We start from the raw sequence: 246,495 nt of genomic DNA, 5'->3' as shown, positions 1-246,495 counted from the left end.
CAATTTTTTGCAAACTACGGGGTGACGCACGTGAGGACGGGGCTATATTCTCCCCAAGCGAATGCATCCGAACGCGTCAATAGAGAAATTGTTTCAAAAATTAGGATTTTCCTGAAAGATAAACCTGACCATACCGATTGGGATAGGCATATACCCGAGATTTTATCAGTTTTGAGAAGTGATTTTCATACGGCGATTCAGTGTTCTCCATACTTTGCATTATATGGCCAAAATATGGTCCAGCATGCCTCAACGTACAACATTTTAGGGAAACTCGGCAGCCTTCGAGAAGACCAGGTTACGGTAGTAAGCCGAGCTGACAAGTTGACTAATATTCGTGAGCAGATCCGTAGAAATTTAGATCAGGCCAAGGATAGGGGAGTAACCACCTATAACAAGCGCTCTAGACAAGTCAACTATAAGGAAGGTCAGGAAGTTTTTCGGAGAAACTTTGCCTTAAGTAATTTCAAACAGGGCATTAACGCCAAATTCCTACCCAAATACCTGAAGTGTCGCGTGCTTCGAAAAATAGGCAATGCACTGTATGATCTTGAAGACCTAAACGGGAAACTGATAGGTCGCTTTCACGCTTCGGACATTCGCCCGCAATGAACCAGAAAACGTTTCCTTGCCAATTTACAATTTGTTTTTTTTTATACCCACCAATTGGACCTTTTTTCTGGGCGTTTTGGCGGTCGGGGACATCTCGCCCAGTATTCTCCCCGAGCACTGACCTCATAGGATGTTCACACGCGTACTCACCGAGGACCGTGAACACCCTGGCAGTCCACGCTTAGGTCGGACTAGCCTTTCGGAGTTTGGACGAGTTCTCCATATCAAAATGTCTATACTTTTTTTGTCAGGCCTTTTGTGGGGGCGATAACCACTAAAACCTTTCGGAGTTTTGACGAGTTCTCCATAACAAATGTCTAATTGCCGCAAAGCCCATATAACTAGGAAACAGAATTAATTCCCAAATTTGACTTAACTTTTTTTTGATGGACCTATGTTGCCCGGCTAGCTTCGTAGTAGGACTTTGAGACTCTTATCTCAGGGGTGAGTCGTGCCCCACGTTGATTGGCATTGGAGGCCCCTGGCAGTGGCTTCCCACAGCGGATCCGGTTTCCTGTTCGCTCCATCGTCGGGCCTTCTAAGCGAAGCAGGTTTGTTACGGTCTGCTGCTACGGTATATGGCTGCGATCCACTTGGGAGCGTGTTCACGGGAACACACCTAGCGATGTGGCAAAGGTTGCGATGAAAAATATCAAAAAGGAAGGAAGAGACAGACCGGCCATCACTAAGAAACATTTTTTTTTTCGACCAGAAGTTTCCGCCCGAGACAGGGGAAAAAAATAAGAGGAGAAACGTTTTCTTTCTGGCATGTGCTTGTGTGAGAGTTTATTTCTCGATTTGATCTAATATTTATAACAGAATTTGCGAAAATAAAACAAAATTACTCAATTCGCGGGAACAACGCTAAATAAAATCGAACGAGTTTGCAATTTAGCGTTTCGATGTTCTTGGAAAATTGCAATCCAATGAATCGAATTTAATATACATACATATGTGTATGTATGTATTCCTTTTGGGGTTTGCCTCATCATAGAAATCACACAGCCACTTCGTTTTCTGACGTCGTCGCGTCAAGTTCGGTTTTCCCCACAACTCAACCGCGTGTTATTAAGGGGCTTTACTCACGCGGTTTGAGAATAAAATGGCGGATAGTGCGGGAGTCGAAATGACAATATTAATTAAAAATACTTACGAATTGTGCGTTGTATCATAAAAATATGCAAATTGTGCAAAAAATAACAATTATTTGCTATCGGTCAAAAATCCTAAAAAACTTTAAAATAAAACATGCAATTTATGCAAAAACATACATATAATTGCTATCGTGCAAAATCAAATTTAACACTAAAGTGTTAATAAATATATCAAACATACAAACAAATTAAAAGAAATTAAAACACAAGTAAAACTTTCGTTTTACACATATACATACATTACTTCATGATACTATCATCAAGTGCAACAAACGGAACATGTAACGGGAATTGATAAATTGAATTACGTATAACTGTCGTAACGGGAAAATTCCCCTCCATTAAACCATATTCCAAAAAAAAAAAAAAAAAAAAATAGTTGAAAAACTTAAAATTTATTGTACTTGGAGTAAACCATTAAATCCAATTGAATATAACATGGCGTGGTGCCAAGAAAAAACCAACCCTAATTGAAAATACGAACAATTATAATAATACCAAATTGCAAGCTGCTACACATGGTTCTGGCCACCTTGGTACTACCATTGTGTATTAGTGGAGCAAAAATTACATATACAACAATCTGAAAAAAGAACAATCCGACATACAACCTGGCGTTATGGACTAGCGTCCGTGCCATTCAACCAAACCCCAAAAAAAAAAAAAAAAAATCACACAGCAAAAGAAACCGAAAGCCAAGACGGAAAATGTTCAAACGTTTCATTATCGGCAACATAAATGGTGGAAACGAAACTGAGATTACGAGTTGTTTTTGTGGAGGGTTCTAAACATATTTTCAACACCACTACCGCACCAGAGAAGAATAAAATACTTAAAATGTTCAAGCTGGAAGAGTATTCGAGTGAATACCATGAGGCATTCATCAATAAGTAGGTCATCAGTCTCCGGACCACTCTTAGTCAATAGCAACCACGCAAGTGTGTGTTCTCGTAGTAACATAAGGACAAGTAAGAAACGGCAGCAGTACGCGGCAGCGTAACCCAACGAACGCCAAAATCAGCACCAAGTCATCAAGATCGTAAAGGTCAACACGAAGTCTATCGCCACCAGGTTCATTTGATCACCTCGGACCAGAGCGCAACAACCACGAACAGTACCAACACCAACCTGCAACGACCGTGCACCATGGTGAGTTCGTTCCGTGACACGGACAAGTTAAGAATAGTATACTTTTATTATTAGTTCCATTTCTATAGTTTACGTATTACGGCCGTAAGCCTCAAAAAGGGAAATGAACATTTTGTTTTGCTCTCGAAATTGATTTAAAATTTTCAACCATAATTTGAAGAAATTTAAAATTATTTGAACCATTGCTTAAACTTGAATGTGCGAACCTAGTCCCTAAAGTTCAACTTTTGAAAACGATTCCGAAATCGCAAATGGCATAACTTTGAGTGTAAGACCTTTCGCGCGCATTGAACGTTCTATTATTTTTTTTGGAACGTACATTCAATCAAAGTTTTTGCATTAGCAGCGGTTGAAGTAATATTCTTGTAATGGAGTGGTATGTTTTCTAAGGAACTAATACCGTTGGCTAGTTCTCTTTCGTTTTATAGATGTAACGCTTTAATTATATACGTATTTGTTTACAATTACTTATCTCGAATTTATTTCTATTACATTTGGGACAAGCGTTTCGTCACCTTGTCTCTATAACTTAATGCGTACGACCTATTTTGAAGAAAACAGATTTAGATGAAACTGTACACTCCTTCGAAAAGGAAACATTTTTTTTTGTACTGAATGTCCGTAACATTAGTAAAGATATTTTCAATATGCCCACCTAAAAGGAGAAAATTTTGAAGACATTTTTGTAAGTTACATAAATATCGTATGTAGATCATGTAAAACGGAACAATAAAGCAACAGAAACCCAAAGAAAAAATAAGGGGAATTAGAACACGAAGTTATATTCTATAACCACCAGATACCAATACGTTAATTAATTTTACTTTCCCAGGTTTCCTGACGACTGTCGTATGCGAGCTCGTTTGCGGATCTTTTGTAGGAACCTGTAGGTACATGTTTTTTTTATTTCTTTTTGTTGTTTATTTGTTGCAAGTAAACAATGTTGGTTTTAAAACAACATTTAGAGAAACTACTACCTTATACGAGGGCTATTCATTTGCACACATAAATGCAATCTTAATATAGTTTTCATTACGTATAGTTTTTCCATTACATAGTTGGTATTACATAATTATATAGTATATCCGTACTACGAGTGTATGGAATTAAATGAAATAATTAAACGTACGAAAACCTATCTAGATATATAAGCTAATACTAGTACATACGCAGATATATATGTAATACTATTGGACATCTTCAAAATGCGGTATACGTTTAGAAACGGTTGAATCCATAGTCTATGAACTATTTCGAAATGAATTTTGAATAAACTTTTGTAATTAAAATGGGAATGTTGACTACCCTATTCATTTAGAAAGCACTTAGGGCATACAGGTAAGGGGCCACCGAAAGATTAGGTGCGTCGGTGGCCATGGATTTTGAGGGTGGGTCTAGCACCGGGCGTCGCAACAACACCCGCGGCGCCCCTATGTATATTCGGCCCTTTTATTTATATTTTTATTTTTCAGCTTGTGTTTTTTCCTTTTAATTTTTGAGATTTAGTAACCGGTCGTTTCCGGTTTGGTTAGTTTTTTTTTTGATCGTTAGTTTCCTTTTTTTTTTGACAGTTTTTTTTTGAATTTGAATTTTTTTTTTAAATGTTCGAAAGTCAACGGTTTGTCCGTGGCATCCGGTTCGACCGGATGTCGTTCTAATTTTGAATTATAAGCGTTTTGAGTCGGTCTCTGCGCTTTTTGACAGCTAGTTTTGATAGGCATGATAGGAACTTTTTTCTGTCTATGGCGCAGGAACAGTAAGGTTGGCAAGGACCCGCCCCAGCCGACAATGACTAGCCACTGTGCACCAACACATCATGCCGACCGCCTTCCTTACTGCTTCCGTTATAGATGCGTATCCATAACAACTGCCTATGCCGTCTATTATGAAATCGATGATTTCTGTTTCGCATATGTTTGCCCGTTTTCCTATTGCTTGTATCAACAGAACGTAGCAATGTAATGACTCGCTCTTTTTGTCCCACTTGCGTCTTGCCAACATTTTATAAACTTCGTTCCTCTGTATCTGGACATCAAATTCCATTGTAAGGGCCTTTTTTAATTCGGCATAGCTTAATGCTTTGGTGGTGGTAAGGAAAATTTTGGCTGTTCCCACCAGGCAGCGACGAAGAGCCAGCAATTTAAAACGTTCATCTACTCTTGGCGACTCCATTACTTTTTCGAAGTCTTGAAGAAAATGTCTCACCGTCACTGATATGTTATCACCACTGAACTTGGAAACAGCATGCTCTATATCGGCAAAATCCAGTCTACGTTGCTGTTGTACCCCAGTACTAGCTCTTAGCTCGTCGATTTCCTTCATTAATTTTAACACTTCCATACGTTTTCGTAGCGCCACCAGTTCGTCAACCACACTTATGGTCGTGACTCTTGCGTCAATTGGGGCAGAGTTTGATGGGGCAGCAGCAAAAACATCGTGAACGGCAGGTGTTGAATTGAATTCAACCAAAACATCGGTAGTAGAGGCAGTTGGAACGACAGTGGTGGCAGTATGAACGGCAGTGACAGCAGTGGCGGCAGAGCAGACGGTAGCGGCAGCAGAATAGACGGCAGTGGCGGCAGTATGAACGGCGGTAACGGCAGTGGCGGCAGAGGAATCAATAGAAACGGCAGCGTTTATTTCAATCATTTCATCCGGAATGTTCTCCGATATATTTGTTTTCGGAGTGGTATTCATCGTATTTGCGGAGCTATTCATGCCTATTCTTGAATCCATCGTAGAAAATCTACGAATACAACCCTCCGCTACGAATACGAAGAATTTGCTATCACTGAACTCATGTGAAACTGAAAAAAGTGCTGCCAACATAAAATGTGAAATTTTGGTTATTCGAAGTCAACTGAGCGATTGTAAATAAAAAATATCAAATTAAATTTTAGTTTAAAATTGCATTATATCATTAAAAAAAAGTTAAGTGCTTAAAATTGATTCCATATCATTTGCAGTTTTGTTAGACGAAAAATAGCAAGAAAGACGTGATTTAAAAATTAGGAGGAATCTTGAGATTAGGAGAGGCTATGTAAGTGAAAGAAGTGTTTTAAAGAACTTATAAAGGTTTTAAAAAATTTAATTGTATAAAAACTTTCCGCGTAAACAAGGCTGCGCTTACCTACGTGCTCGGTGTAATAAATGAAGGAAATACAGCGTTCGGTGGGTCATCTTCAATGAATCCTATACTACGTTTAGAATCGGTATTACGTTTTTTTTTGCTGAAGGTAGCTATCAGCACGGAGTTGGAAAATATTTTGTCAGTCCACGTCTTCTAAAGTTTTGCAAGATGCATTACTAATTTTCCAAACGCGGCTATATCCACAATTGATACACTTAGATATGACCAACGAAGAGAAACGTAGCGTAAAAAGGGAGTTTTACGAAAAATGTTGGTTTCAGGGTGTAATCATGTTTTATAGTTTTTGTAATAATTGTCATTATTATAATACCCTTAAAAATTAAAATAAATATTTTAGTAATTTAATTCTTTTAAGCCTTCTTCCAAATATGTGAAGCGATGTTGCCGATTTCTTCCGCCTCCTGTGGCTGTCTGTCCCTTTTATTTTCCAAGGGTTTGCATTTTACATAAAACTTCCAGTCCAAATATAACTAAAACAAAAGCAAACAATGAAATCACATACAATACTTGCATACGTATTACAAAAGCACTACTTTTTTTCCAGGTAGATGCATCTTTTGTTGGTGGCGCAAGACTATTTAGCTCCTTTGCAATGTTTTCCCAAAATTTGTTTACCTACTCCTTTGGGCTCTTTGTAAAGCCTTGTGGCATTTCAGGTTGCTGCTGCAGTCGGTCAAATAAGGGGGAACATTGTTGGCAATTTTTGACCTATTATAACAATAGATTGTAATTTAATTAGTGTACATATCACTTTTATTAATATACTTACAATTTATTTGTTTAATATGCCTTTTTATTCTAAATTTTTAATGATTTTACTTTTTCCCGCAAGCTGATACGCGTCGTAGAAAATTTGTACGAAACTCTACGATGTTACGTACCTTCGGTTAACTGTTTGTGGTCTTCGGATGAACGCCATGTGGCGTTCCCTGCTCGGATATGGCTATCTTGGAGGACGCCGCCTCCAGATTGTGGCCAGTTTATGGAACTTAATTTCGTGGCGGTCTTCTACGCCATACACCCATGTATAGAAGCTCGTAAATTAAATTAAAAATCAAAACGCTTCGACTTTTTAGTTAATAATCAGTTTTTTTATTTTAAGCAAAACTGTGCAAAGATAAAATTTATTCTTTTTAATTATATTGCCCGGACTTCTATTTTGTACGCTTGCCAAATTTATAATGATGGCGGTGAAACATGAAAAATGCCGATGTCACTCTTGCATGTCGTTTTTCATGTTTCACCCCACATATATCTTATTCTCTCTTACATACTATATTACAATGGATCATGCCATAATGTGTTGTGTTGTATTCATTTTATGTGTAACATTCACAATTAAATATTATTGTGAGCAACAATGTTGAGATGTTGCCAGATGATTATTAAAAAGTTAAATTGGGGGATTTTATCCTTACATCACCCTTTTTGGGGAAAAGAAGAATTGACAAAGTGATCAATTTTGTCACATTCTTCTTTGGCCATAACTTATAAAAATTGTTGCGAACAAACGAATATATATTTATATTAGGGTGTACCTCCCCTTCTTAATTCGTTGGTTCGTAACCATTTTTATTAATAATTGGAAAAAAAATTTATACATTGAATATTTAAATTTTAGTTAGATTTTTATGGTTCATTGTAAATTAAATAAAAGGTATAAATAATAATAATGTTTTAATTTACGGCAAAATATGTTGAATGTTTCTTTTCTAAATAGTTACATTGTAATGTATATTGGATTTGTTAAAGTTTTACAGATACAATTTAAGGTTTTACATTTTGTATTACATATCAAATATGTATTTTTTTTTGTTACGGTCCCTTATATAAAAAGTTTATTTGAATATATAAAATTTGTGCTCTTTTTTTTGTTGTTTTTTTTTTTTTTTTTTTTTGTGTTTAACAATTTTTTTGCCTTCGTGGCTGCTTAAATGCTAGTAAGAAAATTTTGGATTTGTTTTTTTTCAAATTTAAAGTAAAAATATTGAATTAATGTTAGTTTACTTTACTTAGGCGATTTTTATGTACCACTTTTTCTTTGTTTTTGACTTCATCGAAAATAGTTACGTTGGGTTCGTTAATTTTGGTTATGATGAACGGACCTTGATAAATATTTTCGTGTTTATGATGTGGTTCTTTTTGTAAAAGCACTCTATCTCCGATTTTTACAATTAAAGGTCGTGCCGTTTTATCGTACAAATTTTTACTTTGTAATTTATTTTTATTAATTAGATTTTGTGCCATTTTGTGCGTTTTCTGCATCCTAAACTTAACTTCTTTGGCATAGTTTTCGACGTTATAGATCGGGTCAATTTTTTCTTTTGTTAATTCATTAGGCAAAGTTGCCTTTTTTCCAAAAACTAACTCGTAAGGCGAAAATTGATTGTCGAAAACTGTGCTACTCGTAGTGTTGTGTAGGAAGGTAAAATATTTTAAATAAACATCCCAATCAGAAAAAGTATCCTTTAAATATGCACGTAAGTATTCATTGAACACTCTATGATTACGTTCAATCGTGCCAACAGTTTCATGATGGTATGCAGTTGAAAAATTATGGTTAATGTTTAAAAGCTTTGTTAATTCTTCAAATAATTCGTTTTTAAATTCAGTACCTAAATCTGATTTTATGGCATTCATTGTGCCGTAAGTTAAAATGAATCCTTCAAAAATAGCTGAAGCGATTGTTTTTGCCGATTTGTCCGGTACAGCGACTGTTACCAGATATTTAGTCATGTCGCAAATCATGGTAAGTGCGAACTTGTTACCATATTTGGACTCAGGTAGGGGTCCTATTGTGTCAATTACTAGTATATCAAATGGTTTACAAGGAGTTGGTGTTAAAACAAGTTCTTCTTTTGTTTTAGGTTTAACCTTGTTTAAGAGACAATCCTTACAATTTTTGATATATTTCGATATATCGCGAGTCATGTTCTTCCAATAAAATTTTGTTCGCAATTTTGCGTAAAGCCTTTTCATTCCGCAATGTCCACCGGAAATGGGATCATTATGGTAAATTTTCATAAGTTTTAATTTTGTATCTTCATCTGTTACTGTCTCCACTGGATCTGTTAGTATAATTTCTAATGATTTTAAAATTTTATTTCCAATATTTTTGAAATTCGTAATAGTATAATGTTCGAACATAATATCGTTTTTAGGCCATTCAATCTGCTTAATTTTGTGTTTGCCGGCTTCTGATTCAAGCCTCGAAAATAATTTCTCTAAAGTCATTATTTCGTTAACAAGCTCAAAACTAAGTAACTCGAGTTTCTTATGTTTAATATGCGCAAAAATTCTTAAATTTGTTGTTTTATTATTTTTATCGTACGTATTTGCAGATCTTATTCGTGGGACTTTTTTCGAAAAATTAAATGAAAATTTGTCGTAGACATGTAAAGTAAGTTGTTTTTCGTCGTTTTTGTCTGTTTTCCTATGTAAATTTTTGTCGTTTGCCTTTTTTGTCATGGCTCTTGTCTGTACTGCCAAAATTTGTTTATTAGCTTCTTTAATCTCATCAATTGTTATACGCGATAGTGCATCAGCACAAACGTTTGATTTACCTTTTATATATACAATAGTAAAGTTATATTCAGATAGTTCCAGTCTTATTCTTGAAAGTTTTGAAGATGGGTCTTTCATGTTGAATAAGTATACTAGAGGTCTATGATCTGATTTTACAATGAAATGGGTACCATACACATATGGTCGAAATTGCTTGATTGCAAAGTAAATAGCTAAAAGCTCTAATTCTATAATAGGTTTTTTCTGTTCTGCTTTATTAAATGCTTTAGAAGCGAAACAAATTGGTAAATCACTACCTTGCTGTTCTTGACTTAAAATAGCGCCACATCCAGTTGTGGAAGCATCAACTGTAATAATGAATTGTTTAGTAAAATCTGGATATTGAAGTAATTTTGGTGAAAGTAACGCTGCTTTCAAAGATAAAAATGCTCTTTCGCACTCTACATCCCATACAAATTCAACTCTTTTTCTGCTTAATCGATTTAAAGGCGCTGCCAGAGACGCAAAATTAGGTATAAACCGTCTGTAATAGTTTGCAAACGCGACGAATCGTCGTACCGCGTCTTTGTCAGTCGGTTTTGTATATTTTTTAATTGCGTTTATCTTAAAGTCGTCTGGCAACAAACCTTTGGCTGAGCATTTATGACCTAAAAATGTAACTTCTGGTCGTAAAAAGTTGCATTTATTTGGGTTAAGTTTGAGATTGAAAGATCTACAAGTATTGAAAACTTTTGAAAGATTTTTAATGTGGTGTGCTTCGCTACACCCTATGACGATAATATCGTCGACGTATAAGAATGCGACATTGGGTGGTATACCCGAAAAAGCTATGGTCATCATTCGCGAAAATGAGTTTGGTGCTATATTTAAGCCGAATGGAAGCACTTTCCATCTAAATGCGCCACGATCAGTGCTGAATGACGTAATGTCACGAGAGTCAGGATGCAAGGGGATTTGATGAAATCCTGAAAAAAGATCTAATGTGGAAAAATATTTTGCTCTACCGAGATTGTCTAAAATATCGTCAACTCTAGCTAGTGGGAATTTATCAGCAATGAGTTTTTTGTTTACTGCGCGAAAATCTACGCACATACGATATGCTTTTTGACCATTAGTATCTTTCTTTGGGACTACAATCAAAGGACTATTGTAATTCGAATAACTAGGTTCAATCAAATCGTTGTCTAATAATTTATTTACTTGGCGATTTATTTCTTCGCGTTGAGAATATGGCAATCTATAATTTTTAACATATACCGGATCGTTGTCTTTCAATCTTAGTTTTTGCTCGTAAAAGTTATTTAAAGTCATTTTGTCCGTGTCAAGAGCGAAAATGTCGGCATAATCTATGCAAAGGTCAATTAATTTACTATGAGCATGTTGAGGTATTTGATTTTTTAAAATCGAAGTTAGTTTTTTCGTACGTTTGTCTTCTGTTTCTGTCTTGTTAATTGTATAAACATTGTAGTTTGAAAGTTTTTCTGTCTGAATACTTTTTCTTTTGACACACTTTATATCATCCGTGGTATTTATAACTTTAATAATTGGGTTACTGCAATTAACAATGCACCTAGCTGTGAAAACACCTTTTTCGATTTCCTGCGAGTCCACGAAAAGTGGCTCGGGTGAATTTCCTAAATCAAAAAGTCTGAATATTTCGCATCTTGGTGGAATGATACAACTGTCGCTTTCTGTTCCGTGTAGGATTGGTATCGCGACTTTTTCATTACCTACCCAAAAGGAAATACTATTTCTTTCATAATTAATAATGCATTTGTTAATTTTCAGAAAATCTTTACCCAGTATGCCATCGGATGGAATATTAAAGTCTTCATTTACTACGTGTAAAGTATGTTTAATAGAAAAGTTTGAAAAATTTAAATTTGCGGTAATTTTACCTAAAGTAGAAACTGAATTAGAAGTGACACCGGTAATGTTAATAATGTCGTTCGTATTTAAGGGAATATTTCTGTCTAGACATGATATTTTTATTAAGGAAATGTCGGCTTGAGTGTCTACTAGGAAAGAACAATATTTTTGTGACTCGTTTAGGTGTAATTCTATAAAATCAGAGTAATTTAAATTTAAACAATAGATGGCTATTGGTGAGGGAAGTTCGCTTACTCGCTTAATTCGTCCTCCCTCAGTGTTCGCTCCTGAGGGGCACTGGCGTTTAAAGCGCGAACGTTTGCGTTTCGACCTCTACCATTGGCTGATCTCGAATTGCTGTTTCTATTGTTACTATTGTTTGGATTAGGGTTGGTATTTGGACGCGCATTATTATTTTGATATCTATTTCCGTGATAATTCCTGTATCTTTGATTATTATTACCGTTATAATTACTGTTGTGTGAAAATGAACTGTTATTATTTCTGTAACCAGTATAGCCGCGGTTTGGGTAAAAACCTCGATAACTACCACGTGAATTTCTAAATGTACTGTTACCACGTGATCGAAAAGCTAAAACCTGACGCTCAGTTACTTCGTTGTTTTGTTCTACAATTAATTTTGCTACTACGTCTTTCGGATCAGTAAATGCCGTTGAGGCTAAAATGGTTTTTACTAAATTGGATTTTGCATTTAGACGACACACGTTAACAGTTTGTTCGACTGCCATTTCATGAGCTTTCGTTTGAGTGATCCCTTCAATAATAAGAGACCGCTCAAGTGAGTCAGCTAAATCTTCTACTTTTTTGGCAAAGTCTGTATAGTTGTTATCGCTAACGTGCAACGCTGCAATTCTCCCTGCTACAACTTTCGAGTTGTCTGGTTTGATCCTATTACGTAGAGCTGTTTTAATTTCGTTGACTGAAGCTACTTGTGTTGGTATTGCTTCACGAGCTTTACCCTCTAATTTTGATTTCAAGAACGCTATAAAAGTATTGGTTAAATCTGCAGTAGCGAATTGTTCGAGTAATTCAATTTTGTCTATAAAAGAATCAAGTGCTAGTGGATCACCACTGTAGTTTTCTCTAATAGAATTAGCACATGTGTTAATAAAAATTCTTTTTTCCTCTGGAGTTGCCATGATTTGATCGTTAAGATCTGGAGCTGAATTAGCAGAAGATGAGGCCACGTTTGTACTAATTGGATCGTTAAGATCTGGGTTTTCGTTGGAAGAAGGATTAACTAAGTTTGCACTATTTGGGTCGTTAGGATTTTGTTTTAAAGTAGAAGAAGTTAAAATTTCACTATTTGAATCGTTAAGATTTGGAGCTAAATTAGAAGTTGAATTTTTAATGGAAGAATTTTCGAAGCCTGGAAAATCTGTTGATAAAGAAAATCTATTTTCCTGGTTTGTGACTTTTTCGTTCGAAGATGAAGCTAAACTTTCGTAGCTTGAGCCTGATTTGTCTGAATCGGATTCTGAATCTGAAGTTTTTTTCACTTGTCTACCACTTCTAAGGTTGTACATATGAAATTACTAAAGCACTTGCTTGAATGTTGAATTTATATTCGAAGTTAAATTGTTGAGGAAAAAGAGCGAAGAAGAAAAAAAGTAAAGAAATATTTAACAATTTAGTAGAGGAACTTAATTGAAACTGCAGTGAATTTTTATGAAAGATCTATGAAAGTAATTGATTTTAAAATGGCTCAAAATTATGTATATGAATAGGTAAAAATCTTAAAATGTACTCACGGACGCACCGCTTTATTCAAAAAAATCTCAATTTGGTTTTTCTCGGAACCACCGCGTGTAATAAAAAAATTTGGTTTTTAACGGGACCACCGCATGCACCGAAAAATTGATTGGTTTTTCCGAAAACCACTTATGTATTGTCAAAAAAAATCCAAAATTTATATTGAATGAGAAGTTAATTTAGTTGGAATACGGAGATATTTAATATGAAATTTTAATTTTTAATATACATACATATATAATTTTAAAGAAAAGTACCCGTAGGCAAAAGAATGTTTAATACATATACATATGTATACTTATTTTTGTTACTGCTGCTGCTGCGCTGGCAGACCTGAATCGCTGCTGGTGTTGTCTTCGCTGTTGTTGTTTTATGCTTGAAGTTGGTGGTGGAGAATTTTGAGTGCCGTTAATTTCGCCGTTATGCGTGGCGTGGTGCGAGTGCCGTTATGAAAATTTATGAAATTTTATAAAATTTTCGTTAGATTTTATTTATTAAATTGTATTTTAGTTTTGTTGAATTTGATTATTAGAATTGTCTTTGTGGTTTATTGGACTCAATGTAGGGAATTTGTATTGTCGTTTGTAAATTTAATATGTAAAATTGAATCGTAGAATTGTTTGAATTTGTATTAGAAGAGTATATTTTAGGTTTGTTAAATTTTAAAATTATATCGTAGTTTTGTAGATTTTAGATAGAAAATTATGTATTGTACTTTTATTGTTGAATTGTAATGTAGGAAATTAAATCGTACTTTAGTAGAATTTTATTTTAGAAAATTGTGTATTGAGGTTTTATTGAATTTTAGTTTGGAAATTGCACGGTAGTTTATTAAAAATGTATTTGGAAAATTATGTGTTGAAAATTAGTTGAATTTCATTTAGAAAAATATGTCGTAGATTAGTGAAATTTTATTTTAGAAAATTTTAGGTTGAATTTTAATTAGAAAATTGTGTTGTAGTTTATTGAAAATTTATTTAGAAGAAATTTGGTTAAATTTGTTTAGAAAATTAAGCCGTAGGTTAGAATTTTAATTAGCAATTTAAGTATTGGAATTTATTAGAAATTGAATTTTTAATTTTGCACGTTTATCGCACCACACACACACTTTTGCCTTCTGTCCACTTGAAAAAAAATTCTCACTCACCACTTCCTAGACGTCCGGCTCGTTCCGATGTTAAAATAAAAAAAAAAGCAAAGACCGGGCTCCAGCCTCACGGTCGCCATGTTACGTACCTTCGGTTAACTGTTTGTGGTCTTCGGATGAACGCCATGTGGCGTTCCCTGCTCGGATATGGCTATCTTGGAGGACGCCGCCTCCAGATTGTGGCCAGTTTATGGAACTTAATTTCGTGGCGGTCTTCTACGCCATACACCCATGTATAGAAGCTCGTAAATTAAATTAAAAATCAAAACGCTTCGACTTTTTAGTTAATAATCAGTTTTTTTATTTTAAGCAAAACTGTGCAAAGATAAAATTTATTCTTTTTAATTATATTGCCCGGACTTCTATTTTGTACGCTTGCCAAATTTATAATGATGGCGGTGAAACATGAAAAATGCCGATGTCACTCTTGCATGTCGTTTTTCATGTTTCACCCCACATATATCTTATTCTCTCTTACATACTATATTACAATGGATCATGCCATAATGTGTTGTGTTGTATTCATTTTATGTGTAACATTCACAATTAAATATTATTGTGAGCAACAATGTTGAGATGTTGCCAGATGATTATTAAAAAGTTAAATTGGGGGATTTTATCCTTACAACGATTTGACAGTTCGAGTGTGTTCAGTGAAGGCTTTCTACGAATTTCGAACTTACGATGGATTCAGTAAACGTACTTTCGTAGAATTTACAAAAATCGAGTATACAATGGATTCAAGAATAGGGCTGATTATCTCCCACGCTAACTATATTTTGCAGTAATATGCGTAATTGTATAATGTTGGCAGTAGGAGGGAAATCCACATTATTATCAGTTAAAACTTTGATAATGCCTTCTCGAGCATCCATTTTACAAAATAGTTGTTTAAAAAAAACGCCTATCCTGGCTTAGATAATACTTACGAGACCCATTTAGCGGCAATGGTTAAACAACTAGCTACATCACAGGGTGTACCGAAAAGCGGAGACACAACCCTCTGTTGTATTTCTGTGTATAACATATAGCTGAATCAGTTGTGATAAATAGTAGACGCGCATAGAATACATAGAATTAGTGCAGAGGGTGAAACATAGACACATATTTCAGTTACATCTGAGTATAATTCGTATGGAAATTTAGTAGGACAAATTTTATGCGCAGCAATTTCAGAGGTGTATTGAAAGTTTGTCGCTTAGCAGCCCATATAAAGTTTAAGCGTAAACGTATATAGATGTGCAAAAAAAAAACACAGCTATTATAAGAGATACCAATTTTTCTCAAGTGTTGTTAAAACGAGGTAAATGAATCACTTAATCGACAAATGCAACCAATAATTGATACGTTAAAAATCTTTATTTAAAGAATCGGCAAAAGTTAGTGAATTGCGCTACAGATATGTTTTTGAAGCTATCAAAATATTTTCTATTGTGAACAATGTAAGTTTTTTAACTCTTCATTAAAAAAAAAAAAATAATTTCAGAAATAATTTCAAAAGCATCAATTTTCAACTTACGAATATGCATTCGATAGCTAATTCGGGATTCAAAGGGTTGAGAAGCGCAATACAAAGCTTCAAAGCTTTCGAATCTCAATTGTCAACCTCACCTACGCGAGGGAAATCCTGTTACAAATATGAATGTATCATACACATGTTCAGCAGGAGAGGCTCTGGCGATCCCAAGTCCCTCATGCACTAGGGGGTTGTTGTTGTTGTATTAACATTAACGATAGATAATCCCCGAAGATTCTGGAGAGTGTTATCGATGTTGATGGTCCTTCGCCGGATATAGATCCGGTACGTTCCGGTAACAAAGCACCATTAAGGTACTAGCCCGACCATCTTGGGAACGATTAATATGGCCATCCCGTCCGCCACCCCCAGTGAATATAAATGTAATAAAGCTAATTTAAATATCAAAAAAAAATATTAACTCTTAAAATAAAAAAATTAAATATATTTATGAAGCTTTTTAAAATTTAAGATTATGGAAATTTCATTTGCATACCTTTTGTATTATTTGGAATAATGAGGTAACCTTTTTTTTACTTATTTTTCGTTTAAGTAAGACTATTCTATTATTTTGAACCAAGAAGAAGCTCGAACTCAAATACATACCACTAATTTCTATTCAGAACATTTCGCACTAATGACTTTTTTGCAATTATATTATAAGATTTTGGCTAATCGGAATCAGCGTCCGAAAATACATAGACTGATCCAAAGTATAGATTATTTTTTTTTTTTTTTTGTTTTTGTGTGCCAGTGTTATGAATCAAGGCCAACTTTTTAGTTCAAGCTTTCAATACTTTATTTATTTTTTTGAAAACTTATTAGTAGGCATCTTCTTTCATGTTTATTTTTTCATAAATTTTGTATAATAATTATAAAATATTTTTGTTTAACAAAATAAACCTACTTTTGTTATTCACTGTTGTTGTTTTGTAGAAATTTTAAAAATAATATGCGTATTAACAAAGGGGGACAAATAAGCGAGCCAAATGTTAAAAATATTTAAATTTTAGCTTGGGTTCCATAAACTCTGTTTAGCAACATTTGAACCCATCTGACAAAGGTAAAAGATGGCAAATGATACATTATATTGCCGAATTTACATAGAACGTTTTGTCAAGAACTTCGACTTTGACCGATAAGCACTCCCATTACATTAAAAATGTCTCAAAATTTTTCTTCACTTTGCGTTCCATAAAATTGTGTGTAACAAGAACGCACCTAATCTATGTGAATTCAGCTGTCAAGGAAGGATGGGCAAGAGTTCAAACTCGAAGCACTTAGCGTTCTATGTAAATCCTGCTAATTCTCTTTTATAGGTATCTCTTTTTACTGAGCTTTACGCTACACATAAATCTTGTGTATCAAGACTATGTATGGAACCCATCTGTCAAAGGCAGGCCATGTACTTAGATACTATTAAAAACCGCTTTAAATGCAGCCTTAGAGCCTCTTTTAAATTAAGGTAACGATATAATTAAAAAAAAAGAAAAGAAATTAATAAATGTCTTATCTATTAAGTAAAGTTAGCAATTATACGTTCTTGATTATGTTTTGCCTCGTAAGATGGTCCACAGTAATTAATTAAATAAAAATTATCTGATATGGGTGAAACAAAGTAATTGTTTGTTGATGTTACTAGATTAACACCGTCCAACTCGAATGTTTGCTCGCCCAAACTTATGTTATGCAACGTAGCACACGCATTCACAACCCTACCGGCAAAACCAGGATCATTAAGAAGTGCCCATTGTTGTGCTAAACAACGCCATGTGCCTTTTAGAATGATAAAAAGTCTCTCAATTGGATTGAGAGCTTTGCACAGTGCCTCGTTATATCGAAATTTTGGTGACCCCACTGGTTGGTAAGGTAAGGGCGTCATGAGCCAAGGCTCCAAAGGATATTCAGAATTGCCTGCAGATGCTTTATTTCTTAAAATTGTACTTTAACCTTAATTTTGAAATAAAATAACTTACCGATCAATAACAAATGTTTGGCTTTTTCATAGGAACGCTCCATTATGCGCCTGGCTGCAGATGATTCCCAAATGTATGGAACTTCCTGGGAACCTGGAAACCTTGCATTTACGTTTAATATTTTTAAATTGGGATCACATATCTACATATAACAAATAGTGCATTTACATGAATAAACTTAATTGTATTAGTTAAAAATAAAAGTGTAAATACCATTTGCACTTTGATCGAGTGGTAGCCATTCTCGTTCACATAACTCCATTGATGGGCTTTTGGCGCCAATATTGGCACATCAGTACATCCAATTGCCCCAATTGTATCTTCAACAAAAGGGTATGGTGCTGACGCAAATTTATTTTTAGCGTTTTGACGTTCAATCTGTGTCATTGGAAACCTTACTTTGGTAAAAAACAAGGAACTGTTGAAGGCATCCGTTACACGATGTACACAACTGTTTATTGAAGATTGGCTCATAATAACGCCATTGGGTTTTTGGTAACAACCGGTGGCGTAAAAACGTAAAGTAGCTAGAACCTAGTAATTAAAGAACTTAATTACATATATACGTATTACGTAAGTATGTTTGTACTTTTTTAATTTGCGGTGAATAACTGAAAAATTAGATCTTCCTTTTTAAGACGACTACCACGGCAAACCTTTTTATTATTATAATTTGACAGCATGTAGTACATGGAACGCCCGATGTTCGGCGGGCACATCGTCAAGGCAAAAGACGCGGGAAGACAGGGGACAATACGCGCAAGTCGGAGCTCGCTGTACCAGACTTGCATCGAGGGTTTTCAATTTAGATGATGTGGCCGACATGGAAACGGACTCTTTCTATGAGAAACTAGAAAAGACAAAGCATAAAAGAGAAAATTCACCAGAGTGGACAAGAATGGGGTCTTTGGTCCTACAGGCGGATATTTTACCCTTTTATTAGGGTTACTTTTACTTAACTCTCGGCTTTATTCTCTCTGAGTAATACTCAAGATAAGCGACATGCAGCGTCACTTTGACGATTTCATGTTTGAGTTTCAAAACAAACAACAAACAGATGAAAATTTCAAGCAACCCGTACATAGGATATAAGGCGAAGCTCCATAACAAGTGGTTACAGCTTGCTTAATGCATATTTTAAATCAATTAATAAATACTTAATCAAATAAAAAAATCTTTGGTAATAGTCTAGTTGAGGGGTCGACTGCTAATACGCGTGAAAAAATATCGAGAGGTGTCAAAAGACGCGTATTAATCTCGAGAGCAATAATCCGAAGGCGGAAAAGAAAAATTTCAACTCGTTCAAAAGATATTAACGAAAAACCGAAAAAAGACCCGCGGGTACCTCCGAAACCGGGGGTGAGATCCATAGTATTTTTGCGCAGAACACCTATTACCAAATCTTTTTTTCAAATTTAGTAACAGATATTCTTAATTTTAACTAAACTCGTAGTGGCGCTGTACATGTTTAAATGTCTAAGAATTGTGTACTTACCTGGTCTTCACTTGATAATGCAGTCACATTGTCACTTTTTATCTTATTATCCAGCAGTTCAACCACATAGTCGGCCATGTCGGGACTAATCCGGTAAAGTTTACGGAACTCAGAAGGCGTCATGTCGAAGGGATCATCTCGAAATGAGCGATGATTTAGCAAATCTTGATACGCCAAATATTCAAACGCCATATTGCCACACAACTGATTTGGATGAAGTGTAGCACCACTGTTTATTTATTGTGATTAGGCTTGTGCGAAATTTAAATTTTTTCATAAATATTTCAATACCGCGCGTTCGAGCAGCTGCGTAATTTTGAAAACGGACCTTGTTAGGGACACGAATTCCGAAATGATACTTCACGGTATCGATACTTTTGGCATTCCATGTCGATGCTTTAAACTCGATACTTTTGTGGCGACTATTATTAGCGTCGAGTGTTCGACCGCAGTATGGTATACAGCCCAATTCTAAACAAAAATTTCGTGCGATTTTATCGCTTCTCCCAATCCTCGTATTCTAAATAAAAATTCCTTGTGAGTTTTTTCACTTCTCACTTTCCTCCTATTCTGAACAATGTTCGAAAAAGCGGAAACCGGTTATGGGAGAAAAGTAGGTAGTATCATCTTTTTGAAGATAAAGATGTTCCATGCGCGAACTTCAGTGGAAAGCAGCGGAGCTTCACAAAATTCTAGTCGGTCACTTCCACCACATCACAAATTTCAACACGATTTTTAACATAATTTAAGCACACAAAAACAGCGATTGTGGTTTTAGAATGTAGAAATGTGAATTCTGAACACATTAGCTGAATAAAAAGTTACAAATAATGGTTAAATAACAAATACAGACAGTGGTAGTTTAACAAATTCTGTTGTGGTAAGTGGTGAATGTGACCTACTAGAATTTTGTGAAGCTTGCTTCACACGATTTTTCGTCCCTGCAATGTCTCTATCTGAATATTGTCTCTGGTTTGATTCACAATGCTCTTGGCAGAGCGTTCTTTCTAAATCCAACCTTAAAGCTGCAGACATTGGTGCTTTATCGGTAACCGTATCGGTAACCTTATAACGGCTGATTCGACCAACCTTATGGGAATCAATGCAATCAATTATTGGTGCCGCTAAGTTCGTAACCGTATCGTAGCCAACCAATTGGGTTTTGGTTACCGTCGTAACGATAAACAGCTGATTACGTTAGGGATACGGATACAACGATACGACATACGGCACCAATGACTCCGGCTTAAACAGCTGATTACGTTAGGGATACGACTACAGCGATACGACATACCGCACCAATTACTCCCGCTTATAACAACAAGAATTTTACACAGCCAAAAAGTTAATCCTCGCGTTCCAAAGATCAGTGATCCAGATACCGAAAAAAATTTAACATACAAATGCAACAACAAATTGATGCATATGGGTCCCATTGTTGTAAAGTCATATCGTCCCGAAACATGGAGGAATTGAGAGAGAAGATCCCTATCTCTCAACTCCCGAGGGATGATATCCTCAGGCAGATAGTCTATGAGAAAAGGTATAAAGTGGAACTGGTAGACATGGATACGTGGGAGGAAAGCAGAATTGAGAACATTCATCAGCTAAATAGAATAGTATGGTATACCGACGGCTCGAAGACGCCATGCAAAAGCTGGGTATATCATCGAACAGCACATGTCGGTTTTGTGATCGATCAGCGGAGACGGCGGACCATATCCTCCTGAAGTGTGATGCAATCTCAAGACGTAGGGCTAAGTTTATGGGCTCACCATGGCCAGAGCATTCTCACATCAAATCCCTCAAGCCAGGTGAACTGCTAGGGCTCATCAGAGATGTCGGCTTGGATGAGGCGCTGTGAAGCAGCTGAGGGAACAATAGACCAATGGTCGCAGTGCGATCCTCAATTAATTATCTATCTATCTATTGTTGTTGCATTTGCATGTTAATTTTCTATCCGTAACAAGATCGCGTTTCATTGCAACGCAACAATTGATATCCCAATTCAGGGTTTGCATTTGATGAGCGCATTTTACTTGTTAATTTAGTATCGATTTTTTGAGTATTGAGTCTTCTTTATTCCATACTATCGGGTACCCGATATTTGTAGAGCGATACTTGATACGAGTACCGTATCGATACTTTACATTCGATAACGTGTCCCTAGACCTTGCTCCATCAAATTTATTGATCAATCAACAGTCTGATCTTGTCTTTGAAAATGGTTTCAGGTGATATTTTCTATGGCGACGATGATATCTATCATACACAATGCTGCATATATTAACGATATATTGCGTATTTTTATAATATCCGGTTCAGCGCATCACTAAGAAAAACATTTTCACCATGCTAATAGTTCGCGTTGCCAAAAGTGTTTTTTTCTTATCATTTTGCGAAATTTTCCTCTTTGTACTCATCGTTGGCAACGCTGCTAGCAATTTGTATTTTTTTTATATTTTGCGAACATAAATTTACCGAACGTCAAAGACATAGTGTACCTATACCAAGTGTGTTCACTAAGCGATAAACGTCAAAACTACAAACAGCCTCGCTCACCTGATGGAAATCTCAGGTCTAGAGTCGCATTTTTGGTCTCAACGACAACATTTTTGTCTACCAATCGTCTCGACTTTTTCAATTTTTCAATCATTCGGAGCAATCGGTAATGGTATCCATTTTGAATTCGCTGTCATTCCGAATCCAGCGAGTGCCTGTCAGAATGCTTGACAGATAAGTCAACACACTTGTACTTGTACACTATGGTCAAAGAAAGCTGCTGAAATTTTCTGTTGGTCGCAAAGCAGTGTTATTTTTTCACCTTAGAAGTAATTAAAAGCAAAATTGTGTTGGTAATAATAGCCCAGAACAGGGGTCGACTGCCTTAGATAAGAAAGTTGCATGAAAGCTGTATTGTGCATTGAGTGAAAAATAATCTTAAAAATAAAAAGGGCGATTCTACATAGAGAATTGTCGTAATTTGTGCTTATTGGAAAGTGAATACCAAATATACATATGTAGATCAAAGTCTCGAAAAAGTGTGAAAACGAAAATAATTTCATATAAGTACATATCTTTTTTTTTAAATGTGGGCGAAAGTTTAATTGGTGGGTGAATTTGTATGCACAACTGTTTTATGTGCTTCAAGATTTACAAATAACTGCAACCTGCGAGTCGATTTATTGTTCCAGTTTTAAGAGTGTTGGTATTCGGTGAGTTTTGCAGCAAGTTGGTATTCTATGTATATGCAGGTGTATATTGAAATGTTCATAGTTTCAATGCAAAAAAAGAGAGGGTTATTTGTTATATAATGTACTTTGGTCCTAAATAAACCTTAAGTCATCTACCATATCTGCCAAAGCTGACTTTGGCTATCGCTTTGCAAACATTTTGCAAGTGGCTGCCCGCACAGTATAAACCCTTCTCCGAAGATTCTATACTGCACTCAACTTAATTATTTGCTAGCAGCAATTACTGACAAATTCTCAGACACGAAATCAACTTTATTTGTATGAAATGTTTAAGTAGGATGCTCATCTATCAAGAACCCTTTACAATTTGTCATGCTCACCCCACCCCCGATTTAGGCACAAGTTTATCAATGCTCGCAATTTAGCTACAATGATAGCACTCTGATACAACTCACTTCTTCTGAAAATTTTGAGAAGTTATATCCATTTTGATGGTCCATTATGGTTATGATGATCCAGTTATTGATCTGTTACTAGCTCCACCATTTCGGCAACGATATGATATTACACCTTGAACGTTCTATGTCGTCCAACACTCTCCACGCGAGAGGAGTCCGAAAAGAGTTATTACCATTTTTGCAGTGGTAGTCGATATATCTCCAATTACATACTTCAAATGTGCCTAAATAAAAGTTCAATATGACTTCTAATACGCTCACAAAGAGCTGATATTTTGCCTCTAATATGATTTTTTTAGGACTCTTGATTTATTATAGGTGCCACATCATCCTCACATACTACTCTATTTTGATGCTAATGTGATACTTACATTATCATTGAGAATTTTTGGATACATAAAAAGACAATAAATATTAAGGAGGAAAATCCAAATTTACGCGCATATATATTCCTCTGCACCGTCTATTCATCGGTCCTTTGGTTTGGCTTTGAAGGCTCTATATAGTTTATTAAATCGTTCCCGAGATGGGTGGGCTAGTACCCTTGTGATGCTTTTAACCGGAATGTGCCGAATCTATATCCAGCAAAGGACCATCAACATCAATTACGCTCACCAATAACTTTGAAGACTGACTTAATAGCTACAACAGCATCGGGGCTTATGCTTAGAGTCTCACATAATTTTGTGGTGTACATTGTCAGCTGACCTCTTTGGAAACAGGGAATCCATTTACTGACCCTGACACCGGCTGAAACGTCAAGCGCATATAATATAATTATAGGTCGCAGTGCATCGGGGCCTAATAATAAAAATAATAATAACATCAGAATGATCCATCATGGTCGTACGACTACCTGCCCTACACGACGGCATTGCAGTTTATTTTTAAATTTGGAGAAGGACCGTCCGCCACACCAACGCGCCTTACTGTGGCCTAGAAAGTTTAATGTGGCCATATTAATAGTTCCCAAGATGGTCGGGCTAGTACCTGTTGTTGTTGTTGTTGTTGTAAATTAAATTAGGTTACTCCCCGAAGGCTTTGGGGAGTGTTATCGATGTGATGGTCCTTTGTCGGATACAGATCCGATACGCTCCGGTAACACAGCACCATCAAGGTGCTGGCCCGACCATCTCGGGAACGATTTATATGGCCACATTAAGCCTTCAGGCCATCTCTCCCTCCCCACCCCCAAGTTCCATGAGGAGCTTGGGGTCGCCAGAGCCTCGTCTGTTAGTGAAACGGGATTCGCCGCTCGAAGGTGAGGTTGACAATTGGGTTGGAGAAGCTATATATTGCGCTACACAACCCCTTGAATACCTCAATGGCGTTTGTTACCGGAACGTACCTGATCTACATCCAGCATAGGACCATCAAAGTCGATAACACTCCCAAAAATCTTCGTACCACCGTATATCGGATATCGATGGTGGTTCCTGTGCTTAGATCCGCTCCTGTCAGATTCGTATCCCAGCTCTTACGAGGCCTCTTTAAAAGCACCGAAAGTGGTGCTGTTACTGGGCAAATCCGTTGTTTTCTTAATTGTATTATGTGATCGCTCTCAACAATAATTTTGTATATATACAGATTTCGAAGGTGCTCATTCCATTGGTTGCCTTCTGCGAATTAGGTTGTTTATAAGATCTCATCTCTTCTTCAAATATGTCCATGAAAACTAAAATCGTCAATATCTATGAGTACATTCAATAAGTACGAGTTAAAGATACTGACATCAAAGGTCATAAATTTCCAATGTTCAAACGTAATTAAATGTAAATTTCAATCCCTAATATTATAAAGCCAATGGCCCAGATTGTTGTTGTAGCCCAATACAACTAAAACTGTTGCGATTTTTCAATTTTTATGTCGTTGACGCATGAATATAACATTCTCAGGGCACTTGAACTTGAAAAATTGTTCATCTTATATTGAAAATGATTGTGCTAAGTGCGGTAGCGGCACTAATAAAGCAACAACTACACGTCTTTAACAAATGATTTCGTATAATATAGAAGCACAACAATAACTCTTCCGAGTAGGCAACCAGATGTACATAAATACAGTATATTGGTACATAGGTCATAAGTTAATCGATTGTAAAATACTGCCGATGGTAAAATCAAAAAGCGTGGCTATTATTTTTAGATACAAGTGTCTGATGTTATATTAATTTTCGTACATACTTATTCACATATTTTAATATATGTATATACATACACACGTGTAGAGTCAGGGTGTTACATTTCAATCGTCCCCATTGCATGATACCCCGAACTGATGGTAGCCTAATCTGGATAGTGAGATTGACAGGCATTGCTCCAATGGGTTATGGGTCTGGGTTATGTTATTGTCTTAACGACCGTCAAAACTTGGCTAGCATGTTTCGGTACTAACCCGACCTTTGCAAAATATTTTTTTATGAGTTAGTGCTGTCCCACCTGTTTATTTGTGGCACCCACCGTTACCAAAACCATTCGATTGATAGTCAAAGGTAAAGTTGTCAAATACATTAATTATTTGCAAAACTTTCAGTCAATAAAGCCGTTGAAAAACTACCGAGGGCGATCCCGCTTAGAAAAGCTTCTAATGGAAAAAACTTGTTTTTCTAAAATTTGGATTTGGCTTTGCCTTGGGTATGAACACAGGCTCTTCGATGTGGTAGGCGGAGCACGCTACCTCCACACCACGGCGGCTCGATAATCCATATTTGCTAATCAGTGTTTTTTACAAAACGATTGCCCCGCTGTTTTGATAAGTTTTAAATTTACTGCTCGATGTAAAGTCGCAGAATTTATTTAGACCGTAATGGAGTCTGTTCATACGAATATAAACTGTTTAAGCTGAAATTTAACCACACTAAACTTTATTTTTTCAGAATTTCAATTCCATTTCCACCCACAAATCGATCTTCGAAGTCCAAGTTGGAACAAGGACGCCTTCCACTGTCACATATTTTTTGTAGTGGGGAACAGTATCTAGCTAGTGCGCTGCTGCCATCGTGGTCTCAGATATGCAGACGTCTCGGAGTGCTTGCCAAACACTGCCGAGGCGCGACCCCGCTTAGAAAAATTTCTTCTAATTGAAAAACCTAATTTCTATAGATGTTGCTTTGCCCTGGTGTGAGCCCAGGACCCAGGGCATTCGGTATGGTAGGCGGAGCACGCTACCATCACGCCACGGTGGCCAGGTATACCTATCGCGGGTATATTCTTACCCCCCAACCCGCCGGGGTAGATTCCTCAAAATCTTCGGGGAGTTTATTTGTCTGAGTAATATGCACTATATATACATATCTGCATGTCATATTTTCTGTTGCCTTCTATGTATACATATGTGTGTATGGCTGTTTTCTATTTCATCAAACGCTGGATTCTATTCAATCGTTACACCATACCAACGGACTGAGGATCCAATGCAGTTGCCGAATTTTTCGAATGCGCAATCTCTTACACATTTCTTCGAACTCGGGTTATTCAAAACTACTTCGTTGGTCAGAATGTAACTCCATTGACACATCATACCCTCGGCTTCCTGTTTTGAAATTGGATATGCCTCTGGTCATTTGCTGAAATAATCCATAACCACCAGGACGTATTTATTTCCGCGGTTGCTAGTAGGAAATGGACCAGCGACGTCCACGTCGATCCTTTCATCACTATTGCAGATTCGAAATAAATATAGCAAAGTTAGCAACAACAGCTGTGTTGAAGAATGCATTATAAAATACGATGCTTTGCGTAAGAGCGTTTTAGCCTTCTAAAGTTGTTATCACTAACCGGGCGTCTGTTGTCATTGTTCTTGTCAGGTGCAAGCATATTTTTGTGTTAAGCTCTTATTGAAAAATTAAATGACACAGCAATAGTAAATGTGTTCAGTAACAAAACACACGTAAGTGTACGTTCTACGCGCTTATTTATTAAGGGCCATTTAAACTTCCTTAACCCTAACGCCATAGTCGTAAATATACCCATATCCATAACCATCTCCAATGTGATCGACTAACCCAAAAATCGTGAAAATTTCATAAAAATTAAGAAAACGCAAAATGTTACAAACATATTCCACAAAAAATAAGTCTCTTAGTCATAACGTATCCAAAACAACGAATAAAATATACAAAAAGTTATTAAATCCACCAACTCAAATATTTTTAAGTTATGGATATGGCGAGAAACCAAAAATCAATTGGTCTAGGGCCAATTAATGGTGACTTAAGGGCGAATTAATGGTGACTTAAGGGTCAAAACTTCAGCGACTGGCATGTGTGTGCATCACGGGAGCTATGCGTACATGCCCCACAACAGCGCTGGAGGCTATCCTCGATCTGACCCCGCTGCATATATCGATAGAGCAATCAGCCAAGCGAGCCCTCCTTAATATCGTTAAGGAGGGCTCGGGCAAAGGTAAAGTCATATCCCCGGAACATAGAGGAATTGAGAGAGAAGATCCCAATTTCTCAACTCCCGAGGGATGATATCCTCAGGCACATAGTATATGAGAAAAGATATAAAGTAGAACTGGGAGACAAGGGTACGTGGGAAGAAAGCAGAATTGAGAGCATTCAGCAGCTAAACAGTATAGTATGGTATACCGATGGCTCGAAGACCCCAGAGGGGATTGGATCTGGAGTCTTTGGACCCAGAGCCAAAATATCAATACCCCTGGGAGCATACCCGAGCATTTTTCAAGCAGAGGTATTTGCCATAAGCCAGTGCGCGGACCTGAACCTTCAGCGAAAATACTCCAATGAGAAAATTGCCATACTCAGTGACAGCCAGGCCGCCCTCAAGGCCATCTCAGCATTTGAAATAAAATCAGCGCTAGTCCTTGAGTGTGTGGAAAAGCTGAACCAACTAGGAGCACACAATGAATTACTGTTGGCCTGGGTTCCAGGCCACAGGGGAGTCGAGGGAAACGAGCAGGCGGACAGCCTGGCCAGAGAGGCAGCAACGGTACGACCTATTGGTCCTGAGCCGTTCCTGCCAGTGGGCCCGCAGGAAATTAGGGGGCATCTATTGGCAGAAGAAAAGGAAAAGAGGGAAGAACACTGGCGTAATATGCCAGGCCTAAGACAATCTAAGCTACTGTTAGGGGGTTATTGCACAACTCGATACAGGGCATTTATAGGCCTCTCGAAAAATAACCTAAGAACTCTAACAGCAATTCTTACAGGACACTGCAGACTGAACAGCCACATGCAAAAGCTGGGTATAATACAAACAACACATGCCGATTTTGTGACAGATCAGCGGAGACGGCGGACCATGTCCTCCTGGAGTGCGATGCAATCTCAAGACGTAGAGCTAAGTTTATGGGCTCACCATGGCCAGAGCATACTCACATCAAATCCCTCAAGCCAGGTGAACTGCTAGGGTTCATCAGAGATGTCGGCTTGGATGAGGTGTTGTGAAGCAGATGAGGGCACAATAGACCAATGGTCGCAGTGCGATCCTCAAATAACTATCTATCTATCTAAGGGCGAATTAATGGTGGCTTATAACCATAAAGCCATATCCAGATGAAACAGCTGATCGAACCTACCTTATGGAAATCAATGTAGTCGATTAATAGTGCCATACCATAACGCTAACGCCATAACCATACCATAGCCAACCAATTGCTTTTTGGTTTCTCGCCATATCCATAACCTAAAAATATTTGAGTTGGTGAATTTAATAACTTTTTGTAGATTTTATTCATTGTTTTGGATACGTTATGACTAAGAGACTTATTTTTTGTGGAATATGTTTGTAATAGTTTGCGTTTTCTTCATTTTTATGAAATTTTCACGATTTTTAGGTTAAGGCACCATTAATCGATCACATTGGAGATAGTTATGGATATGGTTACGACTATGGCGTTAGGGTTAAGGAAGTTTAATTAGCCCTTATGGTATTGTTATGGCTTTAGCGTTATGGTATGGCACCATTAATCGATTACATTGATTTCCATAAAGTTGGTTCGATCAGCTGTTTTATCTGGTTATGGTTAAGTCACCATTACAGGCGTAAAAGTGTAACAGGGTAAAAGTGTAACGCTTTTGCGTTTCGAGCAGGCAACAATTTTCACAAAAGAACGAAATACCCCGTAAAGGCGTTCTCTGTTTTTTAGAATAGAACAACAACCCTTGCGCGGCGTACAAAAAGCGAAACACTATAGCCAGAAAAGAAAACGCTATAAATTACTTGACTAGAATAGGTCGCATATTTGTTAGTAAATTTACTTACACCATTTACATATGTACATATTTTCGCATATTCAGTTAAAAATATGCACATTTAACGAGACCCATATGTGTATTAATATACATTTGCGAGTCAGAAAAAAAGCAGCAAAAATTATTTGTTAATTTGATCACTAATTTTCCCCTTATTTTCGTTCATTTAAAAAAAGTTTGTAAATTGTATAACAAAATTTACCATGCAAGCCAATTTTAAGAACGATATCGAAAAAATTTAAAAAATCGGGAAATACTTAAAAATATTTATGAAAATTAAATTAAAAATGTTTATTTAGAGTTTTAGACTACGCAGGTTTATAGTCGAATTCATTTTGTTTTAACAATCTTTTATGAAAGAAAATTTGAATCACCCTGCCGGAAAAAAAAATTCATAAATCAATTCGAATTTTTAAAAATTTCAAGTTTGTACTTTGTTAGACTACTAGCTGACCTTGGCAAACTTCGTTTTGCCCAAAATTATTGTTAGAAATTTGTGATTGCTAATATCTTAGGTTATAGATTTATATAAAAGAATAAAGTAAGGCTGCGTAACTCTGTGCGGTGTTGAGTTATTGAGTTGGTACCGAGCCTGGCCCCAAATTCCAATTTTCGCTTAGCTAAAATTCCATCGCCAAAAATCTCTAAAACAAAATCAAGTGTGCAGAAAAGCATGCAATATTTAGTACCATGTGGTCGATAGCAAATACCACCTAAGTAATAGAAGTTAGGCTGTTATCGCTTATGGTACTAAAAGCTGCATACTTTTCTGCGCACTCGATTTTCTTTTAGAGACTTTTGGCGATGGAATTTTAGCTTAGCGAAAGTTGGAATTTGGGGGTTGGTGTCACTGAAGTTAACACACTGTTTCGTTATACCGTGGCGCAATGACGCCACTAACAGCAGTACCACTACAGACTCATCTTCGACATAACATCAATTCTCAACACTTCAACTCAATGCCGCCAGTAACGCCAATAACTCTCCTGTAATACGCGAGCATGGGATTCACCACATGGAAAGAAATTTTTCTCATATAAAATAGCATGGTTAATCCCATACCCGCGAAGTAATGGCATGAAATATTGCTTAATAGCATGTTTTGAACCTTCTTTTTACTTCTAGTCACCCAGCGGTATAAAAATACTCTTTACGAATGCTCTATCAACAGCTTTCATTTGATATCCATATTGTTATACCCGGGTCCACGTTTTGGTGTCAAGACCGTAGCCACCCAGCGATATGAAATGTAGCCTATAGCCTATTCGGGTACCTAGATAATATACCTACAAAATTTTATAAAAGTCGGTCCAGTAGTTTTCAGGTTTTAAGCATCTGAACATACACTCACCACGCTTCGTTTATATATATATAGATTTCATAAAATTCTAAATATGTAAATAAAATAAAATTTTGAAAATATTTTTAAAATTTCGAATGAATTTAAACGTTTTCGAAACCGGTTCAAAAAGTACTTTTCGTTACAGAATTTATTAACGGTTTCTTTATTATTAAATTTAACAATAACTTTTTTGCTGCAATTTTAGTGCACGCAATTGTACGTGTTGTTTAATTTATGTATATTGTATGTATATGCGAGATGATCGTTAATTTTTATACTCAGTTGAGCAGAGCTCACAGAGTATATTAAGTTTGATTGGATAACGGTTGGTTGTACATATATAAAGGAATCGAGATAGATATAGACTTCCATATATCAAAATAATCAGGATCGAAAAAAAATTTGATTGAGCCATGTCCGTCCGTCCGTCCGTCCGTTAACACGATAACTTGAGTAAATTTTGAGGTATCTTGATGAAATTTAGTATGTAGGTTCCTGAGCACTCATCTCAGATCGCTATTTCAAATGAACGATATCGGACTATAACCACGCCCACTTTTTCGATATAGAAAATTTCGAAAAACCGAAAAAATGCGATAATTCATTGCCAAAGGCGGTTAAAGCGATGAAACTTGGTAGATGCGTTGAAGTTATGACGCAGAATAGAAAACTAGTAAGATTTTGGACAATGGGCGTGGCACCGCCCACTTTTACAAGAAGGTAATTTAAAAGTTTTGCAAGCTGTAATTTGGCAGTCGTTGAAGATATCATGATGAAATTTGGCAGGAACGTTACTACTATTACTATATATGTGCTAAATAAAAATTAGCAAAAGTGGATGAAGAACACGCCCACTTTTTAAAAAAATTTTTTTTTAAATTCAAATTTTAACAAAAAAGTTAATATCTTTACTGTATGTAAGTAAATTAAGTCAAAATTCAACTCCAGTAATGATATGATGCAACAAAATCCATAAATAAAAGAAAATTTCAAAATGGGCGTGGCTCCGCCCATTTTCATTTAGTTTGTCTAGAATACTTTTAATGCCATAAGTCGAACAAAAATTTACCAATCCTTCTCAAATTTGGTAGGAGCATAGATTCTGTGACGGTAACTGCTCTCTGTGAAAATGGGCGAAATCGGTGGAAGCCACGCCCAGTTTTTATACACAGTCCACCGTCTGTCCTTCCGCTCGGCCGTTAACACAATAACTTGAGCAAAAACCGATATATCTTTACTAAACTTAGCCCACGTACTTATCTGAACTCACTTTATCTTGGTATAAAAAATGGCCGAAATCCGACCATAACCACGCCCACTTTATCGATATCGAAAATTACGAAAAATGAAAAAAATGCCATAATTCTATACCAACTACGAAAAAAGGGATGAAACATGGTAACTGGATTGGTTTATTGACGCAAAATATAACTTTGGAAAAAACTTTGTAAAATGGGTGTGACACCTACCATATTAAGTAGAAGAAAATGAAAAAGTTCTACAAAGCGAAATCAACAGCCCTTGGAATCTTGGCAGGAATACTGTTAGTGGTATTGCATATATAAATAAATTAGCAGTACCCGACAGATGATTTTCTGGATCACCTGGTCCACATTTTGGTCGATATCGCGAGAACGCCTTCACATATACATCTAAGGGCCACTCGCTTTTAAAACCCTCATTAATACTTTTAATTTGATATCCATATCGTACAAACACATTCTAGAATCACCCTGGCCCACCCTAATGGCGATATCTCGAAAAGGCGTCCACCTATAGACCTAATGCCCACTCCCTCTTAAAATGCTCAGTAACACCTTTCGTTTGATACCCATATCGTACAAACATTCTAGAGTCACCCCTGGCCCACCCTAATGGCGATATCTCGAAAAGGCGACCACCTATATACCTAATGTCCACTCCCTCTTAAAATGCTCAGTAACACCTTTCGTTTGATACCCATATCGTACAAACATTCTAGAGTCACCCCTGGCCCACCCTAATGGCGATATCTCGAAAAGGCGTCCACCTATAGACCTAATGCCCACTCCCTCTTAAAATGCTCAGTAACACCTTTCGTTTGATACCCATATCGTACAAACATTCTAGAGTCACCCCTGGCCCACCCTAATGGCGATATCTCGAAAAGGCGTCCACATATAGACCTAATGCCCACTCCCTCTTAAAATGCTCAGTAACACCTTTCGTTTGATACCCATATCGTACAAACATTGTAGAGTCACCCTTGGTCCACCTTTATGGCGATATCTCGAAAAGGCGTCCACCTATAGAACTAAGGATTACTCCCTTTTAAAATACTCATTACCACCTTTCATTTGATACCCATATCGTACAAACACATTCTAGAGTCACCCTGGCCCACCCTAATGGCGATATCTCGAAAAGGCGTCCACCTATAGACCTAATGCCCACTCCCTCTTAAAATGCTCAGTAACACCTTTCGTTTGATACCCATATCGTACAAACATTCTAGAGTCACCCCTGGCCCACCCTAATGGCGATATCTCGAAAAGGCGTCCACCTATAGACCTAATGCCCACTCCCTCTTAAAATGCTCAGTAACACCTTTCGTTTGATATCCATATCGTACAAACATTCTAGAGTCACCCTTGGTCCACGTTTATGGCGATATCTCGAAAAGGCGTCCACCTATAGAACTAAGGATTACTCCCTTTTAAAATACTCATTACCACCTTTCATTTGATACCCATATCGTACAAAAACATTCTAGAGTCACCCCTTTCTCACCCTAATGGCGATATCTCGAAAAGGCGTCCACCTATAGACCTAATGCCCACTCCCTCTTAAAATGCTCAGTAACACCTTTCGTTTGATACCCGTATCGTACAAACATTCTAGAGTCACCCCTGGCTCACCCTAATGGCGATATCTCGAAAAGGCGTCCACCTATAGACCTAATGCCCACTCCATCTTAAAATGATCAGTAACACCTTTCGTTTGATACCCATATCGTACAAACACATTCTAGAGTCACCCCTGGCCCACCCTAATGACGATACCTCGAAAAGGCGTCCACCTATAGACCTCATGCCCACTTCCTCTTAAAATGCTCAGTAGCACCTTTCGTTTGATACCCATATCGTACAAACATTCTAGAGTCACCATTGGTCCACCTTTATGGCGATATCTCGAAAAGGCGTCCACCTATAGAACTAAGGATTACTCCCTTTTAAAATACTCATTACCATCTTTCATTTGATACCCATATCATACAAACACATTCTAGAGTCACCCCTGGCCCACCCTAATGGCGACATTTCGAAAAGGCGTGCACCTATAGACCTAATGCCCACTCCCTCTTAAAATGCTCAGTAACACCTTTCATTTGATTCCCATATCGTACAACTAGAGACACCCCTGGTCCACCTTTATGGCGATATCTCGAAACGGCGTCCACCTATGGAACTAAGGATCACTGCTTTTCAAAATATTCATTAACAGCTTTCATATGATACCCATATCGTACAAACATATTCTAGAGTCACCCCTGGTCCCCCTTTATGGCGATTTCTCGAAAAGGCGTTCACCTATAGAACTAAAGCCCATTCCCTTTTAAAGTACTCATTATCACCTTTCATTTGATACCCATATCGTACAAACACATTCTAGAGTCAGCCCTGGTCCACCTTTATGGCGATATCCCTAAATGGCGTCCATCCATAGAACTATGGCCTACTCTCTCTTAAAATACTCTTTAATACCTTCCATTTGATACACATGTCATACAACCACATTCCAGGGTTACCCTAGGTTCATTTTCCTACATGGTGATTTTCCTTATCTTGTCTCCATAGCTCTCAACTGAGTATGTAATGTTCGGTTACACCCGAACTTAGCCTTCCTTACTTGTCTGCTTTACAGTTGTTGTTATAGTATTTTTTCTACTTCACAGTCATTGTACGTGCTTCTGAAACGTGTTAGAAGATTGCGCAAATAACAAATATGTAAGTGAAATTAAAATTGAAATTAATTTCACTTGCAATTTACAAATGCAAATAGTAAAGCGCTTATTTTTTTTTACTTCCATATACACACACATGTACATCATTTATAGTTCTTGCATTAGTAGCTTATGCTTTTTTCATAATACTTCTATCTACTTTTATATGGGCCACTCCATATCAAACCGGCAAAAACTGATAATTAGGTTAGGTTTAACAGGACGGTTAATAAAGACCTTACACAGACTCAATGTTTCCATATTGTTGCCATAACTTGTTCGACGACCAAAAGGAAAAATCTCAATTAGGTACCAGGACTTATGTATGTTATAGAATAACTCCGTCATGTTGGTAAATAATAGGTGTTTTCGAGCACCTTGCAACTCTGTCGTCTCGAGTACCTGGAGTCTTGTCCTCGGGAGCGCAGAACATGCGTTCCCTAGATGGTCGGGCTTGGTACTGGAACGTACCGGATCTGCATTCGGCAAAGGACCATCAACTCGATAACGCTCCCCTAGGCCTTCAGCGAACAACAACAACAACAGCGCAGGACATGACACAACTTTCTAAACCGTTTCTTCCTGCTACTCGCACTTGCTACATCTGCTGTTATTGACGAAGCCTTACTCTTGAGCCATTCCTGCTCCTTGGATAATATGCAATTATATTATAATTTTGTAATTTTGATTTCTCCTAAACGATTTGGAACGTCTACTGTCGAATCATCAGGTGCTGCGCTCTCCTTTGCCAACTCATCGGCCTTTTCGTTATTTTCTATCCCTTAATGATCAGGAACCCAGTATAGATGTATGGTACTGCCTGATTGAAGTCTAGCCTATGCTCTCTTACAAACACAGTTTCAGTTTTGAAGAGCCCTGATGTAGATTAATCATTTAAGGAGGCAAATGAAGAGCTAGAAGTAGAATTAAAAGGTAAAGTAGTAGGTGATGGAGCAAGAGTTTAAGTACTTTAATGTGAGTCTTGGAATAACCCATCTAACTCTTCTTGCGCTTTGATCGATTACGTTGAGTTGATGAGTGTATATATGCTATGTGCTATGTTGAAATGGATTATGATAGCGTAAATTCAGTAAAAGCTTATAGAATTGTAATTAAATGAAATTTTGATTTTTTGCTGTTTATACTTTGTCTACATATTAACAGATTCCAGCAAATCTTTTTGTTATTGGCAGAGTTAATTATAAAACGTCCAACAAATCAGTAGTCATACCCGCGTGAAAACTGCGATTCGTGTGTCTGATATTAATAAATCAAAAACTTGCGCTCAGTAGGTAGGTAGGTAGGTGAAATGGCTGCGACCCTGGTCGCCCAAGTAGCTATTTAAAGCCGTTTTGATGCCATGTAACTCGTCTAAAAACCTACGGAATGTTACGGTCAATGTATTACAATCAGCCACAGTTGTTGATAAAATTAAGAATATTCGGGATTGCTATCACAGATAACCCTCTGAGGTCTTCTAGAAACAGTGTTCCAAGGAACCTTAGCCGGGCTCTAGCTAGAGCCGGGCATTTACACATAAAGTGTTCTACTGTCTCCCTGGCATTTGGATCTTTGCAGCTTCTGCAGTACTCGCTATACGGAATGCCCATCTTTTCCGCATGCGTACCTACTGCCCAATGACCGGTGCAGACTGCTATCAGTTCGCTCAGTAGCTTATTATTAAAAATAATATTGTAACGAATTTTTTGGAAATTCCGCTTATTCCAAACCTTCTGCTAACGTTCGAATCCAATATTCAATAATGCAAAATGGTCTTTATTAGACTACACAAGACACAAAAACACTTATACTTCACAACCAATAGCGTGCTTAAATCACAACTGATTACTGATTTATCAGCTTACGCTGCTTTTATACTCTCCGCCGCTTCATTCGCATAATTCTACAAAAGTCTAAACGTTTGCTTCGTTTTCGTAACGTTCCTGCTTGGTAATTCAGCTACATATATGCGTGTGCATGTGTGAGAACCAACTTCGGCTGATGATTACATGTGTTTGTGAGTATCTCTTCGTTGCCTTGTATGTATGTGTGTAAATGATGATTGACTTGTTTACGTACATACGGGTGGCTGCTTAGTATCAGCTTAGTGATACTAATATTCGTCACAATAAATTATTCTGAAAAATGGCTACGAGGAGCCAGCGGGATTAGCATTGAAGGGCTTCGACCAGCTTCATTTTAGCAAAGTCTTGCATGTCTTTAATAGAAGCTTCGATGATAGTTTGCCCGTAAAATATGCTCCTATTGGATTTAGACCTGGTGTCATCGCCCATAATAGATATAACGATGAAGTTTAAATATAAAAGTCAAAATGTTTGCTAATATTATTACGATCATAGCCCGGGTAAAGAAAAAATTTCAAATAAAATTTGTTTCAAATGTAATATCGCGTACGCAACGGTGTGAAAACCAGCGTTTTAAGAGTATTTTATTCGTATTTACAAAATTGTCCGAACCCTCACCCATTTGCATACCTATCTTTATGTTGCTTTATTCTTTCTGTGCTGCACTTTATTCGGAAAGCTATGTATGAGTTCCGCCGTGGTGTGGTGGTATTGTGCACCGCCTACCACACTGAAGGTCCCTGGGCAAAGCAACATCAAACATTTAACACGTTTTTTTCAATTAGAAGAAATTTTCCCTAAACGGGTTGCCCCTCGGCAGTGATTTGGCAAGCACTCCGAGTGTATTTCTGCTACAATACTTCTATTATTTATATTTCCGCGGAAATATTTTCAACTATTCGTGATGCTACTAAATCAGTGTAGGGGCTAGGGATGTGATTACTAGTGATACTACGGAAAGCGGTCTAACTAAAGGCCGAGCCACAATTAAGCTTTTCATATAGATGCGTTCAACGCAACTTATGCATGCAAATAACATCGCCACAATCACGCAAGATGTTGCGTTTGTAAATATAAAGCAACTTCAGACTTACCAAATGAAGTTTATTTCGCCTTGCCCATACACATACACAATTTCGCGAAGTACATTCTCACTATACAAGAAAAATACATGCTCACATAATTTGCGTCCTTTTCATTTGATAAATTGCAGTTTTTACTGGAGAAAACTTTTAGAAAAGTACCAAGCGGGAAAAATAATTTCACTTGTAAAATTTAAAAGCACCCTTAGCCAAAGCAAATGTCGAATTCTTCTTCTTATGCTTTGCTTGCAACAAAAATTGGGAGTTGGCTGCATTTTTCATGTCAGATGGTGCCAGTATCGCTCAATATGCCGCTTTCCATAAAAATACGTGAAATCTACTCATCATGCATAAGATTGCGTTAAACGAATGTATCTGTGTCGTTTTATCATAACATCTTACGTCTTAAAATCATGTTTGGAGATATTAACGAATGTGTTTAAAATTTATTCTGTTAGAGTTTTAAAAAAATATTTTTAACCCAGGAAGACTATTTTTAAGACAAAATCAACTATATTTAAAAAAAAAATATCCTTTGGAAATGTTGTTTTTTTCATTGTTTTGCAGTTAAGGTGTTTTGTAAAACGAAACCAAAAGAATAAGGACGCCTTAATTAGACTTAAGATTTTGTTACAAAAGAGAGAGTAGCGTTTGAAAATGTACAAGTGGAAATAAGATCTTTGTTAAAATTAAAACGAGTAAGTAAATAGAGATAGGATGTTTGTTATTTTTATATAATTTTTTAACAAAAGCTATTATGATAAAAAAATATAGTTTCAGTTCTTGTTTTTTTTTTATTTAAAGCAATAAAAATTCATAGTTGTATAATTAAAAAAGTAATATTCAAGTCTTTCCATAAGTTTGTAAATAATTATTCGGCCTTAACCTCATATTCGGTTAGATCCGGATGGCAATCTAACATATCTTCTGATGTGAAGTTCATGTAAAAGTCTCTATAAACTTCATCCACTAGCGGCAGCATATCTATGAGATCTTTTTCCTTTTTTGTGTGAATTTTTATTGGTGAGACATAGCAATTTTTTAAATCTTTTATTTTAACACAACTGATTCCTCGCTTTGTTATATTTATGCATTTGAAAGGATCTTCTCCACTTAAAGATGTTTTAAAATATATTTTACCATATTACTTAGTAAATCTGAACCACTTAATGTCCTGCCAACTGAATTTATCACCGCTTTCATCTACTTTTCGCCATGTAAAGAAATTTTTCGATGTGTGTGCAAAATCTAATATATTTGATTGATCCATTCCATTAGCCAAACATTTTTCCTTTACTACGACTCTTCTTATAAATTGAAACCAATCCCGGGTATGATGGATTTTTATTGAAGATTTGTTTTTCTTTTCCTCTATCGCAGCATGGTCACTATCGCACTCCATGTGGGTGTGCCCAGGGATCATGAATTTATGATCTATAATGCTTACATTGTTGTCTAATTGCTGGAAAATCGCAAACATAGTTGTAATGAAAGAGTTTTTGTTTTGACCTGGGCAGCAATCACTATAGAAAACATGACCTACATTGGCATTTAATTGCAATAAATGAGTAAATACGCATGAAGCTATTTCATTTCCACCTCTTTTGGCTATTGCCTCATGCCTAGAGATGGGATTCTACCCGGTATTTATCATTTTTAAGGCTAAATACCGGGAAAATACCCGGAATATTCTTTTTTTCTACCTTTTTTTGGGTATTTTCAAAAGCATTTGAATCGAGGTTCGTTGGAATTATATGGCAGAAATTCAATGTATACGTCATTTGAAAATACATATTTGTTTTGATTTTCTAAAAGTGAATGTTGATAAAATTTAACAAATCTACATATATTTGCGCTAACAAAACAATTAAAATTGTAGAAACGGTAGGGGTATCGTTAATAAGCCAATACCAGTGAAATTCGTTAAGTCTACATTTCTTTTAGGCTAAATCATGGGAAGAACCAAGAGCCCTAAAATATGGAAACATTTTGAGTCACATACAAATGCCAAATCAGTTTCTTGCAAATATTGCAGTAAAGTGTACAAATGGGCGAATGTTAACAAAATGGCTAATCATTTATCCAAATGTTTTAAATTTCCAAAAATTATTGTTCTGGCCTTGAGCTCGATTCGAACCTTGAATGATTTATCAATAGGCCGATAAAAACAAAAACAATTTCCAAGCTTGGTTAAAACAGATATTGTGGGAATAAATCCCTGTGATTCAGGAACAATTTCGAATTCTCCATTAATGCTAGCGATATTTCCAGCTCATCCAGTTCTCTCCAATTATGGAACTTAGTGCAAGTAATGACGAATGAGTGTAAAGAGATATTACATGAAAAATTATCCAAGGCTATAATTGTATCTGGTACACCATTTTCCATTGTGGAACATCCACTCTGGGTAGAGTTTTTTAAGGAATTACCACCTTCATAGAAATTGCGGAACAGAAAGGCAGTTTCTTGTAAGTATTTAAACAAAATACACAATGAAATGTCAAGCGCGACCACGGAATTGAGCAAAATAGCAGTTCGTATATTGACTGCTCCATGCACTTCAGCCATAGATTAGATTGATACGAATCTTTTGCTTATGCTCTCATATTTTCGCTCTCACGAGGGATTTATCTTCTAGTTGTTGCTGGCAACAATCACAGATAAATCCCTCGCGCCAGCTGAAGCGGGTGCCAGAACAAAAAATGTGCCAACCAAAACGGAAAACGTGTCAAAAATTTTGGTAAACTTTAGTTTGACCTACAGCTGTAGAATAGCGTTCAAAAATTATGAGAAAAAGGACAAAAATACTTGTTTTAGTGAAAGTATTATTAGTTCGAAGGCGGAGGGTAAATATTATTTCCCATTGAAAAGTTATCACTAAAAATAAGTTTTGTAAATATGAACTCCCGATGCAACCAGTCCATTTTGATCACAGAACCTGGAACGCCAGACATGCAGGATAAGCCCTAGCCATTAAATAATGTTAACTATTATATCATAGGTCCGATTTACTGAAATTTCAAAAGAATATATGGTTTTCACTGCGAGTTAAATGCGTTACAATATTTGACTAATTAATTTTATCGAAATGTAAATTTTACTTAGATTTGTTTATATTTAACTCTAAATAGTCGTATTATTGTAAAATAACTTTAAGGAAATAAATATTTTACGACTATCATTTTATTAAATGATTGAAACTATAATCGCCGAAATGTATGTCAAAAATACCCATTTTCAGATCTATTCATTTTTGTTTGTAGTGGCATCATTGATAAATGTTATAAAAAATGTGCATTTTGACATCGCTCTCTCGAAACAAAGAGTTGCAAATCCATTCATCTATGCTTCAGCTGCAACTGAACGCTCATTCAGTTGTCAAAGTTTTATTCACTCTAACGGCCCGATTCTTAGCGTTACCGGTAAAATAGTACCAAGAACATTATGTAACCGAAAATCGTTACCAGTTGTTTTATTCGCGATTCTGGCCAAAGTGGTAACGCTTGTTGGTTTTCTTCGCTTTACCCATGGCGGAACGATACAAGGTGACAGCATGGGACAGCTGAATATAAACTTTTTTTATTTAATTTGATACATCAACTTCCGGCGCAGTACGATTTTGACATTTGTCCATCGAATTTACAAAAACGAAGTTCATGGAATTTTTATTTATGTTTGTAGGCATGTCACCATGCTGCCACCGTGTATGGTTCCGCCATGGCTTTACCGAAAATGTGTCACTCGTAGATACGATGTTAACGAATAAACGGGACGATGTGTATATACATATGTGCATACATGCATACGTTTTTACATAGCTATATTGTAATATATACTGTGAAAGTACATGGAAACAAATATGTATAGCAAGAGGCAACGCTTTTTTACTATTATGTTTACTTATTTGCGCTCACAATTCTTTATTTTTCAGTATTGCCTTTTTCTAAGCAACAGCTTTTGTGCGGTTACATCGATTTTACCACCTATTTTAGTGGGTAAACAATTATCCGGCTACTTTCGTGGTCAGAATACCAAAAGGGTACACAAGTTACCACATGAAGAAAGTTGCCGTGGTGAAGAAAGTTGTTACCACATTAGAATCAGGCTGTAAAAGAAGAAACAGATTAACAACAGATAATGCGGCAAAAGCTTGTTTCATAACTATCACACAATTGGAACCTTTTCTACGGAGGTGTACGACAAAATTATACTTCTTGCGAAGTTGATGCAGACGAGGACGAAATCACAAACTCATTAGATGAAGTACCATCTACTTCCACCGGTTTCTCATAGTCCACACCCCATACTTCTTTTCGGGATTATGAAACTTTCATCGAGAGTGACTAAATACTATTTTGATTTGAGGATGTAATATCATATTTCAAAAATAAATACATACATAGGTATAATATAAACTTTGATGTGTTTAAATTTGAGTATTTGGGCTGCTTTATAAATATTTGTATTCCAGTTTTAGAAATTGGTTGTAAGACGAATTGATTTTCTGTATTTGTTTGCTATTTTTCCTAAAACATAATTTATACCCTCATTTTGGGTAAATATTTGGGTATTTACCCATTTTTACCATATATACCCAATTTACTGGGTATTTACCATTTCGGTATTTACCCATTTCCCATCTCTACTCATGACACATGTAGCATATTGGTTGATTTGTTGCACAGTCATGTGCAGTCAGATTAAAGGTCCATAATGGCCTTTTGTAGAAAGACAGTGAAGTTCTCAGCAGAGGTATAGGAAGGCACTGCTGAAGATCAAAACAAAACAGTTTGAGTTTAATATCATTTAGAGATTTTTCCTTATCATTTTTTTAGCATCATAAGCTTGTTGTGCTAGATTGAGATGTTCCATTTGCTCTAATTTTAGAGATTCAAGTTCTTCAGATTTGGCAACTTGTATTTTACATTGAAGCAAATCACATTTGTGGCAAGTATCAACCTTTGGTTTTTTTTAAATTTTAGATTTAGTTTTCCAAACAATTAAGCAAATTTTGAAAAGGATACGGAATTGTTGTATTTATCTCTATATAGGCAAATCACTCGGTAGGTAGCGCGAGTATAGTGCGACTCATATGACGGAAAGCTTTTTATGAAATCTACAATTTCGCGTTCTTTTGCCACAGAAAGTTTTCTAGAGCCCGTATGTTTCCACGGAAATCTGCAGTTACACTGCCTCTTTCAAGTTTTGCTTTTGCAATCGGTTTTATAAATTGTTCTGTCTCACATAGCGTAAATCTGAAGCATTTTTGACAAACCGAAATTCTGTTACCCTCAACCTCTCATAAATAATAGTATGAATGTGCTCTGTTTCGAGGGTTTTCATCGTGTTTAACTCTTTTTTACAGTGGTCGTTTCTTCAGTTTTCAATTAAGCCACTAACATATGCCTTACGTAAGTTAAGGAGTCTTGCTGCCAATACTGCTTATGTATGAATTGTTTTCGTGACTAGTGCGAGGTTTTATTTGTTACCACTTCGTTTACAACACTTTCCGAATTTTTCTAAATTTTAGTTTTTGTTATACGCAGCTAATAAATTTGTTTAGAAGTAAAATACTTACAACTTCGCCTTTCTGAATCCGAGCTGGGCGCCGTGCAATCACTTATATTAAAATTTGGATCAACAACCGAATCCTCAGTAGAAAAATCAACATTACTCACATTGCTAATGTCTAAAAGACTTAATGCATTTTCACTTTCCATTTTTATAGAGAAATAGTCTTAACAACTCGACAGTATTTCATTAACTGAACAACTTATGTAGAAAAAGGGAAGAAATTAGCACACACAAAAACAAACTTATGTTGATTTAAAATACTGTTATCGGCAAACGAAATTTTAGCAGAGCATTTTAAGTCGACTTAAGATGTTCTGCAAAACGACATATTTTAACCTTTTGATAATTTTTATTTTATTATAAGAACTTATGTCAATTTAAGTTAAGGAAATCTGAAAAGTTATTTCATACATAAACGCTTAAGTATTCATAAGATGTTTGATAATATTTAACTTGATAAAAATTGTCCAGTATATAGAGTTTCTGTTGACATAAGTTTTTGTGCACAAAATATTTAATAGCCAATAAGACATTTAAAAAAAATTAAGTTAACGTAAGACATTTTTCCGTATGAATTATATTCAAAAAATAAAGCCGTTAAAAATTTTAACCGTTATAACTTTTTCGAAAAACGGGGAATTCTGAAGCGGATTGAAACCAAATGTGGATTGTAAGGAAACGAACCCGAATCTGACCTTAACTCGATTTGGACTTAACTCGACTTAAGATGCTATATTGCCACAGATATGTATATAAAAAAAATGGGGGGGGGGGGGGGGGGGGAGATCCTTCGTTATTCCCGAAAAATTGAAACTGGCAAGTATAATCCCGCTACTAAAGCCTTTTAAACCAGCTAACGAAGGCGAGTCTTATCGACCGATATAACTAATTTCGCCAGTAGCTAAGACATTGGAAACCGTTCTGCTCCCTCATTTCACGGAAAATCTTCGCCTAGCTACGCATCAACATGGCTTCCGTAAAATGCACAGCACCACCACCGCGCTCAATGCCATTAACAATCAGATTAATTATGGATTAAATGAGCAAAAACCCCATCATAGGACGGTACTCATCGCACTTGACTTGTCAAAAGCTTGTGACACAGTCAACCACGGCACTCTACTCCAAGACATAGCAGGCTCACACCTTCCCGGTTGTCTAAAAAGATGGACCGCTAATTATTTGAGTGATCGGCAGGCGTCGGTTGAATTTCGGAACGACATTTCTAAACCTAGAAAAATTAAAAAGGGGGTTCCACAGGGTGGTGTCCTATCCCCGCTTCTGTTTAATTTTTACATATCAAAACTCCCTTCCCCACCAGAAGGGGTCACAATCATGTCCTATGCTGACGACTGCACGATTATGGCTACAGGACCTGGCCCTTCAGTCGATGAATTAGTTTCTAAAATAAATAGCTATCTCCCCGATCTTTGCGGTTTCTTCACCTCGCCCAACTTAACATTATCACCGACAAAAACCACGGCCACCCTGTTTACGACGTGGAAGGACAATATGTCGCAAATATTGGACGTACGCGTCGATGGTGTCACACTACCGACTGTCAGTCACCCAAAGATCTTAGGGCTAACGTTCGATAATAGTTTAACCTTCAAGGCTCATGCCACCGAGATTGTTTCTAAAGTACAATGTAGGTAGGTTGAACTGGCCGGTCCATGAGGACCTCACATAGACTGATTGAGTCCGTAGTGTTACCAGAAGTTTGTTTTAACGACCAAACTGAAAAACCCTATCAAAAACCAGGACCTATGTTATAAAATACCTCCGTACTCTTGGCAAATATTAGAAGCTTCCTAGGACTTAAGCCACTTGCTGCTTCTAAATCTAACAGCTGTATCACTCCTAATAGCTGAAGTCTTAGCCTGGCAAGTGCAGGGCACGAGCACAGAACGTGCTCGATCGTTTCCTCCTCCAACCCGCACTTCCTACATCTGCTATCACGGACCAAGCCTAATTTAAAGGCATGCGACGCCAGAAGGCAGTGTCCAGTCAGAATACCCGTCATGAGTCTACAGTCCTCTCTTTTTAATGATAGAAGCAACTGTGTTAGTCTAAGGTTGTAAGACCTACACATAATCTTCGACACTTTACAGCCCCGTGCTTGAACCCACGCCTTTCCCGCTTGGTCGATCATGTGCACCTCTCGCCTTCGCTTAATCTCGCCCAATCTAATTGGGACATCTACGGAGCAAGCTTCAAGGGATGCGCCCTTTTTAGCTAGTTCGTCCGCTTTTTCATTCCCATCTATTCCCATATGCCCTGGGACCCAATATAGATGTATGCTTCTCCCTGTCCCGATTCTCTGCTTACACTCTAACACGCATTTATATGCTGTGCTATGCGAGATTATTGCCGTAATTGCTGCTTGACTGTCAATATACAAGTTAACACGGTTGCAGCTTAAGCTATTTTCTTCCAGGGTTTCTACTGCTTTGGTTACGGCTAATATTTCCGCTTGGAAAACGCTACAGTAATCCGGCAGCCTGTAGGATCTGCTTATTTCCGGATCAGCGCAGTATACCGCAGACCCTACTACTTCCACTACTTTGGAACCATCGGTGTTCACATGTATCGCCTCGTCCGCCATTTGCGCACCTTTGCGCCAACCGTCCACCTCTATTGTGGCCTTAAGATCTCCCTCGAAGCGCAGATAGGGAATCATGCAGTCTGTTCGTCTTGTGATTGATGACGCTATACTACTATGGCCATATGGTCGGCGCTCAAGCTGCCCCGAAGCACCGAGCCTGGTTGCGGTCGTTAACGCTTTGTTCTTTGCTACCAGGTCTACAGGTGGGATGTGCAGAGTGGCATACAGTGCAGCCGTCGGGGTTGTTTTCAGGGCTCCCGTAATGCTAAGCATTGATAGCCTGCATACCCCCTCTAATTTTTTAAGGTATGTTGTTTTTTGTGTGGCTTTCCACCAAACAAGAACTCCATAGTATAGAATAGGGCTTACAATCGCTGTAAAAACCCAATGAGAAGAGAGGGTGATAGGCCCCACGTACACCCCAGCATTCTTTTACATGCATAGAGTGCCGTTGAGGCCTTCTTGACCCTCTCCTCCACGTTGAGCTTCCATGGCAGCTTACTGTCTAGGATGATTTCTAGATATTTTGTGCAAGGTTTCTCCTGTAAGGTCACCCCTCCTAACTTAGGCCTGGTCCAATTTGGGACCTTTTACCTCTTTGTAAACAAGACCATATCCGTCTTCTCCGCATTAACTCTCAACCCGACATTAGATGCCCAGGTATGAATATCCCGAAGCGCCCGATCCATCAAAGAACTAATCGTTGGAAGGCACTTTCCACTTATGACAATTGCAACGTTTCACGGGTCCCTCATCGAATTGCCTGAGCAGTTGGTTGATGACCAGCGTCCATAGTAGAGGTGATAGCACCCTTCCCTGCGGCGTGCCCCTGTCCACTGATTTCGTGGCCTCGTACAATCCCTATTGTGATGTAATCTTTCTGCAATTTAACATGCAGCCGATCCATCTGATTAAGGCAGGATGTACTTTAATGTAATTAAGACCATCCATAATCGCCTATTTTTCAACATTATTGAAAGCCCCGGCAATGTCCAAGAAGACTCCTAGAGCATACTCCTTATATTCCAGGGATTTCTCTATGCTAATTACGAACCTATGCAATGCGGTGTCTACCGACTTGCCTTTGGAGTACTCATGCTGTGTTGTGGAGATCAGCTTTTCATCCACGTTGGACTTTATGTACACATCTATCAGCCTCTCAAAGGTTTTGAGCAGAAATGATGTTAAGCTAATGGGTCTATATTCTTTGGGATACACGTGACCGATCTTCCCCGCCTTTGGTAGAAAAGCTACACCTGCAGTTTTCCAAGAGTGCGGTGCATGATTCAGTCTTATGCACCCATCGAATATTATTTTAAGCCATTCCACGACCGCCCTACTTGAGACTTGTAGCATGGCCGGGAATATACCATCTGGGCCCGGCGATTTAAACTTAGAAAACGTCTTCACTGCCCACTCGATCTTGGTATCGGTCACCAAGCCCGGCACTACTAGCTCCGTGATCGAAGTGTGAGTGATGTCTGCTGGCTCCTCTAAACCGTCTCCCGATGGGAAATGTGTATCGAGAAGCACCTCAAGGGATTCCTCACTATTACGTGACAATTCCCCGTTCTCTTTCTTTATTAGTCCCTGGACTATGTTTCCTTTTGCTAGGACTTTTTTCAACCGTGCTGTTTCGCTGGAGCACTCTATGTCCGTACAGAAACTTTTCCATGAGTTTCTCTTCGCCCTGGTAATTTCACGCTTGTAGATCCTAGGTAGATCCCTGTACTCGTCCCGACACGCTTCGCTTTCCGCGGTCTTTGTGAGCTTAAACATTTCTTTTACCTGTCTTCTTAGAAGACTCAGCTCATTGCTCCACCATGGCGGCTTTGCTTTTCATCTGAATCTTCTTAGCGGGCAAGCTTTGTTATACGCAGTCATAAGCGTCCTTGTTAGGAATTCATTCGACTCCTCCAGTTCCTCTACATTAGCAACCTCTTTGGGTTGTCCCAGTTTTTTTTCTACATGTTTCTGGAATTTAGTCCAGTTCGTTGACCTAGGGTTTCTAAAGGTTCCTCCCTTCTCTACCCTCTTTAGGGGGATGCTGAAGCTGATATACGCATGGTCGGAGAAGGATGGTCTATCAAGAACCATCCAATCATTCCTTGATCTATCATGCTCGGAGCTCAATGTAATATCCAGAACATTGCTGCATGTTGGACCAATGTACGTAGGAACATTTCCCCTGTTGGCTATCTGCAAATTGGTTTGCAGGATGTAACAAAACAGATATTCGCCTCACGTTCGTATCTGCTCCTCCTCACGCATTGTGGTGCGCATTTGCATCTGCGCCTATGATCAACCGCCCTTTGCGCCCTTTGCGCCCTTCCTCCTGTACTAGCCTTTTGCACTCCATCGGTGGAACCTCCGCAGCATGGGCCATGTAGCAGGACGCCAGGATAAATGCCTGCTTATTCTTTTGCTCAACGACCACCGCTACGAGATCCTCAGTGGTGTAATTAGGCAGCATATATGAATGCAGCTGTTTCCTTACCATTACTACAGCTCGCACCCGTCCTTCCTTTTGCGCGTAGTAAACGCCAAACCCGCGCGCGCTAAGTCCAGAAACCTTTCCTCCCGATGAGAGCGATGAACCTCAAGGGTTAGGAGGAGTTCGCTCGACGCCACTTTACTGTGTTGGAGGTTTATCTGTAGGACTCGCAGCACCATTGGGCTGTTTGACCCCTCCAGCACCTTCGCCTTGACGTCGTCGTCCTCCCCTTGCCCTTTTGGTTTAGAGTATTCGAGGCCCTCTTCAGCCTCTCGTGACTGTTGTGCCGGTTGTTCCTCTGTGCGAGTCACAGCACCATTTAGCGGTTGGTCCTCTTCTAGCACGTTCGTCGTGACGTCGGGGACCTCCACCTGCCTTTTTTCCCTTAGGCTTTTGCGGTCCTTTTCGACTTCGCGCACCTCTAGCATGTTAGGGTTTTTATCCTCGGGACTTCTTTTCCTGAGTCGCATGTAGATTTTGCCAGTGCCAAAGGACATTTTGCCAAGCTGCGTGTACAAAATATCCTCCGCTTGCTTGTTTATTTGGAAGATGTAGAACTGAACATCCTCGGTAGGCCGAGATACAGTAAGTACCTTCCAATCCTGTGTCGGTATGTTCGGATTCTTATTCTGCAGAAGTCGCAATGTATCCTCCGACTTCATCACGCATGGTATCCATACCTTAACTTTTGGTACCGTGGGGATTTGCGCTTTATCCACCACCTCAAACCGCGCGTTCGTGCCTTGCCTTTGGAGGTTTGGAACCACTTCCTCCAGCCACCGCAAGCTCGCGATGTTGTCGCACGCTATCATCCTCACACCATTATACCATCCCCCCGAATCAAAGGTTGGAAGGGGCTTACTTGCTAATAAGCTCCCTTTCCACAGATCTCCACCTTTCAGTAGTCATTTGTCCGAAAGGACTGCTACGATCAACCAGCGCCACAGTCAGTGACTGCTTTGCCACATCACTCATCTTCTCGGGAAAAGCAGGAGTCTTAGTGTTATCTCCCTTTGGCACCTCCGAGAAAGCCGGAGTCTTAGCGTTAACTCCCTTTAGCGCCTCCGAGAAAGCCGGAGTCTTAGCGTTATCTCCCTTTGGCTTATCTCCTACTTCCGTAATTGGAACTTCCCTCTGACTTGCACCTTTCGAGGTAGTTGCTACCTCGCTATTGGAGCTTTGGGCCTACTTGTCTTGTCTATGCGACTGCCCTGCCTCGCGGCTCTAGGACTGGGTCCTTTCTGCCTCTTGAAAGCAGGCTTGTCGCCTTTCGCCGAACGTTGCTTCTTCCTCCTCGTGCCGGTTGCAGAACCGAGGGTTTCTCGCAGCAAACCTTTTGAACTGCCCTCGACCTACTTCTACCGCTTCATGGGCCCATTCGAAGCGCTTGTTCTCCACTTCTGTTAGGTCGACCACTGCTCCCAAGCGTTGTACAATTCTTAGTGCTGCACGGTACTGCGAGATAGCTCTTTTACTTCCTCTGCTCCGTACCCTTCTCCATTCTTCTACTCCGTTTTCATTTGTGTGCTTCTCCAACACGGAGTTCATTGAATCAGCACTACTCTCGCTCCCCGAGTCCGACACATCGCTTAATTCGTATTTGTCGTCCTTGGATTGTGACTCAGTCCTCCACTTTTAATACAACAACAACAACAACATGTATATGAAAAACTGCTTATGTGACGGGACTTCAACACTTTATTTAATTCCGCCCAATTAATTTGTGGTTTTGACCTTTACTTTATTCCTTAAAAACAAATATTAAATTTCACACGTTTTTCATTTACTAATTTCTGTTGCCAATAGCAAACAGCACGTTCTGAGCCGCTGCTAAATAAAAACAAGTAAGGAAGTCTAAGCTCGGGTGAAACCGAACATTACATACCCAGCTGTACATTTGAAATGCTGTTGTTGTTTGTTTTGTGTGCTTAATAGTGTTACAAGGTTGCACAATAATACATATGCATATGGTTCTATTCTGAACTAATTTTCGTTTAAAAAAAGCAAAAAGGATACAGAGGCTAACACTAATGATCTTGAGCGGGTAATAATGCAGTTTTCCTTCAGATATGGGGATTTCCCTACTGGGTGTTTTTAAATAAAGGTATAACAGAACAATAAACATAAACACACAAGTGTCATTGTACTAAAAAGTGTTATTACAAAAAAAGGGCAGGGTTATTAACGAAATTTTCCAACTTTTACTAGAAATAGCTTATTACCTGCATCTACGCACTTTTACAAAATCTTTTATATAAAAGAAGGCGATTTAACCGATTTAGTCCATTTTTACTGAAAATGTTCCCTGTTAAAAGGCATACATGTGCACCAAATGTTTCGTCGAGTTATGGCTCCAGAAACTTTGGGAAATGCATTGTAAGAAAGGGGCAGTGCCACGCCCATTTTTCAAGATTTGAATTTTTTCCCCTTTCTTGTTATAATGGCACAAAATACTATTGGTACAAAACTATTTTTGCTAAGATTTAACATATTGTAACGAATTTACTTGCAATTTCCCTTATTTGCAATCTTCTACTAAGTTCGAATCACTAAACTGTTGAATAAATAACTCCAATATTGAATAATGGAAAAATGGCCTTTATTAAAGTACTTCACAATAACACTTATACTTTGCAACTAGCCTGCTTAATAACCAAACTGACTGATAGCTTAAATGAAACTCTACTATTGCCCGACAGATTGCGTGCTTAATCAAAAACTGATTATAGCGCCTCTACCGCTGGTGCTTTTATACTCTGTGATTTCCTCGTGGCATCTTCTAGGCGCTTCCAGAATTTACTTAGTCACCGCCATATAATTATAACTACAGATGCACGTATATAGCTTCTCATATGCTTGTATTTGTGAGCGACACTTCCACAATTACTATTGCATACTTTTTGGAGCATCTCAGATATCTGCATGTGTTTATGCATCTCTTCTCTGCTGCGTGTACGTACATATGTGTAGACATAATGATTTATTCGTTTATGTAGATACTGTGTAGTGACTGCCTGCTTTATTGTTGTTGTGACTTCATTTACTTAGCATCAGACTAGGGATGTGAGTATCACTTAGTGTCACTCATATTCGTCACAATATTATTTTTGCCTAGGACCCTTTTTAAAGTCATTTATATAAAAGTGGCGTGGCCCTTAACCGATTTCGTTAACTTTTCTTCAAAGCATTCCTTATAGTAAAGGCAACCTCTCTGCCGAATTTTGTTACGATTTTTGATTTATGATTAATAATATTTGTAAAATTGATTTTGTCACAAGTGGGCGGTACCACGCCCATTTAAAAAATTTTTTTTAATTTTTATGAAGATTCTCAATATCAGTCCACACGTCAAATTTCAACATTCTAGGTGTATTATTTACTAAATAGTTAATTAAGTTTTTTGTGTTAACTAATATGTTATATATGTAAAAAGTGGGCGCGGTTATCATCCGATTTCGCTCGTTTTCAATACCAATCTATTCTGGGTCCAGATAAGCTCGTGTACCAAATTTGGTGAAGATATCTCAATATTTACTCAAGTTATCGTGTTAACGGACAGACGGACGGACGGACGGACGGACATGGCTCAATCAAATTTTTTTTCGATACTGATGATTTTGATATATGGAAGTCTGTATCTATCTCGATTCCTTTATACCTGTACAACAAACCGTTATCAAATCAAAGTTAATATATATAAAAAAACACATATGAGGAATATTTGTTTTGTGCTTTTATCATAAACTTCTCAAACAAAATTTCCTCAAATTTTTAAATCTTATTTAATTCCATTTCACTACACAATCATACTGGCACTTAAATTTAGATTAAAGTCTGCACTTTTATATTGGCTGTTGCATAAATATGTACAGCGTGCTTACCACCCCCACCCGCTTTTTTTCTCCTAAAAAAAAATTGAAACATGCTCGTGCTATGCAATAACTAGGCAATTTATAACACATGCATAGGAACTTTCATGGCTTTACTTTCTAGTCATTAGAATCAGTTGAGTGTTGTTGACAGCAGTCGAAGCAATGCAAAAATATGATTACTTTTGTTTTTGGTATAGTAAAAGTTTTATTTTTTTTTTTTTCATATCTAACTACTTGTATGAATATCTACAAAAATACCATCCATAGTAGCATTTAAAATAGATTGCAATATTTTTGCTGTCTTTTACTGAAATAGAAATTGAACTGAATGTATTCACTTGGAAAATTGTATGCAAATTCCTATCATTTTTCATTTGATGCTGAGTTGAATGAGGAAGGTTTTAGATTGTTCCATATATAGCAGCCCATGAGCTATGACGCGTTTTATGCATTGGTTTTTATTAAATTTGGCAAAAATATGCTGTTGTTGTTGTTTTTGTAGCGATAAGGACACTCCCCGAAGGCTTGGAGGAGTGTTATCGATGTTGATGGTCCTTTGGCGTGTGCAGATCCGGTACGTTCCAGTAACAAGCACCATAAAGATATTAGCCCGACCATCTCTTCAGGGATTTAGTATGATCACATGAAACCTTCAGGGCCGTCCCGCCCTCACACCCCCTAGATCCATGAGGGGGGGTCGCCAGATCTTCGGCGGTTAAATAAACAGATTCCACAGATGGATGAGGTTGAAAATCGGGTTAGAGAAATTTTATATTGCGCGGGCAACCCCTTGAAAGGGTTGCGCTACACAACCTAGTCGCCTCTTACGGCAGGCATACCTGTCGTGGGTATATTCTAAGCACCCAAACCCGTAGGGGATATTTGTAGGTGATTTTTGATTTGTGAATTTTTCATAAATTTGGGCAAGTTGGAGTTCATAATCATCTCCGCTGCCTCAGAATTTTTTTCAAAAATACTTTAACTCTGTTGCTAATGTTTTAAATATAGGTTGAAGGAAAGCGTTCTTGAAACAAATTCTGGAATAGGACGTACAAAAAATATTTATTATCGAAATTTTCGCCAATATATCCTTAATAGGTTTCTACAAATATTTCCAATTGAGGCCTAAACTAATACTGAAATAAGACAAACTTCTTTGCTAACTGCATTGTGTATTTTAAAATGTGCTAAAATTTTTCGCTGCTATTTTTGTGATCACAACTTTATATATACAAAAATTTATTTACATATGTTTACAAGAGTAGCACATTTAGCGTTATGTAAATATAAATATACCAGCAGATCCGGCAGACGTTGTTCTGCCTTAACTTTGGTATATCTGCATGAGTTATAAGAAGCTTTTACCTCTTACTCTCACTCCGCCTTTTTCTTGTCCTTCTATTTACTCCGCCTTCTGTTTTTATTTTTTTATGCGTCTCTTTCTCCCTCGCCGCATTTTCCGTCACTTCTTTTCCGCTATATCTTCGTCTGAGCCCCTTTCCTCTTCTCTCTAGTTCTTATTCTTCTTCATTCCTTATTTCCAGTCACAGTTCCAGTTACATTCCCAGTCCCTCTCCTGGTCCCAGTCGGTCCCTGGTTCATTTTCCGGCAAAAAGTGTCGTAAATACTAATCTAGGCAAAGGGCTAAATACTAAAAACTACAAATTTGAATAAAAGTGGGGAGTGGTTTCTCCATAAGCTGCATACAAACATACATCCTTCTTTATATTGTAACGAATTTAGTGCAATTCCTCTTATTTCACACCTTCTACTAACGTTCGTATCACTAAATTGTTGAATAAATAACTCCAATATTCAATAATGCAAAATGACCTTTATTAGACTACTTTGAAAGTACTTCACAATACCACTGATACCTCACAACCAATAGCTCCAATAGCTTGCTTAAATCAAACTGATGACGGACTACTCAGCTTCTGCTGCTTTTAAACTCTCTGTCCAAATATCTAGACGGTTCTTCTTCTAGAATCCTCTACCTGCTCACCAGCCATACGCGGGTGTATTTGTAGTGTGTAACCATATGCGTGTGTATATGTGAGCGAAGTAGTAGCTGATGATGACATGCGTGTACACGATGATTAATTTGTTTACGTACATATAAGTGTGGCAGATTGCTTTATTGTTTTTGTTGCTTTATTTACTTAGTATCAGATTAGTGATGTGAGTATATTCGTCACAATATGTATACAGATAGATGAAATCTCCTTAGTGCAAAAACATTAGCATATACATACATACAAACATACTAAATATAGAACTTTTGTTTAAGAATTTTAATGAAATGAAAAAATGAATTTAACTTAGTAATAGAAAAGAAATTAAAAAAAATTATTAGAAATTAGCGTTTTTACAACCCCCTTTTAAAACCAAGGCATCACTGTGATGCATTTGCATGTCGTAAACATAGTTGTGTGGGTTTTTTATTCAACCGTTTTAAAAAATGAAGGTATCACTGTGACACAATTGCAGATCGTAAAATTGCTTGTGTTGTTTTTTTTAAGCCACCACAAGACACAGCAGGTAGAATTGAAATTGCCCCTACCCAAAAGTTCGACCCAAAGCGGGGGACATCAGAATTCGTTTTAGAGGTATGGTTCCTTCGGCAAAGTTTCTTATTTTGATCCCTAGAATACGATTTTCATAGAGCAATGAGCAATTTTTAAATCGACCCGCCTTAATATACATATAATGTAAAGCTGATATGAAATGAAAATACATACATAAATTCATACATACCTATAAATGTACTCCCGAATATAAATGACACTAGCGAAGCTATTTATGTACGTATGTTATGCATAACGTCCCACTCAACGCAAGTTTGCTCGCACAGTTCACAGCGAACAAACACACGCACTGCATTTTTTGGTAAAAATTTTACTTTTGTTTAAACAATTATAAGAAAGGAATCAAGTATTTTTTTGATGCAGATCGAAGGTATATATATCAAAGTTTTACTGCAAAGAAGAAATATTTAAACCGATCCATCCGCTTTGAATTTAGGTATAGCTGTGTAAACAAGAATTTTATGATTTTGTACTACGTTTTGGAAATTTGCCACGCCCTTTAATATATACCTTACAATTATATTGAAAATGTCTATTTCACATAGCTAAGCTTTCAAATGCAAAAAGCCGTGTTTAAATCGAAGAATTCTGTGTGAAGTGATGGGCGTACAATGACATTTGTGTTTAAAATATGTAGATAAATATGTACATATATATGTACGTATGTAAATAGGTTTTCTGATGACAATAGATATTCTTTACATTCTTTCTCTTATCGCCGGCATTGCGGAAAAGTCAATTAGTGCTTATCTATTTACTATATAAACACCAGGCATGCTTAACGAACGAAACGATATCATTTCGTTACGATAATCAACGTTAATAAACGAAACGAAGTCATTTCGTTTCGTTTATTAACGTTAAGAACGACAAATTAACGTTAATTTGACGATCTTAACGTTAATAAACGAAACGAAGTGACTTCGTTTCGTTTATTAGCGTTGATTATCGTAACGAAATGATATCGTTTCGTTCGTTAAGCATGCCTGATAAACACTTACAAATATACGTAATACATTGTTTTGCAATAGCATCATATAAAAGCTGCTTTCCTCACAATGAGTATATATTACAGGGCCACAAAATTACAGATATTTTCAAAATTCAATTTCAAAAAATCAGGTAGGCACTATCTTATTTTGATGTGTAAACATCTTTGCTGACGGTATGGAGGAATCCTGAGTGTAAGCGTCAGCACAAGCGCAGTCATTTTAAGTTGTATGCTAGGGGTTATATGTAGGATGTAAATGAAGACGTAGTGTGTAGTTTTGGTATGATGTCTGGAGTAATAAAGAATAATAGTGTAAGTATAGTCACTACACTTGCCATAGTATGTGGTAGAGTAGATATGAACAAAATCTCACAGGAACTCAAGGCAAACATATCACCTATATATGAATTAAGGTCTCTGAGCATATACAAAATTTTTTTGCATGCAAGTGCTCCAACAGATGTATACACTGCTGTTTTGTTGGAAATAAAGAGCCAGAGCAGACATGGGCAAATTCGCAATTTTTATTATTGATGCAAAAAGTGTAGACAAAAACAAAGCACGTGGTTGTGTATTTAGGTTTAAGTTAAAATTAGTTTCTTTTCAGATTTTTATTGGTTGTAACATCTTTGTAGATTATTTGGTTAGATTCATATGCAGTAATAGAGTGCAAACAAAGAAAAAATAACAATTAAATTAAATTTGAAAAGTCAATTGTTTTTGTTTTTATCGGCCTATTGATAAATGATTCAAGGTTCAATTCGAGCTCAAGGCCAGAACAATAATTTTTGTCTAATGATAATTATGGCTATTTTTTAATTTTTCTAAATTTGAAAAATTGTATTTTGTTTTTGGAATAGTAAGTAGAAAATGACAATAAACAAATCCAGCATTATCAGTGATTTGCAACAGATGGCGCAACACTGAATAAATATAGTTGGTAAAAAGGAATAGAAGTAGCAATTTGCCAGTCAAAAAAACCACCGCTGTATAGCTAAATGGTTAGCGCAGCGTGCCTAAAGCGTACTGATGATGAAGGTTTAGCACCCTTCGAAACGGATCTATCTGCGCAGCTATGGCAGGTTGTCTGAAAAATTTTCTACTTAAAAAATAAAAAAATGTAAAGCGCGATAACCTCCGAAGAGATCTAAGGCCGAGCTTCTCTTCCAATTTGCGTCGTGCTCCTCTTGATTTTTCCCTACAAATTGGCCGGACGGCACCTACATGTTTTATGCCGACTCCGAACGGCACCTGCAAGGCAGATGAGTTTTCACTGAGAGCTTTTCATGGCAGAAATACAATCGGAGCGCTTGCCAGTCACTGCCGAGGGGCGACCCCGCTTAGAAAAATTTTCTTCTAATTGAAAAATCTTATTTCTAAAATTTTGATGTTGCTTTGCCCGGGAGTTGAACCCAGGGCATACGGTGTGATAGGCGGAGCACGCTACCATTACACCACGGTGGCCGCCAAATTTTCTACTTACTATTCCAAAAACAAAATAAAATTTTTCAAATTTAGAAAAATTAAAAAATATCAATAATTATCATTAGAAAAAAATTATGGTTCTGGCCTTGAGCTCGAATCGAAACTTGAATCATTTGAAAAGTTAAATAAAATAAAATGAAATAAAACAATATAAAATAAGATAAATAAAAGTTTAATAAAAAAAAAAATAAAAAAAAAAATTTAAAAAAAAAATATATAAATTAGAATACAGTAAAATAAAAAAAATTTTATAAAATAAAATAAAGTAAAGTAAAAATAAATAAATTCTAACTCGCGATCTAATAAATAAATAAATCGAAATGAAGTAAAGTATAATAAATTGAATTAAAATGAAATTTGTTAAGTTACACAACAACAAAGGCATCGCATAATTGAACGTGTTTGTAACAGTTCAGTTATCGCAGGAGTGCGGGATCGATTCCCACTCCCGGGAGAAAAGACTTTGAAGAGATTTACAAGGTATATTCGAAATTGTTTAAATTTTTCCCAAGCTATTATATAAATTAAATTATTTAGTTTGAATAAAATAAAATTTAATTTAATTTAGTTACACAGAGTTTTACTGGATTAATTATCCGTTTAATATCGAAATTTTGTGTTTATCATCGAAAAATTATCCATATGTTATCGATTTCTTATTGGAGTGTTATCAAAAAGTTATCTATTTGCTATGAAAAAGTTATCAACTACTTACGGTTACTTGTTTTAGGAAACTTTGTTATCGTAGTCTGACTTATTTGTTCTTGGAGTGTTATAGAAAATTCGTTATTAAAAATGTGTCGGTTTTCTATCGGAAAAATATCAATTTCTTATCGGAGTGTTATCGGCATGTTATCGATTTGTTAACGCTATCTTATATATAAAACTCTCGTGTCACATTATTTGTATTTGTATTTGTGGTTAAACTCCTTCGAAACAGCTCGACCGACTCATGAGATCTTGTAAACATATTGAGTGGATCTGAGAATCGGATTTAATCTATTTTTCATACCATGAAATGATAAGAGTTAATTAATTGTTAATTGTTTTTTTTTTTTGTTAGACAACATTTCTTGTTTTAATTTTTTTTATGAAGGCGTTTCACAGATTTTTTTCATTGTTATCATTATTTAACAGAGTTGCCACCTAAATTTTATTATTGATATTTATAGGAAACCTGCAGAACTTCTGAAGCAAAGTTAAATTACGTTGAGCTAGGTTCGGTCACTCGGGTATTTATTTTTTCAACTCAACGTGGAATGTAGGAGAAAGCGCTGGTTTATGGGTTTGATATGTGTTAAATTTCGGGAATGAAGATTAAAGACTTCAATAGATGAATTTTCCAATGAATGACAAGAGTAAGAAATTACCTTTATTGTTATATTTTAAAATTTGAACAGCTCGAGATTTTTTCAAAATGCATTGATGGAGGTCTGAATAAAAGACAGTTCCACTAGATGAACATCAATTAATTGTTTACGAAATTTTGAGCGGCCTAATCTAAATACATGCTTATCTACGCCTCCTTCAGCTGCCCCTTTTTTCAAATTAGTGACAATTGTTTCACTGCTGATACCTGTTACGCCTTCCAAGTAAAATTGTACTTATTTTTGCATAAATAAATATGGATAATAAAAATGTTTCCAACATTTGAATTTGTTACTTTACTTATACATATATGTATGTAGTATTTATTTTTATTTTAACAAGTTTTTATGCTCACCAAAAAATTTATTTCAATTTACGTATGCCACTGTCGAATGACGTAGAAAGCTTAAAAATAGTCCATTGAAATCATTGCATATATTTAGACGAACATGCGTGAATTTAGTACTTTGATTGATGCTGTTTAGGTCAATGTTTTTGTTGTATATTTTCTGACGCAATTTAATGTTTGTATTGGTTTTTATCTCCAAAAAACAATTTCCTGAATTGGGAACGATATTTTTGTCTGAGATGTTTGGTTTTCATTTATCATGTTTTTTATATTCAGCGTGCTTTGCACACAGAGTATATTAACTTTGATTGGATAACGGTTGGTTGTACAGGTATAAAAGAATCGAGATAGATATAGACTTCCATATATCAAACTCATCAGTATCGAATAAAAATTTGATTGAGCCATGTCCGTCCGTCCGTCCGTCTGTCCGTCTGTCCGTTAACACGATAACTTGAGTCAATTTTGCGGTATCTTGATGAAATTTGGTACGTAAGTTCCTGGGCACTCAACTCAGATCGCTATTTAAAATGAACGATATCGGACAATAATAACCACGTTCACTTTTTCGATATCGAAAATTTGGAAAAACCGAAAAATTACCAAAGACGGATAAAGCGATGAAACTTGGTAGATGGGTTGACCTTATGACGCAGAATAGAAAATTAGTAAAATTTTGGACTATGGGCGTGGCACCGCCCACTTTTAAAAGATGGTAATTTAAAAGTTTTGCAAGCTGTAATTTGGCAGTCGTTGAAGATATCATGATGAAATTTGGCAGGAACGTTACTCCTATTACTATATATGTGTTAAAAAAAAATTAGCAAAATAGGATGAAGAACACACGCCCACTTAAAAAAAATTTTTTAAAGTCAAATTTTAATAAAAAAATTTTATATTTTTACAGTATATAAGTAAATTATGTCAACATTCAACTCCAGTAATGATATGGTGCAACAAAATATAAAAATAAAAGAAAGTTGCAAAATGGGCGTGGCTCCGCCCTTTTTCATTTAATTTGTCTAGAATACTTTTAATGCCATAAGTTGTACAAAAATACCAATCCTTGTGAAATTTGTTAGGGACTTAGATTCTATGACGATAACTGTTTTCTGTGAAAATGGGCGAAATCGGTTGAAGCCATGCCACAGTCGACCGTCTGTCCTTCCGCTCGGCCGTTAACACTATAACTTGAGCAAAAATCGATATATCTTTACTAAACTTAGTTCACGTACTTATCTGAACTCACTTTATCTTGGTATAAAAAATGGCCGAACTCCGACTATGACAACACCCACTTTTTCGATATCGAAAATTACGAAAAATGAAAAAAATGCCATAATTCTATACCAAATACTAAGAAAAGGGATGAAACATGGTAATTGAATTGCCTTATTGACGCAAAATATAACTTTATAGAAAACTTTGTAAAATGGGTGTGACACCTTCCATATTAAGTAGAAGAAAATTAAAAAGTTCTGCAGGGCGAAACCAAAAGTCCTTGGGATATTGGCAGGAATACTCCTCGTGGTATTACATACATAAATAAATTAGCGGTACCCAACAGATGATGTTCTGGGTCACCCTGGTCGACATTTTGGTCGATATCTTGAAAACGCCTTCACATATACAATTAAGGGTCACTCCCTTTTAAAATCCTCACCAATACATTTAATTTGATACCCATATCGTACAAACACATTCTAGAGTCACCCCTGGTCCACCTTTATGGCGATATCCCGAAATGGCGTCCACCTATAGAACTATGGCCCACTCCCTTTTAAAATACTCTTAAATACCTTCCATTTGATACCCATGTCATAGAAACACATTCCAGGGTTACCCTAGGTTCATTTTCCTACATGGTGATTTTCCCTTATTTTGTCTCCAAAGCTCTCAGCTGAGTATATAATGTTCGGTTACACCCGAAATTAGCCTTCTTTACTTATTTTTTATTTATCAAACGTTTTTTTTTTTTTCAAGTCTATTTAATATTATTTATTTATTTATTTTTTTATTTTAGATTTATTATTACAATTTTTTTCGCTATATTTAACTTGTTTGTACCGCCTTCCTTTTTTACTTTACGTGGCTTTTTTTAATATGTTCAAAGTTTATTTTTTCTCTCTTCTCGTAATGAAAATTTTGCGCTAATGCTTCTGACATGCAACAATAAAAAGGCGTTACAATTGCAAACTGTTTTGCAATTTATGTAATCAAGTAGCAAATAAGAGGATTTCATGCATTGAAACAGCAGCAGCAATAAAGTTTCTTCTTGTTTGCCAAGTGCACCTCCTGTACAAGAGGATGTAAATGTCTTTTTCATAGCTTTTTTTTCATGTCACAAACTTATGTTTACCAATAGACAGCTGGAGAGCATTTACAAAAACTAGAGTTCGCCCAGTGTATGAAATTCAACCACTGCAGTGGTCTCTAATAACACCACGTAGAACAACAACACACCATAATCTTTGCTTTTCTTTCCATTGGTTTCCATTCCTATTCTTTCCTTCCTTTCCTTTTCTTTCCTTTCCCTTAGTTTTCATTCCATTTCCTTCACATCCTTTCCCTCCCTTTTCTTTCCTTTCCTTTCCTTTCCCTTAGTTTTCATTCCTTTTCTTTCACTTCCTTTCCGTTTACTTTCCTTTTCTTTCTTTTTATTTCCTTTACTTTCCTCTCTTTCCCCTTCATTTTTTCTCTTACTTCGCTTTCTAACGTTACTATTTTTACTTTATTAATTTTATATTTTTATTTTTATTTAATCTATTTAACTTTTTATTTTATTTTATTTTTTTTATTTTTAAAAAAATTATTATTGGCCTTTAAATCTTTAAAATTTATTAAACTATTTTATGAGCTCGAGGCCTTATCCAAATAAAAAACGCAGTATAAATATTTTATATTTGTATTTTTATTTTATATTCGATATTTCGACTTCAGTCTAAAGTCATCATCAGGACTGTGAAACAAAACAAAACAAAAACAAATTGTATAACATTTTCAAAAATCAACCATAAAACAAATACCACTTACACAATTGAGTATGTTATACAGACTAACCATACCGCGCATTGTTGTTGCCTTAAAACTAAGTCCCGATACACATGTGCGCAGTGGTCAGTGTCCGCTTTAAAATTCATCCTTGTACTATTAGGGATATGAAGCATTTCCAAAGTAAATCTTTTATTATAATTTCTCTCCTCCTGTAAAAAAGCTACATTATCGAAGTCTTGATAATGCTCCGTATCTTTACAATGGGCTGACAAGGCCATCTTATTTTATGAATAATTGTTTCTTAACTTAATATTAGATCTGTGAGCGGAAGTCCTTGTCTTGAGTTTTAATTTTATTGTCCCCACATATAAGTTAGCACCAACTAAGTCAACATTCGAGCTGACGCTAACGTAAAGAGCTTAGTCAGCAATACGCAAGTTGATGGCTCAAAATACTTAATAATAATTTTGAAGCAAACAGGAAAAGGCCCAGACGCCTGATCAGCAAAAACACAAATATTGTGAACGACATCCGGAATTGAATTGGGAACAACATCCGGCATGCGCCGAACGAAATAATGCTGGCACAGGTAGAATTAAGTTATATTTAGAACTAATTTACCATTTTTAAGTCAGTCAGTTGTAAGCAGTTAGTTGTAAACGTTTAGTTTTAATTAGTGAGTAACAAAGTAAGGTCTTACGACCAATAATTAAAATTAGTGAATAAATAATAATAAAGGTCTTGAGACCCAAAAAAAAAAATTATTTTTTTAGTATCCTTAACAAAGGATACAATAATTGGCGCCCGAGCTAAAAGGCTTGGCCTGGTAAAGTTATAGTGTTGTAAAATCGGTATAAAGCTTAATAAAGTGCCGCGAAGGAAACTGTTATCAAAAAATTCCAAAAGTGCCACCAGTATAGCATTAACTTTCAAAAAAAGTGCCACAATACAAAAAGTGCCACAATAGAAAGAAAACCGGTAGGAAAAAAACTTTCAATAAGTACCACAAATAATAAAGTGCTACGAAAGAAAAACTATTCCAATTTGTATTACTAAACGATACCTATAAGAAGAGGCGTGAAAGGGGTAGCGAAAACTTACAAACTTCCCGGACGCCCCAACGATACCAGCCAAGGAGCCACCCCCAGCAACAAGGTATAAGCCAGTGTACCACGAGTACCGCCAGGAAAAGGGTAAAATACACACTTATCGAGATGGAGCTGAAATTAATGTAAGAAAATATTTATATATTTAAGAAAAATATTTAAAACAAAAAAATTCAAATCTACTAAATTTTGAAATTTCATCTTAAAAACGCATATTTGAAAAATTTAGAAAGTAATGAGCGAAAGATTTTTTTTTTAAGGAAAAAGAAAAATATTGAAAAATAAGTAACTTTCAAAAAGATTTATAGGAATTAAAAATCATAAAAAAATAAGAGAAGTAAATTACTACTTAAAAATTACAATTACGAAATTCGAATACTTATTGTGGAAGTCACTCAAAAATTTAAATAATTTAGAATTTAATAACTTGTGAAAGTGCGGAAATAAAAAAAAAAAAAAAAAGAAAAAATTTAGGAAAATCCTTTTCAAGACAATCGTAATTTTTTTGTGATTTAAGAAGTCCAGAAAATCAAATCCCTTACCGAAAGAAAAAAATCAAAAATTCCTTACAATGTCAAACCCAAACAATTTGATTAGACCCTCAATGCTTGGAGCTAACCCTCCTGCTGCACCACCAGCACCGCCAAGCGCTAATAACCAAATTTCACCAGACTTGGCCAATATGATAAAAAGCATGATATCCCTAGCCATAGAGGCAAGCGTGCCTAATATAGTACAGAGTGTCCTTAACAACACAACAAATCCCATCATAACTGATCAAACTATAGACGCCCAATTCCAAAATAATATGAGTGAAATGGATAAGATTCCAGATGTTGTACGTTCATTAAGAGAATTCTCAGGAAATGCCTCAGAGTTTAGCTCCTGGAAAAAGAGTGTTGAAAGAATTTTGAGAATTTATGAACCCTCAAAGGGCACACCTAGATATTTCGGCATTTTGAATGTTATTAGGAATAAGATAATTGGAAAGGCAGACATAGCTTTAGAATCGTACAACACCCCTTTAGATTGGACAGCAATTTCCCGCTGTCTAACTACCCACTACGCCGACAAACGAGACATATGCACTTTAGAGTACCAAATGACATGTCTCATACAAGGACGAATGTCCATTAATGAGTTCTACCAGAAGGTATACGGACACCTATCACTACTTTTAAATAAAATAGGCTGTATGGAGATAGGTGAAGAAGCAGTTCACCTGTTAACTGAGAATTACCGAGCTAAGGCCCTCGACACCTTCGTCAGAGGACTTTCGGGCGATCTCCCCAGGTTACTTGGCATAAAGGAACCAAAGAGTTTGCCAGAAGCCTTACACCTTTGCCTGAAGCTCGAAAACCAAAACTTCAGGGCATACCACGCGAACAACCAGATGTCTAACTCCCGTCAACAAAGCTTTAATTCTCCGAATCCACGACAGCAGCACTTCACGGTAAAATACCCCCAGCCGCAATCTTACCAACAACTCCAACCACAATCAAGGTTTTATCCCGAACTAGCACACCTACCTCAACCCATATCAAATCCCATTCCACAAAACTATCATCAACAAAATTTGAATCCTCCCAACTATCAGCTATACGCCAACCAAAACCCAAACCAGGTAAATAGATACCAACCACAAAACCCTTTTAACCAACAACACCACGCTCCTCCAAGACCACCTAAACCACCTCAACCCATGGACGTAGACGAAAGCGTCAGGACAAGAGCGGTAAATTATATGAACCGCCCTAAAGCTCAAGAAATGGGCAAACGGCCACCTAATACATCAATGATAAACCATCCCCCTATCAAAGTTCAAAGGAACTTTCACATAAACACCGACGGAGCGACGGATAGCCAACACTACCATAACCAACACTACCATGACCAATACTACCAAGACCAATACTACGAAGATCTAAACGACCACAATCAGAACACAACCTTTAACAACGAAAAGGAAGAACCGCAGGATCTGAGTGATGTACATTTTTTAGATTGAACAGCTCTTCGTTACCCTACTTTAGATGCAGGACGAAGAGCGGCGAAATTTTAAACATTTTAGTGGACACTGGATCTAACAAAAATTATATCCAGTCCAGCTTAGTAACAAAATCAATAGAAAACGACAACCCCTTTTTTGCAAATTCTGTCGGGGGAAAAATCAAAATTACCCATCACACTTATCTCAACCTCTTCAACTTAGAAAACTACAAGCTTAAATTCTTCTTACTACCCACTCTCAAAACCTTTCATGCAATACTAGGCAATGACAGCCTAAAGGAACTCTCAGCGGTCATACATACAAAAGAAAATTTTATGGTTATAGCAAACATAAAAAAAATCTTTTTAAGACAATACAGTGTACAAAATGTTAACACAATACAAATTCGGGACCAACACATGACCACGGAAGAAAAAAACGAAATTAGACAATTAGCACAGAAACACCGTAATTTATTTTCAGAGCCAAACGAAAAATTAACTTATACAACAAAAGTAGTTGCCGAAATTCGCACAAATTCTGACACACCAATATACTCAAAATCATACCCATATCCCATGAGCCTTAAGCAGGAAGTTGAAACTCAGGTAAACAAACTGCTAGAGGACGGAATAATACGCAAATCAAGATCCCCATACAACTCACCCGTCTGGGTCGTGCCTAAAAAGGACGATGCCTCAGTGGAAAAAAAATTTCGAATGGTCATTGATTACAGGAAACTTAATCAAGTAACAATCGCAGATAGGTACCCAATACCCGCGATAAACGAGGTACTTTCCCAATTAGGAAAGAATCGAATTTTCTCAGTGATTGACTTAAAAAGCGGTTTCCATCAAATTCCTCTTAAGGAATCTGACGTGGAAAAAACAGCCTTTTCAGTGAACAACGGAAAATACGAGTTCACGAGACTTCCTTTTGGCTTAAAGAACGCCCCTGCCATCTTTCAACGGACACTGGACGACATACTTAGGGAACACATAGGTAGAATTTGCTATGTATACATAGACGATATAATTATATTTAGCGAGGACGAAAAAACGCACGCTGAACATATCGACACAATTTTCGAAACTCTGAACAAGGCAAACATGAAAGTCCAGATTGACAAATGCGACTTTTTCAAAAAGAAAGTGGAATTCCTGGGATTTGTCGTCTCTTCCGACGGAATCTCTACAAACCCAGCCAAAGTACAATCAATAACAGATTTCCCCTACCCCAAAACAATTAAAGACTTACGCTCATTCTTGGGTTTATCCGGATATTATAGAAGATTCATCCAAGATTATGCGAAATTAGCAAAACCACTGACATCCCTACTTCGAGGAGAGGAAGGAAGAATGTCTAAAAGCAGTTCAAGGAAAATTCTAATAAATTTGAATGAAAAAGCAAAAGAAGCATTCAATAAAATTAAAGCCACCCTCACATCCAAAGATGTTATCCTACAATACCCCGATTACAGTAAAGGTTTCGACTTAACTACAGATGCCTCACAATATGCCATAGGCGCAGTTTTGGAACAGAATGGCAAACCGATCACATTTATTTCAAGAACATTAAACAAAGCTGAAGAAAATTATGCAGTAAATGAAAAGGAAATGCTTGCAATAATTTGGGCTTTAAATTCCTTCAGAAATTACCTATACGGCACAGCAAAAGTTATTATACACACTGACCATCAGCCACTCACCTATGCCTTAAGCAATAAGAACACTAACTCTAAATTGAAACGATGGAAAGCAATACTAGAGGAATATAACTACGAAATACAATATAAACCAGGAAAGGCCAATGTAGTTGCAGATACATTATCAAGGCCATTTGAAGTAAATTCCTTATCAGTCGCGACGCACTCAGACGACAGTTCATCGCACAACCTAATCCCAGCAGTAGAAGGACCCATAAATGCCTTCAAAAACCAAATTTGGATCTCGCTAGGAGATGAAGACAGCTATCAGTTTAAAATACCATTCCCGCCCTATCATAGACACTTAATTTGTAAACCCCAATTTTCAACCGACGATTTAACAGCACTACTAAAACGTTACCTAAATCCTTCAGTGATAAACGACTTATTTACCTCTGAAGAAATAATTGGAAAAATTCAGGAAATCTATCCCCTTCATTTTTCCAATTACAAAATTCGCTATACCCAAACAAAAGTACAAGATTTAGTAAACGAGGATGTTCAAAATGAGGAAATATTAAAAGAACACACACGAGCACATAGAAACAGGGATGAAAACAAAAAACAACTAATACAAAAATATTACTTCCCAAAAATGACAGCAAGAATAGAAAATATAATTAAACAGTGCAAAGTTTGTAAAGAAAATAAATATGACCGTCACCCTAATAAACCACATCTACTTAAAACCCCAATTCCACAGTACCCTGGTGAAATAGTTCACATAGATATCTATAATACGGAGAAACGCCTGGTACTAACAGCAGTAGATAAATTTTCTAAATATGCCCAGGTAAGAATAATACAGTCAAAGGCAATAGAAGATATCAGAGAACCTTTGCGACAAATACTCTTCGCATTTGGTGTACCTAAGACAATAGTTATCGACAATGAAAAGTCCCTAAACTCACTATCCATACAATTCATGGTAGAAGATCAACTTGGAATTAAAATCTTTAAAACACCCCCATACGCAAGCACAGTTAATGGTCAAGTGGAAAGGTTTCATTCCACCTTATCGGAAATTATGCGCTGCCTCCAAACAGAACGCACCCATCGTTCATTTCAAGAACTATTAGATAGATGCACATATGAATATAATTACTCCATACACTCTGCAACAGGAAAACGACCTATAGAAACATTTTTCGGTAGACGAGTATCGATAGACCCAGAACAATACGAGAATTCACGGCGAGAAAACATAGAAACCCTTCGGAAAAGACAAGAAAAGGATTTAGAAATCCATAATAAAACACGGAGACCCATTAAGACATACACTCCTGGTGACATAATTTATGTTAGGATTAATAAAAGAATAGGATCAAAACTCACTGCTAGATATAGGAAGGAAATTGTGAAAGAAGATAAATCTAGTGTAGTAATTACTGAAAAAGGAAGAATAGTACATAAGAGTAACATTAAGACTTAATATGATTTTAGTAAAATAAGAAACTCCCCCTTCAAAATTCTCTCTTACAGACTTCTCGTGCACCTAGTGTACGCGGACTTTAAAATAATAGATTACTCCAACTCTCAACTTGCAACATTTAATACGGGACAAACCAAAATTCAAACAGGAACGTACAAAATTATACATAAAATAGATCTGGACGTATGCCAAAAGACACTAAATGAACTTAGCCATACCATTAGGACACAAATCAATGAAGGAAACCCCCTCTTGCCCATTCTCAATAATGAATTAAGATCAATACAAGATTATTTGAATAGACTTAAACCAAGGAAATTTAAAAGAGCAATTAATGAACTAGGAACCATCTGGAAGTGGATCGCAGGAAATTCCGACCACGACGACCAAGTCATCTTAGAAAATGAAATAAATAATATAGTTGAAAATAATAACCAGCAAGTGGTAATTAATAAAGTATTTTTGATAAAATAAATGAAATTACAGCAATTTCTAATAAAATCGCGAAATCCATACAAACGGATGAACACACTCAACATAATTTTGCTATTGAAATGAAATATAAGTTAAAAATTATCAAAGAAGAAATAATTAATATAGACTATGCGATACATTGGGCTAAGGCCGGCATAGTCAACTCCTATATATTTTCAAATGAAGAAATTATGTTAATTAAATCAATATATGAAAAAAACAATTTTACCCTAAGTAGTATAGAAGAATCACTAGAAATCGCAAGCGTAAAAATTGCAACAAACGATAAAATGTTATTTTACATAATAGGATTACCAATAACAAATGAAGACATTTGTGAGTCAATTTTGATAAAACCTATAAAGATAGGAAAATTTATTAATAAAGTCCCTTACGAGGACATTGTAACATGTAATAATAACCTAGTATATGGAATTGAATCTAAATGTAAAGAAAATAATAATGTAAGAATATGTAACCGTAAGGATATAGTAGACATTAGCAACACTACCTGTGTCCCACCTCTACTGAGAAGCAAGCCAGCTGAATGCGTTTTTGTTAATAACCAGCACATCCCAACCGTAGAAAGCATCACTCCTGGCATCCTACTACTAAATCAATACAACGGCACTATAGATATCGACAACCAAAAAGTAAACCTGACAGGGTCATACGCAATACAGTACCATAATTCCACAGTTCGTATCAATAAACAGATATATTCTTTTAACGAACTACTAACCAGCAAACCACTACCTGCAATTCTCCAGTCAAATGTCCCATCAAAGCAAGAAGAAGAAATCCTAAGTTTGGAAATGATGAAGGAACTCCATATAAATAACACAAATCGTATAAATTCATTGCGCACAAAACACAAAGCAGCCATAATCACAAATTTTTCTCTAATAATCATGATAATAATCTGCCTAGGAGGACTCATATTCGCACCAGTAATAAGAAGACATTTTACAAAGGAACCAGAAGAGCTATCAAGCTACAAAGTAAGCATCCAGGTAAACGATAACAAGGAACCTGTAGCATCCGAAATACCTACCTTAACAAACGAGGACGTTCGTTTTTGGGGTGGAGGAGTTAGCACCAACTAAGTCAACATTCGAGCTGACGCTAACGTAAAGAGCTTAGTCAGCAATACGCAAGTTGATGGCTCAAAATACTTAATAATAATTTTGAAGCAAACAGGAAAAGGCCCAGACGCCTGATCAGCAAAAACACAAATATTGTGAACGACATCCGGAATTGAATTGGGAACAACATCCGGCATGCGCCGAACGAAATAATGCTGGCACAGGTAGAATTAAGTTATATTTAGAACTAATTTACCATTTTTAAGTCAGTCAGTTGTAAGCAGTTAGTTGTAAACGTTTAGTTTTAATTAGTGAGTAACAAAGTAAGGTCTTACGACCAATAATTAAAATTAGTGAATAAATAATAATAAAGGTCTTGAGACCCAAAAAAAAAAATTATTTTTTTAGTATCCTTAACAAAGGATACAATAATTTATACCTTGTCGCATACGTGGGACCCGTCAGCATTACACGGAATTCTATAAACAACGTCGGATTCCTCATGCTTTGGTATTTTATCTTTTGTACTGCTGTAGACCTTTCTAAGAGTGTGATTATATGTCGATGCTATTTGGTATTTTTCCCGATTGTAAAGATTTGAGTATTTCTCTCCCACAACAATAGAAAAATGAGATGATATACATATGTATATATGTATGCTTGTATGTCGTACTTTTAGCCACTCCATGCACTTTTGTTTTTGCAAAAATTTTGTTTACATTTACGGTGCTTTGAAATATTGGTTATATTTTTGTATGATTATTTGTCTCCAACATTCTTAATTTTCGCACATATGGTTAGTCTGTATAAAATACCCAATTGTGTAAGTGGTATTTGTTTTATGGTTGAGTTTTGAAAATGTTATAATTTTTGTTTTTGTTTTATTTTATTTATTTTATTTTATCAAATTTATTTTTGTTTATTTTATTTTTTCATTTAATTTTGCCAAATTTTTTGAAATAAAATTTTCCACTCCAATAACGTTACAACCAACAGAAACCGAAATATATAAACCTGAATACTTTGTTGTTTATCAGTAATGAAAATTAGGCATTTGATCGTGTTTGGTGCCTCTGGCTCTGTATTTCCAACAAATGAGAACATGCTCTTGCCTGTGCTCAGACACTTTAAGTCACTGAGAAAACACTAATTTTTTATGCATACAAGGAAGGTATTGCTTCTGAGCTTACACACACAGCGTTACACGTATAGCGTCTTTGTTGGCTTATGTATAGGTAAAAATTTTAAAATGATATTTTAACGCTATATTTAAATGGTTTGATTTTTTTTTATTGTCCTGCACTTCTCGTTGAGAAATCCTATCGATACATATGTATTTGTTTTTACGTTAGATTTATAGTTTGTTGGTAAAAGAGGCGCGAAAATTTCAACTTGCCTATTTATATAGTAGATTAGTATAGTATAGTTAGGTATGCTTTTAGGCGTTCTGGAACACTTATTGGAATGAGAAGAGCAAGTAGTAATGACTTGACTTGATTTTTTTATTATAATAAAGACGTAATTTGATCCTTTATCATGATTATCCTTAACCTATTGCATTAATTGTTTTACTATTCTTGGCATTGTGTCATGCTAGTGATGCCAAGGGTATCATTTCGTTTGGCTTGGATCATTAAATTTTCATTGCCTTGTTTTTACGATTGCCAAATCTATTTATTCACTTTTTTTGTCAGTTCTTAGGTATCTTTCACAGCTTCATTAGAAAAATATATAAAAAAAAAATAAGCTACTGGCATTAATCAATTTTATAATCAATGTCAGTAGTATGTGGAGTTGATTCAATTTTTTTACGGGCGTTTACTGTCTTCTTTTAAGTTTTTTAGAAGGACAGTTGTTGCTGCCTGGTCATGGTTTCACCAGCGAAAAAATATCCAAAAAAATTTTAGGATAAATTTCAGTTGCAGGAGCAACTTGATTCAAAAATTGATTTCCGGCAGTTGACTCATTCGTTTTTAATTTCCTAATACATTTTTATACTCAGTTGAGCAGAGCTCACAGAGTATATTAACATTGATTGGATAACGGTTGGTTGTACAGGTATAAAGGAATCGAGATAGATATAGACTTCCATATATCAAAATCATCAGTATCGAAAAAAAATTCGATTGAGCCATGTCCGTCCGTCCGTCCGTCTGTCCGTTAACACGATAACTTGAGTAAATTTGAGGTATCTGATGAAATTTGGTATGCAGGTTCCTGGGCACTCATCTCAGATCGCTATTTAAAATGAACGATATCGGACAATAACCACGCCCACTTTTTTGATATCGAAAATTTCGAAAAATCGAAAAAGTGCGATAATCATTACCAAATACGGATTATTCGATGAAACTTGGTAGGTGAGTTGAACTTATGACGTAGAATAGAAAACTAGTAAAATTTTGGACAATGGGCGTGGCACCGCCCACTTTTAAAAGAAGGTAATTTAGAAGTTTTGCAAGCTGTAATTTGGCAGTCGTTGAAGATATCATGATGAAATTTTGCAGGAACGTTACTCTTATTACTATATGTCTGCTTAATAAAAATTAGCAAAATCGGAGAACGACCACGCCCACTTTTTAAAAAAAATTTTTTTTTAATTCAAATTTTAAAAGAAAAGTTAATATCTTAATGATATGTTGCAACAAAATGCAAAAATAAAAGAAAATTTCAATTTCTATTGAATTTGTCTAGGATACTTTTAATGCCATAAGTCGAACAAAAATTTACCAATCCTTGTGAAATTTGGTAGAGGCTTAGATTCTAGGACGATAACTGTTTTCTGTGAAAAAGGGCGAAATCGGTTGAAGCCACGCCCAGTTTTTATACACAGTCGACCGTCTGTCCTTCCGCTCGGTCGCTAACACGATAACTTGAGCAAAACTCGATATATCTTTACTAAACTCAGTTCACGTACTTACCTGAACTCACTTTGTATTGGTGTAAAAAATGGCCGAAATCCGACTATGACCACGCCCACTTTTTCGATATCGAAAATTACGAAAAATGAAAAAAATGCCATAATTATATACCAAATACGAAAAAGGGATGAAACATGGTAATTGTATTGGTCTATTGAAGCAAAATATAACTTTAGAAAAAAACTTGGTAAAATGGGTGTGACACCTACCATATTAAGTGGAAGAAATTGAAAAAGTTTTGCAGGGCGAAATCAAAAGCCCTTGGAATCTTGGAAGGAATACTGTTCGTGGTATTACATATATAAATAAATTAGCGGTACCCGACAGATGATGTTCTGGATCACCCTGGTCCACATTTTGGTCGATATCTTGAAAACGCCTTCACATATACAACTAAGGGCCACTCCCTTTTAAAACCCTCATTAATACCTTTAATTTGATACCCATATCGTACAAACACATTCTATAGTCACCCCTGGTCCACGTTTATGGCGATATCTCGAAAGTGCGTCCACATATAGAACTAAGGCCCACGCCCTTTTAAAATACTCATTAACACCTTTCATTTGATACCCATATCGTACAAAAAAATTCTAGAGTCACCCCTGGCACACCTTTATGGCGATATCTCGAAAAGGCATCCACCTATAGAACTAAGGCCCACGCCCTTTTAAAATACTCATTAACACCTTTCATTTGATACCCATATCGTACAAAAAAATTCTAGAGTCACCCCTGGCACACCTTTATGGCGATATCTCGAAAAGGCATCTACCTATAGAACTAGGGCCCACTCCCTTTTAAAATACTCATTAACACCTTTAATTTGATATCCATATCGTACAAACAAATTCTAGAGTCACCCCTGGTCCATATTTATGGCGATATCTCGAAAAGGCGTCCATCTATAGAGCTTAGGCCCACGCCCTTTTAAAATACTCATTAATACCTTTCATTTGAAACCCATATCGTACAAACAAATTCTAGAGTCAGGCCTGGTCCACCTTTATGGCGATATCCCTAAATGGCGTCCATCTATAAAACTATGGCCCACGCCCTCTTAAAATACTCATTAATACCTTTCATTTGATACTCATATCGTACAAACAAATTCTAGAGTCACCCCTGGTCCATCTTTATGGCGATATCTCGAAAAGACGTCCATCTATAGAACTTTGGCCCACGCCCTTTTAAAGTACTCATTAATACCTTTCATTTGATACCCATATCGTACAAAATAAATTCTAGAGTCACCGCTGGTCCACCTATATGGCGATATCTCGAAAAGGCGTCCACCTATAGAACTAAGGCCCACTCCCTTTTAAAATACTCATTAACACCTTTCATTTGATACCCATATCGTACAAACAAATTCTAGAGTCATGTCTGGTCCACCTTTATGGCGATATCCCTAAATGGCGTCCATCTATAAAACTATGGCCCACTTCCTCTTAAAATACTCTTTAATACCTTCCATTTGATACACATGTCATACAAACACATTCCAGGGTTACCCTAGGTTCTTTTTACAACATGCTGATTTTCCCATCTCTCAACTGAGTATGTAATGTTCGGTTACACCCGAACTTAGCCTTCCTTACTTGTTTTAACTACAATTATGGTTTTCTTGTCATAGCTTCACCAGCGAAAAAATTTCAAAAAGTTACATGCTCATTTCAGTTGCATGATAAATTGCTTCAAAAATCGATTTCCGATAGTATGTAATTCAACTTACCTTATTTTATAAAAAGCAATTACCTTAATGCCATTTCTTAATTTGAGATTATGGAAAATTTCCGATTGAACTTATGACTATTTCCGGAAAAAGGTAATAACAATATACATTTAGGATCAGGGCAAAAGCAAACAATTTCCAAAGTATTTGTTGGACGTTTCGTTAAATATGTTCTTCTTATTACAGAGGAATCCTCACGGTACAGGTTCTTATCCGATTAAATCCGAAGATTATTGTGCATATGTCCACTTTAGAAAAAAAGGAATTGATTTTATGGCCATTTAGGAAAAGCAGCAATATGACAATAACGTTGACATTGTTAAAATTTTAAATTTGACGTTCGAACCATTCCATTCGCAATTGACTTTGTGGCGTTTGAAGTAGTCACAAGGTCAATGGCCATAACTTCAATTGTTATGTGGTGTTACAGCTGTCATCGTGATACGGTCTAATGTACATACATTCTGTTGAATTTACTTTATATTTTCACTTTTATTTTCAATATTATTTTACTTATGTGTGAGCCATGTGCTTCATACTTAGTCGTTTTAGAATTGCATGGCACTTCATACAAATGTATAATTCTATGTAGATTACAATCGTTGCACAAACAGGAGCTCAACAAAAAAAAAAAAAAAACACCAAGCTACTGGCAATAATCAATTTTAAAATCAATGTCAGTAGCATGAGAGTTGATTCAATAATGTATTCGCGAGCGTTTACAGACTAGTTTTAAAGCAAAAAAATGTTCAAAAAAAGTTTTTGGATCAATTGCATGAGAAGTTGATTCAAAACTTGATTTCCGGCAGTTTACTCATTTCTTTCAATTTCCTAATACATTTTTTTAAAATATCAATTACTGTTGTCTTGTCATAGCTTCAGCAGCGAGAAAAATTTCAAAAAGTTACATGCTGATGGGTTAATCAATTTTAAATTCATTTCAGTTGCATGATAAATTGATTCAAGAATCGATTTCCGATATGTAATTCAACTTTCCTTTTTATTTTATAAAAAGATCAATTACCTTTATGCCATTTCTTAATTTGAATGTAGAAAATTTCGTTTGACCTTATGACTATTTCGAGGAAAAGGTATCAGTGCAAAAGCAAAAAACTTCCAAAGTATTTGTTAGACGTTTCGTTAAATGTGTTCTTCTTATTACAGAGGAATCCTCACCGGTCTAGGTTCTTACCCAATTAAATCCGAAGATAATTGTCGATATGTCCACTTGAGAAAAAGAATTGACTTTATGACCTTTTGGAAAGGCAGTTATAACCATCATGTTAGAATTTGAGATTTGACGTTCTTGCCATTTCATACGTAATTGGCTTCGCGTTTGAAGTGGTCATGATGTCAATTGACGTTATGTCCGTTGACTTTATGTCACCCCTCCAAAATAAATGTGGTGTTACAGCTGTTATCGTGACACGGTCTAGTGTACATACATTCTGTTGAATTTACTTTATGTTTTCACTTTTCTTATCAGTATTATTTTACTCATTTGTGGCCCATGTGCTTGATACTTATCCGTTTTAGAATTGCATGGCAACTCATGGTAACGTGGTATAAATAAATACATACTCTTTGCTGCCAAGATTTATTCCTGTTCTATTTGCAATTGTTGCACACACAGGAGTTGAGTATGTCTATTGTATATTGTCTCTTTAATTTCTGTTTCTTTTTTACCTTTTATTCGTTGCAACCTTCTACTTTATTTTCTGATTATTTTTCTTCTATTTGCGGTATATGGAAAGTATTTGTTGTTCATTACAAATACAGCTGATTTAAGTAGAAATTTTCATTTCGCCGCCAAATGCATCAGCAAATTTGTATTTATTAGGTAAATATGTTTTTCTATTCATGCATGTTGTTATAAATATTTCTGTACAAATATTCATTGTAGGACTGGGTAATGGTGCAAATTTGTGTGCGCTGATATCATGCAGCTAACGCCAATATTAATAATAATAATAGCCGTGTTTTTTTTTTACACGCGTATACGTTTACGTTTGCGCTTAAAAAATACGTTTATCCTCGCTTAGGTAATGCGTAGGAGACCCATCCAGCGGTAGTGGTTAAATAACTAGCTACAGCACAGGGTGTATCGAAAAGTGGAGACACAACACTCTGATGGCCATGGTGTATAACATATAGCTGAATCAGTTGCGATGAATTGTGGACACGCACCATTTTAAGAGGTGATACATAGAATTAGTGTAGAGGTGAAATATAGACACATACTTCAGTTACATCTGAGTATAATGCGTATTGAAATTTAGTAGCACTAATTTTCTGCGCAGTTAATTTCAGATGTGTATTTAAAGTTTGATGCTTAGCAGTCCATATAAAGTTTAAGCGTAAACATCTATAGATGTAAAAAAAAAACACAGCTAATAACTGGCATCAAGGTAAGGGTTTAACACCAGGGATTGCAAACAGCTTTTATTTTTCAAAAATCAACAAAGAAAATCAAACTGAAGGGGTTTAAGGCTAGCTTTTAGAAATCCTATAATTTAAGAAGCCGGAAATAGCCAACAGCGACCCGTAACCTCGGCGCAAGAGCTTGAGAAGGAAGCGGAACATAATATGTCGGCCAGTGTGACTAATCGACATATGTGTCGGTCAATGTGACGGGTTGACAAATGTAAACGAAGTCATGCTGAGTTCAAGTGATTATTTGGGCCAGTAAAATTTCACTACTTGTGTGGTCTATAAGTGTGTGTATATTTTGTATCGTTAAATGCATTCAAAGTGAGGTGCATTGCAAGTAATACTACACTCCACTCAGACATTAAAACCGCTTTCCATGAGAGTAACCCACAAGAAAGGATACGTATGCAACGTGACGTCCTTTGGTGAAACAAAAGGCTTGAAAAGCTGAAATGCTAAACTAGGAAGCTGTTTAATGGAGCCGTAGATTTTGCTCTTGGCACATTATGAAATAATTAATGTTCTTCCAACAGCGGTACGACTCCAAAAAGCCCTCTCTAGATATCACAGAAATGTAATTGGAACTCTGTAAAATACAGATGGGAGCTACACTAAGCACCCGAAAGAGACATGTTAGCTCTTACTTAAAACTCACTTTCCGGACTTTACTTATATCACCACTGTCAAGCGAGTGCAATGGGCTTTGTCTACCTTCAGCTAATTAAAGTCACAGCGAACGGATGGGGTATATCCCTGTCTGTTAAAATAAATAAATGTTAGGCGCGATTTACCTCCGAAAGGATTTTAGTTGAGCATGTGATCCATTTTGTGCCGTGTTGCTTTTAATTTTTCCTACAAATTGGCCGGAAGAGACCTACATATTTTAGTCCAACTCCAAACGGCAACTGCAAGGCAGGAGAATTTTCACTCAGAAGCTTTTCATGGCAGAAATACACTCGATATGTTTGACAAATCACTGCCGAGAGACTTGAACCCAGAACCTTCGGTGTGGTAGGCAGAGCACGCTACCATGGCGGCCACAGTTACAACAGGGGATAAAACATAAAGCCCAGCCCTAACCAACCTTTATAAGTCATCTCTACTGATCGGCGACATTCCAAGCGGGTGGACAGATGTTAAGGTAGATTTCATACCAAAGCCAGGAGCACCTGCCCTCGTCGTGTCGACCAACTAGAGGATATGGACAAATTTTGGATCAGCACATCAGGGATATCCACCTAAAAAGCTCCCTCTATATAGGACGCAATTTGCTTATCAGTCAGGTAACTCCTCGGAAAAATATGAAAAGGCTTCGGCATCTTAAAACGTAGCCCTCTGCGATTTTATTGATAGCTCAGGGGTTTCGATAATACGACACATCAACCTACCAAACAAGCTATCATTGGCAAGCATGTAAATAAGCCCAATGATCATTCGCTTTATGCTATCCTTGCTAAAGTGAAGGAAAAGCAGTCTTGAGGTGAGAGGGACAACTGAGTCAATTCTGGGCACTGTGCCTCGGATTTGATTCTTTTTGGAATTTACAAATAGCTGTGCTATTCTCTTCAGCCCAAGGCAGCATAACATCTCCTAGTATTTCTACATAAATCGGGGCGGTTAAGGTTCTGCGGGTTCAGTAAATCGTCCCCACACAATTCCAAGAAAAACATCAACACATTTTTTGTTTCCTCCACCTTGCTTTACAACGGTTGATGTGTACTTTTTAAATTCATCGCACTATATAAAAAACTTCCACTGATTTCTGTATAGTTTTCATGGGAGCACGCGAACTCTACCCGTCTTCTTCTTTGCGTTGAAGTAGTTAAAGGGCGCTTACGTTCGTTGAGAGTTTCCACTTTTGCTAAGCTCAATGATTACTGCTCACTGGCTTGGAGCACAATGGTTTGATTTCCCTAAGGCTCTATTTAGCTTTCTAACCAATAATGAAACTACTCACAAACTACAAAATGGGATAAACATTCCCGTCATCTGAGAAAAAAGAAGGAAACGTTAAGAGGGACGAAAAAAGTATACGTTGGCTCTATTTAGCTGACCATATCTGTACATTGTGAGACCTGTGTAAGCGTTTCAAAAATGCTTTTTGGGTGGCGTTGTCGCATTGCGCTACAGTGACACCACAAGCTATTAGCACAAATTCTCAACGTCGCGCAGTGTTACACAGCAATAAATAAATATATGTATTGTCATTTGTACATGTGCACGTTTATTTGAGTAACGTTATTTATTTGCATTTTGTTGGTGGCATTTCCGTGAATTTTTCAACCACTCGTCAAGTTTGCTATATTTATTTCTTCGCCTGCACTCGATTTTAAAATACCTAGGAATATCAATAAGGTGGAGTTGTAGTTGATTCATTTTTTTTTTTGTCTTCTTTCATGATGATGACTTTAATCTCTTTTTTTTCAAAATGGCACTGTGTAAAAAAAAATAAAAACAAAAAAATATGTCAGCATTAACGTCACGCCTCTCCAGCTCTCTCGCATCTATATTTTTGGATTTTCAATATTTTTATAAATACATTTCAATGAATAATATTGATCATATAGTCCACATATACATATGTACATATGTATGTATGTCCCTACACTGATAGAAAAAGCCGGGTAAAATCAACTAAATCGCGGGTCAATTCAACTTATATTTCTGTCAATTTGTATTCGCCGAAAAAAGCTGTTGCATCAACTTCGCACAAATTGTTGATTCTGAATTGGCTGTATCAACAGTCAAATCAACAAAAAAAAAGTTCATCAAATGTAAGCGATACCTCTGTTGTAACCTGTACCTCTATAAATGCGTTCGAAAAAGAGTTCTTTTCTATCGATTTTATGTTGTTTTTTGCAAGGCTTGAACCCAGAACCTTCGGTTTGGTAGGCGTAGCATGCTACCATCACACCACGGCGGCCGCTAAGCTCTGCTCTGTGAACTAACAATTATTAATGTCACCTTATGAATACCATAGAAAACTGTTAAAATAACAGATTTCGCGTAAGTTTCTCTTTAAAATAAGCTGATACTTACATATCAATAATATTGACAGTTGTTCGCTGTTGAAATGATCAATGAAATCAGTCCTTTTAACAGAAACATTTGAATCTGTCACTTTTACAGAATATAGTTAACAGGAGGCCAATAGTTTTTCTTCTGCTGAAACAACTAAACAGATTTGCTATCATGACAAAAACTTTGTTGTATTAAAATAATAAAATTTGTAATTAAATGCGTTCGAAAAAGAGTTCTTTTCTATCGATTTTATGTTGTTTTTTGCAAGGCTTGAACCCAGAACCTTCGGTTTGGTAGGCGTAGCATGCTACCATCACACCACGGCGGCCGCTAAGCTCTGCTCTGTGAACTAACAATTATTAATGTCACCTTATGAATACCATAGAAAACTGTTAAAATAACAGATTTCGCGTAAGTTTCTCTTTAAAATAAGCTGATACTTACATATCAATAATATTGACAGTTGTTCGCTGTTGAAATGATCAATGAAATCAGTCCTTTTAACAGAAACATTTGAATCTGTTACTTTTACAGAATATAGTTAACAGGAGGCCAATAGTTTTTCTTCTGCTGAAACAACTAAACAAATTTGCTATCATGACAAAAACTTTGTTGTATTAACCATGCTGTCATAAATTTTACTGAATTCTAATTCAAGAACAACAAGCCTGGTTTTTTGAATTAACAAGCTTAATTTCTTTTGCATATGCAATTAACATAGCACGCAGATAATATTAAAATGTGCTATCTAGTTCCTCATCATCATCATTTAGTGCCGCTTAACCGCCTAGGTGATTTTGGCCATTCTGCAATCCACCCTATAGTCTGTTTTTTCCACGTTCTCTTATAAGAAGTCTTTATCCGTGTTGGTCGAATCAACTCTTGGTTTACAGGCGCAAATAAATGCTATATTGAAAAACCTTGAAGTTTCTCTGCCACCATAAAACAAACAGCATGAATCCACATTGCGCTTCGCTTCTCATGGCCATGCGGCAGACGGCGCAAGGCATTTTTGTCCGTCTGCATTGCCCTCATCAACGTGCATCCTGTATGGCGATGATATCAGACTTTGCCTTCACGGAGACATCAACTAGCCGTCCTCGCAAGAATATGGACATTCCAGTTCCTATCACCAGGGAATTTAAGCTTTAAACAAGGATTGTTTAACGATTCTAAAAGCCTTGTTGGTAAGGGGTTGAACGCCGATTCATATTATTCTGTAATATATTTTGTCCCATCATATGATTTTTCAGTGATATGATATTTCGTCACATCATATGATCATCATATCATCACTTGCGTTAGGCGATTTTTTGCTTAATTTCCAGACCGTTAAATTCTCTAGCTTTTTCAACGACATTCTGCTCACTTACTTACTTACAATTAAACAAAGTTTGCAATCAATAAAAACATTTAAGGAAACACATCACATCACGTCAGCGATAGTTTAGGTATATTTTGGAGCTATAAAAGTTACGAATTCACGTCGTTAGCGCTAATATCACATCAAAGTTTGTATCACATCATGCGCATTAACTCGATGCCATGAAAATTTAAAGTTTTTCGTTAAATTTTCTATACAAGATCTAGATTTCGGCTTGAGCCGCCAAGAGACATGAGATCAATAATCACATCACACGGTTTTTTTAATTCTATAATTTCACTTTATTAATTATACTCACTGCCTCGGTGATAATATTTCAAAATGATAGTCATGTTACCCCTTAAAATCATGCGAACCTTGCATAAGTATTTACTTGCCGTACAAATGACACACCATATCCCTCAGCTAGACATATTCAAGTCTGCACACACATAGCAAATATTTACCTTGATTGTGAGTAGTTTGTAGGTGTTGCGAATGGTTTTTATACTTAGTAATTTAATTTATAAGCTGTTGCAACCGAGCACCTGTAATGACAGGTAAAAAGTTGAGTAAACTATTTTCAGATTTTATTCGCAGACTCAGATTCTCTTGATACAATTTTAAATGATTTCCTCTACTGATGTGCTCATACTATTAATTTTTTTACTTCTGTTGAGTGAAAAATTTAATTTCCTGTTGCATTCGCTTCACATGTCACTCTGATTTTCTTTAATGTGGGAAGTACCTAAGGCGCCGTGTGATAAAGAAAATAGATCGTGTACACATTCGGAGGAATAACGTGATCTTTGACAGTGACTTCTTAGTCGCAGTTAAGTTTATCATTTTATAAACTGAAAAAGAAGCAAAAATTTAACCCTGCACATTAACGAACAAAAATTAAAGTGCAAATGGCCGTCGACTAACAAGGTAGTGACGAAATGAAAATCTAGAACGCAGCAGAACTCATAATAGAATTTAAAGCCTTAAATGAAATCGACACAATATAAAGAGAACGCTGGGTTGCCGGGTAGTATGGTCGCCTACCAAAACGAAGGTGCTAGGTTCAAGTCACGGAAAACTGTTTTTCTAAAAGAATTCGATCCTCAGTAGGGGTTTGTAAAACACTGCGAGGGTATTTATGTCATGAGTCCATTGTATCAAAGGGGTGTACACTCCTCTCTTGCGTACCCTAGTCAAAGATGACCTTGCTCAATTACTGAAATCCAATGGATTTGACACACAAGGATTTGCACATGACTTAGTAATCAGGATCACAGGAATGCACGAGACAACAATATCCAATCACATGCAAGAAGCCCTGCGCATCATGGAAAGGAAGTGTGATACCAGATAATTGTCTATCAATCCTAACAAAACTCTTCTAGTGCTATTTACCCGGAGGAGAAAACTATCCATGCCAGATTCATCCCTTGTGGGCACCAAAATCCGATTTTCAATGGAAGCGAAATACCTAGGGGTTACACTACACAGACTCTCGCGGAATGCTCATCTATTTAGATTCTACCTTGAACAAAGCAACAAGAGCCTTCTTCGCCACCCCCAGCGTGTTAGGGGGTTAAAATATACCCGCGGTAGGTATGCCTGTCGTATGAGGCGACTGAAATACCAAAAGGATTCTCAAGGGGTTGCCAGCGCAATATATAGCTTCTCCAACAACCCAATTGTCAACCTCACCTATCCGTGGCGAATCCTGTTTCATTAACAACCGAGGCTCTGGCGACCCCGAACTCCTCATGGATCTAGGGGGTGGGAGAGCGGGATGGCCTAGAAGTTCGCATGCGGTCATAACAAATCGTTCCCGAGATGGTCGGGCTTGGTACTGGGACGTACCGGATCAGCATCCGGCGAAGGACATCGATAACACTCGCCAAGGCCTTCGGGAAGTGTCCTTATCGCTACAACAACAACAGCCTTCTTCGCCTGGACTCGAGTCCCTGGCAAAACATGGGGGTCTCCAATTTGGTAGACTGAACATTTAATAGTATAGTGAAGCTTTTAGTAAACTATGCGTCCTTAGTTTGCTGCTTAGAACAGCAATAACAAAACTAAGCATACTTCATCAACACGTTTGTGGGAATACATTCCTTTCCTATTCAGAGAGAGGCAACAATTGCTGCACTAAGACTTTAAAATATACCTGAGCTTAAGAACGGATACCTGACAAGGCATATGAAATTAATAAGAAAATTCATAGGAAACCCCTTATTACAACAACGCGATGCAATGGCCCCTACGCTCAAAAGCTCACGGCATTTTGAAGTGTACATTGTGAACAGAACTCTTTGTGAAACAGGGAATCCATATTCTGACCCTGACTCAGAGCTCTGGTTCACGGATGAACTATTATTTAATGACGAACAAACCGGAGCTGACATCTATGGGACGAATTTAAGTAAGCTATAATATTCTTTAATAATAGGATGTTTCCCTACTATTTCTCAGGCAGAAATCCATGCAATAAAACTTTGCGGTAGAGAATGTTTACAACGAGGCTTATCTTCGAGGAGTATCCTCATTATGTTACACAACCAGGCAACCTTATGTCTCTTGCAGTCTTACACAATTGCTTTTTAACTAGTGGATGAGTGCATTGGAGTCCTAAATGATCTAGTAGCCAAAAATAAGGTTTTGTTAGTACGGTTTCCCGGGCATCAGAGACGTGTAGGTAATGAACAGGGCTACTACCTAGCCAAGCCAGTGGCTATATCAGCATTCTATGGTCCAGAGCCCTTCTGTGGACTCAGAAAGTAGAGAGGACCTATGAGGTCTCACTGGGTACTATTAGTGACATTGTCGTCTAGATCACCTAAATAAGTGCAATCTATCCGATACACAAATCTTAGACTTAATTCACTAAGTCACTAATCAATTTTTCGAGATCGCGTTTTTTACATATTTTTGTATGATATATGTATTAAAATACTGTAAAAATATAGTAATCGTTATAGGGTTTTTACTGTAAAATTAAAAATTTGTTGGTTACGGCCTTTGTGAGTTAAACTAACGATATGTGAGATACATAACAAGGTATGCGTGTGTACATAACCAATGGACTCTGTATCTATGTATGTACTGATAAAACGCCTCCAAGGAAAATGCCATTGAGCGTACATATTTCAGACAATATCAAAACCACGAGGGGAGACACACCCACATGTAAGGCAGTTTATGTACATACAGTACGTAAATACTCCTTTGACATAAAATAAAGGTATATCCCTGCAAAAAATCTTGGGATTAATCCCTAAAGAAAGTGGTCTCCGATTAATCTCTTTTATCTACATTGGGGCATAATTGATCCCCTCTAGTCCCATCTGGGTACAGTTGGGATTAGACAGTTTTAAATCCATGTATCCCATTTTAAGAAACATAAAAAAAAAACAAGTAAGGAAGTTCGGTTCTAAGTTCTGGTGAAACCGAACATTACATACCCAGCTGTACACTTCAAATGCTGTTGTTGTTTGTTTTGTGTGCTTAATATTGTTACAAGGCTGCGCAATAATACGTATACATATGGTACTATTCTGAACTAATTTTTCTTCGAGTTATGGCAATCCGCAATGATCTATTCGAATCTCGTGAAAACAACTGATTAAGAAAATAAATATAGGGAAATTTCGTTTAGCTTGCGTACGGATCAATATATTTAGAAAATTCGTAAAAATTTGAGAAATTATTTGATTGTAAAGAAGTCTCCCCATAAACTAGTGGTTTAAAACTTAGACCCTAGTTCAAAAAATGTGTCCAAAAATTGGGAATTCTGCCATGGACTTTCAAGAAACTTCCCTGCAAGTGAGTCACTGGAAACTAAGACCATAGTTCAAAGCAGGATGACGATGTGATAAATAAAAAACTATATTCCGGTAGGATTCAATACATTCATAAAAATTGAGGAAATTTGAAGAGTCTTGTCCTCGATTACAAGTTACTTGTCGGTGAGCCACAAATATGTACATTGTACAGATTACGTTATCATTGTAGTACTAGGTAGTGTAGGGATCGAAATATGTAGAAATATCAGGGCACTTAAACCTGCTTCCAATAGACATGCACGCACATATTATGTGCGTCGGCACCAAGCGCACAAACTGAAGTCCTCGCGATTTTGGCATGACACGGCAAGTCACACGAGGTCCGGAACATAACTGGCAAAGCATCTAGTAAAGGCGATAGCTGCACCATCTACTAGCTCAAAGGTATTAGGAGCATGCTAGCAACTTAAGCTGCATTAACCGACACCCTGGAAATATCTATTATGTGGGTTCCGAGACATAGGGGAATCGAAGGAAATGCGATGGCTGATAAATTGGCACGTAGGGTCTCAGCGGAAGGAGGTGAATTAATAACCAACGTCGAAGTAGAAGAAAATTCGAAATTAAAAAAAAAATTTTTTACAAAGCTCAGCTAAAGTGGAAGTGCACGGGCTGGGCAATTTCAAGAGCTACATGACCAGACTACAGTGAATGTAAGGCAAAGAGTCTGCTACGTAGATCTAGCGCCGACACCCACAAACTAATAGCGGTTTGCACCGTTGATTTGGCTTTTGGCACGCAGGCGGAAAAGATGGATACTCCGTATAATGACAACTTTAGAAGTTGCAAAGACATAACCACAAGAGAGACTGTTGAGTATTTTGATGTAAATGCCCATCTCTATCTAGAACACGTTCACGATGCTTCGGAAGCCGCTTTTGGGAAAATCTGTGAAAATTATCGGAAATACGGATTTCAAATATTATGATTTTATAAACAACTGGGGCTGGTAGTAGGACATATCCGATGTAGCACTCAGTAAGTTCAAACGAGTGTTATGGCGTCAAAACGGCTTTTCATTAGCTACTTTGCCGGCCTGGGTCGCAGACAATGCCGTTCAGCATTTAAGCTTCAAAGCCGAGTTGAATCAGTGGCAGAGTTTTATTGCTAACTAATGGGGCTTTTTAACGTGCTAAAAGCACACGAGTCAAGAACTAGAAATTTTTTCTATAAGGTGCAAAAATAGATAAGGTTAAAGGACTATTTTTTCACAATAAAATATTAAATGCCACAAAATAAAAACATTTCCAAAACAACAGAAGCCTAGACTGTCATATGAATTATAAATACGATTAAGTGTTTATTTACATTAGTAGCTACTTAAGTTGTGTTTTCTATTTATGATAAATGACAAAGAAAACAAAAATGAAATAAATTCTAACTTAATAAACTTAGGCACTTATTTTAGGAGGGTAGCTACTAAGGGAGGTATAGAAACATATAAAATGTTGTTGAAGCAAATCTTCCGCTTAGAGTACAAACCTTCTAATCGACATAGAAATAATTTTACAGGGCAGGCAAAAACCAATTTCAATTTTTTCATTGAAAACGTAGGAAGCATGGCGGAATGATACAAGGTGGCAGCATGGTGACATACCTGTAAACATAAATAAAAATTCCATGTACTTTGTTTTTGTAAATTCGATGGACAAATGTCAAAATCGTCTACGCCGGAAGTTGATGTATCAAATCAAATAAAAAAGTTTATAACCAGCTGTCCCATGCTGCAACCTTGTACCGTTCCGCCATTATAGGAAGTAAACTCGTCATTAAGTTTATTTACTTGACTTTACTAGCCGATATTATAAACGAGGGTTCGTCGGTGATTGTATAAATCGAAATTTTTTCGTACTTCCACCTTTAAAAAGTTCATAAAATTTTTGTCACATACTTAAAAATAAACAAGTAAGGACGGGACTTCATACCTTTCATGAATGGGGCTCAACAATAATCTTATCTCATTCGTAGTATCCAAATAATCGGCTGTATAAGATGTGAAATATATAGTGAACAGATGTACATATCTAAGCGATCTGTAATATAAATATAAAATAAAAAATAGGTAGGTACTTTGTGTGAGGATGCATAGCTTCATGTTTTTTGTGGTCTGCATGAAAACAAAAATTCAGAAACGCAGCTTTTCAGAAAACATTAGTCAGAACCCTTTTTTCAGAAAGACAAAATTCAGAGGTAAAAATTCAGAAGTCAAATTAAAAAAAAAAAAAAAAGAAGTCAAATTGCAGAAGTCAAAATTCAGAAGTGAAAATTCAGAAGTCAAATTTCAGAAGGAAAAATTCGTTTTTTATTTTATTTATGAAATTAAATATGTTAGCGTGTGTCCCAAACGCACTTCGAATGACGTTGTGCCATCGTTCGATAGAATTATTTGTACGGACTTCACCCAATTTGGAGATATTATACATATTCCATAATTCGATTGGATATAACGCCTTCTTTCGACGTTGCTGTGTTCCAGGCTGAAAAAAATTTCAGAAGTCAAAATTCAGAAAGTAATCAGACAGCAAAAAATATTAAATTTTGCGCAAAATTTAATGTTTTTTTGCTGTCCGATTACTTTCTGAATTTTGACCTCTGAAATTTGACTTCTGAATATTGATTTCTGAATTTTTGTTTCTGAATTTTGAGTTCTGAAGTTTGGTTTTCTGAAAAATGTGTTTCCAAATTTTTCTTTTCTGAATTTATAGGGGGAACCGAAATAGCTATGACCATGAATCACTTATCTCAATAATATATGACGCAAGTATTTAATGAAATTTGAAGCTTCTAGCCGTTAAAAAGGGGGCAGTTTATATGGGGTATATAATATATATACCACCGATTTCTGCGATTTCATCAGACAACAATTAATGCTATATACGTAAATATTTGGTGAAATTTGAAGCTTCTACCTGGTAAAATGGGGCAGAAATTACGAAAAGTTTCTTATCTGAACAATCGGTTGTAGGGGACATACATATGCTATATATACGACCGATCTCTTCGAATTTTTCAGACAACAATATTTGCTATATACGAAAGCACATGGTGAAATTTGAAAATTATAGATGTTAAAATGGGCCAGAAATCACGAAAAGCTTCTTATCTGAACAATCGGTTGTATGGGATACATACCATATATACGACCGATCTCTTTGATTTTTTTATACAACAATATATGGTATATACGTAAGCATTTGGTGACATTTTAAGCTTCTAGCTGTTAAAATGGGGCAGTATTTACGAAAATCTTTTTATCTGAACAATCGGTTGTGGGGGATATATGCTATATGAATATACGACCGATCTCATCAATTTTTTCAGACAACAATATGTGCAATATACGAAAGCATATGGTGAAGCTTGAAGCTTCAATCTGATAAATTGACGAAGATATGACAAAAATCCTCTTTTCTGAAAAATACAAACAGACAGACGGACATGGCTAAATCAACTCAGCTCTTCGTCCTTATCATGTCGGTATACTTATTCGTGGGTCTATCTATTTTCATTTAAGGACTTACAATTTTGAGACTCGTGACAAAGTAAATATACCATTTCATTTTCATGAAAAGTATAAAAAGGACGTCAAAGCAATTTCTTTGAAGACAAATATTTATCTAGTTTGTTTACTTTATTACCACAAATGTAACAATCATTAGCCCAATTAAGGTAAATTGCATGTCCTCAAAGTTCGATGCCATAGTAACAACAACACAGTAGCTGTAGTAACTACAGAAACCACTAGCGTAATTGTAGCAGTAAGAAGTGGTTTCATGGGTTGCCGTTATTCTGTCATAAATTTATTCAGTCACAGCTGCAACCGTTACACAACACACGCCCATACAACGTTAACTAAAAAGGCATAATTGGGGGCAGAAATCGTGGGGTGCGTTTGTTGGTTAGCCTGGGCACAAGCCATTCCCATCTTTGTCATTAATTGCATTCAGATTCACACAAGCGCTACATTTCAAATACATATATAATGGGTTTGATTAACCTGAAGTTGCTTGTGTAATGGGGTCTTTAGTAGTGCGAATTTAAGGCTGGATCCCAATAAATCTTATCGAAATTTTAATTTAAAAAAATCAGAGACAGAATTGACTTGGAAACGTAATACGCGATGGCAAACCAAAAATATTGAGAAGTTTCCTCAGAGTTGGGTAAGGAACAAGACTTTTAGATGATTTCAAAACTGTCAAAATTCCTTTTTCGTTAGAGTCGTCAGAAGACGCAGAGAAGAATCGGTTTAGTGCCGGTTCGACAGTTATACGTTTTTGTTTCATTTTGCCGTCTAACGCTTCTTCCTCCCCATTCTGGTTGCTGTACCGAAGGTTTCTCGCTAAAAACTCTTTAACTACATTCGGCCTACTTTTACCGCCTCTCGGGCCCATGCCAAGTGCTCAATATCCAGGTCTGTCGACTACTGCGCCTAAACGCTAGACAATTTTCAATTCTTCACGGTACTATAAAAGGGCCCTCCTAAACACTCTGAGCCGTACCATTTTTCATTCTTCTTCTCTGATTGGATTCATTCATTAATTTTATCAACGAGTCCGACGCAACCTTTTCGGGATTTTGTCTGCTCTCGCTTATAACTCAATTGTCTCTCTCTCTCTCCTTGTTATCGACACAACCGATACCTTGTGGTTTGAAGATTGCGTTGAAATACAGCAAATAATCCAATAGCCACAGTTCTGGTTCACCGAATTCCCTCCGCCCTCATAAAAGGCAAGCAGCTCGGCGTAGATGGAACGCTCTATAGCTCTCATACGCTCTCTCAGTTGGGCGCTATGGAGTTCAGCTAAGCCATCATATCAACGACAAGGTGTCTACACTAGTAAAAGCCTTGGGTAAGCTAGTAGAAACAACAGATGGAAAAATCAGGTTTCGATGAATTGAGGGCTATTTTACATACTGTGGCAAATTTTAGCATCACTAAACTGTTAGTAAATAAATCACAACAACAAAAAACATTAAATCAAGCTACACTTGTGTACATGAACACATCAATTATCATTTATACACATACATAGAAGGCGACGAAGAGATATCGCACACACACACATGTAGTCAGCCGAAGTAGTTACTCACCCATAGACACGCATATGGCTATAAACTACAAATATACATGTACATTTATAGCTGGTAACCAAGTATGCGATACAACTGTTCGCGAAATTACTAGACCTTGGGAGAAATGGGTGAACGAGGAGACAGAGAGTGTAAAAGCAGCGCAAGCTGAGTAATAACTATTCAGTTTAATTTAAACAGTGTGCAGTATAATTGTACTACTCCCAAAGTAGTCTAATAAAGGCCATTTTGCAATACAGAATATTGGAGTTATTTATTCGACAGTTCAACGATTCGAACGTTAGCAGACGGTTTCAAATAAACGGAGTTTCCCAAAATTCGTTACAATACATTTTATATGGTGTCTCTAAATGTAGACTACCGGCTGAGAGATGACGTTTTTTTCAAGTAAGGCCTAAATTCCAAATTTTGCTACAAGCGTAGACTAGTGGGCACATACGGGTCAAGTATTGAATTATCACAAAATAATATTTTTATTTTGAAAAGTATTTGATATATAAAAATTGGGAGTGATTGCATACTTACTTATTAAGCCCATTTTTAGCAGGAGTCTTAGTCGCGGTCAGAAGAAGAATTTCATCGCAAAACATTTCTTTGAATAAAAGCTATAGCGAAAAAGCATGTAAGAATGATTTCTCGGCCGGATAGGCTGAGTGTATTTTTGCCATGAAAAACTTCTTAGTGAAAACTCATCTGCCTTGCTGATGCCGTTCGGAGTTGGCATAAAAAAAGTAGGTCTCGTCCCGCCATTTTTTAGGAAAAATTAGAAAGGAGCACGGCGAAAATTGGAAGAGAAGCTCGGTCCCAAATCTCTTCGGAGGTTATTGCGCCTTACATTTATTTATTTATGCTACCATAAACAATTATTACATATTTTATCTCAACATTCAACCTTTTTACCAGGCATGCTGAACCAACGAACCGATACCATTTCGTTACGATAATTAACGTTAATAAACGAAACAAAGTCATTTCGTTTCGTTTATTAACGTTAAGAACGTCAAATTAACGAAATGATTTTGTTTCGTTTTCTGCCGTATCAAAACGAAATCAAATCGTTTATGTTGACTATTAATTTCAAACTATGCTGGCAAAGCTGATTGATGGCGGAGTCATTAAAGGTGAAAGCATTAGCCAAGCTGATTGCAACTTTTCTCATGCATTTTGACAGTACGAACATTTCTCAGAGTATATTTGACATTACCACCAACGAATTACACAAACAAATTACATGCAGTTTGTGTGTATGTCCGTGCGCTGTTACCACCTTACGGTTTCACCATGGCTATAGCATTGCCAGCACAATTCAAACATAAAGTATCACGTTTTTGTTAACGTTTTTAACGTTAACGAAAGCTTTTCGTTTCGGTTAAAAACTAGATACAATTTATCTTGATAATTTTTTAATCGATAATATTTCGAAGTGTTTCAACGGAAACGGTGGAAATTTTTTGATAAACGATTAGCTTAACGTTAAGGTGCATCCCTGCTTTTTACAAAGATATGCAGAGCAATATTTCATCTTTATTGTATGTACATATGTCCAAGATTACATATAACAGTTAACCAGAAAAAGCAATTCGGTTTGTCACTGATAACAACCGATGTCCAAAAACAAAAACGGGCTTTCTCCGTAAGATATGGTTATTTTTGAACTTTTTCGGGTTTTTTCAGTGATTAATTTTTATCTTCAAATGTTTTCCCACAATCACTGCGATCGTGTAGAGTGATTTATTGCTTAAGGTTTTTTAGAAACTGTTATTTTGCTACTGAAATAAGAAATCGAGAATGGTAAATCTCTCTTCTGCTCTGTTAGAGTTAGCATAATGTTAACTTAACATAATATTATTATAAGGGTCTGCAAATAATTGTTATTCCACGAAGTTGGTTGGTCATACAAGAACTATTTCTAAAACCTATTTTAGATAATTTCTGAACTGTTCGGTTAAAATTTTGGAATCATTTCGATTCGACTTTGTAGTAATGTTGCGATCATTCCGGGACTATTTTGAATTCATTTGGTTCCGGATTTTTAGGTGCTTTTTCGAGATGGGGAAGGCGTTTGGGAACATTTCAGGGCTATTTTGGGATTATGTCCGCAGTTTTTTGAGATGGTTTTGGGATTAACTACGCAACTATTTTGGAATAATTTCCGGAATATTTTGTAATAATATAGCACGGTTGGGGAAAATTCGTTAATGGATACGAATAGTTTTGTGGCTGTTATTTTTATCGGATTGTTATAAGCATATTATCGACATGATATCGACTTGTCATCGATGACAACTTTAAACTAAAAATTATCGATGACTGAACTACGTGTTATCGGTTTATTATCGAAAAGTTATAAGATATTATCTTGTTTGGTTGATTTTCCGACAGGGTGGATAAATGATGTATATTGGAACGATTTTCCGTCATCCCTTGTCAAATTTGGTTTTGAGACAATCGACACTGACGATGGCACAACGCCGAAACCGGTTCGTCTCAAAACCAAATTTGACAAGGGATGACGGAAAATCGTTCCAATATACATCAGTTATAAGATATATTATCGAAAAGCTGTCGATGTTTTTTCGATAAATAATGGATATATTTTCGATAGGAAATTAATACTGTTTCGATAAAAACGATATTTTTTCAATAAAAAATCGATAGAAGTTGATTACTTTTCGATAACAACCCGATATATTTTCGATAAGTCATCGATAGCATTTCCTATTAATAACAAGTTTATAGCTCTTCTATAGCAAATCGCTCACTCGTTTATACCTCGCCCAGAACACGCCGAAAACAAACCGATAACAGACCGATCAAAAACCAATGTCTCATCCGAAGCATGAAGCGTCGATAAAAATCCGATAGTTCGTCGGTGATTATCCTTTCCTTTCTTTTATACCCAGCTGTACTTGTATGGGTATTATAACTTTGATTGGATAACGGATGTACAAGTATAAAGGAATCGAAATAGATATAGACTTCCATATATCAAAATTATCAGTATCGAAAAAAAAATTTGATTGAGCCATGTCCGGCCGTCTCTCCCATCCGTTAACACGATAACTTGAGTAAATATTGAGATATCTTCCCCAAATTTAGTACACGAGCTTATCTGGACCCAGAATACATTGGTATTGAAAATTAGCGAAATAGGACTTTTTATATATATATCATTTTGGAAAAGAAAAAAAAAACGTGATTATTTAGTAAATAATACACCTAGAATGACGTGTGGACTGATATTGAGACTCTTGATAAAAATTAAAAAAAAAAATTTTAAATGGGCGTGGCACCGCCCACTTGTGATAAAATCAATTTTACAACTATTATTAATCATAAATCAAAAATCGTTTAACCTATCGTAACAAAATTCGGCAGAGAGGTTGCCTTTGCTATAAGGAATGCTTTGAAGAAAAATTAATGAAATCGGTTAAGGACCACGCCCACTTTTATATACAAGATTTTAAAATGGTCTCGTGGACGAATAAAATAAGTTATATCTTTGCAAAAAAGAGCTTTATTTCAGTGGTATTTCATTTCACAAGTGGATTTATAACAATAAATAGGAAAAACTTCAAATTTTAAAAAATGGGCCTGGCACCGCCACTTTATGACTAAGCAATTTTCTATGTTTCGGGAGCCGTAACTCGAAGAATAATTAGTTCAGAATAGAACCATATTAATCACACAAAACAAACACACAAAATAGCAAGTGTACAGCTGGGTATGTAATGTTCGGTTTCACTCGAACTTAGACTCCCTTATTTGTTTGCTCTTCTTTTAATTTTTTCCTTCTTTTCCTTTTCTATTATTTACGATTAAAAAGTGTATGCGTATTTGTACAAGCACATAAATAACTCACGAGTATGTTATTCGTTTACAGCAACTCTGTAATCTAACGTTTATGTACGTTTTAACAGAACGTGATTTGTATGTTTTTTTGGTAATCTGTTCTTCTCGTTCACAGACCCCTTTTATTTTGCTTGCAAAACGGTCTTTCTAGGTGAGAAACCGAAAGTAGCAGTACTGATATTTAACAGTTATTAAATAACTCTTTAAATTGTAACTAACGGTTTCGGGAGCTGTTATTTGCGATCTCTGATGTTTTTGTCCTCACCCATCAACATGTTTGGTTGTATGTGGATAAAAAGATTGTGGACAGCATGGCGTATGAGCAATATTTTTGGGTAGCGCATACGCCACGTACGTACATTGTTTGTTGTTATAACCTTACAGGAAACAAAAATATATGTAGTCAGAAAGTACGCATCTGTTTTTATTTGCTTAATGTGCACTTGCTTTGCATACAGACATATATTTGTACATACATATGTGTACTTAGTATATACTTTTAGGAATGTAGTGATAGTGATGATAGAGCTGATATTAGAGCGGGTCAAATTGTATGGATGGATTTTTTTTCATAAGGAGTATGGCAAAAACGATTCTAAGAAAAATTGCTGAATACACCATAACTCTAAGTCCGATTTCAAGTCCCCGCCTTTTGCAAAATACTTTAAAGGTATTTTACGTACATTTCAGAATCTGTGTTAGTATCTGTAGTGTTTTTGAATTTTAGTAGATATATCAGCTTTAAATTATGAGAAATTAGCCTAAAATGAACTTTTAAGTACTATATTATCATTTTTAACAAATTTCTTATGGAAAATTTTTTTCTTTACAGCTAAAATAGGTTCAGAACATTTCCAATAACTTTCATTCAGACAGTTTTTCTTTTTTCGAATTCGTTTTAGTAGAAAAAATTTTCAAAAAAAAAAAACCTATATTTTCAAGTAATAAGCAAAAAACACAATTTTTATAATTTTAATGTAATTTATTTAAAAAATTATTTTTTTACATAGAATTGATAATTTTAACGCATTTTTCAAAATACAAGTAATGTTATTATTTTTTAAAATCTTTTTTGCTCTCCATTAGTAGATTACGTTTTTGCTATACTCGTGATGGAACAAAAATTTAACCCGCGCTAATACATATGTACACATAACAGTACTTGGCTATTAATTGTCATGGTTAAACAAAATTTTTCGTTTCTATTATGTGCTTATTCATTTCATCTCGTGCTCTCAGTTCAACGAAATTATTGCAGCGCATCACACCGGCTAATCGAGTTAGTGCAACACCAATGCAGAAGCTTTCGGAACAAAAACAACTGAGCAGATACGAACGAGAGAGGCGAATCTCTGTTTTGTTACATCCTGCAAACCAATTTGCAGATAGCCAGCAGGGGAAATGTCCCTACATACATTGGTCCAACATCCAGCAATGTTCTGGATATTGCATTGCGCTCCGAGCGTGATATATCAAGGTATGATTGGATGGTTCTTGATAGACCATCCTTCTCCGACCATGCGTATATCAGCTTCAACATCCCCCTAAAGAGGGTAGAGAAGGGAGGAACCTTTAGAAACCCTAGGTCAACGAACTGGACTAAATTCCAGAAACATGTAGAAACAAAACTGGGACAACCCAAAGAGGTTGCTAATGTAGAGGAACTGGAGGAGTCGAATGAATTCCTAACAAGGACGCTTATGACTGCGTATAACAAAGCTTGCCCTCTAAGAAGATTCAGAGGAAAAGAAAAGCCGCCATGGTGGAGCAATGAGCTGAGTCTTCTAAGAAGACAGGTAAAAGAAATGTTTAAGCTCACAAAGACCGCGGAAAGCGAAGCGTGTCGGGACGAGTACAGGGATCTACCTAGGATCTACAAGCGTGAAATTACCAGGGCGAAGAGAAACTCATGGAAAAGTTTCTGTACGGACATAGAGTGCTCCAGCGAAACAGCACGGTTGAAAAAAGTCCTAGCAAAGGGAAACATAGTCCAGGGACTAATAAAGAAAGAGAACGGGGAATGGTCACGTAATAGTGAGGAATCCCTTTAGGTGCTTCTCGATACACATTTCCCATCGGGAGACGGTTTAGAGGAGCCAGCAGACATCACTCACACTTCGATCACGGAGCTAGTAGTGCCGGGCTTGGTGACCGATACCAAGATCGAGTGGGCAGTGAAGACGTTTTCGTTTAAATCGCCGGGCCCAGATGGTATATTCCCGGCCATGCTACAAGTCTCAAGTAGGGCGGTCGTGGAATGGCTTAAAATAATATTCGATGGGTGCATACGACTGAATCATGTACCGCACTCTTGGAGAACTGCTCGTGTAGCTTTTCTACCAATGGCGGGGAAGATCGGTCACATGTATTCCAAAGACTATAGACCCATTAGCTTAACATCATTTCTGCTCAAAACCTTTGAGAGGCTGATAGATGTGTACATAAAGTCCAACACAGCATGCGTACACCAAAGGCAAGTCGGTAGACACCGCATTGCATAGGGTGGTAATAAGCATAGAGAAATCCCTGGAATATAAAGAGTATGCTCTAGGAGTCTTCTTGGACATTGCCGAGGCTTTCAATAATGTTGCAAAATGGGCGATTATGGATGGTCTTAATTACATTAAAGTACATCCTGCCTTAATCAGATGGATCGACTGCATGTTAAATTGCAGAAAGATTACATCACAATGGGGATTGTACGAGGCCACGAAATCAGAGGACAGGGGCACGCCGCAGGGAGGGGTGCTATCACCTCTACTGTGGACGCTGGTCATAAACCAACTGCTCAGGCAATTCGATGAGGGACCCGTAAAACTTACGGCTTACGCAGATGACGTTGCAATTGTCATAAGTGGAAAGTGCCTTCCAACGATTAGTTCTTTGATGGATCGGGCGCTTCGCGATATTCATACCTGGACATCTAATGTCGGGTTGAAAGTCAATGCGGAGAAGACGGATATGGTCTTGTTTACAAAGAGGTACAAGGTCCCAAATTGGACCAGGCCTAAGTTAGGAGGGGTGACCTTACAGGAGAAACCTTGCACAAAATATTTAGGAATCATCCTAGACAGTAAGCTGTCATGGAAGCTCAACGTGGAGGAGAGGGTCAAGAAGGCCTCAACGGCACTCTACGCATGTAAAAGAATGCTGGGGTGTACGTGGGGCTTATCGCCCTCTCTTTCTCATTGGGTTTTTACAGCGATTGTAAGCCCTATTCTATACTATGGAGTTCTTGTTTGGTGGAAAGCCACACAAAAAACAACATACATCAAAAAATTAGAGGGGGTATGCAGACTATCGATGCTTAGCATTACGGGAGCCCTGAAAACAACCCCGACGGCTGCACTGTATGCCATTTTGCACATCCCACCTGTAGACCTGGTAGCAAAGAACAAAGCGTTAGCGACCGCAACCAGGCTCGGTGCTTCGGGGCAGCTTGAGCGCCGATCATATGGCCATAGTAGTATAGCGTCATCAATCACAAGACGAACAGACTACATGATTCCCTATCTGCGCTTCGAGGGAGATCTTAAGGCCACAATAGAGGTGGACGGTTGGCGCAAGGGTGCGCAAATGGCGGACGAGGCGATACATGTGTACACCAATGGTTCCAAAGTAGTGGAAGGAGTAGGGTCTGCGGTATACTGCGCTGATCCGGAAATAAGCAGATCCTACAGGCTGCGGGTTACTGTAGCGTTTTCCAAGCGGGACAGGGAGAAGCATACATCTATATTGGGTCCCAGGTCATATGGAAATAGATGGGAATGAAAAAGCGGACGAACTAGCTAAAAAGGGCGCATCCCTTGAAGCTTGCTCCGTAGATGTCCCAATTAGATTGGGCGAGATTAAGCGAAGGCGAGAGGTGCACATGATCGACCAAGCGGGAAAGGCGTGGGTTCAAGCGCGGGGCTGTAAAATGTCGAAGATTATGTGTAGGTCTTACAACCTTAGACTAACACAGTTGCTCCTATCATTAAAAAGAGAGGACTGTAGACTCATGACGGGTATTCTGACTGGACACTGCTTTCTGGCGTCACATGCCTTTAAACTAGGCTTGGTCAGTGATAGCAGATGTAGGAAGTGCGGGTTGGAGGAGGAAACGATCGAGCACGTTCTGTGCTCGTGCCCTGCACTTGCCAGGCTAAGACTCCAGCTATTAGGAGTGATACAGCTGTCAGATCTAGAAGCAGCAAGTGGCTTAAGTCCTAGGAAGCTTCTAGTACTTGCCAAGAGGACGGAGTTATTTTATAACATAGGTCCTGGTTTTTGATAGGGTTTTTCAGTTTGGTCGTTAAAACAAACTTCTGGTAACACTGCGGACTCAATCAGTCTATGTGAGGTCCTCATGGACCGGCCAGTTCAACCTACCTACCTACCAGGCTGCTTACTCACTTTACACTATCTCTGCCTTGCCAGAGCGATGCATTCGCAGAGTATGTGAACCGGCGTTTCGTCCCCTAGCTCACAAAAGCGACAGATTTTTATATCGGATAGATTTGTCTTACTAGAGAGATATCGTAGAGACAGTGTCCCGTATTGTACCCACTGAGAGAGCGTAATGCCTTTCTGCCTAGATTAATTAGTTTGGCTGGTGCTCTCGTTGCTGGGTGTATAAACAATTTGGCCTGCCTTTGCGCTGGGCATTCAATCCATATTTGTCTGAAGCGCTTTGTTTCGCAGTTATTTATGGTTCCTTAGTGTGTGCCTTTGTGAGTCCACAGAAGGACTCTGGACCATAGAATGCTGCTATAGCCCCTGCTTGGCTAGGTAGTCTGCCTATTCTTTAGCGACATGTCCCTGATGCCCGGGAAACCATCCTAACAAAACCTTGTTATTTGGCTCCCAGATCAATTGGGACTCCAATGCATTCATCCGCTAACTTATAAATAGTTACAAAGCTTCTAGGCTGTCCTACATAATAAGGATGCTCCTCTAGGATAAGCTTCTTTGTAGACATTCTCTACCGCAAATTGCAAATCGCATAGATTTCTGTCTGAAAAATAGTGTGGTGGCATCCCATTAGTATCGATTTCTTGAAGTTTGGTCATAGATGCCAGCTCCCATTTTTCCGTCATAAAATTTCGATTCATCCGTGAATTAGGCCTCTGAGTCAGGGCCTGTATATGGATTCCCTGTTTTTCAAAGAGATCTGTCCTCAATGGACACTTCAAATTCCGTGAGACTCTTGACGTGGGGGGCATTGTATTACCTTGTTGCAATACGGGCTGAAACAATATTCTATAAGAGGGTGCAACTACTGGCATAAGCTGACGACATTGATATAGTCGGCCTGAACACACGCCGTAACTTTTGCTTACTCCAAACTGGAATAAAAAGTGGAAAAGATGCGTTTGATGGTGAATGAGGTCAAAACGAATTACTTGCGGCCATCATGAGTAAGCGCACTTGCGCATTGACAACCACACCACCGTTGGCAGCCTAAATTTGAAATAATAAAACACTTGTTTTATTGGGAACCAGCATAAACACAAACAACAGTCTCAGCTTTGAACTCCAGCGAATAAATGCTACTTTGGACTAGGTAAGCAATTGAAACGGAAAGTCATTTTTAATGATCAGATGTACGAGCTTTACGCAGACATCAACATAGTCCATTAAAACACAGCGGCTACGCTGTCTAGGTTATGTTGTGCTTATGACAGATGATGCTCTGGTTAAAAAAGTAGTCTTGAAAGGTTCTGTTCTATGGAAGCAGAGGAAGAGGGCGGCCCTCACTACGCTGAAAGGAGCAATTACGATATATGTTTTACGTGAGTAGCTGTCTGTTGTAGACCTAACCCCACGGTGTCAAACACGGATCTAATTGCATGATCAGTGGCCCAACTATCGGCTCCAAGTTACCTTCCTCACACCTCATCGCAGCCGAATCATTGGCACCAAATTAGCTTGTAATTGGACGTTTCAATTACAACTTCTTACGTTGGTCTGATATGGAATCTATCTTCATAAGCTCCAACCATTTTAAGGATAATGACATCCGGTTGTAAGGCATCTCCACCTTGAATTCCACTACTGTTCCATACAAAGCACAAATATTTCGCTGTAACATATTCTAATGCTAGGGCTCATCAGATACATGATACTATTCCAGTATTTTTTCAAGAGTACGGAGATCTATATAAGTCATTGTGTATAATGGGGCTTTCAGTTTGGTCGTCAAACAAATTCTGGTAACATCATGGACACATTCAGTCTATGTGAGGTCTTTTATTGACTGCCCAGTTCAGCCTAACTTACATCTCTATCTCTAAAGGATAAATGTATCCATCGTGTGCAATATTTGTGTTCAACCAGTTGGATACTCACTCATGTATAAATTGTACCCTTAATCACCACTAATTTCGCTTTTCTTGTTTGCTTTTGAGACATACCTCTTGTGCTTAACTAACGACATCAACACTACTCACCTCACCACACAATATCACGTGAATTCAACGAAAATTTAATAAAAAAAAAACAATAATATCATACATATACTGTTATTATTACCAGATGTTGGTGTTATTTACATGATTTGAAGCAATTTCATGCGCCTATAGCCTTAAGAACAAAGTAATAATTTTGCACGTAGTGTCTGCATCTGAATCAATATTTGTATGTTGCTTAGTTCAATTTGTTGCACTTCAACGTTGCAAGTGCATGACGCAAATCCATAATACTACATAATCGAATATTTTGTTATTTTAAACCCTTTTTGTTTTGCTAACAAGACATTTGTTCATGGTTCTTACTAACGTGTAGTTTACTTAGGTATCTAAACCGCCCACATTCTCAAGGTCAAAACGTAGCATATTGGCTATTCTCATTATCATTAAATTTTCAGTTTTCGTTTTTGCGCTTTTGTTTTGATCGCTATTCACATACATTTCAATGTACATGTGTATAGGTGGATGTGAGTATTGGTAAGCAAGTTTTTATAGGTCAGTTATTCCTGGCTCGTAACCCAGTGCGGCCACGAAGCAAAAAGCAATTTTCGATGTGTAAACATCTTTGTTCACGTTAGCGTAAGGTGTAAGTGTAAGCATAGCAGTAGTCTTTGTAAGTGGTATGCTATAGGGGGACATAAGTCTGTAGAATGTAAATGCAGGCGTAGTGTGTAATATTGAGACCGTAAGTGTTGTCACTGCACTGTAGCGAAAGGTAAGAATATGGTACGTAATAGAGTGGACATGACTGAAATCACACAGCAAATCAACGTAAAGACGTTACAAAGAATATAAGTATCTGCGCATATACACAATTTTTGGGCATGCAAGTTCTCGAACAGATGTATACACTGTTGTTTAATTGGAAATAAAGAGCCAGAGTAAACATGAGCAAATGCAAAAGGTGTTTACAAAAACAAAGCTCGTGGTTAGGTATTCAGGTTTAAGTTAAATTTTATTTATTTTTAGGTGCAACATCTTTGCACATTATTTGGTTAGATTTATATAATTTAAAAGAGTGCCAATAAAGAAGAAAAGACTTAAAAAAAATTAAATTTTAACAAGTAAGGAAGGCTAAGTTCGGGTGTAACCGAACATAACATACTCAGTTGAGAGCTATGGAGACAAAATAAGGAAAATCAATCTGGGGTAACCCTGGAATGTGGTTGTATAACATGTGTATCAAATGAAAGGTATTAAAGAGTATTTTAAGAGAGAATAGGCCATAGTTCTATGGATGAACGCCATTTAGGGATATCGCCATAAAGGTAGACCAGGGCTGACTCTAGAATTTGTTTGTACGATATGGGTATCAAATGAAAGGTGTTACTGAGCATTTTAAGAGGCAGTGGGCCTTGGGTCTATCGGTGGACGCCTTTTCGAGATGTCCCCATTAAGGTGGACCAGGGGTGATTCTATAATGTGTTTGTACGATATGGGTATCAAATGAAAGCTGTTAATGAGTATTTTGAAAAGGAGTGATCCTTAGTTCCATAGGTGGACGCCGTTTCGAGATATCGCCATAAAGGTGGACCAGGGGTGTCTCTAGAATGTGTTTGTACGATATGGGAATCAAATGAAAGGTGTTACTGAGCATTTTAAGAGGGAGTGGGCATTAGGTCTATAGGTGGACGCCTTTTCGAGATATCGCCATTAGGGTGGGCCAGGGGTGACTCTAGAATGTTTGTACGGTATGGGTATCAAACGAAAGGTGTTACTGAGCATTTTAAGAGGGAGTGGGCATTAGGTCTATAGGTGGGCGCCTTTTCGAGATATCGCCATTAGGGTGGGCCAGGGGTGACTCTAGAATGTGTTTGTACGATATGTGCATCAAACGAAAGGTGTTACTGAGCATTTTAAGAGGGAGTGGGCATTAGGTCTATAGGTGGACGCCCTTTCGAGATATCGCCATTAGGGTGGGCCAGGGGTGACTCTAGAATGTTTGTACGATATGGGTATCAAACGAAAGGTGCTACTGAGCATTTTAAGAGGGAGTGGGCATTAGGTCTATAGGTGGACGCCTTTTCGAGATATCGCCATTAGGGTGGGCCAGGGGTGACTCTAGAATGTGTTTGTACGATATGGGTATCAAATGAAAGGTGGTAAGGAGTATTTTAAAAGGGAGTAATCCTTAGTTCTATAGGTGGACGCCTTTTCGAGATATCGCCATAAAGGTGGACCAAGGGTGACTCTAGAATGTTTGTACGATATGGGTATCAAACGAAAGGTGTTACTGAGCATTTTAAGAGGGAGTGGGCATTAGGTCTATAGGTGGACGCCTTTTCGAGATATCGCCATTAGGGTGGGCCAGGGTGACTCTAGAATGTGTTTGTACGATATGGGTATCAAATGAAAGGTGGTAATGAGTATTTTAAAAGGGAGTAATCCTTAGTTCTATAGGTGGACGCCTTTTCGAGATATCGCCATAAAGCTGGACCAAGGGTGACTCTAGAATGTTTGTACGGTATGGGTATCAAACGAAAGGTGTTACTGAGCATTTTAAGAGGGAGTGGGCATTAGGTCTATAGGTGGACGCCTTTTCGAGATATCGCCATTAGGGTGGGCCAGGGTGACTCTAGAATGTGTTTGTAAGATATGGGTATCAAATGAAAGGTGGTAATGAGTATTTTAAAAGGGAGTAATCCTTAGTTCTATAGGTGGACGCCTTTTCGAGATATCGCCATTAGGGTGGGCCAGGTGTGACTCTAGAATGTTTGTACGATATGGGTATCAAACGAAAGGTGTTACTGAGCATTTTAAGAGGGAGTGGGCATTAGGTCTATAGGTGGACGCCTTTTCGAGATATCGCCATTAGGGTGGGACAGGGGTGACTCTAGAATGTTTGTATGATATGGGTATCAAACGAAAGGTGTTACTGAGCATTTTAAGAGGGAGTGTACATTAGGTCTATAGGTGGACGCCTTTTCGAGATATCGCCATTAGGGTGGGCCAGGGGTGACTCTAGAATGTTTGTACGATATGGGTATCAAACGAAAGGTGTTATTGAGCATTTTAAGAGGGAGTGGGCATTAGGTCTATAGGTGGACGCCTTTTCGAGATATCGCCATTAGGGTGGGACAGGGGTGACTCTAGAATGTTTGTATGATATGGGTATCAAACGAAAGGTGTTACTGAGCATTTTAAGAGGGAGTGTACATTAGGTCTATAGGTGGACGCCTTTTCGAGATATCGCCATTAGGGTGGGCCAGGGGTGACTCTAGAATGTTTGTACGATATGGGTATCAAACGAAAGGTGTTACTGAGCATTTTAAGAGGGAGTGGACATTAGGTCTATAGGTGGACGCCTTTTCGAGATATCGCCATTAGGGTGGGCCAGGGTGACTCTAGAATGTGTTTGTACGATATGGGTATCAAATGAAAGGTGGTAATGAGTATTTTAAAAGGGAGTAATCCTTAGTTCTATAGGTGGACGCCTTTTCGAAATATCGCCATTAGGGTGGGCCAGGTGTGACTCTAGAATGTTTGTACGATATGGGTATCAAACGAAAGCTGTTACTGAGCATTTTAAGAGGGAGTGGGCATTAGGTCTATAGGTGGACGCCTTTTCGAGATATTGCCATTAGGGTGGGCCAGGGGTAACTCTAGAATGTTTGTACGATATGGGTATCAAACGAAAGGTGTTACTGAGCATTTTAAGAGGGAGTGGACACTAGGTCTATAGGTGGACGCCTTTTCGAGATATCGCCATTAGGGTGGGCCAGGGGTTACTCTAGAATGTTTGTACGATATGGGTATCAAACGAAAGGTGTTACTGAGCATTTTAAGAGAGAGGGGGCATTAGTTCTATAGGTGGACGCCTTTTCGAGATATCGCCATTAGGGTGGGACAGGGGTGACTCTGGTATGTTTTTGTACGATATGGATATCAAATTAAAGGTATTAATGAGGGTTTTAAAAGCGAGTGGCCCTTATATGTATATGTGAAGGCGTTCTCGTGATATCCACCAAAAAGTGGACCAGGTGATCCAGAAAATCATCTGTCGGGTACTGCTAATTTATTTATATATGCAATACCACTAACAGTATTCCTGCCAAGATTCCAAGGGCTGTTGATTTCGCCTTGTAGAACTTTTTCATTTTCTTCTACTTAATATGGTAGGTGTCACACCCATTTTACAAAGATTTTTCCAAAGTTATATTTTGCGTCAACAAACCAATCCAGTTACCATGTTTCATCCCTTTTTTCGTATTTGGTATAGAATTATGGCATTTTTTTCATTTTTCGTAATTTTCGATATCGATAAAGTGGGCGTGGTTATGGTCAGATTTCGCCCATTTTTTATACCAAGAAAAAGTGAGCTCAGGTAAGTACGTGGGCTAAGTTTAGTAAAGATATATCGGATTTTGCTCAAGTTATTGTGTTAATGGCCGAGCGGAAGGACAGACGGTGGACTGTGTATAAAAACTGGGCGTGGCTTCCACCGATTTCGCCCATTTTCACAGAGAACAGTTACCGTCATAGAATCTATGCTCCTACCAAATTTGAGAAGGATTGGTAAATTTTTGTTCGACTTATGGCAATAAAAGTATTCTAGACAAACTAAATGAAAATGGGCGGAGCCACGCCCATTTTGAAATTTTCTTTTATTTTTGTATTTTGTTGCATCATATCATTACTGGAGTTGAATTTTGACTTAATTTACTTATATACAGTAAAGATATTAAATTTTTTGTTAAAATTTGAATTTAAAAAAATTTTTTTTTAAAAAGTGGGCGTGTTCTTAATCCAATTTTGCTAATTTTTATTTAGCACATATAGAGTAATAGTAGTAACGTTCCTGCCAAATTTCATCATGATATCTTCAACGACTGCCAAATTACAGCTTGCAAAACTTTTAAATTACCTTCTTGTAAAAGTGGGCGGGGCCACGCCCATTGTCCAAAATCTTACTAATTTTCTATTCTGCGTCATAAGATCAACCCATCTACCAAGTTTCGTCGCTTTATCTGTCTTTTGAAATGAGTTATCGCACTTTTTCGGTTTTTCGAAATTTTCGATATCGAAAAAGTGGGCGTGGTTATAGTCCGATATCGTTCATTTTAAATAGCGATCTGAGATGAGTGCTCAGGAACCTACATACCAAATTTCATCAAGATACCTCAAAATTTACTCAAGTTATCGTGTTAACGGACGGACGGACGGACGGACGGACGGACGGACGGACGGACATGGCTCAATCAAATTTTTTTTCGATCCTGATTATTTTGATATATGGAAGTCTATATCTATCTCGATTCCTTTATATATGTACAACCAACCGTTATCCAATCAAACTTAATATACTCTGTGAGCTCTGCTCAACTGAGTATAAAAATCAAATAAAATAATATAAATTGAAATAAAATTCAAAAAATATAAATTGAAATACAAAAAAAAATCAAAAAAATTATACAACAATGAAATAAAATAAAGTAAAGTAAAGTAAGACAAAATGAAATGAATTAAAGTTAAATTAAATAAATAAAATTAAATTAAATCGATGAGTTAACCAGTTATTATCGAAAACTGTTGGATTTATCATCGAAAAATTATCGATATGTTATCAATTGACATCGATTTATTACCGGACTTTTACCTATTTCTTCTCGAAGTGTTATCGAAAAGTTATCGATTTCTTATCAGATACTTATCGATTACTTACCGAAAAGTTATCAATATATTATAAAAAGAATATAAATTTTTTTCGAAATCTTATAGATTTGTTGTGGGGGTGATAGCAATTTGTTTTCAGGGTGTTATCGAAAAGTTACCGATTTCTTATCGGAGTGTTACCAGTTTGTTATCGATTTGTTCACGACGACTCATCGGCTTGTTATGATACAGATGACAAGTGTGTAAAACTTCTATGACAAAGCCGATAAGAAACCACTAAGAAGCCGATGACTCGACAATAACAAGCCGATTACACAACGTAAGTCGACGATAATTATTCCTTATTGATAATAAGCCGATTATAAAATCATATAAGTTGCTACCAATAAGAAGCCGACGAAGCTCGTCTCAAAAAGTCTCTTTCTTTCTGGTTGTCAATTTAGTCTCCAGAAGCACACCTGTATATTTACAAATCGAATTTTAAGAGTACTTGCTACTCACAATTTTTTTTAAATGTGTGCAAATTTTGTCCCGAAAATCTTTTCACAAAAGTCTATTGTTTTTTTTTTTGTTTGCAATTACTCTACTTATCTTAAGATCAGACGATAATCGCGCCAACTTTTTTGATAACGAAAATTTCGAAAAATGGAAAGAAATCGATATTTGGTACTACTAATAAAAAAAAATTGAAAAATGGGCGCGGCACAGCCCATATTTAATACAAGAAAATTTAAAAAGTTTGCAAGCCAAAAATTAAAAGCCGTTAATGTTATGTTGCGGTTTGGCAGAATTATGCCATTATATTGCGACGAATATTAGCAACACTAAGGGATACTATCATCTCTAAGTCAATACTAAGCAGTGATTTGTATTTACATCAATAAATCAATCATTATGTCTATACATATATCCATACAAGCAGCGGAGAGCAACGCACAAACGCATGCATATATCTGAGATACTCCCAAAAGTAGGCAATGATTTGTGTAAGTATCACACACATATACACGCGCATATGAGAAGCTATAAACGTAGTTATAGCTGGTAATTTGATAGCTGGTAACTAACTAGTAAATTCTAGAAATAGAAGCGCCTAGAAATATGCCAACGAGGGAACGAAACAGTATAAAAGCAGCAACAGTTGAGGACCGACAATCAGTTTGATTTAAGCAAGCTATCAGTTGCGAAGTATAAGTGAAGTACTTTAATAAATGCCATTTTGCATTATTGGATAGTAGAGTTATTTATTCAACAGTTTAGTGATTCGAACGTTAGTAGAAGGTTGCAAATAAGCGGAATTGCTCTAAATTCGTTACAATATATACCGGAGCAAAATCGTTTGATGACCATGCCCACTTAAAAACAAATTAAAGGTCTAACCTGAGCAAAATTTGCAATATAATTACTTGACTAGACTAGATTATCAGTAATGATATCTAATCGCAAAAGACGAACATTTTCAAATAAATTGGTATCTACTTATTGTCATGAAGTCATGAAAAGATAATCTTTAAAGTAAACGAGGGAACAACAAAGTAGATCAAGTCTCCTACACTCGTTTTTCATTACATCTCTCCCTTCCTTCAATTTCTGTCAACTTCATGTGCAAGATATAAGTGGAAAATAATTGGAGAATGAATGTAGATATCAATTTGAAAACTATAAATTTCTCAAAGTTAGAGTAAAATATCCTTAGTTAGATTTTCGACTGGCATGAACATAAATTCTTCACGTCATACACGTCACCCTTTTTGTTAACTACGAATACCGCAATATTGTTTTTGTTAACACAACATTTAAAATAACTTTCCTGGTTTCCAGGTTTTTATTTTATTTTCATTTTGCTTGTCGACATTTCTCACTGACCTTTTTCTTTTGACACAGAATAAAGAAAAGCTAACAACAACAAAAGATGCATAACACACACGAGTGTTGACAACATAATAAATGCATATGTAGTAGTTGTTTTTTTTTTTGTTTATTCTCAACAAACACAAAATAGTTTTGTATGTAACTGAAAAGTGGAAGCTAAACGAAAATAATGAATGGTCGAATATGGCAGGAAAAGAGCTTTGTTCCAGTCTTTGTTTTTTGGTTACATAGAATATATTTGAATATAGAATTATCTCTCTTAAATAATTCGATGTTGCTAAAATATATGTTTTCTTATTTTATGTGGTTTTGTTTTTGTGTTAAATGGAATAGCATTGCTTTGGTCTTGTATAAATCAAGTTGCGTTTGACAAGTAAAAAGCAAATGCTTTAAATGTTACAGCTAGTTCACGAAGGAAAGTTATTATGGTAGTTTTATCTTAAATTCAAGATTTTATTGTTTCTCAAGTTCATGTAAGAGGTTTATTAATTTATATATTCAAATAATAAAATAGACAAAATAATAAAGGCGTGAATCGTGAAGTTCGATCCGTAAACATACATTCGTACTTCTAGGAAACTACTGCTTTTAAGTTAACTAGAGCTTGCCCAGGGGTTGAAGTTAAACCACAACAGGTATAACATTACCAGAAAGAAATAGTTTCGGGCTTATTGATAAGAGCTTCGCCGGCTTATTATTAGTAACAACCGATACCGATAAGCTATTGTTATACCTTTCATGAAAATGAAATGGTATATTAACTTTGGCACGAATCTCAAAATTGTAAGTCCTTAAAGGAAAATAGATAGACCCACCATTAAGTATACCGAAATAATCAGGATGAAGAGCTGAGTTGATTTTGTCATGTCGGTCTGTGTGATATCTTGATAAAATTGGGTGAGCGGGTGTATTTAGGTGTCCGATTAGACATTTGTTGGAACCGACCGGATCGGACAACTGTAGCATATATCCTCCATATAACCGGTTTTTCAGAAAAAGAGGATTTTTGTCATATTTTGCTCAATTTATCAGATTGAAGTTTCAAACTTCACCATATGCTTTCGTATATTGTACATATTGTTGTCTGAAAAAATGGTTGAGATCGGTCCTATATATAGCATATATCCCCCATAACCGATTGTTCAGATAAGAAGCTTTTCGTAATTTCTGCCCCATTTTAACAGCTAGAAGCTTACAATTTCACCAAATGCTTTGGTATATAGCAAGTATTGTTGTCTGAAAATTTCGAAGAGATCGGTGGTACATATAGTATATATCTCATACAACCGATTGTTCAGATAAGAAAATTTCCGCAATTTCTGCCTTATTTTAACAGCTATAAGTTTCAAATTTCACCAATTGCTTACGTTATTGTTGTGTGAAAAAATCATAGATATCGGTGATATATATAGTATATATATGGTGGTATATATAGCGTATATATATTTTTTTGCAATTTCCACCCCATTTTACCAGCTAGAAGCTTCAAACTTCACCAAATATTTACGTATATAGCATATATTGTTGTCTGAAGAAATCATAGAGATCGGTGGTATATATATTATATACCCCATATAAACAGTCATTTTTGCCCCTTTTTGACGGCTAGAAGCTTCAAATTTCATCAAATACTTACGTTTACGTCATATATTGTTGAAATACGTGATTAGTAGTCATAGTTTTTACATGCAGACCACAAAAAACGTTAAACTTTGCATCCTCACACAAAGTACCTACCTATTTTTTTATTTTTTATTTATATTAAAGATCGCTTAGATATGTACATCTGTTCACTATATATTTCTTATCTTATACAGCCGATTATTTGGAGATTACGAATCGGATAAGACTATTGTTCAGCCCCATTCATGAAAGGTATGAAGTCTTCGGCACAGCCGGAGACAGTCCAGTCCTTACTTGTTTTATTATAAGTTTATTATTCAGAGCGAATTTTCGATTTGTTAGGAGCTTGGCATCCTCTTTTTATTAGTTTCCTATCGGTTTGTTAACGAAAGGCTGCATATTAGTCACCGAATATATATTGACGTTTTATGGACATCTGTTTCATAACAAACCGATGAATCGTCGTGGCCAAATCGATAAGATGTTGAAAACAAAGAAATCGACAACTTATCGATAGCTAATCGATACATTTAACTTTACTTTTCGATAACATGCCCGATAATGCGAAATGGTCTTTATTAGACTACTTTCAAAATAACACTTCTATTGCTCGACAGATAGCGTGCTTAAATCAAACTGACTTGTCGTGGCTCAACTGTTGCCGCTTTTATACTCTTCGATTTCCTCGTAGCATACTTTTAGGCGTTTCCAGAATTCATTTAGTTACAGCTATAAAATTATAACTACAGATGCACGTGTATAGCTTCTCGTATGCGCGTGTATATGTGAGTGGCATTTCCACAGATAATTGCCTACATTTGGGAGCATCTCAGATAAGATATATGCATGTGTTTGTGCGTCTCTTCTCCGCTGCGTGTACGTACATATGTGTAGACATAATGATTGATTCGTTTATGTAGATACAAGTGACTGCCTGCTTTATTGTTGTTGTGGCTTCATTTACTTAGCACAGACTAGTGATGTGAGTATCACTTAGTGTCACTAATATTCGTCACACTGCCCTCCACCGATGCTAGCCTCTCCAAATGAACCACCCTTCTATTTCGTGGTTTCCCAATTGTTTGTATGCGGTAGATGACATCACTAATCCTCTTAACAACTCTGAACGGGCCTTCCAAACTGCACCAACATTTGGATGGAACACCTTTCCGCCGGTGAGGGTTGTATAGCAGTACCAAATCTCCCTCCCGGAAACCTTCCGAATTATTTTTCTTGTCGTACCTGTGTTTCATCTTACTACTTATTACCCTGGGCCGTTCCCTCACACTCTGTTGTTTGGCCAATGAACTACTTCGTAGAGCTTTCGCTTGACGGATTGGCTTTGCATAATCAGTATCGTTCCGAGGCTTCACAACAGTAGTGTGCCCTGGTTTGAAACCACCCTTGCATTCTTTCTGCGAAATTCTTTCCTTCGTTTTAGTGCGTCCATTTGGGTTTGTCAATGCCAGTGTTTCTCTCGCAGGTATCTTTGATTTTGATTTATTTGACCCATTCGTTCCATCAACCTTTACCTTTGACTTTCGTGGTCTTTGTCAACTCTTCTCCACCAGTACTCGATTACTGCTGAACCCTTTTTCCAAACTGAAGTTAAGTGGCACGTCCTGGTTCTCATAGCGCATAATCTTTCTCCGCATATCGATCCTGATGTCATGGTCAACTAAGAAGTCCACTCCCAATATGACTTCATCAACGATCTCCGCCACAACGAATTTGTGTAGAACCATGACATTCCCAATTAAGACTTCACATACCACTTCTCCCTGGACTTGGTTATACTCGCCAGTAATCGTACGTAATCTTGCTCCAGGTAATGGCTTTACTCTCCTGTTGACCAAATCAGATCGGATTAAAGAATGAGATGCGCCCGTATCTACAGACAGTACACGCTCCTTGCCATCCACATTTCCTTTGAGGGTAAGACTGCTCGATTTCCTTCCAGTTTGCGAGATAGGTATCACACGACATTCAATAGCTGGGGCAAGTTCTCGAGGGGGCATTCAATTGAGGGAGCCAGCTGTCGCCCCTTGCGGCTGACTCGCTTTAGTTTAACGATTGAGTGGACTTGGAGATTTGCTCATCTCCTCCAGCTTTGCGTTTACGACCAGCCAAGTTGAAACTACCATGGCCGGTGTGCAATGATGTGCAATGTGACTTGGGTTACCGCACTTGAAACACTTCATAACTCCGGCATTTTTCTGTTGTAATCCCTTCAGTGCTTCCAAAATTGTGTCTACCCAATCTGGCCTTTCCACTTACACGCGATGAGCTTTGTATGCGGGCTTACTCAAAAGTGACGCTGTTTCCTGAGTCAATGCATGGGATATCGTTTCAGCAAATGTTGGCTTTGGGTTCGCATATGTAGCTCGTTTCGTTTCGACATCCCGTATTCCATTTATAAAGCTCTGAATTTTAACACTCTCGGTGTATTACACGGGTGCGGCTGCATTTGCGAGATGAGCCAATCTTTCAACATCCGACGCAAACTCCTGCACTCCTCCGACATTCCAGATATACGTGCCTCTTGCGCTTCCAGTTGAGATGACATATATGTCTTCTGTTCTTCCAATTGAGAGACATTTGCGACGCCATTTCTGAAATGCGTGCCTCCTGTGACTCCATCTTAGATGCCATTGTCGATGTTTGTGCAGATATTGTGCTCGTCACTTTCTGCGGTGTTTCGTTTTTATAATCAGTTGAGCAGAGCTCACAGAGTATATTAACTTTGATTGGATAACGGTTGGTTGTACAGGTATAAAGGAATCGAGATAGATATAGACTTCCATATATCAAAATCATCAGGATGGAAAAAAAATTTGATTGAGCCATGTCCGTCCGTCCGTCCGTCCGTTAACACAACTTGAGTAAATTTTGAGGTATCTTGATGAAATTTGGTACGTAGGTTCCTGAGCACTCATCTCAGATCGCTATTTAAAATGAACAATATCGGACTATAACCACGCCCACTTTTTCGATATCGAAAATTTAGAAAAACCGAAAAAGTGCGATAATTCATTACCAAAGACGGATAAAGCGATGAAACTTGGTAGGTGAATTGAACTTATGACGCAGAATAGAAAATTAGTAAAATTTTGGACAATGGGCTTGGCACCGTCCACTTTTAAAAGAAGGTAATTTAAAAGTTTTGCAAGCTGTAATTTGGCAGTCGTTGAAGATATCATGATGAAATTTGGCAGGAACGTTACTCCTATTACTATATGTATGCTTAATAAAAATTAGCAAAATCGGAGAACGACCACGCCCACTTTAAAAAAAAATTTTTTTTTTTTTTAAAGTCAAATTTTAACAAAAAATTTAATATCTTTACAGTATATAAGTAAATTTTGTCAACATTCAACTCCAATAATGATATGGTACAACAAAATACAAAAACAAAAGAAAATTTCAAAATGGGCGTGGCTCCGCCCTTTTTCACATGATTTGTCTAGGATACATTTAATGCCATAAGTCGAACAAAAATTTACCAATCCTTGTGAAATTTGGTAGGCGCTTAGATTCTAGGACGATAACTGTTTTCTGTGAAAAAGGGCGAAATCGGTTGAAGCCACGCCCAGTTTTTATACACAGTCGATCGTCTGTCCTTCCGCTCGGCCGTTAACACGATAACTTGAGCAAAAATCGATATATCTTTACTAAACTCAGTTCACATAATTATCTAAACTCACTTTGTATTGGTATAAAAAATGGCAGAAATCCGACTATGACCACGCCCATTTTTTCGATTTCGAAAATTACGAAAAATGAAAAAAATGTCATAATTCTATACCAAATAAGAAAAAAGGGATGAAACATGGTAATTGGATTGGTTTATTGACGCAAAATATAACTTTAGAAAAAAACTTTTAAAAAAGGGTGTGACACCTATCATATTAAGTAGAAGAAAATGAAAAAGTTCTGCAGGGCGAAATCAAAAGCCCTTGGAATCTTGGGGGGAATACTGTTCGTGGTATTACATATATAAATAAATTAGCGGTACCTGACAGATGATGTTCTGGGTCACCCTGGTCCACATTTTGGTCGAAATCTCGAAAACGCCTTCACATATACAACTACCACCACTCCCTTTTAAAACCCTCATTAACACCTTTCGTTTGATACCCATAATGTACAAACGCATTCTAGAGTCAACCCTGGTCCACCTTTATGGCGATATCCCGAAAAGGCGTCCACCCATAGAACTAAGGCCCACCCCCTTTTAAAATACGCATTAACACCTTTCATTTGATACCCATATCGTACAAACAAATTCTAGAGTCACCCCTGCTCCACCTTTATGGCGATATCTCGAAAAGCCGTCCGCCTATAGAACTAAGGCCCACTCCCTTTTAAAATACTCATTAACACCTTTCATTTGATACCCATATCGTACAAACAACACATTCCAGGGTTACCCTACGTTCATTTTCCTATATGGTGATTTTCCCTTATTTTGTCTCCATAGCTCTCAATTGAGTATGTAATGTTCGGTTACACCCGAACTAAGCCTTCCTTACTTGCTGGATATCCAGTTAAAGCAACAAATTGATGTACCATATATGTTTATTTAACATTAATAACAATAAATTCGTGGGACATTTAAATCAATTAACAGTGAATACAAAAAATGCTCGTATTGATAAATATGTAATACGATGTTAAACTATTTTCTTCTTGTTCTGGTGTATGAAAACAAGTGCCGATATCATTTCCCGACTCAAACAATTTCGTGTTGGACGAACCACATTTTCAGCACTTGAAAATACCCTCTCAGAAGCTGCTGGAGTAGCAGGTACCGCAAGATATCTTTTGGCGATTTTCGACAGATTGGGATATATTTTTTCATGGTCTTGCCACCAATTGCTGGCACTGAGATTGTGGTTTATTTGTTCTTCGAATAAGTAGCGCTGAAACTCGTCTTCCTCCCTTGTGTCACTGTCATTATCATTTAGCAGTATATCCATGGCCGTGAGGTCACTATTTTCTGGAGCTTCTTCTTGGGCACTCATATCAGCAGTATCCATTTTATTGCCATTTTTTCCACATTACTTTATTTTAAATTTAAATTTCAAATGCTTATTAATAATTTTGTGAATGATGGGTTTCACTTTAGAAAATGTAATTTCGCTGTCCTGCTAAGCACATTTGTCGCAATTTCGAAAGGGATGAGTTAATCTATTAGAACATCAACTGCAGTCACCGTCCGAAATTGCGATATTTTGAGCGGCCTTGTTGTTGAAAATTGAACGATCAGCAATAACTGCAACAATAGAAGATCTAAGCTCTTTAACTCTTTCCAACATAAAAAAAACTGAATTACATCTAGTTGACAACTTTGGATTAGTTTTTAACTGTCTTTTCAGTTTGTATTAAATGACTATCTTATTAAGCTGGCTCGAGGTCTGTGTTTTAAAATAAAACACCGTTGATGATTTTTTCTTTTTTCTCAACCAATATATTTCGACTGCTCTGCGGCAATCGTCATCAGGGTTACAAAAGTTTCTTAGCACGTCTGCCCTGTGCGACGTGGAGTAAATGTTTCTCGAGAGCATATGTACGTTTACTCGAATGATTGAAACTCATCACCAGTTTTGAAACCTTTTGCATGACTCCACAACATTCCGGTAGTTTCATTTCTAACTTAACGCTCAATTGAAGTATATGTGCACTGCATGGATGACTGGTTATGTCGGGGTCAAACCCCGAACAGCATTTGCGTCCATACTTCTCTTGAAGATGGAAAACCCGATAGTGGCTCCATAGGCTTGATGTCGATCCTTTGTTTTGTAGCGTTTTTTTTACAATATAAACAAATAGCACTGTTCTTATTTTCACTTCGTTGTAAAATTGTAGCTTTTTAATTTTTTACGTTAATTTAATAATCTACAAACATATTTTGTGGATAATTTTTCGATGTTTGCTTCGTTCAATTCTAATATGCAGATATTCAACTTTTATATTCCAGTCTCCGAAAATACGGATATCCGAATTTTCCGTTTACGTATCCGGATAGCCGAACATCGGATATCCGGATTTTCCATTTATAAATCCGGATATCCGAATAACCGGATATTTTCTTAGCTATCCAGTTATTTGAATATCCGGTTTATCCGTATAGTTGAAAAATCCGGATGCAGTTCACAGCCCTAAATATGGTGAGCACATCAGGCCACTATAGCATATATCTTCCATACAACCGATTTCGCGGATAAGAGGGTTTTTATAATTGCTTACCCATTTTAACAGCTGGAAGCTGGAAATTTTAGCAGAACATATATTATAAAATGATTCATCATTGTAACATTTGACCCCTCATTCAGTAAACATTCACTTGGTAGCATACTTCGCATGTGCAGTGAGAAATCTAGTTTCAATTACCCAATTTGCTGAGACTAAAAGATAGTTTTTATCTTTAATTAATTTATGCAATATCCTTTTCATAACTAAAACCTATTCGAGTTCTTAATCTATGTTGAAACCATAGAAAAAATATAATTATGCTCGTAAACTTGTAAGTTATTGTAATTCCCAAAGTTTGAAGTGCTAAACTTTCAATGAAGTTGCTTTCTTTGCAAACTTTACCTATGTAGATGATTAAATAAGACCTTTACTAAAACAAAACTGTATACTTCAAAAAGTTCAATGATTTGCCAGTTAATATTTTCTTGATACTAGACGACACCAAATACATACTGTCACGGATATTAGCATCACTAAGCTATACCATCACTAAGGCGATGCTAAGGCCATGCCGAAAGAGATGTCACACACAGATGCATTTACTTATACGCCTATGTATGCGCGAGAGACTGTAAACTACAAACATTCACATCAATAATTCAGTCATTATGTATCTACATAAACGAATAAATAATTGCGTCTACACATATGTACGTATACGAGCAGCGGAGCGGCAATCCACAAACACATGCATATATCTTATCTGAGTTGTCACAAGAGAGAGCAATAATTTGTGCACGTAGTTGTGGCTGGCGATTTTGTAGCCGAAAATAACTAGTAAGTTCTGGAAATCGAAGAGCCTAGAAGTATGCAGCGTAAACTATAAAAGCGGGGCAGGCGAGTAAGAAGGAGTTCAGTTTGATTTGAGATTCGGATTAAGCGCTATATAGCGAGCTATAGCAGTATTATTTTGAATAGTAGAGTTTCATTTGAGCTGTCAATCAGTTTGGTTATTAAGTAAGCTATTCGTTGCAAAGTACAAGTGTTATTGTGAAGTACTTGAATAAAGGCCATTTTGCATTATTACATATTGGAGTTATTTATTCAACAGTTTAGCGATACGAACTTAGCAGAGGGTTGCAAATAAGAGGATTTGCAGCAAATTCGTTACAATTGGTGTCAGAAGAGGAATTGTTGAATAAATTCCAGAGGACAACAAGGACATGGCAAAGTTCAGTGAATTAAAGATCCAGCAACTAAAGAAGGAGTTAGAGAACCGTGCATTGAATACAAGCGGCGTTAAACACGAACATCTGGCACGGCTAAGAGAGGCAATGGAAGCAGAAGGAATTGATGTGGAAGAGTATGTCTTTCATCTTGATGGCGAGGAGACAACAAAAATTGAAGAGAAAAACGAAAAATCGCAGACGGTTACCAGCACAGACTTGAACATGATATTGGCTGCAATATCTGCACAAACATCGACAGTAGCATCAATGTCGTCACAAATGTCATCACAACTGGAAGAGCAGAAGACATATATGGCATCACAACTGGAAGAACAGAAGACATATATGGCATCCAAGATGGAAACTCAACTGGAAGAACAGAAAACGTATATGTCATCTCAACTGGAAGAACAGAAAACGTATATGTCATCTCAACTGGAATCGCAGGAGAACCGTATAACATCGAAGATTGAAGCACAAGAGGCACGAATATCCGAAATGTCGGCACAAATATCAGCGCAGATCTCTGCTCAACTGGAAGAGCAAGAAGGGCGTATTTCCTCGAAGTTTGAAGAAAAAATCGAGGCCGAGGTGGATGCTTTGAGAGGACGTATCGAGCAGTTGCAACTAAATCGCCCAGCAGTTTCAACGAGTAATCCAAAAGTAAAAACACCATCCTTTGACGGTTCTGTTCCTTTTCAGGTCTTTAAGCTACAGTTTGAGAAGACCGCAGCAGTGAACCAATGGAATGCTGAAGATAAAGTTGCCGCACTCTTCGTAGCATTGAAAGAACCAGCTGCCGAAATCTTACAGACTATTCCAGAGTACGAACGGAACAGTTATGACGCATTGATGGCTGCTGTAGAACGGCGATACGGAAGCGAACACAGGAAACAGATATTTCAAATAGAATTGCAAAACCGCTACCAAAAAGCTAACGAGACTTTGCAGGAGTTTGCTTCTGACATTGAAAGATTGGCTCATCTTGCAAATTCGGATGCACCCGTGGAATACACGGAAAGAGTGAAGATTCAGAGCTTTATAAATGGCATACGGGACGTCGAAACGAAGCGAGCCACATACGCGAACCCAAAGCAAACATTTTCTGAAACGGTATCCCATGCATTGACCCAGGAAACGGCGTCATTATTGAGTAAACCAGCATACAAAGCTCATCGTATGGAAGTAGAAAGGCCAGAGTGTGTAGATACAATTTTGGAAGCTCTGAAGGGATCACAACAGAAAAATGCCGGAGTTATGAAATGTTTCAAGTGCGGTAACTCAGGTCACATTGCACGTCATTGCGATCTTGGTCCTAATAGTTCCAACAATGTGGGTGGCCGTAAACGCAAAGCTGGCGGAAATGAGCAAGAGCGTGTCGGATGTAAAGAACGAAAACTTGCCCCTGCTATTGAATGTCCTGTGATATCTGTGTCGCAGATTGGAAGGAAATCAAGCAGTCTTACCATCAGAGGGAATGTGGAAGGTAAAGAGCGTGTACTGACTGTAGATACGGGGGCATCTCATTCCTTGATTCGATCTGATTTGGTCTACAGGAGAGTAAAGTCATTACCTGGAGCAAGGTTGCGTACGGCCACAGGCGAGTATAATCAAGTCCAAGGCGAAGTGGTATGTGAGGTATTAATTGGAAAAGTCATGGTTCTACACAAATTCGTTGTGGCGGAGATCGTTGATGAAGTCATATTGGGAGTGGACTTCTTGGTTGACCATGATGTCAGGATCGATATGCGGAGAAAAATTATGCGCTATAAGAACCAGGACATACCACTTAACTTTAGTTTGGAAAAAGGGTTCAGCAGTAATCGGGTACTGGTGGAAAAGACTCGACAAAGACCACGAAAGTCAAAGGCAAAGGTAGATAGATCGAATGGGCCAAATAAATCAAAATCAAAAGTACCTGCGAGAGAAACACTGGCATTGACAAAACCTAAAAGATGCAGGAAAACGAAGCAACGAATTTCCGAGAAAGAATGCGAGGGTAGTTTCAAGCCGGAGCGCACTACTGTTGTGAAATGTGGGAACGATACCGTTTATGCAAAGCAAATCCGTCCAGCGCAAGCTCTACGAAGTGGTTCATTGACCAAACAACAGAGTGTGAAGGAATGGCCCAGGGTAATGAGTAGTAAGATGAAACACTGGCATGACAAGAACTTTAATTCGGAAGCTTTCTTGGCGGGAGATTTGGTACTGTTAAACAACCCTCACCGGCGGAAAGGTGTTCCAGCCAAAATTCGGTGCAGTTGGGAAGGCCCGTACAAAGTTGTGAAGAAGATCAGTGATACCATCTACCGCATACAAACCACTGGGAAACCACGGATTAGAAGAGTGGTACATTTGGAGATGCTAGCGGCAGTTAGATCGGGAGATTTGTCTGATCGGGACGATCAGACTTAGGTGGAGGGCAGTGTCACGGATATTAGCATCACTAAGCTATACCATCACTAAGGCGATGCTAAGGCCATGCCGAAAGAGATGTCACACACAGATGCATTTACTTATACGCCTATGTATGCGCGAGAGACTGTAAACTACAAACATTCACATCTATAATTCAGTCATTATGTATCTACATAAACGAATAAATAATTGCGTCTACACATATGTACGTATACGAGCAGCGGAGCGGCAATGCACAAACACATGCATATATCTTATCTGAGTTGTCACAAGAGAGAGCAATAATTTGTGCACGTAGTTGTGGCTGGCGATTTTGTAGCCGAAAATAACTAGTAAGTTCTGGAAATCGAAGAGCCTAGAAGTATGCAGCGTAAACTATAAAAGCGGGGCAGGCGAGTAAGAAGGAGTTCAGTTTGATTTGAGATTTGGATTAAGCGCTATCTAGCGAGCTATAGCAGTATTATTTTGAATAGTAGAGTTTCATTTGAGCTGTCAATCAGTTTGGTTATTAAGTAAGCTATTCGTTGCAAAGTACAAGTGTTATTGTGAAGTACTTGAATAAAGGCCATTTTGCATTATTACATATTGGAGTTATTTATTCAACAGTTTAGCGATACGAACTTAGCAGAGGGTTGCAAATAAGAGGATTTGCAGCAAATTCGTTACAATACTTAAGAATTTTGTCGTAAAGTATGGCAAAGAAAAGCAATCTGCTTTCACTTTAAAAAATGGTGAACAGGCAAACTTTAATCAATTACGATCAACAAAATAATTTATAACGTTTTTGTAACAATAGCAAATGTACGCAGATACGGTATATATACATTAGTGTGGGTCGATTTGTATGGACGAAAGTTAACCGATATCGCGCCATCGATTTTTCGATAGGATTTGGGCTCAAGAAAAAAGTTCTACTACACATATCCAAAAAAAAATAATTTTCGAGCCTGCGAAAAAAAGTCAAAAAAATGAAATTTCGCAGGCTCGAAAATTATTTTTTTGGGTATGCGTAGTGGAAATTTTTTTTCCTGAGCCCACATCCTATCGAAAAATCGATGGCGCGATATCGGTTAATACATCGACCCAGTCTAATATACATACATATATTTCATTTGGGATTTTTTCTCGACTAATACTGGATAATTTGGGGTACCTTCCGGCATCATTTCTAGATGGTTTTGGGTATCCGTCCGGGATCCCGTCGGGGTCATTTCGGGACTTTTTCGCGACTAATACGGGATCATTTAGGGTACCTTCCGGCATCATTTCTAGATGGTTTTGGGTATCCATCCCTTATCCCGTCGGGGTCATTTCGGGACTTTTTCGCGACTAATACGGAATCATTTGGGGACCCTTTCGGCATCATTTCTGGAGGGTTTTAGGGATCCGTCCGGGATCCCATCAGGGTCATTTCGGGACTTTTTCGGGATCATTTGGGGTACCTTCCGGCGTCATTTCTAGTTGGTTTTGGGTATCCGTCCGGGATCCCGTCGGGGTCATTTCGGGCCTTTTTCGGGACTAATACGGGATCATTTGGGGACCCTTTTGGCATCATTCCTGGGGTTTTAGGGATCCGTCCGGGATCCCATCAGGGTCATTTCGGGACTTTTTCGGGATCATTTGGGGTACCTTCCGGCATCATTTCTAGATGGTTTTGGGTATCCGTCCGGGATCCCGACGGGGTCATTTTGGGATTTTTTCTCGACTAATACGGAATAATTTGGGGTAACTTCCGGCATCATTTCTAGATGGTTTTGGGTATCCGTCCGGGATCCTGTCGGGGTCATTTAGGGACTTTTTCGCGATTAATACGGGATCATTTGGGCACCCTTTCGGCATCATTTCTGGAGCGTTTTAGGGATCCCATCAGGGTCATTTCGGGACTTTCTCGGGATCATTTGGGGTACCTTCCGGCATCATTTCTAGATGGTTTTGGGTATCCGTCCGGGATTCCGACGGGGCCATTTTGGGACCTTTTCTCGACTAATAGGGGATCATTTGGGGTACCTTCCGGCATCATTTCTAGATGGTTTTGGGTATCCGTCCGGGATCCCGTCGGGGTCATTTAGGGACTTTTTCGCGACTAATACGGGATCATTTGGGGACCCTTTCGGCATCATTTCTGTGTGGTTCTCTGGATAAGTCTAGAATCGTGTCGCTGTCATTTCGGGTTTTTTTTGGGACTATTCCGGGAACTTTTGGGAGACCCTTCCGGGGCATTTCTGGATGGTTTTCGGGATCCGTCCGCGATATCTTCGGGGTCAATTCGTGTCTTTTTCGGGATAAATTCGGGATCATTTGTTGGATCCTATCAGGTTATCAGCTCATATAGATCTTTTTTTTTTACTCAATTACAAAATAAAGTGCATTAGACAGAAAAAAATGTTTAAACAGATAACTTGACAAGCAGGCTAACGTGAATAGCCCATACATTTCATTTTCTCCTTGCGGACGGGGCCGCGGGTAAATGCTAGTATATTTATAAAGAAAAAAGGAACTCACGCGGAAAGAGGAGCGCAGGCTGTTCCACTTGGCAGATACCTCAAATCGCGACATCTTTAAAATATCCGCCACATCTTGTCATTGAGTCTCCCTCAAATTCCGGTCCCTGTATTGAGACGAAAGAAAATTCAAGGTCCCCTCCTTGACCTCTACTTCCTGCAATAGCCTCTCCGTTTGCTCGGCTGTCCATTTTTCAGTCAGTTTTCTCACCCGCTTCCTTTTTTCAGTGGTACTACCGACTGGGTGAACGAAAATTGCAGAAATTGAAGCTGACTTATCCATTACGTCCTCCAACTACTCCAACCCCAAACGGGAACCCTACTCAAAAATGTCCCTTTCTTTTGATACCCATGTCGGCATATCTCATGCAACTTTTTTAATTTCGAATAGGTGGCAACCCTAAATGGCAACCCTACTCAAAAATAACCCTATTGTAATGCGGAGTGAAATACCTTTCGTTTGATACCCATATCGGCATATCTCATGCATTTTTTTATTTCGAATAGGTGGCAACCCTACTCAAAAATGTTCCTATAGTAATGCGGAGTGAAATATCTTTCGTTTGATACCCATATCGGCATATCTCATGCAATTTTTTTTCAATTTCGAATAGGTGGCAACCCTAAATGGCAACCCTACTTAAAAATTACCCTATTGTAATGCGGAGTGAAATACCTTTCGTTTGATACCCATATCGGCATATCTCATGCATTTTTTTTAATTTCGAATAGGTGGCAACCCTAAATGGCAACCCTACTCATAAATGTTCCTATAGTAATGCGGAGTGAAATACCTTTTGTTTGATACCCATATCGGCATATCTCATGCAATTTTTTTCAATTTCGAATAGGTGGCAACCCTAAATGGCAACCCTACTCAAAAATTACCCTATTGTAATGCGCAGTGAAATACCTTTCGTTTGATAGCCATATCGGCATATCTCATGCAATTTTTTTCAATTTCGAATAGGTGGCAACCCTAAATGGCAACCCTACTCAAAAATTACCCTATTGTAATGCGGAGTGAAATACCTTTCGTTTGATACCCATATCGGCATATCTCATGCATTTTTTTTAATTTCGAATAGGTGGCAACCCTAAATGGCAACCCTACTAATAAATGTTCCTATAGTAATGCGGAGTGAAATACGTTTCGTTTGATACCCATATCGGCATATCTCATGCATTTTTTAATTTCGAATAGGTGGCAACCCTTAATGGCAACCCTACTCATAAATGTTCCTATAGTAATGCGGAGTGAAATACCTTTCGTTTGATACCCATAACGGCATATCTCATGCAATTTCTTTAAATTTCGAATAGGTGGCAACCCTAAATGGCAACCCTACTCAAAGATGTCCCTATTGTAATGCGGAGTGAAATACCTTTTGTTTGATGCCCATATCGGCATATCTCATGCATTTTTTTTTTAATTTCGAATAGGTGGCAACCCTACTCAAAAATGTTCACATAGTAATGCGGAGTGAAATACCTTTCGTTTGATACCCATATCGGCATATCTCATGCAATTTCTTTAAATGTCGAATAGGTGGCAACCCTAAATGGCAACCCCACTCAAAAATGTTCCTATTGTAATGCGGAGTGAAATACCTTTCGTTTGATACCCATATCGGCATATCTCATGCAATTTCTTTAAATTTCGAATAGGTGGCGACCCCAAATGGCAACCCTACTCAAAAATGTCCCTATTGTAATGCGGAGTGAAATACCTTTCGTTTGATACCCATATCGGCATATCTCATGCAATTTTTTTAAATTTCGAATAGGTGGCAACCCTAAATGGCAACCCTACTCAAAAATGTCCCTATTGTAATGCGGAGTGAAATACCTTTCGTTTGATACCCATATCGGTATATGTCATGCAATTTTTTTTTTTTAATTTCGAATAGGTGGCAACCTTGTGAGACATTCTGAGTGGCAACACCTAAGTAGAAAGTCTTAGAAGGTGATACATTATCTCTGTGCCAAATTTCATTTAAATCGGTTGAGCCGTTCCCGAGATCGTTCGGCTATACAAACAAACAAGAATTGCTCGTTTAATGACAGATTTGCCAGCATGTCGGCAAATCTGTTTTGTGCGTCAAACGTTTCCAACTGCGCTGGCAAACTGAAATTTGGTCGTTTTCACTTGGATGCCATTTTGTCTGACAGTGAGCTGTCAAACCTGACTGCAAACGCAACTGACACTATTTGGCAGCCCGTTTTCATTATTTTGGCAACATTTGACGACATATATGCCATAATGAAAACGAGGCTTAAGTAATCTGCATCACAGTGATGCATTAGGAGACAATATCCCACCGTATGCAACAAGCCCTGCGCATCATAGAAAGAATTGTCTCTCAATCCTTACACAATTGTCCAAGTGTCTTTTACTCGGGGAAGAAAGCTATCCGTACCAGAACCTTCCCTGTATGACACGAAATGAAAGCAAAATACCTAGGGGTGACTACATCTACATATATGCTACCTTGAAAAAATTAACAAGAGCTATCTTCGCCTGCATTCGCCTCTATGGCATAACATGAGGACTATCTCGCAACATGGTAAAAATAAATAAATAAATAAGGTGAGATAGTCTATGGCGAAATTTTAGGCCGAGCTTCTCTTCGACTGCGTCGCGCTCCATTTAATATTTCCTACAAATTGACGGTACGGAAAATAAATTTTGTATGCTGACTCCCAACGTCATCTGCAAGGCAGATGAGTTTTCACTGAGAAGCTTTTTATGGCAGAAATACAAATCACTGCCGAGGGGCGATCCCACTTAGAAAGCTTTATTCTGTTTGAAAAAAACTTGTTTCTAAACATTTGATGCTGCTTTGCCCGAGGCGTGAACCAAGGATCTTCGGTGTGGTAGGCTGAGCACGCTACCACCACACCACGGCTGCCGCCAACTATGCTTCCTTAGTTTGGTGGCCGTTCCCACCCCAACACTTACTCCTACTCCCATTCGCGTTCTTACTACCATTTTCGCTATCACTACAACTCTTTTTCTCACTCCTATTCCCGCTCTCACTCCCACTCCCTCTCCCACTGCACCCCCACTTATTATATATGGTACTCTATAATAAATTTTAGATAAATTTTTAAAATAATTGCAGAGATAAGAAGAATGTAAACTTTACCCAATAGGGGGCGTAGCACCGCCTACTTTCCCAAAAAAAATTATCAAAATCGGTCAAGTCGTTTTTCGTTTTAGCGAGACTATAACCCACAGCAGCTCATTTTCATATACGTACATATACAGAAGAGATTAAATATTGACCCACCCTAAGGGAATGATAACCACGATCCAATTTTCTCGTAATTTCAATTATATAATTATAATTAATTTCAATAGATGTAAAAAAAAAGAAATTTATTTAAGGAATATATTTGTGACTAATTTAATAATCGTCTATCTTATGAAAAAGTGCTATTAAACAAATGTCTATAAAACAGTAATTACCTAGTAAAGTTTAATTATGCCATTTTTATTGTACTCCGTCTTCATATTTGACATCAATTCCATGCTTTTTCCATAAAGTTGTTCATACGCCATGGTATCTCTCTCATTTGTTGTTTGCTTTGGTGTACAGCCGCCTTTTTTTGTTGTCAATTGCCAGATGCAACGTCTCATTTACTTTGCATTTACAAGTCTTAATTAATTTTACTTTAACACGAAGCAAAAACAACAACAAAAGTATGGCTGAAATTGGGTGTTAAGTTGTTAGACATTTAACTGACAGTCAGTTTACTACTTTCGCTTATACGAAAAATAAATCTTACGCCAGGATGCAAAAATAATTTTTTTTTTATTTGAACCAAATTCGTTACAAAAGTTTAGGTTAGGTAAGGTAAAACTAGCCGGTCCATAAGAATATCACATAGGCTGAATGTGTTCATAGTGTTTAGAGAAGTTTGGTCGACTTCCGCCAGAAAGGCATTGCGATGATCTCTTCTACACACAGAAAGAAAGTGGTAGAAAAAGACGAGTTTCTACCACTTTCACCCTTTCATTAACTTTATCATCATACTTCTCTCTTTTCATCTACCTCGCCATACAAAAAAAAAGTTATTACACAAATCGCAACATAAACTCTTTTTTTTTTTTTTTAGAATAGATCGACTTCCCATAGCGAAACGTATCCCAAATACATTGCAGTTAAAAAGGGATATATACTAAATGTCAGTGAATAGTTACGAATCGATTAGAACAAATGTGATGTTTTAAATAATTTTATTATACCCTTTCTCTTTATCGAAAATAGGGAATAAAAATTCTGTTTTCTCTTAAAAAAAATATCCAAAATAATTTTCAATTCTGAATTTTTATTTGATATTATGATACAAGAGGAATCCAATAACCTCCTATCAAAGACGCTCATGACTACGTACAACATAGCTTATCCCCTTAGAAGATTTAGCGGAATAACAAAGCCGCCATGGTGGAGCAAGGAGCGTATTATTTCTAGAAGACATGTAAAATAAATGTTTGAGCTGGCAAAGAACGCAGAAACCGAACCTTGTAGGGAGGAGTATAGAGATCTTTGGAGCATCTACAAACGCAAAGTCCATAGGGCGCACAAAGCCGCATGAAAAAATATCCGTGCTGACATCGAGTGCTCCTGCGTAAAAGCGACGTTACAGAAGATCCTAGTCTGGGGAAATAGAATCCAGCGACTAGGGTATATATGTATCTTTGCTTACCAGCTTGTTAGATAGCTTGATTTGTCGTGTTATCGATTGCCCCTGAAATATCAACAAAAACGTAGTGGGTTATATTTTTAGATTCCAAAGCCTTTCAATCTTTTCCGTGAGGCTATGATTAGCCGTTTCCATGGATTTTCCTCACTGATAGGCAAGTTCAATTCATTATCCAAAAATGTAACCATACCCTTTAAGACAAACGAACTAAGGCTAATTGGTCACGATATGGCGAGGGCAGTTGATCCACCTGTTTGGAATGTAGCCGAGCAGTAGAGATGTCTTATTTAAATTGGAGGGGACGTGGGCTATTGGGTGAGTTCCCTGCTATAGTACACAGGTAAAAACCCCATCCGCTCCTGCTTACTTGAATGGGCTGAAAGTAGACAAAGCCCATTGCACTCGCTTGACAGTGAAGAGCTTTGTCAGCAAGCCTCCCCATGAATATTGATAGCCTGCTATAAGTATAAATGCAATTTCGAAAAAAAAGAAACGCTGATGACTGAGCTTCACTTAATGATTATGAATGAACATTATGCCTATTGGCGTAAAATAAAAAATAAATGTATCTAGACAAATATTTAACATCATTAATAAAATATTTTTTATTTTTGTATTTTTAGTTATTTTTTCACCTTTAATCTACGTCTGAGCAGCACATCCATCGAACTCGGGTACCCTAAACACACATAAATATATCAAGAGCTAAAAATGTCAGCGTCGCGTGCAAATACACCACCGTCCGAAACAAATGATCCAACGTCACATAACAACAACAATGTCAATAGCAATAATAGTGACACAAATCACAACAACAATTCGAAGTTGAAATCATCACAAAGTAATGACGCAAGCAGTAGTGAAAAATTTTCACCAGATCAGGATATATTTATAAATGCAGCCGATGGTTTACCCAGCAAACATCCAACTCTACCCGATGGTGAAGTAGATAGCGAAAATGAGCAAGATGCTGTAGATCCAGATTCTTTTGATGATTTACCAACATCCATAATTGTAACAAATATACACTCTGAGGTATTTACAAATCCTGATCTAAAACAAGAAATGGAAGAACTTTTCCGCACATTCTGCGATTCAGCGACCTTTCAATGGTTACGAAGTTTCCGACGTTTACGCGTTAACTATGATAATGCCATAGCAGCAGCAAATGCGCGCATTAAATTGCATCAATACGAATTTAATAAGAAAACCGTTATAACATGTTATTTTGCACAGCCGGTAACACCAGTTTCTAATAAAAATTTACAACCACCAGCGCCAGTGAAACAGTTCCTAATTTCACCACCCGCTTCACCGCCAGCCGGCTGGGAGCCACGAGAGGAAAATGAACCATTAGTTAATCATGATCTTCTAGCAGCATTAGCCAGTTTGACACCGGGCGAATCGCACGAATTACATCCACAAAGCGAAGATCAGCCGGGAATTATTGTACATACGGCCATGTTACCGGAAGGTGCTGTAACAGCACCAATCGCCACAATCTCCGCACCAAAGCCAATCATTGTACAGACCAAGTGTCCAGAGCGAGCGTAAAATGTGAGAGAAAATATTGGAAGGTTATTTAGGGGTTTTGCTGAATGATTTTTTTAATGCTGCGCTATGAAGGGAGAGACGAAATAATTTTAAGTATAAAAGTAGGTGCTGAGCACCCAATAAATAAAAACAAAGTGTAAAAGAAACTAACTACATGTATATATTGTTAATCTAAAGAAAAATATTAGTAAAAAATATATGTGACCCGGTCTATGAATAGGTGGCTTATGACTAAAAAAAAAACAGCTGTTAACAGCTGTTTCTCGCAATTTCCTTTTTTGAGTCATAAGCCAACTTTTCATAGACCGGGTCACATATATATATAGATCTATGTATACTATTACGTCGGCTTAAATTTAATAACCCACATCAGCAGTTGTGGTTTTTTCAGTAGTTGGTTAAGCTTAGCTTAAACTAAGTTTGCTTAAACTCTAGTCAAATTTAAACTCCAGCTAAACTACTGAGCAGTTTTTCAGTCGCAGTTTAAGGCCGCCTTTGGGGTATGCTGTTTTGTGCGGTAACATTGGTTTTTTTTATTGTCTAGATAATTTGTAGATACGGCAACAGCTGGATTTTTTTTACCCAACAAACATGGAAAAAAAATTTTTGCAGCGAAATATATATCTAGTTCCGGAAGTGACATCCAACATCGTTATTTAATTATTCTTAAACCAGATCGTTCTCTATTTGATATCCAACTTCATTCTCCAATCACTTTCAAACCTTTGAGAAATTTTGTAAAATTAAAAGTTTTTGAGTTGATCTCCAACCTCATTAATATTTTCCAATTATTATGGTAATTTTGAGTTTTTGAGAAATGTACCGTTCTCAAATGAATATTCAACACATTTCTCCAGTTGATATCCTAGATTGCATATCGGGTTGAGGTGGAGTTGAAAAAAATCTTCAAAGGTGGTACCACCAAAACCAACAGCTCTTCATTGAAATAAACACCTGGTTGATAGCAGTAATGAAGCGTAATTCATCAAAAATAAATTATATAGACGGCCGCCGTGGTGTGATGGCAGCGTGCTGTACCTACTACACCGAAGATTCTGGGTTCACGCCCCAGGCAAAGCAACATCAAAATTTTATAGACAAGGTTTTTCAATTAGAGGACCATTTTTCTAAGCGGAGTCGCTCCTCGACAGTGTTTGGTAAGCACTTCGAGTGTACTTCTGCCTAGAGCTGCAAAAGTATCTATATAAATATCGATACATCGAGTACTAGGTTCATGGTGCGATTATCGATGTTTTTTTCTAAATATCGAGTACTGTATTCCCATTTCTTATTCCTTTTTCTAGAGGCAGAATTACCAGCGTCTAAAACTTTGGCAAGAAAAATAAAACATGAATAAATAAAATTACATACATTATGTCAGATTTGTGTTTATTTTAGATGAATAACTAACAAGTTGGTGGCTCTGAATATTGAAAAATTCTTACAAAAGTTCAATGTGAAAAGTACGTTATTTTTTTCATATTATATACACATATATACATGTGTTCGTATATGTATCCATTTTGACAAAATCAGTAATACTTTTGCAATATGCCACTATTGCAAAAAATGTTATAAAACTAGTGGTAATACGTCCAATTTGTTTCACCATCTAGAACGATCGCATACAACTGCAAATTTAGATTCACATAGCTCGCCAAATAAGATTGATTTTTATATGAAAAAAACATATGAAGATCCATCATCACGTAAAAAGGCTTTTGACAGCGCCCTACTAGGGTTTACCGCAGACGTTCGACCTTTCCCAATAGTGGATGACAAAGGGTGTTGTAACTTTGCAGAATATGTTTTATGATAGTTTCGAAGTTATGAAGACAATATTAAATATATATATACATGTACATATTGTATTTACATAAATGTCTGATATATACCTGATATTGCTTTTAAATTGAGTAAGCGCTTTTCACTATAAAAAAATTCGATTTATGTATATGGCGATATATCGATACCCTTTCCTTAAACATCAAAAATATCGAGTAAGCCGAACATCGATACTTTTGCAGCACTACTTGTGCCATGAAAAGCTCTCAGTTAAAACTCATCTGCCTTAGAGATGCCGTTCGGAGTCGGAATAAAACAAGTAGGTTCCGTCCCGTAAATTTGTAAGAAAAATTAAAAGGAGCACGACGCAAATTGGAAGAGAAGCTCGGCCTAAAATCTCTTCGGAGGTATTGCATATACTTATATCATTTTATTTTCGTGAAAATACTGTAGTATGGATTCTTACATTTGAGTCCATTCAGAGAACCACAAGTTGATACTTAAATTTTTTCAACTTAAGTCATAGCATTTTTTGCTTTATAAAAAATTCCCTCTTTTGCTGAGTACGCTTATTCTCGAACTGAGCCACTGTTTCGAAACAACTCTTGAGATTTGAGAAATATGCCTAGTTATCAACGTGAGCTGTAATGGTACTCAAGCCCAAATGCTTGTTGGGTTGAGTACGCTATTTCGTACGAACGCAAATAACTGATATCTTAACTAGAGTTTAATCCCGCAGGTTGGCCGCTTAAGCTCAGCTTAAACTTCATTTAAAGTAGACTGAAAAACTGCAGAATAAGGTTAAGCGTAGTTTAACTGACAAACTGAGTTGAACTTGTACTGAAAACCCGAGCCTTAGATGGTACAATGATCTCTGACTCACCTTGCATATGTGTGTATGTATATTACATTAATGCCAGTTTTAAAACGTTGCTCAAATGGTAATAATTCTCGTTTTGAAAATGTCTCTAGTAGCAATGAATTTTTTTTTAAACAAAACCATCAGCATACATTTTTAAACCCAGCTATACTCATCGGTGCGGAACGTTGGCTGTAGACATAGACTTACTTTTGTATATCAATATTATCAGTGTTGAAAAATATTTTAATTGGTTCAACTCCATCTGTCCGTCTGTGAGTTGTTACCGTTTTTGATAATACCTACTAAAGAGTCAACTCATGTCCTTCGATATGGAACTCTTACACTTTACCCATTTCATCACGGGAAATTTGGCACTGTCACCGACGAAATCCTCGGCGACCTTATTATCGGCAACATTGGGCACCCACGTTGTTGGTATTACGCTACCGACTGTCCTACACCGCTGTAACAAAATCCTCATGCCCTTCGCTGGCAGCACTTGGCGCAAAGACAAGACAGCCGGCTCTATGTACCGGAGCGACTCGGGATTTTTCCCGACCAAGGGCTGTAATTTCAGTGTAACCCGATTTAATTTGTTGTGTCCTTGGTCGCACCTATTGGATGGGGCGAAGCACTGGTATAACAACAACAACAACAACATACGCTCATAGCCACATATAAAGCAATTGCCCAGCCGTTTTATGCTATGCGACTTCGATATGGTTGCCGAGTCCAAAAGAAACACACTCGAACAAACTACAGGAATTTAAAGACACGCCGTTCAGAACTGCCACGTGACCCATCAACTTAGGGAGTCATCTACTATGAAGTAGGTAGGTAGGTGAAATGGCTGCGACCCTGGTCGACCAAGTAGCTATTTATAGCCGTTTTGATGCCATGTAACTCGTCTAAAAACCTACGGAATGTTACGGCCAATGTATTACAACCAGCCAGAGTTGTTGATAAAATTAAGAATATTCGGGATTGCTATCACAGATAACCCTCTGAGGTCTTCTAGAAACGGGGTTCCAAGGAACCTTAGCCGGGCTCTAGCTAGAGCCGGGCATTTACACATAAAGTGTTCTACTGTCTCCCTGGCATTTGGATCTTTGCAGCTTCTGCAGTATTCGCTATACGGAATGCCCATCTTTTCCGCATGCGTACCTACTGCCCAATGACCGGTGCAGACTGCTATCAGTTTGCGTGTGTTAGCCCTGGATTTGTTCAGAAGACTTCTCGTCCTCTTTCCGTCATAGTTTGGCCAAATGGATTTTGATATTGCACAGGTGAATAACAGGTGATGTTATTCCACTTTGTGCTTTCTTCAAATATAAGCTTTGGATATTCCCCTTGGCTACTGCTAAGGGTATGCCTACTTCGACACTGGTTATTTCCTCGTTCATCTCCGACTACTATAAAGAAATTCGGTACTCAAGAATTCAGCCGTATAAAGAAAAGAAGCACAAAAAGAGATATCCAACAAAGACTCGGTGAACTGCGTTCTCAAAGACAAATACCATAAACTCGCAGTAGAAGAAAGCTGCCTCCCCAAGGAAATGTACGTCACTCCAGCTCAACTTCGATCTGGATATTGTAATAGAATAAACCTTTACCTATCCACATTTATCCCCGAAATACCCAATGTCGGTCCCGTTTGTAATGGGCCTCTTAACATGACACCAATCATCTCTTCAATTGCAATAATGTGGAACCATTGCCTCTAACAAGCATATCTCTTTGGTCCAACCCTGTTGAAATTGCAAGTTTCCTCGGACTCCCGTTAGAGGATATTGATGACACTTTGTGAGTGATCGCACTTATTGGATGAAGCGAAACAGTGCTACAACAGCAACCCACTAGTTCCATCTAGTTTTAAACTAAATAAAAGTGAAAGCACAAAAAACTGATTTGAATACACAACGGGAATTTTTAGCAGTTGGCAATAAAAGCATTGTGGATAAAAAAAAGTGTGATATCTTATCCGTCAACTGCCTGACATGCCAACCTAATAAAACCGCACTGCGTTTTTTTAGCGCACGCAAACAACCGACGTTTTTTGCCCTAACCCAAATAAGCATGCGTTGCGACAATGTAAAGCAGGTGTGCAAACGTCAAGTCTAAATGTCACGCAGAACAAAAATTGGAAATCGAGTTAGGTTTTCACACAGCAAATTCAATTTGGGTTGCTCTCATACAAGTTGTATGTGCATGAGACATTTTTACGTGCGTTTATATTAGGGTGGCATGTGACAGGATGTTCAATATGGCTACTTTTTAGCGTTTTGGCAGGGGGTTCATTATGGCGGCCCTTGGCCCGGCTATCTTATATTATATACTTATATTTATTTATTTATTACGACTCTAAGAGCCTAGTTCAAAACATAAAAATATGATTGCATTAATTAACATGTGTACTTAATCTAAATTTTTAAATTAAAGAAAAAATTTTAATTATGACACATGTATCACTAATGCATTTAAATCTCAACGACTATATCATTTAATCGTCCTAGATTTGGTGTAGTCATACAACCGGCTGCTAAATAATATTCAGGTAGTTCGTTGAAGTATTTCAACCCTTTGTAAAAAAGACTATTTTGTTCCGATTCTGTTTTATAATTTGGCAATTTAAAATTATTTCTCTTCCTTGTATTTATATCATGGACCTCGTAATTAAATGTAATACCTGTTCTGAGATACTCTGGCAAAATTCCGTGCTTTATATTATAAATAAATTTCATTGTGTTAAAGAATATTTGTTGTTTAACGCTCATCCAATTTAAACTTAGAAGCATGTCTTGTATAGGAGTATCATAACGTTTGCTTAAAATAAAGCGCATTGCTTTATTTTGCATTTTTTGCAACTTATTAATTTGCGAATCTTTCATAATAAAAAATATTGTTGAGCAATAAATAAAGTAAGGCTCAACTATGGATCTATAAACCTTTACTTTGTAATAATTACTTAAGTTTTTACAAGTTCTTTGAATAAACCATAATTTTTTTGCTATTTTACTTACTGAATAGTCAACATGGGCATCAAATTTTAATTTGCAATCAATCTGAACACCCAAATATTTAATCGTATTTACTTTTTCTATTTCAATATTATTTATAGTAATAGTTTCAGAATTAGCAATGTTTTTTCTTGAAATAAGCATGTATTTAGTTTTTTCTATATTAATTTTAAGTATGTTTGTATACAGCCAGATATAAAGTGCGTTTAAGTCACTTTGTAACTTGATTCTTATATCATTTTCATTTTTGCCATTTATAGAAATTAGAGCATCATCAGCGAAAAGTTTTATGGAGCTGAATTTCAAAACAGAATTTATATCATTAATATAAATTTTGAATAAAATTGGTGCAAGAACAGAGCCTTGGGGTAGGCCAATCTTAACATCCACTTCGTCTGATATTATCGAACCAATTACTGTTCTTTGTTTGCGATTTGTTAAGAAATCTTTAAACCAATCCAGTTCAACATCCCTAATACCAATTCCTTCCAATTTTCCTAATAATATTTTTTTATCTATAGTTTCGAAGGCACTTTTAAGATCAATGAAAACTGCTATTATCGCCTTTTTATTATTAAGTTCTTCTTTCCATTCAGCTAAAACCATATTCAAAGCTGTTTCACAGGGATGTTTTTTTCTAAATCCTGATTGTTGAGGCATGAGTATATTTTTTTCTTCCAAGTATTGAACCAACTGGTTTTTGTTGAGGCATGAGTATATCTTTTTCTTCCAAGTATTGAACCAACTGGTTTTTTACCACAAAATCTTTTCATCACTAGCCAGTGTATTTATCGGACGTAACTCCTCTGCTTTTATTGTGTTATTAACTTTTTCGATTGGCACAATGGTAGAAGTTTTCCAAATACCCGGAACTATGCCACTACTTAAACTTTCATTTATGATTTGCGCATAGAAGTATCCCAGATATGATATCATGTCTTTAAGAACACCATCTGATAACAGCTTTTTACCACCTCGCTTAGATTTAAACGTCATGACAATTTTAATGACGTCGTCTGTACTAACTTTTACAAATTTGAAAATCCCATTTAACTGAATAGGAAAATTTACTTCTGTATAAAATTCTTCTATATTATTGCAAATATCATCAATGCTATCAACAAAATATTTATTTAGATTGTTAGCAATTTCAGATTCATTCATATATGCTGTACCGTTTGTCAAAATTTTCTTGAAAGAAGAGTCTTCATTAACCCTACTTATTGCGAATTTCAAATATTTCCACATCGCTTTACTATCTTTACTATTCATCTGTATCTTATGCTCCATATCAGCACACCGCCAGTATGTCTACTATGTGAATCGCATCGCACTAGTTTGTAAGTATGTATATTTAACTCTGAATTTGAAATTTCATTAGTGGTACATGTCTCAGCACATAATATTATAGCTGGATTTTTTATTTCAATAAGTCTTTCGAGTTCCTCTTTATTGCCTAAAATATTATTAATATTAAGATAAAGGCAAATAGGATATTGATTTCTTGATTGCTACTTTCTAGTTCTAGATTTACTTTCAATATATCTTTTATATGCGGGGCATTCCTGACTAAAGGCAGTATGGTGTATATCCGCTTCTTATAGTTTTTTATGTACAAGCTCACAACAATTTACACACTTAAAAATACTTGATGAGCAATCTTTTAAGTCATGATTTCCTGCACATTTACTACATGCTTTTTTGTTAATGCATTCAACAGCCTTATGATTAAAACCTAAACATTTAAAGCATTTAAATACTCTTACGTACTCAATGGTAATGCAAGAGTCCCACTCTATATTTATTCTCTTTTGGTGCAAAATATTTTCAAACGTCTCTGCATCTATTTTAACAAGTGCATTAAACATTCTTCTCTACGACTATAGTTCTCAAAAATCTTTACAACTTTAAACTCTTTACCCTCACATATACTATTGTTTCGTAATGCATTCTGCTAAGCGCTCACTGCTTAGTCTCTCTGTTAAACCAATCACTTTAAATATTTTCTTCATTTCTCTCTTGTCTTTAGTTTTCTCTGCATCGAACTCTTTTCCAATTTGTTCCGCTATTTTCTTCTGCAGTAGTTCGCATGACTCTTTATTCTTGCATTGGACTACAATCCCTCCGTTGTTTATTTCTTTCACTCCCGTCACATGACATTCGGGTGATAGAAAGAGATACAGGATGGGACAGAGATAGTCAATTACAAATCAGGTGATCCATTCTATTTGTAATTTTGACGTCTATGCAGAAGTTATCACACTTGTCTTATCCACAATGAATAAATGTGTTAAAGCGATTTTTTGTTCTCCTGTTAAACTTTGTTTGGCTGACAGAAGGTATTGAATATAAGTCAACGATATCCATATTGTTTTTTATTATTTTTTCGTTATTGAAAATGAATATTGTACTAGTTAAAATATTTGAGCTTGTAAGCTTTGTTTACAACAAAGAAGAATTTGTAGTAAGAAGTTCTGTATACATATTATGTTAACATAAACACATTTACCAACGTTAGAGAGGTATTGTGATTCTACATTAGACTTCTAATATATTTCTCGAATGCATCTCTTATCGAAAACTAGGTTAGATTTCGATTAGAGGATGATTGGAGAAACACTAGAAATGCGATGTTGTCACTGTTATCGATTATTTGTACGACATGATCACTCATCCTTAGTGTTATACAAAAAGTTGTGCGAAAATGTTGGTAGTTGCACAATAAATTTGTAAGTTGTAATAAATAAAACCAGTAAGTGAAAATGAATTTAAAAAAAGTAAGTGAGCATATTTTTGGCATCATATTTGACTGGCATTATAAAGAAAACGTGTCCTCATTCATACCTGAAATCAACACCGAGCTAAATAATGAAGGAAAAAGTAACTGTGAAAAATTCGTTTGAGTTAGGTTTTGAATAATTATAAGAATTATTACTATTGAATTATATTCATACTAAGTATATAAGCTTATAACCCATTAGAAGTATTTGATATAATAAAACTATGAAAATTGAATTGATTTTAAATACTTAAATTTTTTATATATTTAAACTAGCAGACCCGGCAGACGTTGTTCTGCCCTAAATTTGGCCTATATGCATACATTTTAAAAATCTTTTTCCGTCTAACTCTACCCTCCCCCCTCTACACTTTTTCCTAATCCTTTTATTCACTCCTCCCTCCGTCTTTTTCGCTTCATCTATCTCCATCTTCGTCTCTTTCTATCTCTTCTCAGTCTCCTCTCTTTTCTCTTCTTTCAATATCTTCTTCATCCCTTATTGCCTGTGCCAGAGGGTGGTATGTATTTTGTTCTAGTCCCAGTCCCACTCCGAGTCTCAGTCCCAGTCCGTTTCCGGTCTACTTCGCGGAAAAAAGGGTCGTAAATATTGATATAGGCAAATTTATATACCAAATTTCAGGCAAATCGCATAGGACGTATGTAAATAGGTATGTGGGCATGATTAATTCATATCCTTATTTCGGATTCGCATGCATATTTATCAGTTTTGCCAGATTGATGTGACTAAATCGAATATCACAATGAAAATTACTTTAGAGCTCTCAGCAACGGCTTTTATTTGATATCCATATTACCCACACATTCTAGGGGTTTATATATATAGATTTTTATTTTTCACACTGTATAAATGTATAAATTCTCTGAATTTACTGTCTAGTTTGAATCATAGATTTTGAGTTCTTTGTTTCTCTTAAAGAACTACCCCTCCCAATGTAGGCTATGCCCTATTTGAGACCTTACATTTCCCAGTGAAGAAGTCTAGATCTATATTTTCCATTTTAGATACTCGGATAAGTATGTACATCCCGAAACGCTTCATTTTGGCAGGTATTTGCAAATTATAATGGACTAAATGGCATCTGCATACGCCGTGATTTTGACTGGTCCCACATCGAACCGCCTGAGCCGTTGGTTGACCAGCGTCCATAGTAGTAGCGATATCCCGACCCACGGAGCGTACCCCTGCCTACTGCTTTCGTGGACTTAGTTGATCCATTTTGTGAAAGTTGCATATTCTTCAATGAAATAAGGACCATCCATGATTTTATGTTTCGAAACATTCTTGAAATCACCGGGAATGTCCAGAAGAATATTTACGGCATATTCCTGGTACTCCTGGGATTTTTGCATGTTCATAATCACCAACCACTATTTGCAGTGCAGTAAGCATGTTGTGCTGAAGAGACTAACGTTTCCTTCTGATTCCGTTTCACATACACATCTATTTCCCTGGCTTGAGCTACTTGCTCTAAGGCACTTATGCCTTTCTGCCTCTTAGCTTTCTAGATGCATTCGATCTCAACGTGACCTTGTGGCAGCCTCATTTCTTGAGGTTACAATGCGGCATTCTTCATTATATCAATTGTTTTTTGGTGATCGTCGTTATTAAATTTCCACGGCGGCAGTACGTGGCGCTCAGAGATCAGGTGTGAGACCCCAGCGGGTCAGGGGATCAGAATATACTCGCGAAAGGTATGCCTGTCGTAAGATGCGACTAAAATACCAGATTCAAGGGGCTGTGTAGCGCAACCCTTCAGGTTGTCAGCGCAATATATAGCTTCTCCAAACCCAATTGTCAACCTCACCTATCCGCGGCGAATCCTGTTTCACTAACAGACGAGGCTCTGGCGACCCCAAGCTCCTCATGGAACTTGAGGGTGGGGAGGGAGGGAATGGCCTGAAGGTTTAATGTGGCCACATAAATCGTTCCCGAGATGGTCGGGCGTACCGGATGCGTATCCGGCAAAGGACCATCACATCGATAACACTCCCCAAAGCCTTCGGGGAGCAACCTTATCGCTACTACAACAACAACAACAACAACAACAACAACAACAACAGCAACAGCAACATTAGGTGTGAGAGTGGAGTTGCGCAGTCATTGGTCATCTGTTGTGATTGCAGCTTTTCGAAGTTTAGCTTTACTTTTGTTTTTCAGTGCACGGATTTTGCTAAACACAATCAGTATAGAGCTGCCTATTAGGAAGTGGCTATTCGTCCGGAATATTTTTTTTTTTCCTGCAAAATGAAGTAAAACAGCAAAATAAAAAAATATAAACAACGAAACAAAATTTTGCACTGAATTTTCCGGACGAACAGGGACTGCCATTTTATACGAAAGGTCGAAGCTAAAATTTTTTTTCAAACAAGGTGGTATTTGAGAATTTTAATAATAGTCTAGAACAGCGTCCACTGCTAATACGCGTCCCATAGGAAAACGGGAGAGGTGTGGAAACGTGCGTTTTGACCTTAATATCAATAATCCGAAGGCGGAAAAAAAATGTTGCTTCTAAAACACGAAAAATGACCCCGGGCTGCTCCGAAACCGGGGGTGCGGTCCATAGTGTTTTTGCGCAGAACACATTTCTGTTGTTGTATTAACTATAAAGACACTCCCAGAAGGTTTTAGAGAGTGTTATCGATGTTGATGGTCCTTTGCCGGATATAGATCCAGTACGTTCCGGTAACAAGCATCTTAATGTACTAGCCCTACCATCTCGGGAACGATTTATATGACCATATTAAACCTTCTAGGCCATCCCGTTCCCCTCTAGTTCCATAAGGAAATTTGGGTCGCCAGAGCCTCGCCTGTTAAATATGTGTATCATATATTCCTGTTTGTAACAGGATTCCCCTCGCGTAGGTGAGGTTGATAACTGGGTTGCGGAAGCTCTGAATCTATAAAGATTTGTATTGCGCTTATCAACCCTTTGAATCCCAACACCTTTCTGTATTGGCGGCTTTCGGCCGCGCTTATGAAAAAATTACCCTGCGTGGGGTATATCCGCGCAAACCACATTCCTACACAATTTTTTTTTTCTGTGTACAAAAAAATCATGAAATTACAACAACCACATACAAATATTTAACTTTTCTTGCAAATATCTGTTGACAAAGTTAATATTTTTCTTTTCCGCCTTCGGGTTATTGTTACCGAGGTCAAGACGCGTCTTTTGACACCCCTCCCGATATTTTGGGACTCGTAGTAGCAGTCGACCGCTGGTATAGACTTAAAACGGAATTTAAATCAAATAAAGTCGTCACTCAGGAATTTGTTTGAATATGTAAATGAAAAAAAAAGAGTTTGTATGAAACAAAATCGCCTTATGATAATATAGATCATATCTCTCCTAAATATAGTTTACTGATTTAATTCATTAACGAGTTGGTCAAAGGAATGAAAGCTTAGCATCTCTCGTTTAGAAAATAGTATTTTTTTAGTTGCAATATCTTAAAGCAGATTACTGTACTGTAGTCGTACATTAATGATTTCAATGAGATACGGCTTTCTTAACTTAACCGCCGAGCTATGTACTTTTAAACAAAAGTTTTAAGTCACGACTTTTTTCTTAGGATTTATCGATATTTGTCTTGAAAGTAATGCTCATTAACCCTGAAAAGAATTCAAATTTCGAAAATGTGTGAGAGATGTATTTTTATTTAATCGATGTGTACCAAAACCATAAGTTTCACAAAAAACATTGTCCGCGCTTTTGCTATTCAGTTTGAAGTAAAACTTTCCGCACGCTAAAACAATAGTAATAACCAGCCACAGGCATAAATTTCTTATCAAGCCATTTATCATTTGATTCATCGTACACTGAAATATAATTTATACATTCTCTTCCATCATTATTTATATTTTTGTTTATTCTTCCATCATAGCCACCAATCACCCACAATTGATTGTCGAAAGAAATACAATTAACAAACTTCATTCCAATACTCAAAGAGCAAATCTACAAAACGTAAAGATGAATTAGATTCACAACAAAAAATATTTATTGCATATCACCTTAGTCCAAACATCTCTTTGCGGATCGTAACGTTCCACTGTTTTGATGCACCTGACTCCATTAAAGCCACCTACAACGAATATTTGTCCATTGCGCACAGTTGCCTGGATGTGGGGAATACTTCGATTAGTTATTTAAATGTTTCTACGAGCATATTTAGTATGCTTAACTAGAATGTACAACATAATTTCGACTTAGATAAATAATCGACATACAATGTACATATTCTCCGCGGGGACACAAAATCTTAACAAAAATCCCAACTAAATATGAACGTTATTTTGAAGAATTGTTTCTAAAAAAAAAAAAAAAATGATTTAGAGTTGTGGGGCCTTGTTTTCTTCGCGAAATTGTAATGTTTTGTTAAGTCGAGAATATGTCTTGTCGGTACTCTGAAAATCCACGTTATGAGGATACACCCGTTTATCTTCTAATTTATTATTTATTTTTTCGGCACTTACGCCAGGAGCACCACTACGTGCTTCATTCATATCCGCACATTGCGTCCAGCAATTCGTTGTAGGATCATAGCATTCAACAGATTTTAAGCTTATTTTATTAACTCCTCCCATAACATAAATTTTTGCGTTGAGAACAACTGCGCCAGCATTATAGCGGGGAGTGATCATATTTTTTATTTCCTTCCATCCATTGGAAACTGAATACCTAAATGTAAGTGGACATAAGAGTTGTGAAAATTTATGGGTCAAAGGCGAAGCCTGCATTTGAATTTGATAACACGCTCGTAAAATTTTTTATTCTATTTTTTTTTTCAATAAAAAGTTTAGATTTTTATAAACTAATAGTATTGTTTTATGACTTGACTTTATTTCTGTGCAAAGTATTCAAAGAACAAAATAAGATAATTAATTTAACTCTTTTTAATGTTTTCGATTTTCCTTTGGTTCCACACTTGCAGTTTTATTCTTTTAAATTTTTGTCTTTTCCACATCGAAGTTCAAGTTTATTTAATTTTGATTTCCCTTATGAGTGTGCTATCTCATCAATTTAGATATTTATACCAGAGTTGGGCATTATTCGAATACATTTTGATTTAGATAATTATTCGAGTGAAAATGTATCTTAAGAAAATTATTATTTTTTATTATTTTTGAATAATTTTCCGAATGAAATTGTTTTTACAAACTTAGCTGGCTCATTTAAATACAAAGGAAAAAATATTTTTTATGTTATTGCTTCTTTATTATTCGAATAACTAACAATATCACCGTGGTGTGATGGTAGCGTGCTCCGCCTATCACACCGTATGCCCTGGGTTCAACTCCCGGGCAAAGCAACATCAAAATTTTAGAAATAAGGTTTTTCAATTAGAAGAAAATTTTTCTAAGCGGGGTCGCCCCTCGGCAGTGTTTGGCAAGCGCTCCGGGTGTATTTCTGCCATGAAAAGCTCTCAGTGAAAACTCGTCTGCTTTGCAGATGCCGTTCGGAGTCGGCATAAAACATGTAGGTCCCCTCCGGCCAATTTGTAGGGAAAATCAAGAGGAGCACGACGCAAATTGGAAGAGAAGCTCGGCCTTAGATCTCTTCGGAGGTTATCGCGCCTTACATTTATTTTTATTTATTTTAACAATATAATTTATTCGTCACTCAAATAAAATTTAAATAAAGAAATAACTGACAAAAAATAATTTATCTTGTATTCGTTATTCGAATAAATTTTGCCCAACTCTATTTCATACTTACATTTCGACTGATGTCAATCCTTTACCTGACGCCCATCCTCCGATTGCATATATATTATCATTTAATGATACTACACAATGGTCATCTCGTGACTGATTCATAGCAGGCAACATTTGAAAGATTTTTGTTTTGAAGTTCCAGCTGCTGACTTCGTTAATTTGGAGACCGCAGCGCGAACCACCAGTGAAAATTAAATTGTCATTCATAAAAACTACACGGAAGTCGTTGGCATCTATTTGAATATCAATCCATTTCTGCCATAAATTCTCAGTTTTGTTATATTGAAAAATGGTTCTAGACTGGCCATCCTGCAATATTTGGTATACTTTAAAACGGACTAGTTGTAGTACAAAAACAGTAATAAAAATTATTTAAAAATTCCCAGACATTATATTAAAAAGTTTGCATTTCGACATCATAAACAAAGTCGTGCCTCTCGAATCTCAGGTTTTGTCACAATTCGAAAAGGAATTTATTCGATTGTTTTCGCTGTAATTGTAGAGTGTTTGTATTAGAATACCTAAATTCTGTTTAACTCTATAAAATATATCACTTTGAATTTTGTATTTTCAACATGTTTCGAAATATGTAATTTTCAATTTTGAACAGAGACCCAATTTAATTATTATTTAAAATTTTTAAATCGCAAACGTTGCCCGAATTCAAAAATTTATCAAAAAGTTAGGTTGAACTGGCCGGTCAATAAAGACCTCACATAGACTGAATGTGTCCAGTGTTACCAGAATTTGTTTGACGACCAAACGGAAGAACCCCAATCAGGTGCCAGGACATACGTTATAGAATAACTCCGTCCTCTTGGCAAATACAAACAGTTTTCTAGGACCCAGATTATTTGCTGCCTCTAGATCTGGCTCCTTGGCCTGGCCAGCGTAGGACATGAATACAGAACTTGCTCAACCGTGCATTCCTGCAGCTCACACTTCCTACACTTGCTGTTACTGACGAGGCCTAACTTATAAGCATGTGACGCCAGAAGGCAGTGTCCAGTCAATATACCCATCGTGAGTCTTAAGTCTTCTCTCTTCAGAGATATGAGCCACTTTGTGAGTCTAATATCGTAGGCTTTGCGCATGATCTTAGAAATTTTGCAGCTCTGCGCTTTTGTCCATGCCTTTCCTGCTTATCATATGCAACTCCTGTCTCCTTTTGATTTCTCCCAAACGGACTGCAACGTCTATCGTCGACTCAGCGAGTGTTGCACGCTCCTTTACCAACTCATCGGCCTTTTCGTTACCTTCTATACCTTTATGACCAGGACCCCAGTAAAGATGTATGGTACGCCCTAAGCGAAGTTTTCCCAATGCTTCCTTGCATTCCAGAACACTTCTTGATGAAATACTGTCTGAGATTATTGCCTTAATCGCAGCCTGACTATCAATATATTGTGACGAATATTAGTAACACTAAGTGATACTCACATCACTAATATGATACTAAGTAAATAAAGCCACAACAACAATAAAGCAAGTTGCCACACTTGTATGTACGTAAACAAATTAATCATCATGTACACACATACATACAAGCAGCAGGAGAGATACTCACAAACGCATGTCATCATCAGCTACTACTTCGCTAACATATACACACGCATATGCTTACACACTACAAATACACGCGCGTATGGCTGGTGACCAGGTAGAGGATTCTAGAAGAAGAAACGTCTAGATATTTGGGAGAGAGTATAAAAGCAGCAGAAGCTGAGTAGTCGGTAATCAGTTTGATTTAAGCAAGCTACTTTCAAAGTAGTCTAATAAAGGCCAGTTTGCATTATTTAATATTAGAGTTATTTAATATTAGAGTTTTGAATAAGTGGAATTTCCCAAAATTCGTTACAATATATATATTGACGTGACTGCAGCTTAAGCCCGCTTCCTCCAGAATTTCTGCTGCTTTCTTCACTGCTATAAATTCCGTATGAAAAACGCTGCAGTAATCTGGCAGCCTGTAAGATCTACTTATTTCTGGGTCGACACAGTAATCAGCAGATCCGACCCCTTCCATTAATTTGGAACCATCCGTATACGCATGTATAGTATGTTCTGCCATTTCTGCACCAACCCTCCCGCTCAATTGTGGCCTCAATATCTCCTTCGAAGCTCAGGCAACCATATATTCCGTTTACCCGATATTAGATGGCGATATACCTGTACTCAAGCTGCCTCGAGGCTTTAAACCTAGTTTCAGTTGCTAACGCGATGTTTTTGGCCGTTAGGTCTGCAGGCGGGATGTGAAGAATGGCATGCAATGCTACTGTCGGGGTAGTTTTTAAGACTCCCGTTATGTTAATCATAAATAATCTGCATACCCTCTCAAGTTTTTTGGTATACGTACTTTTCTATGTGGCTGTCCACCAAACAAGAACACCATAGTAAAGTATGGGTTCGACAATCGCCGTAAATACCCAATGAGAGAGTTTAGATTATAGGCCTCACGTGCATCCTAGCATCCTCTTGCATGCATACAGTGCCGCGGAGGCTTTCTTCCACATGGAGTTTCCACGACAACTTACTATCTAATATAACTCGTAGATACTTTGTGCTATATTTTTCTTGCAGGGTTACCCCTCTATGCTTAGGCTTAGTCCAATTAGGGACCTTATACTTTCTAGTAAATAATACTAGATCGGTTTTTTCCGCTTTGGCGGTTAATCCGACTCCAGATGCAAAGGCATGTACATCCCGAAGGGCCTGATCCGTCAGAGAGCTGATTGTTGTTAGGCATCTGCCACTTATGATGACAGAAACGTCATCTGCATATGCCGTAAGTTTGACTGGTCCTCCGTCGAACCGTCTAAGAATTGGTTTATAACCAGCGTCCACAGCATTTCACAGTGGGCCACGAAGGGGTCAAAAGTGGCCATAATTCAAAATCTTATCGAAATAGCTTACAAATTGCTAGCTTTACATTTTTCATTTTTTGGTTTTAATTTTCTAAAATTTTGAAAAAAAAAATTTTGTTTCGTAATTTTTTTAATAACATTTTTTTTAATTTTTAATTTTTTGATTTAAATTTTTTTAAATTTTGAGTAAAAAAATTTTATTTGTTTGTAATTTTTTTTTTAATTATCAGCCCTATTCTGCATTTCGACTTGGATTGGAATTTTTTCGATTTGGCAATTTTGGTATTTCGTGTTCCAATTTCTTTGGATCCAACTTCGGATCGTTCGATTTTTTGTATTCTGCATTTCGATCGTAGTTCCGTTTTTCTAAGTTGCAAATTAGTTGGCGGAAAAATATTTTCTTTTTATTTTTTTTATTAATTTATAACAGAATTTTAACAAAAATGTAAGTAAAACTTGTTAAGAAACGTAGAGGGCTTGATGATGATTGTCTTTTATATGTTTCCAGGTCAAAAACAACATGTCGATGTCGAAGTCCTTGGACGTATTTGCCCCGCAAAAGTATCTAACACATACTTGAAAGCATCCTTGTTAAGTCCAAAGTTTTTTTGAACCTAAAAAAGAAAATAAGTCATTAAACTTTACCACGTTTAAGTTCAATTTCTTACAATTCGTCACTCATCTCAAATGGATTACACAAATCTCGCAATATTTGCCTTTCCATTCTCGCCTGGCAATTTTCGTATGCGTTGCTTTCCAACTCCATAAATAATGCCGCGGCTATTGATTCCATTATTATAGACAGCTGTAATTTGTGTCTGTTCGTTGGGTCGAGTTATATGCCAAAGCAAGCTGCCGGCGTAGAGGAAGGTGAAGCGAAAACGTAAACAATCCTTGCGGAAAGAATAAATAAACCTTTATAAAGGATTTTAGACCAATGCAATGAAATAAGCATCCTTAAAATTCAGAAAATGTCAACTATATTCGTGCAGGAATCCGTTTTAACAAAACTTGGTGGCCACGGCAGGGAATTGGCCAAAAGAACGACAAAAACACACTTACAATTATGAAAGCACTTCACTCAAAATAATATAACACTGCGGCAATATATTCTATTGCTTCTTTTTGTACAAAATGGCGTGGATAATAAAATATAAACGTTTCTCAGTGTTTTTTACAAATTTTCTTTAATTTATTTTGTTCCAATGTTCACACATTTCGTACCAACAGCTGATTTCGAAAAATCATTTGCTCTTCCTCTTCTCTTTACGATTCCGTCGTAATGCAGAATACCAAACTTCGATTAAAGCGGATCGTAGAACGGGAACGTAATCGAAATGCAGAATAGGGGTGTATATACGTATTTTTTTTTGTGTTCTTTTTTGTTTTTGCTTTATTTTTTTAAATTTTGAGTAAAAAAAATTTTTTTTTGTAAATTATTTATTTTTTTTTTGTTTTTTACGAACTTAAGATTTTTCACTTTTTGGTTTTAATTTTTTTGAACTGTGAGTAAAAAAAGTTTGTTTGTTTGTAATTTTTTTTTTTAATTATATTTTTTTTTTTTTGCTAACTTCAGACTTTTTTTGTAACTTTTTTTAAATTATTTATTTTTTTTTTTGTTTTTTAAATCTATAATTTTTAATTTTAAATGAGTTTAATTTAAAGTTTGAGTTAAAAAAAATGTTTTTCCCATAAAAAAAAGATTATCTGTGATGTTTTATTCGAGTTCATCATCTGACAGTACAATATCATCCAACATGCTTAAAGTTTGAAATAGTCCACTTTCGTCTACTTCTTCCTCATTTTCTTCCACAAATACAGCAGCTGATTTGGATTCAACTTCTGGCATACTGAGCAAATTGCGCGCTTCTGTTGGAATTGACAAACATTGCTTATTAATTAAAAGATAGCCGGTCAATTATATGTTTAACAGCAGTATAAATAGGCTTTTTGACCATTATTTGCTTAGTGCAAAGCTAAATTAAACTCCATTATTTCGGCTCAACGTTTCGCTAAGCACCTTAGCTTCTTCAGGAGCGAAACTGAATTTATTTAGTAATTTTTATCACAAACAAGTAATTTTATCACAACAACAATGTACATGAAAGAAAGTTATTAAAAGAAATTTCAGTTAGAATTAAGCAAACATATTGTTTAGTAAAAAACTTACATATATAAATGTATGTATCCCTAGATTACATTAGGCGTCAGAAATTGCACAATTTTAGTATAAACTAATTGCTGTTGTGGATTACCTGGTTGTGGACTGTATGCGGACCATCAAAATACGATGCACTGCTGCAGATTGCTTTGAAAGAGCGGTTTACCAATTTACGATAACTCACGTGCGAAATAATACGCGGATGGTTAAATCAAATATGACTTTAATTATGAGTTCAATTATTACAATATAACCACTAAAACTATGTTAATTATTAATCACTAAAATAAAGCGGGCGGTCGAATATGCAGCAAGAAGAATGATGATAAGAAAAAAAAACAAGGAATGGCAATATAGAACAAATGTCAAAACTATTTGATAGATTGTGCTTGAGTATTAACCCTTTCGACACTAACATATATAAAAGTTGTGAATATGCAAATACGGACTCAACATACCGCCGCCCTTGAACTATCTAAGTATGTGCAAACGAATAGGTTCAAAATTTAAGATGACAATAAATTATTTAAAAAATTTACAATAGAAAAATATTGAAACGCACAGAAAGGATTACAATTTGACTTATGACTATTCGTCGCAAAAAAGATCCGCCTTCGTTGGTAGTAGACATAGTTTAGCAACTGGTCGCACGTACTCTCCATTGGCCGTCTTCACTGTCACAACTCGCACGCGACCGTCAGTTCCGGGATGACTTCGAATTACCCTTGCAAGTGTCCACTTTGTTGGAGGGTTAGTTTCGTTAAAAACAGCTACAACATCACCTTCTTCAAAGTTTCGGGACGGCCGAAACCACTTGCTACGATGTTGTAAGCTGACGAGATATTCGTCTCTCCAACGGCGCCAGAAGTGTCGTCTCAAGTTTGAAATTAGCTGCCACCGTTCGTGGAGACTTCCCCGGAACCCTTGACCTCAGGTTCCGGGATAGACTTAATCGGTTCACCGATGATAAAATGCCCTGACGTAAGCGCTTCGAGATCGCTCGCACTTGTCGAAACTTCGCATAATGGGCGCGAGTTCACACAAGCTTCCACTTCCGTCAATAAAGTGTTGAATTCTTCGTAGGATAGTAGGGTTTCTCCGAAAACGCATTTTAAATGGTATTTTATACGTTTTATACCAGTTTCCCAGTACCCGCCCATGTGTGGCGCGGTTGGTGGATTGAAGCGCCATTCTATATTGGACTCCGCAAAAAATGACTGTAGCGTATTGTCGGCCAAGCACTTGTCGTACATTGCGCGCAGCTCTTTCTCAGCTCCGACGAAATTCGTGCCATTATCGGAGAACATTGTTTTGAAAAAACCTCTACGATTGATGAATCGTTTGAAAGCGTTTAAGAACGCGGGTGTGGATAGGTCTCCGACGAATTCTATGTGCATTGCACCAGTGCACATACAAATAAATGAACAGATGTATCCTTTCGTAGATTTTGCCCCTCTTCCATGCGTGAACTTGTACGAATAGGGGCCAGCGAAGTCTACGGCGGTGCGTGTGAAGCAGCGAACAAAGCTAATACGAGCGGCAGGAAGATCACCCATTGACTGCGTAGACGTGCGACGATTGAGACAGGTACATTTTACGCACTTGTGATAAATGCTACGAATTAGGTTACGAGCACCAATAACCCTGCATTATACGTGGTCCAGCGTGTAAAGTGAAACGATGAATGTCGCAAATAATGAGACGTGATAGCGGCGAGTTTTTGGGTAAAATTATTGGATGCCTGATATCCTGTGCGACTTCTGCGGATTTCAGTCACCCACCTACGCGAAGAATTCCATTTGAGTCGAGAAACGGCTGTAAGCGCAAAAGGCTACTTCGCATAGGGATCGGTATTTTTGCGCTGCAACGAGATATTTCGTTAGAAAAGTAAAAATTTTGATTATACTTAATTAAGCTGCGTTCCGCTTCTACTAACTCCAGATCCATATCGTCATTCAGTGAGACTTTGGATAGCAGCGCGAGCGTTAAAAATAAACCTTAAGGTGTAAGCTATGATTCGGCGCAACTTTAAAAGCGATGAATATTTTGTGATGACTGGCCAGTATTCGTCTGAGCTCGTCACATGGGCTACAACTTTGTTACGAATGCCCAAATCTGTTATGTGTTGCTTCATAGAGGTTTCTTTCCAGGACTGATGTGCACCCTTCAGAAAATCGGGCCCGTTCCACCACAGATCATGACGCAGTAGTTCGGATGGCGATATTCCCCTAGAAGCACAATCAGCTGGGTTCAATTCAGATCGCACATGATTCCAACATTCTGGAGGCAAGATCTCTTGAATGTCGGCAACGCGATTAGCAATAAAGGTCGTACATCTGCTGGGATGTGCTTGTAGCCAGGCTAAGGTAATCGTTACCGCGGATAACGGAGATTACGCCAACTGGTCAAAATGATTCTCACTAATTTCGAAGCCAGATGCGCTGCACAAAGTTCGAGACGAGGCAGAGTTGTTGTCTTAAGCGGTGCCACCTTGCTTTTCGCCGAGATGAGAGAAACGGTGATTGCGCCGTCCTGTTGCAAGGTACGGGCGTAGACAGCAGCAGCATAAGCGCGCTCGGACGCGTCAGCGAAGACATGCAGTTCCGTAAACGAACCAACCGATCCGCATCCTAGCCAGCGTCTAACCTTCAACTCCTTCAGTTTCTGCAGCTCATAACGATGATTCTGCCATGACTTTGAGATTGCGTCAGGTATCTTGTCGTCCCATCCAACTGCAGAGCGCCAAACGTCTTGGAACCAGATTTTGGAGTTAATTGTCACAGGAGCCAGCAGACCTAGAGGGTCAAAAAGCGTGCTGGCATCTGAAAGAAATGATCTCTTGGTCAAATTCGCAGGTTCTTTCTTAAGGTTAACTTCAAAAGTGAATATATCTCCCTCGGTGTCCCACAATAAACCCAAAGCATGAACATCCTTGCCATCGACTACGTAATGCGCTACGCTTCTAGCGGCTTCAGCGATATTTTCGTTCAACTCCTTACAGTTTGATGCTCATTTTCTAAGTTCGAAACCACCTTCTTCTAAAATCTCAGATACACTCTTTTGTAGCGACTGCAGTTCAGCTTGGCAAGATGCACCAGTAAGAAGATCATCCATGTAGAAGTCGTTTAAGATGACGGAAGTGGCCTTTTCGCAGCTGTTCAAAGAATCCTTTGCGGTTTGTTGTAAGGCCTTTACAGCTAAATGAGACGCAGCTGCGACACCATATGTTACGAGTAGCATGCGGTAATCTTGAATTGGCGAAGACGGATGATTACGCCAAACTATACGATGCAAGTCAACGTGCTTTGGCGAGACGCAGACCTGGCGGTACATCTTCGCTACATCAGCCGTTACAGCGAAACGATGAACTTGAAAACGCAGCAATATTAAATAAAGATCTTGTTGCAGCTGGGGGCCTACAAACAACGCGTCGTTTAGGGAGTTTCCGGATGTTGTTTTAGCTGAAGCGTTAAAAACAACCCTTATCTTCGTCGTAACGCTGGACTCTTTCAAGATTGGATGATGCGGCATATAGTAGACACCCTTGCTCGTTGATTCGGATGCAGGTTCCATATGGCCCATATCTAAAAGCTCTTGCATGAATTCATTATAGCGGCATTGCAAGTCGTTATCACGAGCAAGCCTTTGCTCGATGCGTAGCAGACTGCGGACTGCAAAATCGCGCGAATCACCCAATGGTACATCAACTTTCAGCGGTAACTCCACTAGAAAGCGACCATCAGGTGACCTTTGATATGTAGAAGCGAAATGATCTTCGCAAAAGCGCTCTTCATGTGTAAAATAAGTTTTACGCGGAGACTCCTCAAGCTCCCATAGTCGGGTTAAAGCTCGATCTAGTCGCAAGTCACAGTGCAGCGACTGTACTTTATACGTTGACGACGAAGTATTGACACTTCCACACAAGGTTCATCCAAACACGGTTTTTTGTGCAATGGGTGTGCGAGGTGGTCCTTTACGAAGCTCGGCACAGATGAGAGAAAACATAAAATCCATTCCGACCAGAATTTCTATGCGACCTGGTTTCATGAACTGTGGGTCCGCCAGAACCAATCCCCGAATATGAGGCCATTCAGGAATGTCTAGCGTTTGTGACGGCAAGTCACCTGTGATTTTTGGCAGAATTAAGGCGTCTACAGAGTAGCCGTCATCTGAAAAACGCGACGACAATAGAAGTGATGTCTCACCTCTGCATTTACCTCCCTGAGATGAACCAATCCCAGTGACGAATACGGAAGACGATGTGCGGGATAGTCCCAAGCGCTGAACACAAGCCTCGTTTACAAACGTGGCATGTGAACCCGAATCAAATAATAGGCGAGCTGTCTGCCATCGATCGGAGTAACCGCGAACCTTCACAGAAGCGGTGGCCAGCAAGACGGTGTATTGCCTCACAGGTAGCGGGTCGGTTTCGGAACTCAGACACGATGAGACAGAATTGGTAGCAGTATTCGACGGAGAACTAATGGGAGAGGATTCAGGATTGGTTAAAGCAGTTGGCTGGACCATGGTAGACGGAGCAACCGAAATGGTGCGTGGGGCCTCAGCGATATAATGAGCGGATGCGGTGTTAGTGGTACACGCTCCTATACCATGGAGCAGCAAATGATGGCGTTGATGACATATTCGGCAAGTGGATGTGCTATTGCAGCGATCTTTGAAGTGTCCTGGACTCAAACAGTTTAAACAAGCTTTAGAATCTTTAAGAAACTTGGACTTGGCAGTGGAATCTAAAATGCGGAATTTGTCACAAGTATAAATCTTGTGAGCTGCTTTACAATACATACAACGTGTGTTTGCGGGTTCAGAAATTGCGTGAAAAACTTTTGCTGATTTTCCAGCTGGCTTTGACAATGCTGCTTCCCCTATAGGTACTTGAGCAACGGGCGTAGTAAGCATCGCTAACGACCGACATCTTATTTCCAAAAACGTAGTAAGCTGCTCAAGTGTTGGTGGTTCTTCCGTAACCAGGGACAACTCCCACTGCTTCGGGTATCGAACTCTAATTTGCTGACTATCTCGTGAACCAACCAATCGTCCCAAAAATCGACCGGCCTTCCTAACGCCTTGAGCTCCCGTATATGCTGGTGATATGAGTTAAGAACGCCCTTTATAGCATCAGCAGTATCACCTGTGGCTTTTTGACGTCAGCCATTGCCCGAAGATGTGCTTCGACAATGAAGCGCATAACTTTGCAGCGCGACTTAAGCAGGTTCCACGCCTCTGTATAATTAGCGTCGCTAATCTGGAACCCATTAATTAAGCTAAGTGCTTCTCCCTTTAAACAACTACGCAGATAATGTAGCTTTTGTCTGACAAAGTAGAATTGTTGTCCACTAACGAACAAAAAGCATCGTAAAAAGCGATCCATTCAGTGGAATCACCAGCGAATGATGGAAGGTCCATTTTGGGCAGTCGTATGGATGAAGATACGGTTGCTGACGATGACATTGGTTGCGATACAGATTCAGCTCTACATTTCTGCACGCGCTTAAAATTGGCTAACGCCGTGCAATACCAGGTTTCGATCTGTATGCGAGCATTTTTCTCCACCTCAATATTGTCGGCTCCACACGAAACTTCTACTGCATCTAGCGCGGTGTTAAAACGAGCCCATTGCTCACCCAGCAATGTAAGATAACTCTCAACATTCTCGACATCCAAAATAAAAGCGTCGTCCTTACTTTTCGTCATATACCGCCTAATGGCGTTAAGGGCAGAATCACTCGTTTTGACGAAAGTAGACATTGTACTTCGCAGCAAAAAAAAAATATAAAAATGGAAGAGTCTAATGTACGTATGTAATTTATATATGTATATATTTCTCCGGCGGTTTGTTTGCTGCTGCTTGCAGGGGGCAACTCAAAGGCAATACGAATTACAGGATTAAAAAGATGAAAAAAACGTAGATCGAAACCTGTAGTAGCGGTCAAATGAATGTCACGGCGGATTTCCAATGTAAGATTGTGACACCTACTTAAATCTCCGATGCGACGACCCGTATGTAATATATGCAAATATATTTAAATGCGAATATTTTTCTTTATATATACTTGCACAGCTTAGCAGATTCGGCTCGTAAGGATCAAAAAATGTTGTTGCGGATTACCTGGTTGTGGACTGTATGCGGACCATCAAAATACGATGCACTGCTGCAGATTGCTTTGAAAGAGCGGTTTACCAATTGACGATAACTCACGTGTGAAATAATACGCGGGTGGTTAAATCAAATATGACTTTAATTATGAGTTCAATTATTACAATATAACCACTAAAACTATGTTAATTATGAATCACTAAAATAAAGCGGGCGGTCGAATATGCAGCAAGAAGAATGATGATAATAAGAAAAAAAAACAAAGAATGGCAATATAGAACAAATGTCAAAACTATTTGATAGATTGTGCTTGAGTATTAACCCTTTCGACACTAACATATATAAAAGTTGTGAATATGCAAATACGGACTCAACACTAATTAAGTTATGCATGAAAATTAAAAGTATAAAAATGGTACTAGTAATATGTAGTAAGTACACTTGTCATTAAACTGGACTTTGATCATCAAATATAATTGGTATGTTTTGTTTAATTACCCTCATACCCTAATAAAAAATCTTATACAGCAGAAGATAGCGCAAATAGAAAACAAAAGTAGCAGATTCTCAACAACAAACACTGCAAGCCAAACGAAGAAGTTCTTCAGGGTGACTTACATACCAAAATTAACAGAGAACTTCGGCTCTGATATACCATACAACAAAAATAACACATGCTTGGATTATAAGTCAAATCGAACTCTACAAAGTATTTTCACTAAAATAAAAAGCCCTATCCCCCTTTCAAAACACAAACACAACAATATAGTATACGAAATACCATGTGAAGGAACCGAAAACGAAAAATGTAATAAAATATATATCGGTACAACAAAGCGTACTTTGGGTATTCGACTCAAAGAACATGAGTCGGATATAAATAAAAAAAAAAAAAATAATACAGCACTATCGCAATACACAACGGAAAGCGGACACTCTGTTGATCTACGTAAAGTGAGAATATTGGACAAGGAAAGGCGGGAAAAAGTGAGATTCACAACAGAAAGCTTAAGAATTATGCAAAATAGAGAGAGAACTGTTAATAGAAAGGAAGACACAGCTGACATCTCCACCGGATATCTTTTATGTTTATAAAGGTTTTGTTTACATTTTCACATTCTTAGGTATTCACTGAACACATCCTTTCATACATCGTACATATGTAAACAAAACATACCAATTATGTTTGATGATCAAAGCCCAGTTTAATGACAGTATACTTACTACATATTACTGGTACCATTTTTATACTTTTAATTTTCATGCATAACTTAGTTAGTTTATACTAAAATTGTGCAATTTGTGACGCCTAATGTAATCTAGGGATACATACATTTATATATGTAAGTTTTTCACTAAACAATATGTTTGCTTAATTCTAACTGAAATTTATTTTTATAACTTTCATGTACATTGTTGCTGTGATAAAATTACTTGTTTGTGATAAAAATTACTACAAAAATTCAGTTTTCGCGAAGAAGCTAAGGTGCTTAGCGAAACGTTGAGCCGAAATAATGGAGTTTAATTTAGCCTTGCACTAAGCAAATAATGGTCAAAAAGCCTATTTATGCTGCTGTTAAACATTGCTTATGTTTTAAACGCATTTTGAGACCAATACTTGATATTATTATATCAGATGTGTCCATTGCTCTGTTAAAAACATCCTCAATATTAGATTCTCTGTTATGCTTCCTGCTATGAGCTCGTCTGAAATTCTTGTAGTCCTTATTTCGGGCTTCAGAAGCTTCTTCCCCTAAAACACCAACAGGTAGTATACTTGTACTAATAATATCAGCACCATGCAGAAGCAGTTTATGCAATGTTGATGGCATAGGGTACCAAGGATAGAGATTTACATATTTCTGAGCAGCAGAGTCACAAACGCTTTGAAATTTCATAGGATCTACTGGAAGATGAATTGAAATCGCGATCAAAATTGTCTTTATCTCTTTCAATAACTCAAAGTCAATTCCAAGACATTGACTTAGTATATCTAGATTTTCAAAAGCTTTCCGCGCAGTGTTACCGTCAATGGTATTTCCAGAACCTTCTGCTTTTGGCTTATCCACAATAAGTCCTAATTTAGATCTAAACTTTTCCTGGATGTGTTTCTTTCTTTCAGAAAATATTGATTTTTGATCAGAGGTACGTATTTAAAAAAAAACAGCCGAAAACGTTAATCCACGCATGTAATGGGCTAATTCCATAGACAAGGGATTTTGGGTTCGGTAAAAAAAACTCCTTTTAGCTTATTCGAAAGATCGTTAAATAATTTGGGTGTGGCATTACAGACAGGACATGTTTGCATACTTTTAGTACCCGTAATGATATTGAGCACCTTGCCATCTATTAGAGTCAGGAACAAAAAGAGAAATGTATTGAAATTTTCCGATCATCATCCACAGCAGCCTGAAAACTTTCTAACTTGTCGATTTGATCCTCTATATTCAACTTTTGCCTTAGGATGACTTCCGCTGATTCAGAAACATTTTCCAAAGATATAGGTCGACAAAATCTGGCTGATTGCGGTGATCTGTTATTCCACAAAACATTATTATTTACGGTTAACATTCGTTGTGGAATGAGCGTAGTTGCAAACCAATTTTGGTCAGTTGGCTTCGAAAGGTTTTCATCAGGAATTGATTTATAATGTTGTTTATAAGCTGAATGACCAGAACTGCCATCAAATCCCCATGAACATATTAAAACAGCAGTCGATTCCATAGCGCCGTTTGCAATCATATCATGTATAATAACATCCTTCTGCAATGCAACAATTCTCTTTGCTGTGAGGTTTAACAATGCTTGTAGTGAAACCTCTCAATTCTGTTCTCAGAAATAGAGATGTATTCTTTAGATCAGGGCCTTTCAAAATTGAAAGGTCGCCTGTATTAGTGAGAGCGCAATCGCCATGATGATCGTGCGGGTGAATTGATGTTTCATTTATTCGCTTACTAGCAAGCAACGAGCTAACAACAAGCATATGTATCGCGCATTCATATTCATACAATTTTGATACCGATAAGCCGATACCTATCACCGATGTTGCTACGCCAAGTGCCAAGTGGCGACTAACTCAATTAACGACGACAGAGCGAATCATATGCGTGTGAATTGAGAGGGCACAATTGTGCTATGAAATAAAAAGCCCTGCTTTAAGCTAGAGACATTGGTGCTTTATCGGTAACCTTTTAACAGCTGATTCGACCAACCTTATGAGAATCAATGCAATCGATTATTGGTGCCGCTTAGGTCGTAACCGTATCGTAGCCAACCAATTGATTTTTGGTTACCGTCGTAACGATAAACAGCTGATTACGTTAGGGATACGACTACAGCGATACGACATACGGCACCAATGACTCCCGCTTTAGATGGTCTACATTGAGACTTCCTTTCCCTTACATCATTATATGTTGGCCAGATATCGGCACCACTTGATTTCGGTTCTAAACGCATATTTGTGTATACGCTCTTAGTAAGATTATTGTTCAACAAAAAGGCTAAAGTGTCTTCAGTGGTTTTTGCTTGGATTGAACTTTCAAACAATTTTCGAACTTTTCTTGGTTGCTCAATATTTTTTAAAAACAAAACTTATGACTGAATAAAAATCTTTGTTTCCACTTTTACTTGCTGACTGGCGACATGCTATTAACAACGATTCTGGGCTATGTTTTTGATGCGAGTTAATTTTTGAAACTTCACGTCGTTTAGATCGAGAAGATTTGTCATCAAATTTAAGACTCGGACGGCCAGGGCGAGGGCGAGAACCCTGCTCTTGTATTACACAATCTTCAATTTCCAGTTCAGGGATATTAAAATTGGAATTCATTCTGCATGCTTTTGTTCGAATCGAGATTTTATTCTACATTCAGCGCTATATTTCACATTTCGCTTACCATTTAGAGAGTTAACTGATAGTTTCAGTCTAGAAAGAAACTTATTGTCCACTTTGGAAATATCTATATTTTTTTTCTGAAAAATATAGTTCATGACTAAATTAATATCTTTTAAAATCATCTAACTGCTGAAGAATTTCCCTTTTAGTAAATTCTGCCATATTTACGTAAATACTGCAATTCGGTAAACTAAAAGTTGACCATCAATTTTCGAGAAACCCACGGCAATAATGTATTTCAAGGAAATAATGAATGTCAATTTGAATCGACTCGACCAAAATTGCTCGACGGGAGTACCGCCAGTAAAAAAAAAAAAATTTACAAAATGAGCAAAAATAAGCAAGATCATCGTAAAGTATATTAAATGTAGAATATATTTTATGTTAAGCGTTTGTGATAGGAGACGGTACGTAGGAGTACAGGCAAACGATATGGAGCACGCCTCATAAAAAATGAACATTTTAATCAATAAAATACGCTAAAAATTATAAATAGGGACTTCTTTAAATCGCTTTTTACTATTTTTTTATCGTAATGAACAGTGTTAATAAGAAAAAGAAGAGAAACGTTAAATATTTACTATTTTAGGCAATGAAAAATTCAGTTTCAATATACACCCCACCTGTAAATTTTAAATCCAACGCTCTTAATCAGATTGAAATTGTGACCTTAATAATTAAGCAATTGCTATAATATTTTACGAACAGTTGCCTTAGTTATTATATATCTTGGCTAATAACACGAAAAATTAAAATTCCAACATGGACTTTTGGCCGTTTTTGACCCCTTCCTGGCCCACTGTGCATTGGTGTTAAAACCCCACCCTGCGGCGTCCCTCTGTTTACAGATTTCGTTGCCTCGCACAGACCCCATTGCGATGTGATCATTCTGCAGCTTAACATGGAGCCGATCCAATTTGCTAAAGCTGGATGAACTTCAATCGAGTTGAGACCGTGCATGATTGCTCTTTTGGAGACATTGTTGAAACCTCCAGAAATGTTCAGAAAAAAAACTAGGACATATTCCTGGTGTTCCAGGGCCTTCTCACCCTATGCAATGTAGTATCGACTGGCTTGCCTTTGATGTTAGCATGTTGTGCTGGAGAGAATAATTCCTTGTTCATTTTTGATTTTATATACACATCTATTAATCTCTCTAGGCTTTTGAGATGTCAAACTAATAGGCCTGTAGTATTTCGGGTGCAGATTGGCTTTTCCCGCTTTCGGTATGAAGACTTCCGAGCCGTTCTCTAAGAACGGAACGTGGTTCAGTTTTATGCAACCCTCAAAAATTATTCTTAGCCATTCTATAAATCCACCGGCCATCTGCAGCATAGAAAGGAATATCCCAGCTGGGCCCGGCGATTTGAACATAGCAAACGTTTTTATACATGCCAGAAAATTTAAATTCAGTAAGGAGTTATATGAGGTCAATCCCTAACACCACCAAGAAAATGTGGAATTGGGAAAAAGGAGGCGTGGCACCTCCTATACAAATGGAATATATCATACTGCATATCTCTGGATGTAGTAATGGTAGGATAATGAAAATTGGTAAGGAGCTATATGGCGTTATTGTCCGAACACCTACAGTAAAATGTGGAATTGGGGAAAAAAAGGGCGTGGCACCTTCCCTACAAATGGTATTTTTCAGAACTATAGCTGCCGTACAAACTTAGGTTATTTTAACACCTAAAGTTTGACTGCATTGTTGAGTCTGGCTGTTATTCCTTTTGGACGTTTAGTAATCTGCCGCCGTTAAAAAATTTGTTAGCTTCAGTCTATTTACATCTTCTATAAAAATCAAACTCTGTGTGTGTGTGTTCCCTATGGAAACGAATTTTCCACACTTCAATCATCACCAAATTTTGGCTATAGGTTCCTTCGATCAAGACGAAGGTTTTTCATATTTCAGAATTAAGAATTTTAAGTTTAAATTTTTTTTTTTTTTGGCTATGCGAACGAGCAATCTTAGCTCCCAAAAATGATCATGTTAACAAAATTAATGACCGAATTCGAAACAAAATGGTGAAGTGACGAAATATAAATCGATCGACACAATTACTGATGAAGATCAAATTGTGAATTATCCAATTGAATTTCTAAACTCTTTAGAACCACGTGGAATGCCTGCGCATATATTAACTTTGAAAATTGGCTTACCAATCATGCTTCTTCGCAATTTAGACCCACCAAAATTTGGCAATGGAACCAGACTTTGCGTTAAGAAATTAATGCCGAATGTAATCAAAGCAACAATCATCAGCGGTAAAAGCAAAGGATCCCACGTATCCCAATGATTCCTACAGATTTGCCATTCAATTCTAAGCTCTTACAGTTTCCTGTACGCTTTGCTTTTGCAATTACAATCAACAAAGCACAAGGACAATCGCTTACTGTTGCAGGATTAAATTTAGGAGTCCGTGCTTTTCCCATTGCCAGCTATATGTTGCTTGCTCAAGAACCCCAAAAAATGTGTTTATCTTTGCACCGATCGAAAAAACCAAAAATATTGTGTACGCACTTGCATAACAATAAGATATAATAATAAAATGTTTTAAACGAAAATTTCACCAAATATGCGTACAAAACTCAATCGTAACTGTAAAAAGATTGAATCAATTGAGTGTGCATTCTCTCAGCATTCTTTTAAAAAACTGTGATTTTTTGGTTGCATATTGTAAATCTCCATCCCTGAATGGCTCAAAACACTTTAACTCAAAGCTAAAGTGTGTGTGTTATTGAATGGTAAAATATAAGTCAATATAGAGTGTGAATGTAGGGACCATTCCCAATCTTTAATGAATGTAAACTTAAAATGAATGCACACTTTTTCCCATTCAGTACTAAATACTTTTTCGCCAAAGTTATTTTTTGGTATACTTTCATTGCCATCAGATATGTTAAATCAATTTAGGAGTTGGGTGCAAAAAGGGCGTAAAATTTATCAATAGACTTAATAGCCCCTTACAATTATTCAAGTAGTTTAATATCTAAGAATTCATGAGCTTAACACCGGCTTATAATAACTGAATATTCAATTATTATTTTTGAAAATAAAGAAACATTTACTGACATACTGCGATGGTAACATTTCGAAAACCGCCACATAATCATCATCAGTCAATTTCGAATGTTATCAAAGGTTTCACCGAGATTCGAACCGCAAATCACACGGTGAAACTGCAGTTGCCTTAAATCATCGCAATATGCCAGTAAATGGTTCTTTTTTTTCAGTTTCTCTTAAACTACGCAAAGACAATCTATTGCTTTCTTGCTATATGTCAAAATGGTTCTATATGTCCTCCTTATTTTGCTATTGCAGTAAAATGGATTTTGTAAATGAACACATTGTGCATTGACCAAATAGAGTAAATTGTGGATGTTTTTTGTCGATAATATAACAAAAACAGATACTTGAGTTTAAGTCATTTAAATTTAAATACATCAAAGTACATAGGTCTATCAACGATTTCATTGGAGCTTCCTAATTCCGAGAGTTTCGATAAATATACGTCTAATTCCATGGCATCGTCCTACAGCGATTCAGGCTTTTTCTATTCACATGAGTCACCTTCCCAGTTTTCCTTCATATGTGCCACAAAAAAAATGTTTTATTGGGAGAAGCTCTTCATAGGTTATTAGTTTCCCTCCCCACAAAGAGATTGACTGGCTCCATCGGACTACAGTTGTTTACAGCTGATGTTTTGACAGTGTTTGACGGAATATAAATATAGGACTCGAGTGATTGAGAAGGACCATTAGTCTCTCTACCTATTTGCATGGCATTTGTAGGTTGAATTCTATCTTACTTGAGCAGATTTGTATTCAAAATTAATTTTCTTTGCTATCAAAAAAACTACAACTACCTATAGAGCCTACTTTAAATGACTCTAATTACGAATTATTGTGTTTAGATGAATATTTTTCTTAGAAAATAGAGAAAAATAGTATATTGCTATTGCAATTTGCAAACTCACAAACCAGTATATATATACAGTATTTGACCATAAACCGGTAGGAAGAATATACGAAAGAGCTTAAGAGCTGTTTAATCAAAAATTGAAGACGTTCAAATGTAGATTAGTACTTTTTCATGCAAGCCTTTTATATGGCACATTGGCAACACTTATTTAGAACGATGCAAATTTTCGGAACAGAGATGTTGAAATCTTTGTCATTTGCTTTTTTTATTATTAAATTTTTAGGAAAATTTCAATAAGAATACTTTTCCAGTTAACTTCTTTGTGCTTTATTAGCATTTAAATATCGAAAAAACTGGCCATCACGGACAATAATTAAATATTTGTGTAGATATTTTAAAGTGGCTTTAATTAAATGCAACCATGTGATATTTGAGAGGCTTTTGTGCATGTACGACATTTTTCATAATTGATTGGTACTAGAAAAGTGTGTGCACACTCAGCAAAGGCTGCATTCATTTGAATGCTTATCTGTGTTGAAAAATGTTTGTGTTTCATTCAATTACTTCATTCTTTCTTCGAATGAGTTCAGGAGTGCATTCTTTTTTTCCACTACTGAATGAAGAATGGGTTAACTTTTAACCCTCTAACCGGCAACTTGGAAATACTAATCCGAAATTGTTGGGAATTTTTTTCTAGCATAATTAGGGCACGAGAAACTTTAAACTCTCATCCGTTTGTCCTTTAGTCGATTCGTTTGCCTTCCACATATGATTAAAAAACAGTGCCTCCAGGCACTCTTACCGGTTGGTGTCAAGGATAAAACAGATACAAATTTTATTAAGTATGGTTTTATTGCAAAAAGTTTAAGTTAACAATGAAATCAAGACAGATGAATTACTTCGTATGGCATTCCGAAAAACAATTTTTTGTGGCCGAGCAACATAAATGTAAATTGCATACTTCGCAAATACATTGAGTTTGCGACTTTTTACAATGTTTGCACCATTTTTTACCACCTTTCTTTTGAAGCCATTTTGGAAGATGTTTGTTGCCGTTGAATCGAACGTCATCAACGGGATGGACAGCTTTTCTTCCTACACTAAGAGCAGCGGGTTGACTTTCTGAAGATGTTGAAGGTAGCGATTTAGATGGGCGACCTACCGAACGAATCTCATTGTAGTTCACAAGATCAGCAGCCATCTGTTCTCGGAATTGAGGTAACTGTAGTAGTTTTTCTTCTTCAGCGGACACATTACTGGAGTTATTCAACTTCTCCGTGTGAATTCGGCGATATAGAATGTAAGCGTTTGATAAAAAAGACGAGTTATTGCATCACGTGTCTTGGCCCTTATATGGTATCGTCCCATTAAACCATCCATAAGGTCAACGCCCCCCATATGGCTGCTCATACGGATTGTGTGGAGCAAATTTCTCTACGCCTACATACGTTGAAGCCAGCCTGACCGCCTTATTGTCCTTTCACAGAACAGTACTAACATCGATGCCATATGCTGACCCCACATTCTCTGTTGAAAAGCCACGCTCTTTTTTTGATACCTCACTATCCAGTGGGAGCTTGCAATTTGGTATGCGATTCATTTGAATTGTCCCAAGACCAAATATACCACGAGCTCGCAAGTAGACCAGCAACGGCAAGGACGTATAAAAATTGTCGAAGTATATTATATGGTGCTTAAAGTTATCTACACTTTGAGACAAACGAACGACAACGTTTGCGGAGCTACCTAGATCTGGACAATTCGGTAGAATTCTATTATCGCCAGCACCGTTGTAAATTTCAAACCAATATGCGTAACTAAACGAATCGCATAATATAAACAATTTCATCCAATGAAAAGGAAAAAAATTACTTCAATGATAAGTGTGCAATTTTCAAAAGCCTACCAAAGTCGGGCATGTTTCGGAATAGAATCAAATCGTTCGTTGAGAAGGTTGGAGAAATTGCGCATACGAAATAGGGGGTCATAGCCGGGCTCGCTTTTTTTAACTCTTTCGTCTTCATCTCGAAAGGACAGGAATCTTTTTATTGCTTCAAACCGTCACTCGATTCCATATCCCTAAGACAATGGGATATAAAATGTTCGTCCTCTGGTCTAATTTCCTCTGGGTCGTAGTTTTCGTCACTAGAGCCATTTTCGCTACTCAAACCTTCTTCACAGGACTCCACAGACTCCATGAATCCACGGATTTCTTCGTCCGATAATCTGCACAATTTTACACGCGACATTATGCGTCGTTTTTTTGAGTATTGCGTTTAAGAAAATATTTGAAAATCGAGCTAAATATTTAAAAGAACAAATTTGCAAAACCGGGAAATAAGTACTACAAATAAATCGTTATTCAAAAATTCAAAATGGAAAATGTTCGCGCGGACCGACAAGAGTGCTCTGAGGCACATTTAGTTTTTTCACTACAAAACACAAAATCCAACTATTTTATTCCACTCTTGATATAAAAACATGAAGTTTATGAACTTAACTACTAACTAAACTTATTATTATAAAACTTTTAGATGCTGAAAAATGGAAATTTTTTACTGCCTAAAAACGACCGTTTCTTCCACCTGTTCGCATAAAACAGATTACAAAAGTTAAGACGTACATTGAATTTGTTTCTATTCTGAGAAAGAAATATCACCAAATATTTGACAAAAAGCGGAATTTCGGCCATTTTTTACACCAATACAAAGTGAGTTCAGATAAGTACGTGAACTGAGTTTAGTAAAGATATATCGATTTTTGCTCAAGTTATCGTGTTAACGCCCGAGCGGAGGGACAGACGGTCGACTGTGTATAAAAACTGGGCATGGCTTCAACCGATTTCGCCCTTTTTCACAGAAAACAGTTACCGTCTTAGAGTCTAAGCCCCTACCAAATTTCACAAGGATTGGTAAATGTTTGTTCGACTTATGGCATTAAAAGTATCCTAGACAAATTAAATGAAAAAGGGCGGAGCCACGCCCATTTTGAAATTTTCTTTTATTTTTGTATTTTGTTGCACCATATCATTACTGGAGTTGAATGTTGACATAATTTACTTATATATTGTAAAGATATTAAATTTTTTGTTAAAATTTTACCTTAAAAAATTTTTTTTTTTAAAGTGGGCGTGGTCGATCTCCGATTTTGCTAATTTTTATTAAGCATACATATAGTAATAGGAGTAACGTTCCTGCCAAATTTCATCATATCTTCAACGACTGCCAAATTACAGCTTACAAAACTTTTAAATTACCTTCTTTTAAAAGTGGGCGGTGCCACGCCCATTGTCCAAAATCTTACTAATTTTCTATTCTCCGTCATAAGTTCAACTCACCTACCAAGTTTCATCGCTTTATCCGTCTTTGGTAATGAATTATCGCACTTTTTCGATTTTTCGAAATTTTCGATATCGAAAAAGTGGACGTGGTTATAGTCCGAAATCGTTCATTTTAAATAGCGATCTGAGATGAGTGCCCAGGAACCTACATACCAAATTTCACCAAGATACCGCACAATTTACTCAAGTTATCGTGTTAACGGGCAGACGGACGGACATGGCTCAATCAAATTTTTTTTCGATACTGATGATTTTGATATATGGAAGTTTATATCTATCTCGATTCCTTTATACCTGTACAACCAACCGTTATCCAATCAAAGTTAATATCCTCTGTGAGCTCTGCTCAACTGAGTATAAAAAATACATTTTCATATTCAAAATGTGATTTTTGTAATGCTTGCCCTGAGGCACTTTTACCGGTTAGAGGGTTAAGCCACATTCCTTAACAAAGAATGAATGAATGAAGAGCAAGCATTCTTAAATCAATGATTTAAAATTTCAAATGATTGCACAGTTTTACAGCTCTGAACTCAATTCAATTTAAAGAACAATAAACTAAATTATCAACAAACAAAACAGAAAAAATAACGCCACATTCATTCGATCTCGGGCGTTTACAACGTACGCCGGGTAAAACTAGTTATTTATAAGAAAAAAAGAACATATTTATAAGAACAAAGAACACGCAAAAATGCAATTAAATTTTGCGAATCGTCTGTCGTAACTGTCCGTAGTTCCCAACAAAGCGGTGCCGCTGAAAACGGTGAGTATACCGACCGCTCTTTCGCGGTGGTAACATAGCAGCACCGATTTTGGAGGAAACCTAGCCTTTATGCTGAAAAAACGGTTATTTATTTAGTAGGTAGCTATTTATTTTCCTACTCCAATTGTTCAAATCTGGGAACAATTTTACACTCTTGTGACCGTCGAAAATACATCCGTACCATTTCACATATGTAGCTTATATTTTCTGTCTTTTTCTATTTACTCCACCTGGTGACTCCACCATGATCCTGACTGTGATCATGATGTAATAATAAAGGTGATGTCAACAACATAACCTCACTTTTCGGCAGCTCTAAATGCCACTATTCACGTGTATTTCAAAAGTAATAAATTTGGATTGCTTAATTTTTCGTACAAATTCTTCAAATAAATTAGTTTTCTGCAAAATTTTGTCTATATTCTGTTAGGGAATACAAAGTTACGTTAATCTTTTTGGCTAAACAATTCTAGTAATGGCCTATATAGTTATAATATTTCTAAACGTATAGTAAAATCTACTATGATCGTAGTAGAACCCAAAGCCAGTTCTGTATGATAGACAACCCTCTAAATTATGCATGCCGAACTTGTCAGAATAAGGGAAAACGTCAACGGGATGAGAACACCTGAATATTTATTTCATCATGACTATGAGCATCCGTTTATACATATGCCAATGGTGTTATTATTGACAATTTGAAATTATTTAAATATTTTTTCCGTTTTGTTTTTAGTTTTCACATTTATTGAAATTTTTAAAACGTTCATTGCTCAAGAATTAAATGAGTGTTTTTGTATTTATGTAAGTTTATACGGTTTTCCACATTTACCAAAGAAATGAACATAAGCCGAAGATTGGTAAATTTTTTCTAAAGTGGTATTTGTGATTTCAAAGCAAAACAACAACAGCCCCCACCTCAACTCGATATCCAATGAAGGATATAAACTGGAGAAATGTGTTGAACATGCATTTGAGAGCTGTACATTTCCCAAAATCTCTCAAAGGTCGGAAAATAATATGAGAATGACGTTGGAGATAAACTCGACAACTATACATTTTACAAAATTTCTCAAAGGTTGGATAGTGATTGGAGAATGAAGTTGGATATCAACTTGATAACTATCTGGTTTAATTAATAATAATTAGAGCGGATGTTGGATATCAGCTCCGAAACTAGATATATACATATTTCTCTAAGGCTGGAAAAATATTTTTCCCATGTTCGTTGGGTAAACAAAATCCAGCTGTTGCAGTTTCTACAAATTATCTAGATAATAAAAAACAATGTTGCCGTACAAAAAATCCTACCCCAAAGGCGGTCGTAAACTGTGACTGAAAAACTGTGCATAGTTTAACTGGAGTTTAAATTTGACTTGAGTTTAAGCAAACTTAGTTTAAGCTTAGCTTAACCAACTGCTAAAAAGCCCGGCCTAACTCACTTTTTCTGGATGAAGAATGCGCCAGAGCATTTGATTTGTTAATGTGTATAGCTTTTCAACTTATGGTCCAAATTCGCAAAGATATCTGCTTGATCGGCAACTGATAATTTCTATCATGATAAAAACACCTACCAGATATAACCGTTTCTGACATTATTGTAGACGTTTTTCCGTATGAAAAAAAAATTTCAAATTTCTCAACTGCCCATATATGAACATATTTATTTTTTTCTCAAACAAAAACAAATTTGAATATTTTCCTTTTACCTATATGACACTACTTTATTTTTGCTTGGATTCCAAGCTCGAAATATTTACGAAACTTATCCAACCACAGCAAGAGAGACCAATATTGCCTACAAAATAAATAAGTTTGAATGTTATTGTTGACTTTTTTCAACTTATTTTTCACCAAATTTTTTCACAATAAAACAATGAAAATACAGCGGCAAAATTATTCCAGCACCCTGATTTTTGTTACATTTTTTCAAAAGTTTTCATTTGTCAGCAAAAATAAAGAAAAAAAGACCGAATGTCAAAAACCTAAGTTCGGGTGTAACCGAACATTACATACTCAGCTGAGAGCTTTGGAGACAAAATAAGGGAAAATCACCATTTAGCAAAATGAAACTAGGGTAACCCTGGAATGTGTTTGTATGACATGTGTATCAAATGAAAGGTGTTAATGATTATTTAAAACGTAGTGGGCCTTAGTTCTATAGGTGGACGCCTTTTCGAGACATCGCAATAAGGGTGGACCAGGGGTGACTCTAGAATGTGTTTGTACCATATGGGTATCAAATTAAAAGTATTAATGAGGGTTTTAAAAGGGAGTAGCCCTTAGTTGTAAATGTGAAAGCGTTTTCGAGATATCGACCAAAATGTGGACCAGGGTGACCCAGAACATCTTCTGTCGGGTACCGCTAATTTATTTATATATGTCATACCACGAACAGTATTCTTGCCAAGATTCCAAGGGCTTTTGATTTCGCCCTGCAGAACTTCTTCATTTTCTTCTACTTAATATGGTAGGTGTCACACCCATTTTACAAAGTTTTTTCTAAAGTTATATTTTGCGTCAATAAACCAATCCAATTACCATGTTTCATCTCTTTTTTCATATTTGGTACAGAATTATGGCATTTTTTTTTTTTCATTTTTCGTAATTTTCGATATCGTAAAAGTGGGCGTGGTCATATTCGGATTTCGGCCACATTTCACACCAAGATAAAGTGACTTCAGATAAGTATGTGAACTAAGTTTAGTTAAGATATATCGTTTTTTGCACAAGTTATCGTGTTAACGGCCGAGCGGAAGGACAGACGGTCGACTGTATATAAAAACTGGGCGTGGCTTCAACCGATTTCGCCCATTTTCACAGAAAACAGTTATCGTCATAGAATCTATGCCCTACCAAATTTCACAAGGATTGGTTAATTTTTGTCCGACTTATGGCATTAAAAGTATTCTAGACGAATTAAATGAAAAAGGGCGGAGTTACGCCCATTTTGAAATTTTCTTTTATCTTTGTATTTTGTTGCACCATATCATTACTGGAGTCGAATGTTGACATAATTTACTTTTATACTGTAAAGATATTAAATTTTTTGTTAAAATTTGACTTTAAAAATAATTTTTTCGTCATCCGAGTTCGCAAATTTTTATTTAGCACACATATAGTAATAGGAGTAACGTGCCTACCAAATTTCATCATGATATCTTCAACGACTGCCATTTTACAGCTTGCAAAACTTTTACATTACCTTCTTTTAAAAGTGGGCGGCGCCACGCCCATTGTCCAAAATTTTTCTAATTTTCTATTTTGCGTCATAAGGTCAACGCACCTACCAAGTTTCATCGCTTTATCCGTCTTTGGTAATGAATTATCGCACTTTTTCGGTTTTTCGAAATTTTTGATATCGAAGCGGGCGTGGTTGTAGTCCGATTTCGTTCATTTTAAATATCGATCTGAGATGACCAATTTCATCAAGATACCTCAAAATTTACTCAAGTTATCGTGTTTACAGACAGACGGACGGACGGACGGACGGACATGGATAAATGAATTTCTTTTTTCACCCAGATGATTTTGATATATAGAAGTCTATATCTATCTCGATTAGTTTATGCCATTACAGGGTACCGTTATGCGGATAAAGTTAATATACTCTGTAAGCTCTGCTCAGCTGAGTATAAAAATAACGTAATAATTTACAATAAAAGTCGACTGCTAATACGCGTCCAAAAATATCGGGAGATGTGCCAAACGACCCATCTATAACTCGGCAACAATAATACGAAGGCGGAAAAGAAAAATTTTAACTCTATCAGGAGATTTTTGTAGTTGAAGTTTTAAGTTTTCATGCAGTTGTTGTAATTTCGTTGCACACAGCAAACAAATTATGTAGAAAGGGGTTTTGCATGGATTTAATTTTGATCCCAAAGCGATGTTGGACTGGCCAGTGTAATTTTTTATAAGCACGGCCTAAGGTCGCCAATGCAGAAAGGTGTTCTGCGCAAAAAGACCTTGGTTTCCGAGAGATTCAGAATGATTTTTCGTTTTCACGTGAATATTTTATGATATACGCAAAATTTTATTTCGTCTTCAGATTATTGATACTGAGGTCAAAACACGTCGTCCTACGACCCCTATTGTTAATTACTGACGAAAATAATACCAATTTCACACAGAGGATCGATGAAATAGTTAGTTGTTTTTTCTACATTGAAGCCGTTATTGAACTCAATGTTCTATAAAAAACTTAATCTTAAATTTCAAAATCTAGGCAGTTTTGCTTAGTGTTTCGGACTTTAACAAATGACAGTCAAAAATTAATTATTTTCAATGGTGGTATTCTCTGTCTAGAATCCACAGAAAACGTAGAAAGTTTTCCATTTTACCGTCAACAGTTTTCTACACGCAACAGCAAAATACATTTGACAAACTTTTCTACGGTTTCTACATTTTCTATACTCAAAATAATGTTTATTTGAATTGAAAATTTATAAATGTGACAAGTATGTTGAAACTGAATTTTTAATAAGAAAACAATTGTCTGTGCGCGGCAGCTTTCTAAATATTTTGAATACGAAAATCATAAATTAAATATTCAACTTTTGGTGATAAATGGAGGATCTGATCGAGTGGATATTACTTCTGTAAGTGGTGTTGTATGTTTGGTCTACACCATTTCCAGTTGTAAATGAGAAAGCGTCAGATATAAATGCGAAAGCGTCACATGGAAATGAGAATAGTCAGTTGTAAATGCGAAAATGTCATATAGAAATGAGAATAATCACTTGTAAATGCGAAAACGTCATATAGAAATGAGAATAATCACTTGTAAATGGGAAGCCGTCGTTTGAAAACTCGAACGCGTCAATGTTAATTGAGAATAGTGAGTTGTAAATGAGAATAGTCATTTGTAAATAAGAAAGCATAAAATGAAAATGCGAAAACGTAATTTGTAATTGAGAATATAAAAATGGTGGTTTAGTTTTCCCCATAGATTTTCGATGTCGCTGGCGAGCACGACGCTGCACGGTGGGGTATTTGATATACTCCCTGGCGTTCCTAGATGTCCACTGAATAGTATACACCCTTCTTAAAAATGTCAATAGAAATGCGGAATAAAATACTTTTCGTTTGATACCCATATTGACATATATCTTATGTAATGCTAAAAAATTACCACGTCCATCCGAAACGGGGGCCCGATCCATAGTAATTCTGCGCGGAACACCGTGAATTTACTGTCAAATATTTCCTTTCATAACAATGAAGTGAGACAACCACCCTTTGAACAGAAATAACTGCTGTTTCAATTTTGGCCAGCTGAATTGATCAAATACCCCACCGTTCGCTGGATGCATCACTTCCGATTGGCTATTTCAAGCATGAGCTCGATTCTCGAAAGGCGTGACCCTTTCTCGCACCCCAAAACGGATTCGTTTATCTCGTTCGCCTGCTCTCTCCATCGTTGAAAACTGACGTTACTGAAGCAGCACAACGGACCCCTTTGTCGGTCGATGGACGATACTCCAGGCACTGATATCTCGTCTAATAAACGAATGTATGAGGCTCTTGCAATTGCATGTGCCGCTTTAGCATATGCATTTCTCATTTACACATGACTATTCTCTTTTCCATATGAAGTTTTCGCATTTACATGCGACGCTTTCTCATTTACAATTGACTATTATTTCGCATTTACAATTGATTATTCTCATATTCATATGACGCTGTCGCATTTCCAGCTGACTATTCTCAAATACAAATGACGTTTTCGCATTTAAATATGAAACCTTCCCATTTACAATTCACTATTCTCATTTCCAAATAACGCTTTCGCATTTACAATTGACTATTCTCATTTTTATATGACGTTTTCGCATTTACATTTGACACTTTATTATTTACAATTGACTCATCTAATTTACAATTAACATATCTTATTTCCAACTGACGCTTTCTCATTTACAAGTAACTATTGTCATTTCCATGTGACGGTTTCTTATGTACAACTGGAAATGGTGTAGAAAACGTGGAATACTTCCTACGTTTACTACGCTGCCTAGACTGAGAGAATAGCCCTAATATATTTATAATTTTAACAAATATGTTGAAAACCAAAATTAAAAAAAAAAAATTAAGAATTATTCTAAAAATGTTTCATTACAGAAAATATGCATTTTTTTATTTCATCTTCGCCGGTAATTATATTTTAAATCGAAAGGCATGTGCTTGTGTAAATGGTGCGTTCTCTGTGTGTGTTAATATTAGCCTAGTAAAAGTAGAAAATATTATACTCCTTCTACGAATACTAGATTGAGAGAACTGCCCTAATAATTTACAAAAAATGGAAAATTTTGTTTTTCGGCATTTGCAGCAAAAGATCATATTACTTTTTAAAAACTAGGCACGTTTGGTTAGTAGCAACCTCATCTATGATTATTTTCATTGTCTTAAAAGTTAACGGAGAAATCACATTTAAACTATTTTTTGGTATACGACAACTGACGTAGCTCGTTCTATAGATCCATTGCGGGTGCTGCTAAACTTCTTTATCGGCAACGTTTTACACTATTTATACGCAGTATGAAATTTACGCTATTGGAATCAAGGGATTGTATAGCGCAACCCTTTCAGGGGGTTGCCAGCGTAATTTATGGCTTTTCCAACCAAATTGTCAACCTCACCTACCCGTAGCGAATCCCGTTTCTTTAGCAGGCGAGGCTCTGGCGACCCAGAGTTCTCCATGGTACAAGGCGGTGGGGGCGGGATGGCCTAGAAGGTTCAAGTTTTTACCGAGATGGTCGAGCTTGTATCTTAATGGTGCTTGTTACCGGAACGTACCGTATCTATATCTGCAAAGAACCATAAACATCTATAACAGTCCCTTAAACCTTTCGGGGAGTATTTTATCGCTACAATAACAACAGCAAATACGCGTTACTCACTTTTTTACATAGTCCAATAACTATTAAAAGATGTTCGGGAAAGCTTTATCCCCAATTAACTTAATTAGAATTTGTGCGGAGATTGGGAATAACGGAAGATTTACACATTCATGCTTCTGCAAAGAGAGCATGTACCCAATTCGACAAGCACTTTCTCATGGCCCTATTACCATGCCCATTACCTAGCTTCTTCGGTGGGTATTTATCAAGGCATTTTGTTACAATGTGGCGAAGTTGAGAAAAAGTGTACCCTAAAGTCTGCAGTGTGTGGTTGGCAAGGTTGGGCATTATTCGAATAAATTTGTATTTGGATAACTAGATTATTCAAAGCTAATTTATTCATGAATAAATTATCTCTGAGTAACTTTTTTATAGATAATTTATTTTGAAATAATTTTCTGATTGAAATTTTTTTTCAGAAACTCGTCTTAAAAAAAATTAGGCAAAGAAAACTATTTTGTATGTTAAGTGAGATCTCTAATTCTATTATGCTTGATTTTTCTTATCCAAAGTCTTTTTTTCTTAATTTACTTAGCTCTGTTTTGTAGTCAGGCTTAGTTATTCGTTTTAGTCAGTAAAAACCATTGTTGTTTTTGACTTTTCGAAAAAATAAATAAACTAATAAATAAAATAAAGGAAACAAGTATTTTTTCGTATTTACTTATTATTCGAATAACAAAAAAAATGATTCGTCACTCAAATGAAATTGCTTTAAATAACCTACAAAAAAATTATTTATCTTTTATTCGTTATTCGAATAAATTTTGCCCAACTCTGGTGGTTGGACGCCCTTACTGTAATGGCTAGGGTGTGATATTTCTCAAGGTCCTTAGTTTGCTACCTGTGGCAGGACGCCATCTTCAAAAACATGCCAATGTTAAAAGGGCATAGGGTAAACGCACTAGCATCCGGACATTGTTATTGTCCGGACATTATGCCCTTCTTTTGCCATTAATAGAATAATCACCTATAAATAGTTTGAAATAAAAAAACAAGGCAATCCTATATATTTCTTAAGTATGCTCAAAAATTTTCCGTTACATCGAATTCAGAGCTTAAGAGTTCCGCGTCATTTTATGAGCTAAGGTCGGAAAGTACAAATCTTTTGCCGATTTGGCTAAAAAGAAAAAAAACATTGTGGGAGCGCTTTGAAAAGTGAAGAAACGAGTATTTTTAAACCTATCGCAATAAACGTAGTTATCTCCATGTTTGTATATTTAATGATGTGTTCAAGTTTACTTAATATTTTGTAAGAATTAATGAGCTCAACACCGGTAAATAATAATTGTTATTCAATTATTATTTTTGTTTATTGGGGAAAAACTGAAAAGAAGGAAATATTTACTGGCATATTGTGATGGTACCATTTCGAAAACCGCCTCGTCATCACCATCAAACAATTTCGTAATGTTTTTGTGGGGCACAATACTCTTACACAATTTGAGACATTCTGTCTCTACGTTAATTTATACAAGGCGTGTTTTTTTTGTTATTGTTATTGTACCACTCTTCTTCACTGCAGAAGATTAAGACTGAAAGGCTTGACCTAGAAGGTTTCATGTGGTCATACCAATTCATTCCCGAGATGGTCGGGCTGGTAGTACCTTGATAGTGCTTGTTACCGGAACGTGCCGGATCTGCATCCGGCAAAGGACCATCAACATCGATAATAGTCCCCAAGACCTTCGAGCAGTGTCCTTATCGCTACAACAACAACAAACAACAACATATTACCATCACCGCCAAAGGGGTTGAAGATGGCATCGTTCATGCTAAACCATCTAAAGCAGTACAAATCTTGGCAGAGCGATTTAAATATCTACCGCATGTTTTCAACCTGTCCCTGTCCACCTTCGTCATCATTCATGGTAATATGGGACACACTGTGTTTGTCTGTTGGCCTGGCGTCTAGCTTTGTCAAAAGTAGAATGCTTTACATATTGTCGGCAGAAGCGCTCGCGCATTCATTCGAACCTGACAGCCAAAGGCGATAGATATTTTGTTGTTGTTGTTGTTGTAGCGATAAGGTTGCTCCCCGAAGGCTTTGGTGAGTGTTATCGATGTGATGGTCCTTTGCCGGATATAAATCCGGTACGCTCCGGTACCATAGCACCATTAAGGTGCTAGCCCGACCATCTCGGGAACGATTTATGTGGCCACATTAAACCTTCAGGCCATTCCCTCCCTCCCTACCCCCCAAGTTCCATGAGGAGCTTGGAGTCGCCAGAGCCTCGTCTGTTAGTGAAACAGGATTCGCCGCGGATAGGTGAGGTTGACAATTGGGTTTGGAGAAGCTATATATTGCGCTGGCAACCTGAAAGGTTGCGCTACACAGCCCCTTGAATCTGGTATTTTAGTCGCCTCTTACGACAGGCATACCTACCGCGGGTATATTCTGATCCCCTAACCCGCTCGGATATAGATATTTTGTCGTTGCGCTTAGTCGGGTTCGATAGGGACTTTACGGTATGCCATAGCTTACCAACACAGGCAGAGAGGTTACAATTCTTTAGGTGCTCTTCCCATTTCACCCGCTCGTGTTTATTCACAAGCTGTCTGATAATTGGTTGATGTCCATTGATGTCGAGGGTCGTGCTGTCTTATAAGGTCACGTTCTCTCGCTAAAGTTGTGGCCTTCGCTGGCAAGTGTGGCCGGATTTCAGGGATTCTTCCACGATTCTTCCGGCGGGGATCAAACGAGCAGACGCGGATTGAATGACATTGCGGCCATCAGTCGGGATTGGGAGGCCAGAAATCGATTGTCTGTAAATGTTTGGTATTCCTGCCACTTTCCCTTTTTAAAGTTTATTAAAGTACGTTTTTCTATGGTATAAGTATGAACGTCCTAAAAAAATATTTTCCGACCAACGCAGCAAATCCATTTCTCTGGCCCGGGATCAGGTACTGGCCCCGGATTGGATTCAACACCTGCTCAGAGCAAGAGAATATGACGCAGTCCCACTACAAGGATCTGCCGGGAGGATGACAATTTGTGGGAGGTACGCAGCAAATTAAATGGGGTTACGCTGAAATTACAGCCCTTGGTTGGGAAAAATCCCGAGCCACTCAGGTACATAGAACCGACTGCCTTGGGAAGCGGATCCTCACTATCGCTAATATGATGTTTGGCGACTAACAAACAGAAACACGGAGCTCATCGAAAATAGACATAAAGCTCCCCTTATCGGATCACATACGAACAGCTCAGGCTGGGCAAACAAAAGCTAAACTGGGGAATAAAAAAAATGAGATAAGACGGTTTTCAATAGTTCTGATATTGCGTGGGACATCTATATGAAAAAATAAAATAAAATTTTATAGAACCCTTAATATATATTTATTATAAAGAGAAACACTAGGAAAATATCGTACTGAAATTCGCGCCCGGATACTAAAAAAAAATCGTCGGGAAAGTAATTTTTACTGTTCGGATACTAACGAAAATCGACCTTCTGACATTTTTTTAATTTTTTTAGTTTAGCAAGTCTATATTTAAAAATTAAGGTACGCTACACTATTAGAAATATTTGCACTAATAAAAGCAGTTTTCTATTGGGAGTAGCATTTATAGCAAGAAATGAGATGGCGCTAAGTGTACGGATACTAGTGCGTTAACGCTATAATGTGTATAGACGTGGGTTGTCCCTGCTATAAGTGTGGTTAGTAGCTTAGGAATACAAACAAAACATACGTACGCATGTTTCTATAGCCAAAAGTGATTCTTCTGAAATTAAATTGTATCCTCGTCGTGGCTTTGGGTATTTTATCGATAGTGTAGAGCGAGACATAGGATAATCGATCCAGGTTACCGTTTTTAATGCTACAACCTCACATCCCGGCAATGGTCGAATTCGAGTCAAAAGAAAATTCGTATCGAATTGTGTTAGACGAATACATGCAACTAAGTCGGGTAGTACTTGCTTACGTGCAGAAGCATCGTGCTCATACCAAAGCTTCACTGTCTCGAACACGTCCTTCTCACTTGTTATATTCAAATCATCTCTCTCTAGAAGAGTCTTCAATTTGCTTGCGTCGAAATTTAAAAATTCAGGTCCTTTGGTTATCTGTAAGTAGAAAAGCACTTATGTAAGCATTTAAAATATCAAACATACATTTCTGTTCTACTCCAACTTACACTCATAAAATTGCCAATTTCATATTCCAACAATTTCTCACTTAGTAATGCACACTGTATCTCACGCTCTAGAACATACGCTCGCTCCAATTTATAATCGGTTATACGTTCCATTAGGAAGTCAACAGCAATAGTAATAGCGTCTTCCATCTGCAAAATCAACGCAGCCTTCAACATTAGCCCTACATTATCAATGGTTATTATCGCTTTCCCGGTGTAACAAAAGACAACTAAACGTTCAAACGTGTCACTATCAATGTTGGTGATTTCGATGAGTGGGCAAATGCCTCTCTCGCTTTTGAAGAGATATTTGAAATATGGACTTGCCGCTGACAAAATCAAGCGATGCGCTGTAACTCTGTAAATATTGAAATTAAAATGTATGCCCACCAGTTTGTTTACCTTACAACATAGGTATGTAACAAGCAATTAACTTACAACGCAGTTGGATTTGATAACTTGAAAGTGACGTCAACTAACTCCTGTTCATCAAAATTCTCATAGATTTGGTATAAAAGCTTTTCAATAAAAGAGTTCGCTCCGTTCGTGTTCACCTCGGATAGGCGTTGTCGAGTACTGCATACAGCCACAGCCATTGTTCTTGAAAATTAGTATCGTGTTCCGAAGCAGTTAATTTAGCGGCAGCGAATTAGTTTAGCCCCCGAGTAAGCGGTGGAACTTGATATCAAATGAAAGGAGTTCTCCCGATCACAAATATATACATTTTAAAGTGCGGAAACATATACTAGTTATTTGGGGTTGACTATACATTAAGGGTCCATTTGGTTTTATTCGGAAACCAAAAGGGTTTGAACTTTGAACTCTTGCATATAGTAATGTATATATATATATGTATATATAATTTTCAATTGCTATTAACAATTTAGTACTAATTTGTTGTTAAAGTATACCTATCACTTTTTATCCACACACGAGCACTTTTATAAGAATTTTATATACATATAACTACACTCTTTAATGTTTATAAAACCACAAACATACATATTTTCTTTTGTTTAAATTTACGTTTCATTTATGCCACTTCCCCCAAAAGATGACTGACGATCACTGATGTTGATGAGTGCTAATGATTCCATTGTAAAATTAAACTTGTACAATGTATGATTCTTTCCGCGAACACCAAAGATGGCCGAACACAAGCATCACTGATGACTTGATATGAAAAACTCATTCTCTTTCAGTTTCTAGGAATCGGTCTTAAGCCGTGGTTACTCACGAACGTACGTAGAAAAAACGTGTCAGCTGACACGACCTATCTTAAGCCGTGGTTACTCACGAACGTACGTAGAAAAAACGTGTCAGCTGACACGACCTATCTTATGAGTGTGCAATGTAAACGAAAACTCACCGACGTGCAACGCCCGTACGTACGTAGCCCGGAACGTAGAAATCAAAACAATTTTGATTTTTTCCGTAAGAACGTGTCAGCTGATCGCTCTCTCACTAGACAGAGTTGCCTAGTAACCTTTTGTGCGCTAATTTTTGACCGTTAGCAGTTTTATGCAAAAACCCCTAATTAAAGTTTGAAAAATTGTGAAAATAATTCGAAATAATTATCTAAAAGTGCAGATTATAAATATGAAATATATTTATATTTATTTAATATTAATTCCAGCCTTTTACAACATCAAATATTAAATAGGAAAAAGTTGATGTTTCCATAAGCATGCATGCAAAATAGGCAATGGCAACAGTGCTTATCGGTAAACAATACACACACAAATATGTTATGTACATGTACACAGACGCACACATTGATTCGTACGGGCTTGAGGGTTCGGTCAAACGTGTTTCGTTCGACCAACGTCTGTACGTACGGCACACGTCGGTGGGTAATTGCCGCTTAAGCGGTGGAACTTGATATCAAATGAAAGTTCTCCCGATCACAAATATATACATTTTAAAGTGCGGAAACATATACTAGTTATTTGGGGTTGACTATACATTAAGGGTCCATTTGGTTTTATTCGGAAACCAAAAGGGTTTGAACTTTGAACTCTTGCATATAGTAATGTATATATATATATATGTATATATAATTTTCAATTGCTATTAACAATTTAGTACTAATTTGTTGTTAAAGTATACCTATCACTTTTTATCCACACACGAGCACTTTTATAAGAATTTTATATACATATAACTACACTCTTTAATGTTTATAAAACCACAAACATACATATTTTCTTTTGTTTAAATTTACGTTTCATTTATGCCACTTTCCCCAAAAGATGACTGACGATCACTGATGTTGATGAGTGCTGATGATTCCATTGTAAAGTTAAACTTGTACAATGTATGATTCTTTCCGCGAACACCAAAGATGGCCGAACACAAGCATCACTGATGACTTGATACATAGCGGAATGATACAAGGTGGCAGCATGGTGATATACCTACAAACATAAATAAAAATTCCATGTACTTTGTTTTTGTAAATTCGATGGACAAATGTCAAAATCGTACGGCACCGGAAGTTGATGTATCAAATCAAATAAAAAAAGTTCATAATCAACTGTTCCATGCTGCCACCTTGTATCGTTGCGCCATGACTTGATATGAAAAACTCATTCTCTCTGTTTCTAGGAATCGGTCTTAAACACGGAAGCATTGTAAATTTTACCAAGTAGCGCAACTAACAGCTGATCGGTGAAACTTCGCACATTCACACGCACAGTTCTCGACTCAGTTTCAAAACAAAACTTTAGATTATTTAATTCAAATTTTAAAGTGAGATAATCCTTACAAATTTATGTATACAGAATATATATGGCGTTTTTGTTGTTATTAAAACAATAGTTTTATTTTTATTAAAGCTTTTATCATTTTTTTTTTAACTTTGAAAAATCTCCGAACACCATTCCTTCATTATATGACATTCGACTGCCTAGTCCACTGCCTTCCACTCTATTCGTAACATAACCTCTACTTAAGCTGCCAAACTATATAGTAAACAATGCACGGAAGCATACAAGCCATTGTTTACTATTTTTTACTATGATACAAGCATTGTAAATCTTAAAATCTTGTAAACAACATTGTGAATGATGACTAACGGCGTTATTATGTATAACGCAAAGCGACGCGAAGAGTCACTTTCACCCAAGTGAAACCAAATTCGTATCATATAAGAGCATTCATTCACTTCGTTGACTCTCCGTGACTATCGGTGACTGTAGGTGATTGTCTTACGTTTTTTCGTATTATATAGCGACGTAAAGTGTCACGAACACTCATTTTTGCTGTCAAAATGTTCACTTGCTTCTGGGTCGCGTTTGCTTCATTCACTTCGATTTTTTATTGTCGTTTTTTTATAATTTTTGAGTAAAAACTGAACAATATTAACATTTCGTGAGAAAAAAGATTGAAATTTTCCATAGACAGCCGATAAAGGTTATATTTAGAGCTTCATTCAATGTGGATGCATATTTCTTCAAATTTTACAGGAATAAAAAAAGCGAAACCTATAAAAATTATAGCCAGGGACCCAAATTGTTATTCCTTTTATAATAAAAGTCCTTCAGAAAAAGTTAATGGTGGTATGGCCTAGAAGGTTCAATGTGGTCATATTAAATCGTTCCCGATATGGTCGAGCTTGTATCTTAATGGTGCTTGTTACCGGAACACACCGGATATATATCCGGTAAAGGACCGTCAACAGCGATAGCACTCCCCGAAATCTTCGGGGAGTTTCTTTATCGCTACAACAACAATTGGCTATGGTTTTTCGATAACAAGTTTCTATTATTAGTAGCAAAAATTGTAGTGTCCCTACAGGTTTCAAATCCAGATATTTACGATAATGAATTAGTAAAAAATTTGTTACATTTGGACGAACCGTATCTTAGTTATGGGGTCGCACTTTTATTCTGTTCTTAAAAAATAGAAGTCCGGATTTAACTTTTATTTTCGGCATTATAAAATAAATTTCCGGATTTTTTTTTTTTTTTTGTAGATTGTTTTGAAAGAGGAAGCATGATTCGTCATGAAAATGCTATTGGTATCCACGGAATCCCATACACTTTCACAAAGGAAACGTTTTAACCGGACTTTTACGAGTCAAAAAAAAAAAAACCTATTAAAATGAGTCACTGATTAGAACTAACAGTTATACTATGTTTTTGTCACTGTTTTATGTCAAAAACTAATTATGAGTAATAGGAAAATGATAATTTTATTGTGGATTTTTAATAAATATAATAATTATACCTCCGTGCTACTTTTTTTATTTTCTTATAAATCAGTGATTCTGCTGATTATAGAACAACGTAGTAAATTAAGCCACAAAGGTGTATCGCAAATTATCTGTCTCGTCGGCAAACATCGATACAATTCAGGTACGCAACATCAACATCTAAGCCCAGAAGTGTTAATTAAACAAGGGGTACCACAGGGTGGTGTCCTATCCTCGCTTCTGTTTAACTTCTACATATCGAATCTCCTTTCGCCACACGAAAGAGCTACCATTTTATCCTACGCCAATGACTGCAAGATAAAGGCTACAGGTCCCGGACCATCCATCGATGAGCTATGTAATAAAATAAAAAACCATTTCCTTATTTACAACATGGACGCGCCAAACGTCGACCATATTGGACATCCACGTCGATGGCATCACGCTACCGTGTGTCTTACACCCAAAAATCCTAGGTGAGACGTTCGATCAGGATCTACATTTGGGAGAGCATGCAACCGAAATTATACCTACAATCCAGAGCCGTAATAAAATCCTCAATTCCCTTGCCGGCAGCACTTGGGGAAAAGATAAAGAGACGATCATTACCACTTACAAAATAATTGACCGGTTTCTTGCATGCTACGCGTCCCCGATATAGTCGCCAAGCCTAAAGGCTAATCAATGGAAGAAAATATAGGCCTGCCAAAATACTGCCATCAGAACCGCTACGGGCTGTCTTCTTATGTCCCCAGAACGCCATCTACATAATGAGGCGAGAGTACTCCCCATTAGGAAGAGAAATGAAATGCTAACCAAACAGTTTCTGTTGAATACCCAGAAACCTGGGCATCCCAACAGACATCGGATTTATGAGGCTACATCGCCCAGGGGCTTAAGGGCTCATCTCCATAAGCATTATGAGGAAATACGGCACCTGAGAACACACCCGTATGAAGCAAAAAAGCACAAAGAGATCCTCAGTGATATCGACAAACAGGCGTCGGACCTCTATGCCAGGAATTGCCCAGAAAATCCGGTACTCAAAGAAAAATTCCCAGAACTAGCAGAGGAAGTACTCACTCTCCCTAGGGAAATGCACGTCACTGTAGCTAAACTTCGATCTGGGTACTGCAACAGGTTAAACTCTACCTATCCAGAATCAACCCAGACATACAACTTGAAAGAACATTGAAGGAATTTTATAATAAAATTCGAACACAAAATATTAAAAAAGAAATTAGAAATTTGGTAATACTCTAGAACTGCTAATACGCGTCCAAAAATATCGTGAGAGGTTTTAAACGAAAATAAAAATATTAGCTCGTTCAAAATTTATTAACGAAATACCAAAAAATTACCCCGGGTCCCTCCGAAACCGGGGGTGGCATCCATAGTATTTTTGCGCAGAATACCTATCTGCGTTGGCAGTCTTCGGCCGCGCGTGGGATCAAAATTAAATGCGTGCAAAATCCCTTTGTACACAAAATTTTTTTCAGTGCACAACATTACAACAACCACATGAAAATTGTCAACTTCAACTGTAAATATCTACGGACAGAGATAACATTTTTATTTTCTTCGGATTATTGTAGTCGAGGTCAATACGCCTCTTTTGACATCTCTCTCGATATTTTTGGACGCGTATTAGCAGTCGACCCCTGTTCTGGACTTTTACCAGAAATTTTGTTTGCCGTAAAAAAGTTCAGCTTTTATATTGTGAGAAAGAACAGGTTAACGTTACAAAGAGTGTAGCGTTAACAACTGCAATGACGCTGTACCTAGGGAAGCTTGAGCGCAGCCCATACGGCTATAGTGGTATGAGCTTCAAGGCGCATGGTACTAAAATTGCAGCTGTAGTGCAAGGCCGCAACAAAATCCTCAAATCGATTGCCGGCAGTACTTGGAAAAGAGATAAGGAAACATACAAAATTCCGCAACTCGTAGCCAGTTTTATCAAGTACACATACTCGAAAAGGCTGCAAGCACGCCACAACACTGCCCCGGAATTTCCACGGAATTATATACTATATATAAACTATAGTTATGAACAGCTCAATATAAAAGAGCATATTGGAAAAAAACAAGTAATTGGTTTTAAAAACATTCAAACAATCAATATTGAAATGTTGTTTTTTTTTACCATTGTCAGGTGTTTCGCTGCAATATTGCCAGCTCGTTGAAACGATGTTATTCCGAAAAAATTGCACTGCAAAGTTTTCCGAAATAACAAAAGTAGTAAGTGGCTATACTGGCTACGTATTTGGTTTGACAGTCTCAGTGAATAAGTAGTGACTACGTAAGAGGACAAACGCGAATACGTAAGAAGTTATAAAATACGAATTCTAGGTGAACGTGAATGTGAGTGAATGCGACGCAAACATTCACGGTGACATACATAATATGGGCCTAAGTGTGATATCTTCTGCATAAACGTCAAAATTCCAAAGTGATTGGCTCACCTGATTTGTATTTGACTATCGCTATCTCTTTCTATCAGCCGCTGAAGATAGTCGCCGCCTTATTGAACAGCCTGTCAAAACGCTGAAAAGTAGCCATATTGAACAGCCTGTCAGGCAGTTGAGAGATTGTTATCTTATCTCACTTATGGGCCGTTCCATTGGTTTATCCAGCTCTGGCTCTGGCTCAAATCTCATTGGAACGATCTGGATCAACATTATGAGAGCCGGCAGCACTAATATAAAATATCTGTTTTGTAGAAAATAAGAAGAAACGTACACAAAATTTTAAGATACTGATAGAATTATTAACATTTAAATAGTTTCGCACGTAAGCAAACTATTTATTTTCCTTACATCATCTTCAAGTTGTTTACTCTTTCAGTGTTTTTACTTTTAATATGGCGAGATCTTTTATGTATACACAAACGTACACGTCATTGTTTACTATATAGTTTGGCAGCTTAAGTAGAGGTTATGTTGCGAATAGAGTGGAAGGCAGTGGACTAGGCAGTCGAATGTCATATAATGAAGGAATCGTGTTCGGAGATTTTTCAAAGTTAAAAAAAAAAAATGATAAAGGCTTTAATATAAATAAAACTATTGTTTTAATAACAACAAAAACGCCATATATACTCTGTATACATAAATTTGTAAGGATTATCTCACTTTAAAATTTGAATTAAATAATCTAAAGTTTTGTTTTGAAATTGAGTCGAGAACTGTGCGTGTGAATGTGCGAATTTTCACTGATCAGCTGTTAGTTGCGCTACTTGGTAAAATTTACAATGGTACACGTATTTACTTCAGTGCTACCATGGTACAATAACCCTACAAGCATTGTACAGGTCTACAAGTAGGAGATGTAGCAGCACGCACATACACAGCCACGCTCACCTGATAAAATGCTTGTTCTTGTTCGTTTTTTTTGTGGATGCTATTTGGCACTGTTGTACTTCTTAGGACCAAACAAAGTTTAGTAGCTGCTATCGAAAACTGCTTAAAATTTTTTTTCTTATATTACAAAGAAATATACTTATTTACTTTCAAACGAGCACTTAATTACATCTCTCTTTAATAACCTTATATTTTGGACAATTTTAATTAACAAATTGTGATACTTTTTTACGGGGACGATTGCTAAAACACGACCAAAACCGTCGGGGGAGGTATTAATAGACGCGATTTTGCATCGCTTCCAATAATTCGAATACTTTTTCTCTTCGGACAATTGACAACAGGACAAAACGCGTCTATTCAATTTTCTTTCCGCTTTTTTGGACGGGTTATTGCAGTCGACCTCGGTTTCAAACTGTTTTTCGCGGAGAACTTTTGAACGGGTAGAAAAACTTAACTCCCGTGTTTGTATTCTTAATACTGAAATAACTACGCGTCCTCAGATACCCCAATTGAAGACTTTTTTATAATTTTCTGAAGGACCCACATGTGTGCACTTAAAATTTCCTACTAAATTCGTTAAAAGAAATTTACCATCACAGCAACCCATATCTGATATTCCGATCCCTTTTTTGCTTCCCTGCGTCGCTTTCGACGAAGCAACCCCGGTAATTTTGACACTTCGTTCAGTGTCAAAACTCATGTTCACTGTTCCGTTAGTTCAATTATGTATATAATATTTTCTTTAAGTGGCTCCACGCCAATTATTCTTTTACTGATTCCTGCTAGGAGTGCAATAACACCACCCTAACTCCAGGTTAGGGAGGAATTGCAACTCCTAACTCCGCCAAAACGCTCGAGGGAAGACCAGAAGCCAACCTTGAGGCCTAGTTTGATTTTCAACTCAACGCAAAAAAGTCCGAAAAATTGACGTTGAGTTGAGGATGACACTGCACGTCCACTCGCGCGAAAAGACAAGAACGGAATGGGTTAGCTGTTTAGGCACTTCTAAATTAACCTGGCGCATTAACTAGACGCAGCCAAGTCCTCTTGCCACCAATTGGAATTGGAAGATTCGATATCCAAAACCAAAAAAGGTAACGTTTTCAAGACAGAGCACAACCTAAACAAACGTGGTATCAAAAGACGTGTGTCGAGATCTGTTTTTAGAATCTGAAAGTTGTATAGAATCGACGGGATGGCCTAGAAGGTTTCAGGTGGTCATACTAAATCGCTCCCGCTACAACCAAAGCAGCATTAATTACTCTCTGCTTTTCATTCATTCGTATGTGTATTTTAAATAATAAAAAAATGTTATATTATTCTAATATATATCACCTCTGCCGGGGTGCGATTCAGCTCAGGATATGCCAAAACAACAAGAAACCTACAATTAAATGCAGATTCACGTGTCATTTGCCAAGGATTTACCGGTAAACAAGGTACTTTCCACAACCAACATGCTTTGGAATACGGTACAAAATTGGTTGGATGTATTTTCCCAAAAAAGGGTGGAACTACGCATCTTGGTTTGCCAGTATTTGCTTCGGTAATTTATATTGATTTGTATTGATTAAAAATTGCAGCTGAAGCAAAAAATGCAACTGATCCGCATGCAACTGTTGTTTATGTGCCGCCACCGGGAGCTGCTGCTGCTATCATAGCAGTATTATAAGCACGACATTTCTTTGATTGGTTGCATAATCGAAATTGTGCCCTAACATGATATGGTTCGCGTTAAGCACCCTTTGTTAAAGCAAAATAAATCTCGTCTAGTCAGGCCCGATTGTCCAGGAATGTCGCACCAGAAAGGGTAAGTAAATTGCCTACCATATTAAATATATAAACAACTTGTATGCATTTGTTAGTGATAATTTGTCATGCTTTTGTTGATAATCAACTGAAGAAGGCAAATACCAAAGAGTTCGAAGTTCATGTTAATACCAATTGATTTCTTTAAATAGCGTTTGGAGAACAAAACCCATATGTATGTATGCATACAACTGCATAGAAAGGGAGGGATTAATTAATTATGATCAGTAGATTTATAGGATTTTTATTATTTTCCCTGCGTCGCCGTTGCCATTACATTGCGTTAAAAGAGGACATCAACACCTTACCCACAACCAGTTAAAATTTTAGTAAACTTTGCTCTTTTCATTACTGATTCAAAACTTGGGAAGTTATATATGTAGCATTCCATGGAGAATGGTAAAATTTAGCAGACTTTTGCATTGCGGTCATTATTAATATTCAATCCCTAGAAGGTTCAATGTAGTCATATCAATAGGTCCGGAGATGGTCGAGTTAGTACCTCAATGGTGCTTGTTACCGGAACGTAGATAGATAATTTATTGAGGATTGCACAGTGACTTGCACATCTCCTTCACAGCACCTCATCGTAGCCGACTTCTTTGATGAACCCTAGCAGAGTTCTTGGCTTGAGGGATTAAATGTGGGAATGCACTGGCCATGGTTGGATTCAAGGGGTTGTGTAGCGCAATATATAGCTTCTCCAACCCAATTGTCAACCTCACCTTCGAGCGGCGAATCCCGTTTCACTAACAGACGAGGCTCTGGCGACCCCAAGATCCTCATGGAACTTGGGGGTGGGGAGGGAGGGATGGCCTGAAGGTTCAATGTGGCCATATAAATCGTTCCCGAGATGGTCGGGCCAGCACCTTAATGGTGCTGTGTTACCGGAGCGTATCGGATCTGTATCCGACAAAGGACCATCACATCGATAACACTCCCCAAAGCCTTCGGGGAGTAACCTAATCGCTACAACAACAACAACAGCCCATAAACTTAGCCCTACGTTTTGAGATTGCTTCGTATTCTTGGAGGATATGGTCCGCCGTCTGCTGATCGATCACAAAATCGGCATGTGTTATTCGATAGTATGCCCACTTTCTGCATACGGCTGCTTGCCCTGTAAGAACGCTCTTGGTATTCTTCGGTTATCTTTCGATAGGTCTATCATTGCCCTGTAGCGACTTGTGGTATAACTTCCTAACAGTAACTTAGATTGTCTCAAACCTGGCGTATTGCTCTAACTAAATGATTTTTGGCTAAGAGCTGACAATAAAATTAACACAGAATATTTACTATTTGTTTTATTTTATTGTAACGTAGAAATAAAATTCTCTTTTAACAGCCACATATTATTCAAATAATCTTTTCTAGTTATTTGGTAACATTTTCATACATTTCTGATAAATTTAATGATGATTATAAATTTTAATAATTCAATATAGAATGTTCGGATATCAAAGAGTGGCTTTACTTGCTTTTTTCGCTGCAAAATTTTTTATAATAATATCAAAATTTAACTGTCTTGCCAAAACGGATGCAACGCAAAGCGTGGCATGTCCTAAAACTCGCTCTTTAGATGAACACTATCTATGAAAGTCTTTCATTCTTGAAAGGACGCTGAAGGAACGTTCTGCACTAGATACAGTGACAGGTAAAGTGCAAAAGGTACGTAAACCAATAAAAAAGTTGGGGGAAAATTGTATATATATTTTGAAAATAGACGGCATTTAGCAATTCCAATGGTGACAGACCTTTATCAAAATTTGCTTCGTAAATGTGTTTCAAGTGAACTATTTCACATTCTAAGCTTTGAGAAATATCCGACTTGTATTTTTCGACAAATTTTGCTGCGCTCGCCCGAACCGTAGTTTCATCCATGTCTTAAATTGCCACAAAAAGGAAAACTTTTCGTTCAAATTTCTCATAACTGCAAATCGTTCAGTAATGCCAGTGATTACCGAATCAACGATCACCAAGAATGTATTGTTTTTGAAATCAGACTCTGAATCATCCGTAACATCTCGAGATGATGTGGTCACATAAATCGTTCCCGAGATGGTCGGGCTAGCACCTTAATGGTGCTGTGGTACCGGAGCGTACCGGATCTGCATCCGGCAAATAACCATCACATCGATAATACTCCTCAAAGCCTTCAGGGAGCAACCTTATCGCTACAACCACAACAACAACAATAGAGTTACTCCTACCCCAGAAAATGGGGTCAACATTTATAGTGCATACAAAGAACATTTCAACTCACCAAATTCACTCATATTAACAGAGTATATGTGGAACTTAAGAGCGAATTGAGAGTTTCACAAAGTTGCACTGCCACACCGCCATTTTATACAGGGTAAAAGTGTAACGCTTTTTTAGAATAGAACAACAACGCTTGCGTAATACTTTATCCAGAAAAGAAAACGCTATCATAGTGCGGGTTGCACAAGGCGAGTAATCAGCATTCGAGTTTTTGTCGAGAATGTGACGTAGTGCTCCGTTGTAAGCTTCTTTTATATTGGCGCCGTTATCGTACCCTTGTGCACGACAATCTTCAATCATGTATGGCAAATTAGCTCAGCGATTTTCTGAGCAGTTTTTTGGTTACAATTCACGAAAGCCAAAATCTGTTCTGGACTTGTAAATTTGTTGCTTTCGAATTGAAATGGAGTGAGCGCAAAATGAACGTAGTCAACGTGACTAGCATCAAGCATAGCATCAACGATAATAGCAAAATACTTAGCTTTCTTGCCTTGATCTAATATAGTTTCCCTCACATGCTTTGCACAAATTTCTATAAACTCGTTCTGAATGTCTGTGGAAAGATAGTGAACTTGTAAACGTTTGTGCTGCTATTGTGAAATCCTAACTTTCTCCAAATGATCTCTAAGTATCGGATCATAATGGCTTATGAGATCTTAGATACCCAAAAAATGTCCATCCTTTCGCTTTTTGAAAAAAAAAAAATAGTGTCCAAAATTCTATATAAAATTCCTTTCCACTTTTGAGTTTCAGTGATTAGCTGTTCATTGATAAGTGTATCAATTGTAGCCTCCTTTCGAATTAGGTTTTGTAAAAATCGCCATTGAATATAACATTTAATGTGATCTTCAGTATTTTCGTGTGATGGCAGTTTAGCGTATAGCTTCTTCCATACCTGGAATTTCGAATATTCGCCAGGACAACAAATTTTAGGCGATTTAAAGTATTGGTGCTTAACAGACGACCATGTCAACAAGGCAATAAAAAGCATTGCTACTGGCACTCCACACCAACCAGTGACGCTCCACTTTCTCTCCATTTGGCAAGATTCTGTTTAACAACAAAGTAGGAAATGCCTCGTCATGACAATCACGTGGAAAAATAACAGGGCACTTTTGATGACCTCGACGAATTATTTCGTTGACTTCTTCAGATCGCAAAAACTCATTATTCACAGTACCGATATCGAAGTCGTTTAAATAATCTATACTTTGATACAGATTTGGTGGTATTTTTGGAAGGCTTTTTGAAGATGAACCTTCATCAGTGTTACCACGAAAACTTTACGATTTCGGATTCATGTAAACATATATTTTTGTTTGATGTTATTATTGTCTCCTCACTGTTCGAGGGACCAGGTAAAAAATCATTATCAATATTCGTTGCTTTTGAAATTCGGATTAAAATTTCCACATGGAAGAACTAAAGACTCTCCTGAATTAAAAAAAATGTCTTAGTACCTCTAAATCGCGGGCCCCCCGAGAAATACCGGGCCCCCTGAGAAATATCGTGCCCTGCGCTTGCCAGGCTAAGGTTCCAGCTATTAGGAGTGATAAAGCTGTTAGATATAGAAGCAGCAAGTGGCTTAAGTCATAGGAAGCTTCAAGTATTTGTCAAGAGGACGGAGTTTTTTTTATAACATAGGTTATGGTTCTTGATAGGGTTTTCAGCTTGGTCGTTAAAACAAACTTCTGGTAACACTACGGACTCATTCAGTCTATGTGAGATCCTCATGAACCGGCCACTTCAACCTAACCTATATTTTGTGTTTTGGTTTTTACTTTAGAATCTACCGGTTAAGTATGCGATGTCAGCTTACTAAGCGCCTTCAAATGTAGATCCATAAGGAACATGAGGTCGCCAGAGCTTCGGCTGTTAAAGAAACAGGATTCGCCACGGGTAGGTGACGTTGAAAATTGGGTTGGATAGGCTATATATTGCGCTGGCAACCCATTGAAAGGATTGCGCTACAAAACCCCTTGAATCAATTTGGTATTTTAGTCGCCTCTTACGACAGGCATAGCTACCACGGGTATACTCTAAGCCCACTAACCCGCTGGAGCCATGAGAAGCGTGAGTGCACTTTGGGTGTCGCAAGGCAAGTTCCGTCGTGCCTGGTGTTGTTGGGTGAGCGGCCAGGCAAGGCAGCAGGGTACACATGCACCATTCAGGAGGATACCCTCGCTGAGCCCAGAAAATCTGGGAAAATTAGATGTACTGATCAGATCCAGCAAACGAGTATGTTCTGTACTGGCATATGATAAACTTGCAGACAACCAAACGTTTACTTTCCTGTCCAAAAGGGAATTGGTGCTCGGCACTGCTGCTAAAGAAGAATAGACGTAGTCATATCAATTCGTTCCCGGGTTACTCGGGGAAAGCAGTTTTAGCAGTACTTTGCCCGTTTCAATTTGCACATTCATTCAAAGAACTTCGCATAATGGATTAAACAGTCATCTGCATTTATTCGTTTTTGTTTTTGTAGCATGCCTAATTTACTATCTATTACCCCAACATCTATCAAATATCCCTTGTTATAATCTTCGGGTACCCCCGCTACCGGAAGATGCCTTGGCATGGAGGAGGTTCACTTGAATTTACTTTACAGATCCTGATTCTGTTATCTGAAATCCCCTTGAGTATCTTGTATTTATTAAGCACTTCCGGTTATATTAAAAACTTATTATCTATCCTTACTGATATTCGTTTCTTTTTCATTCTAGGTAATTCGATTTGACAATGTGGGCATAGCAATATTCCAGCTGTGGCTGTAAGAAGAACGTACATTTGCTCAAACTACAAGAAAACTGCAACAACTGTCCCTCGGCCTTTTTAGTATCACTTATAAGGCCCTACCACGCATATTATGGGAAAGGGTCAAGTTCAAAGGCTCAACATGCAAATCGACTTTGATAGCACGAAATGGGCTGCATATATTCCGGTATTATATCTACAACACTCATATCTATGCAAACTGATACTAACACCACCCGCGCAGGAAAAATTGAGCACCATCAGTGTGAGCTTCGAAACTCAAAATGGTTTCAGAAAGGGCACGACTACGGATGAGTTTATGTCTTTACATATGTAGTTTGTACATATAAATATGCACATATGTAAGGTTTACTAGAAAATTAAGGAAATTATTTGTAAAAACCATTGTATACATAATTTATTCATAACTAAATATTATTTAAACAAAAGGGACGCGTTTCATTCATATAAAAAGCGAATTGACAGAAGGTAACCGGTGCGGGTAACCGATAGGCCAGTTACCCGTGTTGTTGTTGTTGCATATGTTTTGGTTAGCGATAACAAAAACATACCTAATGAAGTAACTTAAAAATGTAAATCACATCGAGCGAGAAGGAATGTCAAAAACACAATAGGTAAGAGCGAGAAAGCGAGTCACACGTACACTATTTTGAGAGAGCGCATGCGTTAGACGGCCCATACATGACACAAAAGTCATGCGCAAATATAAAACGACGGAATTTGTGCAAATGAAATTTTGACATACACGGCTCAAAAACACTGCGCAATATTCATTTTTAAAGTAGCGCAACAAATGAAACATGTGTTTTAATTGTATAAAAAAGGCACTAATTGTATAAAAAATCACTATTTACTTTCCACAGTGCTGGTAATTCACGGTATAAGTCGAAAAACTCGCACCAGAAGCGTTTATTTTCCATTGTATTTATAAAATATATATTTTAATTGCAGGACTGCCCAATGTTCATTTTTCAACTAGCGCAACAAATGAAACATGTGTTCTAATTGCATAAAAAATTATTATGTATTATTGAATTTGTGTGAATTTCTGTTACAAGCTAGAGATGGTCCTTACGCCTTCGATATTAACATTTTAAGCAATAATTTCTGATGTTATATTATCAGGAACCACAGGTAAACTGTGTAAGATTCACCACACACGAAGAAAAAAGCATGTGCAATATTTGCAGACATGCGTAAATATCAAAATCGTTTTGATTTTAGCGCAGTTCTCTGCGCAAATAGCGCAACCAGTGCACACACCGCGCAAATACTTGTGCAAATTGGTAATTGGCACAAGGATACTTGAGCCGTGTAATTGGCTTATTACCTTTTTCACGACAGCAATGTAAAAGTCATTAAGACGATAATTGGTGACCAAGTTATTGGTAACGATTAAGTAATCGATTAGGTAACGGGTACCTGTCTTGTAGGGAACCAGGTAAAAGCATCAGAGTTGCATTTTACATGTTTTTTCATTCGAAGGTGGTCATAAAATGTCAAACTTTGTTTATGTTTACATTTTTTGTTTATTAATTTTGATGTGAAAATGTATTAGGTAATTCTTTACTTTAGCTCACAACTACTAAAACTCGTCCAAAAATATCGGGAGAGGTGTCAAAAGACGCGCTTTGGACCCAGGACCACGAATCCGAAAACGGAAATTGAAAATTTTATTTCTTTCCAGATATATTTACAAAGTTGAAAATTTTCATGTGGCTGTTGTAATTTTGATGGTGTTGCGTACCCACAAAAAAAACTGTGGGTAAAAGTGTTTTGCGCGGATATAGATTTGTCTCCCATGGGAACTTTTTAAAAGCGCGGCCGAAGGCCGCCAACGCAGAAAGGTGTTCTGCGCAAAATTACCATGGATGCCACCCCCGGTTTCGGAGGTACCCGCGGGTCTTTTTTCGGTTTTTCGTTAATATCTTTTGAACGAATTAAAATTTTTATTTTCCGCCTTCGGATTATTAATACTGATGTCAGGACGCGTCGTTTGACACCTCTCTCGATATTTTTGGTAGCGTATTAGCAGTCGACCCCTCAACTAGACTATTACCTGCGCAAAAATACTATGGATTCCACCCCCGGTTTCGGAGCGCTCCGGTGCCATTTTTCAGTTTTTTGGGAATATTTTTTGACAAATAAAATTTTTTATTTTCGCTTTCGGATTCGTCGTCCTGAGTCCAAAACGCATTTTTTTGACTCCTCTCCCGATATTTTTACACGAGTTTTTGCAGTTGTGAGCTAAAGTAAAGAATTATCCCGCAAGATCAAGGAGGAGGAAAAATTGGGAAAAAGCTTGTGGCGTTAGCTTCCCTAAAATGGCTTAACTTTTTCGCTCCATTTTCAGGCCTGTGACCTTATTGTGGGAGCTCAGAGAGTAAATTTGATGCCCAACTCCACTCCATCGCTATATTTACCGTCTTTGATGTAAATATTGTTTCCCGAATGTTGTAAGATAAAAAATATAATATAATGTTATGTATGACTTAGCAGTGCAAATCAAGAGTTTGTAAAAAACGGAAGTTGTCTCATCGTCCCCAACGGTCATTTCTACAGTTATCTGCCAAAATATCGGACAATACTTTCGCCGCTACAACGTGAAGGAAGGACGAAGGATAAATAATAAAGTCCCTTCTACATGTTCGCTTTTTTAAGTGACACCGTTGGAGCGAAAGGTCAATGCTTCGCACGGAACAGCTGCAGTACACAAACGGATATGCATGATGTACCACGAATAAGCCGTTAAACCCAGACGCAGTAACCTCCCCTAGTTTCAGGGCCACCATTAGTTTACAAAGAGCGAAAATATGCTATACAAGTATACGCAAAACGGCCCTTATCAGGGCCACCACTAGTCAACAAAGAGAAAAAAAAATGCTAAACAATTATACCTACGAAAAGCGGCCCTTATCAGGGCCACAAACAGTTTGCGAAGAGAAAATAATGCTAGACAATTATGTTTTACATGCTATAGATTTACTTTTGGATTATTTATATCATTCATATGATAACAAGAAAAAAACTGGAGTATAACCGATACTGGAGTTGAAAACGGAAATATTCCAAGCCGAACTTTTACCGTAGCAGGTACCGATACCAGATCCAACCTAAAGCCGAAATTGCTACAAAAGCCTCCTGGCTAGAGCCAGAAGGAAAACCCGGAACCGTAATTGAAGTCAGTACTACAACCGAACTAGTATCCAAAAATTAAACCGAAAGCAAAATCGGTTCCGAACAGAGGAGCCAAAAGAAAAATTGGATCAAAACAACCATGCAATGGCGCTGAACCCGAAAGTTCTGTGGCATAGCGACTCATTTGAAACTTTCAACACACCCGTGCTTTTTTTAATTAAAAAAGATTACATCTAAAGAGATGGAGTACATATCCTTCAAAGAAATCTGCACCTCAAATACCGACACGACGAGCTCCCAACGTTAAACGTTATTATGTATATATGTATCTTCGATATTTATTAGGTTACTAAGTTACTTAATTTGTACTTTACAAAATACATGAAATTTTAAAATAAATCAGTACTTATTCATGAAAATACTATTAACTCAGCATTTTGTATACAATCTCATCCCAAATTTTCAACATCTCTTGGAGGCAGTAACGTTAGCATTAATGCATACATGTATTGAAAATAAGGTCCACTACAAAAAACATTTAGCAATAGCATTTCCCAATATTATTTTAATACTACAAAATAACGACCTTAGGCAGATAAAGTAGGAACAATATAATTCCTAATAAGTTGTATCTCACTTTACATTAAACTGCTTTGGAATATAAATACATACACTAAAAGATGCATACAATACAAAACGGTCCCTTATTTATATATCATAAACAAAATTAATGTTGCGACCATTGGATATTTTTCAATTCAATTGGTTCTAGAACCATCTCCCATAATGGAGACATTTCACGTAAACGTTCGACATGTTTGATGCAGGTATCGGTAATATAATCAACCTCTTCAATGGTGGTAAAACAACCAACACCAAATCTATAAAAATTTAACAATATATTACTTTCAAATTAACTAAACAATTCAGTACGGTAAACTCGTATACCTTATTGAACTATGTGCCAAATCCTCATCAGTTCCAATCGCACGTACGTTCCAGTGATGCAGAAGTACATGCTGAGGCACTAGACAGCGCCACATCTTTTAAGACCATAAGTAATGATAAATTTAATAAACCACTATACCTTTGCTCTGGATCACCATTACATATACCATGTGATAATCTTGAAGTGATGCGATCATATAAACGTTTCGACAGAAAATCTATAAATTTCTTATCATATTCCATTTCTTTGAGTGCAAGATAACATGGAGCACCAAATCCCATAAAAAATATTCCGAAGGCGGAAAAGAAAAATTTTAGCTCGTTCAAAAGATATTCCCAAAAAACCGAAATATGAACCGAGTGCTTCGAGACCGGGGTGGGATCCATAGTATTTTTGTGCTGGCGGCCTTTGGCCGCGCTTATAAAAAATTTTCAATTGAACATTTTCAACTTATTTTGCAAATATCTATTGTCCAACACAAAATAATTTATAATAATATATAATAATAATTCTGATTATTGTTGTCGAGGTCAATGCGCGTCTTTTAACACCTCTCTCGATATTTATGGACGCATATTATCAGTGTCATGCTGTCGTATAGCATTACCAAGAGTTGATGCGCTGGAAACGTTGAAGAAGTGATTCAGCTGCTATATGTAAATAAATAATAACAATAAATTAAATATATATCATTTAAAAAACAGCTAATTACCTTTATTTTCCATTAAAAATGCCTTTTTCCTCCAGCTTCATCAGCAAACCAACTTTTTTCTTTTTTGTTTTGGCATTGTTGACGAAAATTACATGTGACATTTTTCTTCTTCCATCACTTTTGACATAAGAAACTGAAAGAACGATTGACAGTTTATGTACAATCGGCAACAACAAAATACACGGGAGGGTTGCATTTTCGCTAATGCTTCTACCTGGTAATTGTACCATGAGTGCTACTATGGCTCATCTCACCAGCTGATTTTATTTTTTCATTTCACTGGAGTAGGGATTGTCAGAAGGAGATGGCAAACTTAAAAAGAAACCAACGAATTTACAACATTTTCTTACTACTTACAAATGCTGCTAAGTTTTATGTTTTCATTCCATTCCATTCGTCTAACACCAACACGCTAATTTTGGCAATGTGAACAAAGGTATGTTATTGCTGTAGAGATGAGCCAACCATATAGTTGAGCCATGAGTGCTACCAACTCAAAAGTGGTTAGCTGTCAAAAAATCTACTACAGAAAACGAAACGAACAGAACTGCTATACGGATCAGAAATTGAACCAGATAAATATCAGGATCACAACGTTGTTGTTGCATTTGCATGTTAAATTTCTATCCGTATCTCGCTCAAGTCTCAATGGAACGTAACTTTAGTCATCATTCACACAGGTAAACAATGCATACAAGCCATGATACAAAATATGGTGGTAGCATTGTGAATGTGTTATGGAAGCGCATTTACAATGGAATCAGTAAGGAAGGTGGTCGGCATGATGTGGTGGTGCACAGTGGCTAGTCATTGCCGGCTGGGGCGGGTCCTTGCCAACCTCACTGTTCCTGCGCCATAAACAGAAAAAAATTCCTATCATGCCTATCAAAACTAGCTGTCAAAAAGCGCAGAGACCGACTCAAAACGCTTATCAATACAAAATAAAACAACATCCGGCCGAACCGGATGTCACGGACAGACCGTTAACATTCAAAAATTTAAATTCAAATTCAAAAAAAAAAACAGACGCAAAAAAACTACCGAACCGGACATGGCGGGTTACTAACGCTGAAAATCTAATTAAAAAAAAAACTGCTGAAAAATAAAATTGCAAAAAAAAGCTGAAAATTAAAATGAAAAAGAAACGGGCCGAATATACAGAAGGGCGCCGCGGGTGTTGTTGCGACGCCCGGTGCTTAGCCCACCCTCAAAAACCATCGCCACCGACGCACCTAAATTTCGGTGGCCCCTTGCCTGTATACCCTATGCCTTCTAAATGAATGGAACCATCAGCATTCCCATCATATATACAATTTATTTATAATTCATCTTACAAAAATAAAGGGGGTAATTCCAGAGTAGTTAAGTTTTGTTGTGATTACATTAACGATTGTTTAAATTTTACAATGGTTTACAATTACCATATATATCTTCGCAAGAATTAAATAACAAATTATTAATTAATTTTTTTTTTTTTGATTATTTAAACTAGAAGTCTTTAAGAATAGATAGGAAAAGACGTGGGCATGGAAAAGGCGGAATGGTAAGTAGTGTGTACTTGGGATTTCGTAATCCCTTACCCGTTTGCGGTTTGTTCGGATTTCCGATATCAGTTCTTTTACCCAAATCTGTTTTGTTATCTTAATTTATTTGGTTTTATTTTAGGTTAATTTATTCGCGTTTAAGTTCAATTTATTTTAGTTTTATTTCTGGTAAATTCAGTTTAATCAATAACCTCTCAACCCGTACGCGTATCATAACGAATATGTTAATTTGTGTATGTTAGAATTGGTTTTATGTAAATGGGTATACCCCCTATATATATCGAAGGTAGTAGAAGAGGGCGAAATAATTATATAATTAGATTTACTTATACCAAGGGATTTATAGGAATAAAGGAAAAGAAAACCACTTAATATATAACCAAATTCTACTTCCTGCATTTAGGTGTGTACGTATATAAGTAATTTGTAATAGTGGTCATTACGTAATGTTTAACCCGAACCCTAAAAGGGACTATGTGCTTATGCACTTGTAATACTAACGATACTAATGATATATATATAAATTAATCTTGCTAAATTCAAAGGTGTAAACATTTGCTCTTTTTTTTTTTTTTTGAATTACATTCACCAAAATGGAGTTGACAAAATGTATTAATATAAAGTACTATGCATGATGTATTATACTATGACCTAATGTGATCTACTACTTCAAAGATTTTATCATTAATTCATAAGATTAAATGGAACGATAAATGAATCATAGGCAGCCATGGTTACAAAGTGGCAATGAAAACGAATACTAATTCTTCCGGTTGTCATCTCCCGGTAGGTATTTGCTTGTATGTAACCATGTTTGCTATAAATATATATGTATATAATATAAGTGATTCAAACTTTTTAACTCCCACTGCTCAACATGAGTTTCTCAAATGATTGTTAGACTCATCTCTTTTACAGATTAACAATGTTCCAAATAGTGGAAATAAAATGCTGGATTTAGTATTTGTGGAATGCTCGGTGGGTACCACCTTTATCCCTTCCAGAAGACCCTCTTCACCCTACGCTAGATATATCACTTGATATCAGCCTACCCCGTAGGATTCAAGTACAGTCTCGTCCCCGATCTAGATGCTTCTACAAAGCGAATTTCATTATGCTCAATGATCTGTTGGCTTCCCATGATTGGTCGGATCTCTATGCTTGCACTGATATCGATTCGGCTATCTCTATATTTTACAGTACGCTTGATGGCTTCTTTGATACCTGCATTCCTACTCGCTATACCCTATGTTCGAATAAGCCCCCTTGGTTTTCAAGGCAACTTATCAGACTTAATAACATTAAATCTAGGCTTTATAAGAGGTTCAAGAAATCTGGACCATCTGCAGACCTCTCTAAATATCTAATAGCTCGTTCTAAATTTCACCGTCTTAATCAGCTTTGTTATAAAAATTACTTGAGTTGTTGTAAAGCCCAATTTTTTAGAAATCCAAAAAAGTTTTACAGTTTCGTAAATTCAAAGCGGAAAACTTCTGGGTATCCTTCCTCATTAACCTTTGGAGGTAAAAAAGCTTGCACTGATGACGACGTTGCTGAACTATTTTCTGAGTTCTTTAAGTCCACGTATCCATCCAGTGGTTTTCATTCCGGTCAATATCCCTATCACTTAGATAGCTCAAATTACATTAGGAATCCTGCTATTGATGGTAATATTGTTCTTCAGAGTCTTCAATCTTTGAAGCCCACCTTTTCTCCGGGACCGGACGGTGTTCCTAGTTGCGTGCTTAGGTACTGCGCCGAAAACATGTATGAGCCTATTTTAAAATTATTTGAGCTATCTCTGTGATCTGCGTCATTCCCGGCAATTTGGAAAGTCTTTTATTATACCCCTGCATAAAAAAGGTAGTAGGTCAAAAGTTGAAAACTACAGGGGTATTGCTAAACTTTCAGTCATTCCTAAAGTCTTTGAACAGATTGTCACCAGTCAACTGCAATATCAGTGTTCTAGTCTTTTATCTGCATGCCAACATGGTTTTATTCGTCAAAGGTCAACCACTACAAATTTGCTTGTATTCACCTCTATAGTTATGGAAGGATTTTTAGCGAACAAGCAAACGGACGTCATCTACACGGACTTCAGCAAAGCATTTGATACCGTCAACCATGAGTTGCTTATTCATAAGCTTGATTTACTGGCTTTCCGTTTCACCTATTAATGTGGCTGAAAAGCTATCTTTCTAACCGGACCCAAAAAGTCCTGTTCAAGTGCAATCTGTTGGAATCGTTCGGAGTTTCCTCCGACGTACCCCAGGGAAGTCATCTAGGCCCTTTGCTCTTTGCCCTTTTCATTAATGACTTGCCACAGACAATATTATATTCCCATACTATAATATATGCGGATGATGTAAAACTTTGCTACACTTACTGTCCTACCGATTTGAGTTCCTTGGATCTTCTTCAGGCCGACTTGGACTCGTTCCAATGTTGGTGCACAACAAATTTACTAGCTTTAAATTGCTCTAAATGTAAACATATGACATTTCACCGAATGAAGCCAGCATTGAAATCTTATGTAATAGATGGTACGCCTTTGGAGCGTATATCTATTGCAAATGATCTAGGTGTCCTTTTTGATCCGAAATTGAATTTTAACATGCGTATTTCATCTATAGCCAACAAAGCGTTGGGTTTACTTGGATTTGTTAAAAGATGGGCTAAAGAGTTCCATGATCCGCACCTCACTAAGGTTCTTTTCACATCGCTGGTTCGTCCAATACTCGAGTATTGCTCATGCGTTTGGTTCCCTGTTTCTCAAAAGCATATAAAGCGTCTTGAGTCAGTTCAAAAGCAATTTTTGATATTTGCATTGCGCGGCCTTAATTGGGACTCAAGTCTCCACCTTCCTCTATACAGAAGTAGACTTCTTCTTATTAACTTACCCACTCTGGAAAATCGGAGAATATTACTGGGGGTATTGTTCATCCATAAGCTCATTATTGGAGAAATTGATTCCGAGGACCTCCTCAGCCGCTTGTTTTTTGCGGTTCCCCCTAGAGTATCCAGACACTACGTTCCTTTCTGTTTACCCCTTTGTCGACGAAACTTTGCTAAAAATAATCCTCTTCTTATCTGGTGCGCGCACTACAGTCTTGAATGTACTTTTGCCACTATACGTAATGCAATACTTGCCTATCTAATTTAAGAGATACAAGCTAATTTAATTTGCCGGCATTTTATTCCTTCGATAAAAAACAGGAACTATCTCACTTAAGGATGGAGGAACATTTATCAACATGTATCATTAAGAAGGAACAAGACAGTACTGTGTTGATTGGAATCTGGTGCATTCCAACAACGTAAAAAACATGCTTTTTGATGAGTCACTGACCGGAATCGTATGCATTCCGGCAGTATAATCTTATGGGTCAGGCATCGAGCTGATTGGAATCCGGTGCATTCCAACAACACAGGTCATGCTACTTTTTTATGCCTTGTGATGGCGTATCCTCATTACACTACTCTTAGCACTGCCGGATTCCCATGACATGCTGATTGGAATCTTGTTGCATTCCAACAGGGAGATTGGAATCCACTGCATTCCGAAATCATGCTGAACGGAATCTGATGCATTCCGCCAGTATAAGATTTCGGCATAATATCGTATTTCTACTCATATTTCTTATTATTATTATATTTTGAAATTAAATAGTAATGTTCATTAATATTTCTTTGTTTGTAATATAACATTGTTGAAATCTCGATATATCTTAAATTTTATCTTTTGAGTTGTATATTTATATATCTTTTACATTATGCAGTCGACCATAGTTTGTCGTCGACTTTAAATAATAAATAAATAAATAAATAAAAAAAAAAAAAATATACTAACGTATGCCTATGCGTAATTTTATGTATGCCTCTGCTTACACGTAATTTACCATAGGCGATATCAGCACCTAAGCAGGTATTTAAAAGGGGGTTGCATACATATGTGCAACTCTAAGTAGGCATATGCTTATATATACATATACCCGTATTCGCTATTAGCACCCAAGTATATATTTACAGGTGGTTGCATTCAATACGCAACTCTAAGTGGGTATATGCCTATATATGCATATGACTATAATTAATACAAGTACTTTACCATATGTCTTCATGTTATGGTATATATATGTGTATATTTTTATTGTTTCATTTTCTTTGTGTGCCTACGCGTATGTATATACGTATACAAGTGTATTTAAGCTCTCCGCATGGGGGCTTTGGAACGGACTCACCCCTTTATGTGGTTCTGGTTGCGATGGCCGGCCCTGCATCAGACCTAGGTGTACGATCGTACCGTTGTTGTAGTTGGTATTGTTGTTGCTGTCGTTGGCTTGGGCGCGCTGTTCTGGTACCGTTGGTGGTTGTCGGATGACTGCGTCGATGATGATAGCATGCTGGTGGTTGTCGCGCTCGGAGATGCGCCGTCGAGTGCGTGCGCGCGGTGGCGCGCTGGTGGTTTTGGTGTACCTTGCCACAAAACCCGGATGCATGTCCTACCAAACGACCTTCACAAAGGAAGTAGTCATATGTATTGCCAAATTTGCGTACCGGTTCAGATGTCTTGCACTCATTTAGCAACTTATTAAATGGTGTAATAGTTAGGCCCTCAATGCCGGCTTCTTGAACATAGCAAAATTGGTAGCCCCGAATGAACTTGCTTTTTCTGGTAGCGAACGCAGTTTTAAAAAGGTTTCAAAAACGTTATTTCTATTATCGTCGTGTACAAAGGCATTTACGATTTTCAATGATACAATTCCTTGTGAATTCGCGATTTCAGATTAAGCATTGCTAGCTTTTGGTGTAGATATATCAAAATTCTTGGCCGGAAAACTCGTGGCTGTCTTTTGGGTTCTTCACCAATACGCCCTTATTTATGTGCACAGCACGCGATGACGTTTTACGATGCGTTGAATATAGCTGGGGATGGGCAGTAATGATTAATTCTTACTATGAACCAGCAACTACACTTCAAGGCTGGAGCCTATTTTTTTGCGTCCATTCGCCAGCTAACCAAAAAAGGAAGAGAGACTAAGCTTTTTTCGTTTCCGCGCAAAACGTGTCTTTTTCCTCCGCTTCTTTTTTCCTTTTTTTTTTTCTTGATGCCGATTTTTCCATCTTTTTTTTTTTGTTTTCGATACCTTGTATCGCAACTTTCGCCACATCGCTAGGTGTGTTCGCGTGAACACGCTCCCAAGTGGATCGTAGCCGTAGACTGTAGCAGCAGACCGTAACAAACCTGCTTCGCTTTGAAGACCTGACGGCTCTCCGCATGGGGGCTATGGAACGGACTCACCCCTTTATGTGGTTCTGGTTGCGATGGCCGGCCCTGCATCAGACCTAGGTGCACGATCGTACCGTTGTTGTAGTTGGTATTGTTGTTGCTGTCGTTGGCTTGGGTGCGCTGTTCTGGTACCGTTCGTGGTTGTCGGATGACTCTGTCGATGATGATAGCACGCTGGTGGTTGTCGCGCTCGGAGATGCGCCGTCGAGTGCGTGCGCGCGGTGGCGCGCTGGTGGTTTTCGTGTACCTTGCCACAAAACCCGGATGCATGTCCTACCAAACGACCTTCACAAAGGAAGTAGTCATATGTATTGCCAAATTTGCGTACCGGTTCAGATGTCTTGCACTCATTTAGCAACTTATTAAATGGTGTAATAGTTAGGCCCTCAATGCCGGCTTCTTGAACATAGCAAAATTGGTAGCCCCGAATGAACTTGCTTTTTCTGGTAGCGAACGCAGTTTTAAAAAGGTTTCAAAAACTTTATTTCTATTATAGTCGTGTACAAAGGCATTTACGATTTTCAATGATACAATTCCTTGTGAATTCGCGATTTCAGATTAAGCATTGCTAGCTTTTGGTGTAGATATATCAAAATTCTTGGCCGGAAAACTCGTGGCTGTCTTTTGGGTTCTTCACCAATACGCCCTTATTTATGTGCACAGCACGCGATGACGTTTTACGATGCGTTGAATATAGCTGGGGATGGGCAGTAATGATTAATTCTTACTATGAACCAGCAACTACACTTCAAGGCTGGAGCCTATTTTTTTGCGTCCATTCGCCAGCTAACCAAAAAAGGAAGAGAGACCAAGCTTTTTTCGTTTCCGCGCAAAACGTGTCTTTTTCCTCCGCTTCTTTTTTCCTTTTTTTTCTTGATGCCGATTTTTCCATCTTTTTTTCTTGTTTTCGATACCTTGTATCGCAACTTTCGCCACATCGCTAGGTGTGTTCGCGTGAACACGCTTCCAAGTGGATCGTAGCCGTAGACCGTAGCAGCAGACCGTAACAAATGATAACTAAGTGTGATATCTTGTGCACAGACGTCAAAATTCCAGAGTGATTGGATCACCTGATTCATAGCGGACTGATACAAGGTGGCAGCATGGTGACATACCTACAAACATAAATAAAAATTCCATGTACTTTGTTTTTGTAAATTCTATGGACCAATGTCAAAATCGCACTGCACCGGAAGTTGATGTATCACATCAAATAAAAAAAGTTTATAATCAGCTGTTCCATGCTGCCACCTTGTATCGTTGCGCCATGACCTGATTTGTATTTGACTATCGCTGTCTCATTCTGTATCTCTTTCTGTCACCCGCTGAAGATAGGCACCACCATATTGAACAGGCTGTCAAAACGCTAAAAAGTAGCCATATTGAACATCCTGTGAGGCATTTGACAGATAAGATATCACACTTAGTTATCATTCACAATGGGTGGTAGTTGCATTTGACATGTTTTTAACCACCTGATTTTTGCGGGGACAATGACAATTTCACCAAAAACAAGCTACCAGATTGAAAAATGTTACGAATTTTTCTAATTTTGATGAATTTCATATTAACCGATACGACTCAACAACAACAACAACTCAATGGCTCATAGTCATAGTCATAGTCAAAGTAAAATTGGTTTAATAATTAGTTGCAGCTTTTTTGACAGATAGCTAATAGGAAATTATGTCAAAAAGCTGTAACTTAATTTAAAACCTATTTTATTTTGACTATGACTATGCGCCAATTAGTTTAATAGTTATTTTAAATAAAAAAGAAAAAATGAGGTGCATGCGTTGAAAATATTTTAATACGAAATATCAGCCTAAAAAAGGTTTTTACAGTTTTTTCGAGCTTTCTCATATCGCTTTGGTGAAAGAAACATGGCTTGAAGTATACCAAGCAAGGTAATGAAACATTCTTAAGTGTCTGTGCATTTGCTCAGAACATGTTGACAAAACATACAAGTTTGTCAATTGATTGCCAAAAGAATGTCCTCATAAACCGACACCGCAATTTCTAAGGATTTTAGCATACTTAAACGCAATTTTTATGAAATTGAATGGTGATAAATTGGCTACAAGTCCACATTTTTATTTATTGTATAATTCAACCGACGCGCATGAGGAGGGAATTGCTAAACCATTTTTTAGGGAGAACATTGTCTGTAGCTCTGCAGATTAGCCACTAGTTATGAGAGTCATTGTACAGGTTTACAAGTATGATATGTATGAGAGGGAAACAATTTCTTTCCCTTTCTAACACACGGCAGTTTGACACTTGGGTCAGTGTGAAACTAGCGTGGAACCCAGTGGAACCTGCGTGGAACATGAATTTTGACACTGAACGAAGTGTTCTCCTCGAAAACCAGTTTGAAACCGAGCTCGACTGCAATAACCCGTCCAAAAATGTGGAAAGAGAAATGAAAAGACGCGTTTTATCCTGTTATCAATAGTCCAAAGGCAAAAAAGTATTCGAATTATTGGAAGCGAAGCAAAAACGCGTCTATTAATACCTCCTCCGACAGATTTGGTCGTGTTTTAGCAATCGTCCCCGGTAATAAAGTATCACAATTTGGCAATTAAAATTGTCCAAAACATATGGATTTTAAAGAGAGATGTAATTTAGTGCTCGTTTGAAAGTAAATAAGGATATTTTATTTGTAATTTTACAATAAAAATTTTACGCTACTACACTTTTCTTGGACCTAAGAGGTACAACAGTGCCAAATAGCATCCACAAAAAAAACGAACAGGAACAAGCATTTTATCAGGTGAGCGTGGCTGTGTATGTGCGTGCTGCTACATATCCTACTTGTAGACCTGTACTATGATGAGAGTTCTTTTGCCTCTTTTTATGTACCATTTTAGCATTGACATGGATGTAGCGTCCCACAAGCGTAACAAATTAAAAACCTACCACTCACTGCAGATTTTGGAGGTACGCTTTTTCTCACCATGCCTTGAGAAATGTCCACTTTGAAGCATGGTAATAGGGCCATGCTAGAGCAACAGAGTTTTTCGTGTATTTCTTTCTGTCTAGGGGTCAAGCTACCATAAAGATATGAGTCACTAACCAATGTATGTTTGAGTCATTATCCACTATTTTTCAATAAAATTGCATGTTTTACTGTATTCTGAATAGATATGTATGCAGATACATAAATCGTGCTAAAGCATATTATTATTGTCTCAGATGACCATTGCGTTTTCATCCTGAAGGAAATTTCCATCCCGAAAAACCAAAATTTCGCCTTAAACAACAAACATTTGCAGTCATCCAGTGAGTTTTACAGCTCCGGCTCACGCTAAATTCTCACGGGAATGCTCTGGATCCTTGAGAGACTTGAGAAGCAGATGTCGTGAAATTTTCGCACACGTGAAATGTTATAGGCAGATGTCGCCGCTGTTTTTCATTTAACTCATACGACGAAAGGCTAAGCAGCGACATCTGTTTTTGAAAAATTAGGTTTATTAAAGGCACGCTGCCAAATTAAAAAGAAGTACTTAACAAATTATCTGGCTCTAGTGATGGACGATATGGCGATTTTGAGCTATCAGCGAAAATAGATATGGCTATTTTTGAATATCGGCTATTTTTTATAGCTATAGCGATCGATTTATTTCAACAAGCGATTCCATACAGAAGAGCGATTTTGAGCTATCAGTGAATATAGGTATGGCTATTTTTTACAGCTATGGCTATTTTTTACAGCTATGGCGATCGCTTTAATTTATCTTTAATAAGCGAATCTGCAATTATTTGTATACTTGTATATAAAAAATGAATGTTTAACTCTTTTTACCAGAGTAGATTGAATGTTATACATTAATTTATACTAAATTAAATTTTATTAGAATATATGAACCAAAATTGGAATAAAAAGAAAAAAGTATGTACCTTTAATTGTAAACTAATGTAATGTGAAATTCTAATTTTCTGAGATGTTATGATATATATTATTAACTGGCTGACGACAATATGTTCAGACTCGTTTTACACTCAATGAGATGAAACTAGCTGAAATAAATGTATATGCATCTTTGTTTTATAATTTTGTTAATTGAAAATGCTTTGATTTTTAAATGTAAGATGAATCAACCCGAAATAAATCTGTATATGTAACACCATAAAAACATGATTTATTTACTATATTATACTACACCGATGTATTCAGAAATACTCCGTATGAATTTATTCTGAAAGTTGTATTTGGCTGCATAAATTTGTACAGTAAAATGAATCAATTTTTAATTAAAAATACAGAGGAAAAATATAGCAAATTCTTCAAACTATTATAAAAATATTCTTTAGCAGAAAATTAGCCACCCACTGCAGTGCCCTAGAAATTAGCCAGAGAATTCAACCATATACAAACCATATGACAAATCTTGAATTGCATTCTCCCAAAAACCTTAAATTTTGAGTTAATCTGTTTACAATAAGACGAGTGATATATGTTTCTATAATTCTTTTATTTTACCATCAAAAACACAAATTTTATAAAACTGTTAACGGCTACTGCCTAGAAGTATGAACTTATGAATAACACATGCAATCAATCTTAGGCCAAGTCTAAAGACCCATGTCTATTTGGCGTCACATAGTGTAATTAAAAACAAAAAAATTCAGTCATTCCATTTCTTTTATACACTTCATGAAATTAAAGTTTAAACTTATATTGCTTGTTTAATATTTTGACAAATATTAATTATTTTATTATAAATACTTAAATATAAAATCAAAATATAACGAATTTTATATTTTATGATTGGCGTTTAAAAAGATAAGGATTTTAGCCTTTTCATCATCTAAGCGCATTCTTCTCTCGCTTAAAATAAGGCCGGCTTGAGAAAAAAGTCTTTCACAGGGAACCGATGTTCCTAAACACCCCAACTTTTCGCGAGCTATAGGAGATAGATTGGGATACTTGTAATTGTTTTTCTTCCACCATAAAAAAGGATCAACTTTTCGTGCAATTACAGTTTCTTCTATATACCTCTGCACTTCGATAATTGCTTTTGAATGAGTTGTGCCTTGCGGTCTCTTTGATCTTTGCGTTGATTATTTTTGAGTTCGATCTTTCGCTTGTCTGTAAAAATTACCCAAACCACGTGGCTGCTTTTCTAGCCCATAGTGTACCTATACCAAGTGTGTTCACTAAGCGATAAACGTCAAAAATACAAACAGCCTCGCTCACCTGATGGAAATCTCAGGTCTAGAGTCGCATTTTTGGTCTCAACGACAACATTTTTGACTACCAATCGTATCGACTTTTTCAATTTTTCAATCATTCGGCGCACTCGGTAATGGTATCCATTTTGAATTCGCTGTCATTCCGAATCCAGCGAGTGCCTGTCAGAATGCTTGACAGATAAGTCAACACACTTGTACTTGTACACTATGTTCTAACCGACTTCACAATGTCGTCGTTCTAGTTGTTGCACAAGTTTGCTTTGTTCCGTTCGCTGTTTCGGAAAGTAAAGCACACAGATGAGCAATGATGAACGATATCTCCCTATCGATGATTGCATCGCTGCTATTAGTATTAGAATTCCATGCTGAAGGAAAATCGCCAATCGCTATAATCGCTATTGGCGATATTCTGCCAGAGGTGATTGTCATTCAAAAGAATCGAATGAAGGAAAATAGCCAATCACTGATATATTTGGATTGCATTTGTCAATAGCGGCGGTGCAATCACCAATAGCGAAATATCGAGCCATCACTATCTGGCTCACAAATTGAACTATCTGGATTTATCCGGCTCAGGATTTTGCCACTATTATTAAACCTCAAAAATCCCCAAATACGTCAAGAAGTTTTTAGTGGAACTACCTTCTTTTTTATAACTTGGTATTAAGGGCCAATTAAACTTCCTTAACCCTAACGCCATAGTCGTAACCATACCCATATCCATAACCATCTCCAATTTGGTCGATTAATGGTGCCTTAATCTAAAAATCGTGAAAATGAAGAAAACGCAAAAAATTACAAACATATTACAGAAAAAATAAGTCTCTTAGTCTTAAGGTATCCAAAACAATGAATAAATAAATAAATAAATGGTTGGCTATGGTATGGATATGGCACCATTAATCGATTACATTGATTTCCATAGGGTAGGTTCGATCAGCTGCTTTATCTGGTTATGATTTTATGGTTATAAGTCACCATTAATTGGCCCTTTAGTTCCATTCATGGCGGAACCGTACACCGTGGCAGTATGGTGACATACCTACAAACATAAATAAATGTTCCATGTACTTTCTTTTTGTAAATTCGGTGGACTAATGTCAAAATCGTACTGCGCCGGACGTTGAAAAACAAATAAGCTGTCCCGTGCTGCCTCCTTGTATAGTGCCGCCATGGTTCCATTTGACTATTGCGGGGACAATGACAATTTCACCAAAAACAAGCTACCAGATCGAAAAATGTTACGAATTTTTCTAACTTTGATGGATTTCATTCCAACGGTTGCGACTGAATTACTTTCATAGGCCCGGTTTTTCAGTAGTTGGTTAAGCTAAGCTTAAATTAAGTTTGCTTAAACTCTAGTCAAAGTTAAACTCCAGTTAAACTACTGAGCAGTTTTTTAGTCACAACTTAAGGCCGCATTTGGGGCATGGTTTTTCGTTCGGCAACATTGGTTTTTAAACGGTTTTATTTAGCCTGACTTGACAGGCAGGCCGCACGGCCGCATGCACGGCCGTTGTGAACGAATTTTGTAATTGAAATTTAAGTAACTTCCCGATAAGCTACAAGCTTGAAACTTGGAACATAGTTCAGAACCTGACGACAATGCAATAATAAGAAAAAAATCGCCGCTAGGTGGCGCAAGGATCGAGATATTCGCAAAAATCGTATTTGTGGTCCGATTTGGCTCATATTTGGAACACAGAATACATATAAGAATAGAAAGCAACCTATGAAAAAAATCGCCGCTAGGTGGCGCAAGGATCGAGATATTCGCAAAAATTGTATTTGTGGTCCGATTTGGCTCATATTTGGAACACATAATACATACAAGAATAGATCTCGACCTATGAAAAAAATCGCCGCTTGGGGGCGCATGGGTCGAGATATTCACAAAAATCGTATTTGGGCCCGATTTGGCTCATATTTGGAATACATAATACACACAAGAATAGAAAGCGACCTATGAAAAAAATCGCCGCTAGGTGGCGCAAGGATCGAGATATTCACAAAAATCGTAGGTATTTGTGGTCCGATTTGGCTCATATTTGGAACACATAATACATGCAAGAATAAAAAGCGACTTATGAAAAAAATCGCCACTAAGTGGCGCAAGGATCGAGATATTCACAAAAATCGTATTTGTGGTCCGATTTGGTCCATATTTGGAACACATAATACATGAATAGAAAGCGACCTATGATGCCCGATTTGACTCATATTTGAAACAAATATTACATACAGTCCGGTAGAAGTGACATCAAAATATTTTGTAGTTCGAGGAGGAATAAGCATACGTGGCGCAGAGTCGAGTAAAGTCTTTGGAAGGATTATGTATTGAGGACTTGAGTTATAACAAGTTGTCAGGAAAGAGTCCTTGTAATAATGAGTCACTAAATGAACTAAACAGAATGAGAAATAATGGGCAATTAAATAAAGACTAAAAAATGTAAAATGTATGTTTTTCAGATTTAAAACAAAACGATTTTTGTTGGCGCTAATGTTCAGCGCAGACATCAGATTAGCTTTTATTAACAAATGTTTTCCCTTTTATAGGAATTCTACTTACAATACTATTACAATATTTTTGTACAATACTTACACACTAAAAATAACTACATTCTATTTCTATATACATATTCAGTACAATATTCTTATTACCTAACTATGTAATAATGTTTGGTCAGTCGCACTGGCAAACTGACGTTGTCATTTAGTTATGTTTACGGGTTAAGCAACTGAAAATGGATATGGCTCTCCGCTGTGTTCAATGTAACTTAGCTATGCCGCTATTAGTAATTCGTGTGTGTTCCAAAGTGAAATTCATTTGTTTATGCATTTCAAGTTAGACCTATTCTGGCCTGTACATAAGCACAAATATCTTGTAATGCGGTAATACCAGATCATCTACCTTTAAGAAGAATCGCATACACTTGAGAACAATTGTAAGTGATTATTAAAGTGATTTAATGACCATGTAGAGTTTATTAAATTTTTAATTGCTTTTTAGTTTGCTATTGTAATTTATTGTCTTGCGGTAATTTGATATTGAGCGTGAAGCGTTGTTTACTTATTTTTATATCCGCTTACATTTGCTTTCCATGTGTGATTTTTTGTGTTGACAAATTTTTTTCTTTCTATTGTTCGTTTGTTTGTACATCTTTTTTTTTTTTTGTTTTGAAGTATAATATATGTATGTACATTTGTATGGTTATAATATTTTGCATCAAGTGATATTGATATTTGGTTTTACATATCAGAGTTCTAAGTGTGTCGACCCACTTAAATTCTGTTATGTTCGCAAATTTATTATGAAGTAATAGTCACTTGATGCCAACATGGGTTAGTATTTACTATTTACATTTTCTTCCTTACATATCTATAGTGTTGAGTGAATTGAAATGCTTATAGTGCAATGGTTCTTTTTTTTTCGGATGATATGTGTTATATACTAGTAAATGTTCTATACCAGTTTAAGCCTATTTTTATGGATTACTATTTCTTTTATTTTGTTTGTACTATCTCTATTTCCTATACTATTAGGTATTAACGTATACATTTTATTTCTATCTATACTTTTTACTTTATAACTTCCTTTGTATCTATTATCTAGCTTATGAGAAGCTTATTCTTTAACTAACACTAGGTCGCCTAATTTTATTTCCTTACTGGCGCTACTTTTATCATAATTAACTTTTTGTTTTTCCTTAGCTTCTTTCACTAATTTTCTATCTCTTTGTTGTGCTATTTGAAGTCTATATTTAACTTCCTTGTCATACGCTTCGTGATTGTACAATGGACTTATTTTATTTTCGTCTAGGAATTCGCAGGTCGGGGGCGTTTTCGCAAATATAAGCTCGTGAGGACAATACCCGTGTACGGTCGATGGGGTCGTGTTGTAACAGTATGCAAAATACTTGAGGTATTCATCCCAATCATCTTTGTCACTGGATATGTATGAACGTACATATTCATTAAACGTTCTATGAGTACGCTCTACAGTGCCCAAAGTTTGATAATGGTATGGTGTAGAGTTTTTGTGCTCAACTTTTAGCAATTTGCACAGTTCTTTTAATAAGTTATTTTTGTATTCGGTTCCCATATCTGTTAGGATTGTTTTCATGGGACCATAAATTAAAATGAAGTGCTCGAATACAGCTTTAGCAACTGTTATCGCATGTTTGGTCAGATCGCATATAATGGTAACTGCGTATTCGTTTCCATTTATTGATCTCGGTAATGGTCCGACCGTATCGACCTGTACTATATCGAAAGCCTTCGGAGGTGTCTCCGTTATTGTCATTGGCTCTTTTATATGCTTATTTATTTTATTTTTCTGACAGTGGATGCAGCTCTTTACGTATTTTCTTACGTCATTTTTAATGTTTTGCCAGTTATATTTCTGCTTGATCTTATTTGTCATGCGATTTATTCCTGGGTGGCCACCACTAATATGATCGTCATTATATTTAACATATTTATTAACATATATATTCATTCTGACACAACAATTTTGAAAAAATTATTTAACAGTGCCAGTCACGTGTGATACAATAAGGTATTCTGATAATTAAAAATACTTAACATAAAAAAGGGGAGAAGTAAGAAAATGAGAAATAGGGATACATTATAAAATCAAACACAAAGGGAGAAAAAAAATTAGGTATAAATATTTTGAAAAAATGAAATATAATATGTAAAAGTTCACATTCAATAATATAGAAGGTATTAAAATAGAGTTGTATTGGTTAACAATCATTGTAAAAACTAAACACTTTATTTGTAAATTGCAGTGTATTAGTAATAATCCTTAAACTAACTGGAAGTCAGTTCCAAAGACGTACCGCGTTGATAAAAAATTGACGTTCAGATGTCAGAGTTTTGTGTCTAGTGTAAATAAGCAGTGCCGACCTTGACGATTGAAGAAACTGGAACCTCTGGTATAAATAGTTTGGTTCCTGCGTATGAATAACTTTATGTATGAACAACACTGTTCTGAATTTTAACAAATTTTCAAAAGAAATATTTAACAACTTTAGGGCATACACAGCCACATGGTCAAGTCGTTTTAGCCTAAATACTTATCTGGCAATGTTGTTATAAACAACATTAAGCTTAGTTTTACATACAGAGTCGCAATTAGCATAAATCTCACAGCCATACAGTAGCGTAGGTATTAAGTACGCTTTTGCAAGAAGAAGTTTAATGTGTAAAGGAGTGAAATACTGTGTTAGCCACAGTGTACGAAGCATTCCATTTACCTACTCTACTAATGATATGATTATTCCATGTCAGAGTTTGATTAAATACCAAACCAAGGTTTTTCGCTGAGTCAACATATTCACTAACTGCACCGTCTAGCATTACCTTGTCTAAGTTTCGTGTATCGAAGGCTTTTCTGCGAATGACAATACATTTAGATTTGGCAGGATTAATTGATAAACCATTCGCAGATGCCCATGCACTTACATTCGTCAGTTCAGAGTTAATATTATTAATACACATGCCAACACGATCAAGAGGACAGCACACATATAGTTGAACATCATCAGCATAAATATGAACATTACAATATCTTAGCGCATTGGGTATGTTACACAAACAACAAAGGGCCCAGGATTGAACCTTGCGGAACACCCCTGAGTACAGGTACAAAATTAGACCTATAGCCACCAACATACACAGCCTGAGATCTCTCCACGAGGTAGGACCTAATCAAAGCAGTGGCACGAGAAGAGAAATTAAAAAGATTTTGTAGCTTGCGACATAGAAGCTCATGATCAACTGAGTCAAGCGCCTTGGAATGATCGAGTAGAGTTAGAAAAGCAAGATTATTTCCATCCTAATGCTTTCTATAACATCCAACAGAGCCGAAATACTACTTCGCTTCGGTCTGAAACCGGACTGACGGTCTGTTAGAAGTCTGTTATCATGCACATATGACATTATTTGCTTATGACAGGAATGATTTTAGCAACTTTCCAGCACCTGGGGAATATGCAGGTCGTTAGTATGGAGTTAACTAGATGGGTCACATGTGACAGAATCTTTGGCAATATAATTTTAAGAAACTTCGCACTGGTTCCATCAAAGCCAGTAGCGTTTGACTTCACGGAGAGTATAGCTTGCACAGTATCACAGTCATCAACACACATAAATTCAAGAGGACTGGCACCAACATTTACACGTTCACAGTAGTTGTCAAGACTAACACGAGGGTTTGATACAGGCAAACTAGCAAAATTAACGTTAATTTCATCTAAGTCAGAGTGAACAGGTAGGCTTTCTTTGGGTTTTCCCACGCCAATCGCCCTTATTGTATTCCAGGTTTGCCGCGAGTTCATTGCCAGGCTAAACTTTTCATCATAAAACAAACTTTCCGCTTTTAATTGCTTTGGCAGCAGTAATTCGAGCCGATTTAAATTGGTTATACGTATCTGCAGTATGGTACCTTTTCCACCGCGAGTCTTTATTACGCACATTGATTAAATGTTTAATGTTAGCATTAAACCAAGTCCTACTGCACCGATTGACTACCTTAGTTTTTATAGGGACATAATAGTCGAAAAGCCAGTTGATTTTGTCCTGCAGAAAGTTTGTTTTATCTTCAACAGATGTGAAACTCCGGATGAGACTCCACTCCACCAACTCCACTGCAGCAGTAAGCGACTCATAATCAATTCGATTAAAATCACGATAAGTCACGGACACAGGTCTTTTGGTTGACTGGAAGTCGTAAATCATGAAAATTAAATCATGCTTTGAGAAACTTGAAGCAGACAATTGGTTATAGTGGAGGGTTTTTTGGAGGTCACTGACAAAGAATAAACCAAGGAGAGTGCTATTAGTACGAGTGAAGTGAGTAGGAGAAGAGGTGTTTGTCGGATATAGTCCAAGAGATTCCATACTTAGTTTTAGACTGTTATCCTCAAGCAAATTGCTGTTGAAATCACCGGCAATTATGATATTACTGTAGTTGCCTAGTAGTGATTGAACGAATTCGGTGAAATCCATAAAATTCACCTGCCGATTAGGTCGGTATACACATCCAATAAGAAGCTTATCATGATTAGAAACTATTTCAACAAACACATATTCAACAGGATCATCTTCACTAGAAACACAACTTAATATACAGGACAAGCTTTCCTTTACATAAATCGCAGCACCACCACCATGACCATAGCGATCAGCTCTGTAATGTTTGCAACCATTTACTTTCACCAAACTGTTACTATGGCGTGAGGTAAACCACGTCTCAGAAACACAAAGAACTTCGATTGCCGAATCTTCAAAAAGGTATCTAAATTCGTCAATATTTTTAAATAAACTTTGAGCATTTATATGAATTATATTAAGCCCGCTTGCTTGCTTGCCAAGGACACGTAACATAGTATAAGTAGAGTCTTTGGAACTCATAACATTAGAAGAGGACATAGTCATTAAAAGGACTTAAAAAAAGAAACATTAAATTTGCACTGCTATGCAACTCAAACAAAATGTAGTATATACTTAACGAATAAAATATGGGGGTAAAGTATGAACAAAAAGAAGAAATGAATACGGCTAGATAGAAAATATATAAAAAATATTTATTTAGATTTGTCAGCTTTTAGTAGCCGATTTCTCTCTGTAGGGGATTGAAATTTAATTAAAACAGGAGGGTCAACTTGGCTGCCAGGAATAGTTCGAGCTCGAAATATGCTTTTGAGTGGAGGCGGCTGAAGATTTAGAGCAAAACAAAGATGGTTATGTATGTTTTGCAGGTTTTCAGAGTCTACACGAGGAATTCCGTGTACTCGGACTTCACAAGGAGCTGCGTGATTTTCGTACTTTGATAAACTTGATTTTAAAACGGATATTTCTGCTTCAATAGCCCCGATTTTTTCTGAAAAAGTCTGTAAGCGGGTCACTCTTTCCCTTAAATCGGATAAATCACGTTTTAAAATGTCAAAATTCTCCTCAAATATTGCGTTGAAAAACCTCCATAATTCTGTTTTCAGAGTCAGTAATTTGCTTCGCAACCAACTCCATAATCCTGCTTTCGGACTCAAAAATTTGTTTCGCAAACAACTCATTGTTTTTGACTAATCTTAGGTCAATAGTGCGTATTATGTTGGACGAGGTATTTTGCAGAATTTCTTTAATTTTCCCGGGATTAGTCACGTATATAACCTCTAGGGTTAATGCAATTGTTAGTGTTTTGAGAACCTTGTTTCCAATTTCAATAAATTTTTCTACTGCAGTATAATTTCTTTTAAACAATTTGTTCCCTAAGGACAACTGTATTCGTACAAGGCCTAAATTGCCGGCTTCTTTTTCTAGCCTGGTAAAGAATTGTCCTAAGTCAATCTTATCCTCAACAATTAGGTTGCTTGTATCAAAATCGCTACAAATTTTCTTTCCTTTTTTGAAATATAATTTCGAAGGGTTGAAAACGAGCTCGACTAGTCTTTTTATTTCAAATTTATTTAGCACTTCATATATTTTGGGGTTCTCAGTGTGACTTTCTTTAATTTTAACATTATTTTTTATATTTGTAGCTGCTGATCTGGTTGTGACTTTCATTACTTTGCATGCTTCCACTGACTTTTGTTTTAAGTTTGTTATATTAATGCGAGACAATGCGTCCGCGACGTGGGTTCTTTTCCGGCAATGTACTCCACTTCGAAATCATATTCTTCTAAATTGAGTCTTACTCGTGTTAACTTAGATGAAGAACTCTTCATCGAGAAAAGGTATGTTAAAGGGCGATTGTCGGTTTTAATTATGAATTTTCCGCCATAAACATATGGTCTGAAGAAGGTTATGGCCAAATGGATTGCTGCTAGTTCTTTTACCATTGTAACTTTGTTCCTTTCTCCTTTTGTAAAGGATCTAGAAGCGTAAGCAATTGGTAACTGTTTGCCATCGTGTTTTTGGCTAAGGACTGCTCCGCAAGCATACCCACTAGCGTCTGTTGTTATGCAGAATTCTTTATTGAAGTCGGGGTATTGCAAAAGTTTTGGGCTGATTAATGCTTCCTTTAAGTAGACAAAAGCTTTTTGACATTCTTCTGTCCACTCGAAGGAAACATTCTTTTTGCAAAGCCTAGTTAATTTTCTTGAGTATTTTGCGAAATTCGGTACGAACCTTCTGTAATAATTGCAGAACGCTACCAATCTTTTAACTTCATCGGCTGTTTTTGGTGTTGGTAGTAGAACTGTTTCAAGTTTGCTTGGGTCGGGTAGTATTCCCTCGCTTGTGTATTTATGTCCTAAATAAGTTACCTCTTGGCTGAAAAATAGGCATTTATCTGGATGTAATTTTAAGTTGTACTTCCTACAAGTAGAGAAAACATCTCTTAAGTTTTTCAGCATGTGTTTTTCTGAACACCCTAGTACAACTAAATCATCCATATAGAGAAATGCTTGGTTTGAGGCCTGCAAATGCCAGTGTCATCATTCTCTGGAATGAGTTTGGTGCTACTTTTAACCCATAGGGTAGTCTTTTGAATCTCTATGTACCATTGTCTGCTGTGAATGGGGTTATATCTCTAGAATCTGGGTGTAATTCTATTTGATGAAAACTTGACATAAGGCCTAGGCATGAAAAATATTTTGCTCTTCCAAGTTCGTCTAAAATATCATCAATTCTTGGAAGTGGGAATTTATCCGCTGCTAATTTTTTGTTTACTTGTCTGTAGTCAACTACCAGTCTCCATCTTTTTTCTGTATTACCTGGTAGTGATTTTTTAGGTACCAGTAAAATTGGACTGTTGTACTTTGATATTGAAGGTTCTATAATGTCATCTTTGATCAATTATTAACCTGTTTGCTTATTTCCCCTTTTTGTGTCTCGGGCAATCTTTAGTTTTTTATGCAGACTGGTGTGACATCTTTCATGTGTAATTTTTGCTTGTAAAAATTATTAGAGGAAGTTGGTTCTGTTTCTAGTGCAAATATGTCTATGAATTCTGTGCATAATGAAGTTAATTGTGAATTGACAAATTTTGGGAAATTTTTAGTTAATTTTTTTAATTTTTCTGTGTCATTACTCTGTTTATTGTGTGTGTTTGTTTTAATTAAATTGTAGTCATCTAAATTTTTAGTATGTGTTTTGCAATTTTGAATAGTTGTGTTTTTATGTGTGGTGTTAATAATTCTGACGAAAGTTTGATCTTTATTTGTGATTGTGTTTGCTATGAAAATGCCTTCAGATAGTTGTTGATGGAATATGAAGATGCTGTTATATGGTGTTTACTGTTACCTGTCTAATGACTTCAGATCTAGCAACCATTGTAATTGTGTTAGCAGATAGATAATTTGTTAGGTACATTGTGATTGTTTGGGGAAAATCATATGGTCTTAGGATTAGTTTATCCTCTGTTTTGCCATAATCTAGAATACAATTATATTTCTTTATAAAGTCCAAACCTATTATTCCATTGCACGGTATTGGAAAGTCGTCTTCTACGACGTGAAATTTATGGTAAATTAGAAGGTTATCACCTTTTAAATCAGCTTTAACTGCGCCTAATGTACTGGTTATACCTTGACCAATGCCCTTTAAGTCTGTTATTTGTTCTGTATTTATTTTTGCATGACTAAGTACTTGATTCTTTTTAATTATGGAGATATCTGCTCCTGTGTCTACTAAAAATTTTGAAACTGAGTTTTTTAATGATGTTTTTGTATATATGTAACTATTTAAGTATAGGTTTAGTACACATATTTTCCTATCTACTGATTTTGAAGTGGAGTTTCTTGGTTTTCCTGATGAGTACAATTGCGCACGTTTCGAGTCTGATTGTACTGTCTGTTGTCATTTTGGGTTTGTGGCCCTCTTTGAGCATTGTTATTTGTTCTAGAATTATTGTTGTATCTCGGCTGTGGTCTAAATCTTCTGCCTCGGTAATTCCCATAGTCGTTACTTCGGTAACCTCCGCGGAAATTACTTCGATATTGATTTTATTGCCGAATATTTAAAATTGTGTTCAAGCTGCCTGTGATTTCCGTGCAGCTGTTTGTGAACTTTGAAATTGCGTCGTTCATTGTTGTGAACGTTCCCGCTTGCATAATCATTTTCACTTTATCATTGGAGCAGTTCTTAGACATTGCTTTGACTGCTGCTTGAGTAGCATATCTCGTTGCCAAGTCTGGTTTTAATCCGTCCGAGATATAGGCTCCCTCAAATGACCTAGTTATCTTTTCTATCTCTTCAGTGTATTGGTTGGCAGTTTTGCTACGCTGTTGGATATTCAAGAGTTTTGCTGTCAAGACTTCTACTGATTCGCCTTTTATTGCAGTTCTCAATTTTAATTTAATTTGTTAAATAGTAGTCTCGTTGTTAATAAAATTTCTTGCAGTGCCTTTTAGCTTGGTCTTTATCATGGTTATCGCTAAGGCTTCATGATTATCCTTGATTTGGTCTAGAATATCAAGGGCATCTAAGAAACTGTGCAAATTTTCAGGCTTGCCATCAAACTCTGGCAGCACTGATGAGGCAGTTTTGTTAAATTTTACTACTGTTTGTCCCATTGTAAAGTTTATGTGTGGGATATGTAGTGGTTTATGTTCTTCCACTGATGAATTTTGACTTAATGTTGGTGAAGGGGTGCGCTTTCGTGAGGATTCGGTTAGAACTGAGCTAAAATCAACTTGAAGATTTTCCTCTATAGTAGTTGGTATGGGTATGTCCAAAAAAAATTTTTTCGTCTCTTATGCTGCCTGTTGTTAATTGCCTTTTGCATTTTATTCCACTCTGATTTTATGCATCAGTGGTCCGATTGGGTGCAATGAGGTGTATTTACTTCATATGTTCTGTTGTTCTCGTCCTTTTCGATTTGCTTCTTTATAATAACTAGTTTATTTCGTTGATATAATTTCTGTCCTTTGCCTTGTTGCTCGACTTCCAAAACTTTTAAAACTTGAAGGATCTCCTTTCAGTGAGTTGTTTTTCAAATAATACTTTTGCTGGTTTGATTTATACAGGCAGGATCTCTGTTCAGTTAGATTATTTTTTGCAGTTTTACAGATTTTAATCTAAGCTGGCAGGATCGCCATGTAAAATGTATGTTTTTCAGATTTAAAACAAAACGATTTTTTTGGCGCTAATGTTCAGCGCAGACATCAGATTAGCTTTTATTAACAAATGTTTTCCCTTTTATAGGAATTCTACTTACAATACTATTACAATATTTTTGTACAATACTTACACACTAACAATAACTACATTCTATATTTATATACATATTCAGTACAATATTCTTATTACCTAACTATAGCTGTATTTCGTTGCTAACTATTTCAATTAAAACACTAGCTAGCTTACCGAATTCCATGTAAAGCAACAATATTATAAAAGTAATCGACTTGAGTTAGGTAATTGTCGACCTGATTGATAGTGTTGTATAGTGTTGCATATTCAAAAATAGAGCACTATTATGAACGAGCGAATGAAATGAACATACGAATGTGCAGATAAAGAAAAATAACAAAATAACAGCGTGGCGGCAGGGTGACATACATACAAACAAACACACGCATTTCATGTATAAAAGTAACAATTACCTGATGGTTTTGCCGCAATGAAACTGTTTAGCTAGATGAAGCGTTTTTTTCAAGCTCGCTTGGAAAAAGAACAACTTATGTAATAATGATTGGTCAGTCGCACCGGCAAACTGACGTTGTCATTTAGTTATGTTTACGGGTTAAGCAACTGTAAATGGATATGGCTCCCCGCTGGGTTCAAAGTAACTTAGCTATGCCGCTATGAGTAATTTGTGTGTGTTCGAAAATGAAATTCATTTGTTTATGCATTTCAAGTAAGACCTATTCTGGCCTGTACATAAGTACAAATATCTTGTAATGCGGTAATACCACAGTATTAATAATAGATTAATTTTATTAGTTTAATTTAATTTAACTTTGAAAATTTATTTGAATTTTTGTAATTTTCAATACATATCCAAATGAAATTAAATGTTATTTTTCAATGTTGAATTTTATATCATCAAAAATTTCCATTCTTTGAAAGTTGTAAAACAAAAAAGAGTAGAAAAGATCTAAATAAATTTTAACCAAAATACGTTTCTATTAAAACGAATTTTAATTGTAACCTAGAATTGGCCATCCTGCCTGTACACCTAAAAACGTGCTACAACAAACTAATGCTATTAATTAGTGCGCCTAAAATCAGGTAAAAGAACAATCTTAAAAACAAAATATTGAATAGTGTTGGGTAAAATAAAAACAACGTTTAAAAGCATAATACAAAATTTTCTCGAAAGTGCTAAATTAGTTATTCTAAAAAATATACCACAGCCTTTGGCGCTTAAATTGCGAACATCTGAAATAGATATAGAATATACGTTTTGTTAGTGGAGATCTCCGTTCTTATATAAAAATATATAAATATCAGCAAAATCTCATAGAGAAAAACTATTTAGAATTGTGCTGTATATTCTATTAAATAACGTTCTATAATTGCATCTTTACATGCGGCCTCAAAAATTAGTGCGGCTACACACTGAAAGAAATCTATTACTTTGTAACCCGTTCGTGCTGACATTGATCAATATTCAACTTTAATGTCCTCAGCAACTTCCGCTGCTAAATGTTCGACTTGCACAAACTCTTCCTTTTTCTTGAGAATAGCGCTAGCATCTTCATTTGTTAGTGACGTATAATACAGTTTAGTGGAGACGGAGAGGAGCAGCAGTAATAGTATTTCACGACGACATTCAAACTCATTGGTCAACATTGTTCGAATCTTCAGTTTTAAAGACACTGCAACAAAAGTCATCAACAAAAGCCATTGCACATATCTTATCGCTCTATTGGTAATGCAGTGGGTAAAGTTGTTACATAACAATAAGAAATTAAAATTGAATACAAACAAGCGATCATCCAATTGAAATTACGGTCATATGCATATCTTCAACGACTCTCATTATTAATCATCAAACGCTGCATAATAAATATTGGTATATTTTTATATTAATAATCTAATATCTAATCTAAAATCTAATATCTAATCTAATATCTAATATATATTATAAATGGGAAAGTTTGGATGTTAAGATGTTTGGATGCTTGGATGTTTGTCCAGACGTTTGTCTTTGTGACTCAATAACGCAAGAACGGCTGGACCGATTTGGATGAAATTTTGCACACATATAGCCAATAGTCTAGAAGGATCTACTAGCTATATATTTTTCAAAAGGGGCGTGGTCCCCGCCCCCCAGGAACAGTTATAATTTAATTATTATATTTTTTCGTCTTTGCGACTGAATCACGCCAGAATGGCTACACGGATTTTGATGAAATTTGGGACACAGACAATAGTCTACTAGCGAAATTTTTTTCGAACATGGAAAGAGGGGTGGGGGTCCCACGACCCCTTCTAGAAATTATTTTTCATAATTTTTACACATTATAACTTTACGTATACTGGCCTTCACCAATATCACAGACTCAAGGTGTCAAATAAGTCGAGGGCTTACAAAGTAAGCAGTGACACCCTCCGCCCGCCCCCCTTTATCTCCCCCTCTGGTGTAAAATCCATAAATTGTTATAACTCAATCTAAATTTTCTCCTAAATCAATAGTTTTTGGTATCTGGTACATACAGAACGAGATCTAGACAATTTTGGAGGAACGATCAGTGGTCCTCTCCTCTACTTCCGCCATCCGCCCTCCATCAATTGTTTTTATTAGCACGCTTTTATTAGCTTTACCTGTATGTTTCTATCTAACTTTTTATTCGCTCCAATGCGCCTGCTGCCTTATTAACATGGTTTTATAATTAGCTTCACCTTATTTGTAATCCCGTAAGGGTCATATCGAGACCCTTCCGGGATCATTTCTGGATGGTTTTCGGGATCGGTCCGGGATTACGCCGGGGTAATTTCGGGACTATTTCGGGATCATTTTGGGACCCTTCCGGGATCATTTCTGTATAGTTTACGGGGTCCGTCCGGGATCCCGTCGGGGTTATTTTGGAACATTTTCGGGACTATTCCGGAATCATTTCGGGACTATTTCGCGATCATTTGGGGACCCTTCCGGCATCATTTCTGGATGGTTTTCGGGATCCGTGCGGGATCTCGTCGGGGTCATATGGGGACTTTTTCGGGATCATTTGGGGGCTCTTCCGGCATCATTTCTGGATGGTTTTCGGGATCCGTCCGGGATATCGTCGGGGTCATTTGGGGACTTTTTCGGGATCATTTGGGGGCTCTTCCGGCATCATTTCTGGATAGTTTTCGGGATCCGTCCGGGATCTCGTCGGGGTCATTTGGGGACTTTTTCGGGATCATTTTGGGGCTCATCCGGCATCATTTCTGGATGGTTTTCGGGATCCGTCCGGGATCCCGTCGGGGTCATTTCGGGACTTTTTCGCGACTAATACGGGATCATTTGGGAACCCTTTCGGCATCATTTCTGGATGGTTTTCGGGATCCCGTCGGGGTAATTTCGGGACTTTTTCGCGACTAATACGGGATCATTTGGGAAGCCTTTCGGCATCATTTCTGGATGGTTTTCGGGATCCGTCCGGGATCCCATCAGGGTAATTTCGGGACTATTAGGGGATCATTTGTGGACCTTTCCGGCATCATTTCTGGATAATTTTCGGTATCCGTCCGGGATGCCGACGAGGTCATTTCGGGATTATTTCGGGATCATTTGGGATACCTACCGGCATCATTTCTGGATGGTTTTTGGGATTCGTCCGGGATCCCGTCGGGGTCATTTCGGGACTTTTTCTCGACTAATACGGGATCATTTGCGGACCCTTCCGGCATAATTTCTGGATAGTTGTCGGGATCCGTTCGGGATCCCGTCACGGTCATTTCGGAACTATTAGGGGATCATTTGAGGACCTTTCCGGCATCATTTCTGGATTGTTTTTGGAATCCTTTCGGGATCCCGTCAGGGTCATTTCGGGGCTTTTTCGGTATCATTTAAGGATGGCTTTCAGGATTCGTCCGGGAACCCGTCAGGGTAATTTCTGGACTTTTCCGAGACTATTTCGGGATCATTTTGGGACCTTCCCAAGATCATTTCTGGATGGATTTCGGGATTTGTCCGGGATGCCCTCAGGGTCATTTTGGGACTATTAGTTGAGCATTTGAGGACCGTTCCGGCATCACTTCTGGATGGTTTTCGGTATCCGTTCAGATTCCCGTCGGAATAATTGCGGGACTTTTTCGGGATCATTGGGGTTCCTTCCGACATCATTTCTGGATGGTTTTTGGGATTCGTCCGGCATCCCTTCGGGGTCATTTCGGGACTTTTTCTCGACTAATACGGGATCATTTGCGGGCCCTTTCGGTATCATTTCTGGATAGTTGTCGGGATCCGCTCGGGATCCCGTCAGGGTCTTTTCGGAACTATTGGGAGATCTTTTGAGGACCTTTCCGGCATCATTTCTGGTTAGTTTTCGGGATCCTTTCCGGGTCCCATCAGGGTCATTTCGGGACTTTCGGCATCATTTAAGATTGGTTTTCAGGATTCGTCCGGGATCCGTCAGGGTAATTTCTGGACTTTTCCCAGACTATTTCGGGATAATTTTGGGACCCTCCCAAGATCATTTCTGGATGGATTTCGGGATCTGTCCGGGATGCCGTCAGGGTCATTTTGGGACTATTAGGTGATCATTTGAGGACCTTTTCGGCATCACTTCTGGATGGTTTTCGGTATCCGCTCAGGATCCCGTCGGAATTATTGCGGGACTTTTTCGGGATCATTTGGTGTCCCTTCCGGCATCATTTCTGGATGGTTTTTGGGATTCGTCCGGCATCCCGTCGGGTTCATTTCGGGACTTTTTCTCGACTAATACGGGATCATTTGCGGGCCCTTTCGGCATCATTTCTAGATAGTTGTCGGGATCCGTTCGGGATCCCGTCAGGGTCTTTTCGGAACTATTAGGTGATCATTTGAGGACATTTCCGGCATCATTTCTGGATAGTTTTCGGGATCCTTTCGGGGTCCAGTCAGGGTCATTTCGGGACTTTTTCGGGATCATTTAGAGATGGCTTTCAGGATTCGTCCGGGAACCCGTCAGGGTAATTTCTGAACTTTTCCGAGACTATTTCGGGATAATTTTGGGACCTTCCCAAGATCATTTCTGGATGGATTTTGGGATCAGTCCGGGATGCCGTCAGGGTCATTTTGCTATTAGGTGATCATTTGAGGACCTTTCCGGCATCACTTCTGGATGGTTTTCGGTATCCGATCAGGATCCCCTCGGAATCATTGCGGGACTTTTTCGGGATAATTTGGGGTCCCTCCCAAGATCATTTCTAGATGGATTTCGGGATCTGTCCGGGATCCCGTCAGGGTCATTTAGGGGTGCGTTCGAGATCCCGTCAGGGTCATTTCGGGACTTCTTCGGGACTATATCGGGATCATTTCTGGATGGTTTATGGGATCCGTCCATGACCCCTTAAGGGTCATTTCGGGACTATTAGGTGATCATTTGAGGACCTTTCCGGCATCACTTCTGGATGATTTTCGGTATCCGTTCGGGATCCCGTCGGAATCAATGCGGGACTTTTACGGAATCATTTGGGATTCCTTCCGGCATCATTTGGGATTCCTTCCGGCATCATTTCTGGATGGTTTTCGGGATTTGTCCGGGATCCCGTCGGGGTTATTTCGGGACCTTTTCGGGGCTAATACGGGATCATTTGGGGATCCTCTAGGGGTCGTTTCGTGACTTTTTCTGTATTATTTCGGGATCATTTTGGGACCCTTTCGGCATAATTTCTTGATGGTTTGCCGGATCCATCAGGGTCATTTGGGGACCATTTTGGGATCATTTGGGGACCCTTCCGAGATCATTTCTGGATCCGTCCGGGATGCCGTAGGAGCCATTTCGGTATTTTTTGTTACTTTTCCTGGATAGTTTTTGCACCCTTCCGGGATCATTTCTGGATCTGTGCGGGATCCCATCTGGGTCAATTCCGGAATATCTCGGGATCATTTTGGAATCCTTCCGGAATCATTTCTGTATGGTTTTCGCGATCTATCGTATATCCCCTCGGAGCCATTTCGGAACTTTTTCTGGAATTAGTCGGGATAATTTAGGGACCCTTCCTGGATATTTTCTGGATGGTTTTTGAGATCCGCCCGGGAGCCCGTCAGGGTCATTTGGGAACCTTTTCGGGATCATTTTGGAACACCTTCAGGGATCATTTCTGTGTGGTTCTCTGGATACGTCTAGAATCATTTCGGGTTTTTTTGGGACTATTCGGGGAACTTTTTGAGACCCTTTCGGGGCATTTCTGGATGGTTTTCGGGATCCGTCCGCGATAGCGTTGGCGTCTTTTCGTAGCTTTTTCTGGATAATTTCGGGATCATTTGGGATCCTATCAGGTTATCAGCTCATTTAGTTCTTTTTTTTACTCAATTACAAAAATAAAATGCATTAGACAGAAAACAAAATTTTAAACAGATAATAAGCAGGCTAACGCGAATAGCCCATATATTTAAAATTTTCCTTGCGGACGGGGCCGCGGGTAAAGGCTATCTAATATCTAATCTAATATATATTATAAATGGGAAAGTTTGGATGTTAAGATGTTTGGATGTTTGGATGTTTAGATGTTTGGATGTTTGGATGTTTGGATGTTTGGATGTTTGTCCAGACGTTTGTCTTTGTGACTCAATCACGCAAGAACGGCTGGACCGATTTGGATGAAATTTTGCACACATATAGCCAATAGTCTAGAAGGATCTACTAGCTATATATTTTTCAAAAGGGGCGTGGTCTCCGCCCCCTAGGAACAGTTATAATTTAATTATTATATTTTTTCGTCTTTGCGAATGAATCACGCCAGAATGGCTACATGGATTTTAATGAAATTTGGGACACAGACAGTAGTCTACTAGCGAAATTTTTTCCGAACATGGAAAGAGGGGTTGGGGTCCCACGACCCCTTCGAGCAATTATTTTTTAATAATTTTTACGCATTATAACTTTACGTATACTAGCCTTCACCAATATCACAGACTCAAGGGGTCAAAAAAGTCAAGGGCTTACAAAGTAAGCAGTGACGCCCCTCTTTATCTCCCCCTCTGGTGTAAAATCCATAAATTGTTATAACTCAATATAAATTTTCTCCTAAATCAATAGTTTTTGGTACCTGGTACATACAGATCGAGATCTAGACAATTTTGGAGGAACGATCAGTGGTCCTCTCCTCTACTCCCGCCATCCGCCCTCCATCAATTGTTTTTATTAGCACGCTTTTATTAGCTTTACCTGTATGTTTCTATGTAACTTTTTATTCGCTCCAATGCGCCTGCTGCCTTATTAACATGGGATTATAATTAGCTTCACCTTATTTGTAATCCCGTAAGGGTCATATCGAGACCCTTCCGGGATCATTTCTGGATGGTTTTCGGGATCGGTCCGGGATTACGCCTGGGTAATTTCGGGACTTTTTCGGGACTATTTCGGGATCATTTTGGGACCCTTCCGGGATCATTTCTGTATAGTTTTCGGGATCCGTCCGGGATCCCGTCGGGGTTATTTTGGGACATTTTCGGGACTATTCCGGAATCATTTCGGGACTATTTCGCGATCATTTGGGGACCCTTCCGGCATCATTTCTGGATGGTTTTCGGGATCCGTCCGGGATCCCGTCGGGGTACTTTCAGGATCATTTGCGTACCTTCGAGAGATAAATTCTTGATGGTTTCCGGGATCATTACGGGACTTTTTCGGGGTTATTTTGGGTCCCTCATTTCTGGATGGTTTTCGGGATCCGTTCGGGATCTCGTCGGGGTCATTTGGGGACTTTTTCGGGATCATTTGGGGGCTCTTCCGGCATCATTTCTGGATGGTTTTCGGGATCCGTCCGGGATCCCGTCGGGGTCATTTCGGGACTTTTTCGCGGCTAATACGGGATCATTTGGGAACCCTTTCGGCATCATTTCAAGATGGTTTTCGGGATCCGTCCGGGATCCCGTCGGTGTCATTTCGGGACTTTTTCGCGACTAATACGGGATCATTTGGGAACCCTTTCGGCATCATTTCTGGATGATTTTCGGGATCCGTCCCGGATCCCATCAGGGTAACTTCGGGACTATTAGGGGATCATTTGGGGACCTTTCCGGCATCATTTCTGGATAATTTTCGGGATCCGTCCGGGATGCCGACGAGGTCATTTCGGGATCATTTGGGATACCTACCGGCATCATTTCTGGATGGTTTGTGGGATTCGTCCGGGATCCCGTCGGGGTCATTTCGGGACTTTTTCTCGACTAATACGGGATCATTTGCGGACCCTTTCGGCATCATTTCTGGATAGTTGTCGGGATCCGTTGGGGATCCCGTCAGGGTCTTTTCGGAACTATTAGGAGATCATTTGAGGACCTTTCCGGCATCATTTCTGGATTGTTTTCGGAATCCTTTCGTGATCCCGTCAGGGTCATTTTGGGACTTTTTCGGGATCATATAAGGATGGCTTTCAGGATTCGTCCGGGAACCCGTCAGGGTAATTTCTGGACTTTTCCGAGACTATTTCGGGATCATTTTGGGACCTTCCCAAGATCATTTCTGTATGGATCTCGGGATCGGTCCGGGAAGCCGTCAGGGTCATTTTGGGACTATTAGGTGATCATTTGAGGACCTTTCCGGCATCACTTCTGGATGGTTTTCGGTATCCGTTCAGGATCCGGTCGGAATAATTGCGGGACTTTTTCGGGATCATTTGGGGTCCCTTCCTGCATCATTTCTGGATGGTTTTTGGGATTCGTCCGGCATCCAGTCGGGGCCATTTTGGGACTTTTTCTCGACACTTACGGGATAATTTGCGGGCCCTTTCGGTATCATTTCTGGATAGTTGTCGGGATCCCGTCAGGGTCTTTTCGGAACTTTTAGGAGATCATTTGAGGACCTTTCCGGCAGCATTTCTGGATAGTTTTCGGGATCCTTTAGGGGTCCCGTCAGGGTCATTTCGGGACTTTTTTTGGGATCATTTAAGGATGGCTTTCAGGATTCGTCCGGAAACCCGTCAGGGTAATTTCTGGACTTTTCCGAGACTATTTCGGGATCATTTTGGGACCTTCCCAAGATCATTTCTGGATGGATTTCGGGATCTGTCCGGGATGCCGTCAGAATCATTTTGGGACTATTAGGTGATCATTTGAGGACCTTTCCGGCATCACTTCTGCATGGTTTTCGGTATCCGTTCAGGATCCCGTCGGAATAATTGCGGGACTTTTTCGAGATCATTTGACATTCCGGCATCATTTCTGAATGGTTTTTGGAATTCGTCAGGCATCCCGTCGGGGCCATTTGGGACTTTTTCTCGACTAATACGGGATAATTTGCGGGCCTTTTCGGTATCATTTCTGGATAGTTGTCGGGATCCGTTGGGGATCCCGTCAGGGTCATTTCGGGACTATTAGGAGATCATTTGAGGACCTTTCCGGCATCATTTCTGGAAAGTTTTCGGAATCCGTCTGGGATCCCGTCGGGGTCATTTCAGGACTTTTTCGGGACTAATACGGGATCATTTTGGGACCCTTCCGGACTCATTTCTGTATGGTTTTCGCGATCCGTCGTGGATCCCCTTGGGACCCTTCCTGGATTTTTGAGAACCGTCCGGGAGCCCGTCAGGGTCATTTCGGAACTTTTTCGGGACTATTTCGGGATCATTTTGGTACCCTTCAGGCATCATTTCTTTGTGGTTCTCTGGATAAGTCTAGAATCGTGTCGTTGTTGGAACTATTCCGGGAACTTTTGGAGACCCTTCCGTGGCATTTCTAGATGGTTTTCGGGATCTGTCCGCGATAGCGTCGGGGTCATTTCGTGGATTTTTCTGGATAATTTCGGGATCATTTGGGGATCCTATCAGGTTATCAGCTCATTTAGTTCTTTTTTTACTCAATTACAAAAATAAAATGTATTAGACAGAAACATCTTTTTAAACAGATAACTTGATAAGCTGGCTAACGTGAATATCCCACATATTTAATTTTCTCCTTGCGAACGGGGCCGCGGGTAAAGGCTAGTGATCTTATACATCCTTATGAGAATTAAAATAACAATGAAATATTTGCCACTTCGGTGAAATTGCTTCAGTTTTGAACGAATTGTGCTAAAGCGTGGCTCATCCACGCTGAAATTTAATTTAATAGGAAAAATATTAGTCAGGAAATAACCAAATATGAGTAGGTAATTACTACACTTCCACAGGGTGTCATTATCATAATTTTAGATTTCATTCAGAACCCTCCTGAAAATAATAAATTCTCTGCATTAAAAAAAGTTTTAATTGAACAACATTCTTTGAGTGAGAATGTCAAATTTGGCAAGGTTTTATCAGATTCTGAGATGGGAGATCGTAAACCATCTGTATATTATCGGTCTTTGGTATTACTCTCTGGTACTAACTTCAGCCAAGAAGTTCTTAAGAAACTTTGGATGAGAAAACTGCCAAAGAATTTGAATGTAATTTTAGCTAGTTCAAATTATTGTGGTATAAACGAATTAATGAAATTAGCTGATAATGTATGGGAAGTTATCAATAAAAACGAAATCGCTTCTGTTAATTATTTTCAAAATTCAAAAGGCGAAAACACAGTAATATCTAATTTGGTTCAAACGACTAGTCTTATGTGCAAAAATTTTGAAAAATTATCTTTGGAATTGTCAGAAATTAAGAAAGAAATACATCAAAATTTTTCAAGATCTCGTTCGATCTAATAGATTAAGAAGTCCATTAAGGTATAGATCAAATTCTCACGATAATCAGAATTGGGTATATAAGTATCATTATAGATTCGGTAACAAGGCTAAATAATGTGAACAACCTTGTGCTTTTTCAAAGATTAATAAACTAACTTCGTCCGTTGTTGCAGCGGCAAACAATGGACATTTTGAAGTATCGTCGCTTGTTTATATATGATCAGGATAATAAACTAAATTTTCTTATTGACAGTGGAGCAGAAATTTCAGTTTTGCCTGTTTGGAAATTTTTAAGTAAAAATATGTCCCATATTATTTTAACAGCAGCTAATGGTTCTACGATTTCGACATATGGAAAAAAATTTTTGAATATAAATTTAGGTTTGAGACGCGAATTTCCTTTTACATTTTTAATAGCTGACATAGCGAAACCAAGTAATTGGTGCTGATTTTTTATGTAAATTTGGCCTGCTTATTGATATCAAAAATAAACGTTTAGTTGAACCATTGACAAATCTTTCAGCCAACACGATCTCATATTTCTTTAAAGTTCCTCTTCCGAAAAATTTCTCAGTAGATAACAAATATACAAAATTATTAAAAAATGTTCCATCATTGATAGCTGAGCCAGATTACTCGAAACCTTTTAAGCATACTACGGTCTACAGACTTGTTACTGAAGAAAACCTTCCTTTTTCTAAGCCTAGGCGCTTGGGTCCAATTAAGTTTAAAGTGGTCAAAACCGATTTCGATTTTCTACTACAAACTGGAATTTGTAGACCCTCAAATTCCTCAGTAGGATCTCCATTGCATTTAGTACCAAAAAAGGATGTTATCGACTGGCGACCTTGTGGTGGTTTCAGTAGATTGAATGTTATTACAGTACCTGATCGTTATCCCCTACCTCATATAAATGATTTTAATATGAATCTTCGAAACAAAAATATATTTTCTAAAATTGATTTAGTGAAAGCATATCATCAGATACAGTGCTGCTCAAAATTTTTTATATGGAAGTGCAAATCACAATACATGTACAAAATTGTATGTGCACTGAAACTTTTTTTGTATTTAAAAAAATATATTTAAAAAATTTTAATATTTTGAAGTCGGAAAAAGTTGAATATTTGGTTTCAAGTTACAAAATATTTGCTTAAAATATTACGTCAATAGTTATATCACCAACATATCAGAGCCAATAAATTTAGTTCTGAAAGTAGCAAAAAATTACATTGACCTCTAGCCTCAATTTTTGTGGGAACATATTCTATATACATATATCGTCGGAATTTGGTTTTCAATAATCATACTAAAAGTGAATGTGGAGATTTCCGCGAATGTTGCATTGGAAATTGAATTTGAAAACTTTTAAAATGCATAGAGGGCTCCTTGTGGTTTGCTTCAAATTTGTGTTCAAATTTACATACATATATAATCAACAGAGATTACTGAGGTGCTGAAATACCATTTGAATTTAATAAAATGTTTAACAAGTAAATGATAGGCATGGCTAGTTAACGGTTCCCCCCACTTCCAGTCAAAAAATGTCCCATAACCAAAAAAAAAATATGTACCTATACCGAATTGAAATAAAAAGTCACAGAAAATACACCGTAAGGAGAATCTCTAGTTCAAAATAAGCGCATTTCTACAGCATTCTGAACCACTAATAGTTCGCCATCTATCACTTTTACATGTTTTCAACTGGCGAATTTAAATTGCGATGTCCTAAGCGATGAAAATTGTCCCCGCTGCATTAACTTTTCACTAGTTCCTAACTATGTATATACAAATTTCTTTTTGGTACTTTTCCATAGTTACGTGCTGGTGGAATAGTGTTGAGAAAGAGGCAGCTCGTTAAAGCTGGTAGTAGTTTTTTGTCGATTTTATAACTGAAAATCTAGCTACTAACCAACTAATATTTATTTGGCACTCTAGGTCTAGTTCTGAACCAGAATTTTGTATCATTAGTTACTGACTTCCCTTGAGGATAATTACTAATATCATATGAAGTTAGAATAGGCTCCGCTTGTTTTGGTACATTCTTTGGTCATATGCCCCATATATTACAGCTCCGCGGTCAATTATCTATTTTAATTTTATTTATAAATAAATTTTGATTAAACATTTTTTTCAGTGTTATAATATTTTTGAATAATTTTTAGTTGTCAAATTGTCAGTGTAAATGTTTTTATCATCCCTACCATCCTCAAGCTAATGGAATGGTAGAACGTTTTCTCAGACAACTTAACTCTTAACTTAATGACTAGAAAGGGGATCAGAGATTGGTATGAAGAGTTACCGATAATACTTTTAGGTTTACGATCAACTTTTATGGAAGATATTTCGGCTACCCCAGCAAAAATGGTTTTTGGAAAAAATTTAAGGGTACCTGGTGAACTTGTTGTCTCAACTTCTGAAAATACAACTTCATCAGAAGTTTTAAGTAGTTCTACAGGTTCCAAAAGATTTAAAAGATTGTAAATTTGTCTTTGTTCGAGTTTTAAACAAAAGCTCCTTACAATATCCATATGATGGACCGTATAGAGTTATTGAAAAAGATGTTAAAAATTTTAGGGTAGAAATAAATAATGAAATTAAAAGTTTTCCTATTGATCGATTGAAACCAGCTTTGGTTGATATTACACATTTTAATGACACAAAAACAAAAAAGAAGTTACTTTTAATTTATTTAACAATAGAATCGTTTACGCTTCCAACTCCATTTTAACTACATCAGTTTATCCTAAATGCAGGAAAAAAGCTAAAATTATTCCTGTTTAGAAACCAAATGGTGACTTTCGACCTATTGCTATTCTGCCTTTTCTTTCTAAGGTTTTCGAACGCGTAATGCATTGACAGTTAAATATTTTTGTCCATAACAACTCTCTGATAAGCCCGCATTAGTCGGGATTCAGAACAAGCAGGAGCTGTATCAAAGCGCTATTAAGCGTTTCAGATGATATCAGAAGAAATATGGATAAGGACCATGTAACGTTCCTCACACTCTTGGACCACTCGAAGGCATTTGACTCAGTTGACCATACTTTACTATGCTTAAAACTTAAAACGCTTTTCAACTTCTCAGCTCCAGCCTTGGAGTAGTAAATACGTATATTCTTGAAAGATATCAAGCAGTAAGCGTCGGTAGCTCCATGTCAAACTTTCTAAGTGTAGCGAAGGGAGTGCCCCAAGGATCTATACTTGGACCCTTATTATTCGTTCTATATATTGTTATGGTGTCGCATTTACAAGTGGAATCAGTAAGGAAGGCGGTCGGCATGATGTAGTGGTGCACAGTGGCTAGTCATTGTCGGCTGGGGCGGGTCCTTGCCAACCTTACTGTTCCTGCGCCATAAACAGAAAAAAAGTTCCTATCATGCCTATCAAAACGAGCAGCTGTCAAATTCAAAAAACCTGGCAGAAGCGCAGAGACCGACTCAAAACGCTTATCAATACAAAATAAAACAACATCCGGCTGAACCGGATGTCACGGACAGACCGTTAACATTCCAAAAATTTAAATTCAAATTCAAAAAAAAACTGACGCAAAAAATACTACCGAACCGGACATGGCCGGTTACTAACGCTGAAAATCAAATTCAAAAAAAACCGCTGAAAAACCAAACAATAACAAAAAAGCTGAAAAAAATTAAAAAATAAAAAGAAAAGGGCCGAATATACATAGGGGGCGCCGCGGGTGGTGTTGCGACGCCCGGTGCTTTATCCCACCCTCGAATAACCATGGCCACCGACGCACCTAAATTTCGGTGGCCCCTTACCTGCCTTACCTTATGCCTTCTAAATAATTGGCAACGCCAGCATTCCCATTTCAATTACAAATTTATTTATAATTCATCATTTATAAAAAAAAATTTATATGAAGATGTATATATATACTACTCGATCCTGAGTTTTATCTAAGTTTGTTTTCTTCAAAATAAGGTATACGCATTAAGTTATAGAGAAAAATGTGATAAAATGCTTGTTTAAGAGGTACAAGAAATAATTTCGAACAAAGAAATTTGTACATAAATATCTATTTGATAGAGTTCATTTCGATCCCGGTATTAAGAAACATGAATAGTAAATATTAACTTTGTAAAGCCAAAGTAATAATTCCTTTTTGGGGCTTTAGACGTTTTTAAATGGTTCTAAAACAAGTTTGGTTGCAAGTTTATTGCAGCGTTTCAAATAAATGATCCTTCTTTTACTAATAAAAGGTGTTTAATATCTTTAACTGCTATTCTTTTGTTCGCAGCTGTATGTACATATAACATTTTTTTTTTTTTTTTTTTTTTTTTTTTTTTTTTTTTTTTAAGAAACAATTATACAGGAAATTGTATTCCTTCTTATTATAACTAAATTTGATAACATTGTTGCTGCTGTTGCTCTGGTTTACAGGTCATTTGCTGAAAAAAATGTGTAATTCATCTAAATGCTCTTTCGAATTTATTTCCATACTGCTGAATAGATTTTAATTTCATAGGTATGCCTGTACATAGCAAATAACGTGGAAACCAAGCGACGCACACTGGAGTAAAAAAAAAATACCTTAAAAATAGTTGTAGTTATTTGGCTCAAAATTCCTATAGTAGATCGTAGACCGCATTACAGAATTTGCAGACTTCTTAACATTTACATTTTATATATTCATTTCTAGATATTCTTGCGTTCCACTCGAAAACGTCTACGCCAATATGCTGGAAGTTTTTTTAAAACCGGGCATTCTCTTTTTTTTCTGTTGGGTATACTAAATTTGGTGTTCGCTTTCTTTCTTCTATATGCATGTAAATGCATATGCTTAAGTTAATTATACATACAGATGTATGAACCGCGTTTTAAATAGTTGTTTCTCTAAATGTTTGGGTTTTTTCTTTTTTTTTTACCAACATTATTTTATTTTAACAATTGCGCTAATGGTTTGAATTCTGACCGGACTTCCTACACATTCATAGGGTACATAAACGCACGACCCATAACCAAAAGGCAAGCATTAGCGCCCAAATATGCGTCCGCGCTTTTAAGCACAAAAAAAAAGGAACTGACTCACCCAGTAGGCCGGCGTTGATGGTTGTTTCACTCTGGTCTGAGGTGATCGAGCGGACCTGGTAGCAAGGCAACTTCGTGTGGACCTTTACCTTCTGGATGACTTTGTGCTAAGTTGGGCGTTCGCTGTATTACGCTGCAGCGTACTGCTGGCCCTGGAGGCGGATGGGGTGTTGGACGCTTTCCAAAGGTGGTGGTGTACTTCGCAAACGTAGAGAAAGAGGTCTATCTTCGAGTATCAAGGCTTCTCCTCACAATTAGTTAGTGCCGTCCGAATCCGAGTCGGAATCCCTAGAACTTTCCTCACTAGGTTTGACTTGGAAGCGTTGACTTACTACTTCAGCTGGATATTTGGATTTTCTTGTAAGGGTTAGTACCACTAGTTCCTCGGCATTTTGCTGATTGTTCTTTGGCCTTTTAAATGACCTTCTTCCTTGTTTTCCAAAATTTTTCCCACGTTTTTCTCGGTCAGTGCCGGAAACTCAACCAATTCTTTTTATTTTTCTCGGTTTCGAATAGCGTTTTAACATTTGATTTGTACGGATTAAAAAAAAGTATATAAATCGTTGATACGATAAGACTTGGCAAAAGCAAACACGTTATGGTCTAGCTCCGTTCATCAGCGTGGCAAATCCAAAAAGGAAAAAAACTGGGGCCGAGCGAAAAAACTTTTTTGTCCGGAACTCGTGGTGGTTTTTTTCTTTTTTTTTTCTTTCTCTCCCCGTCTTCTAGTGATGGCCGGTCTGTCTGTTCCCTTCTTTTTCGATATTTTTCATCGCAACCCTTTCCACATCGCTAGGTGTGTTCCCGTGAACACGCTCCCAAGTGGGTTGTAGCCGTAGACCGTAGCAGCAGACCGTAACAAACCTGCTTCGCTTTGAAGACCTGACGATGAAGCGAACAGGGAACCGGATCATCTGTGGGAAGCCATTGCCAGGGATCTCCGATGACAAGCAACGTGGGGCACGACTCACCCCTGAGATAAGAGTCTCAAAGTCCTACTACGAAGCTAGCCGGGCAACATGGGGCCATCAAAAAAAAGTTAAGTCAAATTTGGGAATTAATTCTGTTTCCTAGTTTAAAAGGGCTTTGCGGCAATTAGACATTTGTTATGGAGAACTCGTCAAAACTCCGAAAGGTTTCAGTGGTTATCGCCCCCACAAAAGGCAAGACAAAAAAAAATAGACATTTTGATACGGAGAACTCGTCCAAACTCCGAAAGGCTAGTCCGACCTAAGCGTGGACTGCCAGGGTGTTCACGGTCCTCGGTGAGTACGCGTGTGAACAACCTATGAGGTCAGTGCTCGGGGAGAATACTGGGCGAGATGTCCCCGACCGCCAAAACGCCCAGACAAAAAAAAAGGTCCAATTGGTGGGTGTATAAAAAAAATCAAATTGTAAATTGGCAAAAGAAACGTTTTCTAGTTCATTGCGGGCGAATGTCCGACGCGTGAAAGCGACCTATCAATTTCCCGTTTAGGTCCTCGAGATCATACAATGCGTTGCCTATTTTGCGAAGCACGCGACACTTCAGGTATTTGGGTAGGAATTTGGCATTAATGCCCTGTTTAAAATTACTTAAGGCAAAGTTTCTCCGAAAAACTTCCTGACCTTCCTTATAGTTGACGTGTCTAGAGCGCTTGTTATAGGTGGTTACTCCCCTATCTTTGGCCTGATCTAAATTTCTACGGATCTGCTCACGAATATTAGTCAACTTGTCAGCTCGGCTTACTACCTTGACCTGGTCTTCTCGAAGGCTGCCGAGTTTCCCTAAAATGTTGTACGTTGAGGCATGTTGGACCATGTTTTGGCCATATAACGCAAAGTATGGAGAACACTGAATCGCTGTATGAAAATCACTTCTCAAAACTGATAAAATCTCGGGTATATGCTTATCCCAATCAGTATGGTCAGGTTTATCTTTTAGGAAAATCCTAATCTTAGAAACAATTTCTCTGTTGACGCGTTCGGATGCGTTCGCTTGGGGAGAATATAGCCCCGTCCTCACGTGCGTCACCCCGTAGTTTGCAAAAAATTGGTTCATTTCCTTCGAGATAAACTGTTTACCATTGTCACTGTGAATAAACTCAGGGACCCCTACAGCCGGAAAAATTTCTGAAGCGAAGTAATTTATAACGTTAACAGTGGTAGCTCTCTGCATGGGCTTTAGCCAAACGTATTTTGAAAAATGGTCTAGTACTATGAAAAGAAATTGATTTCGCCGCTTAGATCTCGGATACGGCCCTAGAAAGTCGCAATACAACCGCTGAAATGGCCTTTCGGATTCAAAGGCACTCCCTATAGGTGGTCTCGACTGCTGATTGGTGGGTTTTACCGTTTTGCAGGTGTCACAACGCTGGACGTAGTCCCTGACGTCCTTAGCCTGCTGCGGCCAGAAGTACTTCTGCCTAACACGTTCTAAGGTTTTCAGCCATCCGCCATGGTAACTCCGGTTAGCGTCATGTGCTAATCTCACTGCTTCCTCAGTCAACCCTTTTGGCAACCATAAACGCCACAGCGAGTCTTCTTCCCCTTCCATCCCCTTACGAAACTTAACTCTTTTGAAAATTACACCGTCCACCACTCGTAAATCCGGAAGTGATTCCTCGTTTTCGGTGACGGTCCGAATTAAGTCTAAATACTCCTTGCTGGCAAATTCGGGAGAGACTAAGTCTATTTCTCCGGGTGTGGTAGTGAAAGTTAATTCGTCAACGTCAAAACGCGACAGCGCGTCTGGTACTACATTCAGGGTGCCCTTACGATGTTCCATTCTAAAATCGTATCTTTGCAGTAAGAGTGACCATCTCGCCAACCTCCCGCTCAAGTCCTTTTGTGTCATCAACCACTTGAGACTGGAGTGGTCCGTAATAATCCGAAAAGGTAATCCTTCGACATAGGGTCGGAAACGCTTCACGCTAATTATGGCTGCAAGACATTCCAGCTCGGTTACTGTATAATTGCGTTGAGCATTATTCAGCTTTTTCGACACGAATGCGATTGGATGCTCAGCGCCATCATCATCGACCTGAAACAATACTCCGCCAACACCTATTTTGGAAGCGTCACATTGTATCACGAATTCCCTTGAAAAGTCTGGTTGGGCCAAAACAGGGGCGGAACTCAAAGCTACTTTTAGTTTTTCGAACGCCTCTATAGCTTCAGGAGTGAGTTTAAACGGGCCTGCTGACTTGCGGAGACAGTCGGTCAAGGGACCTGCCAAGTCAGCAAAATTGGTAATAAATGCTCGGTACCAATTCGCCATGCCCACAAACCTACGCACTTGCCGAGGGGATTTAGGGATCGGGAAGTTTTGTATTGCTTCTACTTTTCCCGGATCCACTTTCAGACACCCGCTGCCTATCAAATACCCTAAGTAGCGTATTTCCTTCTGACAAAATTTACTTTTTTCCACATTTATTGTCAGACCTGCATCTCTCAAACAGTTCGCCACTTCCGCTAGCAATTTTAGATGATCCTCAAAATTAGTGCTACATACCATCAGATCGTCCAGGTAGACAAAGACGTTCTCTCGCAGACGCGAAGGGATCGCCTTGTCCATCAGCCTACTCATAGTCTGCGGTCCATTGCACAGACCAAATGGCATCACCTTGAAGTGGTACAGAGGCCTCCCCGGAACTGCGAATGCTGTTTTTTCCTTCGAGGACTCTGTCAATTTGATCTGGAAGAACGCGTCTTTCAGATCAATGCCACTAATAAAATGCGTATCTTTCAGTCTGCTCAATAAGCCGTTGATATGAGGCAGGGGGTACGAATCCTTCTTAGTCACCGCGTTGACCTTTCTCGAATCTATGCACAGCCTGACTTTGCCTGGTTTCCGGACCAGTACTACAGGACTACACCACGGGGAGTTGGATTCTTCTATAACTCCTAACTGTAGTAACCTGTCTAGTTCTCTAAAAGCTTCGGCTTGCCTCGGCGGCGAAAGAGGAAAATGCTTGCTTTTTATAGGCACAGCATCACCGGTGTCGATGTGATGCTCCACTAATTTAGTTTGCCCTAGGCCTAACTTCTCGTACGAAGGAAACGTCTCGATGACTTTTCGCAATTCTGATTTCTGTTCTGGTGACAATTCATGGAGGTTAAGTTCCTCTTCCTTTTCAAGCCTAGTCTCTAAGCACTCTACGCTCGGGAATATTTCGGGAGCTAACGCAAATGCTCTCCAAAAATCTACCCCGAAGTATGCTTCCTGGAGCAATGAGGGAACAAGGTAAAAACGAATAATCTTTGTGATATTTTTAAAAGTGACCGGTAGAGATACTGAGCCTAAAATTTTTTGCTTGTTGCCGCCTGCGGTATATACGAACGCATGTAAGGGCTGATATTCGAAGCCGTTACCCTTTAGGAATTCTAATCCATTCTTCCCTAAGATGGAGACGTTGGCTCCCGAGTCCAACAACCCTACAAGAAAACTATTTTTAATTTTAGCCTTTACTAAAGGCCTTTCGTCCTCAGTAAGCGTTAACGTGGTGGCTTGCAGCAGTCTACGCTCCTGTACTCTCCTGTGGTATCTCTTCCTACACTTCAAAATATTGTCCGATACCGGATATTGGTCAAAAATGGTATGTCTTATTTGTTCATACCCATCCTCCCTTTCTTCTAGGGTTGGGAAAAGTTGCGTTTGGCACGCGACATCCCTATGCTGGCGTCGCAGGATTTTGATTTGCTCGCCCATCGTGAAAGAGGACGTTCGACTCTCGGATTCAGAACTATTCGAATCGTCAGTACTATCGGGGAAGGTTATTATTACAGTCGAGGGTTCTTCTGCCAGGGTACTACTGCACCTCGGAAGCTCACCACCTCCATGCAGAGATTCGCCCTCTGGTTCAGCGCACGGGACGACGCCTCGAGCACTGGCTGATGTGGGAGCTATGAAGCCGAACGAGGTTCCCCCATCTTCTCGCTCGGGTACTGGTTTCCCTGCCTGCGATGGTCCCTAGGGCATTTAGGAGTGAATACACCCTTATACCCACATTTAAAACAAAAAGGACTTTTTATGGGTTCCTCGCAATATATATAGGAGTGCCCCATTCCCTGGCAATTCCAGCACTGGATTCCTGAGTAGTCCGGTCTTCTGCTGCGTCTATATTCCAGCGCCTCTATCTGCGGATCTATCTCGCCGTTCTCGCCTTCCATCGTCATGTCCGGGTTGTCACGCGTGCCTCGCTTACATGCCGTCCTGGGTAATTGGCTCCCAGCAGCTTGCTCTCTTTCAGCACTTGTTCACCTCGGCGTGCTACATCGCGCAGATCATGGAGGTTCCTTACGTCCGCATTAAAAAGCATTAGCTTAAGGCTACTGTTGACGTTCCTTTTTAATATGTCAATCAGTAGAAGCTCTGACATCGGCTCCCTTAAGCGCGCGTTCAAGGAGATTATGTCCGCGTGAAACACGTCATAACACTCACTTGCCTTTTGCTTGCGCATGGAGATCTCCATCATGATCTCGTGGTCCGTTTTCAAGGTGCCAAACTCTCTTTTTAAGGAGTAGCACAAAAAGGCATATGTCGCATTTGGGTTTTGTTTTTGTGAACAGCCAGTACCATTCTTCGGCTCGTCCCGAAAGGAATAGGTGGAAACTGGCCATTATTTGTTCGTCAGGGCATTGTGTGCGCTCACACAAGGTGTTTAATTTGAAGAGGAAATCGCTTACACTCCCAGTGCCGTCGAATGCGATTTTCCACTCCTGCGGTTTTACTGTTATGCTGCTTGGAGTCGGGTACATTGGCGGTACTACCGATGGCAATGGGTTACGGTCCATCCTGCTTGCGTTCCTGTGTTGCTGGTGTGCTTGCTGCGTGGATTCGAGAGCGGCGTTGAGCTGGGCCATGTTGGCTCTAATTGAGCCCATCTCTCTCCGCATTTCCTCCTGCGAAGCCTGGAACAGTTGGTGTAGCACGTCCACCCACGAGCCTCCACGAGTGGCTTCGTCCTGCATTCCTAGGAGGTTCGCCTGATCGCTGGTAGCGTCCCCAAAATTTCCAACCTCTTGATTTGGTGGTAAGGCACCCGCTCCATCTGGTGCATAGTTCGACACATTGGTCATTATCCCCGAGATGTTGTGTGTGTTTAGCAGCGATGCATTTAAATTGCTGGTGCTTACAGGTATGTCCAGTTTGTCGCGGTCGTCGTTCGGGCCCGAGCCTATATGAGTCCCCGCGGGATTTCCGTAGGATCCTCCTACTGGGGTATGCACCACCAAAGGACGCCTTGCTTTCGAAAAAGCCCCCCTATTAGCACCGCCCCGGTGCTGGTTCCCTCGTAAACTGCCCGCACTCTCGAACGGAGTGTTCCGGCCCGTTTGCCCGTAGGACTGGTTACGCGACATAATCCGTTAAAAAAAAATTCTTTGTCAAATCCTAGTATTCGGAAAAAAAAAAAAAACTTCTGTTCCCAGAAGATGGTTTGTTAAAGGAGGAAAAAAAAGTTTATATATCTATATATAAAAAAATTGTGCGAGAATTAAGGCAATCATTTATCAATGATCGCACCAAAATAGAAAAAAAAATTTCAAAAGCTGAAAAGAAAACGGTTAGTTATCTATAAATTTTATATGAACAATGTAGGTGGTGATGGGAACGCTGACATCCCATCATTAGAAGGCAGTAGGCTATGCAAAAAAAAATTTGATACAAACACATTCGTACTTGGCCCTAGTGCTCCCAACCGCAATCGAGAGGGGGGGGTCTTAAGGCCCCCCTCCGAGATTGGTTGGGGCCACCAGGGTCCGCTCCAGGCACACACGAGTAGGTCTCAACACGCCCAGCCGCAACGCAGGGGCAGTCTCCAGGGGCTTGCCCCTGGGACTGGTTGGGGGTGTTGAGGCCTCCCGTCCATTCTCGCTGGACACGCCTCCTGCCTCCGCCGCAATGGGTGGAGCGGTTTCGAAACCGCTCCCCCAGTCTGGTGGGACAGGAAGGGGTGCCACTCTGAATCCCAGCTCAACCCATCACCATCCAGGTGGTATTCCAAGCTACCACCTGGGACGTGGGATGAGCTGGGGTCCTCACTACACGCACACACACATTCACCCTGGACAACACAAATTCGGCTAAAGGAACCTAAAAAAAAACTACTTTACAAAAAAAACCCAATTTAGCGGACATATAATTTTCCATAGCCGACTGCGGACAACATTCCGGAAACACAAAAACCCACTTACAAAAAAAATCAAGTGCGTTTAGCACTACCTCACTGGGTGAAATACAAAAGTCCGGAGGACAAGACGTTCAGTCCGTGGCTCCTTCCGCTACTGCCCCCGATGACCAGCCCGGACAACCTGATCCGTCTTACCATCCCACCGCAACGTAGGTGGCAGCTCTGTGGCTGCTCACTCGGACTGGTGGGATGGTCAACCTCACAGGTTGACCCGACTGACCCTCGCGGTCAGCGCTTCAGGCGCCACGTTGGGCGCCATCTGTTATGGTACGCATCTACAATGGAATCAGTAAGGAAGGCGGTCGGCATGATGTAGTGGTGCACAGTGGCTAGTCATTGTCGGCTGGGGCGGGTCCTTGCCAACCTTACTGTTCCTGCGCCATAAACAGAAAAAAAGTTCCTATCATGCCTATCAAAACGAGCAGCTGTCAAATTCAAAAAACCTGGCAGAAGCGCAGAGACCGACTCAAAACGCTTATCAATACAAAATAAAACAACATCCGGCTGAACCGGATGTCACGGACAGACCGTTAACATTCCAAAAATTTAAATTCAAATTCAAAAAAAAACTGACGCAAAAAATACTACCGAACCGGACATGGCCGGTTACTAACGCTGAAAATCAAATTCAAAAAAAACCGCTGAAAAACCAAACAATAACAAAAAAGCTGAAAAAAATTAAAAAATAAAAAGAAAAGGGCCGAATATACATAGGGGGCGCCGCGGGTGGTGTTGCGACGCCCGGTGCTTTATCCCACCCTCGAATAACCATGGCCACCGACGCACCTAAATTTCGGTGGCCCCTTACCTGCCTTACCTTATGCCTTCTAAATAATTGGCAACGCCAGCATTCCCATTTCAATTACAAATTTATTTATAATTCATCATTTATAAAAAAAATTTATATGAAGATGTATATATATACTACTCGATCCTGAGTTTTATCTAAGTTTGTTTTCTTCAAAATAAGGTATACGCATTAAGTTATAGAGAAAAATGTGATAAAATGCTTGTTTAAGAGGTACAAGAAATAATTTCGAACAAAGAAATTTGTACATAAATATCTATTTGATAGAGTTCATTTCGATCCCGGTATTAAGAAACATGAATAGTAAATATTAACTTTGTAAAGCCAAAGTAATAATTCCTTTTTGGGGCTTTAGACGTTTTTAAATGGTTCTAAAACAAGTTTGGTTGCAAGTTTATTGCAGCGTTTCAAATAAATGATCCTTCTTTTACTAATAAAAGGTGTTTAATATCTTTAACTGCTATTCTTTTGTTCGCAGCTGTATGTACATATAACATTTTTTTTTTTTTTTTTTTTTTTTTTTTTTTTTTTTTTAAGAAACAATTATACAGGAAATTGTATTCCTTCTTATTATAACTAAATTTGATAACATTGTTGCTGCTGTTGCTCTGGTTTACAGGTCATTTGCTGAAAAAAATGTGTAATTCATCTAAATGCTCTTTCGAATTTATTTCCATACTGCTGAATAGATTTTAATTTCATAGGTATGCCTGTACATAGCAAATAACGTGGAAACCAAGCGACGCACACTGGAGTAAAAAAAAAATACCTTAAAAATAGTTGTAGTTATTTGGCTCAAAATTCCTATAGTAGATCGTAGACCGCATTACAGAATTTGCAGACTTCTTAACATTTACATTTTATATATTCATTTCTAGATATTCTTGCGTTCCACTCGAAAACGTCTACGCCAATATGCTGAAAGTTTTTTTAAAACCGGGCGTTCTCTTTTTTTTCTGTTGGGTATACTAAATTTGGTGTTCGCTTTCTTTCTTCTATATGCATGTAAATGCATATGCTTAAGTTAATTATACATACAGATGTATGAACCGCGTTTTAAATAGTTGTTTCTCTAAATGTTTGGGTTTTTTCTTTTTTTTTTACCAACATTATTTTATTTTAACAATTGCGCTAATGGTTTGAATTCTGACCGGACTTCCTACACATTCATAGGGTACATAAACGCACGACCCATAACCAAAAGGCAAGCATTAGCGCCCAAATATGCGTCCGCGCTTTTAAGCACAAAAAAAAAGGAACTGACTCACCCAGTAGGCCGGCGTTGATGGTTGTTTCACTCTGGTCTGAGGTGATCGAGCGGACCTGGTAGCAAGGCAACTTCGTGTGGACCTTTACCTTCTGGATGACTTTGTGCTAAGTTGGGCGTTCGCTGTATTACGCTGCAGCGTACTGCTGGCCCTGGAGGCGGATGGGGTGTTGGACGCTTTCCAAAGGTGGTGGTGTACTTCGCAAACGTAGAGAAAGAGGTCTATCTTCGAGTATCAAGGCTTCTCCTCACAATTAGTTAGTGCCGTCCGAATCCGAGTCGGAATCCCTAGAACTTTCCTCACTAGGTTTGACTTGGAAGCGTTGACTTACTACTTCAGCTGGATATTTGGATTTTCTTGTAAGGGTTAGTACCACTAGTTCCTCGGCATTTTGCTGATTGTTCTTTGGCCTTTTAAATGACCTTCTTCCTTGTTTTCCAAAATTTTTCCCACGTTTTTCTCGGTCAGTGCCGGAAACTCAACCAATTCTTTTTATTTTTCTCGGTTTCGAATAGCGTTTTAACATTTGATTTGTACGGATTAAAAAAAAGTATATAAATCGTTGATACGATAAGACTTGGCAAAAGCAAACACGTTATGGTCTAGCTCCGTTCATCAGCGTGGCAAATCCAAAAAGGAAAAAAACTGGGGCCGAGCGAAAAAACTTTTTTGTCCGGAACTCGTGGTGGTTTTTTTCTTTTTTTTTTCTTTCTCTCCCCGTCTTCTAGTGATGGCCGGTCTGTCTGTTCCCTTCTTTTTCGATATTTTTCATCGCAACCCTTTCCACATCGCTAGGTGTGTTCCCGTGAACACGCTCCCAAGTGGGTTGTAGCCGTAGACCGTAGCAGCAGACCGTAACAATATAAATGACCTGCCTGAAATTCTTAAATATAGTAAAGTGTACGTTTACGCAGATGACGTTCAAGTATATTTAGGCGGGCCCTCAGCCTCCATTAATAACTGCGTACGAAATTTAAATTCCGATGTATGTCTCATAAATAAATGGGCTGGTGATAACGGGCTAGTCTTAAACCCAAGTATGTCTAAATATATCGCTATTTATAAAAAAAAAAACATTAACATAGATCAGTGCCCCAAAATAGCACTGAACAATGCTCCGATAAACTTTGTCGACACGGCAAAAAATCTTGGTGTAATTTTTAACAGAACATTAACTTGGAATAATCATATCAAGTATATGGCAGGTTACGAACACTATGGACCACACAACACTTCACACCAGTTAAAATTAGATTGCTTCTGGCAAAGTCTTACTTGTTACCATTATTGATGTATGGCTGCGAAGTTTTTGCCTATTGTGGCACTGAGTGTAGTAAAAAACTTAATGTAATTTACAATAACATAGCCCGCTATATTTATGGTATACGTCCTTATGAACATATTTCCGAATATGCTCATAAGATATACAATATAACATTCGACAATGTGCTTAAATTTAGATGCATTTCACTCCTTCATAGAATAGTGTTGTTTAAGGAGCCTGCCTATCTATACGAAAGATTTCAGCTAGCACGGTCCGTGCGATCATCTCAACTACTGCATACAAGATATGGCTCACGAATTTCTAAGCGTAAATTTTTTGTTATAACAGTACGTCTTTGGAATGTTTTGCATTTGGAGATTAGAAGCGTTTCTAACATAATGCACTTCAAAAGGAAACTATTGAGTCATCTTGCTTAAAAAAAAAAAATAAATGTAAGGCGCGATAACCTCCGAAGAGATCTAAGGCCGAGCTTCTCTTCCAATTTGCGTCGTGCTCCTCTTGATTTTCCCTACAAATTGGCCGGACGGGACCTACATGTTTTATGCCGACTCCTCCGAACGGCATCTGCAAAGCAGATGAGTTTTCACTGAGAGCTTTTCATGGCAGAAATACACCCGGAGTGCTTGCCAAACACTGCCGAGGGGCGACCCCGCTTAGAAAAATTTTCTTCTAATT

The 246,495-nt window shown here is 37.6% G+C and overlaps 3 protein-coding genes, 1 long non-coding RNA gene and 1 pseudogene across 16 annotated transcripts; 2 read left to right on the top strand and 3 right to left on the bottom strand.

Annotated features, from left to right (window-relative positions):
- Positions 1 to 16,670: 16,670 nt before the first annotated feature.
- On the bottom strand, positions 16,671 to 19,738 carry LOC137251425 (putative nuclease HARBI1). Of its 2 annotated transcripts, none has more exons than XM_067785982.1 (4): positions 19,368 to 19,738; positions 18,086 to 18,406; positions 17,873 to 18,014; positions 16,671 to 17,819 (listed from the first exon to the last, which is right to left on the bottom strand). In XM_067785982.1, exons 1-4 carry the CDS (start codon positions 19,557 to 19,559, stop codon positions 17,413 to 17,415), a joined length of 1,062 nt encoding a protein of 353 aa, XP_067642083.1. In that variant the 5' UTR covers positions 19,560 to 19,738; the 3' UTR covers positions 16,671 to 17,412. The 2 variants fall into 2 exon arrangements, with proteins under 2 accessions (XP_067642083.1, XP_067642093.1); XM_067785992.1 differs by having other exon boundaries at positions 16,671 to 17,810; positions 19,368 to 19,736.
- A 2,131-nt stretch (positions 19,739 to 21,869) lies between these two features.
- sra (RRM_RCAN_like domain containing protein Sra) lies at positions 21,870 to 136,722 on the top strand. Of its 3 annotated transcripts, none has more exons than XM_067785905.1 (2): positions 21,870 to 22,582; positions 62,734 to 65,062. In XM_067785905.1, the coding sequence occupies exon 2, from the start codon at positions 63,505 to 63,507 to the stop codon at positions 64,939 to 64,941; it is 1,437 nt and encodes a 478-aa protein (XP_067642006.1). In that variant the 5' UTR covers positions 21,870 to 22,582; positions 62,734 to 63,504; the 3' UTR covers positions 64,942 to 65,062. The 3 variants fall into 3 exon arrangements, with proteins under 3 accessions (XP_067642006.1, XP_067642017.1, XP_067642026.1); XM_067785916.1 differs by lacking the exon at positions 62,734 to 65,062 and adding an exon at positions 127,102 to 136,722 and having other exon boundaries at positions 22,119 to 22,582; XM_067785925.1 differs by lacking the exon at positions 62,734 to 65,062 and adding an exon at positions 127,102 to 136,722 and having other exon boundaries at positions 22,136 to 22,198.
- LOC137236417 (uncharacterized) lies at positions 38,589 to 43,227 on the bottom strand (annotated as a pseudogene).
- Positions 136,723 to 140,134: 3,412 nt separating the features above from the next.
- Positions 140,135 to 178,679, bottom strand: LOC137251372 (kelch-like protein 5). Of its 9 annotated transcripts, none has more exons than XM_067785884.1 (8): positions 178,546 to 178,679; positions 176,760 to 176,999; positions 176,322 to 176,679; positions 175,882 to 176,250; positions 142,217 to 142,524; positions 140,974 to 141,178; positions 140,512 to 140,616; positions 140,135 to 140,455 (listed from the first exon to the last, which is right to left on the bottom strand). In XM_067785884.1, exons 2-8 carry the CDS (start codon positions 176,915 to 176,917, stop codon positions 140,213 to 140,215), a joined length of 1,746 nt encoding a protein of 581 aa, XP_067641985.1. In that variant the 5' UTR covers positions 176,918 to 176,999; positions 178,546 to 178,679; the 3' UTR covers positions 140,135 to 140,212. The 9 variants fall into 9 exon arrangements, with proteins under 9 accessions (XP_067641985.1, XP_067641994.1, XP_067641969.1 ...); XM_067785893.1 differs by having other exon boundaries at positions 178,522 to 178,624; XM_067785868.1 differs by lacking the exon at positions 178,546 to 178,679 and adding an exon at positions 177,324 to 177,528.
- Positions 178,680 to 184,745: 6,066 nt separating this feature from the next.
- Positions 184,746 to 191,083, top strand: LOC137251421 (uncharacterized). Of its 2 annotated transcripts, none has more exons than XR_010953244.1 (3): positions 184,746 to 184,969; positions 185,232 to 185,685; positions 190,670 to 191,083. It is a non-coding gene; the product is annotated as an uncharacterized lncRNA (long non-coding RNA). The 2 variants fall into 2 exon arrangements; XR_010953243.1 differs by lacking the exon at positions 184,746 to 184,969 and adding an exon at positions 185,079 to 185,157.
- The last annotated feature ends 55,412 nt before the right edge of the window (positions 191,084 to 246,495 follow it).

The sequence above is a fragment of the Eurosta solidaginis genome, chromosome 1 (genome assembly GCF_040869045.1).
Source record: "Eurosta solidaginis isolate ZX-2024a chromosome 1, ASM4086904v1, whole genome shotgun sequence".
In the NCBI taxonomy this organism is placed as follows: Eukaryota; Metazoa; Arthropoda; class Insecta; order Diptera; family Tephritidae; genus Eurosta; species Eurosta solidaginis.
Note: the sequence above shows the minus strand (reverse complement) of the source record. Positions and strands in the feature narration are given on the sequence as shown.

What these genes read in the sequence shown, in the direction of transcription:
- LOC137251425 (XM_067785982.1), bottom strand. Translation starts at nt 19,559, where the DNA reads ATGGCGTTTGAATATTTGGCGTATCAAGATTTGCTAAATCATCGCTCA. An exon ending in CATTATCAAGTGAAGACCAG is followed by an intron (nt 18,407 to 19,367) that starts GTAAGTACACAA and finishes TTTAATTACTAG; the next exon opens with GTTCTAGCTACTTTACGTTT. An exon ending in CAAACATTTGTTATTGATCG is followed by an intron (nt 17,820 to 17,872) that starts GTAAGTTATTTT and finishes TAAGAAATAAAG; the next exon opens with CATCTGCAGGCAATTCTGAA.
- sra (XM_067785905.1), top strand. Translation starts at nt 63,505, where the DNA reads ATGTCAAACCCAAACAATTTGATTAGACCCTCAATGCTTGGAGCTAAC.
- LOC137251372 (XM_067785884.1), bottom strand. Translation starts at nt 176,917, where the DNA reads ATGGCTGTGGCTGTATGCAGTACTCGACAACGCCTATCCGAGGTGAAC. An exon ending in TTATCAAATCCAACTGCGTT is followed by an intron (nt 176,680 to 176,759) that starts GTAAGTTAATTG and finishes CAATATTTACAG; the next exon opens with AGTTACAGCGCATCGCTTGA. An exon ending in AAATTGGCAATTTTATGAGT is followed by an intron (nt 176,251 to 176,321) that starts GTAAGTTGGAGT and finishes TTCTACTTACAG; the next exon opens with ATAACCAAAGGACCTGAATT.